Source organism: Podarcis filfolensis (assembly GCF_964270895.1).
Source record: "Podarcis filfolensis genome assembly, chromosome: 11".
Taxonomy (NCBI): Eukaryota; Metazoa; Chordata; class Lepidosauria; order Squamata; family Lacertidae; genus Podarcis; species Podarcis filfolensis.
Window position 1 is genome coordinate 28,208,290 of NC_139613.1, and position 288,358 is coordinate 28,496,647.

Genomic DNA, 288,358 nt, shown 5'->3' on the forward strand with positions numbered 1-288,358 from the left:
ACCGACTCTGGGGTTGCGGCGCTCATCTTGCTTTACTGGCCGAGGGAGCCGGTGTACAGCTTCTGGGTCATGTGGCCAGCATGACTAAGCCGCTTCTGGCGAACCAGAGCAGCACACGGAAACGCCATTTACCTTCCCGCCGGAGCAGTACCTATTTATCTACTTGCACTTTGACGTGCTTTCGAACTGCTAGGTTGGCAGGAGCTGGGACTGAGCAACGGGCACCCCGTCGCGGGGATTCCAACCACCAATCTTCAGATTGGCAAGCCCTAGGCTCTATGGTTTAGACCAAAGCGCCACCTCCATCCCTCAAATTACCATATATTCAACACAAAAAATAGTGACAATTTGTTGTTGACAAAGGACAGCTGGACATATAAAGGGCCCCATTACCTTCAGTAGCTTAAGGCCTCATCAAATCTAAATCTGGCCCTGTTCCCAGGAATCGCAGGCGCCAAAAGGCTTTACACGACACACATTTAAAGCACGCCCCCGCCCCTGCAGGAATCCTGGGAATTGTAGTTTACCCTCACCCGGACAAGGCCCAGCACCCTTAACAAACTACAGTTCCCAGGATGCTTGGGGTGTTCGTTAATGGGATTTAAATGTAGGCAGCCTAAGGCTACGCTTCTAATCCTACTTAGCTGCCAGCAAGTCCTAAGGAATTCAGTAAAGGATACTTCAGTAAAAGTAATGGATTCAGTAAACTAGTCCATCACAATCCATGTCTACACATGGAAGCCAACTCCGAGGGGCTGAGGTCCCTTCTGGTTCCCCAGAGTTGATGGGCCTTGCCAATGCCATTCAAATGGTGTGCATTCACCATGTTTTGTGATCCATTATGCGAGGGCTTACCTGCCTCCTTTGTTTTATTGAAGTTGGCACCCCTGACTCAGAAGGAAGTCCCACTGACGTTAGGGGGGCATACTCCCAGGTAAATGGGGTTAGGATTGCATCCTTAACCAGTTAGTGAACCCAAGAGCCGTCTTGGGAGATCATGATTTCAATGGTACAGCTCTGGCCTTCCTTTTCAAAACCTCCACCCATGCAACATCTGCAAGACTAGGTTTCCCATCCCTGTTTTTAAATATGGCAAGCTGTCTTATATAGCTACTAGTCTGTACTAAGTGCTCCTGATTAACTGCATGTCACTGACTGATGTGGTTCAAGCATGTTGCCACTGAACTATTAAAGAATTTGTAGAACCGGTTTAGAGCATTCACAGGTTAGTGGAACAATTATAAATGCATCACCTTTGCCATTGAATAAGTAAATCATTAGGCACAATTGCTTTGAAACAAACACAAACAAACAAACAAACACACAAACAAACACAAACAAACAAACAAACAAACATCTTAACTAGACAGGATGTGGAAATCTTTATCTGGTCTCAGTCAGAGGGTCTTCCTAAAACAGAACCACTGTGCTATTAGCATCAGATTTAGGGCGGTATGGGTGGTGTCCCCCCCCAGAGTGCTGAGCCCAGGGGGCAAATAATAATAATAATAATAATAATAATAATAATACCTATATTTATGTGGGTACCTACACAAAGCTGGGGGCGGGGAGCATAAAAATTTGTCCTCAGGATGCCATATTATCAAAGTCTGCCCCTGGTGCTATTTACTATTATTATGATTTCTTTTAATGGATTTCAAACACACTTTTTTAGGGTGGGGTAAAGATCCCCCCCCAATGTGGATTAAAATAAATCAAAATACAAAATTAACTACAATTCCAGGGAGGGGAAGGGACGTGCTTTAAATGTATGGTGTGTAAAATAACTCTCACCTACTCAAATGCTGCTTGGCATTTTAAATCCTGGAAGTTTTAACTACAATTCTCAGTATTGATGGAGCGTTAGAAGTTCCTTTATCTGAGTAGAGACTCATTCCCTTTATGCCATACGACTGCTAGTGTCAACACTGTGCATTAAACTGGTGTTCACATTATTGCATGCAATTTCTAACCTTCCTTTCAATCCATAAGGACCCCCAAGGTGCTCTAAGCATAATAATGTAATGCATAATAATAAATATAATAACACACTGCAACAAAATTGGGATTACTTCTACTCACTTCCAGCATATGGCATAGCTCTTGGGTAGCATAGGCTCCCTTCACCTCAAGACTGCAAATAATCAAGGACAGAAAGGAAGCAGCAGCAGCTACCCGGGCTTCAGGTGAACTGCTAAAAGCAATAATGGTTACATCTGCTGCTGCCTGGCTTGTATTTCTTTTTCTAAGGATTTCAGGTAATTTTCTTGTAAGCAGAAAAATGTCACCAAACTTCTTAGTGCAGAGGAGAAATCCTCCAGCAGTTTCTTGGGGGGGTAGGGCTCACCATTAGCACATTTATTTTTATGTTTTCCCCTGAGGTTTTGTTGTTGCCATCGCTATAAGTGTTGTTGTTGTTGTTTAGTCGTTTAGTCATGTCCGACTCTTCGTGACCCCATGGACCAGAGCACACCAGGCACTCCTTTCTTCCACTGCCTCCCGCAGTTTGGTCAGACTCATGCTGGTAGCTTCGAGAACACTGTCCAACCATCTCGTCCTCTGTCGTCCCCTTCTCCTTGTGCCCTCCATCTTTCCCAACATCAGGGTCTTTTCCAGGGAGTCTTCTCTTCTCATGAGGTGGCCAAAGTATTGGAGCCTCAGCTTCAGGATCTGTCCTTCCAGTGAGCACTCAAGGCTGATTTCCTTAAGAATGGATAGGTTTGATCTTCTTGCAGTCCATGGGACTCTCAAGAGTCTCCCCTCCAGACCATAATTCAAAAGCATCCATTCTTCGGCGGTCAGCCTTCTTTATGGTCCAGCCCTCACTTCCATACATCACTACTGGGAAAACCATAGCTTTAACTATACGGACCTTTGTCTATAACACTATAAGTGTTAGCAGCAGCAATTGTATTGTCAGACTGGCCACCATTTTACACCCTCTACAATGCCCTGACCTAATGGTGGAGAATGTTTGGAGACTATTATGCAAAGAGGCCTTCCTTTTTCGAGAGATGGGAAAAAGAACAATCCCAGAAATTCTCAGCTCTATTTCCAGGACGGAATGGGGGCGGAATCTGGTGCTGTCTCATAGTAACTGAACCATCCTTTCCCTTGAGCCTTTTCGTCTCTTGGCCAGTAGCTAGATTTGCTGGAGGTGAGAACAGGAAGCTGCATGCTCAACTCCCCTATACACTTTCAAGCTAGGAAAGCCCCTATTCATCATCACCAAAGCTTTGTGTGCTGCATGTCCTGCTCATTCATCCGCCCACCTTTCTCCCCCCCGCCCCGATACTTAAAATGTCCTAGTAATGGTTGAAGAAAGGAAGGGAACTTGTGGGGCGAAACTAGGTTTTATTTCACCTGGGTCAAAGACCCAGTTTGGCATACACTCCCCCACTCTTTTGCGCGCGCGCGCACACACACACACACAGGCTGGCAGCTTCAACAGCACCCCTCTGGAGGCTTCATCCAGGGCAAAAAACACAGCTAGTCCCCCCATAGCTACCTCTCTGCCAGCTGCATCTTGAGAGCCACCCATTTCAGGATCTTATCCTAGACTCAGTGCAAGTGTTGTCAAATGTTACCAGTGTTTTATAAGAGTGGAAGTTTTGTAACATTTCAACACTGGCCCAAATTAACACTTCAAAAGAGTAGACTCACACTAGCAATGTGATGATTAATTTAGCCCGAAGGAAAACACAGGCATTCAGAAAGAAGCTGATTCCAAAAGAGAGAAATGAAACAACAAACCAGGTACTCTTATTGCATGTTTTGGGTGTTGGCACATAAAACGATTCTGACCCAGAGTTAACTGATCCCCAAAGGGAATCAGTGGTATCATAGATATGCCATGAAAAATGTGGAGTTAAGGAGCTCCGAAGATCCAATAGATCTAATTCAGCTAGACAGCAAGCCTGCATTCATCACAACCACACCCATGTTTGCTTTTCTTCTTTGTTTTATGGAGCAGAACTCTAATGTATAATTCCCCCTATGTAAATACTGACCTCATTCTCTGACTGGAGACTTATGTAATCAAAATAACACAATCCATCTGCAAGAGAGAACTACCAGGCAGCTCAGAGTGACTCCAAAGTTTGCAGAAGTACCAAAGAAATCCCAACCCTTACATGAAGAAGAGCCCTTGCATTTCATTGATTACTGAGGATGCTTAGGGGTCATTGAATGCTGACTGACTGGTCAAAAGGTGGGAAATGGAAAACAACCACCAGGATTGGTGGGGAATGGATTGGAGTATGCTGAAAGAAGACATTACTGTCCAGAACTCATTCTTCAGGTGTGGATCCTCATGTGGCCAAAATGGCACAATGTATGCATGAAACGGATTTATCAGCAGGCTTGAGGAAACAGCAAGGATTGTGGAGGCATGCACACATAACTCTTCAGGGGAAAATGTCTTGTTCAGGGTCTGTTCCTAAAATCAATAAAGATTGAGGTTGCAAACACACCTTACATTAAAGCACAGCCTCTCTAATGCTGGGAACTGTAGCTTGTTAAGGGCACTGCAAATTGTAGTTCTGTAAGTAGTAAACTACATTTTCCAGGGTTCTTGAAGCGGAAAGTGCTTTAAATGTCTGCTGTATATGTATTCTGAGCATGTTCTGTGGGCATAGAATACTGACTCTTGAATGGAATAAGAAACTGGGGAATGGAATATCCTGGAATAAGGGCATTGTGGGAAACTTGAACAGGAGCATGTCATACGACAATACTTTTTTGCAACAAATGCTGGGGGAAAGAAGGGGAAACTGTTATCTCCCCTGACTTTGGAAGTAGCAGATTGTCCCCACTTCAATCACTCTTCCCCTTCTTAGGATTGCTCAACTACATGGGAGTCTCTCATCATGGAATTAACATATATCATTTCTAATTTAGGCAGTCTGAAGCTGGTGACCTCCTGCTAACTCAAATAACCAAACACAGATACAAGATCTGACTTTTTAACTGCTGTTTAGATACTTAGCAGAAAAGACAGGCTATAAATTCAGGGACATAATTTCCTCTGAAGTTCACATCTGTATTTAATTACAACTTATCTCCTTAATCAAGGTTCAGAATGACTAATATCAACATCCTATCTATTCAAATCCTTAATAGGCAAAAACTGTCTGGATGATTCATCTTGTCTGTTTACAATGAATTAACACAACATTCCTTGCTTTGCTTGAATGGTCATAATCTAAAAGTTACACAATAATACACTTTCCCATTTTCTATATTTTATTCCTTAAGCTACTTTATTGTGCTGAAAACATAAAACAGCTTTCTTAAACTTCTCAGGTTTGACTACTTTCCCGCCTGATCCTTTCTTTTTTTCTTTTTTGCACAATTAAAGCCTGTTGTTTACACTAAAGGGTAAATGATTACCCTTGGCAATAAAACTGCATTCCTGGCTTATTAACTCATCTAAGTATATTCACTTAGATGGGCTTTCCTAGGAGCAAGCTGTACTTTGTACTTCAGCCTCCTTTATACTTCAGGCTCCTTTTCAATTGCAAAGTGCCCTCAGGAAACATTAAGAAGGATGGGAGGGAAAGGAGAACTCAATACCTCCCCTGAAACTTCCTGCCATACCCCAACTGGGTTTTGTCTCTGGCAATACTCCATGCTTACTCACCAAGGTGGAGTAGTGCCACAGGGGATAAAAGGAACACATAGGTGTGATGATCCAGGGGGTAAACAAATGGCAGGAGAAGGGTTCCCCTTCTTCCCACTTGCCTCCTACCAAACTTCACCCTCCTGGGGAGACTTTACAAGGCAAAACATTCATTAGGGCCTGCATTCTTCCCTGAAATGAAGGACAGGTGAGGAACAGAATATAGTAGCTCTAGAACCTATGCAATATAATCTATTTAAATAGATTTTTTTTCTTCCCCTCATTCCTGCAGAAGGTCTGTAGCAGGTTTATTGTTTGTTTGAACTATTTCTACACCACCTTTCAGTGCTAAAGTCCTCCAGAGGTGGCTTACAGAAGATATTTAGCTTCTCATATATAGCAGCATAATTCAGCTTCATATTATTGTTAGGATCATAGAATTGTAGAGTTGGAAGGGCCTCCGAGGGTCATCTAGTCCAGCCCCCTGCAGTGCAGAAATCTCAAATAGATCATACATTGCTGTTGTTTATTAATTTGTATGCTGGTTGTTTGTCAAAACGGCTTCTAAGCAGTTTACAGCCATAAAATAAATAAGCAGTTATTATGCACAACAAATCCACTGGGGCATTAACACATCCTTAATAAAAATACACAATAAAACAAGAAATTAAAAAGCATAATAACCGAAACATTTAAAAACAGTTAAAACAGAGAGAGTGCTACTTCCTTTCCCTTATCCTCAGCAATAACAGTTGGTAGTTAGAATTGCATGTAAAAGCAGGGAAAGGACTCTCAGTGGGCATTTACAGTATATTATTTTCTCTCATTTTCCTCACAGCAATTCAGCGAGGTAGGTTAGGCTGAGAGATGGCGGCTTGCTCAGCCCAGTGGGCAGCATATCTGTGGAAGAAACTGAATACAGCAGGTAGAGGGGTGAGAGGACTGCAATTTGCCACAGGCCAAGGAGAAGGCCTCATTCTGAAGAAGGATTTGAAGCTGGCTGGGTTACATTTTATCCATTAGTCAGGCTTGTTTGACAACAACATGAAATGGAGTCTTTAGTGTCATTGGCCCAGTCCTGTGGAATACCTTGCCAATAGAGATTCAGCAGGTGCCTTCTGCAGTGACTTTTAAACACCTGCCGAAAATGTTTCTACTACTACTACTGCTACAGTGGTACCTCAGATTAAGTACTTAATTCGTTCCGGAGGTCCGTACTTAACCTGAAACTGTTCTTAACCTGAAGCACCACTTTAGCTAATGGGGCCTCCTGCTGCTGCCGCGCCGCCGGAGCACAATTTCTGTTCTCATCCTGAAGCAAAGTTCTTAACCTGAAGCACTATTTCTGGGTTAGCGGAGTCTGTAACCTGAAGCGTATGTAACCTGAAGCATATGTAACCCGAGGTACCACTGTACTTTTATTATTTGTACCCCACCCATCTGACTGGGTTGCCCCAGCCACTCTGAGCAGCTTCCAGCATATATAAAAACATTCCATGGTACATCCTCCACAGTGGTATACTGATTTATTTATTTTTTAAAACCCACTGGTTTAGTGCATTGGTCTTCAGCTGCTGAGTACGGACCGGCTGCTGGGCTTGACAAAGTGGGACACCAGAGCAGCCCAACAGCTCTACAAATATATGATAAAAATGTGTTGGCTCAAGGTGGAGCCTCTGACAAGTCTGAAGCTTACTGGTTTAGCATGAATGAGTGGGTTCGCAGACTGAAGATCACGGCTGCAGCAGGACCCCAGGAGCAACTCTGTGGCTGTGAACCTCAGTCTGCAAACCCACACATTTGCTAGTTCACGCTAAGCCATGGTTTGGCCTAGCATTACATGTGAACTGGGCCTAAATGGTTAAGAGTTTATCACAAACTATGAACCAGACATATGAGATGAAAAGACAACTGTTATGTACTGAAGTTCTCACCCTGGGCCAGCAGGGGGATACTGTAGATAGTTATGCAAATAAGGGATCAAAAGTGACGTTCAGTGATTGGATAGTTTTAGAAAATTGTTACAGTTACATTGTATTGGAGCTCTATATAAGCAGGCTGACTGAACTCTTCAGTTCAGTTCTGTCCTGGCTTGAGAATAAACAAGAGCTATTTGAAGAATCGCTGTGTCGTCTGATATGTTCACCCATAACTTAACAACAACAGTTCCAGTTAGCTGGTAACTAGGGTGAAATGGTAGGAGACTGCCAACGAAAACTAGATAGTAACAAGGCTGAAGGACCCATGGGAAAGTATGGAATAACTTCAGACAAAACTGAACTAATGATAATGGCTACAGTCTGGTTTCTCTTCAGATCGTATAAATCTTTCGCCTTTTACTAAATATGGCTGTGGAGAGGAACAGTTATGAATTTACAGCTAATTCTTTGAAGCCCCACGCTACTTCCTTGGTGTTAAAATCAGATTTGTATGCTTATTAACCCCTTCCCCACAAGAAATAATGATAATGGCTGTTGTATGATAAGGGAAAAAAGCCTCCAGACGCAACTGCAGTGTATATTTTGCAAATGGCTACATGGATATTTAAAGACCACACTTTCCCCATTTTGTCTCAGCTAAACTAACCAATCTATCTGGAATCCACCCACCAAGAGCATTCTTTTAAACTCAGCGAATGTCATATTATCTTAAAGATGTGAAAGAATGTTCTGTCTCGTAAATCTGGTATGTGTCCAAGCACTGAGTAAGAGAAAATATTGCCAGAAGGAAACTTTTCCCAGAATTCTTTGTTTATTTCTAGGATGGTGGCCTTGATGGATGCAAAGAGAACATACAATGGCTGTCAACAAGAACCAGATCTAAGGAGTGATATCAGCTTGGAGTGATTTCTCCTGCAAAAATTCCCTCTCCAGATACAGATGTTTTAGTCAGCAATTTCCTGGCATCACATAGAATTTGGGAGAATGATGTAAAATATTGTAGAGCTTATTTCAGAGGTGGACAGATTTGCATGATGCAGTTGTTGCTTTTTAACTACAACCCTGAGACCTACAAACTGGAGATTGGTGCAAAAGGCATATGTATAGAATTGAAGAATTCAGAGCCTAGGAATTTGTTGTGCATGTCAGAACTGAATGGAGCTCATAGGCCTTTCATGAAACAATCCGTTCCTGATTACCTCAATCTTTCTTCATATTAGCAGTATAAATTAGGGCTCAGAGGGGGCTGAAATTAGTTTTGTTGCTACTTTTGTTAAAACATTTGAAAGTAAAAAAAAATATTGCTGATTTACTACAAATCACCCAGAGCTACAAGCACAAACTGGAACTTCAGGCTTTCACAGCTGACGTGGCTTAAAGTGCTCTGTCACTTTAGCACAACAAAACAATTTTTTTAAAAAGACATTTCGCAGTTTGGAAAGTGATGGCGGAATGCATTAAAGGTGGAAGGTTGGCAAATACCCCACAAGCAAATCAGAATGAATGCATGGAAAATGCTTGTTGTCATAGAACTACTCCGCAAACATATCAGAATGAAACTGGATATAATCTGACTACAGTATAAGCTTTGTGCAAGAAAACCAGGATGTATGCTCAATAAGCAGGTCATCTGGAGGAGCTACCTCATAGGGTTGTTGCTGATTTTAACGAACCTGGAGGAAGGGCAAGATATAAATGTAACAAAATAAACTTTAGCCACGAAAAACAATCTTGAATATATCAACACTTTTATTACTTCTACAAATAATTGCTCTGATGTTTAGTAGTCATATAAAGAATGTTTGCAGGAGTTAACACCCATGGTATGTCAGCAGTTTAGCAATTAAATCAAGTAGAACCTTTATGGATCTAGGAGCTGAAATACACCCAGAAATAAATTGTCCCTTCAGGTGAATCACACCAGCAATTTTGTGTTCCAAATGAATTATTTTGGAGACAACACCTGGGTATTTAAAAGTAGTGCTTCTTTTACACTTAGTATTCTGTTTGATTTTTAAAGCATCCTTATTATACACAAAACATTTTCTTTCTTTTTTTATAATAAATTTTTATTGGTTTTACAACATATATTAACACACAAAAACTAACGATTCACAACATAACACATTAACAAACAAACATATAAACACGTATAATTTCATAACCTTTTTTTTCTTAAACCTTATTTCAACGACTTCCCCATACCTCCCTTTTCTGCATCCCTGTTTTAAACTTTTTCAGCAACCCCTAATTTCAATTACTTATGATTCAATTTCTTTGATCCTTTTTCTCTTACCCAATCGTTTATCGTTGCAATTCTGTTTTACGTTACCCATGACATTTTAGCACTCATTAATTTTACAACAGTTCTTAAGATAAACTTTAAATTTCTTCCAGTCTTCTTCCACCGTCTCTTTCCCTTGGTCACGGATTCTGCCAGTCATCTCGGCCAGTCCCATATAGTCAATCACCTTCGTCTGCCACTCTTCCAGCGTGGGTAGTTATACACAAAACATTTTCACTCCTTGGCTGCACTTTAAACTTGAATTGGTAGTGCAATGAATGAACTCCAGACTTAACTGCATATGGAAGACCATTTATTTGGTTCATGTGCTTTGGGCACAAGGCTTGGCCACAGACAGCACCATTCATTTTCCTGAGATTGGGAAACACACCTTTTGGTCTTTTGACAGGTATAAATTAATTCAGCTTAGTTAGACAGTATTGCATCCATATTCTAATTCATGATTTACAATCTGTACTCCTACAATAGCCACTCTTACTTTGCAACCCCATTCAGAGTGAATAATTATTTCTGTGATCGCCACCTTCTTTGCATCTCTCAAACTTGTTTTTAGGGGGGAAGTTCTTTTCATGCTTTGTCCGGAAGACAAAAGTTCTCACATTAAATGAAGGATAAGAGAAATTAGCTCATATTTAAGAGTTGTATGTGAAATGCTTCTACAGCTGAGTGAAGCAAGCTGAATTCTAAATGTGCAAGCAGGGTGGGCAACATGAGAACGAGCCTTTTCTGTGGTGGCTCCCCATTTGTGGAATGTTTTCCTCAGGGACTTCAGGCATCAGGTAAAAATGCTCTTCAGCCAGCTCTTTAGTTGATTAAACAATTTTGGACTTTTAAATGTGTTAGAGGTGTGTATTTATTTTTTATTTTGCTATTAAGTTATGTATTTCATGCTTTTATATTGTAAACTGCCCTGTGATCTTTGGATGAAGGGCAGTATAAAAATGTAATAAATAAATAATATATAGTAAGTATTTTCCCATGAAAAAGAGCTGCAGCATATCACATAGGAGCACTGGATCAAAAAACCCCAAGAAACACAGATTCTGTCTCATCCCCATTCATCTGCCTAAATCCCACATGGGACCTCTGCCAATGGCTACTAGCCACAATGGCTTTCCAGACCATTCATGTTCAGAGAAGATATGCAGCTGAATACCAGTTGGTGGGGACCAACAACAGGAGAAGGTCTTGATGCCAATTTCCTGGGTTTCCTGGAGGTATCTTGCTAGCCATTGTGGTGAACTAGCCTGACTTGATATAAGGCAGCTTCTTATGTCCTTCCAGTGATGAATGATTGCTGCCAGCTGATCTTCTTTAGGGAAGTTTGTTTGGCCTCAGTCTGAGAACTTCAGACCTATACACCTTCCTTTTGGGCTTGTGGCTGTAATTCCAGTTTTAGAGAAATTGAAAATCCTGATAAGACTGCAGTGACCAGCAGCAATGACTCTATTACCCTATCATAATAGATTAGTGGGGTGGAAAAGGAGCTTAGGCAAGTAGCAGGCTCATGAAAACAAAAGCATAAGGAAAACTCTGATGGATCAGACCAGTGATCCATCTAGATTAGTGATGTGTACGTTGACTAGCAGTGGCTGTCCAGGTTTCAGGACACAGCCTTTCCCAACAAAACCTGGAGATGCTGGAAACTGAACCCAGGGACTCCTGCAACAAAACACATGTGCTCTGCCACGGAACTGCAGCCCATCATGATGGTAATAATGTGTTCTTCAGATCCGTAGGAATGACATCATCCACGAATGAATGAACAGGAACTTTGTCTATCCATTATTGTTTATTATTTTATTTCTGTTCCCCCCTTTCTTCCAAGTTGTTCAAGGTGATGGCATACATGGTTTCCCCCACTCCCAGCCTTCTCCCACTGACATTCAGCTTCCACATAAAGCACCTGGAGATCTGACCATGTTGCTGAAAGGGGAGAGGAGGAACAAGTCAGTCCCTCAGCCTTTTCCTACTGTTTTTTCAAACTACTCCAGGAGGTTCCTGCAGTTGGAAGAAGCCCAGCCGCACGGAGCTATCAGAAAGGGTTTTTTGGAGAGAGGGCAGCAGGAAGAGGTCTGCGTGTGCATCAGGACGAGCACCCTTGCTGTTAAGTTGTGGGTGAACATATCAGACGACACAGCGATTCTTCAAACAGCTCTTGTTTATTCATAGGCCAGAACAGAACTGAACTGAAGGGTTCAGCCAGCCTGCTTATATAGAGCTCCACTAGAACGCAACAGTAACCATTTTCTGTAACTACCCAATCACTGAATGTCACTTTCGATCCCTTATTTGCATAACTATCTACAGTATCTCCCTGCTGGCCCAGGGTGAGAACTTCAGTACATAACACTTGCCACCTCTTGTTGTTTTCATCAAACCTCCAATACTGCATTTTGTACTTAGCACAGGCCCAGCCCTGACACAGTCTGCCCGACTCCCTTGTCTAGTATGATGTTCGCATGTCTAAGGCTGCATCCAGTGTTAGTCCTACTCAGAGTAGACACAGTGTTGTTAAAGTACATGTTTACCTTAGCTTCGTTAATTTCAATGGGTCTACTCTGAGTAGAATTTGGTTGGCTGTAACCAATGCTTTATAAAAAAAGTCTCATTTTCCTACTCATATTGAAATGCTGCCCTTCAATGAGGTCAAACTTTGATTCACAAAATGTTTAGGGGGTATGCATACCCCTGCGTCCTCCCAGAAAAAAGCAAAGGCTGTAACCCATAGTCTGCATGCACACACATACACAATCTGCAGCCAAGCGTAATTAAAAGTCTGAGCCAACTCCCCCACCCCCACAAAAATACCTATTGGACTCAATAGTCTGTTTACATTAGGCAACTCTGAACGTTTATCACTTCTAATTTGTTTGGTTACACTGAATCATGGAGTCTGACCGCTTATAAAGTACACCTAAGCTCTGCCTCCTGTGTCTTCTCTATTGGAAAAGCTACAATCTCATTTGGTTTGAGTGAATGTACCAATGTGTTCTTTTTGAAAAGGGTTAAATCACATTCTTGTTTCAGAAGGCTCTTGTCAGAAAAAAACCCCAAATTAATGACAACAAATAAGCTAATATCTGCCTCAAGAAATATTATTAACATTATTATATACTAATAAAATAATTGGGACAATAATATGTAATAACTACATATATATATATATATATATATATATATATATATATACACACACATCCTCACTGGAACAAACCAGATCTCTGGAAAAACATTAGTTTTAATGTTAACAGCAGCCAAAATAATAATAATAAAAAAATCCAGTTTGAAATATTTTGCATGATGCAGCAGCAAAGTGCTATTCTAGGCTGCATCAACAGAAGTATAGTGTCCTGATCAAGGGAACTCTAAAATTGTCTGATTCTTTGATTTTATATAGCCTTTAATATAAGAAACAGCATAAATATTTTAGAGAAAGAATGGCATGGACATTAAAGACGTGAACTGTAAACAAATATTCACATCTTTGTCATGCAACACCTATATTTACGAATACTGTACCACACACTGTAAAATTCTATGCTCGAGACAAATTTTTCAGGCCACTAAAAAGATTGGCGGCATTACTGCTTGTTGTCTGACTGCTTTGTTCAAGATCAGACTGCTTTTTATAGCACAGGAGATCCCACACCTGCTTTTGACACTCTGAAGAGGCATAATAATAAATTAAGGGATCAATGCAGCAGTTTATGGTACCAATGCAGACCACTAAGCTATAGGCAAAATACAGAATTTCAAGGGGTTGATCAGGTGAGATGCGCAAGCTGTGCATTAGTAATAGGACATTTGTAGGGCCAAAACAAATAATAAAAGAAGACAAGACTGCTACAGACAGGAGAATGGCACGTCTCTTTTTAGCAGTCTTTGTAGCAACACTGGATGAAGAAAGTTTCCTTATAATGCACACATAACAGGTGACAGAGATTAATAACGGTATAAAAAAGAACAAAATGGATAATACAGAAAAGTTATACCGAAATATATCCATAATAACAGAGATATCTAATGTATCGTGACAGGTCGTAATATTTAACTGGGATAATCTCTGTGTTTGCTCACTGACAAGCAGAGGTGTCACCCCAGCGATTGCCAGAAGCCAGATGAGAAAGCAGACCAGCGAGGCCCGTCTTGCTGTGCGCCAGGACAGGGACTGCATTGGGTACACCACGGCCAGGAAACGGTCCACGCTGATCACCATCATCAGCAGGATGGAGCAGTACATGTTGCAGTAGAAGGCGGCAGTGACAAATCGACACATCACAGGCCCAAAGATCCAGTTGTTTCCAGAAAAGTTGTAGGCGATTTTAAAAGGAAGCAGACTCACGAAGAGGACATCTGCAGAAGCCAGGTTGAGCATGTACACCACAGCTGGCTTCTTAAACCCTATTTTGACCACAAACATAAGGATTGCCGTAATGTTTAAAGGAAGGCTCAAAATAACCACAGCAGTGTGGAGTGAAGGGACAAAGCGAGTCAGCCATGGACCAGACAAGTATTTTTCAGCTTGTTTTGTGGTAGCCACTTGATTTTTGGATTGATTGTAGTTGTTCAATGTATCAATAGTAATTATTTCTTTATCATTAGCGTTTATTTTCATAACAGGGAAACTAGCAAAAGAAAGACCCTGGATGTCCAAGGATGAATCTGAAAGATGAAGCAATATGTAAATCAAATCTATGAATACATATATAGCTAATGTTACAAACATCAATGCAACCACACTAGTTTACTCATGTGAATATGAATTCAGATTAAATTATTGAATTACACAATTGGTGCTTTAAAAATTATTGGTGTAGACGAAATTTACATATTTCCTATTGCTAGTGAGAAACTTCAGCTATTCTGCCGATCCTGAAACTGTGCGAAGTAACCTTTAGACCATGGGGTCTACCAGCAATACTTGTTGGTATTTGAAACCAAATACACATGACATTAGCCACAATCCATCTGCATTTTGCAGCTTCTCAAGAAGTACCGTATTTTTCGTCCCATAGGACGCTCCGTCCCATAGGACGCACCTAGTTTTTTGGGAGGGAAATAAAGGAAATTATCCGCAGCCTAGACATCCCTGTGGGACCTCCCGCCTAGGCTGCGGATGTCTTCCTGAAGCCTGTAGAGAGAGAGGGGTCGGTGCGCACCGACCCCTCTCGCTCTTCAAGCTTCAGCGAAAGCCTGCATTCGCCCCATAGGACGCACCCAGATTTACCCTTCATTTTTGGAGGGGGGAAAGTGCGTCCTATAGGGCGAAAAATACGGTATTACTGTTTGATGTGCTTTCCCTCAAGCCAGCTTCCATCAGCTTGAAAATGGAAACTGGAGCTCAGTGCGGTGAAACAAATCTGGTAATAGACACCAGGTGAAGACATCCCTGCCCCTTCCCTGGTGTGTGCAGCCCTGTAAGAATGTGACTTGAAACTAAGGGAGACAGGGACAAGTTGCTGTGTTTCATGCTGCTAATGTATACATTTTCATATTCTGACATTGCCTGTGTACACACCATACATTTAAAGCAAAAGCTTTCATCAAAGAATCCTAGGAACTGTAGTATGGTAAGGGTGCTTGGATCTCTATCTCTGTGAGAGGAGAACTATGGCCAGCTTTTTTTGCCCAGTCTAATAGAGACAAGTTTATTTTTAGCGAAATAAAAGGTCTTATGCAGTAAAGAAATCCTTGATTTTCTGTGAAGTACGTCACCTCCTTGCTGAAATATCAGAGGCAGATTTTGCAAGAAGAGACACCCTAAATTCTTTACGGTAGGAATTTTAGAGCAAAACCCCCCACAAAATGCTTTATTCATTGTTCTTCCGATCTTATGTTATGCCTTATGCTCTTAAAATGTTGCAGTCACTTAGAGATTTTTTTATGTGCAAGTGACTGATAAACTGAATATTACCACTGAGAAGTACATTTTTCCTAGTACAAGGATATTCTCCCTCCTCCTTTACTCTTGCTGCTTCAGCATGGTTTTTCTTCCGTAGCACAATCATTTGGAAAGATCAGAGACAATGATATTTCCCTGAAACAATTGCACATTGTATATGCCTTGCTTTAACTATGAATATTGAACCGTGGAGAAATTGTGTTGGGTTGTACTTACTTTTTGCTCTTGCTGTGCTGAATAAGGTGAAGACCATACTAAACAGAGGAAACAGGCTCTTCAGAGAGGGGTCCATTTCTCCTCCAGTGGCGAACCTCATCTTTTGGTTCCACTAGGTCTCTAAGAAGAAACTGAAGGGATCTGCCTAAAAAGAAGCTTCCTTTATTTCCTCCCTGAGATCTAATTCCACTTGTCATCTCCTTGCCTATTTTGGGCTTTAATGTTAGTTTATCTGTAGAAGAAGCTGAGCCAACCCACTCTGTCATAACACCACTTCATCTTATATGGAGCAGAGGGTTCTTAATTTCTTCTTTCTGGCTATTCCCCAAAGCACCAAATGAAAACTCTCAGACAAGACTTCTGTTTTCTTTACTTTTCTAAAAGACTCTTCCTAAAAGCATTCCTGGAAAGCTCATTATGTTGCATTAATAGATAAAAAAGCATTTGTTGTGGTTTTCACCACAATACATTAAAAAGCAAAATTCATATTTTTTCACCATCCTAAATACGTTCTCAGTGGATAAAGTGCTTTACCATTAATCAACATTAGGTTTGAATGAATGTTAGATGAAATCTGGCTTGAGGGACCTTTTTCCACCCAAGGGCTTTCCTCCCTTTTTCGGAGGGCCACATGGCCAGAGGGGGAGAGGTTAAAAAGTGGGTGGATCAACAATGGTACATGTTACCTTTGTACCTTTGTGCTGTAGGCTATTTTCAACACACACTCATACATTCCTCTGTGGCAAATATTGCCCTGCTCAGGGGAAAATCTTAAGAGTGCCTTGTATGTAGCACACCTTTAGCATACCCTCCACCATTCCTCAGATGAATATAGGGACATTCTATTCCACATGTCAGGGAATCTGATCCCTCCCTCTCACGGCAGACTGCCAGCAATAGATAGACAATAAGTTCTTACCAATGTATTTTAGTCAATGTTCAACAGAGAGACTCAGAACCGTTGCCTCTTGGGTTAATAGCATTGCTCTGAGTAATCTCCCCCCCCCCGCCTTCTCAATCATCAACAGCACCCCCCCCCTTACAGTGGCTGCTTAGGGCCAATTGCCTCTTAGCTCTCTGCTCTCCTACTTCCATTGCTCGCTGGGTCTGGGGAGAAGGGGGGTCTGGAATGCTCTCTAGTGATAATGTGTCAGCCAGCAGTTCCTGCTCTGCTTCTCCCATTATTTTCCAGCTTTCCCCCTCTTCTAACTCTGATCTGTGACCCTCTGCAAACCACTGTTGTAAATCTATACTGTCCTCCTCTTCTTGGGAAGGTTCACCATTCCTCCTCCGATGCCCAGTCCCTGACACCACATCAGTATCACTGCTTGAGCATTTCCTACTGGTGAAGTACAAAATTTATGAAAAGAAACACGCAAATCTGCAGTATTTTAAGCACAGAAATCTTTGAATGTATGTATTGCGTTTAGGGAGGCCTGTGGGGAAAAGAAAACCCCAAATCAATAAATACAACTATACGTGTGTGTTGTGACTATGTGATGTCATCATGCATTCATGAGCATTTTGGAAGCATGATAACTTTGAACAACTGGTATTATTGCAATTGTGCAGGTGTATGATATTGCGTCTTCCAATGAACTGATGCAGGCAGACAAAAACACACATACTCTTGATGGCTGGGGGAAGAGACCGGGCCAAGATAGTGCAAAGCATCTCCTCCCTGCTTAGTCCTCTGTAGAACTGCTCCCCCAAGGTTCATCCTACTCAGAGTAGACCCATTGAAATTAATGGATAAGTCTAACTTGGGTCCATTAATTTCAATGGATCTGCGCTGAGTAGAATTTTGTTAGCTAAAACCTATAGTTTGCACGTGCGCACACACACACACACACACACACACACACACACACACAAACATGTAGCCAAGCGTAATTCAGATTCTTAGACAACAAAAACTGGATTCAGCGGTCTGCTTACATTAGGCAACTCTGAATGTTTATTACTGCTAAGTTGTTTAGCTACATTTAATCATAGAGACTGACAAAAAGCAATGCAATACACCAAAGCTCTGTCTTCTCTATTGGAAAAGCTACCATCACTGCCATCTCATCTAGTTTGGTCCTTCTGAATCAGGGGTAGGGAACCTATGGCCTGGGTGCCGGATGCGGCCCAATCACCTTCTAAATCCGGCCCACGGACAGCCCGGGAATCAGCGTGTTTTTACATGAGTAGAATGTGTCCTTTTATTTAAAATGCGTCTCTGGGTTATTTATGGGGCATAGGAATTTGTTCACCCCCACCTCAATATAGTCTGGCCCACCACATGGTCTGAGGGACGGTAGACCGACCCACAGCTGAAAAAGATTGCTGAGCCCCGCTCTGAATGTACCAAAACGTTCTTTGCAAACAGAATGAAATAATATTCCTGTTTCAAAAGGTTCTTGCCAGAATCCTCTCATTCCTGGCTTATTGGGGGCAGTTGTTGCAGCCTGGGGCAGTTGCAAGGAGGAAGTGGAAGCATCAGGAATATTCTGTGTCGGGTCAGACTCTTTGGAGCTGGGTGAGACTTGGAGCTGCGGTGAGAGGCTGGGAGCTGTGGGTGAGGGGAGGAACTTCCAGAGCAGACTAGATGGAAGGTTCTGGGAGTCTGGTCCTCTCTGGAAGTATTTAAAGGGACCCCCTTATTCCAGTCCAGAGCTGATCTCCCCCCCCAGGCACACTTTTAATAATTTCTGTTGATTTGTTTCCACTACACTTTTAAATTGTCACAACTGTTGTCGTGTAAGAGCAGTGCTGTTTTTATAGAAAAAGGTGCCAGAACTCACCATGAACACCTGTCTTGTTCTCTTATTATAGCAATGGTGCCTACCTGAGAGGTGCCAGAACTGAGTTCCAGTGAATTCCTGCTAAAAAATATATGCCCTGGGTAAGGGGCATTGAGCTAGTTCCTTAAAAGGGAGGGGTAGAGGAGGGGGCAGCTCATTGGGGATCCCCTTGAGGGATCTTGGAGGCAGCAATTTCTGTCCAGAAGTCCAGCTTGTGGGCTGACAGGCCATGGCACCTCCTGCCGGTGGCCAGGGGAAGTTCATTGGATAGCGGTTCATGCCAGGGTGAGTAACAGTGATGGTCAAAAGCAGGGGTCAGCTAACTTTTTCAGCAGGGGGCCGGTCCACTGTCCCTCAGACCTTGTGGGGGGCCGGACTATATTTTGAAAAAATAATAATGAACGAATTCCTATGCCCCACAAATAACCCAGAGATGCATTTTAAATAAAAGCACACATTCTACTCATGTAAAAACACCAGGCAGCCCCACAAATAACCCAGAGATGCATGTAAAAACACGCTGATTCCCAGACTGTCCGCAGGCCAGATTTAGAAGGCGATTGGGCCGGATCCCGCCCCTGGGCCTTAGTTTGCCTACCCATGGTCAAAAGATAAGCTTATCAAGCAGCAAATGGGCTATGTGATCACATGGATTCATGCCTGATGCCTTCATCAAATCTGTTGCTCTGTAATCAGTAAAACTGTAGCCTAATTCTATCCAACTCAGGCTGGTTTTTCCTTATCTATCTCGCTACTACATCCAAGCACGGGTCCAGAGACTCCCCAGCCTCCCCCAACACAGATGTTATGGAAAAAGAGACCTTAGTGTCATCAGTATATTGATTCCCCTTGCCCGCAAACTCATAGTTACTTCCTATAGATGTAAAATGGTAACAGTTCACTTATTATTTGTTAATGTTATGAAAATTATAATGAGAAAATAACTGGACAACAATATATAAAATTTATTTCTATACAGTCACCATTGGAGCAAATCACATATCTAGACAGACATTATTTTAACAGCAGCCGCAGAAAAGCTGTGGTCTGATACCTTTTTCTTGGAATATAAGAAAAAGCATAAATATTCTAGAGAAAGAATGCGTGGACGTTAAAGACAGAGGCTGTAATATAGGTAGCATGCAACAACTAGGTTTCCGAATGAGTATTACTGTACTGCAAACATATTTAATGTAAGATGCTATGCTTGAGACAAATTATTCGGGCCGCTTAAAAGGTTAGTGGCATTGCTGCTTGTTGTCTGACCGCTTTGTTCAAGATCAGACTGCTTTTTATAGCACAGGAGATCCCACACCTGCTTTTGACACTTTGAAGAAGCATAATAATAAATTAAGGGATCAATGCAGCAGTTTACGGTACCAGTGCAGAGCGCTAAGATGTAGGCAAAATACAGAATTTCAAGGGGTTGATCAGGTGAGATGCGCAAGCTGTGCATTAGTAATAGGACATTTGTAGGGCCAAAACAAATAATAAAAGAAGACAAGACTGCTACAGACAGGAGAATGGCACGTCTCTTTTTAGCAGTCTTTGTAGCAACACTGGATGAAGAAAGTTTCCTTATAATGCACACATAACAGGTGACAGAGATTAATAACGGTATAAAAAAGAACAAAATAGATAATGCAGAAAAGTAATGCCGAAATATATCCATAATAACAGAGATATCTAATGTATCGTGACAGGTCGTAATATTTAACTGGGATAATCTCTGTGTTTGCTCACTGACAAGCAGAGGTATCACTCCAGCTATAGCCAGAAGCCAGATGAGAAAGCAGACCAGCGAGGCCCGTCTTGCTGTGCGCCAGGACAGGGACTGCATTGGGTACACCACGGCCAGGAAACGGTCCACGCTGATCACCATCATCAGCAGGATGGAGCAGTACATGTTGCAGTAGAAGGCGGCAGTGACAAATCGACACATCACAGGCCCAAAGATCCAGTTGTTTCCAGAAAAGTTGTAGGCGATTTTAAAAGGAAGCATACTCACGAAGAGGACATCTGCAGAAGCCAGGTTGAGCATGTACACCACAGCTGGCTTCTTAAGCCTTAATTTGACCACAAACATGAGAACTGCCATAATGTTTAAAGGAAGGCTGAAAATAACCACAGCAGTGTGGAGTGAAGGAACAAAGCGAGTCATCCATGGACCAGTCAAGTATTTTTCAGCTTGTTTTGTGATAGATTGATTGGAGTTGTTTACATCATGATTATAATATACAGGGAAAGCAAAACGAAGAACGAGAGATGTGGAATCTGCAATATGTAAATCAGATATATAAATGGCCATATTAACAATGTTACAGAAGTCAATACAACAACTCTTGTTTACTTACAAGAATATTAATTCAAATGAAGTTATAGATTTGGCTATACTTAATAGGGTACAGTGGTATCTCAGGTTACAAACACTTTGGGTTACAGACTGCGCTAACCCAGAAGTAGTATCTTGGGTTAAAAACTTTGCCTCAGGATGAGAACAGAAATTGTGCGGCGGCAGCGGGAGGCCCCATTAGCTAAAGTGGTACCTCAGGTTAAGAATGGTTTCAGGTTAAGAACGGACCTCCAGAAAGAATTAAGTTTGTAACCAGATGTACCACTGTATTTTTAAAATTACTGGTGTGGACAAGATTTACATTGCTATCCCTTCTCCCTGGCTTTCCCTATTCCAAATGAGAAACTTCAGTGTATGGTTTTACATGAAAATGTGAGATAATAACCTTTAAACAAAGGCTGAGGAACCTTTTGCTGTAATCTGGAGGTTAGGGGATCACCCTTTAATGCTTTACAGCCCAACAGCATATGGAGGGCCATGCATTCCCTGTCTTAGACTTCTGACTAGGCTTTTCCTGCTTTTAGGCTGTGTACACATTACTGTTTATTCCTGCTCCAGTGTGCTTTCACCATCAGTGTTTGAAGCCAGGTACACAGGATGTTAGCTACAATCCATCTGTATCCCATTGCTTCATGAGAAATACTCTCATTCAATGTGCATTTCCTCAAACTACCGGTAGATTCCATTCAAATTGAAAACAGAAGCCCCGATTAAGCTGAGGTATGAACTGGAATTCAGCTCAGTGAAACCAATCATTATATTTTATTAGTTTTGTTTTGTTTTTTAAATGATGCAAGTCACTTGGAGACTTTTTATGTGTCTGATAAACTGAATATTAAAAATATTTGGATATAACCACTGCAAAGCAGATTTATCCCCATGTTACAAGGATATTCTCCCTCCTCTTTAAAAACCCTTCAACTTGGTCTCCATATCACAATCATTTGGAAAAGTTAGAGAAAGTGAATGTTCCCTGAAACAATTGCACAATATAAACACATTGCTTTAAATATTAAATTGTGGAGAAAGGATGTTGGGTTATACTTACTGTTTGCACTTGCCGTGCTAAATATGGTGGAGACTACACTGAGCAGAGAAAAGAGGATCTTGAGGGAAGCGCCTGTTTCTGCCTCAGATGTGCACCTCATCTTTGGTTTTGCCTAGAAGAAATTGCAAGGATTTCCCTGAAAATCAGCTTATTTTGCCTCAGAATACAGAACCCTCACTGAGATCTAAATCCAGCTGTCATCTCCTTGTCCAGTTTGGGTTTGAATGTTGCCATACATCAACAGAAGGGGCAGAGTCAACCCCAACTGTCATCACATTGCTTCATCCTAGAAGCAGCAGAGGGGTTTTTTAATCTCTCTCTTCTGCCCAATTCCCAAAGCGCTATGTGAAAACTCTCAGGCAACTCTTCTGTTCTCTTTACTTTTCTAAAAGATGCTTCCTAAAAGCAAATAATTTCTGGGAATCCCATTATGAGGCAAGTAATTGATATAGAAGCAATTGTTGTGGTTTTCAATTTATCCATTTTCAGCAAAGAAAGAAGATTTAGGGCTCCTAAATAACATTAACAGATAATTTTTCATTTTCTTATATATTTTCTCAGTGGATAAAGTGCTTGACTATTAATCCACTTTAGACCTGAATGAATGTTAGCCGTGGGCGTAGCCAGGATTTTTGCTGGTGGGGGGAAAGGACGTTTGTTAGAACCATGCTATCTGTGACATGATGGGTCAGTTAGTTAAGTATCTTTATTTATTTACTTGAGCTGTCCTCCCTCTGGCTATGCCCATGATGTTAGCTGAAATCAGGGATAGGGGAGGGGACCCTTTTCAAGCCACAGGTCACACTCTCTTTTTTTCTGGTGTAGTGGTGGATGGGGCCAGAGGCTACAAAGTGGGCTACAGTAGGTGATGTTCATTCAGAAAGAGGAGAGTAGACATAGTCCACGCCTTCACATTTGTGGGGAAGTGACATTTGGAGGTGACATTTGTGGGGAATTGCAGTCAAATATAACTAGCAAGCATGGAGTTCATTAATGCATGAAGGGGTTAAGACTACAGAAATGCATTCCTAGACTCAGGTTATGCCCCTCACCTGGGAGGAAGTTAAGCTTCCTCCTTATTTGTTCTCTTTCATCATGTGAACTCACTGCAATAGGATGTGCTTGAACTCGCTTGCTACAAGCTCAGACCATATGCTTAGATGTCATGAACACACCAGCCCAAAGCCAAGAAGTACAGCCTGAGATAGAAGGCAGGCAGGCAGGCAGAAGAAGAACAGAGAGACTTGCAGACTTCGTTCTGCCTGAACGCTGAGGTCCAGTGCTGAGGGCCTTCTGGCAGTTCCCCCGCTGCGAGAAGCCAAGTTACAGGGAACCGGGCAGAGGGCCTTCTCGGTAGTGGCCCCCGCCCTGTGGAACGCCCTCCCACCAGATGTCAAAGAGAAAAACAACTACCAGACTTTTAGAAGACATCTGAAGGCAGCCCTGTTTAGGGAAACTTTTAATATTTGATGAATTATTATATTTTAATATTTTGTTGGAAGCTGCCCAGAGTGTCTGGGGAGGCCCAGCCAGATGGACAGGGTATAAATAAATTATTATTATTATTATTATTATTATTATTATTATTATTATTCTCAGACAGCTGGAACCAGTGGGCTGACAACTCCCCCCTCTGAAGCTGGCAGGAATGCCGCTTATCAGCTCAGGAGAGGCGGGCTGGAGGGAAGCCAGCTTTCTCAGGAATCACAGTCACTCACGGTACGAGGGAGGGAGAGCAGTTCCTCACCGGAAGGGGAGGTAGCTGACCCCATCAGTCCCAGGGATAGACGAATGGGGAAAGTCCAAGACAGAAGACGACCCCTGAAATGTTAGGGTAAGAGGTTCAGGATATTCTGCAGGAGCCGGAAAGATTTTTCAGAAGGGTCAATTTGATTGTGATGTATGGTTGCTCGGAGAGAGCAGTCGGAGGCTAATTGCTTGTAAGCAATAAATCTTTTGTTAAATTACTTCTTGCGTGCTGTTTCTCAAGCTGGCAGATCCTGACATTAGAGCTATTTCACTATATTTTGTATCCCAAGATTTCTACCTGTGTTTTTCTTGCTGTTGCATGGAATAACACATGAATCTGACCTTTGGAGTTTTGTAAGTAAAGCATCTAAACTTACTAAATGGTGTAGTCTATTCATTGAGAGAAGAGTAGAAACAGGAAAGCGATGTATGTGGACTAAATGGGATATTTAAAATAAGGTTACCCGATTTTTTTCAATGAATCCGGGGACGCAATAAACAAACAAACAAACAAACAAATAAATCACATTCGGGACGTTGATGCTGCAGCGTGAGCCTGGGCAGCCTCTGAGTTGTTGGTTCTTCGGTAGCGGTGGTGGAGGAGAAGTGCTGCGTGGTGGGTCAGGCATGGAAGGTAGAGAAGGCGGGCCAAAAGCGGCAGTGGCAAGGCTCGGGCAATGCAATGCCTCCCTTCCCATCAGAGCAGCCTCGGTCCAGTATACCTGAAGGAGCTTTTCCACCCCCATAGTTCTACCCGGACACTGAGGTCCAGCGCCGAGGGCCTTCTGGCGGTTCCCTCACTGTGAGAAGCCAAGTTACAGGGAACTAGGCAGAGGGCCTTCTCAGTAGTGGCACCCGCCCTGTGGAATGCCTTCCCATCAGATGTCAAAGAAATAAAAAACTATCTGACTTTTAGAAGACATCTGAAGGCAGCCCTGTTTAGGGAAACTTTTAATATTTGATGAATTATTATATTTTAATATTTTGTTGGAAGCTGCCCAGGGTGGCTGGGGAAACCCAGCCAGATGAGCAGGGTATTAATAATAATAATAATAATAATAATAATAATAATAATAATAATAATTTCCTTATATGTTGCCCAGCCCTTTCTCATATTCAATTTCCCCCCACAAAAATAGCTTCTAATGGGGAGAACCACCTTGGTGCTTTCTGCTCTAATAATTTTTTGTATTTCTCCCATACTACATATAGTGACTTTCTCACTAGATGGTTCAGGAATCTTCTGTGTACTTTAACTTTTTCATACCATAGATACGCATGCCAGCCAAATCTGTCATCGTGACCCTCCAAATCTAAAATATCTGTATTTTGTAATGTTATCCATTCTCGAAGCCAGCAAAGACAGGACACCTCATAATATAACCTATAATCTGTCAGGGAAAAGTTGTCTCTATCTTTAGAATCTATTAATTATTTATGCTTTATTATTGGCTTCTTCCCCTGCCAGATAAATTTTGAAATATCTTTTTGCCATTCCTTGAAGTGTGCTGCCCTGCTGATCATGGCTACTGATTCAAATGAAAACAACATTATTGGCAATACATTCATTTTTACCATAGATATCCTCACCCAAAATGATAAATTCATCCTTCCCAAACCTCCAGATTTCTCTTTACTTCTTTCCAAGTAGATAAATAATTATCCTTATAAACATTAATATTCTTTGCTATCAACCAAACTCCTAAATACTTAACTTTTTATCTTTTGTCAACTCTGTAATATTTTGTAGACCTTTTTAGATGTTGCTCTGTCATATTTTTCACCAGCATTTTCGTTTTACTCTTATTCAGCTTAAATTCTGCTACTTGACCAAATTCATAAATCTTCTCCAATACCCTCGGTAAGCTTGCCATTGGGTCTTCTACTGTTCAAACCAGGTGCCTTACTAATAATACTCCCGTTTCTCTCAATATGTCATTTTCAGAGAGGCATAATGTCTTGCCCCCATTTCATAAGAGCAGTTATTCAATGCCATAGGCAGTGATTCAATGCGAAGTATTTTGTCAGGTACGCTGGCAAGCAAGGGAGCTTCCCCTTCTCTCCGGTAGCTTCCGATAAGAAATAACGAGCCTTTGGCAGGTTTATAGTCCATTTTATTTACAACAACATACTGAGAGCAGCATCAAGCCGTCCTCCTTCACCCTCCCCTTCTGCAGCAAGAAGCACTCCACGGGCCACCTGTCCCTCCCCTGTGCTTCCGTTGTTCCTGGACCCTTTCAGTCCTCTGAGTTCTAGGGGAGGGAGGGACTTCCCCACCACTCTCTATTGAAGAAAGTCCTAAAGGCTCCCTCCTCCTGGTTGCCTAGCTACTATCTCAAAACTGTGCAGCTCTTCCCCCGACTGAGCAGCTTCTGAATCTGCTGGTCTCTCTGATTCTGGGAAGTGTAAGGCGGGGTGCGAATCTTCCCCTTGCTCCTTTGTCAGAGGCTGCTCTGTCTGTGCCTGCATTCCTTCACCCTCAGAGTCAATCTAGTCTCTGGCATCCGATTCAGACATGTTTAAATGCTCTATATCCTATAGAAATAAATACATAGACATCAAAGGCTGTGAACCAGTATCCACCTCTGTGACATGCAAAACCCAATTTTATGACATTACACCAGATATAACTGTGTAGTTGCAAACCACCTTGAGATTTATACAAAAGGCAATTAATAAACTAATAAGATAAAATGCTATGCTCTGGATCAGGGGTCCTCAAACTTTTTAAACAGGGAGCCGGTTCACTGTCCCTCAAACACTGTCGGGGGCTGGACTACAGCTTTTTAAAAATGCATATTTACGTGGCAGTCTCTATTTTTTACCCAAGGGTAGACCCGTTGACATGAGTGGCCATGCCCAACCCGGGTCCATTCATTCCAGCGGGCCTGCCCTCTGTGCAAAAGTTAAGTTGACATCACATCCCACCAGAGCGTAACTACTCCTGGGTAAGTACGCACCATGCAACGGTCACAACAATATTGTGGCAAGGTCTCTGTGTGCTTGCACATATCTTCTTGCAATGATCATCCCCTCTGGTTTGCATGCTCTGCTTCGCTGCGGGGAGGTGGAGAATAGCCCAAGCCTGGTTACCTGCAACGGCAGCAGCGCCTCTTTCTTCCTCATACAGTGGCACCTCAGGTTACATACGCTTCAGGTTAAATACGCTTCAGGTTACAGACTCCACTAACCCAGAAATAGTACCTCGGGTTAAGAACTTTGCTTCAGGATGAGAACAGAAATCATGCTCCAGCGGCTTGGCGGCAGCAGGAGGCCCCATTAGCTAAAGTGGTGCTTCAGGTTAAGAACAGTTTCAGGTTAAGAACGGACCTCTGGAACAAATTAAGTACTTAACCTGGGGTACCACTGTATCCCTCATGCCCGGAAAGGGGCCATGCAGCAGTGTCGGGGAGGAGGAGAAGCAGCAGCAGCAGCAGCAGCAGGAGCGGCAATGGCAGAGGAGGAGGAAGAGGTGTCAGAGGAGGCCGACGGGAAGCCAGGGGCCCTTGCCAAGCACGCACTGTCACCATGGGAAAAGCCCCGCTCAGGTGATGGGGGCAGCAGCGCTGCCTCTGCTCTGCTCTATGCCGTCGCCTCCCCTGCATGCAAATCCAAACGTCACAGCTTCGGATCGGCTGCAGGAGCTTCCTGTGGCCAGTGGCGTAGCGTGGGGGGTGCAGGGGGGGCGGGCCGCACCGGGCGCAACATCTGGGGTTAGGGCAAATCCATGGGTTAGGGGGCGCAAATCCACGGGTTAGGGGGCGCAAATCCACGGGTTAGGGGGCGCAAATTACTTGCCTTGCCCCGGGTGCTGACAACCCACGCTACACCACTGCCTGTGGCCAATCCGAAGCCGCACCAGCATCGTCGCCCACCCAGAAGCCGTGCCAGCACCACGGAAGTCAGTCCCTGTGTGGCGAGGCGTCCGCAGTGCGCAGGGACTGACTGAGTGGCGGCAGGGTCCACGGGCTGGATTTGCGAGCCTGGGGGGCTGCATCCAGCACCTGGGCCGTAGTTTGCCGACCCGTACTCTGGGCAAATGATTAAAAGCTATATTCATGAGGTTTCCATATTACTGCTTGAAAACTGAATGCTCCTTTCCAGATCAGAATGCTTTCTATAGCAAAGGAGACGCCAGACCTGCCTTTGACACTCTGAAGAGGCATAATAATAAATCAAGGGGTCAATGCAACAGCTTATGGAAGTGATACAAGTGGCAAGCGTGCATGCAAACAAGAGATTCGCAACCTGCTGTTCAGGCAAAAGGCTGAAGATTTGCAGCATAAACGTGACATTTGTTGGACCAAAACAAATAATAAAAGAGGACAAGACAGCTACAGACAGGAGAATGGCACGCTTCTTTTTACCTGGCTTTGTAGCAACATCGGATGAAGAAAGTTTCTTTATAATGCACACATAACAGGTACCAGAAATTAGTAATGGTATATAAAAGAACAAAATAGACACTACAGAAAAGTAACGATAAAATGTCTTAACTGTAGAGACAGCTAGTGAGTCAAGACAGGTGGTAATGTTTAAGCGAGGGAATCTTTCTGTTTGCTCCTTGAGAAGCAGAGGAATCACTCCAGCTATGGCTATAATCCAGATGGCAAAACAGATCAAAGCGGCCCGTCTTGGTGTGCGCCATGACAGAGACTGCATTGGGTACACCACTGCCATGAAACGGTCAACGCTTATGGTCACCATCAGCAGGATGGAGCAGTACATGTTGCAGTGGAAGGCAGACGTGGTGAAACGACACATTTCCGGTCCAAATGTCCAATTGTTTCCAGAAAAGTGGTAGATGATCTTAAAAGGAAGCACAGACACAAAGAGTACGTCGGCAAAAGCCAGGTTGAGCATGTACACTGTAGCTGGCTTCTTAAGCCTTATTTTGACCACAAACACGAGGATTGCCATAATGTTTAAAGGAAGACTGAACATAACAACAATAATGTGGACCGAAGGAACAAACCAAGTTACCCATGGACTAGTTATGATTGTTTCAATGTCCTCTGAGAGGTGAATGGACTCTGTGTTTTGACTGTGGATGTCCAACTCATTCTCATGTGTAGAAGGACTGACTAAAATTGGCAAGAGGCTCCTAGTCGTCTCTAAGGATGAATCTGAAAGGAGAGGCAATATAAAATCAATTATGTCAACACCAGCATAACATTCAGTATTACTCTCTTCATCAGAATATAAATTCAGACTACTAAATTACAGATTTGTATTGTCCAATCTGGATTATTAGGATTGTTGTTGTTAATTTTGATTTGTGATCCCTTCCCTTTCACTGTGAGGTCATCGGAGGGGTTTGTGCTAATACAAATAATGTTGAAACCCCTTCCTTCCTTTTTTATTTTATACTGAAACACTTTATTACTTTGGAGGTCCCCCTACTACAAATCAGTTATTTCCTTCTCAATATGTCCCCTTTTCTGCTCCTATTCTATAGGAGTAGAGAGTAGAGAGTAGAGAGTAGAGAGTATGCTGCAAATACTGTGTCCCATATGTTAAAAGCTATCAAGAGTCCACAGAGCACAGGTCAGTCGAAAGCGCTCCCAAGGAGTTGCTAGAAAGCTTATGCCTCTAAGGAGGTACATTTTGCATTAGTGGCTTAAAGAATGTCAAATGAGCATAAAAACGATAAAACAATACAAATTTCACTGCACAACAGAAATCACACAAATTTCAGAGATGGGACATGCAAAACCTAAAAATGATTTAGATGCACTCTAACTGATTTGGGGTTGGAATTCCTTTTAAATCAAAACCTAAATACTGTATCTAATGTAATGCACATATATTTGAAAAAAAATATATATTCCCAAAGCTTGTCTTCCTAATAGAAGAATATGCTCTTCAATTGGTGCTATTCAGGGCTTTCCCCCCAGCTGGAACTCACCGGACATCAGTTCCGACACCTCTCAGGTGGATGCCATTGCCATTATAAGAGAACAAGGGGGTGTTCGTGGGGAGTCCCGACACCTCTTTTTCTAGAAAAATAGCACTACCATCCAATAAGAATATAAGAAGGGTCTGGCTAGATCAGGAATGGCCATCTAGCCTAGCACCCTGATCTCACAGTGGCCCCCCAGAAGCGTGTGGGAAACTCATAAGCAAGATTCAAGAACAAAGCACTCTCCCCTCCTATTGTTCCAGCAACTGTGTTTAGAAGCATTTCTGTCTCCAGCTGTGGAGGCAGCGCATAGCCATCATGGCTGGAAACAGCATTAACAGCAGCAAGAGAGGAGCAATAGAAGCTGGGACAATGGCAAAGCAGGTAAAACTTTTGCCATCATCTCCCTGCTTTGCTTTGCTGCTACTGTCCCCCACCCTGAAGAGAAGGGAGAAATGATGGACCCCCCCCCCCGGAGGATGTTGGACCCACCCGCTGCAGATTCGCAGCAGCTGGCCTGATGGCAGACTTCTAGGTGTGGTGGGGAGATTAAGGGGGGAACTGCTGGTTTGATGTGAATGGTTTTTGGACTAGGGAGGGGGGTTGAGGTTTGATTTATCTGCTCATTAGTGGATGGGAGTATTGCTTTGCTTATTGTTTGAGGACTGCTAATGTTGTTTGCTGCTGTTTATGGGGCTAGTGTGTTGTTATTCTATCACTTGTATATTGTATGAAAGATTACTGTATTATATGATTCCCCCCTCTTTCCTCACCCTGTGGTAGTGTGGATGTGCACATGTTTTGCTTTAATATAAGCTGCTGGAACACCTTCGAGTGATACGTGACTAATTAAAAAATAGTAAAGGTAAAGGACCCCTGGATGGTTAAGTCCAGTCAAAGGCGACTATGGGGTTGTGGTGCTCATCTTGCTTTCAGGCCGAGGGAGCCGGCGTTTGTCCACAGACATCTTTCCGGCTCATGTGGCCAGCATAACTAAACCACTTCTGGCGCAATGGAAAACCTTGATGGAAGCCAGAGCGCACGGAAACACTGTTTACCTTCCCGCCGCAGCGGTACCTATTTATCTACTTGCACTGGTATGCTTTAGGACTGCTAGGTTGGCAGGAGCAGGGACCGAGCAACGGGAGCTCACCCCGTTGCGGGGATTCGAACCGCCAACCTTCTGATTGGCAACCCCAAGAGGCTCAGTGGTTTAGACTACCGCTCTCCTCCATGAATTTGTCCAATCTTCTTTTAAAGCCACCTAGGTTGGTGGCCATTACTGCCTCCTGTGGAACTGAGTTCCCTAGTTTAACCATGCACCGTGGAAAGAAGTATTTTCTTTTGCCTGTCCTGAATCTTCCAGCGTGCAACTTCATTGGATGCCCATGAGTTCTAGAGTAAAGATGGTGAAAGACTTTTCTCTATTCACTTTCTCTGTGCCGGGCATAATTTTTAAATAAAATTCTATCATGTCACCTCTCATGTGCCTTTTCAAACTGAAAGGTCCGAAAATGCTCCAGTCTTTCTTCATAGGGGATTTGCTCCATTCCCTGGATCATTTTGATTGCCCTTTTCTGAACCCTTTTCAACAATAATGGTTTCTGCATGCCGGCAGAATGGACTTCCACTCATGGAACGGGCCTTACCCTTCCTGTCACACAAAATTGGGCATCACACAATGCTTAAGGCAAGATGGAATGCCAGCCAAGTAGAGAAGAGCGTCATAAATAAGTAGACCACCCCCCCACCCACCCTTCTGCTTGCATTGTGCAAATTAAAGCATGTTAAATCATTCACAAACCACGGTAAGGGTACTTACTGTTTGCTCTTACTGTGCTATGTAAGGTGCAGAGTATATTAAGCAGAGAAAATATCTTCAGAGTTCGGCCCATTATTCCTCCAGAGGCACACCTCAGCTTTTGCTGCCAGGTTTCTTAAAAAGGCTGCAAGGATTTATCTGAAAGGCATGTTCTCCTGACCCATTAAGTTCTCTAAGATCAAATTCCACTCTTCATCTTTTCATCCAGTTTGGGCTTGACTATTAGCTTAAAGCAATTGGAGACCCAGAGCTAACCCCCTACTGTCAGAAAAGCAACCTTTTCTGGAAAGAGACAGGACTAAGAAAGAGGGAGGAATGGGCTTTTTATTTCTCCCTCCTAGCTGCTTTTCAAAGCTTCATAAAAGACTGCTTTCATGAGAGTAACGAGAGTCATCATATTAATAGGAGGAATTATCTACATGGTTTGGCATCTTTCATGTTTGTTCTCAAAAGATGCTTTCTGAAAAACAAAATATTTCTGAAAATCACATTATGACCCATGTAATGGATACTGATGTGTTTGGATGGTTTTGAACGTTTCCATTTTCAGGGTGGGACAGACAATTAAACCTCATTAATGAACAGAATGTATCCCTTTTCCCTATCTTGAGTACCTGTAAGTGCATTAAGTGCTTTACTATTAGTCTCTTTTCTCATCACAATAACTCTTTTGATGGGATTGTGACTTCCAGAATAATTCATGGCTGAGCATCCGTTTGAAAATCCACTCCATTTCACTTTTGATGCTATTACACCATTCCGGAGTCCATTGTCACTGTGAAAACAAGCAAAAGGTAAGGCCAGATGTGTTTAGAAGTGTTAGGAGATAGTCCCATGATTTGAGCTGAGAACACATGCTACAAGTACCTTGCTGAAGTTGGGCATTACAACATTACCCAGCTGGATCTGGAGAAAAGCACATCTAGTCTAGACTCTTGTTCCTCATTTGGCCAGCTAGTGCCTGAGCTTAGAAACAGCACATCATTGAGGACAAGTCCTTCCGCACTGTTGTTCCACAACAGTTGCCATTCAGAGAGCAGAGCTCAGATCTACTGAAGCTAGGGGAGCCTCTGGTGGTCAAAGAGCACAATTGCAGTCAAAGCTAGGTGCCTGGCCAGGGTTGAGGTCTCCATGGATCTACAAATACAGCACTCTTGCTAATATTGGCGGTAGCAAGGTGCAGAAAGGGAGCAGGAGTGTGTCTGCTTGGAGCCACTGGTATCTTCACGTGTTGGCTCTGTCCAAATTGTTTGGGAAACCTCTGATTCATTTTAGTCTCTGTACACAAGTTTGTATCTGCAGAGTCCTTCAGTACTGATTCTGTAGTGATGGAGTTGTTATCCTGTCCATGTGCTCAGATAAATGTTTGAACAGTACTATTGCTTTTCCCTATTTAAGACAAGTAAAACAACTTCTGATCAGGTTTGGCCATTGTGAAAGTGGCACCTCCAGGGGAATATATAGAATAATTGAATTGATGCTTGCTTTTTCACTTGGCTGGTGGCACTTCTTGCTTGAAGGGCACTGGCACCCCTCCCCATGCTTTCAGGTGTTTATGAAAATGGTAAAAGGTGCAAGTCAAAATAATGTGAACATGTTAGGACATGATTTTGCCATATTAACGCCAACCCAGCTCCCTTGGTCATCTACCATCAACAGTCCACTTTGGGAAGGATTCTGTAGGGTAACCAGCCTCATAATACTGTCCTGTGGGATTAATCTGAAATAGGGTTGCCGTATTTCAAAAAGTAAAATTCCTGAGCTTTTTTCAAAGAAACCCACCAAAATTGTTAAGCTTTTTGGGGAAAACCGAACCACTGCTTTTCCCACCTGGTTGCCATACATCTGGGTTTCCTCTTGTCATTTTGCAGATTCAGCAAAATTCCCCCAACACCAATTTTCCTGATCTATGGCAAGCCTACTTTGAAATAGGTGGATTTTGTTGTTTTTAGGTAGTGCATTGCCTACTACTTTCCAATCACTTTCTGTTGTAACTTTATAGACAATACACCTTGCCACTTTTATTTATTGTATTTTTATGTTTTGAGTTTGTTTGTGCCACATTTTTGTGTTCAAGAGTTATCCCCCTTCTGCCTTCCCCCTTTAGTTGAACGGCTGGTGAGTGAGAGTTCCTTTTCATTCCTGTTAGTATCCTTTATTTCCATTTGATATTGTGTATTTTTGCAGTGTTATCCCCTTTTCCTCTTCTCAGATGTCTACAAATTTTCAGACCAACTGTATAAAAAACAATAGATGGGAAGGATTAACAAACATTTTATTCACCCAGAAATGTTCACTTTTGCCCTTGTGGAAGAATCACTATGACTATCAGTTTTAAATCTAGCAGGTTTCATCTCCTGGCAGTGAAAGAGATAAATAGATATAGATGATAGATAGATAGATGATAGATATGTCATACAGCTAAGTCAAAACGCAGTCAAAATTCACAGTAAAAAAGAAAAAAAATTACTGAGGCAAACAGACTTCTTTATAAACACTGCACAAACAATAATGGGAAAGAGAAGTATGACTTCCTGTAACTGAAACAATATTTGTACAACTTAAGGGTTCCTGCATTGGGAGATATCTGCCTGCAATTTGGCAGGCTTAATCCACTCTGGAGAAACTCCTCTTCCCGTAAATTTCATCCACATCAGTAAAAATGAGGGCGGGGTTTAGCCATTTTCACATCTCTATAACAATGAATCATGGGAAACAGAGCTTCCTTTTTAACAAAGCTGATACGGACACAGATTATAAGTCAAATGGGATATATCAACTTGGAAAAGTTAGGGCTGTTTCATAAAGCAGTTCTCTTGGTCCCCATTGATACTCATATAATGAGATGCTTATATGTCCCAACACTGCCACACATACACATTCTGGAACTTTTTGCAGTCCAGGTATAAAATAACTGCAAATACTTACAGGATTCAACAAAGGCTGCAATTAAGTAAAACCTCTGAAAGATTACAAGAACGTTTTATCTGGGATGGTTATAAAGAAGCTCAAAGGTCAGTTCATGATCCTGACCCACTATCTTGCCCAACTCATGGAGGCACAATGGAATAACAAAATAGGTACTAGACACAAACACATGCAGAGAAACATACAGTAGTGTTACAGAGGTTGGGTGCCATCTCTGATGAGCTGTAGAAAGATTCTGGAGAGACCCAGGCGCTCACTCACGGTCTGGGTTCCTTTGGAAATCAAGATGTGGCGGAGGCTGTCGTACCTTTAAGAAATATGACCTGTTCACATATTTACCCCTAAATTCAGATGGAAGGAGCCCAGATCTTACAGCATAGTCATATCAAGAGGGGCTTCTTCCCCACAGCAATGCAGCACCGTTCATCATGGTTAAAGGCTTGGCTTATCCCTCGCTAGCTATGTGAAACTGCCTTGGTTTGTGATCCTAAACTGAATGGCTCTTCTGGGTTTCAGTCAGGGAAGATTTCCAGCCCTACCTGGAGATCCCGGGGACTGGACCACCTGGGAGCTTCTGCATACAAAGTAGATGCTCTAGCCTATGAAGTAGGCGTGCAATGGAAGTGAGATTTTTAAAAAGGACACATATAGTAGCAGTATTGGATAACCTTTCTGTTGTCGGATTCAGCATTTTGGAGCAGAGCAGTCCTACCACAGGGGGAGATTCATGGTGGTGTTACCACTATTTCCTAAACAGTATCAGCTAGGGCAGGCCAAGGCAATTCACCTCCAATTTAAAGGAATGAACCATGTCATGCCTTAGTCCAGTGCAGCTTTTGCCTGGGGGCCTGAAGAACTTTGACTGGCCTGACATGCTGCCAAACTACTTTTTCAGTTCCTGTACCATAGACACCACAAAGACCATAGATTGCCCCTTCATTGTAGTTTAGCCTTATTGTCACTGAACAATAATGCAAGACCAAAATGGCTGATTCCTACAAACTGCCACAGTTACTTGTTTCTAACATTTTAAAATATTATCTTTGTTGCTGTGGGATACGGATAGAAGATTAGTTTTAGGCAACCTGATGGAAGCTTTTGGAATATTCAAGGTTTACATGTTTCAGAGCAGCAATTTTTAAGCGAAAATATATCAGACTGGATACCATGTATGACAAACTTGTATCATGGCATAGGTATGAACACACAACAAATGAAGCAGATAAAAAGTTTATTATTGCTGCAGGTTAACTCAATTTTCAAATATAATAATAAACATCTGTCTATCAACATTATAGTTTTAAAAAGCAAATACCATAATTTATTTGGTTAATATGAATATATAATAATATAACTTCCAAGAATTATGAAATATTTACACATTTTACTTATGTTTGTACATCAATAAAATTAAAAATGTATGGTTAAATTACTTTACATTAAATGTATTTTGATAGGGATTTGACCCAGGAAGAAAATAGAAGTCAATACTGGGTCATATCCAATGTCAGTCCAGCTCAGAGTAGACCCATTGAAAATAATGGACATGAAGAACTTAGGTCCACTATTTTCAATGTGTACACTCGGAGTATAACCTAATTGGTCACAACCGTTAATATTCTTCCTATAACAGGTATTTCTTCCTATATCAAACCCAGCTAAATACCCTTTTATATCTTTTCACACAAAAAAATTTAAAACAATATAGTAATGCACATCCCAAATAAAATTGTTAGAATGCTGAAAATACCTGCTGACTGATTAGCAGACACTTCTTCTCAGTTTTAAAATGCTGCTTCAGATTCTGAGTTTCAGGATACAAACCTGTATCTACTTGTTTAAGAGCAAAGGCAATTGAAATCAATAGGACTTACTTTTGAGTAGATAAGTAGTAGTTTTACTTCTCCCATTTGGTAATTATATTATCTACACTTAAACAAAATGTATGTTTAGAATGTTTAGATGTTGCTCCAGCAGAGGCAACTGTTGACGGAAGAGGAAGGGATGCAAATTTTGCTGATTTTCACAGCCTCTGGCACCACCCAAAAATCTGTTCTGAAGGTTTGGGAGAACATCCAGAGTAGGTTTTTCATAATTATGAAAACAGAAGGGAGGAAGAATGGGCAAAAAGTGTCCCCTTGCCTCTTGCATTAATGGATGCCTCTGTTGGATCAAATGCTTTTGCACTCACTAGATGCAACACTTTACTTTTTTGTTATATTAGAAACCCTATGGGATTCTAGAGTAGAAACTTACAGTTTCTGTGCTAAATAAATGCATCAGCTAAAAACCTAAATTCAACTGCTAATGAAAGTAAAAGTAATTTACATAAAGACAAGTAATATTTAATTTATTTTAATGTCCCAGGGCTCACTTGTAATTTTCCATTACTGAGTGGGAGTTAATTAGATTTTTATAATGTTGCAGTGCCTCAGTCTGTTCTTAACATGCATTTCACACACATGATCAAGGTATGACACATTTTAGGAAAAAACTAAGGTACAGAATAACTAAATCATCTGTGGAGAGGTGCCCACTAAAAGCAAATACCTGTAGAAAATACATTCTGAACAGGACGCATTGGAGTTTCACTCTATTTTAAAAGTAGAAACACATGTTCAGCATAAGACTTAAAGCAGAACCAGTTTGAAATTAATATGCCAGCATACCTTTTCTCTGATTCTTCAAATATTTGGGCAACTCCAAACTACTTGGTTGACAGTGTGATCTAGTCCGTGTTAAACCACATTAATAGAATGTAATTAGGCTATTCAGTGCATAGTTGTGATGGGTACACAGTAACACCAACTAGCAACCAGTTCTGGCTAGTTACAACTTTTTGCTTCTATTCATGGAAGGATAACTCTGCTCATGGAAACAGCCATTTTATAAAGTACTGTGTCTCTTTGTAAAGGAGCAAAAGGTCAGGATGCAAGCCAATCTGTTCTGTGAAATCAATATCCAGGTCTCAATCATGAGTCAAAAGTCCATTGTTTATATTCAACAGAACAATAAAAAGGCTTATCATGACTTGAACTTCGTGTGACAACACCAAATTGCAAATATTGACTCATTTGTCTTTTAAGGAAATCTTTCAGTTTTTAGCTTCTAAGGCAGCCAAAATATGTAGAGCAAAATCATGAAATATGCAGAATGCATTTCAGAAGGCTCAATCATATACTACAAATTAGAAAAGCAGTGTTAAAAAATGACAACTGATTCATTTAATTCTAGGAATCATCAAATGTTGTAATACAAATAATACTTGAAATTAGAGTACCAATAAGAAAAGGGATATATAAACTCAAATATCTCTTTAGTCATAAGGTCATTAGGCAGCTTTGAATGAAATAAGTGTCTCTTAGCATCCAAAGCCAATTTGTAAATGGAAACAGTGATTTCGTTCAGAGGGCTACTGTAATGTGGCAAACAATGCATAAAAATTTAACAGTTTGTAGATTTTAGTTTAGTCTGTTTAACAGTTTGTAGATTTTAGTTGTTGGAGGTTTTCAGCCATACGTGACCTATTTATAACATTGTCAGTAGAATCAGATTAATACTTCTCTCTCTCTCTCTCTCTCTCTCTCTCTCTCTCTCTCACACACACACACACACACACACACACACACACACAAATAGGGATGCAGTACATATCTGGGTAAAGTTTTCACAGGAAAACACTGTTTCAACACCTCCTTGAGTCTTTATCTTCCCTCCCCATACCCTATATCCTTTTTAACGACAGGTTATCTGTTAACAAACATGTTAATCATGTGAAAAATGTGATATGGCTATTCTTCAGTATAATAGCTTAAATATATAGCTATATAAATAATAAGTGCACAAAATGTACTTTTGTCCACAAAACAATATGAGTTGTAACAAATGTTTCTCATAGTAAGAACAGACTCACTGAAATTCATGGACGTAACCATTTGGGTCCATTAATTTCAGTAAGTCTACTTTGAACAAAACTTAGCTGATTGCAACCCTATGTTAATAGCTTCCTGTAGACGCTGTTACCAAGTGTACTGGTGCAAGTACCCCTTCTGCTGGTCCTAGTCATTAACTGGCCACTGGTACTGGTACTGCAAGATTCAGAGGTCTTTTTACAGCAAAAAAGATTGATAAGGTGTCGCTGGCATTCAGAAGAGGTGTAATAATAGATCAAAGGATCAATGCAGCAACTTATACTGCTAGTACAGACACAGATGAGATAGGCAAAGTAGATATTCCCCAAGTAGTTTTTGTAAGAAAAACTGATGTAGTGAATTAACAAAAGGACATTGGTTGGACCAAAGCACATAATAAAAATGGAGAAAACAGCTACAGACAATAATAAAGCTCGTGTTTTCTTGCTCTGCTTTGCGGCAACATTCGAAGAGCTAAGACTCCGGATGATACACACATAGCAAACGGCAGAAACAATTAATGGCACAAAAAAGAAAAGAGAAGAGAAAATGGTGAAAAAAATAAGGTAATAGCCTTTAAGATCATCTTTGTTCAACACATCATGACACGTTGTAATGTTTAACTGAGGAATTCTTTGGGTTTGCTCATTGATTAGCAGAGGTATCACTCCAGCTATTGCTACAAGCCAGATGGCAAGACAGACCACAAAGGCACGTCTTCGTGTGCGCCATGACAGGGACTGCATTGGGTACACCACTGCTAAGAAACGGTCCATGCTTATCACCATCATCAGCAGGATAGAGCAGTACATGTTGCAGTAGAAGGTAGCAGTGACAAAACGACACATTTCAGGTCCAAATGCCCAATTGTTCCCAGAAAAATGGTAGACAATCTTAAAAGGAAGAACACTCACAAAGAGAACATCAGCAGAAGCCAGGCTGAGCATGTACACTGCAGCTGGCTTTTTCACCTTCATTTTAATCAGGAACACAAGAATTGCCATGATGTTCAGAGGAAGGCTCAGCGCAACAACTAGGGTATAAACTGATGGAACAAAAATGGTCAGCCATCCACTAGTCAGGTACTCCTTGACATCTCCAGAGATCCGTTTAGGTGGCAGCATTCGTGTTTCTCGAGGGAAAATACTTTCATTGATAGAACCCGATCCAATTTCGGAATCGTTTTCAATGTCATCGTCTCCCAATGGGATTTTTTCATATTCTTCTTCTGTTGAATAGGGAAAGGTTTTTGGTCCAATCTGAGCGAAAGATTCTAGAAAATGAAGTTTATGGTTATTAAACATATTAGGTAACTCACACATTTAGCAGAAAATACTTTTCTGAAGTAAAATTCTTTTGTGGACTAGAAAAAGGCATATTCACTGCCTTTTCCATTTTTCAAATATCTTGTACAATTCGCATGTTACTTCCTTTATACTACCTTTTCACACACACACACACACACACCCCGTTTTTATGATAGCTGCTTTTAAGTAATTTACATTCCTTTATTTACAATAGATCTTGTCTGCACCTATTAAGATGACATTAACGTAGAAAACAGGGATTCCTATTCATCACCTCTGAAATTTTAACAACAGCAGTTACAAACCTTCTTATTCACTGAATATTCATCAGATACCTTTCCAGACTATTTAAATATATGTTTCAATGCAAGAAACATTCAAATTCCAAAAGTATTTATCTTGATTATCGAGTGAAACTTTGCCGAAAATCATGGACTTTCCCTTGCCTCAGTAAGCTAAAGATAGCCTATTGGATTTTCAAACCTCCTTTAGATAAGACACAATTCTTATTACAGTACATGAAATGTTCGTTCTGGGTTAACATCTACCTGATAGCCCATGTTGTATTGGGCTATATTCTGAAAGGCTTGCTCAGTATCACATCAAAGAATTGGAGTGCTATGATAAGAGAACCCAGAACAATTTTGTTTCTATATCCCCATTAAAACTGGCCATCGTTGTTCCGGTATACAACACTTTGAGCCTGTAGGTTTTCTTCAGACAGGTTGGAGAAAACCTGGTACTAATTGTGTCACCCACAATGACTTATCTTTTAATTCCAGCCTATAGCTTAGACAAGACAACTCTTTTAAAGTTTTTGGTGTCCAGCTTCATGCATAAAGAAATAATTAGTAATAACAAGAATAACAACAAAGTGTATATTATACAGGAAATTAGTCCTTTAAAAATCATTTCAGATATATTCTGACCCCAACCGCACAGCCTTTGCAGGACACAGCCCTCACCTGCACACTGTCCAAGGGGGCCCCCTAGAGCAGTTTTCAGGGGACCTGGAGCTACAGGGGGAAGGAGACATCACCTCACTCCTTTCCTCCACTGTGACCACAGCTCCATCACTAATATAGATCCAATCATTTATGACTTCGGAAAAGAACTACTGTGATAGATGATCCAAGATGTCATTTGTGAAAAACTATAAAATGTCCATAGCACATGGAAAGTAACTGATGATGAAGTTTGTTCCCCAGGGGTTGTATACTTTAGGCTGTCTACTAACCCAGTGCCTGTCAAGCTACTGAAAAGGCATGACAGGAAGGATCATTTAGACTACTGGAATGGCATTCACAGTACAAAAGAATGGATCAAAGATCATGTGACTTCTCATCAGCCTCAAAGTGTTTTTGCAGGGCTAAACAAACTCAGTATTCTGCAGACTGTACTTTGGTCATTCAACATTATTCACAAATAAGGAAGAACAGAAGAGCTGGAAACATCAACTTCAGTGGGGTTTTCCTCCATATAGGGCTTTCATATCCTAAAACATTAGTTGTTCCAAATGCTCCTAAACATACTGGTTTTATGAGGCTTACTAAAGTGAGTGTTGTTAGGATAAAGATACGTAATAGAGAGTGGCACATATCTATTGTTTGTGCAACAAGCAAGATGGCACACTGGCCTTTCATGATCTAGTTCTTAAAAAATAAAGTTGCTACTGAAGTTTAATCCTCAACACAGATATCTCTTAAATTGATTTTAAATAAAGCACTATTGTGACTTATTTTGACACACGCTTTCACTTTATGCCCAAATTCGACACACGATCCCAGTCCAGACTAGGTTACTCCAAAACCATGATTAATTATTTGTGCTCAACATAAACAACAGTTTCTCCTTAGTATGGAGAGCCAAATGAAGATTAGAAATTGACACATCCCTAAGCAGATTTTGTAACTTAAAATGCATTTGCTTTCAATTACTCCCAATATTAAACCTTCCAGATGTATCTCTCAAGAAAGATATCTTTAAAGAACACCAACAGTCACTGAATACTTCTCGTGAGTAAACAGTTCCAACAGCTTTAGCAAAAATACAGCTGTTAGAAGATAGACCCAAGGCCATGACTACTATTCATGACTGCATTTGGTGCAGAAGCATCTTTCATAAAATGTCAAAGTCTGCAGATGCTGGTCAGGTGAACGGAGTTGTGGTGCTTGTAGCACAAAGCTTTTGTGGTTGAGGCATAAGAGAAGAAAGATTGAGTCATCCACCACATCCAGCCACTGAGGGACATCTTCTATCAAGCAAATTAAGTACAGTGGTACCTTGGGTTACAGACGCTTCAGGTTACAGACTCCACTAACCCTCTTAACCTCGGGTTAAGAACTTTGCTTCAGGATGAGAACAGAAATTGCGCAGCAGCAGCGTGAGGCCCCATTAGCTAAAGTGGTGCTTCAGGTTAAGAATAGACCTCCAGAATGAATTAAGTTCTTAACCCAGGGTTAATTTTCATCTACTTGGTTGGAAGTGCCATCCAGTCTCTCTCTCTCTCTCTCTCTCTCTCTCTCTCTCTCTCTCTCACACACACACACACACACACACACAACACAACACAACACCTTGGTGACAAAGTGCCTCTCTCAGTTGCCACATCTGTAACATTTCCTACCCCTTTTGTACTGCTTTTAAAATTACCGTTGCATTTTTGTGGGAGTAATTTATTATTTAATGTTATTACTTACTAAAAAATAAAAAAGAGATATATGTTGTTTGTGAATATATATAACAGAAACACACACACACATGTACACAAATCAGTCCACATATTAAGTCCCACTGATTTCAATTGGTCTGCTCTAGACATGATTATGCCAAACATGATCCAGTCCAATGCATGAACACAGTATTCAAACTGGGCAATTGAAATTAAGTCAAATGTGAAATCAAAGCCAGAGTTAACTTGGAAAACACACTAGATCAGTAGTCTTCAAATTTTTCAGACCTGGGACCCACCTTTAACTCAAAGCTGCATTTAGGCACCAGTTTATTAATCCCCCCCTATACTGCATTTGTATGGTGGTAGTGTTGCTTCTTCAACACAACTTGATTTAGGCCCTTACCTGGTGGTGGGTCCCACTCACCAGCAGACGACCAAGGCACGAGGTAAGAGAGCCAGTATAAGTCAAATAGTGTTTTGTGTTGCCTAGTGGTTGGAATCGTAATCCTCAAGCTGCAAAGTCTATTTTCAGGTAGCTGATCTTTATTCAATTACAATTATATACCCATCAAGTCTTTCTGTTAATTTAACTCTGTGCCCTTCTGCACATACACCCAAACTTACTAATGTCTTGTTAACAAGAGGCACAGACTGGAGCTTATAGTTTTAAAGTATTCACCCAACATGTATTTTTTTGTCATGGGAAGCACAAGCAGATTGACAACCAAGTGGTGGGGAAACAATAGGAAGTTACAGTGATACCTCAGTTTACAAACTTAATCCATTCCGGAAGTCCGTTCTTAAACCAAAGCGTTCTTAAACCAAGGCGTGGTTTCCCATAGCAGCAGGGGACTCAATTTACAAATGGAACAGACTCAACAGGAAGCAAAACATGTTCTTATTCCAAGGCAAAGTTCACGAACCAAAACACATACTTCTAAAACAGGAGTGTGCTATGACAGCACAGAAGAGAGAAGAGGATACTGCTGAATCCTGGGTGTCAGAAATGGAGGGAGCTGCGGCCCTGCAGGATCATGAGCCTTTGGACTTGATAAATGAATTTGGAAAAAACCAGACTTGGAAAGATAAAGTTAGGTTTGGTTTGGAAATGGGGGGTTGGAATGACCCTCCCATGCCGGGATGTTTGGACTTTCTGAGTCTGGTAATGGGCCGTCAGATGTTTGGAGCTGTGGGGGCTTTTAAATTTGGAGGGAATCTGAAACAGGTGTTTAAATATCACATGGAGTTTAGTCTGGACTATGGAAATGGGGCTGATCTGTTGAAAAGGGTAAAAAATATTACTAAGCTGGAGTTCCTACGAGTGGAAGGAAAATATGAAGAAGAGCCGCGGAAGGGAAAGGGAAGAGACTTGAGGGCCTCGGATATAAGGACACCAGGTTAATGCGCTAGATAAATGGGTCAAAAAGGGCTGACAAAATCCGGAACCAGGAGGAAGGGACGCTGGATGAAGATTGGATTGTTTTATTTGTTTTTCTTTTATCATTAGGACTGCTTTAAAATAACTGATGAATGCTAGAAAAATGTTGAAATGGAACTACTTGGTTCTAGTAAAAATGTTTAAAGAATTAGGTTAATGGTATGGTTATGAGAAGTCGGTAAAAATAAGATTTAAGTTTTAAGTTTCAAGGTTTGCTATAAGACAAGATGAAAATAGATTAAGATAATGTAAGGACAAAATATTATGAATTATGGATAGGATTTGCTGTGATAATTATTAACCAGGATACAAGAAAGGGGAGGAGGAGGAGGGCAAAGAAAGAAGGTAATGAAAGTTAAAAACTTGAGAATGATGGATGTATTTTTTCTTTTTCTTTTTCTGTTTTGTCTTTTTTTCTGTTTTTTCTTTTTTATAATTTTAAAAAATCTTTAATAAATATTATTTAATTAAAAAAAACCACATACTTCCGGATTTGCAGCGTTCTTAATCCAAGTGGTTCATAAACCAAGCTCTTTTTATTCTTGTACTAACCACAGTTGATATCCAAAAGGGGCAACTTTAAATTTAACATATGAAGTTTGTCTTTCTCATAAGTTTAACAAAAAACTAACCTTGAAGTAAAAAATAACAACCATCTAGATAGATAATAAAACGTTGATGGTAATGTTCAATTTGATCCACATTTTCCCTGTTCTGTTCATGGTGATAAGCAAATGACTCACTCAGCGTTTTAGGTCAACATACTGTCTATCTGTCAGCAATGTAAAAAGTATAGCAACAATGGAGGAAAATAAACAACCAGCGAGATTCCCTCTTCCCTACACTGCTGTACTTTATGAGAACAAAGAAAGAGAATGGATCACAAAGTTCCTTTGCAATAATTCCAGGCAGTAAAAACTCCCCCATGAACTTACAACTTTTTCAAGTTGTCAAAACATAAGACAAATGGCAAACATTTGATCTGTTAAGGCAACCATTTGCTTATGTGCAGAAATATCAAAAACCACTTCCTAAGCCAAGAATTATCTCTTTTACTGATTAAAATACGGTACATCATGCATGGTTTATAAGCCATAACAATTCAGAAAGAAGTTACTCATAGAAAGAAAGCAAACAATGACTCTCAGGTTCTGTAACTTTCACATTCCATATCTTTTTATTTATTTTATTCATTAAATTTCCATACCACCCTTCATATATGACATCCCAGGATGGTTTACAATATAAAGACAAAAAATACGTAGCATACTAACAAACAAAAGTTTAAAAGGCCATAGACTGTTTAATTAGCCAGATGCTTGGGAGATGGCAAATGCTTTTTGCTTGGCGCCTAAAGATATGTATTGAAGGCGCAGGCCAACCTCTTTGGGGAGAGCATTCCACAAACAGGGGCCACTGCAGAAAAGGCCAGTTCTCCTGTTTCCGCCCACCAGACCTCTCATGGAGGAAGCATGCGGAGAAAGGACTCAGATGATGAGTACAGGGTCCGGGTTCTTTCATATTATTTTTTTACTGTACAGGTGCAATGGGCTGATGTACTAAAAACTGGTTGCTCATCTCCCACTGACCTTAATGATATTTAAGGAATCTAAGAGAAACCCTAAAAACTTAAAAGCCTTCCTTTGTAGCCACACAACTATGGAGGTGCTCCCCAACACCCAACAAAACTTTATGTTCTGTGAGAGTTGCATATGCCCAGTTATTACTCAGTCAAGTGTTCAAACGCTACGCATTCTTGCCTGTAAAAGAAATCCTATTGAACTCAACGGCATCCACAGGATTGCGCTGAATAAACACCATAAATAGGACGAGGAGAGAGAGAGAGAAAAGGCGACGGTAAAGATCCCACCCCCTGCTTTTGAGGAAGAGCCCCCTCCCCCCCCCCACATCAAAAGGGTCGCATCTCCGGCAACTTGGCGGCAGTGGCGTCAACAACCCAGGCATCCTGTAACATGAGCCAGGAAAGAGTAAGGCGAATCGAAGTATCAAAGGCATTCCTGCAGCCAGCTTTGTTCTGTCAGAAGGATTTACTTTTACATGTTGCACGCGCTTTCCTCTTTGGCTCCCCGGGAAAAGGACCCCTAAGAAGAGCCCCGCAGGATCAGGCCAATGGCCCACCTAGCCCAGCATCCCCTTCCCGAGTGTTTACCCCCACTTTTCATTGGCTGTGTGCCATTCACACCAATGGAACTCGAGTATGGATTACTTGTAATTCAATCGGACGCGACTTCCTGGAAGCGTCCCTCTCGCCCCCTCAGCAGCCCCGGGATGGTGTCCTCCGAAACATGGATGAGCTGCCTCCCCGCCTTCCGCCTCCTCCTCCTCCCAGCGAGCGACCACCCAAAACTTGGCTCCCCTCTGGCGGGAGACAGCCCCGTCGTCGCCACCTACCATTTCCCGCCGAGGGAAGGCAGAGCAGGGGACACACCAGCACGGCGCTGCAGCCCAGCAGCAACAGCGAGACCGGCGGCTGCCCCATGGCCGCCTCACGGGGCAAAAGCACCGAGCTCGCGGGCGCGAAGGGGCTGTTCCCGCCGCCGCCTCCGAAGTCTCCCCGGGCTGCTTTGAGGGACCGCAAGCACCGCAGGCGGACAGGCGAGGAAGCGCGCTGAGTGTGGCGGAGGCGGCCTGAGGGGAGAGTCGCCGCCCCAAAGGCGGAGGAGTGGGCGGGAAGCTCTGAAGGGAATACGCCCTCCAGTGTCGAGCGCCAGTTCACCGTCTTTACTTCTGATGGTTTTTGAGGGCTCTGGGAGATAATTAAAATGCAAAAGCCACAATAAGCTAAAAAAGCCACAAAAATAATAAAAGCCAGTACTAACCCAGAGCTAATATTTGTGTCTCACCAAGAGCTGTTTTGTGAATTATCATTAGAATACATAGTTGTGTCAAAAGCAGAGACATCACCTTGCCAACAAAGGTCCGTATAGTTTAAGCCATGGTTTTCCCAGTAGTGATGTATGGAAGTGAGAGCTGGACCATAAAGAAGGCTGATCGCCGAAGAATTGATGCTTTTGAATTGTGGTGCTGGAGGAGACTCTTGAGAGTCCCATGGACTGCAAGAAGATCAAACCTATCCATTCTTAAGGAAATCAGCCCTGAGTGCTCACTGGAAGGACAGATCCTGAAGCTGAGGCTCCAACACTTTGGCCACCTCATGAGAAGAGAAGACTCCCTGGAAAAGACCCTGATGTTGGGAAAGATGGAGGGCACAAGGAGAAGGGGACGAGATGGTTGGACAGTGTTCTTGAAGCTACCAGCATGAGTTTGACAAAACTGCGGGAGGCAGTGGAAGAAAGGAGTGTCTGGCGTGCTCTGGTCCATGGGGTCGCGAAGGGTCGGACACGACTAAATGACTAAACAACAACAGCAACAACTTTTCTACTGAGCCCATTTTTTACAATTCCTCCCCGCTACAGGTATAATATACACCTATAACTCAGAATTACACTTCATGCATCTAAGAAAGTGCACGGAAGTCCTCAAAAGCTTTTGCCATAATTCAGTAGTTCCTATTTGGTGGTCCAGGAACCCCAGGGGGTCTGTGTTCTGTGGCACCATTCACATGACAAAAATATCAACATTTTCAAAAGTAGGGAGACCATGGCTTGAAAAAACAGGGGGTCCACAGTCCTTAGCTAACTGGAAACCACTGTCATAATTTATGTACAGTATTGGTCCTTGAAGGTGTCACACAAGGCTTGTTTTTGCTGCAAAAGATAATTAGGGCTACTCCTCTGGAAAATGGTTCAACGCTTTATCAAAGCAGCTCTGCAAAATAAAAAAGTTATTTTGTCTTAAAAACAATAAGATATGTGCCAAAAGAGCATCTCTGGGTAGAATATTCCATAACTGGACTGCCACCACTGAAAATGTCCTCTGTGGCCATTACTAGCATCTCAAAAGACGGAGGTACTGTATTGGCCTGAATATAATTCTTCCTAATGTTTAAGAAGATTCCACCTAAACATTAGGAAGAACTTCCTGACAGTAAGAGCTGTTCGACAGTGGAATTAGCTGCCAAGGAGTGTGGTGGAGTCTCCTTCTTTGGAGGTCTTTAAGCAGAGGCTTGACAACCATATGTCAGGAGTGCTCTGATGGTGTTTCCTGCTTGGCAGGGGGTTGGACTCGATGGCCCTTGTGGTCTCTTCCAACTCTATGATTCTATGATTCTATAAGCCGCATCTGAATATAAGCCACACCTTTAAAATTCAAGGGAAAAAAAAAAAAACAAAAACCACAATCCCGAATATAAGCCACTCCATTAAAATTCCAGAGGCATATCCGTTCTGTTTTACTGTATGTCTGTTTCAGCAGCGATATAGTAAAAGCCAATTTTTGTAAGGTCATGAATTTAAGCTGCACTTTAACTTTTCACGGTCGAAATTTGGAAAAAAGTGAGGTTTATATTCAGGCCAATATGGTACTACAGGAGTCTCTCAACATCTTAATGTGCCTATTTAGAGACATGCTACCCTGGTCCTAAGTCATGAAGGCCAAAACCTTACTGCATCATTCTTTAAAGATCACATCAGATCCATTTGTACCCTTGTTCAGTACTGATCTGAAATAAATAAGATATATTCACCCCATTTTCACAGAAACACAGGAACAACATACAGGAAGCCTGCAACTTACGTGGGGATCATGCCTAAAGCAAAAATCATGTATGGTCAAAACCTGGCAGATGCTCACTTATTCCTAAATTTCACAGTGGAACTTGAATGGTCTCTCCTCCTGTTAGGAAGATCTATGGATTTGCTTATGATCAAATACTAAAAAGTAAAACACATACGTAGACAAAGTATCTAGCTGCCCTCTTCTCAAGCCTCATTTGTCATCCACAGCACAGAAAATAGTACCAGCCCTCTAGAGAACAGAAGAGCCTCAAAACCATGCATCTTTGTACAGCAAGAACAAACAGCTAAGTAATTAATTAAGGAATGCATAGAGTACAAGCATTTTTTTCACTGGAGACCTGACATGTCTTACAGGCCTCTGTCTAGTAGGGTAAATGATGCAATGATGGAAGTAACTCAACGAGTTTGTGTTTGATAATGATGCAGACTTCTTTTGCATTTCATTTGTTCAAGAGCATCAGTTGGACTGTTTCAGTTTTGTCTCAATACTAAAGCAACAAACAAAAGTTGCAAGGTTCTTTGAATTCCTGTCTATTTTTCTACTCTCATCTCAAAATCCAATCTGTACAAAGATTTATTTCTTACAAGGTATTTTACCTGAAAATGGAGCTGTGACTTTTCCATATCCACACCTAAGAATTTAGCTTTGATATCAAAGTCACCTACCTCTTTATCAGGTGTAATTTCAAACATCACATTCTTAAAACTTACAAGAGAAAAACACGTATATGAGAGTACGTATTTTGGTAAAGAATTATTGAATTAAAAACTACAAACACAAATGAAACTCCAAAAGCTGACAAATGTTTAATAAGAGACAAAATCTAAATAAGGTGTTATAAAATAGTTAGGTTAAATATTTAATAGGTAAAGAGCAGAGCCAATGCTCTGATAATACTGGGTGCAAAACCTATTGGTTTGGCTAAACTCCATCAATTCCTAGTATTACACCCTTTTCACTGCCATATACTTCAGTGAAATGCTCTTAAGTTTGTTTTCCTTCCCCTTTGTTTTCCATTTAACTTTATTAATCTCTGTGAATTTATGTAAAATGTAAAAGATGTAAGCGGACATTAACCCACACACATTTTCCCCTTTGCTGAATAAAGGCAGATGTTTTTAGAACAATTAACCAAGCTAATAGTCCTCCTACATTCTATCTGTTTTTAGAACAAAGGCAGCCATAACATGCCACATGATAAGGCTTTGTTGGATCACATTTTGGAACGTTATATTCATGAGCAAAAGCAGTAATAATTTTAGGATTGAGGATTCAACTGTTTCCCTTTCCTCCCCCCCTCCATGCAATAACTTTTCATCAGTCACCACTGCTGGCAGGAAGCTGAATCTCCAGCTGCCGGGGTGAGATATTCCACCCCTTAGGACAGAGGAGGGGAATCTTACAGCTCAAGCCTCCTCCTCTTCCCTCTCTGTCTGGCTCTCAGAACCCTCACCATGGTCACTCCCTTGCTTCACAACCCAGCGTTTTTCCCTGGATGGAATTTATCCTTGAACTCTGAGCGTGCCTCTGAGACTTCCCACCACATATTAATTTTCTGCTAGAAAGCCTTTCTCTTGTCTTCATTTTTATACCTGTAATTGTTGCTTTGTTTCTCTTTTTTTTGCAACCTGGCAGCTAATAGTTTGGATCCCTTATGCCCATATTAAGAATATTTTTGTTTTAAATATAGTAATTGTTCCGTTGTTTCCTCTATTTCTATTCGTCATTTTATCTATTTCTATTGCTTCTAGTTCTTTTTGCTTAATTTGCTGCTGTTTGCAAATTTGTTTTGAACTTGTTGTCGCGTGTGGTATTAATCTTTTTTTAAATACATATGCGTCTCTACTAAACATCTTCCAAGACAACAATGCCCATTTACACCACAAAGAACTCATAACCCGCTTACTTTCAGCAGCCAGAAACACCATAACCAGACACTGGAGAGACCTGTCAGGAGTAAGCATGGACCAATGGTACCAAATAGTATGGGAAACAGCCCTACTAGAAAAATTAACTAATAAACTGAAACTGACACGGGGACAAACAGAAGAAGGCACCTTCACCCCGGTATGGCTCCCCTTTATCACATACACAGCCCAACAGGACAATGACAATAATCCACCAACAGCATACAAATCAATATGGCTAACCTGATCCAGAACACCCACCCACCTCACTCACACACGAAAACAAAGATCACCACAGCCAATCACAAACGAACAATCACATCCTAGGCCAACCCCAACCTCTCTCACCACCAAAGGAACACAAGTGAACAACACAAGCACGCTGACACCAAACTCTACATACATTAAGCATAATAGAAACACCGCTACCCAACCCCACCCCCATCCATCTCCCCTCCCTCCACCCCCTTTCTTTCCCCCCTTTTTTTCTTCTCCCCCTACCCCCCCTTTTTTTTCTCCCCCTAATGCCTCAACAAATGAAACGGATTTGTAAAAATGTTACATGGAAAAAAAAATACGAGGCATTACACTTACACTGTAAAACAAGAAAACCCTTAATAAAATATTTTTTTTAAAAAATACATATGCGTCTAAACACTGCCTTCATTGTTTCCCACAGCAATCCTGAATTTATTCCTTCTACAGTGGTACCTCGGGTTACATACGCTTCAGGTTACAGATGCTTCAGGTTACAGACTCCGCTAACCCAGAAATAGTGCTTCAGGTTAAGAACTTTGCTTCAGGATGAGAACAGAAATCGTGCTCTGGTGGCGCGGCGGCAGCAGGCGGCCCCTTTAGCTAAAGTGGTACTTCAGGTTAAGAACAGTTTCAGGTTAAGAATGGACCTTCGGAACAAATTACCTAAGTATTTAACCCGAGGAACTACTGTATATTATTTTTCTTTATTTCCCCCCACCCATGATGTCTTAAATTTTTCATTTACCATTTGATTGGTTACAAGGACAGGACTGAAATACCAAATATGGTTCCAACTAATTTTTCTGGCATTGCATTCACTTTATTTATTAGAGTCATCATTCCCTTCCATGTTTCTGTTATCCTTTCTTTAATGAGAATACATTGAGCCCTGCATTTGTATCTATTTCCGCTGTACCTTCTGCAGTCTTAATTGGACTAGATGCCATCTTATCTCTGTGCTGGCTCATTGCCCTGGCTTCTCCCCAGTGTTGCGGCGGCTTGAGAAAGTTTGTTATACTACCTTGCTTTGATCTCAGCGTATCTGCTGACATTCCCCTTCCGAGTGGGGGTAAAAGCTTTCAAATATTCCCAGTTAATGAGTTGTTTTGAAGAGAAATTATGTACCTGAACGCAGGAGCTCTGAGTCGTACAGTCTTCTTGATTGTGAGGTGACCATATTCCCCTCCAGGCATCCTGTTCTAATAGATTAGCACTGTCAAAACAGATTCATTGTTTTATGTTTGAGGGTTGTTGTTTTTTTAAAAAATTGAAATACAGTATCAAAAGTCTTCCATGGAAGGATTTTTTGTTGGATTATTCAAACATCCAGTAATTTTCTGGTGTGTGATGTCCAGTACATATCCTGATCAGAATGGGTCAGTTTTTATTTTAGTTGGTTTGGATTCAACTATCCAGACCCACTACCAGAAGCCAGTGCAAGGAACACCCCCTTCTCTCTCCTCTGGGATCCTCAATCTGCTCTGGAGGTTAAGAAGAACCGCCAGAACAGTGCATGGGGGGGGGGGGGAGTTAAAATGTTCACCTCATTTTTAAAGTGCCTTTACTCAGCTTTATAGACAAAATTGGCTCCCCATTTTCTTCAAACCTCCCTGTGATGATTGGTCTTCTATATTTATATTTTCCTCCCACTGTAAACTGTTTTCATCTTGCACAACATTTCAAAAACATATCACAAGCAATCCACGTTGTATATTTAGTTTCTTACAGTGATCTCTGAAGATTTCGAAGACGAGCTCAACAAAAAGCATGTGAAAGATTTTAAACACAAATATTCCCATGCATTCCCCATTTTCACATGTTTATGTGACGTAACCAAATGAACTCAAGTTCAAACTATTTCACGTGCAAAGACCATCAAAATGTTTCCCTGAAACATTAGAAAAAACATCAACAGGGGATTTTAACCATGCTAAACCAAGCATTTACAGGTAAGTGTGCTGTAGATCCTTTATGTTTTGTCGCCAATTGATCTTATAGCTGTGATTTAAATGTGTATTTGGAAGAAATCCCTACAAAATTCGACAAAATACAAGAACTGCTATTTTATAATAGGAAAATGTTGTGGGCCAAAATGTATTTTGAAATGCTATTTGCAATAATTACTAACCTATTTAGAAAAATATATATATCAAAGCTTTTATCAAGAAACAGGCTGCAATGACTAGATAGGAAGATTTGGATCACAGAAACCCAGGTTCTCTTCACCTACCCATAAAAGTCTGCTGAGTGGCCTTGGGCCAGTAAACTTTGAGCCTAAGGTACCGTACAGGGTTAACGTGAGGATAAAATAGCAGGGGGGTGGCAGGAAAAACATACATATAGGCTACCTGAAGTCCCTTAGACGGCAGGGGAAGGAAAAATCTGCTTGTACAACATTGGACATTATCTAACAGTTTAATACAAAAGCCCAAGCATTTTTATTCATGGCAAAATCCACTCTGTATAAAATGGAATACAGTGGTACCTCTGGTTACAGATGCTTCAGGTTACAGACTCCGCTAACCCAGAAATAGTACCTCAGGTTAAGAACAGTTTCAGACTAAGAACGGACCTCCAGAACGAATTAAGTTCTTAACCTGAGGTACCACTGTACTTTAAAGATGGAAGTCTCAGAAATGTTAAAATTGTGTGTGTGTGTGTGTGTGTGTGTGTGTGTGTGTGTACTGCAGTGCAGTTGAATTGGGTGTAAAGGGAATTGGGGTTGCTTGTGCGTAAATTCCAAACTGCTCCCAGCTGTTCGGGTAGCTAAACCTTTCCCTGATTTGACAGCCCTTACAAGGAGACTGTCTCAGTCACTGGCAGAATCCGTCAGTGGGCGTTCCCTAAACTTCTTCCAACATAAAAGCTGTTTGACGCCAAGTCTCCTCCTCGCCTCTCTGCGCGGAAGTCTCCTGCGCAGAGTGGCCGTGGCCAGCGGAGGTCCTGGGCTCTCCCCGCTGGACCCTGTGGAAGGGTCTTGGAGCCCTCTCTCCGAAGACCTTTCCTCCTCCCCTTCTTTCCTGGTGTCACGCTTATTTCCTTCCCCAATGGAAGTATTCTCCCTCTCCCTGCTGGTCCCTTCTCCTGCATCATCGGAGAGCCCTACCTCCGCTCTGCGCTCCGATGTCAGTTCCCTGACATTGGGTTTGGGTGTTTTTTTTTGCATCAATGGGGAAACATAGTTGGAGAATTTAACAATATTCAAAGTACCTTTGCTATTTCATTATTTCTTGGTACTTATTTTTGGATGAAACCAGTCCAGCCTGTTCCAGTGTCTGGAGGTTCCTCAGTATTTTCCTTTTCTTTTGTTCTAGCGGTAGCTACTTGGAGGATCTTTGGGATTAGATATACTACCGCAAGATGAATGCTATAATACAAAGGGCTTAAAGTTATTCATGCATTCTTCATAATCCCTTGCACAATGACTGTTACTATGCTACTATCCCTGTAGCATAGTATTCTAGATGGGCATGTGAGATAGGAAGGTTCCTGCTGTATCAGTAATTCAGCATCCTGCTTCTCATAGTGGCCAAACAGATTCTTCTAGAAAGTCCCCAAGTAGAGCATAAAAGGAAAGGCACCAGGCAAGCATCCCGGGGGAGAGCACTTGGCAAATGTGGAGTCACCACAGAAAAGGCCTACCTCTGAATTGCTTGTGGAGGAGCCACCCTCTGAACTGCTTGTGGAGGAGCCACACAAAGAAGGGCCTCAGATGATGACTCCAGTGTCCAGGTCAGTTCATATGGAGAGAGGCGGACCTTGCGGTATTGCAGTCCTGAGCAATTTAAGGCTTTATAGGTCAAAACCAGCACTTTGAAATGAGCCGACACTTTACCAGACCATACATGACAGAAGTTACACTATCCCTGTCCAGATAGGGGCACAGCTGGGCCACAAGCCAAAGCTGATGGAAGGTACATACTCCAAAACTCTAGATAACCCCATTCAGTGGTTTCATGTAAATGTTAAAAAGCATGGAGGATAAAGTCAGACCCTGAAAAACCCTCCATTGAAGGCTCCATGGATCCCAAAGAGCACTCCTCAAGCATCACATCCTGGAAACAACCATCCAATAGGACCAGAACTATTGCAAGGAAGTGCCACACACCGCTAACTCAGACAGCTGCTCCAGAAGGATACCATGGTCAATAGTATCGAAAGCTGCTGAGAGGTTGAGGAGAATTAACAGGGACACACTTCTCCCAACAGGGCAACCAAAGCAATTTCTGTGCCAAAATTGGGCCTAAATCCCAACTGAAATGGATCTAGATAGAAAGTCAAGTTTCCAAGAGCACCTGGATCTGGTCCACAACCACCTGCTCAAGAACCTTGTCCAAGAAGGGGAGACTGGCAACTGACTGGTAATTACTTAGATTTTCTGAATCCAGGGAGGGTTTTTTAAAGGAGTGGTTTTACCACTGTCTCCTCTCATAAGGAGGCATTAATCACCTCCAGGGACAATGATTCACTGTAAGAAAAGTTATATTTGTATTTCTTACTGCTGAGGAATATTATCCTTCATATGGGAAGCTGGGGCTTGGGCATGTCTTAGAAAAACTCTGCGCAACTGTTCCCTAAAGAAGCAGGAAAAGCACTTTTGTGGGCATCCCTGATTATTTAAAGGGGAGCAGGTTGAAGAAGAGTTTGGATTTGATATTCCGTTTTATCACTACCCAAAGGAGTCTCAAAGCGGCTAACATTCTCCTTTCCCTTCCTCCCCTACAACAAACACTCTGTGAGGTGAGTGGGGCTGAGAGACTTCAGAGAAGTGTGACTAGCCCAAGGTCACCCAGCAGCTGCATGTGGAGGAGCGGGGACGCGAACCCGGTTCACCAGATTACGAGTCTACCGCTCTTAACCACTACACCACACTGGCTAACTTAAACCAAGCTCAGGCTGTACTGAGCTAGTGGAATGGAAGTAGAACACAAGAGAGGTAGAGGATAAGGACACTGCCTTGGTTTTGTAGTCAAACCCTTTCCCCTCCGAACCATTTCAAATTTAGAGAACGTCACTCATCTTTAGAAATGGAATCGTTTCTTTAGACAACTTCTGAGGTTTCCACACTTGCAAAGGCAGACACAGTAGTACTACAACAGTTACTAACCACACACAAACATACACACAAGTTATAAAAACAATACAACAATACTGAAAGAGAGCATTTATAAGACCAACTACGTGCTGATTTATTGCATTTTATTTGTGGATTTTTTTCCTTTTCTTACAAAAAAGACAGGCACAATTTATTTCTTTAAAATACCTCAAGTACATTGCAAAAAATTGATCACTATTTAAATTGCCCCTTTACACATAAATTAAAAGGATGTGTATATAAGATTTCAATGAGGCAGTAGTGCATTTTAGTAGGAATGAATTGCAAAATATATATTTTATACAGTAAATGTTAAATTTATAATTACCTATAAAAACTTTGAATTGCACAATAATTCACTTTACAATTGACAGATCTCTGGAAAAGAGCCATAGGCTTTAAAGAAACATTTGCCAAAAGTATTCTGTAGAGACACAAATTAGCATTTATTTCCCCTATGAATAATTGTCTAAAATAGAATTGTATTTGGTAATTGGGGTATATAATTTTTAGTGGGAAAGTAATTCTATATATGCTGTCCAAATATATGTCCTGCATATTTAAAGAGATCAGAGACACAGTGTTTCACTGCCACTAAATCATATCCATTTTAATTGAGTACCTACACCACAGAAATCTGGAAGTGTTTCAGTTGATTCATATTTTTGTATGCTACTACTGTTTTATCAAAGGATGAAAAAGGCACATAAGTACATTCTTCTGGACTTTCTTGAAGAAACACCTGCTGTATAATAGCAAATAGTTAAAACACAAAGACCCATAACTGCAGATTATTTGAACCAGAGTCCAATAAGATTAGGCTTCATTTTCCATAGAATTTCTTGTTCAGCAGGAATATGAGGAGGTTTACATTTACTTTAGCTTTATCGAACATTTTCATTACAGAGACACCTTCATACTGCATTTGAAGCAAATCCTGCAATAAATAAAAACTGATTTTAAAACCATAAATTTTATTTCAATGCTGCATTCAAATGCATATCACATACTAAAAATAAAAATGCACAGGCAAAATCTCTAGCAACCCTCTTCTCAAGCATAACTCATAATTTGCCATCTAGCGAACAAAAAAGCCTCAATACCATAAATCTTTGTACAGCAAGAACAGACAGACAAGTGCTTAATTAAGGAATGCATAGGACAAGCATTTTTTCAGGCCTCTTTCTGGTAAGGCCAGTGATATAACGATGGAGCTAACTCAACCAGTTTGTGTCTGATAACAATACAGACTTTTGCATATATATATATATTGGGAGGAGGACACTTTTTAGTAGTCCAAGAGTATCAGCTGGACTGTTTCAGGTTTGTCTCAAAAGTAAAACAAACAAACACTTTAAAACATAAAGATGACAACAGGCACAATCCACTAAAATGACTGAAAATTAAGCAATAAGTGATGCAGTATAGGAGTGAGAGTTTGAGCTGAAGTCCCCATTTAAAACCTCACATCAACCATAAACTCAAGGCCATTTGATCTTGTGCATGTACAGTGATCCTTACGTGGGGGTTATGTTCCAGGCCCCCATGCGCATAATTGCAATCGTGTAAAGTGGGGAGCATGCCACTTTAATAGGGAGAGCAGGAGAGAGAGAGAGAGAGACGCACGTGCATTCAGATAATTAAAAGCAAGATTTACCTGAAAATGGAGCTGTACCTTTTCCATCTCCACACCCAAGAATTTAGCTTTGATATCAAAGTCACCCACTTCTTCACCAGGTGTAATTTCAAACATCACATTCTTAAACCTTAGAAGAGAAAAAAAATAATTCAAAAATGTAAATAAAGTTATAAGATAGTCAATTAAATGTTTCATAGTCAAAGAGCAGAGCAAATGTTCTGAAAATACTGGGTGCAAAACCTACTGGTTAGGCTGAAGTTCATCAATGCCTAGTATAACCCCCTTTTCATGCAGGCGAGCTGCTGTATACTTCAGCGAAATGTTCTTGAGTTTGTTTCCTTTCTCCTCTTGTTTCCCATTTAATTTGATTGATCTCCGCGAATTTCTGTAAAGTGTGAAAGATGTAAGCAGGTGTTAGCCCCCATACAACATTACCCCCTTCCCTGATAAAGGCAGATGTTTTTAGAACAATTAATCAAGTTAATATTCTTCCTACATGCTATCTGTTTTTAGAACAAAGGCAACCATAACTTGCCACATGATAAGGGTTTGTTGGAACACGTTTTGGAACAGTATGTTCATGAGTAAAAGCAGTAATATTTTAGGACTGAGGAATCAATTGTTTCCACCCCATTACTTTTCATCACTCACCTCTGCTGCCGGGAAGAGGCAGGTGATACAGAATGTCCAGCTGCCACCGCTTAGGTAAGAGGTAGGGAATGTGGCCCTCCATACCTCTCTAATTGGCTCTCAGAACATGCGCACATTGTCCCACCCTCTTTTGCCTCTGTTCCCACTCACCACTGGCACCTCAGAACATTACTCAGGAGGGATTAAGTAACCATGGCTGTACCACTATGCAAATAAGTTAGCACTGCCAAAACTTAATTCTGTTTTGGTTGGTGAGATGGATGGAAGAGCCAACCTGATGGTGAGGGAATTTATCAATTATATTTTATCTGTCCACAGATACACACATGTGTGAGTTTAAAAAAAAAAAAAGAACAGTATGTCCAGGCACACTTTTTCATAACAAGAATACAAAGCTGAAAATGAATGAACTGCAGCTAAAATATTATGTTCAATTTTTCACATGGTCTAGTCCTTCCCCTGCCCACCCCCCTAATATTCTTAAGTCTTCTTGAGTCTTCAGAGAGTAGCTGGAAATGGAGATGCAAAAAAAGGGTCCTCCTTTCCTTCCACTCTGCAGTTTTAATCAGAACTCTTAGGCGCAATACTGCACCCAGAGCTCACAAACAGCTCACCCTAATGAAATTTCCTGTCACAAAATGCATCTAGAACAATGGCAGTTTCGAACACTGACCCCAAGTCTTACATTAAAGCATGAGTCAGTGTTTGTTTTAGTAAATTTCAAGGGATTTCTAGTGATTCAACTATCCAGGCCCGTCAGCAGAAGCCAGAGCAAGGACTCCTGCTAGCACAGGCATCCCCAACCTGCGGCCCTCCAGAAGTTTTGGCTACAACTCCCATGATCCCTAGCTAACAGGACCAGTGGTCAGGGATGATGGGAATTGTAGTCCAAAACATCTGGAGGGCCAAAGGTTGGGAATGCCTGTGCTAGCATAACAAGGCTTCCACCACCCTCTCCTCCCTCCCCTGATCTGTTCTGGAGGGCTGGGTGAACTCCCAAAACGGATGCAGGGAGAACAGAATAAAGATCATTATGTGGAGCAAGCAGAAATGCTTCTGTTGATGGAACAACATCTTTAGTGCTACATTTAATTCCATCCTGTAACTTGATAATATTGAAGCTTTCTACCTATGATGCTAACGTGCTGAATTTTCTTTTTTAAAAAAGTATTTCACTTACTTTCTTGTCAAGTTATCTAAACAGGTTTTGATATAAGTGTTGTAATAATTTATTTGATCTTCATAAAAAGCTTTCTTGGAATTGAGTGCATTTAGTGTCTGCTGGAGTTTCACTAGTTCTGCTTTTCGATGCTGTCTGTATCTTCGTTGATTTCTGATATCCTAAAGAAAGTTTTCACATATTTAAAGAAAGTTTTCACATAATTAGTTGATTTCTTTTACATGGCAAACATGCATTATTATTTTTTACTTCTACAGAGGTGTCAGGCTTCTCATTTAATTGATGGGGAATGCTTTTGTAAGCAAACTACCTGTTCTTGAGTACTTCCATTGAGCAATGAATGATTCCAGCTAAACTGCTATGGAGAATCTGACGGCTATAGGAGTCATACAAATTTGTATCCAATGTTGTGAAAGTGGAAAGCAGCTTGTGAAACCGTGTCTACTCTTCCCTTCCTCCCCCCTCCCCAATAACCCTTTACAGACAGTGAGAGTGGCTACTAAACATTACAGGTGCTGTGAAATGATGGAATTGCCCAAAATTTAGTGGAGGAGAACTAGCACCATGCTTACAAGGAAACTGATTTTGTGTGTGTGTGTGTGTTGCAGTACGGTTGAATTATTTTCTTTTTAGTATCAATGGGGAAACATAGTTGGAGAAATTTAACAATATTCAAAGTACCTTTGCTATTTCATTGATTATTTCCTGGTACTTATTTTCGGATGAAACCAGTCCAGCCTGTTCCAGTGTCCGGAGGTTCCTCTGAATTTTCCTTTTCTTTTGCTCTAGTGGTAGCTGCCCTTCTTCAAGAATAGATTGACTGTGTTTCATTTTTTCTGGAGTTTTAGAATCCAAGATTGCACGTTTTTCAATTATTTTTAAGTGCTCAGCTTCCTAAGAGAAAGAGCAGTTTACACCTTTATACAAACAATGAAGCCTATTAACTATGCATGCATTAACCTCATGGGTGTTATAACTTTCCCACGTGGATTAATTAGCTTTTGGATTAGTCCAGCTTTCCAGACAGAATTGGACACCCAGTTCCTTCAACCTTTCCTGTAATGGCTACTCTTCTAGATGTATTTTCCTACCCCTAATAATTCTTTCCAGCTTGTATGACATTTCAAAAATATATCACAATTAGACAAACTGTATATTTAGTTTCTTACAGTGATATCTGAAGATTCTGAAGAATAACATTACATAAAGTGTGTAGAGGTTTTAAACACAAGTGTTCCCATGAAATTTCCTGGCTTCCCCATAAAGTTTATGTTCATGTGGCAAGCCAAATAAACTCAAGTTCAAACTACTTCATTTCATATACAAAGCCCATATTTTCCTTCTTCCTGGAAAACTAGTGAAACATCAACAGAACATTTTAAGCAAGTTAAAACAAACACCTGCAGGTAACTGTGCTGTAGAGCTCATAAAGTCTGATGCTAAGTGTGAGCTGTAAACTCAAATGCGCATTTGGAAGGAATTCCTACAGAAATCACCATAATACAAGAGTATTGTACAATGAGAAAATGCTGGGATATCAATGTATTTTAAAATGCTATATGCAGTTATTACTGACGTATTTAGAAATAATGTATCAAAGCTTTAATCAAGAGCCAGCATGCAATGACTAGATAGTAAGATCTGGATCACAAAAACCCAGGTTCACTGTTCCACCCAGGCATAAGTTACCTTAGTGGGTTGTTGAGAGGATAAAGCAGCAGGGGAGCGGGGGATAAGGGACATATACACTGCCAAAAGTCTCTTAGAGATGGGACACGGGGGAAATATTACAGTGGTACCTCGGGTTACATACGCTTCAGGTTTCATACGCTTCAGGTTACAGACTCCACTAACCCAGAAATAGTACCTCAGGTTAAGAACTTTGCTTCAGGATGAGAACAGAAATCGTGCTCTGGCGGCCCGGCGGCAGCGGGAGGCCCCGTTAGCTAAAGTGGTGCTTCAGGTTAAGAACAGTTTCAGGTTAAGAACGGACCTCCGGAACGAATTAAGTACTTAACCCGAGGTACAACTGTATTTGTTTGTTTGTTTAATTTGTATACCACCCTCCATCCAACGATCCCAGGGTAGTTCACAGCAGAAAAATACAAAATGAGAATACAAAATAGATAAACAAAAACAAATGCATAACCCCCCTTCTACAAACACATTTGAAAAGCAATAGAATGTTGATCAACCAAATGCCTACTTGAGAAAACATTTTTGTCTGGTGCCTAAAGATATGTAATGAAGGCGCCAGGCAAACCTCCCTGGGGAGAGCATTCCACAAATGGGGAGCCACCACAGAAAAGGCCTGTTCTCATGTTGTCACCTTCTGGACCTCTCATGGAGGCGGCACACAAATGAGGGCCTTGAATGATAATTGCACGTTGAAGGCTGATTCATACCGGGAGAGGCGGTCCTTGAGATATTGAGGTCCTGAGCCTTTTAAGACTTTATAGGGCAAAACCAGCACTTTGAATTGGGCGTGGAGGCTAATCGGCAGCCAGTGCAGTCGGGCCAGGATGGGTGTAATATGCTCAAACCGTCTTTTTATGGTGAGAAACCTGGCTGCTGAATTCTGCACTGGCTGAAGTTTCTGAACTGTCTACAGTGGCAGCCCTCAATACAACACATTGCAGTAATATAACAGAGGTGACCTGAGCATAAACAACAGAAGTTAGGCGATCCCTGTCCAGATAGGGGCACTGGCCGAGGCTGATGGAAAGCACTGCACCACTGATGCCACATGAGCCTCAAGTGATCTAGAAGTACTCCAAAGCTCCCAAGTGTAATCCCATCCCAAGTGTAATCCCATCAAGAGCAGGCAACCTTCCATCCATCTGGTCTCGGGAACCACCCACTAACAGTGCCTCAGTCATATCTGATGAAATGATCTCTTCTCTTCTTTCCACCATATGCTGTTCTGGGGTTTCTCCAGACCTCCCACAGTCAATTGGGGAGAGGATGTTCAGGGGGAGAAGAGGGGTGGGGAGCCCTCTTTCACTAGTTGAATCTACCCTATATGTCTTCAGATTCCAAACATTTTGCAAAGATGCCAAAACAGAAGAGTACATTTTGTTTTAAGGCCTGGTTACCAACAGTACAACCAAAGTTATTCTACTCAGATAGAAGAAGGATCAGATTCAGGTAGGTAGCCATGTTGGTCTGATGCAGTCAAAAACAAGAAGGGGGAAAAAGAAGGATTAGTTACCTGAATTTCAGTTGCTGGTGTTTCCAGGATTTTTACAAGTGTCTCTCCTGGCTGAGTTCGTATCACATCAATAATAAGCCTTTTTGTCCTTAATGAGGGGAAAAGTTGGAAAATTGGATTTTTACAGAAAGGCATTTCAGTATCAAACAACATCATCCAACGATGTCCACCCAACTGCACAACAGATTTCCACTTGCAAGCAGAGTCTTTTTCTCACCCACTAACTTCCTGCATCACCACAAATCCCAAGGTTCCCTCAACCCCTCAGAGAAGACGGCAGTGGAAGGAAAACACTGGACATTATCTAACAGTTTAATACAAATACCAAAACTTAAACATTCTTCTTCTTGGCAATATTCACCGTAAATGGAATATTTTAAGGACGGAAGTGTCGGAAATATTAAAATTCTAAAACCAGGCAAGAATATTTTTATTCACTCAGACATTCAATCACACAGCATGAACTGGTTTTAGCTGTGGTTTTACCCACTTGGCTATATTTTTGGACTGGATGTATGTTTTTGATCAGTTTGGCATTTTGTTTAATTCTGATATTATATCAATATTTTTGCTGAATGTCACGGGAAACCGTGTGCATAAATAATTAAAAACATAAACCCGGTGGGGTGGGGTGGAGGGAAGGGCTCTAGATGTCTGAAAGTGGGGAAAAGCTGTGCCATTTTACTCTCTCTGCATCAACCTTATGACGTAAAATGGCAGCAGAGGGTAAAAGTACAAGTTAATTTTGACCACATTTGTACTCAGAATATATGTGCCTTTTTATTTAAAGAAGTTCTTCCAGTGTATCTTTCCTTCTAACAGTGAAAAATTCAAGACAGCTGTTTCCTATGGTTCTCTGTGAAGTCTTATCTGTATCCTGTTCTTCAAACATCCTCTTTTTAACAAAACCTTATTAGGGAACAGTTCCTGTGTGTTCTTTCTATAGGTTTTCCAAGAGTATCCCATTGTAAAGTTGCCTCTGAATACCAATATACAAACCCAACATTTACATTTTGAGGTGTCCATATACAGTGTGATTCTGTTTGATTAAAAGGTGCAGACTTTGCTTCGGAATATGTAATAGGGACTGGGACAACGCTCAATTATTTGCTTATTGGTTTGCCATCTGTCTATTGAATCCCTTTTGCTGAGCACACTTTCATGGGAGCTCTGCTGATTTCAATGTGTGCCACTGTGATTAGGGCTTGAACCAAGGATTTAAAAATAATTTAAAGAATGACACTTTATCATACAACTGTTTGCATGGCTTCAAATACTAAATCTTCCTTAGCATAAATTATATATGTTGTCCTTAAATGTCTGCTCACCTATTTAAGGCTCACATAGAATGGACGGTTTTCTTTGGCACAAGGCAATAAATTGTACAATTAGTAGCAAATTACAGTAGTAAAATTCAGCAAAAGCATTATTTAAAAAACATACTTCATCATCAGGCCCTTAATATCTTGTTCTTCACCTTCCCGTAAGTCATACTTCCTGGTCAGTGAAAGAGAGATTTCTGTCTTCACAAGCTGACCTAAAGTGTTTTCCTTGTTTGGGTCATTGGGATCTACAGCACCTTCCCCTGTAGAGGGGAGGGAAAAAGTGTAATTTAGGATTGTAAAGAGAGATTAAAGTTGGAACAAACTAAAAACAGAGGAAGATATTATATAGCCATGGGTTTGTGTACTCTACAAATAATAATAATAATAATAATAATAATAATAATAATAATAATAATAATAATTCTACACCAAAGCAAGCAATATTCAGAATCTTTTATGTACAGTTAAGAATATGTATTCAAAGTTGACAGATCCTTCCATCCCTTATTGGGAAGAGCAAGGCTGTCTGATACTTCCCACATAGATATGCTATTATAATAGCACTACATTATTTATCAGCATGTAAAAGCTATAAATAAAAAATTGATTACCCTTATAGTTATTTGATAGCTAATTTCTAGAAATAGAACAGGTACTTCTAGAAGATGTGCACAAACCAAACCATCATCTAGTTCAAGGCCTACTTTTATTTTACATCCATATACAAGTTAGGTCTATCTTTCAAGTACATATTTGTTTTGTTAGCTCACCAAGGAATGTCTCCACATCAGGAACTTCCCCCAGTCCTTCCAGGAGCTCATTTAAGACATCGTTTTTGTCAGGAGCAATGGCATCCTGATGCTCTAGCAAAAGCTGTAAAGAAAATTGCCCTTGTTGAAACTTTTGCAAAATCTTGCAAAACTCTGGCATGTTACTGTATGGTATTATTAACTTATATATCTATTTTGATAGAAGTCCATTTTTTGTGTTTTTTTTTGTTGGGCTATTCAGTACTCCTAAAAACAGCTAGTAGATTAGAAGCTACAAATTTAATAAGTAATAATATTAATAAAACTTCACCAACACTAACACATATTTATGCAAACCCCATAAGCTTTAGAAGGTGTTTACTTCCACTTACATGTGCCTGTTATCAATCTGTTTGCAAAACGATACTCAAATTATCTCATTTTGCAAATTTTATTCCCATATTCCAAAAACTCCACAACCCAAATTTAATAGGTACTATTTCAGTGCTTTCTAATTCTCCTTGGCACACACTTACTGAATGTGTGTTGATAATTTCTTCAATAGAAATGTATATAACTGGCTTGCTTAGTGTCACCATATCAGAGTATTCATCAATATTGAATTTTTCTTCAGGTTCAGGAACGCCACATGCTGCTTGAAAAAAATTCCTGAGGAGGAAAGGAAATTGTAATTTCACTGAACAAGATTGGAGTTAAGTCTTTCCACACACAAATCTACTCTTGCCCCTGGTCCCAAGATTTATGCATTTTAACAGGAGAATTTAGGGCAGGAAAAATGGTTGTTGTTGCCATTGTTAAACAATTGGCAGCCGGAAACCCTTGCTGATCTACTTCAAGTCACCCACAGATAAATCAGTACATTCTGCCTACCCCTGATCGATACTAAAGCCACCTTGAGGCCATACAGCCAAAAGACAGAATTTGTTTTAAATTTAAACAAAATCCCTCACTACTTAAGGCAGGCTTCCTCAAAGTCAGTTTTGAGACTACAGTTCCCATCATCCCTGACCACTGAGTCCTGCTAGCTAGGGATCATGGGAGTTGTAGGCCAAAAACATCTGGAGGGCCGAATTTGAGGAAGCCTGACTTAAGGTTTCAAGCAAGATTGCCACATGCACTGAAATAACAACCAAAGAAAAAGCCTATTGGATCAGGCCAATGTCCCATCTAGGACCAGCATCCTGTTCCCACAGTAGCCAACCGGATGCCTGTGGCAAGCCTGCAAGCTGGACATGAGAACAAAACCACTCTGCCCACTTGTGATTCCCAGCATCTGGTACTCATGAGGCACAATGCCTCTGACACTGGAGGTAGAACACAACTGTGGTTAGTAGTCATGGATAGCCTTGTCCTCCATGACTCTGTCTAATCTTCTTTTAAGCCATCTAAAAAGGAGGCCTTTGTAAATATAAAAGCGATAAACAGTGCGGCTGGCAACTATTTTAATATTCCAGCTAAAAAGTTATTTCTGTACAGTTTATTTAAGCTCAAAATAATTCCCATGCAATGATGGCATCACTTAGACACTAGCATTACTTGGACCAAAGAGCACAGCTTTCCCAACGTTTTAGCATGAAATCCAAGCACTATTTCCTACCATTGTCTTACAAAATAACAAACACACTTCTCTTCTTGGCTGGAAAATTATTTCCCTTAATAAAATATAGTGTGGTAATTATGTCCAAGGAAAGTATAACTTGTGCAATGTAATGACAATTACCAATTAGGCTGGAAAGTTTGCATTAAAATGTCAGTGCACATGAATTCGCATGACAAGCTGAAATAGTAAGAAGTCTATTTTCAAAACACCAAGAAAAGTATTTAGGTTATCTGCAGAATACCAAAGTGAATACCAAAGTCTATGAGAAGCCTAAAACTACTGACATCTAAAAGAGGTAAATCTCACAACAAAGTTTACTGTTCACACCCCTACTTTGCACAGACCTGAACTTCTCGTATGTCTGAGAGAGGTAACTGTTCATCGATGAGAGATGTGCATTTTCCCCTTCAAAGAGGTTGTTTGAGGCAGCATGTTGAAGGACTTTGGCCACACAACCCAAATTTCTCCTCTGATCAGAATGGATCTGGCCTCCAGCTGTCATGTCTATGATGTCAAAACCATCAGGTGCAACAATGGCTGGATTCATAAATCGATAGTACAGGAGATTTCCAATGATCTATGGGAGGAAAGCATTTTCAGATAGGGCTTCTCCTTAGCATGTTTATACAGTCCTTAATATGTTTATTTCTTAACACAAAATTTCTTTTAAAAACTTTTTATTTGTTATGAACACAAGTCAAACGTTTGGGTGGGTGGGCGGTTGGGGAAAATGTTTGACACAGTAAAAACCCTACTGGGTCTTTTTGCTTCATATCTTGTTTGAAAGCAGTATTTATACTTTAGGGTCTTATTCACCCATATGAACTTGCCCACATTTTCAGATCAGCTTTTGAGCTCCTACTCATGTGGCCACATTTAAGATCTGTTAGGCTGTTAGGATACTTCCCAGTGGTGGCTCCTTCCCTCTGGAATTCCATTCCAAAAGTTACACAGCTGGCTCCAGCAGTCCAGGTTTCGAAATCTGTTTTCCCTGGCTGCTGATGGGAGCTTTTAAACACCATCTCAAAACTTCTTTACTGGCATTGCTGGCACCATCATTTTTTTTAATAATAATATTTATTAAATTTTCAAAGAATTACAAAAGTAAAAGAAAATAAAACAAAAATGCAAAATACAGAAAAATAAAACAATTAAAAAGAAGTCATTTTTCCACATCTTTTCTTTCATTTGCTTATTTCCTTGACCTCCTCACACCTCCCTTTTTTGTGTTCTAGTTCAATTGGTTAATTCAGCAAATCCTTTCCATCTTTGTTTTTATCTTAATAATTTATCTTAGTATATTGTAACTTTACATTCTCACCTGTTGACAATCCATTTTTTCATACTCCTTTGTAACATTACTGCTAAAACCACATAACTTCATTCCAGCATCCTTCTAACATTCCTTAACTTTACAATGTTTCTGTAGATAGTCTTTCAATTTCTTCCAACCTTCTTCTACCGACTCTTCTCCCTGGTCTCGGATTCTGCCAGTCATTTCCCATCATTACCTATCCTTAGGCACCAGGCAAAAACATTTCTTTTTCATCAGGCTTTTGTGCTTTTAATTATCTACGACCTTGTTGTGTGGGGTGGAATGTTTTGAAAAATAGAATTTTCTTTTAGATTTTTAAAAAATGCTGGTTTTAGTGTATGTATGGGTTTGGTTTTTGCTTTAAGAACTGCAAGTCAGTTTGAGTTGCTGTGGCAAAAGCAGACTGTTGCTTAAATACCTTTTAGCTTCTCTCTTAGCCACTGCTAGAATGACAGTGGTTAGTAGTCGGAAAACTTCATCGTACTTTTCTCTTGCTTCCTGGTACAATTGGACCTGACAGATTGCCCTTCCTGAAAGGTTAACTCATAATACCAGGGTTTTGAAAGATCAAGCCAAGACAGGTTAAGAGGTTGGAGTAACTTGGTTTCCTTCATATCCTTCATCAGCAGGAGATATTGGTCCATCATACACTCAAAAGTCATTCTGGAGGGACTTCTTTAGTGATATGTATTGAGGAATGCTAAACTCTCCCCAGCTCCTTCCATTCATCCAGAAAATGTAATGGTATAGTGAACAATCTGTACAATTAACTTTGTTCTTCTTCTGGCTCATTGTTGCAAATGATGTTTGTTTTATCCTACACATTTTAACATTGTTTGAGGGAATCTCCAGACTGTTTCTTTTACTGTGGTTGTATTTTGCAACATGTATATGACACAATAATACTGCATGCATGAGAGGTGGGTTTTATTCTGCTTTAGTTCGGTCCGAGATGCTTCCCCAATGTTACATTAAAGGTAAAGGGACCCCTGACCATTAGGTCCAGTCATGACCAACTCTGGGGTTGCGGCGCTCATCTTGCTTTATTGGCTGAGAGAGCCGGCGTACAGCTTCCGGGTCATGTGGCCAGCATGACTAAACCGCTTCTTGCAAACCAGAGCAGTGCAACACTGTTTACCTTCCCGCCGGAGTGGTACCTATTCATCTACTTGCACTTTGTGCTTTCGAACTGCTAGGTTGGCAGGAGCAGGGACTGAGCAACGGGAGCTCACCCCGTCACGGGGATTCGAACCGCCAACCTTCTGATCGCAAGCCCTAGGCTCTGTGGTTTAACCCTCAGTGCCACCCGCGTCCCTGCTGTCCAAATGGGCAATAGCATAACAAAAGTGGGGCAAAAGTAAACTGGAACATTTGAGGTATAAAGAGTTATTGGAATTCAGCCTATAAAAAGTTACAGGAATTGTCTGCCCTACCAGGAGACACCAAGAATTGAGCCTGTCCCCTTCTGTATGCTAGGTAACTGCTCTACCACTGAGCTATAGTCTTCCCCCCACTGCAAGCTGGCCAAGTAAGGGCTGTCATCCTGAGAGGCAAAGTTCAATTTATGAGATGATTATGGGGAGAATTATGATACACTATGATGAAGTACTATAACATACTTTTTTTGTAAGTATACCCAAGATAATAGATGTTTTGCTTACTGCAATTTATGGAAACAGTTTCACCTACCTTCAACTAGTGCAATCTCTCCCCCAAATCCTGAAATGGGGATCTATTTAGACCTCCCCTTACCAGTCCAGATCTTCCTATCAGTCACAGAAATGGCTGCTGCACAATGTAGATTTCAGCACTCTGGGGGTACAAGCTTCAAGCCTTTCTGCACCAGCACACTAAACAAGATGGCTGGCTGTGAAGCAGCTCATCACCTACTTTGAGGAAGGGGAACGAGGTGTTCCTGCCTACTTCACTCCTCTCCAAACTGAATTATGAGTCAAGTCAATACTTCTAGCCATTTGTTGGATGTGACAAGGATATTCCTACTATAATTGTAGAGACGTTTCTGGATTGGATTGAGGCCACTGTTGTCTTGAAGTTTAGAAAATAGGTCTTAATTAATACTTAAAAAAATTATATTCACTGCATTAAAAAGATCAATACGGGCCATCTTTACCCTAATGCAATTATTTTTGAGTTAAGGCAGGTTTAACCATCCTTGGATCATTCAGTATTTGTGACTACACCTAAAGAAGAGCAGCTATGCCCAGTTTATGGAAGTATAGGTTCTGCCAGGTCTCCTAAGAGTATTGTATGTCAGTGAAAAGCTTCAGCTTGGATAAATGCCACATTCCAACATGTTCTACAAACTTCTTCAGAACAAGTACAGTGGAAAATTATTTCTATGTATTACCTTTACTCTAAGGTCGCAGGAAAATTTATTTGTCCTAATGTTATGACAACTGAAGTCACAAATAAAGTTTTGTTTTGTTTTTGTTTTGTAAGTATTCATTGTTTTAGGGGAAATAGGCTCACCCCAAAGCACTTATGAATAATCCTGATCTAAAAGCTGCTATGCTAAGGCAGCAGTTTATAGAATTAAGCATTAGTGTCCTAGAATAACAATAATTAGTTAATTATGAATTGCTTCCCAAGAGGCAGCCTGAAACTATTTAGCATAATGAAAACAGATACAAAAACAGATACATATATAAAAACAGTTAAAACAATTGCTTATCACACTACCACTAGTATGAAAACAGCTGTTAATGATCCCATACAACCTGCTACTCAGGAGCCATTTGATATTGAGCAGGGCAGAGATGTGCCTCTTTGGAGATATGGGAGATGGATGCACAAAAGCAAAAATGTGAAAAGCTAAGAAGTGACAATTAAAATAGAAAACCTTGCAGCCTTAGAGATTCAACAGCTTGTGTAGAACCATCTCTGAGAAAGAGTCTATATAAGCAGTAAAGTCCAACAGCACTGATGAGAATCTTTTAGACTCCTTCTCCCTATCCCTCTGAGTTATGTTGCTTCCCCAAGTGCAAAGAAATTTGCCTGTCGGCATAATCAGAAAGCACAAAGATGCTGACAAACCACCCTCACAAATCTACCTTCAATAGCTCATCTTCTGCGGCCTCTGGAAATTTCTCATGGAGCGAGTTCTTCAGAACTTTGGCTATATATCTCATTCCATAACTACATGCAAAAAAAAGATGAAAAAGGAAAATAATGGAAAGATACTTAGGATGAAAAATAACTAATTCAAGTTAACAAAAAAACAAAACAAAACAATACATTTTGCTTTAGAACCAACTAAACAAGGTGACACAAAAGAAAATTTACATCATGAGTGCTTATTAGATATAAAGTATGCCAGTTTGATGATGGAGAGAGAATACTCCCCTCTGCTGGTGAAGTGTCCTTATGAATCAAAGCATATATTTAAACTAGTATTTTGCAAAAATGAGAGATGGCTTTTAAAAACAACTTGCTTATGGCTTTTCACTTACGGCATTAAGTTCAGAGAGGAGAATATGGAAGCAAGGACGTTATCAGTTACTGCTCTGAGGCTCTGAATTGAGGACTCCAGTCGATTCACTACTTCCGGATGTGCCAGTGCTTGTTCTGTTGTTACATCATAAGGTAATTTGCTGGGGAAATAGAGAGGAGATGCCATACACAGCAAGAGAATCATGTTTTGAATAGTACACCCCCCAAAAAAGTTACAATAAAATAATTTTATATGTCTAATTATTGAATTTGTTCAGCTAGTTTTAATTACTTGCTCAGTTGAGAACTTTGGTCAAGCAGTGAATTATAAACCTGTAACAAATAATTCAAGGTGGGAAGGAAATCATATTATTAGGGCCTTCTCGGTAGTGGCGCCTGCCCTGTGGAATGCCCTCCCATCAAGGAAATAAACAACTACCTGACTTTTAGAAGATATCTGAAGGCAGCCCCGTTTAGGGAAGTTTTTAATGTTTGATGTTTTATTCTGTTTTTAATGTTCTGTTGAAAGCCACCCAGAGTGGCTGGGGAAGCCCAGCCAGATGGGCGTGGTAGAAATAATAAATTTATTATTATTATTATTAGCCCCACTCATGTTCTCCCCTCTCTCTTTGTCTCTCATACATAGGGAGAACAGGGAACTATCTTCCATGTGATCAAGGTAATTTCTGAATTAGGCTCCAAAGTGAAAAAAATCCCCTAGAGCAACATTAATACAGCACAAATAGCTAAGACTGGGAAACAGTAAATCAACATGTTACAGGATTGCTATTGAATAAGTATTTGAGTTACTTATACAACTTTACTTACATCTTTCATCTGAAGATCATACGATTTGTTTTAACACTTCATATTCATTTTAATGTCTACTGATTAATCATTTCATTGTCCTAAAGGAGTTCTATGGTTAAAAAGCATTGGACATTCTTCATAAATAAATACAGTTTATTCATGTTGCACACTTACCTGGCCTCTCCAGTTTGCATTTCTAATTGGTTCACCCATGCCTTGTAGACCTCCACGGGACTTGTGTTGATGACTAGAGATTTATCATCCATGATGTCTTTCACCACTGGTGCCAACAGCTGACGTAGAGTATTCTGCCCTCGAGCACCGCGATTAAAGCTAACAACCATTTTGATGACTGTAGGATTTCCCGTGACAATGTCTTGAATCTGGTCTACTTTGGAACTGCAGTAAAAATAACCAGCACTCACATTACAGTTTAAGATTTAAAACCTCTGTCTGCGATTTTTGAATGGGCACAGTGAAGCACAATGGCTCATTCCATTTTGTCCATTCACTAATAACTGTTCAAGAACAAACATGCTCACAGAATTTGGCAACAAACAATTCTGTTCAATGTAAAGATAACTAAAATGAAGGATGGTTTTGATACAGAAGTACAGAATATGGCTTGCATATAAACCATTACTGATATGATTTACGGTTTGATCCTTTAAATTCTGCTTCAGTTAATATGATGCAAACACCCTATGTTTGGCAATTCTGCCTTCGATGGAAAACCCGCTATATGCACAAGAGACAACAGAAGGGAATTTAACAGTTTACAATTTTGTTTAAACAGGCAAGACATAGATGTCTTATGATTAAAAAATGGAGATAAAATGTAGGGCCACTGTGTCCTTTAATATACGCACTTTATTTCTTCTTCTAGAGCAGTTTTAAACAGCTTCAGAAGCAAGTATTCTTCTCGCTGATTAGAAGCATAGTTGTACAAAGTAAAGATAACTGTATCCATAAACTTGGTGGATTTATTCTGGGGCATCTGGAAGATCAGCTTTGCCAGGTAAGTTGGATTAGTCTATGGAAGAAATATTAGAATGACTGAAAAACATATTAATCAAAATGGTGAAGTTTTCCACTGCCTGCTTTATTAGCACTGAGTCCTCAGTGCACTTTCATTTGTATCAACACTAATCCAAGCTTGCCAATGACTGAAAGCGCCATGGTAGAAAATGGTAAGTACTACACCACTTCCTAGTATCAAGTTTATTACTCTTGAAAACTATGGCACAGCTCAAACCCTCTGGTTATCTACACAGGCCAGCCATCTGACAGCTTTTTTAAAAGATAGCATGACTATAAATAAAGTTTCTCATTGTGGTTTCAACAATGGCTGCGAAGTGAATGAGTGAATAGCCTTCAGGGCAGCAGGAAGGAAGAGATAAGGTAAGGTTGTTGACGCAGGCCTCTATATAAAGTGAAACACTTTATTAAAGCTAAGCAATATAACTGTATGGATAAACTCATTTAGGAATCCTATTTGCCACCCTACTTTTGTCTTTCTACTGAAGAGCCAATAACCAACAGCTTCTGAATAATCTACATTGCAACAATATATGTTACAAGTGAACAGGAACGCAGGAAATTTGTTCAATCTCTCCTGCTTTCTAATTTGTCTGGTCTCGCCTCCGTTCTCCTCTCCTCTGCATGGTCTCTGCCCTAAAATGGCTGCTGCTGACCATCAAAGCACAAACAAGTAAGAAAGTAAGGAAGTGGGCAAACTCTGGATGTATGGATATCAGAATCTGTGGTGTGCATAGAAAGGTTTGGATAAATGAATTTTTGCATGAGTGGGTAGATAGTGGGACCTACGTGTATATGCTTGAAGTCAGAATGTGATATTTACCAAAGGTTCTCCCCGCCCCCATGATGAAAGTGGGAATTCATTATTCAAACAGACATGTATTATGAAACTACTTAACATGAATCCTCAACCACCACACAGCTCACCTGTAGAAGGTAAAACAAGTGTTGATAGGCCTCCAGCTTTTTCCGCCTCTCTTTGCTCAAGCCTTTGATTCCCTGCTTATCTCCAGACACCATCTCTTCTGCCTGATTTTTGCTTTTTTTGTTCAGCTTCTTGCTGTGCGATACAACATCCTGGAAAAACAAACAAATGCAGAACTCAATTGTTAAGGCAAAGTAAAGCTGCAGTTCTGTAAGTAACCTAGAAAGAATACCAACATTAGAAGTAGAACGTGGGCAACTGCAGTCTGTTACAACCAAATAAAACAGATGTAAAAAGGCTAAATATTAATTAAGTTAGCAAGAAAAAGGTGCATACCATAGTTTTGAATGTCAAAAAATGAAATCTAAGCAACAGGCAGAGGGTCAATGGATGAAGCCCAGCTAGACAGTTGTCACACAGTTGTCACACAGATTCAACCACTTATTAGTTCCATGTAGCAGGAGCAATAATCCCTTAAACTATTGTAATTGTAATTGTAATTGTGATACGGAAGGGGGGGCATGTCTTCTTCACCTTCTTCTTCGCTACAATATATCGATTTATTTCCAATTGTCAATGTCAAAAGGGACTAAAATCTATAAAATTCACAGAAAATCAACGTACCAATTTGCTCAATTTCTCTAGGACCCCATCACACCTCCCCTGTCCTCCATAATCCCTCAAGCAAGGTGTCAAGACCCTAATCCTGTCAAATCACTCTGCCAAGCCTTTCCTCCAGGAAATGCCAGTACATGGACCATTGTCTTCTCATCAGGATGTGCTTATCTGCGCATATCTCCAGCTCTGCATATTCCCCCCTCCCTCCTCCATATGTTAATCCTGTGTAACCCAACCTCTTCTTAATGTATTCATGATGTAATCTGTGTAACCCAACCTCTCTTTAATGTATTCATGATGTAACTGGGATGTATTTTGCACTGTATTCTGGGACATGGAGGGAAGTTTCAAAAGTTTATGTCACCCCTTTCTCGCTGTTCAATCTCGCCTTGAACCTGTTGCGCAATAAACGTGGATCTTCTGCAGCTTGCTCCTGTCTCCGGCTGAGCTCAATTTTCCTCCGCAGGGACCCGCGGACTTAGTCCGACGAGCTGGGTGGCAGAGCAGCCTCGCACCCAGATTTTTACCGTAACAAATTGTAATTGTAATTGTAATGGAAGGTACTTTAAGGAGCTAGATTAAAAAGTTTGGCTTGATTTAGAAGATAAAAACTTTAGGCTATGTAAACCTTACTGGCTTAAAATGCATCTAGGGTCATTCTTTTTCTCAGTTCAGATTGAAGCTGGTTCAAGGGGAAATGCAGTATTTCATCAGAAATGACAGGGTAGATAGGGATTGTGACTAATGTTGTGTGAACATTGCCTCCCAACAAGTGTGTGTGTATAGGAAAGCTGCAATTATTCATTTAAGAAAACACAAAGATCTTAGATAAATTTATTTTGGTACTCTTTCAGTTATCAAGCAGCTGAGCTACCAAAGTAAGGAAATGGGATAGGACTCTCCAAAAGACCCCTTGGCTGGGAACTCACAACCACTGTCACCCGTTTAACCAACCTGCAGAGTTATTCTGTTTTTAACCAGCAATCCTATCTTGATATCCATCAGGTTCAGATCTTTCTCCAGCTGTTGACTAGATCGGATATTTGTGACCACCTCCTCTCTTAACCTTGTTACTTCTAGCTCTTCTTGGAAGTCTAAATCACTCTGATCCATGAGATAAGCAAATTTGCGAAGGACATTCAAAGGAGGATTTTCAGAACCAGCTGCAAGTTAAGTAAACAAATCATAATTTAAGCTCAGGAACTTTAGACATTTCATTCTAATCAAAATTCCTCAAACCAGTTGCAACATGTGTGCTGGTGTTTGTTAGGCATTTATCTGCCCACTCAATTTATGGCCAAAAAATATTATCCAGCACTTACTCAGTGTCCTGTAGTCTTCCCTAGCTTTGTTTGCTTTAAGGAAGGCTTGGATTTTCACAATTTCTTCATTCTGAAAGAGACACAGATTATGCATTTATGGACATCATCACACAGGAAACAGTCAGGCTGTAATAATTGTATATAATGCAAACTCAAGCATGCTTTTTATCTCTTTTCCTCTGGCACCGAAGCCATGCCATGGTAGGGGGCAAATGTCTGATCTATTATAAATTTGTTTTTGTCCAGTCAAACTGAGGGCAGCAGGACCCAGAGGATCTACCCAGTACAGAATATGGGGGAAGGTGGGGAACCTTACATGATCTTTGAAATATTGCATCCGTTTCCTGTATGTTCTTCTTGCTAACCACATTTTGACCCACGATTGAATCTGAAAGTCAAAGAAGAATGAACCAATAGGTAAAATATTTATTTAGTTTTTATTTATTCAATTCATATTCCACCCTCCTCCTGAAGGAGCACAGGGCAGCAAACACAGCAATAATAACACTGCTTTTAATAAAAACATTAAAAAACAGTAACCATTAAAAACATTTTTTAAAAATCAATTGCAGTTGCAATAAAACAATGAACAACTTTTTAAAAATTCTGTTTTTGAAAACTTCTATGTTTAAAAACAATTTATTCACAAACTACACGATGGCATTCTGGTCTTTTGTATAATGCATATAGATTGGAGCTCATACAGTACATATCACACCTGAAGTTAAAAACTAAACATAACACTTATCCACTGAAAGTTCTCCATATTAAGATGGGGCAAATTCCTCTGTTTCAGTTCATCAGCCTACAATCCCAGAGTGACATGGACAGACACTGGCTCTTTCAAGTGATAATTTCAGGGTTCTTCTTGACTATACAATTATGCACATTCCTAAATATCTCTACAACAAGAAGCAATCAGATAACTGCTATTACTTAGCCTTCAAGAACTAGGTCTGCAGACACCATAAATCATGGTTTTTTCTGTTACACCTAACCTTTGCCATTTCACCAAGCTTCTCAAGGTTCACGTGCTTGATTAAGGTGCACATGCTGAGCACCAGCTTTCAGAAACAGACATAGTTTGCGTATAACACTAAGCTAAGCTATGGCTTAGCATGAAAGAGCAAATGTGTACGAACATTATACTGATAATGCAGCTCCCCTGGTTTTGCCTGGGGCTAAGATGTGGTTTGACTTTCTGTCAAAACCTGGGTTTGTGGTTTGTCTCCCCCAGACAAATCATAAGTGATCAATCAAGAGCAAACCTTGGCAACTCCTGATTGTTTATCTGGAGCAAGACAAACCACAAACCTTGATCTGGATGTAATGTAAAGTATTAACTATAGTTTTGTGCTGTGTAACAGGACTGAGGAAGGAGTGCTCCGATCTCAATTTTTGCTCTAGGAATCCACACATATATTTGTTCATGCTAAGCCATGGTTTAGCTTATCATTATGTGGGAATCAGGTCAATGACCAAATACCATAAAATAGCTACTGGTCCACAAAAGCAGCCCCTTTCAGAGAAAAATAATTGTGCCTAAACCAGGAAGATAATAAAAATCAAGACACATAGTATATGAAGTTAGCACTGGTGGTCTCCAAATAGAGGAATACAATTTTTTTTGAATAATTTTTAGTAGTTTTCCAATTTACCCAATAACAACCCAATTATAACAATATCAATTAATATAGGAATACTTACCTTGATAACAGAAGCAACATTTCTTTGCAACATTTGAAGTCTTTCAGAGTAGGTTTTCCTTTGCTTATAACCTTTCCAGGATGCCTATTTATTTGGATTAAAAACAACAACAAAGGAACAGATTATTAGGACTAAGAACAATTCTAGATATTATTTTATCTTGAAAATCCTTTGGAGCATTTTCTAGAAGAAAAGAACGATGACATTTTTAAAGAAACACCACCATTTTTTTTAGTTCATTCCTCTTTGATTAGTCAACAAACTTCTCAATAGACATCTCAGCCCTCGTTTAAGGCTTCCTATTCTGTGGCTCATGCTCAAATTCAGAATAGACAAAAACTATTCTACTGTAACTTCAAGGTTTTGAAATGAAAACATAGAGGAGATGAGTGGAAATTGCCTTTTTCAACAAACAGTGATCTGTTTATGCAAACTGTGGCTATGACGTAACTAATTTTACTTGTGGTTCCAAATCCCATCATTTGAAAGTGGTCTGTTGAAAATGTTTGCAAAAGACAGCACTATATATCACCTGTACAGTAATAACCATTATTAATCTGCTGCACAAGACGCAGGATTAAAAAATGTCAGGTTGGAACACAGAGGTCTATCTGGGTCCAGGCAGATGACTGTTAGGCTGACTGGGATAGGGGCACTACAACCAGCAGCTAGCCAGCCATAAACAGAGAACTATATTATCATCCTAGGCTATACTAGTGCAAGATTTGTCTAATCTCACTATTGGGTTGTTCAGTTAACAGCCAGAAGCAGCCATGGAGCTTCACTAGATGATCATACCTGTAACTTTATCACTGATGGCTCCTGGTTTTGGAGATACGCCTTTCTTTCCTTATATTTTTTCCTGACAAGGAATCCCCTTGCTTTAGCTTGTAGCTGAATGATCAAGTCCTCATTTGCAAACCACAGCTGTTCTCTGTTGTAATCAGATGTAATTTGGGCAACAATATTCTAAGGAAAGAAAAAGATGCCAGATATCAGGCATAACTTAAGAAGCCAAGCAAAAGCCAAACAGTTTGTGCAGCTAATTGAAATTCCAATTTCCATTTGAGCCCAATGACCACCCTTACACTGTTTTCCTCCCATTGAGTTTTAATATTTGTTCTATAATTCATGTTGCTACACTGTGAACTGGTACAAGGGCTTCATAAAAACTGCATCCATCAAGTGAATTCCACAAGGGTTATTATACTAGGATGTTCTTATCTTTAAAATGCTGCCAGATTGATTAGCAATTCACTGTGCAACTCCCTGCAAAATGTCTCTTTCATAATTTTCTTCTTTGTAGTTCAGAACATTTGGCCGGGATAACATTAAAAAAAATGCCTAGCTGAGACCAGACTTACAGTCTATGGTTCTCAGGGCAATCTTTGCTTAGTTCAGAAGATATTAATCCTTTCAGGGCATAATGAAACATACCATAATAATATATTTTGCAGAAAAAAGCCCATATGTGACATCAGGTGTGTGGTAGATAAAGTCATAGCTAGGGCAAAAAGGGGGTCAGTTGATTGATGGCGCCTTTAAAAAGCTTTTGCAAGGTGCTTTGAAGCCCTGTGTAACAGCTGGTTGTTGGGGCTTTAAAGTGCAGTGCAGAATTTTCTGCAAGCAGCAAGGATCAGCTTGTTTGTTTGTGCTGAAAGAGAGTCTTGCAAAGCTGAAGCCGAGACAATCCGCTGGCATCAGCATTCTACTGAAATCAATTATGCTTCCGGAACTTCCTAATGCTGCCATGGGCTGCTGCAAGAAGTGGCTCATATTTGAGCACTTTAAGAACAAACAGCTTTCTAAGGAAAGAGAAAAGTGCTCATTTTCAAACGCAGCGTCTTTTATATCTTTTCTTTCAAAAGGAAGCAATTTTCATTCGAAGCACCAGAGGAAGCACTGAGAATACAAACTGCTTCCTCTGCAGAAAAAAGAATGTTTCATTTTTAGATGCATCTTTCCCCCTGCAGAGACTTCAAAGAAGCTTTTTGTAACCAATCAGCTGTTATCAAATGACTCTGACAGGTGTCAACCACCTGACATCATTCTGACATCATGCAATTTGGTCAAATTTGGGCTGCTGGGGGCAGGGGGAGAAGAGATAAGCCCTAAACAATGAGCCTTGGAAATATTTGATGCATTGGTTTTGTGATCTGAACCAAGACAAAATGAATTTATAGTGCATCTTTGAACTCCCCATCTGTAATAGGTTTTAAAATAAATATTTAAGAAAATTAAATGTGGAATGCTAAATATGCAGAAGACATTACTACCTTGAAAATTATTTGCAACTCTTAACATGCATAATTAAGGCTAAATATAAAGAAACAGATATTCCAGAGTGGTTCAGGTCTGAGAAATAGCACTGCAACCTTTCCATTTAAAATGAAAGGTTATCTTCTTTGCCACTGAGTTTCATGCCTTGCTCCATTGCCATCTTAACTATATTCTTGATGCCCAGCAGTGTCTTCCTCATCATTCTTTATCATTTTATGTGCATGCTGCCTATTGATAGTTAAAGCCATGCTCAAAGCAACTTCATTTTACACTCTCCTCAAAAAAATCCAAAATTAACACAGAAACGAATCACAGCAATTATTTTGTTCTACCTGAATCTCTTCACCAGTCAGCCAAGATGTTTTGGGTACAATTCCTTCAGGTGGTACACAAGTTCCCTTTCCAGTTTCCACATTATAGTAATAATCATAGATGCCTTGCATTAAGAATTTGATCCATGGGCCTTCATCAGGATCTGAAAGAATTTAAAGACAACAATTTTATTGTTTAGACATTGCCAAAATAACATAAATGTGCTTCCACCCTCCCATTTCTAATCCTTCAGCACCAATACAAATGCAGACTTGTGGTTGCAAGGAGAAAAAGGACATGGTGCTGAGACAAGGATCCAACCTTCATGTAACCTTCACTCTACTCTTGGGGCTTTTAGAACACCACAACCTCACTTCAATTATAAATATTTGAATGATCTAGAGCAGTGGTTCCTAGTCCTCAGACCCTAGGGGGTCCACTGGACCATTCACATAACAAAAAACTACCAGAGAGATACCAAAATTTTCAAAATAGGGGGTCCATGGTTTTGCTTTTGAAAAACAGGGGGCCTGCAGTACTTGGCTAATTGGGAATCACTGGTCTAGGGAAACTGACTTCCTCAGAAGGTGGTGGACTCTCCTTCATTTGAGGTTTTTAAGCAGAGTTTGGGTGGTCATCTGTCATGGATGCTTTAGTTGAGATTGCTGCATTGCAGGGGGTTCGACTAGATGACTAGTTCCTTCCCTGGCACCTCCTCCCTAGACCTTAATTAGGTCAGCTTACTCTATAACAGTTTAGGGTTAAATTGCACATGAACAAACACAATGTGAAGGCTGCTTAAAACCATCCCTACTGCAGCCTCCACAATGAAAGCTCTGCAACCATATTGATTGGCCAAGTAGAAGAGACTGCTGCCTCTGCAGCTACCATAAACCTACATTGCATTCGCAAAGGCTCCAAAGCCACTTAGGGCATTGAACCCAAAACGACTCATGCCCCAAATACCTGAAAGAACACCTCCTTCTCTACAGACCCTCTCAGGTGCTAAGATCTGGCCTGGGTGCTGGTGGCCTAGGAGAGATCATTCTTTATGGCACCCACTCTAAGTTGTGAAACTCCCTCTACGCAGAGATACATCTGGCAACTTCATTACTTTATACAGTTTTTGGTGAATGCCAAAGATTCACCTCTTTAGCCTGGCCTTTGATAATGGAGATGTATTTCTTCAGGACCAACCCTACTTTTTGTTATTACATTTTTTAAATTTTAAGTTTTTGAACTGTTTTAAACTGTATTTTAAAGTGTTGTACCTGCCCTGGGACTTTAGAGTGAAAGGCAGGTGACAAATTAAGATTTCTACTACTACTACTACTACTAAAAATAATATATCATGTTGATTCAGAGGACTCTCAGTAGCTTCGCACCCAGATTACTCCACCCAGATTACTGAACAGACCAATACCAGCTCAGCTTCAGCAATGCTGCAGCGACAAGTGTTTGAGACTATACATTCACTAGGGAACTAGTAGACTTAACAGAGGCAACAGAGCCACTTCAAGAGTTCTGAAGCTTTGATTCACAACCTCCTAAGTCTGCTTTAAACAGAGAACTGTCCAGATGTGAGGTGCATCATTAGAAGAGGTAGCTAGCAGGACCATATTTACCCATAGTACCAACAGAGGCCTACAAAACATTTTCTTTGTGGTTGGGGGTGGGGAGAGGGATAATAACACTGCAATATGTAGGTTTCTTTTTTTATTAAGCTTTAATCATTCAGTACCAGAAGGGAATAGGCATGAAGTAGCCAACACTATGTGATTTGAATAATGAGGAAAGAAGAGGCAGGTCTCTCTACCCTGGTGCAAAACAAAATGAAACTTTTGTCTCACAGCTGCTGCTTACATCTTTATTGGATGTCACACCTCATGCACACTTTGAGAGAAACAGATTGGAAGTAAAGGCTGGTAGAAAACAGAAGTTAATTAGTGGCAGGAGCCTTGTACCAGATGTTCGTCATAGGAAGCAAACTAGTTAGTCATTGAGAGAAACAGGATGCTGCCATGAGTGAGTCATTGGTTTGACCCAATAATATAGTTCGTATGCTTTTAAACAATCAGATCTATGCCTCTGTTGTGGAGGGTCATCATGTTTTTATAGTTTTCATATGGTGCACATGCACAAAGCCACAGTCATAAGCAATGCTATTCGGTTGAATCTGGGCAGGAACACACAGTTATAGAACTACAAAATGCAGGTATTCTGGAATGCCAAGCCTTCTCCAGAGGCAGCTTGTCAGAAGAAACTCAGCAGCAACTTCTGAGGCAGCAGGAAGTTCTGTGGAGGACTGCTCTCGTTTGCAACAGAGATCAGAATTGTGAAAGCACAACTGCTTCAAGCTCAGCTCCTTCTGTGTTTAATTAGCAATTGACATTCCCCCAACTAAAACATCTAAGAAGACCTTTGTCAGAGTATTTCAAGTACTGCTAATCAAATCATTTCTTTCAAGGGCAAGCAAGAACAAGACATATCTAAAATGGTTCTTAACTGGCATATGTTAAGACTAGCAATGCTTTTAACAATAGGAGTAGACAAGCAGCTTGTGAAAAATGCAAAACATTTATAAAAACTTCATATTTAATTAGGTCCAATTTGTTGTGCTGGATGTGACGGGTTACGGTATTACCTTTGGTTTTTAGATTCTTGGCTTCCAACAGACTGTTGTAGTATGTTTCCGCACACTCTGGGACAGCTCTTAAATTGAAGTTAGGAGGCTGCAGGATGGTGACTATCTGTGCAGAATCACCATTTTCTATACAATGGTTTATCATTGTTGTCCCAATGGCCACTAAAGGACAGAATAAAGTGAAAGGTTATCAATTATGCATTTCCAGCAATCCACACATTATGGGCCCTTAAGCAGATTTGTGGCATAGGGTGAAACCACCGTTTTCTAGTCCAGTTCATGGTAACTGACAAAGGAAACTCATAGATTGGGGATTCATCTCATGCACAGGACATATGCTTTACATCAGATTGTCATGGGGAAAATAATCTGAACAATCCAACAATAATCTGAATGTGGGAGATATTGATGACTCTGACTTTATTAAACATTTGCACAGCCATTCAAGGGTCAATTAAAGATTGCTGAAATTTAATGAAAATAGGAATGCTTGGAGAGGAAGTTGCGTGCTACAATGAAATGTCCTTAAAAGAGATATCTGATTTTGACATATTTCAGAGTGGCTGGGAAATCCAAAGAATGCAATTGGTTATGCGAGTCATGTATTGCTTAATTTTTGAGAGAGTGATTTTTTTTTTTTGAGAGGAATGATTTTTTTGTTAAGTGGGAGATGGGCTTATGTGTTACACTGCCACCGGGGGAGGAAAGCCTTCAAGAAACTAAGCAGAGTTAAGCTACCATGTTCCGAGAAGTGGCTTATTTCAACTCCATCAGTGTATAGATATAGAAACAGATATAGATATCAGTGGTAAACTTGCTTTGGGTTCAGAGGCTTCACTGAGTTTGGAGACTTATCCCCCAGAAGCTGTGCTTGGTGTCAGGTCTAAGCCTCGGAATATGTTACAAATAACTAAGTATCTGAACACATCCAGAGTGCTTTTTCCCATAACCAGCCTGGAATGTGATCAGAGCAGGGACACAACATCATACAAGCCTTGAGATATACAGTGGTACCTCAGGTTAAGTACTTAATTTGTTCCGGAGGTCCGTACTTAACCTGAAACTGTTCTTAACCTGAAGCACCACTTTAGCTAATGGGGCCTCCTGCTGCTGCCGTGCCGCCGGACCCGATTTCTGTTCTCATCCTGAAGCAAAGTTCTTAACCTGAAGCACTATTTCTTGGTTAGCGGAGTCTGTAACCTGATGCGTATGTAACCTGAAGCGTATGTAACCTGAGGTACCACTGTATATTTAATGTTCTTATAAATGAATAATACTTCTGAAAGTATCATATGCATGCTTTTTATTATTTTAACCCCCCCAACTGCCCATCCTCTTCCATACTGCCTTTAATAGTTAATCTTGAACTTCAGAGTCTCTTAATTCACAGAAGAACTTGGTTCCAGTGCAGATGCAGAACTGCTCAAGGCTGGGCATGGCAAGTTTTAAGCAAGAGTGGCATAGCAGCTAGAGTTCCAGACTAGGACTGGGAAGACATGGGAACAAATCCTCACTCAGCTGGAGAAATAAAGACCCACATATGCCATCTTGAGCTCAGAGAAGGAAAGCCCTTTTAAGTAGTGATCTTTCCAAGTCTGCATCTGCATTATTTTCAGATGTTTTAAGTGTTCTATTTTTTGTGCATTTGCTGCCCTGGGTTCAGTTGGGAGGAAGGGTGGGATATACCGTATTTTTCGCCCCATAGGGCGCACTGGCCCATAGGGCGCACCTTGTTTTTTTTGGGGGGGGAATAAAGAAAAAAATTTTTTCCTTTATTTCCCCCCAAAACCAGGTCAGGGAATCCAAACCAGGTCGGGGAACAGTGGGATGGCGGTGCTGCGCCTCCCCGCTGTCCCCTGAGCTTGTGGGGCTGCCCGATATCTGCATGAAGCCCGGAGAGCTTCCTGAAGCCTGGAGAGCGAGAGAGGTCGGTGCGCACCAACCCCTCTCGCTCTCCAGGCTTCAGCAAAAGCCTGCATTCGCCCCATAGGACGCACACACATTCCCCCTTCATTTTTGGAGGGGAAAAAAGTGTGTCCTATACCGTAAATTTTAAAATAAAACAACAATAACGAAAGAAAGAAAGAAAGAAAGAAAGAAAGAAAGAAAGAAAGAGAGAGAGAATTGAACACTGCTTCCCACAATGTTCTCACTTTTCTTTTTTTCCATTCTTCCCCTTTGGTCAAATAGGTTTAGCAAATTTTAGTAAAGATATTAATCCTATAAAACTTGCTTATAAGGTTCAGAGCACATAAATGGCATGAAAACATTCATATTGTAAACAAGGAAATAAGGAGTAGTTTTTAATGAATCTTATGTGGATTTTAGATTGTATTAGCCACCTTGAGTGTGGGATGAAGCAATGTACCAATGTTTAAAAAAAAGAAAAACCCAAATAAGTTTGCAGCTCATTTTGGGTCACATCTTCTCTCCTATACTTGTCTGCTTTACAAAGAACTTTAGCACTCAGGTAGAAAATGGCATAATTACTCTTTCTCCTCTGGTATTAAAATGGGGGGAGGGTTCTAATATGTAAGTCTAGCTAGCCAGGGAGGAGGGTTCTACTTTAGGCTAACTTTCTCTGATATGTGCTGGTTTTCTAAGCAAAGGAATGCAGGTTTATTCCTAATTTGGGGAGGAAACATATACCGTAATAGGCTGAAATGGTACAGTCGCTAGAAGGATTATATCACACACTTCAAATCAGAGAAGGCAAACCAATGAATCTAGTAAATCAGCAACAATATCCAAAATTCCACAGCTTGTCATTTTTAGTGTTTACTAAATCTTTGGTCTTTTTTGAGGGAGGGGGAGTTTCATCCTTGGACAATTAGCAAACAATTCAAGCAAAAGCAAACTTAAGTTAAATGATGTCATTTTCTTTACATAAAATAGTTGAGAGTCAAAGTAAACAGACTTGGGTCCATATAGATTGTATATTTCAGAATGTGACTTGCTAGGTGTATATTTGACTTGTGGAGGGGGACAAAGTTCCAGGTAAACAGGTGTCAATACTTGGTTTCAAAGTTCATGTCTACCTTTTCAGGAAGGGAACAGCAAGTACTTTTGACAACAAAAGTAGTGTTCAACATAGTGAAATACTAAGCTTTAACAACCTCTACCATCCACAAGTCAACATGGCTTTATTCTAGTTGGCTATTCCATACCAACAGCAGCTTGGCTCTTTTAACTTGTCAAGTACTTTGTAAGGTTTATTGCATTCACCTTCACAACAATCATATGTGATTTAATGGATGGGAAATTGAGGGTCTAGGAGTAAAGTTATGACAGAGGTAGAAAACATAGGAAATTGCCTTATAATGAGTCAGCCCATTGGTCCATCTGTCCCATTGTTGTTTACAATGACTGACAGCAGCTCTTTAGGATTTCAGACAGGAGTCTCTCCTAGACTACTTGGCAATGCCAAGGTTTGAACCTGGGAACTTCTGCATGCAAAGCAGATACTCTACCACTGAACAAAGGCCTATCCATAGATGAGATAGTGAGATTTATAATGCTATATCACCAAGGTAGGAAATGACTCAATATCTTGGTCACTTAGTTGAAATTCACAAGATTATTCAAGGGAAGTTGTGAAATTTTTTGGTAAGCTTACATCTCCCGCTATCAGTTGCATCTCTATACTAACGAAGTTCTATCCTTGAAAGCCATTGCACGCAATCATGCAAGTATGAATTCCCAAGGTAAATTGGTCGTGTGAAATGGAATTTAAATGGCCTTGTTGAAATAGAAAGTGAGCCTTTTACTGCTACTGCAAAATAACGATTAACAGTTCATAGAATGGATTCAGGTGGGTGCTTACATTTTGATGCATCTTCTATGTTCGTGTTGGCATCATCAATTCCTTTCTGTATCTCATCCAGCCAAAGGACTGAAGAATCATCATGAGATTCCTGGAGAAGGGAGAAAAGGGCACTAAAATTAATACAGTTTCTTGGATCTTAATCTGTCCAATGAAAAACCATGTTTACTAAACCTTTCTGAAATAGCAAGGTATGAGTTTGCAAGTTCTGAAAGATATGATGCCAGATGGGATGAAATGCCATGAAAAATGAAATGTTCTGTTTTGTTTTCCTGGGCGTACACACACTTAATATATCTTATTTTGAACACCATTATCCAATTTACTCTGCAGAGACAGCAGCACAGTATGTGTGCTTGTGATGCATTGTAGTCAGGATAATATCAGGTGGTATAGGGGAGTTTGCAGTGTTAAATACTTGGTTCTTGAAACTGGGAATGGAAGATTAGCTTCACATTTTCTAATTCTATTGCTAGACTGGAAACTTCACAAACTCTGGGTTGTTTGGTATGTTAATAATGTTCACTAACAGATATGTGGGTTTAAAGTTTATTCCCAGAGAAAAACATTGAATGTATTAGACTTGCACAGGAAGATGACTCAGTGCCCATGAAAGAACACTGGCTTGCAATCTCAAGATCTTTGCAATATGAAGGATGTGTGCGTGCAAACAAGTAAAACGCCACATCATCCAACTATACCACTATGAACTTTATAACACACACACACACACACACCACACAAAAAAATTCAGCTTAGGGTTTAAAATACAATTAGATTCCTATTGCATTTGGAAAATGAGGTTAACACATTTTTTAAAGCTAGATAACTTTTTGCCTTTACATAAAACAAAGCTCATTTCACCAAAATTCAGCTTCAGGAATTTGGTAAAAACTCACAACTGACATACAGGTCTGTCACCATCAAGTCTAGTTGGGTCTTCAGAGGCTTATGCACAACAGAACTGGTAGTACTCATGGTGATTTTAATTATTATTATGATGGCTTAATCTGATATGTAAACCAGGCCATAGTTTATCAATAAACCAAATTATTTGTTTCAGCTAAAGTCTCGAGTCTGTGGTCTTTTATCACTGGTTATGCGTTATTCCCAGGCCTACTGGGTTGCTAAAATGCAAATTCAAGCCCAGATTAGGCCAGTAAGTTAACACCAAGTTTTCCTCCTCTTAAATAATTGTTTTGGAAGTCCTAGAGACCGAACACCCCATTCTTCTCTCTACTTAAGGTAGTTCAAGAGTTAACTTCACTCTTGTTAAATGAAGCTAATCTCTGTGTCAGCTCAAAGCTTAAGCAGCTTCGCCTGTTTCCACATTCTGGTGTGTCACACCCTTCTCCAAAGAACAAAACAGCAAGTTTCCTCAAAATCGCTAGTACATACAGGATGAGGTCAGTTCACAGATCTGACGCTCTAAGCATTTCTTTCCCTATAAGGAGGATTAAGCAGCAACGGAGAAGGTAAAATGCATATTTTTAAAAACTGAGTTTTGATTACTGCTACAATGACATCTATACTCTTATTAATAAGTGGACTGCTCTTCATATCCTCCTGCTTATCCCAGAAAGGTAAGAAGTCTGCATTTGTGTTGTGTCTGAGTTCTTTCGACAGAAATTGACCAAGTCAAAGTCATATATGTACCTATCTTTTAATGGAATATTAAAATCTCAAATGAGGCAGATTTCTATTTCAGTGATGGTATCTTCATGGGTAAAAAGAAGTATTTAATGCTCAAGTATCTTGATGGGAGAAAACAACATATTTAATGCTTAATTTTCATTAGTAGCACTTGGCTGTAATGTGTCACTGCCTTTGATAATGTTCCCTATTATACATAGGCAATGGCAATCCATTGTGAAAACTTAACTTTTCATTATATGTTCTTTGGTTATTTGAAAATATATTAATGCATTTTCAAATACACAAACAAACAAACAACCCCCTACCCATTTTGAGGACTTTACAGAATACTAATCTAATAGCATTCCTAAAACACATTGCTAATAAAAATAACATCATCCCAAAGTTGTCTGAGTATTAACATAACTTCTATAAACAATGAAGTTCTGTATATATACAGTGGGAAACAAGTTTAGCATAACATAACGGGGATTAAGAACAAACAAAATACTTGATTATTTTGTCTGTTTCAAGTCTCTTCTCAGTCCTGCCTTCATATCTGAATAATTTCTCTATTGACAGGATGATAAATGAAGGCTGCTTGCACAGTGAACGTTTTATTGGGAACTAGAATCATTTGTTTACTCAGTTATGAGAATCCAGAAAACAGCCCTGCAGTATTTCCTGTGTTGTCTAAGTCTTTAAAGACCTGCTTTATTGTAATTTCCCCAACTTTAAACATGCACTGCAGTGTTGGGCTTTTCCAGCCTTGACAGGCAAAGTTCTTCTCACCTAATACAAAGAAAGATGTGACGTGGTTTCACAGTTACTGCAGGAAAGAGTGAAACTTGCCGGCCTCACATTAATTGGCACTCAAGCAGTTTAAGGTTGCAATCCCAAGTTTTATTTACAAAGGGAATAACTTACCTCTGGGATAGTAATTTAACTGGGATACAGAGCTCACCCCCAGGCACAGAACAAGCAGACCATGAAAGCTAATTTTGCAGGCGAAGTTTGTGTGTGTGTGTGTGTGTGTGTGTGTGTGTGTGATACCAATTCTTAGATGGCAAAGAAAAAGTTTTTTGCTTCCCAAGCTGATTTCTGAGAGCCCTTTTCTTTCCCTAAAATTAGCAACATATTTGTATCATGTATTGAATTAAATACCATCTTTTTCTCTGGGGAGCTTAAGATGATGCAAATGGTTCCCCCCTTCATTTAATCCCAACAACCCTGTGAGGTAGGTTAGGGCTGAGAGACAATGACTGGCCCAAGTACATGCTTGTTGGCTAACTGGCAATTTGAGCCCTGGACTCCCAGGTCCTAGTCTGACACTCATTATATACCGTATTTTTTGCTCTATAAGACTCACTTTTTCCCTCCTAAAAAGTAAGGGGAAATGTGTGTGCATCTTATGGAGCAAATGCAGGCTGCGCAGCTATCACAGAAGCCAGAACAGCAAGAGGGATTGATGCTTTCACTGCGCAGCGATCCCTCTTGCTGTTCTGGCTTCTGAGATACAGAATTTTTTTTTCTTGTTTTCCTCCTTCAAAAACTAGGTGTGTCTTGTGGTCTTATAGAGCGAAAAATACGGGTATATCATATTCAGGGAAACACTGTTCATTACACACACACACACACACACACACACACACCGTCTTTGAGTATAAATTACTGCAACTACCCATTTTTCTTTTTAACTTTTTTTAGACAGAGAATGTAACAACAGTAGCCTGGAATGTCAAGGTAACAAACTGCACCCCATCAGGACTTTCCATGGCGCTCCACAAGGTGCTTATGAAAAGATACCTCATTCTGCCATGGAAGGCGCAACAAGGACCAATCACAACCAAGAAAACAACTGTTCTGTGAAGAGGTCCCACGTTTCAGTACTGAAAGTACGCAACACCACGTTGGAGTACCTTACCAGCCCTCTGAGTGTAAAGCTGATTCCAGCTCTATACATAGCTGTTGTTTTAATAGGAGTGCCCGCAAATGCCTTTGTACTATGGACACTGTTTTTCAGGCTCAGGTTGGCCCGGATTGCTATATTCTACACAAACTTAGCCATTTCGGATTTTCTCTTCTGTATCATGCTGCCGTTCAAAATTTCGTATCACCTCAGAGGCAACAACTGGATATTTGGAGAACCAATGTGTCGAATCATGACTGCCATCTTCTATGGCAATATGTATTGTTCCACGCTCCTCCTCACCTGCATCAGTATCAGCCGTTATGTGGCCATTGTTTATCCATTTACTTACAGGAGTCTGCCCAAGCAGCCCTTAGCAACAGTGGCATGTGGAGCAGTATGGACAGTCGTTTTCTTATACATGCTGCCTCTGATCATAGCGAAGCAAAGCTACAATCTGGATCAACTAAATATCTTTACCTGCCACGATGTCAGCAATACCTGCGAAACTCCATCATCCTTCCAATACTATTACTTCATCTCGCTGGCAGTATTTGGATTTGTGATTCCGTTCTGTATTGTTATTTTTTGTTATGTTTCAATTATCCGAACACTCAAATCTTATGATCAGAAGTGGCTGTGGTACATCAAAATCAGTCTTCTCATCCTCAGCATTTTCGCCGTCTGCTACACACCCAGCAATGTCATACTGATCGTTCATCATGTGAATTACTATCGTAATTCTGTGGACAATTTGTATTTCTTTTACCTTATTGCTCTATGTCTAAGCAGCCTGAACAGTTGCCTCGATCCATTCCTTTACTTCATGATGTCCAAAACCAAAGACAACACCAGTGTTTCTCTCACCATGGTTAAAATACCCCGGGATGAAAAGACGTGACACGCTTCTGCTGTGATACTTGTTGAAGTTGTACATACATCATTTGTTCATAAATTTACTATTTAAGATATCTATTTTTATAATGGCAAAACTGAACAAATTCAAACTATTTTAGGGTTGCAAGGTTTAACTGATATCGCGGAGGACAAAATTTAACCGTTGGGGATATACATTAAAGCAGTGGCGTAGCGTGGGTTGTCAGCACCCGGGGCAAGGCAAGTAATTTGCGCCCCCTAACCCGTGGATTTGCGCCCCCTAACCCGTGGATTTGCGCCCCCTAACCCATGGATTTGCCCTAACCCCAGATGTTGCGCCTGGTGCGGCCCGCCCCCCCTGCACCCCCCACGCTACGCCACTGCATTAAAGACACACATCTGTTTACTTTTTAAACCTATTTTGGTTCTATTACATTACCATAATTGGGAATGAAAAAGATATCTATGGGCTTTCCCTCTAGCAATGAGCGCTAATTTAAATGTAAATTACTTTATAGTTCATTCACCATCTCAAAGAGACACCTATATGGAGGTTCTGGTATTATGTCATCTTATTCCAATTTAGCTAATTAAACGTTAATCTGCTGGTGCGCAGATTAATAAAACAAAATTATTCAACTTGTTGATCATCCCAGTGTTTCTCTTTCTAAAACAGAAAAGGCTAGCACACAAATGCATTACTTTTCCTTAATCTCAAAATATGCCTTAATTTACATGCTACATTTTAGTTGTGTCGTTGCTACTCCCCTGTGGTCATTTCCTGCACTGCATTGCTAAACCTGAACATTAAATTTATTGCCTAGAATACTATGTTTATATAAAGCAAGTCCCACTGCACTCGGTACAACTTAAATTTTGAATAAATGTTTAGTTTTTATTCATTGGCATTTGATATTGGTTCCGTTAGTTTTTTAAGGCTAATAACTCACAAATGCATCCTTTTTTGTAATACCAATATTATTATTTTAAAAGCAACTTAAAAAAGCTTGTAAACATGACAACAGATAACAGATCTGCCCTCTTTTTCCTACATTGGAAAGTGGCTTCAGAACATTATGCAACTAGCAACACTGTTTCTTGCTCAACACTGCAGAGACGGTTTCTTTAGGAAATTCAACTTCTGGCTAAATAATAACCTTCGTAAACAGAACAAAACTCTGTTTAAATTAAGTCTACACATACTTAATATCATTTTAGGTATTCTGCTACATGGCAACCAAAGACATTGTGTGATTGTGTGTGTGTGTGTGTGTGTGTGTGTGTAAGAGAGTGTTATGCAATTCTGAAAAAACTATATGCAGTTATCCTGTACTTCAGTCTTGCAATGAAGGGTGAATTGTGTTAGATTAGTCTAGTTTGCTGTGAAATATGGAGATGACTTGTGCTTGAGACGCAATCACTTCCAAAGGCCCTCTCCCTATGACTGACTGGTGAGCTGTGGACAATGAAGCAAGAAGGGCGGTGGCCAGCATGCAAGTAGCAGGAAACTCACTGTCAGCCAGACAGAACATGAATAAGACCATGTTATTAAGCTAATCTCTGCAAGTGAGGACCATGAAGAATGAACTATTTTCCACCTTCCTTGCATCTCGCAGTAGTGCCTGGCAAGTTGTTTAGGGCCTGCCTGTTACAAGCTAGCCCGCCTGGGGATGTGAAGGGAGATCTGAAGGCACACAAAAGCGTCTAAAATTCACTGTTATGGTTGCAACAATTGGAGGGCACTTTATGAAGGTGGCCCACAGACACAACTGATTCAGCATTGATGGATGAGTTTCAGTTACTGAGGCCCAAAACTTAATTTCTCTTTTCAGCTTATTCAGGTAATGCAAAATAAGTGGATGAAGACCAACAAACTGAGGCTCAATCCATCCAAAATGGAGGTGTCATTAGTTGGTGCCTTATTTTGAACAGGGTTCCACACCCTCTGAATGAACACATTGACAGTTTGGGTACTCCTTGAGCTCTCTCTGCCAGAAATTACAGGAAGCTTTGACATTCGCAAAATATGAAAGACTTTGGAGTAAAAACTACCTGGCATTTGAGGGTTTTTGCATTCTTCAGAACGTCCTGGTAATGCTGTCCATTTGCTTCTTTCACACCATGAAGTTTTGCTGTAGGGAGTAGCAGTGCTTCTACTGTTTTCGTAGGATCTCCCTGATCAATGGCTTCATTGATGTGTCCAATTGCTACAATCCCTACACAAGAACAAATGAAAAGTGTACAGAGTGTGCATAAAAAATTGCAACAACTAAGATCATACAAAAGGATTTGGCTTTTAACATGATTTCCTGAAAACCCTTATGTTTCAGAACAACCTGTTGAATAAAGCAACTGGCAACTAGCTGAGCATGCTGAAGCAGCTTTTCCTATGCAACTTATTAGTAATATAGGAGTAGAGGTGGGTAGCCTACATTGAGGAAGGCCAGTTAGAGCCCCCTGCTTCTCCATACGTTCACAGAGCATTCTATTAACCATCTGACTTCTGCACCTTGGTAATGGCCTTGGTAACAGACAAGGCACACTGAGGCTGCACAGAAGCGGTGGATATCACTGTAGTTCATATAGCCACTGGTCAGCATAGATGTTCAAGGCCTTTGTAAAGGCATAGTATAGGCTGTTGTTGATTAAGAGAAAGAGACCCATTAAATCCCATTGGAAGTGCTCCTAGTCTGGTACGATTTCTTTTTGGGTATATGGAAGACATGCTTGCTCTCTAATCTCATGCAATCTGTCTGTTCCTTGAACTGCAGTTATCCAAAGAGGCTTGGGAGGAGGGCTGAAGATAGATGTTTCTGATTTCAGTGGTCAATGTGGGTTACTCCAAAAGCCTTAAACCGAAAAATCTCTAGTGGGCAACTCTTTGTTGATCAACCATGCTGAAAGTTAGGCATCTCTCAGCAACCCATAATTGTTTTGAAATGGTGGAATGAATGAATGAATAAATGAATGTCATTCAAGAAAGAGATGATTTATAGATAACCACTACTAAACTGCTGAAGACAGAAGTGCCTGGCGTGCTCTGGTCCATGGGGTCACAAAGAGTCGGACACGACTAAACGACTAAACAACAACAACTAAACTGCACTGGATTAAATTTGTAGGCCAAACCTAGAGGGAACAACAAAACACTTACTGTCATTTTCTTCTTGAATTTGTGAATTAACCATATCAATTGCATTCTGAATATCATTCCAGCTTAAATATTCTTGTCCTTGAGATGACGCTTCTAATTTAATAGACATCAAGGTATCAGCATAACTGTAGAAAGAGAATTAGAATCTTATCACAATATACAATTAAAATCTTATGCATTTAAGAGTTGTTCTGGCCTAATGCTATATACTGTATACACTTTACTATAGTTAAAAGAAGACTAGCTGAATGCATAGTTTTACACACCTATCAGTGGGTGGAAGCAAACAGAACATGCACCTCTCCTCACAAATACATGCAGCAGTTTGCAATCAGCTAGCATTCTTGTAATTTCCTACCCAGTAAGCATTCAGTAATATGAAAGCAGCCCTGTCTAGAATGGAAGCTTTTACCGCTGCAAGTTCTCTTCTTCCAGGTTATTAAAGCCAACACATGGGTTGCTGAGATGAGTCTTTGCCGCCGCTACATCCTTGCTTTCCAAAGCCTGGTTTAGCAGCACCACCGCTGATAGCATTTCAACAGCAATAGAAAGTTCATCATGAGCCAAGTATTTCTGAAAAGAATATATTCTGATCAGCAAAGAAATAAAGCAGCTAGCAACCAGTTAAAAAAGAACTATAGCTTAAATTCAGTTTTTTAAGATTTTTGAACGGTTAGAAAAGTCTACTCTTAAGTAACTGTTGAGGGAAGGATTATTAACTAGCACAAGACCTCATTGCAACTCAGTCACATTAAGTCATGGGAGAATTTTACTGATCTACATCAATAAGACACTAAGGAAAACCAATGCTTTGTCAGCCATATTCCATGCACTACTGCTCTCTTTTTCTTCTTTGCTTTTGTCATTCTCTCCTTCCATTCTTCCCCCTCTTCTACTTCCCTTTTCCTATTAAGATATTAAAGTATGCAATCAACTGATTCCGTCTTACCGCAGCATTCTGTTGCTGAAGATTGAAGAGTTCAGTCTGATAGACATTAGCAGCAGATGGGTAAACATCACACAACTGAGCCTCGGGTTTCATTAGAGCAGCAATTGTCTTACTGGGGTCACAGTTACGAATTGCAGCGTTGATACTGTCAACTGCTATAAGTTCTAGGGGCAAGAGGAAAAACGACATCAGAAGTCCCCACACATCTGCTTTGTTTAATACTGTGTACCTTATATTCCTAGTGATACCACTGTCCAAGAAAGCAACTCAGACCAGTTTTGCCACTCAAGGGGAACTTCACTCCAGACCACGAGTAGAAATGTCAACTTACTGAGGAGAAAAAACCTGCAAAGAAAGTGTGCTCAGAATAGTGCAAATGTTTAATTTATGCTTGATATTTAATTTACATGCCTTGTTTGAATTACTTTTTTTTTGGGGGGGTGTTAATTTAAAAAAGATTACAGTGACTGGTAAAAGCACAGCACTTTGAGTGAATGGGCAGATATGATTATAAAGCAAGGGGAGATGTGCCCACACTGAACCGAGACATATTTCTTTCCACCTTTCTTTCAAATGAAAGAAAAGAAAATCTTATTATGATTTTGCCAGGTATTAAGGCCAGACTAGAAATCCCTGATACTACAAAACTGTTCAGATGCACCTATGTACACAAGCCTGTTGTTGAAAGAAAATGGAAAGCAATTTAGAGGCTGAGGTTCTACCTGTTTACAGGCTTTCCCATGCACACAAGGATGGGCTAGAACAGGGCACCTGCCCTTAAGTCTAATGGACAGCAGTAAGTCTAATACTGTAATGAAGTATATGACATATGCATAACTTTTCAGGGCCTTTTCAGTGGTGCGTTCCAACTCTTGAATATCTTCCCAAGAAGGTACAATTGATGCCAACAGGACATGCTTTTCAGCACCAGGTTACAACATTTTTATTTTCTCAGGCATTTTTCAAGGGTTGTGTAAAAGGTTTTGAATTATTTGGGGCAAGAATATCTGGGTTCGCTGTTATCTGAGCTGTTGTGTATGTATGCCTTGCCAAACCTGCAGCTGCACTGGCACAAAATGACTGGACTGGAACTCTGTAATGCCTGTTGTAAATACCTGAAGTGAATATACCCAAGAATGTATCTAAACTGGAATAATTGATCTTTACTACCTTGATAAAAGATTTAACAACTAAGCTCAAGAATTGGTCAAAACTAACATTCTTAAAGTTGGGTAGAGTTTCTATAACAAGTATTACTGTGATATTACTGTGCCTTCTTTACTTATTCAGAGTTTTACTTATACAAAGCATACCCATCTCTTTCATGTTAATAATCTACTAAACTGTATTCATGCAAACAAGAGGCATTGGCTACCTCAAGAAAGAAGGGGGTATAGTGATAACTAACCTGAAGTGGTATAAAGACTCTGCTCACTTACACAATCGCTTTTTGATTTTACAAGGCTCAGACCAGGTCCAATAGTTAACATTGGTGGATGACAGAAGTCAAGACTTTATGAGTTTACTCCCTTATCAAAATGGACAACAAGACACTAGAAGACATCATCTGCCCAGCTAGATTATATGGAATTAACCCCTGTATTCAATTAACAGAATAATTTACTTTTGAATAAACACTTTATGAAGAATGCAAGTACTCCACATAGTGAAGCAATACACTTTTTAAAAATTGCCCAAGTTGGAAGAAACCCCAAACAGAGATCCCTATACATATCCCAACTGAAATAAAAAATGCACTGTCCCATTTTCTGTGAATGCATAGCAAGCAAAGGACGATTAGTCTGTTGAATTAAAATGAAATGATAAAGAGCGAAAAGAAGACTTAAGCCACAGAAAGCATGAGATGAAAATGAATTTCAAGCTTAATACTCCCAAAGATGAAGAAGAATGCTAAAACTTCAGGAATACAAGAAAAGCAACAGATAGAAATGCACCTGCAAATTTAGAACCCCCTTAACTTAAGAACCAATTGTGAATGTGTGAGGTTTTAAAATTCTTGTTCGTGCACACAAAATATGTGAGCCAGGCATAAGCAAACTCCATTCGAAAGACCAGACAGTGTACTTAATACATTGACTGAATAACTGTGACAAGAGTAAGAATGCCATCTTAGAAGAGAATATTAATGACTCTGTAATGCTGACACCTCCAAAAAAGTGACAAAATAAACCTTGAAGAAACCATGATTCTAGTAATTGCCATAGTTGTCCAGCCTTAAGGTTAACCATGTGATGAAGATACAAGAGAAAATTAAGAACAATTTACTCACTAAATTTACGAAAGTCTGCTTCCTCATTGGCAACACTAACTTCGTTCTGTATCTCACTTTTGTCGAACATAATTGGAACCCCCGCTATCTAACGTATTAGGGAGAAAAAGATTTTCATTATATATTTCTAAATCAAAAGAAAAATGAGTAATCTGTACAATGACTCATTTTGAACTGGTGTGTTAGTTTTCTATGGAATGGGAAGTTTTATCTCCTCCAAGTGCTTTCATTAAGCAACAGTTCACAAGTATTTATTAGAAAAGTCAGCTCTGTGGGCTTCCAAAGACTTGTTGTTTTTTCAAATTAAGATTGAATTTTTTTTTCTGTTATAGATGAAAAAGCACATGGTGCGTTGCCATTGTGTGTTTGTGTGAGTGTGTGTGTATTTGAAAGCTTCTCTCTGCTATTCATAAGAGAGCCACAGGTAATGTTGAAATCGTATAATAATAATAATTTATTATTTATACCCTGCCCATCTGGCTGGGTTTCCCCAGCCACTCTGGGCGGCTTCCAACAAAACACTAAAATACAATAACCTATTAAACATTAAAAGCTTCCCTAAACAGGGCTGCCTTTAGATGTCTTCTAAAAGTTTGGTAGTTATTTTTCTCTTTGACATCTGGTGGGAGGGCGTTCCAGAAGGGCAGGCGCCACTACCGAGAAGGCCCTCTGCCTGGTTCCCTGTAACTTAGCTTCTCACAATGAGGGAACTGCCAGAAGGCCCTCGGCGCTGGACCTCAGCGTCCGGGCAGAACGATGGGGGTGGAGACGCTCCTTCAGGTATACCGAGGCCGTATTTTAAAATTAAAGAGGTTAAGGCAAACTCAGGTGTCACACTTAGGTGTTACATTCAGTTACCTGCATCCTCTGCTCTTTAGAGTCAATTAACTGTGCTAGATACCATGAGGAATTTTGTGGCAGAACTTCAAGCAGGCTCAGTGCAGAGTTCGTCAAGCCTGCCATCAGTGCCCCTTCATCTTGCCTGTCAATAGCCTTGTTCACTTGGGTTAAAGCCACGTGAACTGAAAGGAAAACAATGCTTACAGACAGCAGAATATTTTGAACGAGTTTCATTCTCAAAGCCCTCTCTCACACCATTTCCCAATGAAACACACATCAAAGTGTGACGGACGCTTCAGAACTAAAACTTTCTTAATTCTAAGGACCCGGGGCTAAAATGCAGCTTGTAAGAGGGGGTCAAAATTTACAGTATTTTGCAGCTAGCAGAAGAGAGAGAAAAGCAGATAAAAGTAGTTATGCATCAATTATCAAGTCTGCTGTTATTAAGAATGCAAAGGCCAAGGAAGTGTATCCTCACTCAAGTTTGTAATACAATAGCAAGCCGCGTTCCAGAGAATTGCACATTACTGCAGATGCACTAATATATGTAAGATTTAAAAATGAAAGGAACTGTGAAATAAAATTAAATATTCTGATATTTCCCACTGGAATTAAAGCCAAATACACAACTCTTAAATTTTTGGGACTCTGGGAAGATTACTCACTGTTGACCTTATTGATGTTTCCCTGTATCTCAGCTTGTGTTAGCAACTCTTCATACACATCTCTTTCTTCCTCCAAAATTGAGCCATTCTGAAAGCAACAATACCGTTACTGAACAAAGGCCAACGTCCACTCCTGATTTCAAGGTGGGTGGTGTTTGTGTAAACACACAGAAATTTCACAGTGTGGGTTGGGGGACTTGTAAGGGCCATTATTGATGCAAAATGAAACTGTGCAAAAGCAGCTAAATTAGAAATCCCTCTTTAAAATATAGCAATATCACCAACATGAGAAAAATGAGTGCTGTATGCCTTTACTTTCTAACAATTTACAAGCTGTAGTATGCTTACCCACCAATTGTTTATAAACAGTAGTCACTCAGAATGCGAGTAGGAATTGTATGTGGGTTGAACAAAGACCTAAGGAGGAAGAATGCATCACCCCAAACTTGGCACAACTGTTTCTTTTTTTAATTCCAGGCTCTAGATGCTTAAATAAACTGAAGGAGAGGGAGAAACATGAGTCACAGTCCAGCTCCCTTGCCAGAACCAGGAATTCTATTCCAAAGTCATCCATGTCTAATTACTTCCTAATGACCTGGATATGACCTCAAAAGGTCACTCAACCATTCCCCCTCTTGCATTCTCAATGTTTATTAACCTTCATTTGTTAGGAATTTCAATGGCATTATTGTCACAAGATGACATGAATTGAAGAGGAGCACTGCATGAACAAATGCTTTGCTAGTAACAAGCCAATTTGTCACTGCAAGGTTTTACAAGCCTGGAGTTTTAGTACTGTCATATAAATGCATAAGGGTACTTTAACTGTTCTGTAGTAACTCACATTCCATTGAAACAAGTATAATAAAACGCTGCATTCTAAGTGGCTTATATATTGGTTTTTAGAACCAGAACATTTTGACAAATATTCTGAAATGATGTTCTGTCAATCACAGAGGGTCCAAATAAATATTGTATTTCCTAGATTGTCATGAGCAGATGGAACATACACAACTCATTATTACATGGCCATGAGTAACTTCAAGGTATCTGCCATTGTGTGCTATTTGGTTTGATTTATGGAGTATTGGTGCTTAATCATGCACCATGCTATTTTATGTAAATAAAACTAACTGAAATTGAATTCATATCCAGTTTGAAAAGAGTATTAGAATATTCCATTAGAGTACCTTCAGTCTTGCATTCTCTTCTTTTCTCTTTTTAGCTTCTGATAGTTCCTTCTGATACGCATGGGCAAGATTATCGTCCACGTTAACTAACATAGCATTGGGATTTTTCAGTGTTTTGATAGTTTGATCTGCTACTCCTTTCTCAATAGCTTCATTAATTGCAATTACTGCAGCATGCACTGAAAAGAATAAGAGTCCAGCATTTAAAAATAGGAAATGATTGCCAGAATTAAAATTAAATCTGAGTTTGCCTAATCTTCAGGAATCCCCAATGCTTTTAAGCCAAGGGCACATCTGGAAATCTAAGCAATTGACATGGCATCACAAAATATCCATTTCATCAGAGGAAAACTGGTGATACTAAGAAGACCCCTTGCAGGCAAAACACCTATAGGTACAACACCCACCCACCCTCCAAAAGAGCTAGCAAACCAGATAAAGGTAAAGGTAAAGGTACCCCTGCCCGTACGGGCCAGTCGTGTCCGACTCTAGGGTTGCGTGCTCATCTCGCTTAAGAGGCCGGGAGCCAGCGCTGTCCGGAGACACTTCTGGGTCACGTGGCCAGCGTGACAAAGCTGCATCTGGCGAGCCAGCACCAGCGCAGCACACGGAAACGCCGTTTACCTTCCCGCTATAAAGCGGTCCCTATTTATCTACTTGCACTTAAGAGTGCTTTCGAACTGCTAGGTGGGCAGGAGCTGGGACCGAATGACGGGAGCTCACCCCGCCGTGGGGATTCGAACCGCCGACCATACGATCAGCAAGACCTAGGCACTGAGGTTTTACCCACAGCGCCACCTGTGTCCCAGCGCCACCCGCGTCCTGCAAACCAGATAGCTTCTGCCAAATAACCTCACTTACAAACAAACAAACAAATATTATTAGGGGCATGGAGCCATAGAGCACTGTAGCTCTATGTAGCTCCAAGGGAGTCACATTGGTGACCCCAGGCAATTAGAATGAATCATTATTAAATGTTTTTTTAAAAGCATTGTCATTATCACTTTTTTACACACCTACATACAATTACAAATATACATGGTATAGCTTTCTAGAAGAGAGCCACTGAGCAGAAAGTAAAGCACTGTAAAAACCAGTGCTCTTTTATTGGCAACATCCTTAATTTCAATTTAGCATACCTTCAACTAAGGCTAGGTACACATTAGTGGCTTAAAACAGAGTGAAGTTGTGAACTTGCATCTGCATGTTGCTGCTCACACTAGAAAGAGTGCAGGGGGATCTTTTCACCCCTGCACACTACCTGCTTGGTTTCCCCAAACCTGAAACCGCCTCCCCAACTCCCATTCATGAAGCTGTCATCTGCAAATGCACACACAAAGGCTGTCGCAATGTACACACCCCACTTTAAATGTGAAGTTTTCAAAACAGCTGGAAGCTGGTTTGAGGGAAAACAAATAAAACAGCAGTATTTCTCAAGATACTCCAGGACAGATATGGGTTATGACTAACGTCATCTGCACACAGCTTCAAACACCACACTGAATGATAACATGTACACATAGCTTAAGTCTACTTTGGATTCTGGCCAAAATACAATCCTACACTTATCTACTCCGAAGTATATCTAATTATATATAGGACTGCTGTCTCAGTGTACAAGAATCTACTAAATAGTCAAAGCAAAGGCACAGTTCTCCAGATGTTGTTTTTCAGCTTCCATAAGGTTTAGGCAGCATAGGCAACTGGTCAGGGATGATGAGAGCTGTATCCCAGCAACATCTGTAGCCACAGTTAGCCACCTGACTGGAGCTGAAGATTATGTTAGTGGAAATACACACCAATCCAACACCAGAACAGATTCATACATGTCTGTCTAGTGCAGGGATGGGAACTTGTAGCCCTTCAGATGAAGTTGACCTACAACTGCCATGACCTTTGGTCACTGGGCCATGCTGGCTTGGGCTGATGGAAGGTACGTCCAACATCTAGTGGGCTACTGGTTCCCCACCCCACACTTAGAGACTATCATAGATTTTAAAAATAAAATACAAGGACAACAAACTTGTAAAATAAAAACGTAGTGCTAACTTATTTTAGAGGGCATAAAAGTTATTTTCAGCATTATGAAGTCAAGTTGGCCATTTGAAGCTGTAGCAGGCCAATCACCAATTCAGACGAGCTGTCCATAAATGCCTCGTGTTTACAAATATTGACTCCTAGAAGGGTTTTTAGCTGGCCCTTGGACCTGCAGAAGGGGACATATGTATTTGCTATGTATCTAAACTCTTACATGGATAGTTTGTTTGTTTTTGATCACAAACCGACAGTGTGGGGCCCAATGAACTGGATTATGCTCCTAACCTCTCTCTCTCTCTCTCTCTCTCTCTCTCTCTCTCTCTCTCTCTCTCTCCCTTTTAACCCCTTACCTCCTGCAATTCTCTTGATCCAAATCAGAGAGCCTTAATTTGTGTAGGGGGAGAACCATTCACCACCCCACCTTGATTTGGATCAGGACAGAGAAGGTCAAGGTTAAAAACCTTTCCATCCCCTGCTAACAACAGGAACAAACTAGACAACGCCTTCACTACATGAAAAGATGTCTGTGTACTCAATACTGTATTTTTTTTCTTTAAAGTTCAAGGCAGAGGAATTGATTTTAAAATACCTTACACCATAGATTTTTTTTAAAAAAGATTTCTTTACTAATTAGTTTCCAAATGATATCTGAAGTTAAAGCAACTTTAAAACATGTTACCATATCTGAGATTATATGTCAGCATGTTCTTACATAACGCTTTGATTAGGGCTCACTTACACGCAGCTTCATCCACCGAAAGCTCACTGGCCAGGATGCCTCCAATTTTACTAAATGACGGCATCTGTATACCATATTTCTCCAATTCCTTCCGCATGTTATTGATTTCTTCCTCTAATTACGAAGGGAGAAAAATGGGAGAAGGCATCAACAAACCTAATTAGGCTTTCTTAGATGATAAAACATACACAATAATAATGCTTGGGGTAGGGTGGGGGCTGTGGCTTTTAACATCATTATGCTTCCAATTCTGCATAGCCTTTTCCTCCCGCCTGAGAAAAATCACAGGCTGGGAGAAAATAAATACAAGGATTTTGTTAACCAGCATCTTTTAATAAAGTAGAAGCACATTTTTCACATAGCTACTCTACACCCACTTCAGCATAAAAACATGGAGAATGCTGGGGGAGTAGAGCATGGGGTTTGAATACAATAAAATATTTTCAAAGATTAAAGTACCTGTAAAGTCTACTTTCCCCAGTAAATCTTGGATCTGCGGAGCAACTCCTAGTTTAAACAGGTAAAGGCTGCAAAAGAAAAAGGAAAATTATGTGTTATATCACAAGACTTTTTTTTATTTATTTAGGGTTGACACATGTCTGGAATTTCCTGGACATGTCCGGGATTCAAACGCCTAAATTAGCATCCGGGACAGAATTTTGAAAAAAATCGGCAAAATGTCCAGGTTTTTGACAACAGAACCAGAAAGTGTGTGTTTGAGTATCACAACTTTGAGGTTGATTTCCCCCCAAAAAAACTCAACAACAAAGCTCTGGATTTTTACTTCTTGAAATATGGCGACCCTAATTTATTTCATAAAATTTATATACTGATTGGTTGTAAGAAAAGAACTCAAAGCGGTTCAATTTTATTATGAGCATTATTATTCCTATTAGGATCTGATGAAGTACATTCAGCCTACAAAAAGTTCATGCCACAGGACTCTCTGTTGCTTCTGTTACGACAGACATGACTACGGTATTCTCCATTGTAATAAATGTAACCTGTTTTCCTCTGAAAACAGTATTTTAAGTAACACTTTTGCCAACTTTGGGATTCCCATCATCAAGCAAATACTGAATAAAACTGAAATATACTCAGAGTCGCAAAGTGATTTCATGCTCTTTATTCAGCTCATAGTGGTGAGGAGGAATGAATCAAAGTCCCCTCAAAGTATCTGCTTTATATACGTTATTTACACAATGGGCTGCACATGATTGGCTAGAATCATAGAATCATAGAATCATAGAGTTGGAAGAGACCACAAGGGCCATCGAGTCCAACCCCCTGCCAAGCAGGAAACACCATCAGAGCACTCCTGACATATGGTTGTCAAGCCTCTGCTTAAAGACCTCCAAAGAAGGAGACTCCACCACACTCCTTGGCAGCAAATTCCACTGTCGAACAGCTCTTACTGTCAGGAAGTTCTTCCTAATGTTTAGGTGGAATCTTCTTTCTTGTAGTTTGGATCCATTGCTCCGTGTCCGCTTCTCTGGAGCAGCAGAAAACAACCTTTCTCCCTCCTCTATGTGACATCCTTTTATATATTTGAACATGGCTATCATATCACCCCTTAACCTCCTCTTCTCCAGGCTAAACATGCCCAGCTCCCTTAGCCGTTCCTCATAAGGCATCGTTTCCAGGCCTTTGACCATTTTGGTTGCCCTCCTCTGGACACGTTCCAGTTTGTCAGTGTCCTTCTTGAACTGTGGTGCCCAGAACTGGACACAGTACTCCAGGTGAGGTCTGACCAGAGCAGAATACAGTGGCACTATTACTTCCCTTGATCTAGATGCTATACTCCTATTGATGCAGCCCAGAATTGCATTGGCTTTTTTAGCTGCCGCGTCACACTGTTGGCTCATGTCAAGTTTGTGGTCAACCAAGACTCCTAGATCCTTTTCACATGTACTGCTCTCAAGCCAGGTGTCACCCATCTTGTATTTGTGCCTCTCATTTTTTTTGCCCAAGTGCAATACTTTACATTTCTCCCTGTTAAAATTCATCTTGTTTGTTTTGGCCCAGTTCTCTAATCTGTCAAGGTCGTTTTGAAGTGTGATCCTGTCCTCTGGGGTGTTAGCCACCCCTCCCAGTTTGGTGAATTCCAGAATTCCAGAATTCTACTGTAAGCCAATCAGGTTGTGGATTCACTTCTATCTGGAGCATGATTGGGTGGTTCCTGCCAACCAATCATACTGCTGCATTGTTCTAGGACCAATCAGACTGCTGCATTCTGAATCCTATTGTTCTAGGACCAATCAGACTGCTGCCTTTTGGATCCTATTGTTCTAGGACCAATCAGACTGCTGCAGTTTGGATCCTATTCAACTCAGTACATAACAAAAACACTAGGTTAGTAATCAAAGAAACACATTTTGGTTTCCCCCCAAAACTTAAATATATGTTTTGTTTTTTAAATAAGAAAGGGTCCTTAAATATTTCCACCTTTAAAATCAACTTACTTTTCATTAAATACTCAAATGTTCTTAAGTATCTGAAAGGAAGTAAAAAAAAAATACACAAAGACAATCCTAGAACCCCTAATTTTGTTTCAGAGTTGTTTGAAATGTCTGTATTAATACCATTCCAAAATGTGTATAGTGAAACCATCTGGACAACAGCTGAACAAATTCACATCTTTATTCATGTCTTCCTGCCATGTGAAATTAACAACTGTTAAGGATTTGGGGAATTTATTAAGATTACACAAGGGACTAATCAAAGTTGTTATTAGAAGTCATAGTCAAAGCAGCTCAAACCTATTTAGACAGCATAATCAGTGGTCTGGGCACTTTTTAGATCTAAAAAGAATGGTGAGATCCCACTTGGGGAAACTTAATGTTTCAAAACTTGGGCTAGCATGATTCAGCAAAGAAAAGGCAAGAATTAAAAGACTGTGAGCTAAAACAGTCTCACACACTGAACTTGATTTAGACTTTAGGTGCTAGACGTCAGAAAGGCAACAGGGGAAATGCTAGAAGTTTGTAAAAGTTGACATTTTAACAAATGGCTTGAAAATATGTTATAATAATAAAGTTTTTTTCCAAGGGTGAGAGTTCCCAGAACTGATATCAGACCTAAAGAATTAGCAGCTAGTGGTATAGGCAAGTTTCCTAAGTTTCACTGCCTTCTTCTGACGACAAATCCCCATCTTACCCTACTTGGTTTAGATTTTTTAAAAAGCAGCATTAAGCCTTCAGTAACTATTTCCCTTTATTAGATGCTGTTCCAAGATTTCTGTAACAACTCCATTTAAACTTCCTGGGATTAAGAAGAAGCCTACAAACTGTTTTCAAGTTGGCACTAATGCAATGTTTCATTGACACAACTAGTCACTAATACACCAATGATACCTTGATATGACAACTACAGTTTCCCTGGAGTGGCATATTCCCCACTGCCCAGAGATCATTTGTGAGAATACTATTTACCACTAGATGGCAATAGAATTTTGTTTTTAAGTTTACAAGGGACATGTTCATCTTAATATTACTACAAATGCTTTGAGGTTATAATGACTAAACCAAGAAACTTTATTTAACATGCTCCTTTCCTCAGTGTATAATATGAGGCGTTATTAACATGGATTGCTGTATTTGATGTTGTGCTAACAAACATTTTAAAACACCTGTACCTGAGCTGAGAATTTTAAGAACACACCCAAACTTGGTATGGGCAAAATCAAACTGCTTAAAAAACAAATATTAACTGTGAAGCCATAGAAATAAGAATTAAATTAAATCTAATTACAAGCCAAGAACATGGAACAAAGAACTATTAGAAGGCATTTGGATTTTAAGGGAAAATATATTTCAGTGTACAGTGCACAGGGTATACATGTGAAAGGAAGACTAAAATATCGTATTTACTTGAGTCTAATGTGCCATCGAATGTAATGCGCATCCATTTTTTTGCAGCATAATTTGGCAAAAAAGGTGCATATTAGATTCTAGTAAATACGGTATGCTTTCAGCAAACAACTCAATTCTGATTATGAAAGGTGTTCTACATTATATATGACGAAGAAGAAGAAGTACTTAAAATCCACAGACAAACAAGCTATCAACAGAAGCCAGAAAAGTTAAATATGACATCTTCTTCTAAAGATTTTCATTGACCAGCAAGAGGCAGATTTAGAGAAGTGCAACCAGTTCGCCTGGACTGGTTACTGAGCTGAGAGGGAGCCACAGGGGCCACTGCAACAACGCCAGACAACGGAAGGTGAGAGGTGGAGGGACAAATCTTGGCGTCGCACAAAATGCCGCTGAAATTTTAAAGCCCCAAATCAGACTCTGAGACCAGAGCATTATGGCAGTCAAGATAGGAGCTTCCTGTTAAGTTCCACATTATATGACATTATAATTAAATAGTAGCATCAGATGTTCAAATCTGAATGCAAGTCGCTCTCTTATTCACTGTGGGACAGTAGCATAATGCTACAGGAATTCACATATGAAGCGATGAGCTACTGTTCTAACCCTGCGGAAAGCCATCTAATTAGACTTTAATTTGATTTTGACCTGTCTTTAGGAGGTAATCTAATTATTGTTTGATTTTATACTAATGTTTACATATCTGATGTTAGCCGCCCTGAGCCCGACTTCAGCCGGGGAGGGCGGGATATAAACAAAAGTTTTTTATTATTATTATTATTATTATTATTATTATTATTAGCAATAATACAATGGGGAATATCCAGTGCTGCGTGTCTGTGAGTGGGATGGACTTCTCACAAGTGGAATGGGCCTGCAGTTCACCATATACCCTCCCCATCTGCTCCAGAGGTTGGGGGAGGGGAATGCAGACAACTGCAGTGAGAAGTCCTGTTGTACAAGTGGAAGTCTGCTTGAATAGCATTAAGATATTGCCCAGTATTTCTGCTGTTGGCAAGGAAACCAGATCTGGAAGAAACTGGGGCCTTGCGTATTCATCTCCTTGTAAGTGTAACAGCAAATGGCGCCTCACATGTGCAACAAGCAACAACAGACAACACTGAAGAGTTTTCACATGATTTCAAAATGCAATCATCTTCCTGAGGAGAAAGTCCATTCATTCAACTGACATTCAGCTACCTACACAACTGCATAAACTGCACGTTAAACAAACTGAACCTAAGCACATGTACCTGGGACTGGGTGCCTTTGAGATTTAAACTTCTTTCTTTCAAGTAGTATCATAAAGCTAAATCACATTTTCTGCTGCACTTGATGGCTCAGATTGCATCCTAAACAAGGCACAGCTAATTAGGCGAGGTAAAAACCCGAAAGGCCATAATACTGCACAACAGAGTTAATATATATATAATATATGGGATATGCACTGCTGAATGTGAAAGGCTCTGTGCAGATGTTTATTATGGCAGTCAAACCATTGATTAAGCCATCTTCAGTACTCCAGCAGATATAAACATCTGAAAGCTTTGCTCTGTTCAGTATTCAGCAGAACATCTGAACAATTGTGACATCATTGGAATGGAACTCAGCAAACCATTCCTTCGTAAGCTACTTAACATTAAGAGTCCCATGTGTGACCACTTCAGGAAACAGTTTCAAACTCGAATCTAAACACACTAACAACATCACTTTAGAATAGTATCACCCTCACAGCTTGTATATATATATAATACTTGTTTGGCACTGTAAAAAGGTCCTTCATTTAAGAAACATTTAAAAATGCTTCTTATTTGTTTATTGTGTGGAGCACCATGGCTTATATGAGTAAGCAAGACAATGAACAAAAACTAGAAAACATTTAGAGTTCATCTAAAATTGAATTTCCAGTGCTTTTCAGGAAAATAGGTTCACTATTTACTTTTCTCTTTTAAATCAGGCCATTAAAATAATGTACCCCCAAGCCACCTTTATAATTCTGAAATTGTAAAAAAAAAATGGGGAGGCTTCCATAATAGCGAGCCAAGAGTGAAAATATGAAGATTAACATTCTGCTTGCGAATGGGACGCTAGAGGCATTACTGGAGAAAATTAGAAAAAGTTACAATTAGGTTTTTGAGTTTCTAAAGGCTGGACACCACTTGCTTTCCAATATTTATGGCCTGTAAATAATTATCACACAGAGATACTTCCTAACACACGAACATAAGAGCACTGAAGGATCAGGCCAAGGGCCCATCCAGTCAAGCATTCTGTTCTCACAGTGCCCTCCCAGAAGTCTGTGGGAAAGCTGAAAGCAGGACAAGAGTACACTCGTCCCTCTTGCAGTTTCCAGCAACTGGTATTCAGAAGCATTACTGCCTCTGACCATGGAGACAGACCATAGCCGTCATGGCTCATAGCCATTAATAGCCTTAGAAAAGCAGCAAAGTGATTTTCTGTTGAGACACCCTGACTGAACAACCCTATTCTGCGGAATGTTAACCGCACAGATTAGGTATTATGCCTAAAGACAATACAGCCTCTCAGATCAGGGATGGAGAAGTGGATCCGGTTAGCAGGCCAGAATCTTAACTCCTCTGTCCCCCCATAGGCAGGTAGGTGAGTGGGGCTCCTCACCTGTCACCCGACATGACAGTGATGTCAGGTGACCAATTTGCCTTTGAAATCAAACCACATGGGCAAAGACATAGTGCTTTGGAAGCACAGATAATCAGATGAACTTGAAGAGGTATAAAGCTTTTTAGCTCTGCTGTGTCTTTACCTTTCCTACACTTGACATCCTATGAGATAGGTGGGAGTGACTTGGCCAAGACAGCCTTGCAGGCCAAATGGGGGCAGCTAGTTAGGCCTATGGGCAGGAGTTTCCCCACGGATGCATTACAGGATCCATTGCTCTGCCGTGCATACAAGGAAATCTGCACAGGATGCTGTTGTGCGCAGGTAAGAAAAGGAACGATGCATGCATTTGCAGAACAGACCTACCAATCTATTTCCACATTCAGAAAACACAATGTGATGTAGAACAGTTAAATAAGTTTGTCACCCAGAGCTTGTTACTCAAACATTAATGCTGCAGTGAACATGTCCCCCAACCTAAATAAAACTACTGCACGTGGTACTTGCAAAGCTCTCTTCTATAGAAACAGGAATGAGGCATTTTTCTGCTTCTGTATCCTGAATGTCTAAGGTAACTAGTTGTATGTGGACTTTAGAGCCATATTGAAATGACAGTAAACATTAAAACAGGACAATGAAGTATAAGTAGAAAAGACTGCAAACAGTGTCCAAGGTGAAGAGTCTCTCTTATTTGGTTTTTTTAATAGAAAAAGGTTAGACATAGCTCAGAGTGGTAATCCTTTTATCTTTTCAAATGCTATTTCTATTTTTTCTAATTCAAAACTGTTTTTCACACATTCTTTAATGAAAGTGTATTCACAGAAGGTTGTGTACATACATTTCAGAGATTCTTACAAGTTTTAATTCTCTTATGGAATATGCCATCACTTTTCCATGTCTATGTTGCCTTCAAAACCTGTAAAACTCTCAACATTGTAAACCCAGTAAGGTTTCACTGCAAACTTCTAAAAAGATAGCAAGCATTTTAAAAATGTAGAACTTAAGACAAATTGTTAGCATAAATCTGGCTTACCTTAGTGCATGGATGCAATATATCATTCGAGGTATGTTCTTCCTATCATAGACATCTGTGGTTTCTGGATAGAAGATCTAAAGAGAAAAAAAGACCCACCCACCCCAAAACATTAAGAGTTATTTCAATAACAACATATTTTACATCCAGCCAGTCCCTGACACAGATGAATGATGAGGAATAGTGGGAAGCACTAGCCGGGGAACGCCCATAGGAAATCCCAGAAGCTGAAGACTCGGAGTCCAGGGATTGGTGGTAGGACACTGAGGAGAGGTCAGAGGGGGAAGATTGGGAGGAGGTGCTGAATACTGAAGGGACAACAGGGTTTAGTGAGCAGGAGGAACCTGTGACAGGGAGCTGTTCAGACTCTGAGGCTGAAGCAGAGCAGGGAGGTCAAGAAGCTGCTGAAGAATCCAGTGAACCTCCTTCTCCTGCTGTGACAAGTTCCCCTTCCCCTGGTCTCTAAGAACGCACAGGGTAAACGAAGACAGCAGAACAGAGATGGGCAGACACAGTTTGAGACTGCTTGGGAAACATCCAGAAAAGGAGCCTTAGAAGGCGTGGATGGCAGGGATCTTCAGTCCTCGCAACTGCTCTATAGGGGCAAGACCTACTGGGAATTGTTTCTGACTTGTATTGCCTTGAATAAAGAGTTGACTTCATTGACTCTGGTTCTTCCATCTAACTCTAGCTCTGACAAGCCTGAATCTACTAAGGTCCAGGTCAGCATCAATAATAAAAATTCAAAAATAAGTAGTGCAGAAATGGGTCAGGCTCCTTAAGGATTATTTATTTGAAATTATGAAAAAGCAGCCTGAATGAAAAGCACCTGTTAGCTATTCATGCATCACACTGGGTGCTTTGCTATATGACCTACCAGTTCTGATATTCTAAGGCTTGTGTAAGACTTGTGTAACATTCATTTCATCACAGGCTCTCAATTTGCCCCCAGATGCAAGGCTAAATGAGCACTACTGCTGTTCCAAAACCTTGCAGAAACATCAGAAGAAAAAGCACACCTTATATCAGTATGTTTCTTAAGGCATCAAACAAAGTATCCTGCGTGGGCCACACAGGGGTGGGGCAGAGATATGAAGCAATAATGCGAGCTGTTGACAGTACTGTACATTCAGTTGCCTAAGTCAGGAGCCTCTGAGATCTGAAAAAATACTTTACAGAGTCCCAAAAAAGTGGGGGGGGGGGAGACAATGGATTTGAAAGGAAGTGGAGAATCTTTGTAGATGTGCTATAAACACAAATTATGAAATCACAAGTCCTCAGAGCTTGCTTGCTAAGCTTGTGTTGATAAACTTGAACTGTGAAGTGCTGTTAATTCCCTCTTTAGAGACTCTGGCTTTATCCATTGTTCCCATCCCTAATGCCAGGTCTCCTAAGCTCATATGAGCTGTTTGACCCAACAGCACCTACTGAAGCCAGCTGGAATGTAAGCGAGCCTGTTCATGTTCTGCATGATACCAGCTGCCTTGGCAAAAGAGGGGGAGCACAAGAATTCCACCTCCTTCACTTAGATGTCCCCCCCCCAGTTTTTCTACAAGTTAATAATTCCCAAAGTGCCAACTTTAGTTTCACTCTACTTTAATTGATATGCTCCTGGAATATGTCTTTATTTTAGCAAACACCTTAAAATTTGGGCATAACATACAGTCAAGGTTCAAATGCTTACTTTAGGCAGGCCGATGGACTCCATTGCCCTTAACCATTGCACAGTATTATCTGTGTGTCGGAAATGAAGACCTGATTTCTAATGAGAAGAGAAAGAGAAGAGAAAGGATTAATCTGTTATTTCTATTACATGACATCTAGTCCAAGTCTTCCCTGCACATGAAATTTGAAACACTGTCAAAATCTGTGAAAAGACAATCTATAGACAGTTGTTATAGGACAGCGTGAGCTACAAATATTTAATCTACTTACTCTAGAGTAATGCTGTTGAACACGAAGTCAAGAGCATTGTTCAAAATTGTTTGAGAAAACAGAATTTCTGACTCGGTATTATTTGTTGAAAGAGCAGTATAGAATGGAAAGCTTATTTCTGGCTGGCATGCCCCTATTTTTCTCTTTTTCAATATTTGTACACAAGGTAAAAGGCTAACATTCTACAAATATATTTAATAGTTCAGAATGCTGGGTTGTTTTTTCAACACATAGATTTGCCTAGATCAATTTAGGGTCAGTGGTGGTGCTCAGGTCAGTGTAGTGAAGAAAAGTTGCTGCAGCCTTGCCTGGTACTTCTGCCACTATTTCTGCAGAAAGCCTGGGGAAAATCAGGGCCCACAGGCATTCTGGGGAAATGAAGATGGCAGCTGCTCACCCCCTCCACGTGGTAAGCTCACCCCCTCTACATCGGGGGTGGGAGGAGGAACCAGAGTGTTGGTGGAGGGAACCTTCCTTAGGGTCCCCTCAGATCTGATGCTGTTCTGAGGGGTCATGCTGTTATACAGTGGTACCTCGGGTTACAAACGCTTCAGGTTATAGACTCCGCTAACCCAGAAGTAGTATCTCGGGTTAAGAACTTTACTTCAGGATGAGAACAGAAATCATGCCACGGCGGTGTGGCGGCAGCGGGAGGCCCCATTAGCTAAAGTGCTGCTTCAGGTTAAGAACAGTTTCAGGTTAAGAACAGACCTCCAGAATGAATTAAGTTCTTAACCAGAGGTACCACTGTACTATAATTCTGAGGAAACCGTGACAGACAAAGCAACTGCTGAACTAGTATAAGAAGTAAGCATATCGTAAGTATGCCCTTTACCTTATAACGTGCTTGTTCCACATCATAGATCTTCTTGTCAGAAACTAGCTTAGGTGCAAAAAACTTTGCCAATTTGGCAAGGTAAACACCATTCCTTAATCCTTCTTCCAGTTCAGTAGTTGGTGGCAGCTCTTCATTAAGACAGACTTCCATCCACCTGCAAATGTGCAATATAAAACATTCCAGTTTTAACCAGTAGCTTTAATATGGTAAATATGTTATATTCACGATGCAACTCAACACAACACTAAACCACAAGTATCGTAACCCCAATGTTTAGCCAAGATGCAACTAACTGAGGGTGAGTTTTATTTATTTTATTTTAATCCTTTGTAAGCAGCATCTTTTTAGTTACAGTTTGTTCCTTACAAGGGGGAAATAAATGTTTATCATATCAGCATCTCATGTATACCAAGTAAACTTATTCTATTAAAAAACACACCCACTAGCGTAGCCATGTAGGTCTATAAGAAAAAACTCCAAATTCCACAGCTGGGCAACATTTGGGCAAATTTTCAAGTTCTTCTGAACTCCTCCAGTAAAGTTTTATGCAAAGCAGGGTATGGTGGAGCAGGGAAACATTTGAACTTATTCCTGGACACTGCATAGTACATGAAAATTGTTTCATGGAGGCACATACTCTCCAGAAAACTCCTCAGGAAGCTACAAAACAATTAATCATCTTAGACAATTTCCGCCAGAAACAGCGCTGGATGAGATGTATCAACACCTACAAATATAAAAGTCTATTATGCTAGCACAAAAGCTATTGCAATGGTTACTCTTTGCCAGTTCAGCCCACAATGTTTATGCTTAATGAATGGATATATTCCAGAGTGTTTAAGTCATAACATTTCATTAATATGGAAAAATACACACACAATAGACATGACAATTTATCTTGCAGAAGAGGAACAGGGAGGGATTAAATATGTCCCGACACCTGTGAAAATGAAATTTTCTTTCTGCGGAACAGTTTTACTTTTTTTATACACAGCTGTAAAGAAGGCAGATGGAGCAGGACTTTGTCTGCTGCAAACTTAATCATAGCCATTCAAACATGACTGTCACCAGCTCTTAGAATTATATCTACTATAAATATCAGCAACACAGCTCTTCATTTATGACATCATACCCATAATTTGGCAGAATTTATAATGGAGGATGCTGGTTGACCCTTCCAATAAACACTCTAAACACTGTATCTTTTAATTATTCTGACACTTCAGCATCTCTTAATTCAACATTTAGCCTTGTGCCACAAACTAGAGTATTAGGAAGGACTGAGAAGGTTGGGGGAGTCAGACCATTTTGGAAGATAGAATTGTTTTCACTGCTTTGCTGCAAAAAAAGAGATGGGTTCCTCTATCAGAACAAATGGTTGCTTTAGAAACATCAGTTTTACCTATAAGGTTCACACTGCTGGAGGGTGGACTGCAGGTGATGCAAAACTGTCCAGCACTTCTGTTTCATATTTACTGCATGGTTCAAGTATATTAAATGCTTCTAGTCCCTATCAAAAGCCAAACACACATTTAGGCCAAATAAAATGGGATGCAATTCTTTATGCGCACACACGCAAACAAGGACAAAATGAAACTGAACACTACTTTTTCAATTTTAGTAGGGGAAACTAGTGCCTGTCACTCCACCACCACATTCTAGACTAGTACCTTAGCTGGCATCAAGCTACTTAGCCCTCTTCAGTAATAGTAAAGAAGTAATGATAAACAGATGCAAAATTTAAAAATGACAAGTCTAGCAAACCACTGTAAAATTGTGGTTCCCTGAAAGTCTGTCCCCAATGCTTGTACCCGTCCCATGTTAAAGATGGGAGCGTCTCACACAACCTTGTTAAGGGGTTGTGCAAAATTCTTCACTAGTTTTTATTAAGTTCATTTGGTTGCAGCATTCTTGAGCTAAATGTAGTTATTAAAGTGAAGATGTGCATCAGTTGTATTCAGAAAGCATCTACCATCATGTGAATAGATTGCTCTAGTAGTCAGCATTGTCAGAATTTTTTCAGCTGGCACTATGGCTCATTTGTTTAAAATGGATGCATTGCACATTTATTACCAAGCGATAGAAATACACTCTTGCCAGATGCCTGGTTCTATAATTTGCCTGTAAGTCAAGTCACAAACGCCAACATTTCTACAACTACTGCATCTGCAACATGAGCATATGCATAATATCTGCAGAATGCTAAACAGATCCCTTATCTCTATTTGTCTGTAATAGCTTTGCAGCTAATCCCATTACAAAAGTAGGTTCAGATGACAAGTGTTGTTTTCCTGTACTTCACATGACCTGTTTCCAAGTGGCTGCTTGATCAACTTTGGAGTCCTCAAATTCCTAATAAGCATTATCTTCATGTACACAGAGACCACAATCTACCTTAAATATGTATAATAAATAAATTCATTTAGATGAAGTTGGGAGCCCCAGATCCTACTTGAAAACAAGCAAGTAAGCCATTATTCCCAGCAAAATGTTTGCACAGACACCTTTACTTTAGAGAACGTGAGACATATTTGTAGCCATGATAACTGATATATGAGATTTTAATATTCTTGAGACATTTTTTTCAACATGTTAGAACATAAATTTATTTTTCCAGAATCACAGCCACATTTGTTGGTTTTGCTGCAACAGACTAAAAATCCTGTGGTAACCTAAAGATTAATAAATTGATTATGGCATAACCTTTCATGGAATACTGTACTACATGGGGCCTTAAAGGCAAAGGTAAAGGGACCCCTGACCATTAGGTCCAGTCGTGACCGACTCTGGGGTTGCGGCGCTCATCTCGGTTTATTGGCCGAGGGAGTCTGCGTACAGCTCCTGGGTCATGTGGCCAGCATGACTAAGCCGCTTCAAGCGAACCAGAGCAATGCACGAAAACGCCGTTTACCTTCCCGCCAGAGTGGTACCTATTTATCTACTTGCACTTTGACGTGCTTTCGAACTGCTAGGTTGGCAGGAGCAGGGACCGAGCAACGGGAGCTCACCCCATCGCAGGGATTCAAACCGCCAGCCTTCTGATTGGCAAGTCCTAGGCTCTGTGGTTTAACCCACAGCACCATCCATGTCCCACATGACTATTTGTTATAATTAACCATGTACCGCATGACTCTTTGTTATAATTAACTTGATCATTAAATGGGAGGTATAAGACCACATTTCACACCCTTGTCCCAAACTAAACTCTGCATCCATCAAGGCTGTACACACCTTTTCAGAAGGAAAGCTAATGTGATTAAGCATTTAACTGAAGCTTGCAAGTTACTCAGGGTCACTTCACCCACAATACTCTGTGCTTCAGATCCTAAAGGGGAAGTAAGAGAAAGCCTATTAAAAATGTCAGCCCCAAATTCTCTGGCTCATTCAAATTCTCCAGTGACCACACCAATGCAAAACAAGAAAGTTAGTCTGAGTGCCAAAGGAAATGCAACAGTCATGAAGCAGGAAATCTGAAACCACCGATATCTAACTAAACCCCAAAACAAGAAATCGGCTTTGGAAGAGATTTAGCAGTTAGCCACATGAGAATCCAAGATGAACCAATTATATCTAGAGCTGTCTAAAGCCTCAAAGTAGAAGGTGGCGCTCTGGAACCAGGAAGCCAAAATTAATCCCCAAGAGCAATTACGATTGGCATAAATTGCAGTATAAACTGTCAATTACAGCCTAATTTACTGCAGGGAGCAGACAGGAGGGGGAAAAATAGTGAGATAAAAATTATGAAATGTTTGCCCATTTCAATTTTCTGTTAGGAAGAAGTGGTTGCAGGGGAAACATTATTCCACACCTCCCCCCCCCCAAAAAAAAACCCTGTCTGCTGTCATTGTTTTGTAGAGTGATTTCAAGTCAGATATAGGATTTTCCAGAAAGCAATTTAGCTTGATTTGGCTATACCAGGCATAGGCAAACCCGGCCTTCCAGATGTTTTGGGACTAAAACTCCCATCATCCCTAGCTAACAGGACCAGTGGTGAGGGATGATGGGAGTTGTAGTCCCAAAACATCTGGAAGGCCGGGTTTGCCTATGCCTGGGCTATACTTAGGGCAAATGAAGCCTAATCAGAGTGAGGGCAATGTATTTTGAATTGGCACACACTTTAATGCTATTCCACATATGCAAATTGTATTCAAGATAACCAACCTACTCCCTTTCAGCTCAGTCTTAATAATCAGAGATCACTTTTACACTCTTTCTTCCAATATTGGTCCCCAGGAGCAGGGGCCAACTGCACAACTGCCAAGAAAATCCCACCCCCCCTCCAAGGCTGCAATTAGTCAGGCATGCCAAATAGTATCTGCGTGTTCTCCACTTCGAGCAAAAATGGGGAAACCTAGCCCTGAATACCACTGAAGCGCAACCACATCATTCTCATAATGTGAATATTATGATCCCCTGTCATATAGTTCACACAATCCAATTTACAATGCAATCAGAACCATGTCTGCTCACAAGTACATACTATTGAATTCAATGGGGCCAACTCTCAGGCTTTAGTTTAGTAACCCAACTAACTAAAATTGAAGCCAGATTATTTAAAAATTTGTCACCTCTGACATGATTGAACCTGGTCACTCAGGTCCTCAATGGAGGGCATGTTCTATGTTCCAGCACCATAAGTGGTGTGGTAGATGGGCATATAAGAGATAGGTTCTCATCTGTGGTGGTGCCACAGAGGTTGTTAAATCCCCTCTTAACTGGTATTCAAATGCAAACTGGAAAACATTGACATTTCTGATTGGAATACTCTTTTCTTGCTAGGCTCTGCCTCCTGCTGTTTCATCTGCTGTTCTGCATTTGTTCTTTAATTTATTGACATGTTCTTAATTAACTAAATATTAGCTGTTGTGGTGGAGGGCAGGTCTCTCATATGAAAGAAAGGCAGGGTATGGATATTTTAAACTTAAATACTGCTTTCTTCAATTGTACTTTGCAAATAGAGTTCTGCCTGGGACACAATTTCACCATTTCAGGCAAGTCCAATTGTCTGTTTTAGCAGATGCTTTGTTTATGAACATTCATTGTGGGGGGAAATATATCCAAGCAAAAATATCCACAGAATGTATTTAGTTTTAGAAAACAAAATAAAAATGATTAAATCATCACCCCTAGAATATGTTTATTTTTAAAAAACACACACCAGTGCCTTTATATACAATATTTGGAATTATTTATTAACGACTAGCAATTAAACATCTAGATACATTAAGAGAACTTTCACCAAGAGAGGAACTGGACTGCTGCCAAACTCCAAGGTAAAGTTCAGACCAGCTCTTCCAAAACAGGATGCTGAACTCTGTAAGGAAGCATATGAAGGCATGTTGGAGAAATTGCTGCCACCATTATTCTCCTAGACAGTTAGAAAGTTTACTGAAACTATATAAGCAGACAGTTGCAGCTTTAGAGAGGGAAGGTTCAGAACCTGCTGAAGGTACCCCAGCTACAAAGAATTGGGGGGGGGGGTTTGCAAAGAGGAGCAACAAGACTTCCATAAGGAGAGTAGAATGTAGCATAATTGATAACTGTTCACACAGATTGGACTGTTTGTGCTCTCCACACTAGTTCTCTAGGGAATTTTCATACAGAAAATAATTCATGCAGAAAGTGCCCCACCTGTACCCTAAAGTGTGATATTGAAAGGAGAGCCCTGCATCTCAATCCCCATTTACAACTATTCTAAATAGCCGATGGAGCAGCCAAAACCAGATATTCATGTGCATATCCAATACTCCACAGACACAGGATATTTGCCAAACCTAATCAAATGAGCCTTCACCTAGCATATTTAACCCCTCTGCCTGTTAAAAACGTGTTCTGTGAGCTATCAACACAATTATTTCAAGCCAGAAATGTTACTCAGAGTTTTAGCAAATCACTTGCGTTGTTCAAATATTTACCTTACTCCAAAAGGTTAAAAATGACTGTACACTTTTGAAGCAGCACAATTGCCTATTTCTTCTTTGTCATGCAGCCAAATCCACCATCTCTTACTAAGAGACTTTCATGAGCAGGATGTAACAGACAATCAAAATGGGTTGCTTCCTTATTCTGTAACAGCTCTGTTTAGATCATGCTTTTTAGATTCTCACTGAGAAGTAAGAAAGTACTTTATTCTCGGATTAAATACTAAGAACTCAAGAATCACCAAAGTATTTTACATTTACTTTAAATCAAGTTTAAATAGAGAAGCAATGAAGAAATATTAACATTTGCAATTGTAGGCTGTGCTTAGCAAGTTAACCATGGTCACTATTGCTCCAATCCCCAAGTCCAAAACTACTAGTCTGAAGAATCACTTTTTAAAAAATCAACATTATACACCCTTATTTTGACCTATAATGCTCTAGTAGGGGGCTCTTCTCCCAATTATTATTATTTTTAATCTTTTCGCAAAGCTTTCTTATACCATGTTGGCAGAGGAGAACAGAAGGATGATGAGATGCCTTTTCTAATGTTCTGCCAGGCATTTTCCGAACATCTTCCTGTTTTTTTTTTCATCCTTTCCAGGCTGCTTCCGCTGATCTATCCCTGAGAGCATGCTGCTCTTTACCTCTGACATCAGTAAGGCAAAGCTCCCCTTTGACATCAGTAAGGCAAGAGCTATGGAGAGTTTTGTGGCTGCAGGCAGGGGCTTTTAAGGGGTAAAATCTTCTTCTTGAAGGTAAAGGTAAAGGGACTCCTGACCATTAGGTCCAGTCGTGACTGACTCTGGGGTTGCGGCGCACATCTCGCTTTATTGGCCAAGGGAGCCCGCGTAAAGCTTCTGGGTCATGTGGCCAGCATGACTAAGCCGCTTCTGGCGAACCAGAGCAGCGCACGGAAATGCTGTTTACCTTCCCGCTGGAGCGGTACCTATTTATCTGCTAGGTTGGCAGGAGCAGGGACGGAGCAACAGGAGCCTACCTCGTCACGGGGATTCGAACTGCCAACCTTCTGATTGGCAAGTCCTAGGCTCTTAACCCACAGTGCCATCCGCGTCCTCTTCTTGAAGAGGTAGACCTGTTGCCGGAAATATCCGAGGGCTCCCTTGGACAAAAAGTAAAGACACCAACCAGGATAACTTGGAGCAAAACAGCAGCCTGTAGGCTTGGCCTTTATTGAACTGTTGCAACAGGGTGTTCCCCTCACTTGCAAGAGAGAGGAAAGACCCAGAAAAATAGTGTGCAAGGTCTTATAAAACTTTTTGAAATTCCCCTCCTCTAGGTCAAGCCCACCCCCAGAAACATCATGCATACATTACAGAAAGGAGGGGTTGAGGGAGGAGTTGGTGGTAACCTGAGTGTCTTGTCACCTGGCTAGTTCCTCCTTTCCCCCCTCCCCATGAGTCACTTCCAGGAGACAAAGGGGAGTTTGCAGTTTCCTGCCCCCAGAGGGAAGATCTGATCATTGTCCTTTGTTTCAGTCCATGCTGAATCCACTCCCATATGCAAGTTCTTTGTGATCTTGATTGTCTTCTGTCTGGGATCATCAGGGTTGGCATAGCAACTGGGCAGGGCTCCTGTGGATGTGCTGAGACGGTGAAGGGATTATGGCTGACCAGGACCAAGGCACCCCCCTTTGATAGTTCTTGTCATATGGAGTAAAATAAAATGGAACAGTGCAAATCCGATGTATGGTTGATTTTCCATGAATTTATAACAGAAATGTGGCGAATGTAGTGTGTGAGTGTGTGTGTGTGTGAAGTTTGTACAAACAGAATGATTGGGGTGGGGGGTTCCTGCTACAGTTCCCCCCTTCGGAGATAAGATTGCAAAGGTGGCTACTTTGCAATCCTTTTCTCCGCACAATTTAAGGTGGTAATTATTAACCTGCTATTCTCCGTCCCAGATGCGTGTCTCCATGTGTACCTGAAAGGGACTCGGATGTCATGCTTCTTAAGGACATTTGCATAGAAATATAATGGTGTAACAGTGCACATAATTAGACTTAGGATATCACGTAAAATTAATATTTTGTTGTTCAGTTACTTGTGGCACTCTAGTACCTTGGAAGAAATATTTTCTCAATAGTGGCGTATGCTTTACATTTAGCAGGAAGGTCCACTAATGACTGAAAAATGCAGTTTGCTTTGTCCCCCGCCATTTTTGTGTTCTCAGGTGTCAAGGTAGCTCTTCTGTGGTCTCACACCGGCCTGGTGTCACAGTAGTGGCAATCCCTGGTGAATCCACTTAGGGCTTTCATATTAACCATGTTGCCTGGCACTCACCCCAGCTGGCACAGGTTTGGGCACGTCATGAGGGAAATGTCCTTGCCTTGGCCATTCTATGGGATTTTATTATTATAGGCTCTGGTCTTGCAGTCATGGGAAGTTGCTCACTTGCACTTTAAGGACCAAAAAGCTAATTGCAGCCTGGATACACTTGCCCAATTCAAAATGAGTCCAATTTGAATTTATCTTGCCCCATGGTTCCCAACTTCTCAAACCAATCTGTTAAAGGGCATTTGTCCAAATAAGTCAATTTAACTCTATAAGGGATTATTCCTGCTAAACCAAAGCATATGCACTTTCATGTATCTTATCAGCTTCTCTTTGGTTAAGCGAGTTTTTGGCACATTTTAAAATGGGTAGGGAAGTTGGCAGAGTGCCAGGTGAAACAACTAAATGTGGTTATAAATTTATCTAGTTCTAAACATTGGACTACATAATAGCCTGGTCTGTTAAAAAGCATAAAATGTATGAGAATCCTCCACTGGGTTGTAAGGAATAAGACATTAAACATAAAAACAATTACACACAAAAATAGCCACAAAAATAGCCCCCCCCCCTTCCCATTTGTGGAAATAACACACTTGTCAGACACATTTCAACATTCCTACATAATAACACATAATACAAAACAAACTAATTAAGTATCAGTTGCATATCTTGAGACAATTGTGATATTTTATGTATGTATCTTTAGAATCCTGGAGCACAGTCTTGAGGTTCAAAAGTGAGAAGATGTCCTTAGAATTCTACTCCACCCCCCTTTGTCAGCCCCACTTCCCCTTTGAAAGGATTTGCTGTGGCCACTTTGAAAACTTTGGTGTCTGTTGTTGTTGCTGCAGGTAATAGTCTTGTGGTGGCGAAGCTTTTCATTGGATCTGTAGTAACACATCTGTAAAAGTGATATCCTGTAAGGGGCAGGACTTAAAGACAGAGTTAGAAGGGGCAAAAAGGCAAAAAAGGATGTCCTTCAATTTACGTGGGAAGCTGCAAATAATAAAAATCTTAGCGGATTAAGCATTTTATTCATTCCAATATTATTATCACATTTCCATATAATTACTGTTATTATCTGCCAAGTTTGTTTGCTTTCCTTCACTTAGTTTGGCTGTGGAAGAAACGAAGGGACAAAACCTTTGTTAATTTGAACACAATTGGCAAGTTATTAAACTTTTTGCTTATGTGGGTCCGAGTTCACGTATCCTGTTTTAAAGGGGGAAACAAAATTTTTTCTTTCTTTCTTTGAAAATCTCTGTCAGGAATGCTGTTCCTATAATGCACACAAAGCCTGTTGTAAAAGTTAAATCCTGTGGGGGGGGGGGGACTAGTCAAGAGTGGAACTCACAGTGGGAGCGTTTTGATGTTTACCTGTGAAAAGAATTTGGCATGTTAAGATTTGGAACCTGGAAAGCTCTTGACTTTTGATGGGCTAGGTTTTTGTTTTGTTGTTGTTGTTTTTTATTTTTTGTTTTTTTGTTTTTTTTTTTACCCTTTTGTCTTCCGTAGCCCCTGGGGCAAAAGACACATTAAGGGTAATTTCCCTCAATGGTTCCAAGTTTTACATAAGGAAATTTGGATAAGTTTCTCCCTGCAGCCCAAGCTCTCGAAACCTCCTCTTCCCCCTTACAGTTCCCCCCTTCTTCCTCTCTCTCTTTTGTGTGTGTGTGTGTGTTGTTTTTTTTTTTTTAAGCTGATCTAGCCTCTGTGCATGTACAGAGTTCATGTCTCAGTAAACCTTTTATACTATTGAAAATGTTGAATCTTTTGGCTAAATTACCATTTGAATAAGGGAAGGTGAGGGTAAGGAGTAGATTTTAAAATAGGGTTAGATTTTAAAACAAAAAAGAGAAACTCAGCAATTCAAGTATTCACCAAAGCTAGCAATTGTAGCCCAAGCAAAGGGACTGCTTCCTTTATGTACAGGAAAGGGCTAATATCCCTCTGGCCATTCGCGGAACAATGCCACGCCCTTATATATGGGGGAAAATGGCCAGAGAGTCAAAATTCATAGGATTTATTTTATTTATTTATTTTTTTAATATTCTCAGTCATTTCAGCCTTACCATTTGCAGACAAAATATATATATATATTTTTTTTCTGCCCTTTATTTACAGGATTGGTCAAGGCGCATATGTATTTTTTATGTGCTTAAACTTTGAATTGACTTTGAAGTCTGATTTTTAAATAGTAGACAAAATGATAAACACTTTAATCACTCAAATGCTTGATATTACCAGTTGTGCTTCAAAACCATCAAGGCTTCACCTCTCACCTTTTAAAACTAAAGAGCAAAGCTAGGCTGAATTTCAACTACATCACCACACCAGAATTTAAGAATTACCCTCCAATGCTTGCAGACACATGTCCCTTCCACACAGCCACAAATTGGGAGAGTTGAAAGAGACCCTGGGGTCATCTAGTCCAACCCTCCAAAATATAGGGTTCACAGCAAGATTTCACAGCAAGATTTGTACTATCAAAGAGACATACCCATTTAAGTACAGATTTACAACTGAGAAAGGAAACATCTATGCTCCTATCATGTACTAATGAAGAGGAAAATAAAAGTACCCAACTTTACACAGAACCCTTTTAGCAGATCTTGAGATAGCTTGAGGGAGTTTACTTCCTTAGACTAAAGAATGCAAGTTCCTAGTGAAATGATATTTAAAGGAAGATTGAAGTGAACAGTTTTTTTTTCTCTAAGATAGGGAGAGGATCTTTTATTAAGCATAGTTAAAACAGCCATAGATTGGATTTAAAGGGAATACAAAAGTGAACAATTTTTTTTTTCTGAACTTGCAGAGGAATAGTAAGCCTAATTTAGATTTTTTTTATTTTATTTTTTTAAATAACCACACATAGGAAAGTGAGATGCAGGGTACCTTAGGAAAGATTGCTCCCCCCCCTCTTTGCAGTTTCCTTTAAAGGAAGCTTACTCGGGAGTAAATTTACCTGGCACAGAAGTAAGAAGGGAGAAAAAAACTGAAAGAGACAGAATGGAACAAGGGGGGGCATTTTCTGAGAAAAGAGGCCAGGAAGTCTTATAGAGACTGATTTCAGGAGCCTTACAATAACTCTTCTGTCCAACCAAATCAAAGTTAAAACTGGACTCACATATTTTTCTTAGAAGGAACACCATACTTTCATAGGCATATGCTTGATGAAATACATACACTGCATTTTAGCTTGAGAGAGCAATTGTGCTCAACTAGGCTTTTGCAGCAGAAACATTAGGTTAACTTCACATTCCAAAATAGACTGGAACACAGGTGTACTCACAAACTCAAAAGTTACAACAAAACATCATTTACCATTAGACTTAAAATCACCCTCCTCACTTAAACTAGAGGAAGGAGGTGGGGTAATCCTCCTTCCAGAACACAAGTAGCACGTATACAGGATTTTACCACTTGGGAGGAAAACTCTCTTTTAGAGCTTCTCTCAAAGAACAAACATTTGCACACTTCATTCTCCATTTTGTCTTGTTTCAGGTTGACAAGGCCCAACATGGCTTCCTTAGATTTAAAATTTTGAAGCAAGCTTGCAATTTTAAAAACTATGTGCATTTAAGAACAGTCTGTGGATGCCGAAGCCAATGTAAACACAAACCCTTTAAATATTTCTAGATCTTTGAGTACATCTCTTATTCATTTTTTTTTTTTTTAAGAAACTAAGTTCTCTAATGTGTGGGCTCTCAGGCTGGGCTGTTATTATATCTACTGCCTTCTGAGCACCATTAAGTTTACGGTTTCATGTTTAGTTTTAGGTTATAGTTTAACAACACAAATTTGATATGTTCAGCTCTCCCTAAGGGTTCACACCCTGATTGTGTTGAAGGATCCCTGAGGTGGCCCAGGTGGTGGGCCTAAGCTACCCACTAAAAGTTACAACGGTCTCGTACTTTGTACTTGAAAGACCATTTTGCCCCTTTATTTTATTTTATTTTTCCAACTGGAGATGACAAGCTGGAGGGGCATATTAGAATCCTCTCTGGGGCAAAAAGGCTTCATGGAAGCTTTGTTGCCAGGAGGAGTCCAGCTAGGGTGTTTTAGTGAGCTCCCATTTCCCTCTAGTATAAAGGACAGAAAAGGACAGAAAGAATGGACACACAAGGGGGAAGACAAAGAGGGGGGAAAGGGTAGAAAGAAGAAAATAATATTCTTTCAGTATTTAAGGTACCTTTGATTATCTCTTTAACTCAATTCCTGCCTATCAACGAACCGCAAATAACTTATCATCTATAAAACCTCAAACATCAGCCTTAAAACCACGGGTCTCTCTCTCTACCTGCTACACAACCACGGATCCTGAAATTCTGCCTCAGTACTGCTTACACAACTAGTCCTAGTGTGGGGCCCCAATTCCCCCTCTACCACCCACGACAGCCTCCTGCCTAGCCTTTGAGACTAAGTTCGGACCCCTACTGAACGCCTGCGCAATGCCGTGCCAGATCGGGGTCCGAGAAAACACCCAAGGTTTGAAAGGAAGCAAATGACCTTGCGTTAAAATACTTTTGAAAAGACGCCTCTGGACGACTCCGAGAGAGGGACGTCAGAGAAAACAGTAAAGAGCCACGCTTTCCCGGACTCAATTCCAAGACGGAAAACGGGGGAGAAAAGGGGACAGAATAAGACGTCCCTGGACGACTCCGAGAGGTAACGCCGGAAAACAGTAAAAGTACCACAATTTCCCGGCCACGTTCCGAAAAAGAAATTGGGGGAGAAAAGGGAAAGTTTTAGACGTACCCGGACGACTCCGAGGGGTAATCGTCTGACAGTAAAGTTCCGCGATCTCCCTGGCCACACTCCGAGGGGGAAAATCGGGGGAGAAAAGGGGAGAGTTTAAGACGTACCCGGACGACTCCGAGGGGTAATCGTCAGAAATGAAAGAAGGAAAGTCTGGCTGTCGTGGGGACGCTGCTTCTTCCACCCCCCTCCCAATGTATTTACTTCAAACCATACTCACGTTCGAAGATGTCCCCCGCAGATCCCGGGATCCTTTCCCTTTAGCCGGCTTGACCTTGCCTTTGCTCCCCCTGGCTGGGCTTTTGGTGACGATTGATTACCGCCCACAAAGAGGAGGCAGGGAGAGGAAGAAGGATCCCTGGGCTAAGGTTGCCCAGTGGCGCCCGATCCCCTCTATCTCCCTCCTCACCTTCGCAGGAGAACCAAGTGTCCCTGAGCATGGTCGCCAAACTGTTGCCGGAAATATCCGAGGGCTCCCTTGGACAAAAAGTAAAGACACCAACCAGGATAACTTGGAGCAAAACAGCAGCCTGTAGGCTTGGCCTTTATTGAACTGTTGCAACAGGGTGTTCCCCTCACTTGCAAGAGAGAGGAAAGACCCAGAAAAATAGTGTGCAAGGTCTTATAAAACTTTTTGAAATTCCCCTCCTCTAGGTCAAGCCCACCCCCAGAAACATCATGCATACATTACAGAAAGGAGGGGTTGAGGGAGGAGTTGGTGGTAACCTGAGTGTCTTGTCACCTGGCTAGTTCCTCCTTTCCCCCCTCCCCATGAGTCACTTCCAGGAGACAAAGGGGAGTTTGCAGTTTCCTGCCCCCAGAGGGAAGATCTGATCATTGTCCTTTGTTTCAGTCCATGCTGAATCCACTCCCATATGCAAGTTCTTTGTGATCTTGATTGTCTTCTGTCTGGGATCATCAGGGTTGGCATAGCAACTGGGCAGGGCTCCTGTGGATGTGCTGAGACGGTGAAGGGATTATGGCTGACCAGGACCAAGGCACCCCCCTTTGATAGTTCTTGTCATATGGAGTAAAATAAAATGGAACAGTGCAAATCCGATGTATGGTTGATTTTCCATGAATTTATAACAGAAATGTGGCGAATGTAGTGTGTGAGTGTGTGTGTGTGTGAAGTTTGTACAAACAGAATGATTGGGGTGGGGGGCACACTATTTTTCTGGGTCTTTCCTCTCTCTTGCAAGTGAGGGGAACACCCTGTTGCAACAGTTCAATAAAGGCCAAGCCTACAGGCTGCTGTTTTGCTCCAAGTTATCCTGGTTGGTGTCTTTACTTTTTGTCCAAGGGAGCCCTCGGATATTTCCGGCAACAGTCCCAAATATGGCCACTGGCATGCTCTCCCTAGTCCCACAGCAACAAAGCCTCACAAGTTAAAATAATTTTAAAGAACAATCAAATTTTCACCACACTGCAGATTACAAACAACATTTAATACACAACTTCACAAATCTTTTCTCCTTTCCATGTAACAAAATAACGAACTTCACTGAAATCAGTGTTAGAAACTAGGATAGAAAAACTAGGAGCTGGATGGCTTCTGGGACCTGGGTTGTGGATGCCAAAACAGAATGCCTAGTCGCCATTTGGGGGGGAGGGGTCGCTAACACTTTCTATTTATTATTTTGATGAGGATGAACTAATACGCAATTCACATAAGTGATATATTGTTAATATCACATTTTTAGCTGAAATTGTTAATGCATGTTTAATTTGGTGTTTGCAATAAAAAACACTGGTACCATACTTCAGTTTTCAAAACACTCTACTCTTTATTGTTAAACTCCTTAACATATTGTGTATCCTTAACATATACTTTGAGGCTTCAAAGCACATACATTTCACTAATCCTTGAGTATCATCCAGGAGCAAAAAAATGGTACCCAGGTTTTTTTAGGTGCTTGCAAATAGAGAATCTTTAGGCACAAAATGCATCTGGCAGCCTGCTAATTTTGAACTCTGGCTGAAGTATCAAGTTTTTTGAAAGAATGAAGTTAAATTAATAATAATAATAATAATAATAATAATAATAATAATAATAATAATAAAATTATTTATGCCCCGCCTATCTGGCTGGGTTTCCCCAGCCACTCTGGGTGGCTTCCAACAAGGTATTAAAAATCAAATAAAATATCAAACATTAAAAACGTCCCTAAACAGATGTCTTCTAAAAGTTAGATAGTTGTTTATTTCCTTGACATCTGATGAGAGGGTGTTCCACAGGGCGGGCGCCACCACTGAGAAGGCCCTCTGCCTGGTTCCCTGTAACCTCACTTCCTGCAACGAGCCAGAAGGCCATATTCTGCAGAGAGGGCACGTTCTGAAATGCAGACTCTCCTTTAAGAGTCAAGGAGAGACCTATGATGACCAATTATTTCACACATAGAAAGTGATACCCATCTACTTATTTCAGGGGCTCTCAGACAATGGCCTGGTTTGCACATAACACTAAGCTAGATCATAGCCTGGTACGTGAGTTCTCAGAGTGAAGATCGTGGCTACAGTACTCCTCTCCTGGAATACTAAGCCAAGCCATGACTTGGTCTGCATAATGTGGAAACAGAAGAACTGGGAGAGCAGTGCTACAGTTGTAGTCTTCTCTCTGGGAACCAGTGTGTTTGGCTTAGTATTAGGTACGAACCAGGACCACGTACAAGCACATCTCACATTGGACAAGGTAGCATTTATTTTTTTGAAAGCCTATTGTTATATGCTCCTCACTTCCAGGGCAGCCTTCCCCAAGCTCGTGTCCAGATGTTTTGGGCTACAACTCCCATCAGCCCTGTCCATTCCATCAGCCCCGTCCAGTATGTTGGCAAAGGCTGTTCTAAAAAGGTAGTGCTGCAGGACTGAGTTTTCTTTGGATAGTAGTGCACACTGAAGACTCGTGTTTGCACTATGTCCGGTGGAAGCAAAAGACATTCTTATAGCAGTTAGCACAACCTCTGATTGCGAATCAAAATCCCTGACAGTCACAGTGGCAGCTGCTGCTTGTTTGCTCCAAGTTTCAGCTAACTCCTGTTTCAACTGTTTACTTTCTGCCTTAGTAAGTCCAAATTGAAAGTTGGAACATCAGGAGCTGCTTTAGACAAGTGGCCTGGTTTGTATGCCATGGTAAACCAACTAAGGACTGTACAAACTTTCTGGCTTCCCAAGAGAAGCTCATAGTTGCTTTGCCCCTCCTCAGTCCTTTTAGCAGGTCTCTCCTCCTGAATCATAGTCTCCAGATCATTTGGCTCCAGATCATAGTTAGGAAGGAGAGACCTTAACCGAGAACCTCAGTCCAGACAACATGATAATCCAATCATTGGCATAGGTGCTGGGGTGAAATAATCAGAGGAGCAAAGCCTGTGCAAGATCCTCTCCAGGGCCTAGCATGTTTGCTTAGTCTCAGCAAGCCATAGTTCTGTGAAACAGGCCAGTATATGCTGCTCATGTTGTTTATACTGATTGGCTGCAGCTGCCCAAGGTTCCAGACAGGATTCTTCCCCTTAAAAATAAGAAGGGCATTCTGGATCAAGCCTATCTAGTCCAGGACCCTGTTCTCATAGAGGCCCACCCAGATACCTGTGGGAAATCTATAAGCAGGACCCAAGCATAACAGCGCTCCCCACTCCCCTCCAGCAACTGCTATACTGTACTGCCTCTGACTGTGGTATACCTGCTGCCACGTTCCATCTCATGACCAGCCAGGCTACAAGGTACCCAACTTTGACTCCTATTTATTGGAGCTGGAGGAACTGACATATTTTTTAATCTTATTTTGTTTATTAAATTTGTACACCGCCCCTTATCTGAGGATCACAGTGTGGTTCACAACATAAAATACAAAATGAGAACACAAAATACATAATCAGAAATCAGAAACAAATCAATAACCTCTCACTCTGCAATCTTGACATCTGTCGGGACAAAAGAATAGTCTGCTTTGAGGTTTAGTTCTACAATCAAGAGGAATATAAATCTTATGAAATAAATAAATAAGAGTCTGCAACCTTTTATGAGCAAAACATGTGCTCTGTCACTGAGCAAAAAGACTTCCTTTCAGCTTCCCAAGTAAGTTAAAGAGTATTGCCTTCTGAAAGCTGGAGTCACACCCCAGGATATCACAAAACTATAACCCAACCCTGACCCCTAATCAGGAAAAACTTTAGGAAAAACTAATGATAGACCCATTCATGGTAATCAAAGGGATCCAAACTCATGACACAACAGCAAAATAAGCCTGTAGCTCCTTGGTATTTTAATTCTAAAGCCATTTACTTATTTTAGTTTAGTCTAAACTTAACTGGATGTTTGCCCTAAATTTGATGGGGAATGTGAATTGCCAGTTTATCCAAGCTACAATTAATCCAAGATGTAAGAGACAAATGCAGACCACACCTATTCTCCAATGTCTATTTCTCAAGGAAAAAATGCACACTCTCCAATGGGATAGTCAGAGCCAGCTTTCACTTTAGTTCCTCTGTGACCCAGTAAATGCATGTCTGAGGCTCCCATTTCATAGTCAGAAGTGCTTTTGTTTTGTTTTCATCCATGTTTCTAAGTTTTTGCTGTAGTTTGATATGCATGAACTTGTCTATCTCGAGCAAGGCAGATGTTGGTGTTTAATGGCATTTCAGTCTGCTAAGCTTTTATTCTCCATTCACATATCTTCAACAAGCTTCAGCCTATTTCTTTCAGCACTATCGAAAAGGAGAGAAACCATGGCTTATTTGCACAATTGACAACTTTACACAGGTATGCTCTCTCAAGGTAACAATAGGGCTGAAATTATCCATTTCTAGGTCTGTCCCCCCCAAATGCAACTGTGGCGCAGCAGTGCTTTCACACAGTTTAAGGTGGCAAGCCAGCAACAACAGTTGGTTCCTGGAGAAGATGGACCTGGCTGAGGTCACACATGCCTTGGTTACATCATGGTTGGCCTATTAGAGATTGATTTCCTGGGGCTGCCTTTGAAAAATGTTTGGAAATTTCAGTTAGAGCAACGCAAGTCATAAGTTTCAACCTTTTTTTATAGCAACATTTAAAAAACATCACCAGCTTCAGTGTTTCCAGGCTCAACTCAAAGTGCTGATTATTACCTTTAAAGTCCTAAATGGTTTAGCACAAGCTCTGTATGCAAAAGGTCCCAAATTCAATTCACAGCATCTGCCAAGTAGAGCTGAGAAAGACACAAGCCCCGAAATCCAGACTGCCACTGCCTGTCAGTGCAGGACAATGCTGAACTAGATAAACCAATGGTCTGACTCTGTATAATACAGCTTCCTATGGTTACAAAGGTTGTGCACCACCCCAATTGCTTGCTACTCCTTCCCAGAAAACCCCTTGCCAAGCAACTCCTCCCCTCAACCCTTTTAAAAGGTGAAAAATTCCTGTGTGACACCATGCCCATGTTGCCCTGGCAACCTCCTGTAGGGTATTTTGCCTTGTAGATGGCTTAATAGCAGGGCCATCATCTCCCTCTGTTTGGCAGAAAAACAAGTTCAGCCTGTCAGCTCTGATTAAATCGCAGCAGCCAAGAATCCAGAGAGGGAAACCTGGCACCCAGGGATCTGGGGGATCCCTGTTCCCCCCACAAACTCATAACACTATATTCCTCAGATATGGAGGTTGTGAGGGAGTTATGATACTTTCTTCCCATATGAATCTACCCATTCACTTAAATTGTCAGAAAAATATTGGCTGGTGGCAGTGGAGGCTGGTCTTTTGGAGCGAATGGGGGACTGCTCCACCAATCTCAGTCTGCCCTCAGCCAGCCCTCTACCTGCCTGCATTCTTACAAGCATTCTTCCTGTCATTCACTCTGGATCCACCTACTGTTGAGTTTCCCTCTCTTCTGCCCTAACCATGCCAATTGGCACCAGTCACCACTGGCTGGTGGGAACATGGAAGACATACTGTCATAGTGCCCAGGCTTTGGAACATCTCTGTTCTGGTCCCATCCTTTACATCTAAATGCATTAAGGATAACTGGAAAAAGTATTTGTTCCAGCAGGCTTGTGAGTTGTATTCATTTTTGTTAAAGTTTTTTTTAATGTTTTGTTTTGCTGCTTTAATATTAGACTTTTCCCCCTAAAAAAAGAATTGTGATATTAGCTGCCTTAGATGTGTCGCCCTCGCTCTCCACCGCCAAAAGAAGATATAGAAAAGCAGGACATTTAAAAATACATAAATAAATATCCTTAATTTTGCTGTGAGCTTTTAAATATCACAGTGGTGCAAGCTACATAGTTTTCTGGCAACCAGCAATGGCCGTCATTTTCCAAAACCAAGGAGAAAATCACACTGAGAAATGTGTGATTCAAAGATTTTTATTGTTCCAAGAGAATGTGTGCCATTTTAGCTCAAGTTTTATGCTCTCTGTACAGAAGACCACAAGTTACAAAGGTGCTAATGGTTCAGTCACAGAAAGACCATCCCTGTCCACAGCAAGCTAAAAGCCTAATGGCTCAGAATATTTGGGGTGGGGAAAGAGAGAACAGGTACAGAGGCTGTTTCAGCCAGATGCTGCTTGATTTACCACCCATCCTGTAAAAGCAGAGATGGGGAAGCTGTGGTCCTCCAGATGTTACTGGACTACAACTCCCATCATCCTTGGCCACTGGCCATACTGGCTGGAAATGAAGGTAGCTGGAGTCCAACATTATCTGGAGGGCCACAGGTTCCCTACTCCCTCCCATTCTCCCTATGCTGAACCAAGAGATAATGTGTAAGGGCTGGATGAGTGTAAGGAGACAATGAAGTTGTCTCCCAGTAAGACAGAGGTCCTATGGATGGGTGGTTCCCAGGTCCGAGAATTAGGTAGTGTCAGAGCTGCCCAAGGTCCCAGCTCACAAAGGACCAACGCTGCTTCGTTGTTAAGTACAAAAGTCTTTATTGAAGTTCAGTTTCACTTCCAGAGCCGCAGCGCGCAGCTCTACGTCTCAACTGTCAGACCGCTGATGCTCCGTCTGAGTCTCCTCCCCCCAGACACCAATTTAAGATTCTAGCCTTACTCCACCTCTTCCTCAGTTCCTTCCGCCTCTGGTTCCGCCTGGCCGTTGGGGTCTCGCCCTTTCTAGACTCTTCTGACGCTGAGTCCCCTGAGCCTTCCCCCTCCCTCCGGCGGGCTTTAGGAGCTGGTTCCCCATCCAGGTCTCCTGCTGTTCCCCGCGCCTGTACATTTGAACTTGGCGCGCGCGCCCAGCCGGTAACTTTCCTCCTGACCGTTTCACTGCTGCTGCTGTCACTGCTTCCCCCTCTGGGGGGGCTAGCTGCAACTGACCTCTCCTCCGTTGGAGACGTGGTCAGCCCTGACTCACTCTCTCTCCCCGCTGGAGGAGACGCTGGCCCTGACACATGTGACTCTTCCCCCCCACTACGCTCTGGTGGGGAAACTGGTCCCAATCCCCCACTGCTGCTTTGGGGTTCCCCTCTGGCTCCTTGTTTCTGGTGCGTCCCCCCTGGGACCCCCCTTGCCCTGACCATAGGCGCCCCCTTCTGGGAATCTTCTGATTCGCTGGAGAAGCTCATGGAATCTCTCGGGGCACTGTCATACTCCCCTACGCTGCCCTCGGATTCTTCCCCTTCACTCTCCATTTCCTCTCTCCCCAGTGCTCCTGCTCCTGAGTCCCTGACAGGTAGACAGCCTTTTTTGGATGGGGTGGCACTCTCCCTGAAAAGGTTATTGAGTCATGGAGTCCTCCTAGATTCGAAGCTGTCACTCAAGGTCTCAATGATAAGATCTCGGTGGCAAGTGGTCTCAGTTGCGAGGAGTGACTATAGCCAGCTACTGCTATTTCTGGACAGGGATAATAAGTAGCTACAGTGAGCCAGGCTCCCATAACCCCCTGGATCTGCCAACTGTGATGCACTCTACATGGGGCTTCACTTGAAGGTTGTCTGATGCAGCATGCTGCAACTCAGCTGTTATCTGGGGAAGCAAGGTTGGACCCTGAGAGCACTGAAGTGGCCTCTGGTGAGCTACTAGGCTTAACTCAAGGTGTTAGTATTAACAAGCAAAATTCTGAACTGCTCAGGATCCAAGTATTTAAAGGAGCTTCTTCATATACCAGCCTGAGTTCTGAGATCAGCCAGCCCATGTTTTGAGATCAATATGGGAGATTCTTAATGGGGCTGCTAAATATGGCACCGCTTCCTCAATGGTAGCAACTCAGTTGTGGAACGCCTTTCCTATGGCGATTCAGTTATCCCTCTACTATAGTTGTTCAGGTGACAACTGAAAACTTTGGCATACAGTCAAGGAAATCTGTTAATATTCTATCCAATGCTGTATTTTTACAATCACAGTCTTGCAAAGTTTTGTTGCATAAAAGTTGTATTTCAAATCCATTCTATTTCAACATTTAGCACCATCATTAATTTATCATAAACACCAGCATTATCATAATCTATTACAACTCTGCCACAATTTCTAGTTCTGCCATTATTTACTGCAACAAGTAAAAATCTCTAAGTTCTGTATAGACAACAACAGCAACAAACCTCACAATCAGGTTAAGCGATAAGTGTTAATGCAGCATAGCATGTTTTCATGCGGGAAGTTTGTCCCATGGCAGGAACAAAGTCTGCATAATAAGCTTCCTCCAACAGCTACTGAGAAGCTGGGTGGCATGAAAACACCCCCTTGCCTGAAAGACTCTGTGCTTCACAGAAAAGCAAATCACTGCAGAAAGAAGAGCACTACCCACTTCTTGATAAAACCAAGCCGGCTTCTGATCTGTTAGCATAAGTACTACCCAGCTTCGCACTGAAGGCATGTCATCACCACCAATGCTCCAATGTGTTATCAAAGCAGTAGAACCAGTTCTTCTTCAATATTCCCCATGCCTGCCCAAATACTGTGTAATTATTTCCAAATTACCGTAAGCTTTGGCAATTTCATCACAAATAAATCCAAGTTCTGAACACAACTAGTTTATTTAAGAGATGTTGCATATTAAGGATTTTCGATGATTTCATATGTTATGTTGCTTACATGCCACTATATCTTTCTGTCATTTGGCAGAAACAAGGCAAAAGTGCTCTCCTCTGGCCTTTCAATTTCAGGACACTGCACAGCATGTTAAAGTGCTTTGGCCTCCTGCCACACAACATCTGGACTCCTTCCAAAGAGAAAGTCTCCCAAGCACACATGGTATCAGGTTAGAATTAATCTGTCCTAAAATGCAGGGGCCAGATTCCCCAAACCAATTGAATTTCACTGAAAGCAGGACTGGAAAGGAACAAAGCAGGCTTTAAAGCTCCTTTCCAACTTGACAACTGTCCAGTCCACCTCAGACTTAATTCAGAACAGCCAAAAGGGCACTTGCAATCTGGAGGGCTAACCACTGCTGGGAAATAATCACACCAGAGCACAGCAACAACAACAGCAGCAGCAACTGCTCCTGGGTTTGGAGATTTACAGCTCTCAGGTATGCATTTTACAAGAAGGGAGATTCTTCTATGCCCAGATTCATTGCACTATTGGCAGCTCTCATGCAGGGGAATTAACTTACATTAACTACACTGCTCTTCTCCGATGTGCTTATAGACTATTCCTTCTGACAGGACAGTGGCAGCCTTTTGCTAAAGACAGCATTTTTTAAAAAAACTACTTAAGACTGAACACCTCTCAGGGTAAAGAAAACTATTTTCATACCAGTCTGCCTTGTGTAAAAACAAAACAAAACCAAGCACATCAAAGATGTGAGATTTGCATGTGCTATGAAGCATGAGGAAAAATCAAGCTTTTCTTTTTCGATATATTAGGGATGTGAATATTGAATTTACACTAGTAGCAGCAGCAGATTGTTATTTACACTCCTATTTCCTTTTAGCCTCAGTGAGACTTGCATGTGGTTCCCAGACAGTCTTTCATCAAAGCAGCGTTCAGTGCCAGATTTGCTTAGCTTCAGCAACAGAACAGTACCACATGTCTTCAGACCATTCCTTGACCTAAAGCATAGCTAACAATTGTCCTCTGATTTGTGCATGTGGGGCAATTGCTATATCCTACTCTGGGGACGCCACAAATTAATACAAGATTTACTAATCCGAAAGAGCATAGCCTCAGAACAAGAAAGGTTCACATATTAGGTTCAATTTTATAACACATTTCACAAGCCAAATAAAAGGCTTATTTTGGGTTGAGAGTAAGTTACGGTACAGTGATCAAAGCAGAATAGTTCAAAGTTGAGTGATCTGTTTTAGTACTTCACCTTCTTCAAGCAGTAAGCATATGTAAAAATTACAGAACTATTTGCCTACATGGAATTACTGCTAGGAGGAACGTTATTAACTGCTGCTACACATATGTCATATATTGTCTTCACTACTATAGCAGTCACTCCTGAAACTCTGCCTTTCAATGACCATTAAATGATCTACCATCCTTAAATCTAAAATTACTGCTGGGCAAGGGAACTGCAAGGAAGTGTTCAAGTAGTGTAATGGACAGGCAGTTGGACATGGACCAGAAAAACCTGAACTCAAATCCCTTCTCAGCAATGAAGTTAACCATTACTTTAGGCAAGTCACTTTTTCCACCCACCTTACCTCACAGGTATGCTGTCCTGAACTCCTTGGAGAAAGGGCAGATTACCAACAGTGGGGGGGGGGAGGGAGGGAGAGAAGAGATGTGTTGCACAGATGTGTGACACTTTCTAGGCTGGGAGATCAGATGTACAGATGAACCATGCTGAACCAACACTTGCTTTCAAAGCCATTAATGAACAACTCTGAAGTAATAAAGGTACAGGAGGAAAGCACAAAAGGAATGTAACCATGGCGTGTCTCCTCACCCCCCCCATGCATCTACCACAATACAGTGGTACCTCAGGTTAAGTACTTAATTCGTTCCGGAGGTCCGTTCTTAACCTGAAACACCACTTTAGCTAATGGGGCCTCCTGCTGCCACCGCCAGAGCACAATTTCTGTTCTTATCCTGAACAGAAACAAAGTTCTTAACCTGAAACACTATTTCTGGGTTAGCGGAGTCTGTAACCTGAAGCATATGTAACCTGAAGCGTATGTAACCCGAGGTACCACTGTAATTAAAACCTGAAAAGAAGTATACCTACTACACAGTGGCGGCCAAGTCGGCACTCTGGTGCATGAGTGCCTACATGCTTCACGGGGTCAGTCAAACTCAGAAACTGCATATCATTTCATCATAAAGGTAAAGGTAAAGGGACCCCTGACCATTAGGTCCAGTCGTGACTGACTCTGGGGTTGCGGCGCTCATCTCGCTTTATTGGCCGAGGGAGCCGGCGTACAGCTTCCGGGTCATGTGGCCAGCATGACTAAGCCGCTTCTGGCGAACCAGAGCAGCGCATGGAAACGCTGTTTACTTTCCCGCCGGAGCGGTACCTATTTATCTACTTGCACTTTGATGTGCTTTCGAACTGCTAGGTTGGCAGGAGCTGGGACCGAGCAACGGGAGCTCACACCATCGTGGGGATTCAAACTGCTGACCTTCTGATCAACAAGTCCTAGGCTCTGTGGTTTAACCCACAGCGCCACCCGCATCCCATCATTTCATCATACAGTATAATAATTTTTGTTGGTTTTTTATTTTTTCTCGACAGCAATGCATGAGGTCTGAAGCTTACCCACTGCTACCGGAGTGGCCTGTTGTGGGAATTTACCAAGACCCTACCTGCCTGTGCCCTGTCTTGCCTAAGTGGTGCATGCTCTGGTTATTTCCCACTTGGACCACAGTAATGTGCTTTACATGGGGTTACCTTTGAAGAAGACTCAGAAACTACAACTAATCCAGAATGTGGCTGCCAGACTGGTGACTGGGAGCAGCCGCCGGGACCATATAACACTGGTCCTAAAAGATCTGCTTTGGTTCCCAGTACATTTCCAAGCACAATTCAAAGTTTAATCATTAAAGCCCTAAACAGCCTTGGCCCTGTCTACCTGAAGGAGCATCTCCACCCCCATCATTCATCCCAGACACTGAGATCCAGCTCCGAGGGCCTTCTAGTGGTTCCCTCATTGAGAGTAGTGAGATTACAAGGAACCAGGCAGAAGGCCTTCTCTGTAGTTGTGACCACCCTGTAGAAAACCCTCCCGTTAGATGTCGAGGAAATAAACAAGGATCTGACTTTTTAGAAGGCATCTGAAGGCAGCACCATATAGGGAAGTTTTCAATGTTTAATATTCTACTGTGGTTTTATAATTTGTTGGAAGCTGCTCAGAGTGGCTGGGGCAACCCAGTCAGATGGGTGGCATATAAATAATAAATTAATATATTGTTGTTACTAGCTGAGCTATGCACTGACATAGTGATATCAGTGTGCACAACTTATGCCATCCAACTTTCTGCTAATATATTCTAATTTGTCATATTAACTATTTACATAAACTCTGAATATATGTACTTCATACTTAATGAAACTGCTTCTTGTAATATTTTTTCATCTCTAAAGGAATGTAATTAAAAGCTGATGTATAATAGAAACTAGCTGAGAGGGGCTCCCAAAATGTACTTCACACAAGAGCCCACAACAGCATATGGCCACCACTGACCTCCCAATTCCAGAAGGACACACAAACGCAGGACACTTGACAATGGACTAGACACTAAAGAGCAGAACGACAGCAGGTTCATTTCGACAAGACGTAGAGACTAGTAATTTGGGAAGATCAACCAGAGGGTGAAGATCCCCTTGTGGCCCAGAGAAATATTTATGACTAACATGTTGACAATTAGTCACAAAGTAAGTTCCTCCAGAAGATGGCTCTTATAATTGGGGTTTTATTTCCATGTTACTACTCCAAGGTACTTCTCTGTACTTTTCCAAGACTAAGGCTATGTGCTGAACAAATTCTGAGGCCTGAGCAAGGAAAACAGTTTGGCATAGCAGAAAGATCAAACCATTGTACAAGTCCTGGAAAGTTTTCTCCTTTGAGTTTGTGCATGAATCTCATGAACACATTATAAAGGCATTTCACATCTTCCACTGAAGGCGTTTACCACTATTTACTGTTCCAACACCAGCTGTCCTTACAACTTTTACTCTGGTTCTTTAGCTGAATGAATCTGTGCTCTTACTGCTTACATGTTGCTACACTTCCATTTCACCTGTTTAAAAGTGAGGTAGTGCTGGGAAGGAGTGCAATGCCTGTACTAAACATTAGTTTAGAAATTCTTCTTAATTCACACACACTTCCAAACTGAACTATTATCTGATTTACTGCCAGCACAAGATCTGTGGTAACTGTGTTAAACACTCTGTGGTAAAGATGGTTATAGGAATAAAGACATCAGTTTCTAAGAGTATCAAGGCAGTAACAGTGACAAAAACCTATAGATTTAACTACAGAGGTTGTCAGTGTGGCACCCATGGGTGCTCCTGAAGTTTTCCCTTGGTGCCCATGAAGACTCTGAGCCCCACCCCCTTACTGCCCTCTTGGTTATGAGGTGCTGAGGGTGGTCACTTTTCCCCTCCCTTGGAAAGCACCATCAAGCTGAAGGAGAAAGTTAGAAGAGGGACACCATTTCCTACTTTGTCTTTCAGCTCTATGTGTTTTTCAAGGCTCAGATCAATTCTACTCTCTCCAGCTTTTACCCAGAACCCTTAGAAAAGTGAAGTATGTGTGCATGTGCTTTTTCTGTGCCTTGGGTGGGTGGGTGATCCAAGGATTGGGTGAGATAAGTGGCCAGAAGGTCTGGTACCCACTTCACTCACTCTAAAATCCACATGTGGATTGGCAATCCTGACTTAATTTTAGTGCATTCCCCTAGGTCTTGTTGCTGAACTACAACTCCCATTTGCCCCAGAAAGCCTGGCTAGTGCCAGGGATTATAGAAGTTGTAGCTCAGAAACAGCTGCAGGGTCAAAGGTTCCCCACATCTGCAATAAATTACTAACAGAAGGGCTTTAAAAAAAAAAATCAACAAGTGTTTCACAGTGAGAGAATTATAAACATAGTTCCTGGACAGGGTGTAATCATGGACACATATTCATTAATACTGGAGATACTATATAGCCAGTGCTGCTATTTTCTTACCACCAATTAATATGTGAGGTGAAATGCAATTCCCTTATCTCCGGCAATATAATAGCAACTTTAGTCAAGGAAACACGATCACATGGTGGCATGACTAATGACATAATATTTTAAGGTTTCAGGATGCACTTTAAAATGTCTGAAACATTAAAACATAAAAACACACTTATTTTAATACAGAAAATTTGGCTGCATTAGTCACTGCTCTTGCTTCAACTGCAAAGCAGGAATGCCAAGCAGATTGCAACAGCATCCAAATTTGTGAATAAAAAAAGACACTCATTGTTTCAAGGCTTGGAAAATGTTGTTCATCATTAATGATCATCCCACATTTGGCTGCTACCAAGTTACCATGTAAGAAATCACAGCTAAGCATTAAAATAAGCACTGATCTCAGTATGCCTCATTTCTCCAGTAATCTGAAGTCCACTCTCAGCAATTCATATTTCATAAAGGTAACAATCACTGATGTTGATCTTGAAATACTAGCCCATTATGAATAATGTTGGCTTTAAACCTTTAACGATTGAGAAGAATCTGGTAAAAAGAAAGTGGGGGGAAATGCCTATGGCTCAGACATTCCAAGGTCATTTCTTGGAGAAGGACCAGCCATTTTAGGTCAGCTCTTTCACACATTCCAGAAAACCAAGATGTGAAATACACTGTATTGGGGGGAGGGAGGGAGTCAAGTTTTTCTGCAAGCAGCTCTGGTATAGGTGGGACTTTTAGACAAAAGGAGGGTGGCTAGTGACTATTCACTCCACTATCCCTAAAGTGCCAACCATGTGGGTCAGTGACTATTTTGTTCCAACACACTCAGGGGAACCCCTTATAAAGTCCTCTCATTTTGACACATTTTGGGATTAGGAACTGCCAGGTTGTTAAACTCTCATCCTATTAAGAGATTGAAAACATGAAAAGGGAGGGACACAAGGTTTTATATCCAGCACTGCCATTGCATTCCTTCAACCGATTTCTCATTGTGCAACAAAACCTCCCTTTTCATTCCCCTGCACACCCTCAAAATCTGCTCCAGAGGGTTGGAACAAATTTTTGGAGCCCATGGGGGCAGGAGGGGGAGGGAAAGTTCTGTGCTATAAGCAGAACTCTGTTTGCACAAGGTAGATTCAGATTTGCATCCTGTTGTGTGTCATGAACAAGTGAAAATATTCCCTTCCTATCAAAAGCGGCTGTTATATTACACACGCACGCACCAACAAAAATAAATGTAGCCAACGACCCCCCAACCATTTCAGAGATGTTGTGCTAGATTCAGCCACATCTCTACCTGGCTGTACATATGACATCAGGTGTGGGGCAGGTGGCTGGAGAAAACAACCTCATGGGCTAAACTGGGACCCACACAGTGCCAAATTTGGTGGGCAGGCTGAAGGTTCCCTGTCCCTGAGCTAAAGTATGATGTGCCAACAACACACATTTAGGGCTGGTGTGCCATATAGTAAGAACATATCTGTCTACTGCAAAGAAAATATGCAGGCATTGTAGCTGTTTATTTCAATATTTTCTTGCTTATAGCAACTCAGTACCATAGCAACATGCTCCTCACAATTCTGGCAACATCTGTAAAAAAGCAAAATTATCCCCTTCATTTCAAGAGCTAACATTCTCAATCTGATTTGACTGTAGTTGTGCTGTAGTGCTGACCATGCCAACCAATTAATTTTGCAAGATATGATAATTCAAAAGTTTTGGGTTGGGGTAAGATGGTTCTCCTTCTTGTGAGCATAACAGACCATACTTCTGAAAAAGGGGGAAATGTTTACAGTAATTTCCATACTTGTGAAACACCAAATTACAGCACACATTGAGATTTTGATTAAAAGCACCAACATTAATGTTCATTCACTATTTTAGTGGAACACATCCACAAATGATTGAGTTTAAGAGGTGGAGGTTAACTATTAGGGATCAGGCAAGTTAGAAATCAAGTGAGATACAAATGATGGATTTTAGGTCTTTCTGCCCAGTATTGGAAATATCACTGCTCTGGCAAAGTAGTCACAGTATATTCAATTGCATATGAAATTGCATATAGACCCCAAATTTGGCTGAACAAAACCAGTCCATTTTGACTTTCACCTCTGGAGTGCACAAGCAATCGTTCTCTGGTGTCATTATGGAAATAAAACTGCTATCAAGGATTATTGGTCTCATCACATGTAATCAAAATGTATGACTAAAACAATGCAGAGGTATTTGGTAAGAGACTGTTCTGCTCAGGAAGGAGCCACAGCTTTGCTAGCAAGTGCTGCTATTTAGTAGGAAAGACAGGTATAGAAGAAACCCACTGCTTTTGTACTCTCACACCGGTGACACAGGCCAGTAAAATACATGATGTGACCTGGATTTACTGTGCCATACAGATGTTTGCCTCTTTCTGGTGTGCTGCCTCCTCCTGATGTGCTTCTAAGAAGACAAAGACAGGTTAAAAGAAAGAAAAACCCAATCCAATCACCTCTCTCTCATATCTCCTTCCTCCTCCCCTCTGCAGCAGTCTTCAATTATTCACCTTGACCTTTATGTTGCTTTATGTAATCTGTAACTCGCTCTGCTACCTAGATCAAAGTTTCTTACATTGCCCATGGTGTGCTACTGAATATCATAGGATGTATTGGCTAACAGGCAAGTTCTACCACACTGCCAGAAGCTTGCTCTAACAACAGGAACAGAAACATGCTGCTGCCAAAGCCTCCCTGATCTGCGCTGGGGGGCAACAGCTGCAAAGCCACAGCAACAATACAGGTTTCCAGTAAGATCACTCCAGAAGCCAGCACCACTGTCAGCTTTTACGTCAGCAGCAGAGGCAGCAGGGCAGATGGGGTACTGCCACTTCAGTTTCCACTGCCCAAAGTGGCTGCTTCATCCCACCACATGGGTGGGACAGCTGGAAAGATTCTCCCGAAACTAGTCATAATGCCGCAAAGGGTTTTCTTCTTAGAACACCGAAAAGCGGGTTTCAAACATGATAACCCTACATTCTAAGTGTGGCAGCCAATCAGGACTGCAATACCTCAAGCACTACCTCTCTCCAAATGAACATACCCATAACCCTGAGATCATCATCTGAGGCCCTTCTTCATTGGTCTCCTCCATCAACACAATCATAATTGATTATTTATACCCCACCCATCTGGCTGGGCCTTTTCTCCAGTGGGAGCCCATCTGTGGAATACTCTCCCCAGGGAGGTTTGGCTAGCGCCTTCATTATACAACTTTAGGCACCAGACAAAAACGTTCCTCTTCAACCAGGCCTTTGACTGATGCCCTTTTAAATGTGTTGGAGGAGGGGGGATTATTGGTTATTTTTGTTTTTATTTTTTATGTACTTTGTGTTTTTTATATTGTAATTTTATGTTGCGAACCACCCTGAGATCTCTAGATGAAGAGCAGAATAGAAATTTAATAAATAATAATAATCATCCTAGTCTCTATTTAGTCCCAAACTGATGGTGTTAAGTTATAGGGTTCAACAGAGACTTGCAGGTATATGAGAGCACAAATGTGGGTCCCTAACTAAAGGAACTCACATCTGTAGCTTGCATTCCATATTTGCAAGTTGTTGCTTTTGCCAATTTCAGTCCCCAGGTGGGCTGATTAGCAGAAGGATTTGCGTCATTTGCAAAGGCTCCTCTTAAAGAACAAAACATGGAGTGATCTACACCCCCTATTGCTTTCCAATAAGGAAAAAAGAAGTGATATAAGCATCTGTGGAATGGTCTTTTGAAGTGATCAGAACAAGTAATCCTTTTATACTCTGAAGTAAGTATCCATTGCTTACTTTACTTAGCAAAAAAGATCACAAAGTACAATGCCCACTATCTAAGCTCAGAGATGCGTGGTGTTTCAAAGACACTGTGATGGAAGCTTGGGGAAATGGGATAAATGTTGGTTTAGAAAATAGTAAACATTTGCATTTACTGACAATAGCAATTGTATCCATCTAAATATTGTGCCTGCCTAATGGTGTGCTGTGTCTCATAACAAATCCAGAAACACAGGTTTCCTACAATTGTTTTTTCAAGGGTACACAATGAGGCAAAAGAGAATAACGCCGGTGGGTGGAGGGTTACTTTCCATAGGGTGCAGATGTTCTTGAGTCCCTTTCTACCGTTTAACCACTTTTTAAATTATAGCATTCTTGCGCCCAAGTGATGTCACTAAACACACTGAACTCAGACACTTTTCTCACCATACATTTTTCAAAACAAGAAAACACCTTTTCCTCAAGTGTTTCTGCACTGGACAACTAGAAAAACCAGATCGCAATATTGGGATAAATGTAGGCTGAGTCTCTTTCAAAAGTCACCCCTCCCTTCCATTCTAGACAGGAGAGAAAAATGGACAACACTCTGAAAAGACTGAGTGGTGGCTGCATCTGCAGGTAGATTGCTCAGACTTTTTCTTGTTCTCATGGTCTGTGTCAGGACGTGCCTGTGCTTCTAGGGGGAGCTCTGGGCCACAGAAACCACTTTTTCAATTTCCCTCTTTTAATCCATTTTCTTTCTGTGGAACAGGGGGAGGCACCCTAGGGATTTTTCCTATTGCTTAAGACAGGCACACATGTCATGGACCAAAGTTCAAAACCCAATGTGGACAATTCAAGATTCCTCCCTCACCTTTCCCACCACCCATTCCCACCACCCTTCTGAGTAATACCCCTCCCCACCTTCTCACTATATAGAAGGATCTGGCAACTTCTGTTTCAGTGTATCTGAAGAAGTGTGCATGCACACGAAAGCTCATACCAAGAACTAACTTAGTTGGTCTTTAAGGTGCTACTGGAAGGAAAAAAAATTTTTTGTTTTGACTATGGCAGACCAACACGGCTACCTATCTGTAACTATCCCTCACCTTTGTTACGGTAAAATCTGGGTGCGAGACTGCCCTGCCACCCAGCTCATCGGACTAAGTCCACGGGTCCCTGCGGAGGAAAATGAGCTCAGCCGGAGACAGGAGCAAGCTGCAGAAGATCCAAGTTTATTGCGCAACAGGTTCAAGGCGAGATTGAACAGCGAGAAAGGGGTGACATGAACTTTTAAAACTTCCCTCCATGTCCCAGAATACAGTGCAAAATACATCCCAGTTACATCATGAATACATTAAGAAGAGGTTGGGTTACACAGATTACATCATGAATACATTAAGAAGAGGTTGGGTTACACAGGATTAACATATGGAGGAGGGAGGGGGAATATGCAGAGCTGGAGATATGTGCAGATAAGCACATCCTGAGTACCGGTGATGAGAAGACAATGGTCCATGTATGCATAGTCTGCCACCTGGCATTGCCCGGAGGAAAGGCTTGGCAGAGTGATTTGACAGGATTAGTTGCTTGAGGGATTATGGAGGACAGGGGAGGTGTCATGGAGTCCTAGAGAAATTGAGCAAATTGGCACGTTGATTTTCTATGAATTTTATAGATTTTAGTCCCTTTTGACATTGACAATTGGACTCGGAAATAAATGGATATATTGTAGCGAAGAAGAAGGTGAAGAAGACATGCGCCCCCCCCTCCGTATCACCTTCTACCATTGCCCCAACACTTCTGACCGGATTTTCTGAAAGTGAAAAGCTGTAGTTGAACATCCACTGTAATTTCCCCTCTAACACGAACAAGGCTAATGAAAAGGGAAACCAGCATCTCAAGATGGTGGTAAACACCAATGCATTCTTAAGCTACTGCCCGTTAAAATAAGTTTGTACATTCAAATACAAAGGATAAAATGGCTGGGGGTGGGTGAAATCAAAAGATGTTCCCTTAGGAGAAAATCAAAGAAAGCTGTGTCCATTTCACAATCACAGTCTATATAGCATGCAAAATCAAATTAACTGAACCTTTAAAATGTCCTCAGTACTTTGCTGACACTCTGAAACCTCTTCTGATCAGCTTTATATACTAGCCACTTAATAAATCTCAGTTCTCAACTTCCAACTCCTACATTTTTCTGTAAGCGTAGGAGCAATTTACAGGCCTGAATGTTTACGTTAGTAGGTGTTAGGACACACATTCTTCAGGAACTGTAGCAAGTGATAAATGTTTCAATTGCTGTCTTACTATGAAATTAAAGCAAACAGAGTATTATGAACCCTATATTTGAACACTTGATTTCCCCATCAATTCTGCAAGCTTATAATTAGGTATTTCTCTTCCAGTTGCCAGGCAAACATTCAACCTGTGTTCAGGAAGCCAAAATAGATGTTTTCTTTTTCAATATTTCAAAGACTAATGGGAGGTTTTGTAGATTAAAATAGACTCTGGAGAGAGAATGACAGACTAGACAAACTTCTATGTGTGTTTTATAGGCACATATTACTATGATACATTTTGCAGGAAGAAAATAAATAACAAATTTCTAATGGTGGCTCCACTGTAAACATGTAAGTTGTACATGTAATTCTGATTCCAGAAGTGATAATGAGCTCCTCTGAAGTATCACTTGAACCACGCTAAATTGTCTTGGGTTCAGTTAACAAAACAAAACTATACCAAGTTAGATTATTCAATAATATTATTTCATGCAACTCCACAAGCAAGGTCTTTATATTTGCTTTTCTTACATAACTTCCAATTTCACTAGGAAAAGGAGTAGAGTATGGCACTTCTCAGTTAACTATACCTAATAAGCTTCTACTCCAAGCAAAGACAGTACCACTGAATGAAGGAGAGATGGAATTTACAATCAAAGTGGGAACAGGAAGAGACAGACAACACTGTCCTCCAGGAAATCCATTGACATCTTCTAGAAACTGTATTTAGGTATTCTGGCAAAATTTATACCTTGTCTGGTTCTTCTACATTAAATTTTCTCTTACCTAATCACCAAATACACTGCCAGAAGATTTATGACCATTTTGCTCACCACCACATTCACAAAGCCATTAAAGTCCTGCCTGGACATTTAGAAGAAGCAGCAAATGAGGAAGCAAAAGTGCCAGGTGAACTCTCAACTCTTTCTAGTCATACTTGAGGGTGCAATAGGAGGAAGGACATCCCCTGTGAAGATATAACATTCTTTTCTCAAAACTGAAGCACATCCACCTCGCATCTCCGTACACGACTCATAGAGTCAAGGAGAAGAGGACAGCATGAACCTTCCGTGCTTCCTCCAGTTCTACTTTTCTTCAGGAGACACTCTAGTCACCTATATAAATATAGTTAACCTACAAAGTAATCAACACATGATATTTGTATATACAGAACCAAATGCAGTCCTCCAGTCAAGAGGGCCTTTCTATTTGGCCCTTGGGACATTCCCTCCTGCCCAGCCACAACCCTCACCAGCTCCGCTTTGCACCCTCCTTGAGTGGGTTTGGCTTGGCTAGAATGTCTCCTTGACCCATCTTGTCCCTTATGTACCCAGTAGGTCACTGCCTAGAGCTTATCCTGCAAGTTCCAAAGATATAAAAAGCCAGCTCCACAGTCATTTGCAGCAGGGCTTTCAGTTGCCCCAGTTCTGTGGAACAACATTCCCCTTGAGATTCAGCAGGTGCCCACTATCTGAACTTTCCAGAACCAAATGAAGACATTTTTGTTCCTGTTGTATGAATAGGTCTCTGCCATTGGTGTCTATTTTGTTTGTTTTTTAAAAAAAACTTGTATTTTTTGTGTTGTGTTTTACCTGTTTTATTTGCTTTTACAGTGGAACCTCGGGTTGCGGATGTAATCCATGACGGAGGCACGCCCGTAACCCTCAGTGTTCGCATCCTGAAGCAACGCGTCTGCGCAGGCGCGATTTGGCACTTCTGCACATGCACGAGCGGCGAAACCCAGAAGTAACCCGTTCCGGTACTTCTGGATTTCCCACGGTCCGCAACCCGAAAACACGTAACCTGAAGCGTCCATAACATGAGGTATGAGGTATATTTTGTACATCGCCTTGAGATATAACTATAGAAGGAGATTAACAACAACTAATGATTCTTGCTTGCTTGAATGGCAATGGATGTGTGAGTGTGCATTGAAATAAACATACCTTCCAAGAGGTAAAATTAAATTTGTTTCTTTCTCTACTTTTCCTTCTGGCCTCACCCGCCACTGGCCTAGAAGAGAATGCAGCCCTGGGTCAAAAATGATTCCCCACCCTTGATCTACAGAAACATCATGAGTTTAGATTAATATGTAATACTTCTTAGCATATATGTAATGCATTCTGAGTGTTCAACAACAGGTCTTCACTAATATCCCTTATCCCAATTATTTCCATATTGCTTATGAAGAAGCATGACAACTTTGACTGGCATAAAGCAGCCAAGTAAGTTCATGGCCAATGTGAAATTTGCTCCAGGAACTTCCCTATCTCATAAAATGTCACTGCGCTAAACAAGCTTAATTAGGCCTATTTCTCACTGAGGTAGTAAAGCCATAGGTTGATTGCTCCTCCATGCATAAAAACATTTCCACAGAAAATAAACTTATCAGGAAGAAAACTAGACCCTCTTCTGACCAACACACTGGTTTCTAGATGAAGATTATTATTATTTGTACAGAGGAGCATTTAGTCATCTGATTCCTTACCAACAGTATCAATGCTACATGTAGCACGCAGCAAGCATGGCTAGTAGCGTTTTGTAATTTTATCTTCCAACCTTCCACAAATTTGTCTAACATCTTTTTAAAACCATCCAAGATGGTGGCCATTGCAACATCTTGTGGAAGCAAATTCCAGACGTGCCTCCTTTCATCTAACCTGCATAGTCCAGCATCCAAGTTCTAGTATAACGATAAAGTGAGAAAGGCTTCTGTGTCTGTCATCTGACTGGATATAGGTATTGACCAAGAACTATTGCAGATAAATACTTGTGCAAATAAGGAATTCTGCAAGATTAGCTTTCCCAACAGGGAGCGGCCCTTGATGCATAGAGTAAATGAGTGTTCTGCATTGGTGTTGACATATGATACCATACCACAATCATTTCAAGTATGCTGAGCTTTGAACCTTTGAAGACAACCTAAAAGCAAAAAATCACTGGGTTCAAACCCAAGCCATGTGCTGCTTCTGCTGCATGAGACCTATGAAGATGTATTCCACATTCACTGCCACTGAGAAACAAGGGGCTAAACCTTTGTCAACAGTCTGGCAAGACACACAAAATATGGCTTAGGCAGATAACTACATCAGGGCTGCATTAGATTACGCTTTTCTTGTTCTAGCAGTCAAGTAACACATCAGTGATACTACCAACAGGACTTCCCCTGCCAGTTACAAGGTCTGAAATAGTTTATTTGGTGTAGGAAATCCTCTAAGTACTTGGATTCAAGTTATTCCGGGCTTCGCACACCAGCACTATTTTCTTGCATTAGGCCAGGTAGCTCACTGAGAGCCCGTGCAGCACATTCAGTACTGGTGAAACATGGTCCCCATTTACCAACCGAGCAGCTGTGTTCTGCACTAACTGCAGCTTCCAGAAACCAGCTTCAAGTGTAGCCCCACAAAGAGTACACTGTAGTAGTCCAGATGGAAGGGAACTAGAGAATTACCGACTGAGGCCAATCTAGAAACAGCTGCAACTGGTGGACCAGCCTAATCTGCATATAGGCAACTATGACCACAGAGGCTACTTCTACCTCACCAGGATTCACCTCCGTTTTGGCCACCCATCCACCCCATCTCTGCTACTAGGCATCAGAGCAACCCCTTTACTGTGTATCCCAATTCAGATGGAATGGAGAGATAGGCCGCCTGTCATCAGAATGGTAATGAAACTATGCTCCAAATCCCCAGATGCCAGCTCCAAATGGTTTCATGTGGATACAGAATAGCATAGGAGACAGAATAGACATCTGCAGAATCCCACAGCCCCAAAACCTTGGGGTTGGAGCAATAGTCTCTTAATGCTAATTTTTGGTAGCAACCTTGCAAGATAGGAGCAAATCTACTGTAATACAGTGCCTCCAACTCCCATCCTTGATTCTCTCCATGACATCATGGTCAACGGTGTCGAAAAGTGCTGAGAGATCAAGAGGAACCAACAGGGTTGCACAACAGCCTCTCTATGGATAAAGCTCATCAGTCAGGGCAACCAAAGCTGTTTTAGTGCTTAGAGCAGGCTTGAAGCCAGACTGAAATGGGTAAAGGTAATCTATATCCTCCAGGAACACATGCAGTTGGCTGCTCACCACCCACTTGAACATCTTGCCCAGGAAAGAAATATTGAGAGTGGGTGGCAGTTTTCTAAAAAGTTCTAGATTCAGGGAGGTCCACCTCCTGAGGGGGCTCTCCACCACCCCTTTCAAGGCAGTGAACACAATCCTCTCAAAAATGTTTGAACCATGTCAGGGACCCACCCAGTCAATCCTCTCCTACTAGATTTCCTAAACATTGATGGACAGATTGAGCAGACATGTGGTTGGCCTCACTGCTCCAGGTGTCCACAACAATTGAAAAACGTGTTAGGAGAAATTCAATACATGGAACTGGAAGTGCACCATAGTCAATCCAGGACTGGACCATTTATGATTCCAGGCTAAATCGAGCAATCATAGCTTTATAACTGGGGAAAGCTTGCCAAGTTCTTCAATTGTCATGATATTCACAGGAATATGCTTCATTAGAGGCATGTACTTTGAACTCTGCCTACTCTTTATCATAGTTTCTTCATGACCTCTAGTAGAGATCAAGAAAGAAAAAGCGTTCCTCTGGTAACCAACTCACAGAGAAACTGTCCAAAAACTGTGCAAGTTTTATTATATTAGCAATGAGTTTAATTTTCTTGCACGGTCTGAAAGTGGCAGAACAAGGGCAGGCAGCTTGGCGAGTACCGATGCCCACACTGGTAATTTCATGACCTAGTTTGCTTCTTTTAGCCGCCGGCAATTAACATACTTTGGACAATTATAAACTGCATAAATCAACAGGCTTCCCATATCATTTCAAGAACACTACGGATGCCAGGCTCAAGTTGGTGGACATGCTGTAATTACTTCACAATATACTTATTCTTAAATTGTTAACCTTAGATGAAAAAAACAAGACATAACCTTGAATCAGCCCTTGTTAAGTCTTGTGTCGACTTGGAGACAACAGTTCAAGAACAATGAATTTCTGGATCATTTGCACTAGCCTCCCATTTCCAGTCTTTTAGCATTTTTGCCATTAAATTTCAGCTCTCCCAGAGAGCCAGGCTCCTATATTAACAATGCTGGGATTCTCTGAATTCTTAAGACTACACATCTGTGCATTGCTCATGTGGTGTGGGGGGTGGCACTGAAGAGGTAGAGAGAAAATAAAGGTGTTTGGGTTGAGAGAAAGAAGGAAATGCCTCTTTGAAAGAAGAAAGAACAGGGCACTGTAGTAGTAGGCGAGAACTTCAAAACTGATGCCACTCTGATTAGGACAGTGTGTTTCTAACTAAGTCAGGGATGGGGAACTTGTGGGCTTCCAATCTTGTTCAAGAACATCTCTGGAGTACCACCAACTCCCCACACCTAGTGCTTCAAGTTCTGCCTGGATGTGAATTCTGGGTCATATCAATCAACTCACAAGGCAGAAGCAATTTTCTCCCCCAGACGCTTACAAATTTTGCAAGAATTTCAGCAAATGCACAGACCCAGGATTCTTGTTTAAAATACAGATATTTGTTGATTCACAGCACATCCAACAACAAGCCAAGAACTGTGGAAAACATGGCAGGACAATTTGCAAGGAGATGAAAATATTCAAAAGGCTCACAAGTGAGCTACTCAATGAATTGAAAGATGTTCATACAGTTGAGTAAATTGCTCCCTGCTGACCGCTAGAAGTTAATCCACATTCTGAATCCAAATCCAAAAAGCTACATGGCAATATTTCCAACGTACAATTTTGAAAGCATTTTGAAATTAAGTCATGCTCATCTGTTTACTTGTATTCAAAGTAAAACGAGTACAGTATTCAACTTTACACAGTAAGCTTCCTGTGGTTTCCTCCCTCCATTTGTACCTCTTACCCACTGAATTCCTTTGGTAACTAATAAATCATGTGATGGCACTTTGACCTTGAGGAACCAGGAGTAAATGTTGAAATTAGGACTCTGTCACCGAAAGATCACACACAGAAATGTATTTATTTAGCGGCAGCAGATCAAAGTCTGCTGCCTAAGGACACAGAGCAGAATGGGGGGGGGGGGAGTATAGGGAAGAAGTGCTAAAAATGAAGCAGCTTATTCTATACAGCCAAGACTCTTTACAGACACATAAAATAAAAAGTGTTTCCCCTCCCCCACAGCTCAACATATACCATAGTTCAATGTGGAGCCAGCAGCAACATAGCATGTTTCTCGCACAGTGGAAGGAAGAGCAGCCGTGCTCAGGTTCACCTTTTTGTTCCAGTAATAGCTCTAGGTTGGTCTTGACCATAAGAACCACCAAAGAGCACAACACACCTTAGAATTTTATAAATTCTCCCTTTACAAAGCTACAAGGGCTATCTGCAGCACCATGTGAAGGCTCAAAGTCACTTCTCCAAGGTTGTTTTATCCGCTTGTAGAAATCTATATACTTTAGAACTCTTGCAAACATGAATCTAGAACCCTGTTCCAGGGAGAGACTGGGAGTAGTGATTTCAAGTGGAAAATACAACTGGTGGAAAAACACCTGCTCTTACCATTCTCATATCCCCAAGTACCCTATTGCTCCTCGGCACAGCCTCCGAATGTTACTTTTCATTTCAAAAACTATTCATAGAATCATAGAATTGGAAGGGATCCCAAGAGTCATCTAGTCCAATCCCTAGTCAATCTAGTCAAAGCTGTGATTTCCCCCTCATGTAGCTTCAACTATAAAAAGGTAAAGGTAAGTCCAGTCAAAGGCGACTATGGGGTTGCGGCTTTCATCTTGCTTTTCAGGGCGAGGGAGCCGGCATTTGTCCACAAACAGCATTCCAGGTTGTTCTGGCACAACGGAACACCGTGATGGAAACCAGAGTGCATGGAAACGCCCTTTACCTTCCTGCCGCAGTGGTACCTATTTATCTACTTGCACTGGCGTGCTTTCAAACTGCTAGGTTGGCAGGAGCTGGGACAGAGCAACGGGAGCTCACTCCATCATGGGGATTCAAACCGCCGACTCCCTAGGCGAAGCCCGGGAATGCAGGCAGCTCTGCACAATCCTTGGGAGCCCGGCGCAAAGTCGCGCCGGTCTCCCAAGGGTTGCGCAGAGCTTCCTGAAGCCTGGAGAGCAAGAGGGGTCGGTGCGCACCAACCCCTCTCGCTCTCCAGGCTTCAGCGAAAGCCTGCATTCGCCCCATAGGACGCACACACATTTCCCCTTCATTTTTGGAGGGGGGGAAGTGCGTCCTATAGGGCGAAAAATATGGTACTTTATATGCCACACTTCACTCTGTATGATGAATTGATCAATCCGTGGTTATTTTTCGTGGTGGTTCTGGGGACACTCCCATGTTCAGAAATCAGAAATACTACAGCAACCCAACAGCTAGGGGGCAGCAGCAGTGGAAGAGCGCCCAATACAGTGGTACCTCGGGTTAAGTACTTAATTTGTTCCGGAGGTCCGATCTTAACCTGAAACTGTTCTTAACCTGATGCACCACTTTAGCTAATGGGGCTTCCTGCTGCTGCTGCGCTGCCAGAGCACAATTTCTGTTCTCATCCTGAAGCAAAGTTCTTAACCCGAGGTAATATTTCTGGGTTAGCGGAGTTTGTAACCTGAAGCGTATGTAACCCAAGGTACCACTGTACTGTAGTTGCTTTCAAGCCCTGCTTATGGGCTCCCTGGAAGCATCTGGTTGGGCACTGTGAGAAACAGGATGCTAGAGTAGATGAACCTTTGGTCCGATTCAAGAGAGTTCCTCTTATGTTTTCAATTGTTTGCATTTGCAATGCTAGGACTGCAATAAAACTTCAGATGTTGAACTGCACGGCTACATTACAATTACCTTATCAGCATTCCTAGTTTCAACTAGTTTTAAGTGGGCACAGTCAAATCTTACTCCTGATAAGATTGTACTTAAGAATGTTTCACATGTTTTAATGATTAGTGAGGAGAGAGAAAAATCAGATGTAACACTTGCTGTTGCAAGTTGTTCAATAATAACCACTCAACAATGAGTTTTGAAGAGGTTTTTTTACACACAAACACGCACACACGCGCACACACACACACACACACACACACAGTGAAGAGCATTGTAGAAAGACAAACATCACACATTTATTTACATTGCAAATGCTCTCATCATCCAAACAGTGGCGTTGCAATGGGGGGGGGCGCTCCCAGTTCCATGTCTACGGGGGTGACAGGAAGGTGCCCCGCCACAGTGGCACGAGCAGCCATTGCGCCACAGGAGCCACATGTGGAGGACCCTCCATTCACGGCTGCAGCTGCGAGCAGAGGATCCCAGCGCCGGCGGCAAACTACTATGTACAGTGCATGTGCGGCGTCACACTCATGCACTGTACGTAATGATGCTGCACATGCGCTGTACATAGCAGTTTGCCGCCGGCGCCGCTTGAGCGCCGTACAGACGGCAGTGGGATCCCTCCATCGCCGCTGCAGCTGCATGTAGAGGATCCTCCGTTCGCAGCTGCAGCCACGAGCAGAGGATTCCAGCACCGTCCGTATGGCGCTGGAGCGGCGCCGGTGGCAAACCGCTATGTACAGCACATGCGCGGTGGCGCTACGTACAGCACATGCATCATACGTAGCGACACCGCACATGCGCGCTATGTAACGACGCCCCACCCTGGGTGTCACAATGCCTTCGTTTGCCCCTGCATCCAAATACAGCTAACAGCATGCATTCTATTTAGAAGAACTGTCTTTCAAATCCTTAGTAGGAACACAGGAAGCTGCCTTGGTCAGACCCTTAGTCCATCTAGTTCAGTATTGTCTACACTGCCTGGTAGCAGCACTACAGAATTTCAGGCAAGGAGTCTCTCCCAGTTCTTGCTAGAGATGTAGGGGATTGAATCTGAGACGTTCAGCATGCAAGGCAGAAGCTGTACCACTGAGCTACAGCCCCAGGAGGAACAAAATCTAATGTTTCATGCAGATGGAACTCAACTCTGTCTGCACAAACACCCAAACACACGAAAAGACAAAGGCCACACTTATTCCAAAAAATATTATTTCTGCTAAGATCTGCATAGGATGTTGCTTAATATCTGTACCCTATTCTTCTGCTCACGGAGCAGGCATAGCAACTTACAGAAAGCACACACAATATAATTAAAAGCTATGAAACAAACCATTAATAAATGTAAAGCAGTTCATTAAAAGCAACAAACAGAAAAACTAAAGTATTAAAAGCCGTTGAAATAATAAAAAAAAAATTTCAGGTCTGACAACAAAGGGGGCACCAAGTCCATGAGATTTCACTGGCACTACAACCAAGACCACTCAACTCTTTGGTTATCAGGCAAGTGAGCACAAGACATTGGCTTTGCTAGTTCGCACATCACTTTAAACCATAGTTAAAGCCAGTGATTTTTTTTCTAAAAAAAAATGTTTAGGGGTACTCTCATTTTCCTGCTCATATTGAAATACTGCCCCTCAATGAGGCCAAATTGAGATTCACAAAATGTTTAGGGGTATGTGTGTCCCCCCCCCCAGAAAAAAGCACTGCTTAAGCTAAACTAAACCATGGTTTTGTTTAGCATTATGTCCAAATCCGGCCTCACATTTTATTTCTCTCCATCAAACCTTGAACTGCAACCAAGGTTTGTTCGTGGCCTATTGCTCAAACTTCGTTTGGAGGAAATAAGACATAACACTAAACTAGGCCCTGACTTAGCTCCCAGCAGCATGGCAGGAACAGAAGTGGAGGCGGAGCAAAGTGCCCTCAATTTCAGCAGCATACATCAGCCTGCTGTGTGTTCAACTTTCCTATGGTTTAAACCTGTGACGTGCAAACAAGGCCAATGGTACAGATAGGAAGACCTTCAGGCAGAAAGATTTTAATACGGGAGCAGATGGTTGTTGATTTAAATACAGTGAGGTTATGCCAACCCATAATAAACAGCATTCGGGGAAGGAGTTGGGGAGGGGGGAATATGCTGTAGCATTGATCCTTAGAATATGCACATTTAAAACTTAAAACACTTTATCTCGAAGCTATACTCTTCTATTCCATACTTCTATTAATAAAAAGAGAGAGAGGAAAGAAGCAAAACTACCCTGACAACATTAAAAGCTGCTTGCTAAAAAGCCACTTGATAAACAAGAAAAGACAAGGAAACTCTAGGTGCTTGAAATAAGATAAGACTACTGCCCTGTGTCTCAACAGTGGCACATGCACATGGATAGGACGGTTGCTAAAAATATGCCCCTGAGGATGGATCTGTTCTGAAACACTTTGGGCATAAGAATAAATCACATTTCAAGCACCTGGACTTTTACTTTATTTCATTATTATTTTTTGCCTGCCAATAGTGCTTTTGCAGTTTTGTGGTTGGTTTTTCTGACATTTTATAAAACACCTGAGAATATTACTTTCTGCCCTGCAATTTTAAAGGTTTCTTTACATTATTCAAGTGACCTTTTTGAGAACTGACTTTAAAACCAGTAAATTATGAGGAAACAGTATAGCACCGAGCCATTTCTGATTTGAATTACACCTTCAGCAGATGTTTCGCTCCAACCTCTATGAAATGGAATAAATTGTGTTTTAAGATCAAATTTTATCCCCACAAGGTTACAGTCAGCTTGCTATGTTTAAAGACTGCTTTCCTATTCTTTAGTAAATGTAAAAATGTAACAGACAGCACTGTTTACAGGAGCACCATCATTAACACCACAGTTCCCCTTTCAAATTCAGCCCAGAAAAATTCTCTCATTAAACCCACGATACAAGAAGAATGTTAACAGGAATTTACAAAGCAGCTGAAAGTACAAACACACACCCACGTTGGCTTATTAATTAACTGAGGCACTTTGAAATGCACAGTCAAATTTCTGGATGCAAGCATGGCGATCAATAGCAGTACTTCCCTGCTGAAAAGGTAGAATACTGCATTCAGTTTAGCAGCCACAATTCAAGGAGGATGTCAAAACACTGGAAAGAACTGATAGGAGACCTAGAAGAATTGTCTGTCACAGAAGGTGAAAACAGGAAGAATTTCCCCCAATTTAAAAACAGCTCAGTGCTAGAATGAACCATCTAGTGATGTTTTGGAATATTCTTACTAGTTTAAGAAGAAAGTTGGAGATGCTTTTATGAAGCAGTCTTTTAGGTACAGAATATCTTGTCTTAGGACAAAGGTATGGACAACCACTACCAACTAAGATTCTATTACGGGGTGAGCTCCTGTTGCTCTGTCCCAGCTTCTGCCAACCTAGCAGTTCAAAAGCATACCACTGCAGCAGGAAAGCAAATGGCATTTCCGTGCGCACTGGCACTTGTCACAGTCTTCCATGCTCCAGTAGCAGTTTAGTCTTGCTGGTCACATGACCCAGAAAGCTGTCTGTGGACAATCGCTGACTGAAACGCAGCCTGAAAAGCGAGATGAGCTCTGCACCCCATAGTCACCTTTGACTGGACTTAACCATCCAGGGGTCCTTTACCTTTTACCTTGTTTATAAGAGAACAGTCCTGGATTCAAAGTCCCCCTCAACTCCCATTATCCCTGTTGAGAATTCCATTCCTCCCAAGCTGCAGATGTGTGGGATTGTTACATGCCACATGTCTGTTTACATTCCAGCACTGGAGTCTTGTGAGAGGAAACTGAGATACGCTGTTTCCGCTCTGTATAGCTTTTGCTTTTGCAGTTCTCTCTCCGAGGAAGAAAGACAGAGAAGCCATGTTTTCTTTGTTCTGTTACGTTTGATTTATTTTGCAATAAATTAGGCTTGGATGTTACTCCTCAAGGCTGAGCTTCTGTTTTGAACTCTGCTAATCGTGTGGTCATGTCCCTGGATATGGGCCACATCAGCATGACAGGAGACCAGAGTGATGCTGTGTTGGCGGGGGAGGCACCAGGCCTTGGCGTTATCACCCAGCAATCCCTAGCTAACAGGACCAGTGGTCAGGGATGATAAGAACTGTAGTCCAAAAACAGCTGGAGACCCAAATTTGGGAAGCTCTGCTTTAGCCTATTGAGATGCTGCTGCAAGAGTTTCATGGACATTCACTGGATAGTGTCCACAATAACACTCTCCTAATTACTCCATGCTGTGGTCCTAATACTAGAACTGAGTTTTTGAAGAACTGCAGCTTATTGAGTACGTACTAGGAATAGGAAGCAGACCAAAAAAGTAAGAGGAGCTTCAAATATAATGTAAGTCTTTATGACATCTTAAGGCAATGTAATTGGCGGCTATAGGGTTACTGCGGAGAGTAACTGTCAATCTGGTTTAACAATTCTTCCCAAGCATGCAAATAGCAGTTTATGACATTTCAGAAGCAAAGGAATCTCAATGTTTACACTTTTAGAAGGAATTTTTTCTGAACAATGAACTTAACATGTTCATAAGTTTTATTGAACAGAAGTGGCTAGAGAAACTTATACAAATGTATACAAAGTTCCTTTATTCATATTCAAAAGAAAGCACTGCAGTCATCAGCTGTATCCAGGCAGAAATGAGTAAAATGTTCGGGAAAATCCATACATTTGGCAGCCCATGTCGGCAGTAGCTCAATAACTTTGCCCCCCCCCCCAAAAAAGCTCAACAACTCTGCCTAAAAACAACAACTCTGACCAGAATTTTACTCTTTCAAATATGGCAACCCTACTTAAAGTGGGTAGAGAAAGAGGTTCTCTTCAACTTAAAAACAGAATGGAAAGTAAATAAATTAAATTTTGAGTAGGGAACTATGCACACTGAAGCAAACATAATACAGTACTAACTTTACACACATGTTGATGTCTAAGTGGGCCATTACCACAAACATCTTGCAATTGTAGTGGAAAGAAACGTCGGTTTCTGCATACGGCTACCATGAAAACCCCAATAAAATACTAGCATGGGAAAATGTACTGTAAGTATGGCAGAGGTATAATGCCAATCATAAAAAAATGATACAGCCATATTAAGTTCCAACCATCCCAACTAGTGTTATCATGCAGAAGTTTCAGCTACTAATAATGCAATGGAAATGGATCAGCCCCATACAAGAAGGAAATATGAAATGAGGACTACCTTAGAGACTCATTTGGAGACCCTGGGTGGAATTCAACATGGCACTACATTGAACATTCCATCTGTGCAAGCAGATACGCTTGCCAGATGGAATGATCCCCCACCCGCCCACCGTACGCTGTTCTGTGGGTTCTCTCAACCCCCATAGAGCCAATTTCAGGGGCACAGAGAGAGGAGAAGCAGGAAACCTTTGCACAGGACTTCCACTGACAGGGTGGATTCCTTAGATGAATCACACCCATTATATAGAGATTTATAAAACTCAGGTTGTATCATGTGGGCAGAGGAGCAGGAAGGCAGAGCACATGAGCCTAATGCTATGAATGGCAGTGCTGGCAGGGACTGAAGGGGCTTGCTGCCCAAAACCAAATCTGGGGCTTGGGACCAGGACAGTAAAATGCTGGTTTAGTGCTATAAGTAAACCACACCAACATGTCATTCATGCTATATTTTTAAGACAGAAGCCTCAACAGGTTGATTTTAATATACTTAAGGAATGTCATTGTTACCTTTTTGCTTCCTCTAGGTGGCATAAGTACTCATAAGCGATATTCTGACGTCGCCTTTCATCCATTTCCTCCGCTGAAAGCCGTGCATCATCCACAATAGCTGTAGATAAAAAATCATGTCTAATTACACATAATGAAGAGTAACAATTACAGCTTGGGGGAGGGAATGATTTGTTAAATATGTGCAATTGCTTTTTATAAATTGGACATTATTCATTTTTGCTTAATGCATACATTTAATTACCGTTTGTTAAACAAATGTATATTTTAACATATATATTTTTTAAAAAGAAATATAGTATGAAAAGAAGGAAGAGAGGATCCTGAAAATGTGAATACTTTGCACCCAAAATTAACAGTTGCTTCAAAACAAGCTTACAAACTTGCAAAGTGTACTTTCAGCATTCTACAGATAGTTGATACATACTTAATCATTTCAAGAATGCTCATCCCATTAAAAGATATTGTTTATTCACTTTTTAAAGGCAGTAATCTTGAGTAAGAACAACTGTGAGATATTATTTCCCCACAAGCATTTCCAAAGTAGAATGGTAAACAAAGGCTAACAATTAAGAGGACATTATGAACTTCAATTACAAAACAGTAGAATATAAAATATTTAAGGGCAATGGTATTTAATGGCAGCATGAAATGATAGATTTGGAGATTCAAAGCAAGTGTAGTAAAATAATGCAGCTTTCAGTCATATTCCAATTTGCTTCTTTTAGGATAAAAATAGAAGGATCTCATCAAAACCTAATGATCATCCACATAACAGGAGTATAAAGCACTGCCATTCCCTGTGGCCTTCTGACTTTCCTCTGCATAATGCGGTTCTGCTAATTTTCTGGACCCATCTGAAGCTACTAACTTTGGAAGCATTTTTACCAGTGAATTTAGTTTTGGGCCACATTGCTAAATGGAACCTCCACATCCAGAAGCAATCACTTCTGCCCTAAGAATTTTTTTTTTTTTAAAGCCCTGCTGGATCAGACCAAAGGCCACCTAACCCGGAATCCTTTTCCCACAGTGGCTAACCAGATGCTTCTGGAAATCCCAAAGCAGAGCATGAGTGCAACTTAACTCTCTTGCTTGCGTTCCCCAGGAAATGGTATTCAGAGGCATACTGGAAATCATAGATAGCCCAATCACCTATCTATCATCCAACTATCTTTAGTCGTGATGGCTATCAATATACCTATACAATATACCTATACCTATACACACTGAATGTCTCTAAAACAGGTTTCAAACTATTTTAATCCCTTTTTTCTATTCAGCAATTGGGAAGTAAAATTATATACTCACTTTTGTGGGACTTGATAAAATCTTTCACAAATACACACAACAATATGGCTTTCTAATTTATGATTGCAGAGGAGAGGAAGCTACATGAATGTTTTGAGCAGTTATCCATTCGTCTCTGCCTGAAATAACATCTTTGTGACTCCACACTGTCAGATTATAGATTATACATAGACAAAGAGGCTTCACGAGCTTTGCCTCTATAATTTAAAAGCACTTTTAATACTACTGTAGGGTTGCCTCAATATGAAAATTAGATTGAATTGGAGGAGTGTAAACAATGGTTCTTCTATTTATATCATACAAACAAAATGTCCATTAAGTTTGATGGGCAGGGTAGGGAATGAAAGTTTCAGCCCCAACCCTACTTTCCTGCTATTCTTTCCTCCCATCCACAATCAAGGCCAAGGTTAAGGCAGCATGTCATAGCAGCCTGGGTCCCACTTTCTGTATTAGCAGTTCCCAACCCCAAATTCCACAGGTATATTCTAGGGTACAACACCTTTGAAATGTTATAAAATGAAATCACAATCAGATCAGCTTACAACTAAAACAAAAGCATCATCATAATAAATAACTGGCAAGACCATATTCCCAAACCATCTCCTCCTCCTCCTGAAAACACAATAAACCCTCAGACATTACAATATGACCTCCAGGCAAAGAACACTGCCCCCCAACCCAGGAGCAGTGTTTGGTATACGGTGATCAAAACAGCAACACTGTGCAATGTCTACATCCTTTCTCACAGGGCTCAAGTGGGCTCCTGGTTTTGAAGAGGAGAATGAGAGGAAGAAGGAACCACCCACTTGTTGACTTCTGCAGCCATCAGTAGCCACCAACAAGTTGTGCACCACCTCAACCTTGCCCCAGTTTCTCTGAAATTGATCAGCAAATTTCATTCTGGTGGCCCATGGCCTGTCGGTGAAGGATAGGCACAGAGCAACCGTGAACGGCAGCAGCAGCTGCTCAGGGATGGACCAGAAGTGATGGGAGGGAGGAAGTGACTAGAAAGGGGTAGAGAGGGGATTAGGAGTCAGTAAGACACAGAATTCTATTGTATAACAATCTGAATTCTTGAAATTCACATTTTAATGCAAAAATAATGCAACAATACGATTGCTACAACAGGCAGAAAAATTATTAAGGGATCCACCAAGATCCTAAGCAATTTTGACATATAACATGTTGCAGTAATCTAACCTAGAGCTTACCAGAGCAAAGATAACAGAAGTTCCGGTAGGTTATCCCTGTCCAGATAGGGGTGCAGTTGGGCCATCTGCCAAAATGGCTAGAAGGCACTCTGCACCACCAAGGCCACCTGTTATGCCATGAAGCTCACAGTTTAGATATGATGAAACCCTCTATTCAACCCTAAATATGTCAGCATTGTTGCTGAGATAACCATAAGCCACTGAGAAGCGCTATGGAAGGTAGGAATGTGTTCAGACTGGCAGTTTCACAGGAACTGCTGCAGAAGAGAAGACCTCAGTAACACTGTTCCAGATGTTGATATATACATACAGCTTGTAGGCTTTGCAGATACAGATACTGATATATACAAGTAGAAAACATTTCTGTTGCTCTAGCAATTCTAAGATGTAACACAGACTCTGACTCATGGACAGACTCACTGATTGACATGCCGTAATCATTTATATAGCTGGCACTGGTTTGGCTGACGTTGCACCTGTTGGCTTATCTCATACATGGGATGATTTGCGCTCAGGAAAGAAATTAATCCGTTCCTCCATGTCCAGTTCCTCCAACGAAAGCTTTTCCTTCCACTGGTTTCTTGTGACTATAAACACCAAGCTGCTTCTTAACCCCATGGCTGGGGTGCTTCCATGATCTTATAGTTTTCGTACTACTTTGCCCCTCCTTTAAGGACAATGAAATGTTGGCTTAAGAATCTAAGATATCAATGAGTATTTTGTCCATGCATTCAAACCCTTATCTTATCTCTTCATAGCATAACCAGGAAGTATTCAATTAACCAGTTTCCTGTTTTGTCTCAACCAGGAAACTTGGTTACCAGGTTCACAACAAGCCAGGATATTAAACCAAGTTCAAATTGTGGTTTCAATATCCTGGCTTTTTCTGAAGCTGGAAACCATACTTATTTACATATTTATTTTAAAATCATATAACCAGTCTACTTTTTGAGGACTCAAGCTGGCTAACAAGTCAAAATACAAAATCAATATTTCAAAGTATAAAATAATCCCCAAATTTGAATGGAAAGGGAAGATTATGGCTAATTAGAGACTTCCAGGTTAAAATTGCAGTTTACTCAAAACTGTGTGAAATACTTAATTTAATAAGCCAAGACAAGAACAATATATAATTGGCTGAACCAGCTCACTGTATCAAGTTTGTGTGTATAGGTAGAACTACACAAACCCTCAAATTTAAGAAAGTCAATTAAAAAAACAAAGCTGGCAATTCTGGCATCAAGTGCAAATAGAAATGTGCACACACAAAAAGTCATCAGATAATAATGGCAAAATGGACAGAACTGCTGTTGATCTATTTGCCAATTTATTTATTGGAATACTGCCCTTAAGTACCCATGGCACTTAGCAAAAATTATAAACAAAAACAATGCAAAATCAGAACAAAAAATAAAAATAAGCAATTTAAAGCTTATTAGTTCCACATGGAGAATTTGGGTTCACTGTTCACACAGTTTGTGATATTTTGGCATCTGAAGTAACAACTTCTGGTAAAAACAAAACACTTTGGCTGCAATCAGCTTATAATTTAAGTCAACAGGGAATAACTCAAGTTAATAAAAGTAGAGTTTATTCCACTGTAGTAAATTATTAGTTGCTAGAGCATTTGCTTCTTTTATCTGGGCTTCATTCCTTATCTCTTTGTTAGTGGTGCACAACCAAAACAGCTTTCAAAATAGATTAGTTTGTGCTAATTTATACTGTATGCAAGATTATTTCTCTGTACTGATTAGTAGTGGGTTAGGCAAGGTAACTTTCATTTCTTAACTAGCTTTTCAATTATATAATTATGAAAGCTGTATGCAGCATAAGGAGTCAAGAAGGAGGGAAGGACAAATCCTGTTGTCAGGCAAGATAAGATAAACGAGACTAGAGATGACAGTCATATAATACTCTCCATTGTGATGTTTAGACAAAGGGCTCTGCATCTAGAAATCTACAAGTAACAGGAATGAGGGCAAGCAGCAGGCACTGGAAAGAGAGAGAAACAACAATGCTTAAATATAATCCACAAAAACAATTTACCCAAATAGTACAGTTCCTCCCAGGATCCAAATATATGATGATCTGGATCCAAAGAACAGTGCAACTAGCTCTGCATATTCAGGGAGGTCTGAGGATTCAATATTCCTAGCAAAAGCCACTCTTGCATTATGCCAAATTACTTTTGAAACTGCAATCTTGGTGCTCCTCCAAGTCACTCTATCCTGTACACTACTTTGTCTCTGCAAAATAGCATTTGGGTTTGCCATTCGGAAGAACCCCACTGGGCATATATCCAAACCATCTGAGCACACCTAAAGTGGCCCTTTGGGCTCTGGTCCATGTTAATAAATCTCAAAGTCACTGTTAACCCAGCTGGAATGTAGAAAGCTGCCTTATACCAAAGTCAGGCCATTGGCCCACCTAGTTCAGTACTGCCTCTACACTAACTAGCCGCAGCTCTCTGGAGTTTCAGACAGCCCCCAAGCCTTATCTGGAGATGCTGGGGACTGAACCTGGGACCTTCTGCATGCTCTGCCCTGAGCTACCGCCCTTCCCTGCCCATATAAAACTGCTTTATAGCCCGGCTACTAGTCCATCCAGTCCAATCTTGTCTACTGTTAAATGGTAACAGTTTTCCAAAGTTGTAGGCAAAAGTCTTTCCTGCCTCAAGAGCTTTTAAATGGAGATGCCAAGGACTGAACTGCCACTTTCTCCTGCATACAAATCAATGTGTTTGATTTGTTGAAAGCCTCCCAGACTGGCTAGAGCAACCCAGTCAGATGAGTGGCATCAGGCCCAGCCCTGGTACAGCTTCCCTCTCCACGGTTCCGGTCTCAACAAGGGAGCCTGTCATGGGGGCACCTGGTTATGCCCTCTCAAAAAAAAAAAAAAGCACCTGGGGAGAGGAGCCCCCAGCCCAGCACATGCCAGGCCTCTGTGAGATATACTGTACTACTTCAAGATTACAACTTTGCCACCATGCCATAAGGTTGCCATTGACATTCAGTCTTCAGTAACTACTCTATATATAACTCATGTGCCAGATATTTTGAAAATATAGCATTAGTCTACTGTCCAGTTGAAGAAATTTCCTTTTTAAGTGCAATAATAGAACTATTAAGCAGCAATCCTAAATCGTTGACTGAAACAGGCAATTGCAGGATTTACACACACACACACACACACACACACACACACACACACACACAACATTCCAGTATGTTTCACTGGAGGAGAAATGTTTTGTATTACTATTTTACCAACTCTTATCAATGCCATTTTTGAAAAGCTACTTTAGAATTTGAGAAAAGCTCGGCCTCTTTGAGGAAACAGATTACACGGAAAACTAGAGCTTTTCCATTTTGCTATGGCAACCAGGGTGCACGGCAGGCGTGCAGACTGAACATGAAAGTTGAGCTTTGTGAGCAATGGATGTTTTTTTAATAAATAAATAAATAAATAAATAAATAAATATCAATGTGGCAAGGTCATAATTTGCCCACCCCCAGTATCTAGGCATCTTATGAGGGAGGGATAAGGGAAGAATGGAAGAGAGGAAGTAAGAAAGCAAAAGATCAGTTTCATGAAACAGGCAGTTTGCCAAAAATGTGATACATTCTACTCTGCTAAATTTAACCTATGCAAAATAGATATATCTTTATATTACATAAGACTGAAGGCATTAATGAATTATTGATGGATGTTGGACTGATAAATGTTGATATGCAATCAGATTCTGGGGGTGGGGGAGCGAGGAAGACGCATACAGTGCTGATAGCTTTGTTTAGAAGAATCTCTACATAACCATCTGCAGCAAAAGATAAGCCTACAAACACATCTCTGCATTGAACTAGATGCATGTTAGTCTAGGCACCTTTCAGCACATCATCTGAAGACGTGGTACAGACTAGCATATATCCTATTAAGCCACACTGTGTGCCACCCTCCAGTTTCTTATCCAAGCAAACAAGCACAGAGGCTGCCTTCACATGGCACAGTAAACCTTAGTTAGCAGCTCACCTTGCCTGCATAGATCACATTTGCTTTGCTCCTCCCCTCGCACTAGCAACTTATGATGCCTAACTAGTTTTGCCAAACCAAGGTATGTGATTAGCTTTGCTTAAACAAATCATGGTCAAGAAGCCGGGGAGTAAAACAAACCATGACTCCTCATTCTGGATGCAGCACTAAGTCAGTGGTTTGTTGCTTCCACTCACACCAGGCAGAATGAATTAAAAGTCACCCGCACATTCATGGTAAGCCACAAGTGCAATACCAAAACCATATTGTTGCAATACTGCTGGCAAATTGTCATACTGTACCAGTGTTAAACTGCATTTAATGTTGCCTTTTAAATTGTTATAACCCACCCTGGGAGCTTATGGTGAAGGGTGGGCAATAAAGCAAACAAACAAATAAACAACTGCCTTACACACCATTCCCAATTTTCAGCACAGAGATCTTAGTGCAACTGGTAAATCTAAGCCATAAATCTGTATCTGTGCTGTACCACTTCTGACAGCAAAGAAATTCAGTGAACATAAAAAACTGGCATGTTGTTGAAAGGAGTAGTGGTAACTTGGCTGGGCAGAGCTATAACCCATGACACTGCCATATTAATTTTCTACATCTAGGGAATCTCTTCGTACAAAGAAGCATTTTCACCTGGACCCCCACCTGCTATCTGAAATAGAATAAGACACAGGTTGCTTTACTTTGATGATCAAGGATCTGGAAACCAAGCCTTATGAGGAACGGTTGAGGGAGTTGGCATATTTAGCCCGGTAAAGAGGAGACTGAGAAGAGATACGACAGCCATCTTCAAATATCTAAAGGGCTGTCGTATGGGAGGGAACAAGCTGCATAAATAGGAGTATAGCATCTAGATCAAGGGAAGTAATAGTGCCACTGTATTCTGCTCTGGTCAGACCTCACCTGGAGTACTGTGTCCAGTTCTGGGCACCACAGTTCAAGAAGGACACTGACAAACTGGAACGTGTCCAGAGGAGGGCAACCAAAATGGTCAAAGGCCTGGAAACGATGCCTTATGAGGAACGGCTAAGGGAGCTGGGCATGTTTAGCCTGGAGAAGAGGAGGTTAAGGGTTGATATGATAGCCATGTTCAAATATATAAAAGGATGTCACATAGAGGAGGGAGAAAGGTTGTTTTCTGCTGCTCCAGAGAAGCGGACACAGAGCAATGGATCCAAACTACAAGAAAGAAGATTCCACCTAAACATTAGGAAGAACTTCCTGACAGTAAGAGCTGTTCAACAGTGGAATTTGCTGCCAAGGAGTGTGGTGGAGTCTCCTTCTTTGGAGGTCTTTAAGCAGAGGCTTGACAACCATATGTCAGGAGTGCTCTGATGGTGTTTCCTGCTTGGCAGGGGGTTGGACTCGATGGCCCTTGTGGTCTCTTCCAACTCTATGATTCTATGATTCTAAGCTTGTTTTCTCCTGCTCTGGAGGGTGGGACCCATACCGATGGGTTCAAGTTACAAGAAAGGAGATTCTGACGTAACATCAGGAAGAACTTTCTGACACTAAGAGCTGTTAGACAGTGGAACAGACTCTCTTGGGAGGTGGTAGGCTCTCCTTCCCTGAAGGTTTTTAAGCGGTGGTTGGATGACCATCTGTCATGGATGCTTTAGTTGAGATTCCTGCATTGCAGGAGGCTGGACTAGACGACCCTAGAGGTCTCTTCCAACTCTACAATTCTGTGATTCAATACTACCTCAGTGAGAACTAGGCCTTAAAATTTAAAACTTTCAGAGTACTTAAGCAAACACCCAGAGATTTAACGCTGATGCTTTTGAAGTGCAATAAGCAATACCACAGGCTCTCTCTTAGCACTGGGAAAATGTAAATTCACCAGGTATTGCAAATGTGTTTGGTAGATTTAAGAGGAAGTAGGAAGTGTGAGTGTAGGTGGCTTCCCACGTTTATTTGAACAAAACTACTTTCTAGTTTGTAGCTGGGGAACATATATACACTCTGAAACCAATTTGCTGTGTTCTGTTGCTTTCTTCTGTGTTAGAATCACAGAATTGTAGAGTTGGAAGGGATCGTGACGGTCATCTAGACCAACCCCCTACAATGCAGGAATCTTTTGTCCAATGTGGGGCTCAAACCCACAATCCTGAGATTAAGAGTCGAATGCTCTACTGATTGAGCTATCCTAGCAGAGTCAAAGTAGCTGTTGTTCAATGTGGTTCTGCACACAAAAGCCATACCAGCATGTTACTGGTAAAATAAGCCAATGAACTTTCACCTCTTGTCTTGAGCCAATTTGTATTTAGCTGGTGATCACATGAATTAAGAGCCTATGCAGTTCCAAGGTAATTCGCTACGGGACGGAGGCCAGTCAGCTATTAAAAACCAAATAGTAGTTTTATAAAACAGTTGGCTGATGCTGAAATGTCGAGAGACAAGGCTAAGTAGACAGGTTAAAATGCATCTCAATTTTATAGGGATTGTTTACAAAACTTTGCAGCTCAAGATTGTTGTCATCACTAGCAGAAAAGCAACATGATAAAAATTATCCTAAACCTGATTCACAGAACAGAATGGCATTGTTAGAACAATTTTAAAGAAAGTTATTTCCCCCTGCTTATGAATCAAGAAGTTTTGAAAGGCAATCTGGTCACGTGAAACAAGAGGCAAGCAGAGGAACACAGGTCTGGTGCAACAACAGCGAAGCTATGGTAGGCCTTAGTATTACGCCCTCATACCCAAAATATCCCCCATTGTTAAATATCTATTACAGAATTAGAAGTATTGACCCAGATTAAAGTTTAGAACAATGGACTGGAGAATGTCAGTTAATGCAAAAATGAATCAATGAATATTCTATTATCTATTCCCATTAGCCACTATAATTATACATTTCAGTGGTGCAAAAGTGCAATTCCATGCCATCAAATACTCATGCACATGTCTTGCATACATTTATTAAAACAGGGGGAAACAGACTATAGTTTGGAAACCAGAAGATATTTGTACCACCACACAGTTTGGACAAATATCATCATTTTGCAGAATAACCACAGAACACAACATTCTTGGCATGTTAGAGGAGGAAACGTTGCTTGCTTATGGTGTTGAAGGGAAGCCACAGACAACTGACATGTTTTCTATACAACTAAGCCTTGTACTTGGAAAGAGAAAAAATACCGCAACAGGAAAGAAAGAAAGAAAGAAAGAAAGAAAGAAAGAAAGAAAGAAAGAAAGGAAGGAAGGAAGGAAGGAAGGAAGGAAGGAAGGTAGATAGATAGATAGATAGATAGATAGATAGATAGATAGATAGATAGATTATGGCCACAGTTAGAGTTGCAAGACTGTAACTTTGATCCAGAGAAATCTAGATCTAAATAGGTATAACTGAACTTTGTGAAATATCTGAAAACGCTTCAGTTTTTGACAAGCAATGGCCAGTGATTTCAGCTCAAGTGATTTCACTCAGGTGGCAAAAGGCAGCAGCGATTGCAGTGTGGCGACAGCTGTGGCAAATGAAGAGACAAAGTGCCAAATCCAAGAAGAAAACCAGCTCCAATGATGATCCCGACAATCCGGTGAGGGAAAACAGGTAAGGGCTCCAGGGTGCAGGGTGTTTAAATGGCCAGGGCACAGACCAGAGGGAAGCCTTCCTGCACCGTCAACTCTGCCCCCTGGCCCAGCCTGTATCCAAGCCTGCAGCCCCATTTGCCAATCTTGGGTGCAGGCTAGGATCCAGCTCCAGACAGGATGCCAATCCTAAATTCTCTCGTCGGAGTCTTAGAGGAGCCTCCACTGTCCTGCAATGCCGCCACACTGATAAGCGGAGTGAACTTTTCGACAAGTTGCATGTGAAACTCAAAAATTTCATAAGTGATTAACAATACAGTGCAGGGAGCTACAATATACTAAGAAAAATAAAGGCTGTATAAATAACCACTTATTCTCCAAGTAGTCTGGGTGTTTATTATTTACATTTTGCTCTTGTCATTAAAAGTTTAACACCCCAAAACTTTGTTCACTTCTTTCTACCATGGCTTTGAGAACTCTGACTTCTTCGTATTGTTTCATCTTGACTGTGGTACTGCTTTACTTTTTAGTACACCAATCCCTCATCATTCCCCACTTTTTATTTTGTTTTCTGCCACTCTTTTTTCCTGATCCTTTCTTCACTCATCTCTCCACTACTATCAACTAGGTTTTCTTTTCCATGCCATATCCATTTAAAGTTCCCTCTCTTTGTTGATGAATGCTTGTATTTCTTCACTGTGGATATTCTCAGCTTCAAAAGTCAAAGGTTATAAAATCTTAATGCAACAACTGAAGGCTGATCTCAGGCATCTGTCCCTCAGATTTGCCTTTTCAACTTCTCTATTACTTCCTTATTCTTTGTACCAGAGGTAGCCTCCAGATGTTTTCAAATACAACATTCAACATCCCTGACAATGGTGGCCAGGGCTGATGGGAGTTGTAGTTTACAATCTAGAGCAGGGGTCGACAAGGTTTACCTCACCTGGGCTGGTTCACTCCTGTGGAGATCCTCTGTGGGCTGGATTGTGAGTGTGCATGAGCATGTGCACCTGCGATTTCTGGCATCTGCGTAGACATGATTTCCAGTGCCGTGGGAGCAAGTCCCGTGCCGCGCTGTGCCGGTTTAGCGCAGCGTGGAGGGGACTCGCCAAGTAGGCAGCTCGTGGGCCGGTTAAACGACCCCCATGGGCTGCTTGTGGTCCATGGGCCTTAGGTTGCCGACCCCTTATCTAGAGGGCACAATATTGGTTATCCATTTTTTTATACACTCATCTCTAAATTATGCCTTGCTTAACTTCTGTCTAAAAGTGCCAATGGAGTATAAAAGCAGCAATAGTCATATTCACCCTTTCAAATGTCCCTAAAGGTATTCCAGGGATCAGTCAATATCCTTGGAGGGATGTTGTGGTGTTGTTGTTTCATTTATACCCCATCCATCTGGCTGGGTTTCCCCAGCCACTCTGGGCACACAAGGCCAATTCTCCCTATAATACCCTGTACTAACATTCAGCTGCTTTTTCCTACAGATATAGAATATTTACAGGTCACTCATATTAGGGTAGCTATGCAAAACAATGACTTCCATTGACTAAATTTGCAGTGCACTGAAATGTTGGAAGCCGCCCAAAGTGACTCGGGCTACCCAGTCAAATGGGTGGGGTATAAATAATAAAGTGATTATTAAAATGATTTCCATCTTTGCCAATAAGTACTCTCACATTTTCTTTACTTTGCCTCAGACAGTATCACACCAGATTAGTGATAAAGACTGAGCTGAAAAACTGGTGATAATTATATTTTGAATGGGGAAACAATCATGCTTCTCTGTTCCTAGTCTTTACTGCAAACTCAGATTTTTAAAATTATTTCCTCCCGCCTCCTACCAAGTTGTGCCTAATCAAGTTGTGCAAACTCCCCCATTCCATTTTAAGAATATTACAAAATGCAGATTCAGGCTTTTTCCCATCTTGCCCAACAACATTTCCTTCTCCAATTCCCTCCAACCTGCTTTTTGTTTTCTTTTGTTTTTTGCTTAGCATCCAGCCTAATGAAGTGTTTTGATAGAACATGAAAACCCCTCTTGTTTGGGACTTCAGTTTATCTTAATAAGGGGTGGTGGTGGAAAGAAGATCAACAAGGAAAAAAATAAAACCACTCTATTACTTTGGGTTCCCACCCCAGTTAAATTATCAACACAGCTACATGCAATGTGTGTCCAGAATAACTTGAAGTTGTTGTTTTTAACAAGTATTTCCCCAAAACTTTAAACATTATTCTAGTCTTGTGACATGGGTAAAACTGATCTCATCTGAATAGAACTCAGTATTTGTTTGGCTATTATATTTCTGTGCAATCATTAAATGAACATCATTACTGTATCCAGGAACTATACTATTGTAAACCTTATATAATAATATGCAAAACAAAATCAGCTCCAAATTCACTCTGCAAGCACAGCTGCCTATGTTCTTATATATGGGTTTGAAACAAATATACTTTTCCTTCCTTTGTCATGACAGCTATTCCAGGTTTCTTCTGCTTGGATTACTGCACATAGACCTTTTGAAGTGACATGTTTGGATTGTTTCTTATACTTTATCCTGGGAATATTGATATATAAATAGGAACCTAAGCAGCTGCATTAAACAGAGTCAGGGTCCATCTTGCTTGTTGTTGTTTAGTCGTTTAGTCGTGTCCGACTCTTCGTGACCCCATGGACCAGAGCACGCCAGGCACTTCTGTCTTCCACTGCCTCCCGCAGTTTGGTCAGACTCATGTTTGTAGCTTCGAAGATGCTACCCAACCATCTCATCCTCTGTCATCCCCTTCTCCTTGTGCCCTCCATCTTTCCCAACATCAGGGTCTTTTCCAGGGAGTCTTCTCTTCTCATGAGGTGGCCAAAGTATTGGAGCCTCAGCTTCACGATCTGTCCTTCCAGTGAGCACTCAGGGCTGATTTCCTTAAGAATGGATACGTTTGATCTTCTTGCAGTCCATGGGACTCTCAAGAGTCTCCTCCAGCACCATAATTCAAAAGCATCAATTCTTCGGCGATCAGCCTTCTTTATGGTCCAGCTCTCACTTCCATACATCACTACCATCTTGCTTAGCATTGTCTAAACTGACTGACAGTGGCTCTTCAGGGTTTCAGACAGAGGTCTTTCCTGGTTCTACCTGGGAAAACTGGGAACTGTACCTGGGATCTCTTGCACTGCGAAGCATGTGCTCTACCACAGAGTCACAACCCTTCATCATTGAGAAGACCCTCATTCCTAAAACATGCCAGGGAAAGTTCAGTAGTGTGGTTCTCTGCACCATTCTACAGACGCAATACATCTGAATTACTTCAAATTGCTGAGTTTCAGAGTTAGGTTAATTGGTGGGAAAGCTTTAGATTTTCCAGCTCACACAGCTGGAACAAATCCTTTTAAAGCACAAGAGGTCACTTGCTGCCCATCTAGAATATTGGTTTTTAGTCTTCCCAATTCAATATAAGCATTTAATTCACCTTGGAAATTCCTAACAGCTTTCTCCATGATTACTTTTGATCTGATTTTAAGTTTAGAGGGAATACTTTGGCTTCCAAAGCCTGCACTTTTGAACTACTTATATTAAAAGTAAAACCAGTTTAAATTGCATTTCATTTTCTATACAAATAAATTGTTACAATAATGTCCAACAAAGTATCCATTGATATAAAAACTCATTTCCCCCACAAACAGGAATATCAGAATTAGAAACTTAAATCATTTTGAGATTCTAAGGCTCCCAATGAATTCGTACAGTTGACTGAAGGCCAATTTAGGTATTACCCAAGCGCTGCAGCTGCCACCTATGAATGGTTCTGTCTCACATCTCTCACCATTAACACTTGAAGTGGGGAACCACATAGAATAAACTTCTCCAGAATAGTCCACACCAATCCTGAAGCTGTTTAGAGGCTAACAGCACTGATCCAGAAATTTTCTGAATGATTCACCTGAATGGCTGTCATTCCCCAAACCCGATTATATGCATTTTTCTATAAGGCATGGGGCCGGACCACATGGAACAACGAACCACACTGAACAAAAACATATCACTCAGTTTTTTTAATTGGTCCAACAAATAATCAGATGCAACATTCTGGCTTTACTTAGAACACCTAATTCCAAGACTCTTAATATTCTGGCTCAAAGTTCTCAAATAGTAACTGGGAAAATTATCCCAATACAAGGTAACAAGGCGGCCAATAAAAGGGCATCAAAATAGGTTAGGAAGGACCAACTTCCAAAGTTTTCCGCCAAGAAATTGACAGCAATTTCTTGCCATCTATCCCCAGCACACAAGTCTCTCACAACAGCCCAATACCAGTTATTCCATACTCTGTCCTGTGTCTTGGCAGCAGATACAGGCAATTTCGACATTCCGCACTGGTTTGCTCCAATTTATTTATTTATCTATCATTTAATTACATTTGTATACTGTCTTTCATCCAAAGATCAAAGGGTGGTTCACAACATAAACTGCTACTCATCCAAAGATCAAACTGCTACTCTCTTACAGTTCCATGCTTCCCTGACACTTATTGTTTCTAATTTAAAGTCTATTAACATGAACCCAGGTATAAAGACACTAATGTCTTTAACACTCTGTTAATCCTTTGCAAGCTACCAATTCCTGCAAAAAAAGCTTTCAGGCCTAATGAAGGTTAAAGAAACCAGTGGCGTAGCGTGGGTTGTCAGCACCCAGGGCAAGGCAAGTAATTTGCGCCCCCTAACCCGTGGATTTGCGCCCCCTAATCCGCGGATTTGCGCCCCCTAACCCATGGATTTGCCCTAACCCCCAGATGTTGCGCCCGGTGCGGCCGGCCCCCCCTGCACCCCCCACGCTACGCCACTGAAAGAAACAGCCCTCCCGTTCATGCCCACTTCCTGAATGCTGCTGCTAGAAAGCTAAGCTTTGGAGAATGTGGATAGGAGCAGCTTGGAATGGGTACCCCAAATTTATTTGCAAGGCAAGCCTAAAACCAAAGTTCAAATGGATTTTAAGCTAAGATAGCAAGAACACCCCTTATTTCCAACCTGAATCCCATCCCAAAATTCAGCAACATCACTACATGTGGATCACTAACCATCTCAGATTAAAGCAGTCATGAGAAAGGGATGGCTCGATGCCAGCTGTCAATTTGTAGCGAGGTTGTCATCTAAATTGGTTTTGCAAAGGACTCCCCACTCCAAAATCTGGGAAATCCCCAAAAAAATCCACATAAGTCTCCTGTTGCCAAGCTTTCCCTTTCACACAACAGCTTTGACTGCAGATTTTTTCACTCGTTTTTTTTACCCAGGCAGCTCTATTTACAGTGCCAGCAGCAGTTTTTGATCCAGGCACATAAAATCCAAGAATGGCTGTGCATTGGTTAAGACAATATTTTCCCCTACCCACAAAAACCTGCCCTTGTGTCATTGGACTCACTTCTGTTGAGCCTCATAGTCATAACATTAGATTTTGCTCAAAAAGCCAGGGGAGAATTGATTATGGAAGTGCTTTCCTCTCTTTCCACCTACACACACACACGTGCTTTCCTCTCTTTCCACCTACACACACACACACACACACACACACACACACACACAGAGTGAGAGCCTCATACAGTCAATGTCTTGCTGTAAGCCCAAATATCCCTTTGCATCACCATCTTGAAATGAAGCCAGTGGTGCAAAGGATCTTCCTCAGAAGGCAGGGATCAAGCCACACCTACAAAGAAACCATTTTCCTGACACCAGGCCAGGTGACTGACATGTGGGACAACCTTGCCCACTTGTCAAAATGGCACATTGGTCAGCTTCTGTTCCCCACTCTCTGCTCCCCATGTCTCTGGTCAGGAAGTGAAAGAGCAATCAGCACAGGATAAGTATTCAGAATGAATAAAACTAAACTGTAATGCCTTGATCGCACAGTACCAGCCACTCCTAAGTGGCAATTTTCCACAATGGCCAATATTTGAACAAATGCATGTTGATGTAGTAAAGACACCAGTTCAAATTAACCAGTTCGACATGTTTCTTGCTTCAATTTCAATTCAATTACTATATAAACCACAAAATTAAAGACACGTGGCAGCTTAACAAACCAAAATGTAAATTCATTATGTTTTGCAGAATACCATGTGAGGTGGTTGTGCAAACTGGCTACTAATTCTGTAATTAAAAATGATGAGTGGATTAAATAAATGGAAACCCGATCTAAGTTTTCCCTTCCCCATCTAGAAGGAAAGACACAATGACCACACATGAAAGGCCAGGAAGTTAGAAGAGAGGGAATAGCTAAAGGCAGATCACACAACCCACAGCTATAATAAATTATAATAATAATTTATTTATACCCTGACCATCTGGCTGGGTTTCCCCAGCTACTCTGGGCGGCTTCCAACAAAAGATTAAAATACAATAATTCATCAAATACTAAAAACTTCCCTAAACAGGGCTGCCTTCAGATGTCTTCTAAAAGTCAGATAGTTGTTTATTTCCTTGACATCTGATGGGAGGGCGTTCCACAGTGTGGGTGCCACTACCGAGAAGGCCCTGTACCTGGTTTCCTGTAACCTCACTTCTCGCAGTGAGGGAACTGCCAGAAGGCCCTCGATGCTGGACCTCAGTGTCCAGACCTGAAGGACGGGAGTGGAGACGCTCCTTCAAGTATACTGGGCCAAGGCCATTTAGGGCTTTAAAGGTCAGCACCACATTTGTGGCTCACATTTAAGCAACTCCTCTCTGTGAGGAAGAAGGTGGCAGACCTGGATCATAGCCATATGGTACCTTGGAACCAAAAAGGTGGCAGCCCTATGGTGACTCCTTCACAAGCACATCTCACCTCATGAAAATGACGTGGTAAAAGTTATCACCCAGGGAAGAACGTCACAAAATAATGCAAGTGCCTAGTCAATATAGGACAGAAGCATTAAAAGCAGAGTTGACATATTATCACATATGGATATCAGAACTATGCAATGTTATCAGGTCTTTGTTCTTATCTTCTGGTTCCCACATGTGCAAGTGCTAATTATGAAGCAATCACAGTTCATATCAGGAAGCGACAACAATACTCCCTTCATAGCCCGTTCTACTCCAGTGGTTTAGAACTACCACCAGCCAACCTCTTGAAAACTGCTGAGGGCCTTGAAAGACCACTTCATGCCCTTTCTGCCTATTGTAGCAATTGTAATGTGCTGTGCTGGATGAGGTATGATTTTTAATTGTATTTTTATGCCTTTTTATTTCTTATATTTGATTTTATTGTATTCCAAGTGCTTCCTTCCGCCCTCCCCTCCAAAAAAGAAAGAACATCACTTCAAGTCTGTCTGGTTTACCTTATGGGCAGACTGGACAACTGGGTTCACAAACACTGCCCCCACTGTTCTTCAAAGATGTGCCACAGACCACCATCAGAATAAAGCTTGCAGTTCTTATATTAGCAGAGATGGAAATTAATTTTAGGTGGTGCACTATGCAAAAGAGACAACAGAAGCCATTGCCTAGTTGCTGAAGGGCATGTAGCTCTCAAAAAGTAAACTTCCATCATCACCGGGTAGATAGTCCATTTCTTCTAGTTTTAGGATTCTATTGCTTGGCAGATATATTTAATATCCACCACAACACAAAAATAGTAAAGGTCATTTTGGCCTGCAAGAAAAATCCCAAAATCTTAAGTAAGCTTTTGAATACTCCAGAACTTGCATTAGGATGATGAAATGTACCATCCAGGCCAGGCATAGGCAAACTTGGCCCTCCAGATGTTTTGGGACTACAACTCCCATCATCCCTGACCACTGGTCCAGCTAGGGATGATGGGAGTCGTAGTCCCAAAACATCTGGAGGGCTGAGTTTGCCTGTGCCTGATCCAAGCCACTGAAGAGCTCTGGCGCTTCCTTGTGATTTTGTAATGTTAGGGTTGGCCTAACAAAGGCATTGATTACTAACTGTGGATTTTTCTGATGAACCAGCACAGCTTCCTTTACTTTTTGTGTGATTTTGAGACCATGAAATTTAGCCATTCGGGACAGGGATCCTAAAACTGGAGCATGATACTAGTTGTGAATGCTTTTAAGGTATTTTCCTTCAGTAAAATTCAGACATTATGTGGCCATCCTCGTTTAGCAGTTACTCATTAACTATGAATAAAAAAAGGTGAAGATAAACATGTCTGGCTGCCAAATTACAGTCATCAATACTTGTACCTAGCCGAGAACTGTTTGAAGAAACCCACAATAACTGGAAAACACTGGGTACACCTAGAAAGTACACATACAGCTCACTCTTTTATTTTAAAGAAGAAAAGCTGTTCCATTCAGGTTTCTCCTGACCTGATAAATCCATTACTATATGAAAGTTACCCGCTTATCCACTTTGGGAACCATGTATTTAAATAGTGATACATTTTCAAGCAGTGGACACAACTAAAACACAAGTTAAAGACAAGTTCCGTGGCTCTCAAAGGGAAAGCCAAGCATGTGCTTAAATTATCCCAATGTGAAATCAAAGGAACTTTCATTAAGTGCTTCACTTGGCTGAACAATGCTTCAAATAAGTGTTATGGTTAATGGCTGTAGCTCCTTAAGAGCAAGCGATACATCTTTGCATTGCTAAGAATTCAAATCTACTCCAAAATGTGCAGCCGCTGATTTTTTTAAAGAGTTGTGGATCAAGAACTTTAGCCTATCCAGTTCTTAGCATGCAGTCAAGCATGAGTACTATTTTAAAAGAAAGGTGGTCACAGATGATGCAGTTGCATTGCTACTGAAATTATGGCCATCATCTTGCATTTCACTTCATTCACCTCCTAACACTGATCTCAGGTGATCAAGCACCTATGAGTTTGGAGGTGAAACAAAACAAGGTTGTGCTTTCTACATATTATGGTGGTTCCCTAATATACTTCTACACATAAAAGTGTGTGAAGTTCTTTAGAAGAACAAAACAAGAATGTTGCTATCCGTTCGGCAGACCTATGGATGCGGAGGGAAAAGAAATGATAAAATGCTAGAGTATTTTAGACTATGGCATTAGATACTGCATCTGAAACTGCAGCAACTGCAGGGTCAAGGTCACTCTGAATTACTGCAGTAAGTATATAAGAAGAGCCCTGCTGGATCAGGCCCATCTAGTCCAACATCTTGTTCTCACAGTGGCCAAGATGCCCATGGAAAGCCTGCAAGCAGGACATGAGCGCAGCAGCATTCTGCCTACCTGCGATTCTCAGCACCTGGTCTTCAGAGGCGTACTGCCTATGACAGTGTAACATAGTCATTGTGGCCAATTGCAATTGACAACATTGTCCTCCATGAAGTCAAGCAACTTGCGTAGCCTGCTGGTCACACTGAATCCTCAAATCCTCCAGCAATTCCTCCCCCACAGTGGGAGTCAGTAACCACTGGACTGTACAAATTAACTCTCCTGGCTGGCTATCAAAGGATGCAATGCAAGCTGTGAAGTGTGTTTTCTTTGCAGTCCGCGCTGCCACATGGTAGGCCCAATTATGTGCGTTAGCCAGAGTTCAGTCAGCTTTGGAGTGAGATTTGAACCACATGTGCAAGCCTTCATCTGGCTTGCTTCACACCTCAGAGTGTGAACTCAAGGAACTGCTCAGTCTCTACAACACTGAGGAGGCTGCCCAGGAGCTGCCCATTTCATCTTGCTATTGCATAAGGATTGTTGTCTTTCTCCTCTGAAAGATCCCCCAGAGCATTCAAGAACCTTTCAGGTTCCATCAGTCTCCAAAGGTGGGCCATCTGAACAGGAGTGCAACCATTACAAGGAATGCATTTCACCACCATCTTTGGTCCATCCCTCATATCACTCACAGTAAAGACCAAGTCAAGGGTGTGTCCTGCCCAATGTGTTGCATCAATGATTATTCTGATGCAGCCACATAGCTGTCATGAAGTCTTGAGCCTCCATGTGGATATGAAGTCACCTAGGCCTAAGTCCCACAACACTACACCTGTACCTCAGCTCACTTAGTCAGGATGTCATTGGGTTTTCAATAGGCCAGCAGCATCCCTTGGCCATTTTTCTGGCCCAACACTAGGAGCAGACCCTCTAAGGTCATCCCATGATCAATAGGTTTTCTGGTAAAGGAGATGGTGCTTCTATTAACAGCAACAACACACACACAGAGAGAGAGTCTGGTCTGGAGCTGTATCAAGTACCCAGATGCACAAAGCTGAGTTAGGTAGTACTGGTAGTACACACCAGGTCAGTCCTTTCATCCAAAATCAAGTCATAAATGAGCATGATTTCATGAATTGACCTGGCATTCACTAGCAACACCAACAAACCTGAAGGCTCAATAGATAAGCTACCAGAGGTTCTATAGGAGTGGGAGGACTTGGGCAGCAGACAGGGACAAAACATCTAGGGCTTCCTGCCCCTGATGGTGATCAGCTATTACATTCCAACTGTATCTTCCCCAGCCCACTACCACTGACACTGGGACAGCTTCTTGCAAGATAGGAAGAAGGATGAGTCTGGGCCTCACCAACCACTGGAGGCAAGAGGTGAGGGGATGAGGGCACTTACCATAGCATTAGCAAATGAATTTGCTAGCACTGTTGCACACTAGCGTCAATGCAGTGTTGTCAAGCTTCCCATGCTTACAATATTTGCACATTCACTTGCAATAGCAAGTGTCCTCCCCTTGCCATAATCAGTGACTTTGCAAACATGTTAAGCATGGAAAACCAGACAACACTGCAACAACATTAGCCTGAAAAAGCAACCTTTTCCCATTCATTTTTCTAGCTAGTCACAACAGACAAACAAAACATCTTCCTCCCTGACTTAACTCGCTAGCTACAGTTCATCTGCGGAACTGTTCTCTCTGACACACACACTTCCTCTTCAGAGCACTAATCTCAGTCCAACCCCAGCAAGCAGTGATAGGAGTCTTGACAGGCCCTTGAAAAGAATCTTCCAGAAATTATTGGTCACCGAGAAATCATCAGTTGCTTCCATACTAGCTGTTGTGCCTTGAATCATCAGTCACTCAACTGATCTCAAGCAATCAAATACATTACACATTACATTAACATATTGTAACGCTTGAGAAACTAATTTATGTCATACGTTCACATAGAAAAAATGCACTTCAAAAGTAAAGAGCATGTGATAAAACAGGCTCTTATGAAAGATCGGACAATATAGCAGACAATTATTAACTAAAGTGCAGTAACACAAAAAGGACACATTCTACCCCAGCCAACTTAAAGATGAATACCAAATTAAGCAAAAAAATCAGAGGGAAATAAAACATGCCTGTAAACCTGCAACTGAGGAAGACGCTTCATGTATCTGATGAAGTTTTTCCCAGTCCACAAAAGTTTATAATAAAATGTTTTAACCTTCAAGGTACTTACAAGATTCCTTGTTGTTTTTGATACAACAAGCTAACATGGCTACCCCTCTGGAGTTACAAAAGCTCTCAGTTGCCACAACAACTCTTAAAATATCAGTATGCTCATATTAAAAACGTAGTAAACTACAACACACAAGTCCATGTGGAATTTTAATTTATCTACATTATAATCACAGCAGTGTTTTTTAAAATAAAATATCACATGAATTAAAGAAGACTTGGGAGTGGGTGGGGGAGAACCTAAAAGCCCTACAGCCTTTCTTATTTTCTTTGCAAAACACTGATCTCCAAATATAGAACAAGTTAGCTAGACTGACTCAAGTTTGATTGGCAGCTGACAGCAAAAACTTATTAGCAAATAATGTAAAGCATGTGTCAGAAACAGAACTGAATGTCAGAAATAACTGTATTGGTATTATTCCCGTGACAAAGTGTAGGGTTTAAGAGCTCAGCAGACTTGGGCTTAAATCTCAGATCATTTCAGTGAGCAACTATGGGCAGGTCAGAAGGCTACTTCCTGCATTGTTTTTAACATGTACACGTAAGAAGATGTGCATGCAACATAAGGCAGATACACTTGTTAGTGAGTTGGCATTGGCCACAGCTGCTCACTGTGCTTGCCTCCATGTTAAAACCAGAAGTTGCCTCCCGCCTCAGTTCCCTATCTGATGAGTATCCTCTACTTTTTGTGAGAATGAATATATTATTTCTTATTTATTTCTTACATTTGTATCTCATCTATTCCTCCAAGGTCACCTAGTGAGCTTCACAGCTGAGTGGGAATTCGAACCTATATGTCCCAGGTCCTAGTCCAACACTCTAACCATTGCACCACACTGACTCTTAATAATAATAATAATAATAATAATAATAATAATAATAATAATAATATATTTATATTCCGCCCTCCCAAGCCGAAGCCGGGCTCAGGGCGGCTAACAACAATAAAATAGTATAACATTCTAAAATCATTTCATTATAAAATTAATTCAAATCAAATTGATGGCAACCATTAGGCTAAAGGCCTGGTGGAACAGCTCTGTCTTGCAGGCCCTGCGGAAAGATGTCAAGTCCCACAAGGCCCTAGTCTCTTGTGACAGAGCGTTCCACCAGATTGGAGCCACAGCCAAAAAAGCCCTGGCTCTAGTTGCCTACAAAGTTGCCTGGCTCTTAACATCAAGGTACCTTGTCAATGAAAAGCAAAACTGCTTACGTTCATAAAGTACAACTAGCTTGCTTCAGAAGAGTTGTGGTATAACTTTTCAGGTATATCCCTCTTGACCGTGAATAAAAACCCCATAAGGTTATTTATCACAATAAGATGTGATTTTGGTAACTGGAAGAGTTAACAGCCATGCAACACAACATAACATTTGAGTAAGTATGAATAACTTTTTTTAAAAATACCCATTATGGGAACACCCAAGCATTACAAACTGTCAGGACCAGTTTATTTGCTCTGCCCTGTATGTCAGCACATATTTCCCACCACCATTAGAGAAGGGGAAATCAGGTTACAGGAAAATGAGGTGCAAGTCCAGAAGACTTGGCCATGGCAAGATGGCACTTTGAGCTTAGCTTCTTTCAAGATCACCTTTTTTGTAAGCTACTTACTGGTTACTCTGACTGGGAGATTCTGGTTTTGCATGTCACTTTGCTACCATGAGTAATACAATGCATAGTATTCAGTACACCTGAAACTAGCAGAGGCTTAAAAACTGTTCTTGGAAACTGTTCCCTTAGCTCAGTTCTGCCAAAGAAGAACAACTGTTTCCTCTGTTTGCAGCTTTATGTTGCTATCACTCTCAGAAAGGTACATCTTTTCTCAAACCACTTCCTGGCTCAGTCTGAAGGAGAACTCTGAACTTCTGCCATGGAGCCTCGTGGTGTGCTTTGTAGGCAATTATTGCCAGAGAAAAGAGCATGTACTTCAGCCAAAATCATGGCCTCTTGAGGATCTCAGCAGCAGTAGGTGGTATTAATGCAGGTTGGGACAGGGCAGCAGGAGGAAGAAGAACAATATATCATTATGTGCTTTTCCTATATGTTACCCAAGCGAGTTAGCGTCAGCAGTCATCAAGGTCATAGAAGCCTTGTGAATTAGGATAGCTAGCTTGCCACAACCAGGGAACAAAATATATAGCCAACTAGTTCAAAAGCTTTAATGAAAGCTGACTTTTCAGGACTGTGAGCTCATCAACACAACACCAGTAAGCAAAGGTCCTCTAAAGTAAGGTGTCTTTATTATGAAACTGCACTGTGCTGTTCTGAAACCTTGGAGGTTTCATCAGAGTGGGGCACCTGGAGGCAAGGTTGGGGCATTCTATATGCTTTATCATTTGAGGCTGACACCCAGGGGTCGTGCAGGGCTTGTAGCTAAAATTTTGATACAGACTTCTTAGAATTTTAAGAGCCCAAACTCTGCCAGGCAAATGTGGGACATATCAAGGAATGGGAACAGTCAAAGAACACGGCAGTTGCCTGTTGCAATATTGCAAGTTTAATAGCACCTTCAGCTGGGGGTGGGGGTGGTAAACAGTTGCAACAACAGGCGCACCTTTGCTGCCCAGCTAGAGCAGCAGTTAACTGTCATGACTCCTCCCTGCCAAGGTGCAGTGGAAATTATAGCTGGGAGACAATGTCAAGGCACTCTGTGTTCTCAGCACCCTCCCAACATAAACTCTTCAGGCATAAAACACGATACAAGCACATTCTACTCTAATTTAACTTTGCATCCCCTTCAGATGTAATACCAAAGATCTTTTGATTAATGGTGCAGACTTCCAGCTCCTAAAGATAAAACAAATCCAGAAATTCCTTCACTTCTAGGAGGAATTAGGGAAGCGGGCACACGCAAATTAGAACTGCTTTGTACATAATTTTTAACCACATATCTATTTTTTCAATGCTAAAGAAGGGGGGATGCATATTTTGCAAATGTGTGTGCAAAATGAGATGTTGAACAGAATCCTTTGTTGGGGGAATCAATTGGTCATTACTCCCTGCATGGCATTTCTATAGGGATATATTCACATCCCTATGTCCCATTTATCTAAATGGAGCTTATTAGCTCTGAGTGGACATGTATAGGATTACAGTGTTAAGCGCCTCTGTGCACGCTTGCTTGAGAGTAAGTCCTAGAGATCTCAAGGAGCTTATTTCCAAGCAAATACAGTATGTGATTCACTTGTGTTTGGAATCCTTGCCTTAACACATTGCATGTACAGTGGTACCTCGGGTTAAGTACTTAATTCGTTTTGGAGGTCCGTTCTTAACCTGAAACTGTTCTTAACCTGAAGCACCACTTTAGCTAATGGGGCCTCCCGCTGCCGCCACGCCGCCGGAGCACGATTTCTGTTCTCATCTTGAAGCAAAGTTCTTAACCCGAGGTAATATTTCTGGGTTAGCGGAGTCTGTAACCTGAAGCGTCTGCAACCCGAGGTACCACTGTACACTCTATAGCAGAACTATTTCTCCCCAGTAAAACCCCGACAACTTAAAAGAGCATTTAACATCAGATTTCTTTCTATCCAAGTACTCCGCCAGCAGAAGAGTCTTCAAGAAGCAAGCAAGCAAGTTCTCTCTCAGCCTGCTTGCTTGTCGAGAGATTACAGGAGCCGCACGGACACCGCGCCATCAGCTTGTGACACCTTGACCTATGAAATCCTTCCTGCTGGAGCAGCGCAGGGAGAGAGAGGAACCATCCTGCAAAGCGCTCAGGTAACAAGCCAGCGACAGGTGTTTCCCGTCGCCTCCACCACAAACAGCGCCCCCAAGGACACCTCTCCTTCCCGCACACGTGTCCCTCTGTGGAGCAAGGGCGGCCTCGACACCTGAGCGCTTCGGGAGTCCCTCCCCAGAACCCCACGAAACAGAAAAGAGCGAGGGAGAGAGAGAGAGAGAGAAACACGTCTGTACGCGCGTGCGTGTGCAACGCCGCCATCCCGGCTCGGTGCTCCATTTTGGCGCAAACCCAAATGTAATCAATAAAGTGAGTTGGCAGCGAGCAAGGCAAGCAGCGCCGGGGTACTTACAGCCATAGCGCGGTCTCTGCAAGGCCGGCGAAGAGGGCTCCTCATAATGCATTCTCCCGGCTCACAAACTTCTGGAAGCCAGGAATAATCCGCTCTTTCACCGTCCTGCCGCCGCCGCTGCTCCACAAACACACACGCACAGCAGGGGGAGCCGCCTGTTCCTGCCGCGCACTCCTCGCCTCTTCCGCAACAGCCCTCCAGGCAGTCTCGGTCGTCCTCGCAGCCGCTGCCTGAAGCTTCAGAAGCAGACGACGGGGACCCAGTCTCTGGCAGTCGGCGGACACCAAACCTGAGGCGAGCGAGCGGGCGGGAAGGCGCGCCTTTCGTCTCCTCCTTCTCCTGCAGCCGCCGCCGCCGCGCGCGAATGAAGTTGGGCGCAGGCTGAAGGGCGGCTCTCGCCTCCTGCTTTCCCTCCCCCTCTCTGATTCGCTCCTTCGCGACCAGGACTCGTCCCTTTTACCTGACTCGCCTCTTTGAGCGCTCGGCGCCCTCTCGGGCCAGGCAGCGGCGGCGACAGATTAGCTCGTTGTTCCTTGGCGCGCTCAGCTCTTCCCTGAGGGAAGCCGCCAAAGTGAACTCCTTTCTCCACCCCCAGCGCGCTTCCTCTCTTCCTCGCTTCTCCCCGGCCCCGTTATTTAGGGGGGGGGAGGAACAGAGCCTGCTCCACAGCGACCCCTCCCGCCTCCTGCCAGCGGCCGTCGACGCAGCCGGGTGGGCCGAGCCCCCTCCTCTCCTCAGCTCGCAGCCTGCGCCAGGGGAGCGCCGAGGGGAGGCCAGGCGAGATGCCTCCGGCCGGGGGGCTCTCCGCTTTCCACTTCACCGGTCTCACCCGTCTTGCCCCGGTGTGTGGCTTGTGCGCTTTGCACCACAGAAGTTTAAAATAAAAACTGAAAACGCACGCACGTCAGGAAACAAAAGAACTCGCCTGTTTTCATCCTATTTCTGTCCCAGGCAGTTGCTGGGTTACAGAGAAACGCTCTTGCCCCCCCAAAGATACTTGACCAATAAGCACCTCCTTCCAGAAATAGAAAGTCTTGTCTGCGTTGTGAGGAGCACCTTGTTCGCGGCGCTTAGGCTTCACCGTTACAGGCTGGAGTTTCGCTCCTTTCAGTGCTCAGGTTTGGAACATGTTTTATTATTCTTTACTGATGACATTTGTATGCCACTTTTGCCCTCCAGGTTGACCCAGGTTCAACAGTACATGGTTCTCCCTTCCCCATTTTATCCTCACAACAACCCTGTGAGGTAGGTTAGGTTGAGGGACACCAGGTGAGCTTCATGGAGAGGAGATCAAAACCTGATCTCCCAGGTCACAGTCCCAACTCTCTAAGCATTACACTACTCTGGCTCCCCTAGGTAGTGAAATGAAAGTGTTCTTGAACAAGCATGGAAAGGGTTTCTTTCCTTACTCAAGGACTAGGGTAAATCCTCCCGCATCAGAGACTGACAGTGCAATCTTAACAGTGAGAGGTTGTGGTTTCTCAACCCACTCCAGCTGGTGTTAAACCAGAGTAACTAAACGATGGTGGCTGAGGGGAAGTCCTGCTGGTTTAAGATAAGCTGAAAGAAGTTATGCATGGGGAATCGGGTGTGTTGGCAGCAGAGAGAAGGATAAACAAAGATATACTGCATCCTAATGCCCACCCATGGAAGTCAATGTATTACATCTCTCCAAACGTAGATGTAACTAAATTCACCCCATAAGACACAATGTAAGGGCAGAAAATGAACCTGCCCAAGCCCCGTTACAAAGAATAGTTGGACTGCAGTTTTGCTAAATCTGTGATCTTAAACCCACTTTCCTGGGAGTAAGCCCCACTGAACTCTGAGTAGACATGCCTAGGTTTGCAACCTTACACAGGGTGTTTACCTGCCAGATTAGAGTTGCTCTGCTCAGCTGCAAATAGGCCACACACATTTAAAGGGAGATTTCTTCACGAATAGGCATGACATAGGATTCTATTGTAACTAAGACTGGCTCCAGTAGGAAACTGAGTAACTTTCCAAAAAAAAATCTTAACATATTAACTGATATGCCATGGCCTGGGTACAATACCACCTGCTTCAACCTTTTAGAAAATATGAATTCACACAGTCGTGTATCTGAAGCAGCTGCTCAGTGCATGTAGCCATTCGCTGTTTAGAATGGTCATATTAACAGCTTCTAAAAGATCCACCTTTTCAACATAACCTGTGAGCATGAAGCTGGAGAGCTACAAAGAATACAAAAGTGTCTCCCTATTATCTATGTCTTGCTTGTGGTTGGGTTCCATGACTCACTGAGTCAATGTTTCAAAAAGTAATAGGAAAAAGAAAGGCTTTCGTATTTATCTCCAGGCTTTGACCCTTCTAAACAAACAACCACAAAAAAGCTTCACTCTGTTAGAGTTGAAAATGAAAATAAACAAGCTACTGTTCACTTCAGAGAACTACAGCTTAAGTAACTACTGAATTAGAGCCTAGTTAAAGAAAACATAAAAGCAAGCAAAAAAAAAGATGGTCTTAAAGTAATCAACACACCTTCTAATTACTGGGGGGAGTTCAAGCTAGGGCCCCCCGCCCATAGGAGCACAAATGATAGATTCATCAGTATATAAATAAACTTTGTTGATGGGTCTCTGGGCTCCTGGCAATGTATCTTGGATGCAGAACAGGAAATACTCCTTCCACACTAGCATTTTCATCTAGAATTGTCATCTTCACTATGTATAGACTAGAGCGTCCACACGATCTCATTGCTAGCTTGCTGCATTTCAATGTGTGATAAAATACAGTTGCAGCACCATCCTGCCTAGCAGGGACAGGCAAATTAAAACTACTTCCAGCATGGTAAGTGTACACCTAAAGTTGATCCCAGGCAGGAAACAAAACTGTTAGGTATGTCCCAAGCAAAGACTACACTACAGCTGTGTACGCACCATAAATTTAAAGCACCCTTCCCCCCAAAATCCTGAGAAATGTAATTTACCCCTCACAGAGCTACAATTCCCAGTATCCTTAACAAACCACACATAGGTTGTTATGTTTCCATCACAGCAGCAGCCCCAGTACACATTGCCCTGTGTTCAGTGATGCAGTTAAGGGGTGAATGTGGAGAAATGCAGCTTTGAGACTCTGTTCGTAGCAGAAGTGATGTCCTCTGTTCCAAGCACCAGGTGAATTAATGAACTCTCCTTGCTCTGGCAAGGGAATGAGAAGACAATGTGATGACAATCAAGCAGAGGCTGTGCAATTATTTCCTTTTTATTTAATGAGGTTCCTTCTTCACACTGGCCGTGTAACGAGTGACAGTTTTCCACAAGTTTCTTTGCAATTCCAGTTATAAGCTAAAGGTTGCATTTCAGCTGGCTGCAGATCTTTTGTGAAACCTCAATGCATTTTATGCTGAAACTACGCAATCAGAAGTTAAGCGAAACTGTGTTAAGTGGGACCTATTCTCAGGTGACTATGCATAGCATTGCAGTCATGCTGATCTTAGCAAAGGTGTGTATGTGTCATTATGAGCTCCTGCACACATAATTTTACCATTACACCACTGCCTTCCTTTCCACTTTATCAAGCTACAGGCTTAATCTGAGGAGCTTCAATCACATATGTAAAAGGATCCTGTGCTGACTCAGAAATTGGACTGAGCAAAACTGAAAAGTGAAAAAAGAAGAACCAACATATGGAATATTTTGTCAGAATTTATTAAAAAAAAATATGGACAAAGGCCATTCCCTAAATGCGAATCGTTTAATGATTTCTGCAAAATAATGCTTAAGAAGAGCTCAGTTGGGAAGAGCTGAATCATCAGTCCAGGAATAGAAGGACAGCAAAGATAAATCTGAAAAACAAGACAAATCTTGTGGTTTACAAAACAAAACAGATTGCACAATGTTGTGCAGGAGATGTCCCTCCTGTCCTGCCAGCACTCCACCCTAAGTTTATCCTTCCCAAATCTTTCAACACAGAAACACTTTCCTATGAATGAAGCACATGCTATTCATTTGTTGCCACCTTGCAGCTGACAGATTTCAGCAAAAGATCAAATTAAACCATTTGCTACAAGAGCATAGAACACAATATGATTCCTGCTGAGACCATCTTTGATGAGCTCAGCAATAGACCATTTCAGCCCATGGTGGAAATCAGCAAAGGACGAGGACTGTTGAATGTGTCTGCTATGATCTGACAATAAAGGTAAAGGTAAAGGGACCCCTGACCATTAGGTCCAGTCGTGACCAACTCTGGGGTTGCGGCGCTCATCTCGCTTTATTGGCCAAGGGAGCCGGTGTATAGCTTCCCGGTCATGTGGCCAGCATGACTAAGTTGCTTCTGGCGAACCAGAGCAGTGCACGGAAACGCCGTTTACCTTCCCGCCAGAGCGGTACCTATTTATCTACTTGCACTTTGACGTGCTTTCGAACTGCTAGGTTGGCAGGAGCAGGGACCAAGCAACGGGAGCTCACCCCGTTGCGGGGATTCGAACTGCCAACCTTTTGATCAGCAAGTCCTAGGCTCTGTGGTTTAACCCACAGCGCCACCCGCGTCCCCATGATCTGACATTACTGGGGGTTTTTTCTATTCCCCTTTGACTGAATTTTCACAAATACCTCTAAGTAGAAGTTCACATCAGTCCATGGAACATTCATGCCATACACTTAAAGCAGTATGATACCACTTTAAAGAGTCATGGCTGCCCAAGGTTTGTTAGGAGGCCCCTCACAGAGCTACGATTATCAGAATGGCTTCCTCTTCTAGGAATTGTAGTTCTTAGGGGAATTGTTGTTGTTGTTTAGTCGTGTCCGACTCTTCGTGACCCCACGGACCAGAGCACGCCAGGCACTCCTGTCTTCCACTGCCTCCCGCAGTTTGGTCAAACTCATGCTGGTAGCTTCAAGAACACTATCCAACCATCTCGTAGGGGTCACCAAATCACTATCAGCACCTTTAACAAACTACAGCTCCCACAATTCTTTGGGGAAATACATAACTGTTTAAAGTGACATGATGGTGCCTTAAATGTGGACCAAGTCTCTTTGTCATTCTGATCTTGAGTCAATATCAATTTGGCAAACCTGAAACAATAGCCTGTGGATTTTATAGAATTGAGAGAGTTTCACTACAGACAGATATTACAATTAGCTTGTGCTTTGGGTACTGTTTTAATTGCAGAAGGCTGTCTTCCTACTGCAAAGCTCAGGCACGTACAAGGGATTCCAAACTCAAATGCATTTTAATTTATGTAAAAGTCTAGATGTGAGCAGTGGCTGCCCCTCCTGCCACCTGTAAGAAGTGAAAACCCTACAAACCGTTTGTGGGTGCTATTACTGAAGGGATGTTTCAAAATTAGAACTATCACGCTTCCTTTCATTTTCAGAAACATTATGAAATACAGAAAGAGGAACTTAATATACATATAAACAAGCCAAACCACACCACACTTAGACATAACTCTAAAATCCAAGCACTCTCCACCTTATGTTTCTTCCCTGAAACACAAAGAGATTTTGCATGTAGATGGCTATTGCTGTTTAAAATTCTTGAGTAGCTTAAGCAGCGATGACGCAAATGCATGTAGCTGATTAGAAAGGCTGGTCTTGTTGAAAACAACCGTGTTAATGTTACTTTTGCTCTTACAATACACTTACTTCATTGGTAAATCATATGCTAAAATTAGATGCTTTTTGACCCAAGGAAAAGAAAATCCCACTTGTCATTTTAAAATTGTTGTGCTCAAATTGATGCAAATTGGAATGCTTTGCTTTAATTTCTGCAGGAAGGAGACAGAAACTGATTCAATAACTGAAAGGACAGTGCGTAGCAAAAGGGCCAGCCAGTTACTTTTTGGGTGTGGCTCTTTTCTTACTGTGTTGCTGTGAAAAAGGGATTAGCTTAATGAAGGCCTTCGGAAATCAGAAGAGAACTTTCAGCTTGTTTTCAGCAAACAGATAATTAAATCTGAGAGTCAGAAGGGTGGGACTGGCTTGTTTTTGCTACGCAAATATTTGTGTAGGCTAATTATTGTGTGTTTTCTAACAGAAAAACTTTGCCATTACTAAGAGTACAGTCCTATGCACACACACTAGATAGGAAACACCACTGCAGTGACTAGAATGTACTCCTGAGCACATGTGCTTATGATCACATTGCATTCCTATAATAAAACAACAATAAAAAGCAAGGCAATGTAAAATTTTCAGTGGTAGTAGCTTTGACCCAGCAATCCTTCAAAAAGTGACTTACTAGCCTTATTAGAGCTAAGTATTACTCACAGGAAGCAAAAGCAATTATGTTATGGCTTCTCTGGTCAGCATCATAGTTACTTCATCCAGTGGAGGAGTACTCTGCACCAGTTAATATTTAATTTAATTATACTTTCCCTAATATTAGCTTTTTAATGGGCCTTAGTCATCTCCATTCTTTTCAGTGGGTTTTCTCCAAGTATAACTTAGTTGACTACTACCTATTTTAATGAGACTCCCTGGAAAAGACCCTGATGTTGGGAAAGATGGAGGGCACAAGGAGAAGGGGGCGACAGAGGACGAGATGGTTGGACAGTGTTCTCGAAGCTACCAGCATGAGTTTGACCAAACTGCGGGAGGCAGTGGAAGACAGGAGTGCCTGGCGTGCTCTGGTCCATGGGGTCACGAAGAGTCAGAAACGACTAAACAACAACCTATTTTAAAATTTGCACTCTAAGATCACCAGCTGCCCTCAGGAATGGTGGAAGACACAGTTCCATCACCAGAGGTGAAGATTCAGTCGCCAGCCTGGTCAGCTTCTGCATATGGAATGAGTGGTGGGCACTATCTTCTTATTCACACCAGGCAGCAAAATGTCTAGGACTGGCCCTGGGCACAAAAGTTAACATCTGAATCTTGGCAGCCTAGCCCATCCTTACTCTGCCTTGGTGCTGTGCTTACGTTCCTGATTATAGTTCTACCATCTTGGTGCCTGGTTTGGGTCTGGTTTTGATTTTGTCTGATTGCATATCATCTGCTCTAAGGTTCTTGTCCCAATCATGATTCTGTTTGGTTGTTGTTTGCCTCTTATGAGCTCTGAATCACTAACCTGATGGCTGTGATCAAAATCCTGCAGAGATCATTAGTCAGATTTTTATTTCTTTATTTCCTTCCTCCCTTCTACCATCTGTTCTGAGGATCGTAATTCTGTTTAGCTGCCCCTCCTGAGCGCTGATCCTTAACATCAGAATCAAAATCCTGCAGAGATTATTGGTCAGAGTCTTTCTTCCTTTCTTCCCTGCCTAAGGTTGGCTTTGGAGGTGATTCCTGACAGTCAGAATTATAATTTCATTTTATTCCCTGAGCCCTCAAGAATAAGCCGAAACCCTCATTTAAAATCACAGCCAGCAGTGTTATAAATGATTTTTTTAGTAGCTTCTCTCAGTTGGGGAGATCAAGGTGCAGATTTTTGATGGTTCGCTCTTCAGTGTTGCCATTTATTTTCTTTATGCACCTTCAATAGAACAGCTGAAAAAAGTACAATGAAGTGGACAAGAGCATTAAAAAGGGGCACATTTTCCCTCCTATGACTCACCTTAACATTTTGCTCAGAAATAATTCACAATACTCTGTAGCTATTGCAGAGGTATAGAAATCTGCTTGTATCACACGCAGATATCTGATACAAAGATCTACTTGATTTACACTGCAGTAGCCAACACCATATATTGATTATAGGATTCCCTTATGTCTGAACCCTAAACTGTGCTGATTCTAAGCTATGGTTTATCAAAATAAGCTTTGATTTCTGATTTTTGTTAGCTGTGGTTTAGTGTTACATCCAAACCTGGACAAATCATAGATAGCTTTTGATCTTTTCACAGCCACTACAAGCCCAAACAAAAAAAATTTTTTTCTTTCCAGTAGCACCTTAAAGACCAACTAAGTTAGTTCTTGGTATGAGCTTTCGTGTGCATGCACACTTCGTCAGATACCTTGATGGACTTCCATTTCATGCGGCTCAATGTGGTGCCTTCCATAGTTCCAGTTACAGAAAGGTAGCCGTGTTGGTCTGCCATAGTCAAAACAAAAAAATTTTTTTTCTTTCCAGTAGCACCTTAAAGACCAACTAAGTTAGTTCTTGGTATGAGCTTTCGTGTGCATGCACACTTCGTCAGATACCTTTGATGGACTTCCATTTCATGCGGCTCAATGTGGTGCCTTCCATAGTTCCAGTTACAGAAAGGTAGCCGTGTTGGTCTGCCATAGTCAAAACAAGAAAAAATTTTTTCTTTCCAGTAGCACCTTAAAGACCAACTAAGTTAGTTCTTGGTATGAGCTTTCGTGTGCATGCACACTTCGTCAGATACCTTTGATGGACTTCCATTTCATGCGGCTCAATGTGGTGCCTTCCATAGTTCCAGTTACAGAAAGGTAGCCGTGTTGGTCTGCCATAGTCAAAACAAAAAAAAATTTTTTCTTTCCAGTAGCACCTTAAAGACCAACTAAGTTAGTTCTTGGTATGAGCTTTCGTGTGCATGCACACTTCGTCAGATACCAGATGGTATCTGACGAAGTGTGCATGCACACGAAAGCTCATACCAAGAACTAACTTAGTTGGTCTTTAAGGTGCTACTGGAAAGAAAAAAAATTTTTTGTTTTGACTATGGCAGACCAACACGGCTACCTTTCTGTAACTGGAACTACAAGCCCACTTAGACTTGTTCACAAAATTACAAACCAATATATTATTGACAGGTTTCCAGGCATTGAATGATTCAAAAGCTGTTGTATATTGTGCCTTGTCTTCCATGCTACCTATGAACAAAGGAATACTAGTGTGACCCAACATCGCATAACTTTAGGGAAATAAATTTACAAAAAAGAGAGTAGGGATAAAATTACATATATTTCATATAACTTTTTTTCTAGGTTTGTATTCCCATAATAGCCTTCACTCAGTTGCTTGCTCATATTACATTAGGCCTATCTCTAGCCAATACATCCATTTGTATAATTCCTCTTTGATTAAACTGTCCCATCTTCTCCAAAACCAACAAAAGATTCCCTGACACCTTCTGTGCCCATCAGCGTATCAATAAAGGTTGCAGTCCTATGCATGCTGCAGGATTGCACCACATGATTCCTTCTGGGCAGCAGAAGTCCATATCGTTGCATCCAACTCTCCTGAGAAACAGATCAAAGAAACAATATTACAGAGTCACAAGAGTAGCTCTATAGTTAAGGTGTCTGGCTTTTCCAACCTTATAACATTATGCAGTCTGAAAATTCTGCTCATTATAAAGATGCTTATATCGTCACTCATACACACACACACACATGAATTATTTCAATGTAAGTACCGTATTTTTCGCTCTATAAGACGCACCAGACCACAAGATGCACCTAATTTTTGGAGTAAAACATTCTGAATCTCAGAAGCCAGAACAGCAAGCAGGATTGCTGTGCAGTGAAAGCAGCTATCCCTTTTGCTGTTCTGGCTTCTGTGATAGCTGCACAGCCTGCATTCGCTCCATAAGACGCACACACATTTCCCCTTACTTTTTAGGAGGGAAAAAGTGAGTCTTATACAGCAAAAAATATGGTAACTTTTCCTTGATCTTTCAACCCCAATCCTTCACCTCTGCATCTTGGGGCAAATACTGAAGAAGAAGAGTTTGGATTTGATATCCCGCTTTATCACTACCCTAAGGAGTCTCAAAGCAGCTAACAATCTCTTTTCCCTTCCTCCCCCACAACAAACACTCTGTGAGGTGAGTGGGGCTGAGAGACTTCAAAGAAGTGTGACTAGCCCAAGGTCACCCAGCAGCTGCATGTGGAGGTGCAGAGATGCGAACCCGGTTCACCAGATTACGAGACTACTGCTCTTAACCACTACACCACACTGGCTCACTGGTTTGTCAATCTTTTGAAATATATACATTTGAATTCTATGGGTGGAATTCAAAGTAGCACCTAGTAGGGAAATGAGGGTCATTTAGCGGGTTTGAAGGTGCAGGGGAGGATGGGGAGGAGCAGAATTCATTCCATACATGTCACAACTAAGCTGAATCCCACCCTTAGCTTTTTTATTCTGACAACCATGTTGTAGAACAGGGGTGTGTGTTTGTCATTTTCAGGCCGGGGGACACCTTCTGGACAGCTTTCCAGGGCCTGTATGCCAGTAGTGACTGGCCACTTCCTCCACATAGTACCCTGAGCTTCAGTCTTGCTCCCAAAGTATGTTTACCAGAATAGGACAGGGCTGAAAGATCAAGGGGAAGTGTGGGTGCAAGTAGCCTAAGCTGCAAGCAAATGAGCATAGGATGCAAGGCTGTTTAGTCATTACAAGACACAGACAGTGAAGCACCTTAAAGAGTCTCTGTGCTTTTGGATACATAAGTGAATTTTGATTATCTTAATACTTCTCTATGCCCCCCCTTTTTAAGTACTAAAATTTAGACAGATTGGAGGAAGAATTTGCTAGCTAACAGCAACATGTCAGTAATATTTTACTTTTTAATAACTGTAATATATACTGCATTAGTTTCTCCTAAATAGCAATTGTCCCTTTAAGAAAGAAGTTAAAATCTAGCTTTGGAAGCTAAGATCACTTAAGGAAGTTCACAGAAGGAAAGTTCTTGCTCCCCACCCCTGGCAGACATCTGCACCACCTAAAAAGCTGTTTTGGAAGGTTATCATTTTGTTTGCTTATGTTGTAAACTGCCCGTGATTTCCAGATGAAGGGCAGTATACAAATTTAATAAGAAACAAACAAAATATCCTTAGTGGTAGAAATTTGTTTGGGAAATTTAATCTACAGAAATTCTTTCCTGTTGCCATGCATGATAGCTTGTTGAAATAATAGTTTGACATCACACAGACTGCCTTCATGCAACAATTGGCAGACAATGCGTGGCAATGCGTACTAGTGGTCATCACAAACATTACTCTTTTAAGTGATTGTCTTCCCTTCATCCTTGGTGGTTATTTCCTACAAAACCATCAGGTATGCCTTCTTTCCAGCTCCACCTGGTGATCAGACTGCAGACTGCACTCTGGAGCAGCTTCTTTCAAAATCAGGAATTATACGAAAGAAACTGCAGTTATAAAATGACCAGTGGCTTGCGCTTCCACAAAGTGGGAGCATTCCCACTCATCTCCCAAATAACTTTGCACAGCCACGCCCCCTCCCAGGCCCCACATTCTCAAGCTCTGTCTGGTGGAGGCATACACCCAAGGGGGTTACTGCTGTCATTAAAAGGAAGAACCACAAGGCAGTTTGTTGCTTTTGCTGCAGAAGACCACCCCAACTACCTTTCTGGAAGTTACTGCTAGCATGCATGGGGGAATGACCTACTTTCACAAGTGCCAAACTAGATTGCTTCCAAATCATTAAAGAAAACAAGAGGGATGTAGAATGGACTTTGCCAGAGGCAACTAGTTATTTCCTGTACATGCAGATTAGAAAGATATGGGGAAATAGTGACTAAACATTTCCAGGGGTTAAGCAACATTATCAGGATCTACTGCTGCTGAGAGTCAGGAATAAAGAACTCCTCAGCACCTGTGCTCTTAAAGCAATTTAAGCCAGAGAGCTGTCCAATCAGTAAACCTGGTTTAAAGATCTCGCAAGATCTCAGGAAGCAGCCTCAGAACCTCCATCCGTGTGCAACTATCTTTTTAAGCAGGTACACTAAATTAGTTTCTATAAGACAACACTGGAGGCTAATCTGCCATGTACTAAATCCTGCACTGCAGGTGTACAGAAAATGGAAGTGGCTAGAAGAATTTATTTTTGTTTTAATTTAGACCATTTGTCTATGAAAAAAAGATACAGAAAGAAGTATACAACCACACATACATCTTTCTCTCCCTGGTTTCCAAAATAAAGAGTGAGGGGAAACATTTTTGCACGTGCAGTAAGTACGTCAAAGTACCGGTGCAGATATATGTCACTATATTCCCATTTGAATGATGGTACTTCAGTGATCCATGCACCTGGGGAAACAACATCAGATGCACAGTTAAGTTTCCTGATTTTGAAACGAAGGGATTGCCGTGGTAGTGTGGTTGCTGCTGAAAACAACCTCTGAGGCTGAAGTTCCTTGTGGCTGCAGTGATAATGATGATGATGATGAATTGGATTTCTTATCTGCCCTTCACTATAAAAGTCCTGCAGGGGCAGCGCGTTCCATTTCCTAGCTTGAGGTGAAACAGGAAGTGCCACCCCATACTGCCACTGCTGCTCCATCACACCTGCTGAAGCATCCCTGACTTGGGTCGCGCAGCATCAGAGATAGCAGGAAATCTCATGCACTGGGTGAGAGTTGTTGTCAGTTTGGGTGAGATTTGGTGTCAGTGCTGGTGCTGTTTCTCTGCCTGTGGCAAAGGCAGGGGGCAGGGGGGAAAGCTGAGGAAGCTGCTTCACCATGTCTAATGGGAGGGTCGGCTCTCAGGTCCCAGTATGGATTCCAACAGTATAAAAATTCAATATTGAAGTCAGTTAAACCACTTGCAATCAGAACAGTAGGGTGGGTTTCAGGATAGGAACAGCTTTTGGTGTCATTGGCCCAGTCCTGTGGAACACCCTGCCAATAGAGATTCTGCAGGCGCCTTCTATGCCAACTTTTAAATGCCCGCTGAAAACTTTTCTTTTCCACCAGGCCTAACCAGGCAGTTGTCTACATCCTTCCACAATGGTTAACTTATGTCTGTTTTAAACCTTTAAAGTGTTTTTTTTATTGTAAGGTTTTACGTTCTGCTGCTGTAAACAGCTTTTATATAGTTTTTTTTAAAAAAATGACACAGCAGAATACAACTTTATAAATATAAATAAATAAATAACTTTGACATTTGTTCAGTAGCTTTTCAACAGTAGAATGCATACCCTTCCTAGATTGCTGGCTATCCTATTAACAGGAAAAATGAAAAGTGATTATGCAGCCCTGCATAATAGATAGCTATTAGAGCCTGGCACTTCACAAGCCTGGAGTTTCTTGAGCAATTGTTTGCCCACACAGTTAATTAAAATTGAAAACTGCATTTGAATTGGTAACTTTTGGATCCTTTTGTAGATGAATGTGGCCGCTGCAAGTAAAATAAACAATGTTTGCTAAGAGGCTTTTCACAGGGGTCGTTTAGCATGCTAAAAATTATAGAAAGTGATTGCACTGATAAATAAATACATATGTAAAGCAGTGACATCTGAAGTGTGCTCTGTTTATTCCAAGGGCAGCTTGAAGCAATTTACATTTTAGTATGTAATCCCTATGGTATAAATAAAAGGCACACCATAAACTTCCCACATTGTCTAGTTATGTCTCTTGTGGGGCATTTTGCAAATGGATATATGAAAGAGATATGGGTTAAATGAATTTCAAAATAGTAGGGAGATATGCAGCCGAGGGAATAATTTCAAGATGGAAAGAACATCATTTCGACACCCTTCTATGGCTGAGCAGCCTGGGCCAGAACCCAGGTATATTTTGGACCACAGGATTCACAGCTCACATTGTCAGACCCTCCCGGAGATCAGAACCAGAAATATTAGTAGGGAAGATGGTCCAAGCTTGATGCCTAAAAAGGGCCACCCACAGAACTCACTTGGTTGATCTTCTTCCACCTCATCTCCATCTTCATCCAAGTTTGATTTTTATTCACCGGGAGTGAGATTTAGGAATGCCAGCATCCGCTATGCTTCTTGCAAAAAACCTCAGAGTGATCTACTATCAACTGCTCCATGGGAAGGATTCCAGAAGAGAGAGAGAGAGGCAGGGAAGATCACCTCAGAGCAGTAAAGTGATTTGTGTATGGGAGGTTAATTACTTTCAAAATGGCCGCAGTCCTGTAAAGTGTTCCAATGAAGCTTTGTGTCGTCAATCAGGCATTTAAAATGTACTTTTGTAAACATGTAAATGTCCAAACAAAATGATATTTATTATCTTCTTTTTTTTGCAACAATGAAAAAGCAAACATTTAATTAGTAACACACCCAGTAGAATCTCATTTCAGAGAAAGCTTCTTTATTTGAATATAATGGAGCTCCTTTTTTCGATCTGATGTACGTTAAATATCTTTGCTTTTATTACATGACTAATAGATATCTGGCAGATAATAAATGTATACACACTTCCACATTTTATAGATTTACACTGTACATCATCATCCTACACAAAACATGCCCTTTCACAAGTATACAAACAGCTTTCCCCAGGGGACTTTATAAAAACACACTTGGCTTAACATTTTTTTGGCAGTAGGCAATCTGACACAGAGGAGCATACCAGAAAGATGAGTTCACAATTGTACCAGCTGCATTTGGAATGAAAAATCCAGAAATCTGAAAGTGAGGTTTGATTAATGTACAGACATGTAAGCACACACACACACACATATATATATACACAAGGCATAAAACCAGAAATACAGGGAGGCGATCTTGCAAAGCAGAATTCTAAGGTGGAAGGAACTATTGCCAAGCTCCAATTCCACAGTACTTTGACCAGTGCTTATTCCTGTTTTTAGACGTACACACACAAATTAGTGGAGTGCTGCAGTGTGCTGTAGCAGTTGGACTAGGACCTGGGAGACAAGGGTTCAGATCCTCACTCATCCATGACGTTCCCTGGGTGACCTTGGGTCAGTCAGCCTCCTCAGAGTAGCCTACTTCAGAGAGTTCTTGTGAGGATAAAACAGGGAGAGGGAGAACCATGTATACAACCTTTGCTATGTGCGTGGTGCTGTTCTGACAGAGACTTGCCTCCACCTATCCCTGTAGACAATTTAGAGTTATCAGTACCATACAGGAAAGTAGCCTTGTAATTAACCCTAGAAAAGTATTTCAAAGCATCCATTTAACACTCCAGTGTTTATCTATAATCATGGCTTTGAAATAGCTTGATGTAGAGTGTACAAATTTAATAATCAACCTACTGCCTCCCCTAATTTCAAGCATTTGCTGATGTTGTAAGACTTGAGCTGCTAGTAAAGTTATATATAGGAATATGTACATATTAGCATGGTTTTTCCTTTTGGGGAGTGCAAATCTTTATGCACACAACAGCCAGTGGCAATGTTTTGCTTTCATGCCTAGTTAGTTCCTGCACTTGCAGTGAAATCACTGGCCTTTTGTCCAAGGAAATAATACAGGCTCCATGGAAAATGTGAGAGGCATATCTGTTCACCACAGAGCAACTGACATCTTCCAACATGGAAAGAGGTAATGAAGACACGGGGTAAATACCATCATGGCTAGAACTGGTACTTGCAAGTCATGTAAACACAGTGCCGACATGAGCATTGACACTTACAGCCATGGAATCTTGGCAGAGTATGAATCAGTGAGGATCTGATCCTGTTATGGCACTACTAAAACTTGAGGCATCCAGGAACCCATTCCTCTAGTGGGATAACACTAGTTGCAGGCACAGCTCAATTCTAGCTTGTGGTCCAATGCTAAAGCCATACACGAACAAGACCCAGAAGTGTCAGACATCACCTTAAAGCTACACTTTTAACATTTATTGGTTCCTTGGGTAGACCTTTGGCTAGACCTGATAAATGACCTAGATGCCTACAAGTCCATGGGAAGTAAATTTGCCAGGGCTGTGTGTCACTAGCTGCTTCTTTATTTGGCACTACTTCTGGGTGAGACAAAGCCTGCTAGTGCTGTTTCTTTAATGTGTTAATATGGGATAAATTTTGGAAGGGGGGGGGAGTATGCATCCAAGCCAATGTAGGTTTTACATGGGCATGGGTATCAAATTTAAAACAAAGCACCCCTCAGATTGGTTCTTCATTGCAGGTGTATTCTGCAACTTGTCCTTGACACAGTAATAGTGGCTTTGTTCTGCAGTTCAATGCTTTCCCAACACCACCACATGACTGCTGTCCAGAGGGACAATAGGGCAACAAAAGTGGGACAAAAATAAACCAGAACATTTGTGCCATATTGTTGACTGCAGTGGGCTTGGGGGAAAAACTGGGTTGCAAACTTTAAAAGCAGTTTTAAAACATTTCGTAGCACTGAAATTGGAGGTTTGAACCTGTTGTGAAATATCCGTTGCTGCGGTTAAAACCTTCCTCTTGTGTGAAAGCAGCATGTTTGCATTTGATAATCATATTCTATACCCACTGCATGAATGAGCCAGGGAGCTTCCTCTAAACTTCTTGTGCCACGTTAGCAGCTTTCCAGTTAGCAGGTGACTTTTCTGTCTCTGAGCCAATTCACATAACCGTCAGCTGCTTGAACAGCAGCCCTCTGAACTACGATTTCTGCTAATGACCATGTTGCAAAAGCATAAACAGGAGGCCTGCCAGGCAACTGAGGAACATGGGTATCAGAACTTACTGGTCTGGACGGAAGGGTTCCAGTCCATAATTTGGGAAGGCCTGCTCTGGGTGCAGGTATCACAGAAAACACCTATCAATCAAAGTCTCTGCTTTCAAAGAACCAGTTTTTTGAACTATTTGCTATGGCATCAGCCCTGAAGTTGTTCAGGACACAGCAAGATGCAACAAAACTCAGCTCTGGAGTGTAACCAATCACACAGCCTTGGTTCAAAGTGCTAAGTCCTTGGAAAATCATGTTGTACCCTTCATATTGCATAGAGAATGCAGAAACTCCCCTCACCCACCAATCAGAATCACCCCCTACATGCATTATGCAAAAGGGTAGATTCTTCATTTGAACTTTAGTCCATAGGGCCTTGTTTATTCATGTGGGAGGAAGAAGAAAAAACTGCTGCTGACTCCCTTACTTCAGCAGTTAAGCACACCCACTCGGTCCTCGGTACACAGACAGCCTAAAGTCACTTGCATAAGGGAAAGGACGTGTGCAATGAATGTCAGAGTTTGAAATAATAAACTCGCTTTAACCCCTGTTCTGTCTGGGTGTGTTTCCATTAAGCAACAGTAGGACTGCCAACATGCAACACTGATATACTGGACGGGGTTTTAGGAAAGGTAACAGTTAACTGAAAGGCAACTTGGCAATGGCTCTGTTCCTGTCTGGTCAAAGACCACTGAGAAAAGCACTAATAAGCAATTTCTAGCTGTAAGAACATTACCAGAACAGCGTCAGCTACCTGGGAAGAAACAACTTAAATAAAGGACATAAGAGACAGATATTTTCCCATATACTACACAGAAGCTACTTTCTGAGCTATACAAAACATTAATTAGAATGTACATGTTGCATCAAATAAGGGGGAGGGGTATAACATTCTAAAGTCATATGTTTTTCTTACTTGGCTGGAACACAACTGATACCTTTTAATGGCCTGTTTCTTCATTGTTTACCAAAATGTATGACATGTGTTCATGTCGAAAGATACTTCTTATCTATGAGGAGCTTTCTTTTTTGCAGCTAAAACAATAATGGCAAAATGCCACTAACGTCTTTGCACCACCAGTGTTTCAAGGGCAAATTTGCATTCCAAGACTGCAAAAATTAAATGGTAATATGGATCAAACAATACCAAGAACCAGCCAGCCAAAGTAAAAACACTTGTAAGTTTCATTGATTCAAACATGTGGCTAACTGAAATCAATGGGACTTACAAGAGCTTATCTTTGGCCAGTTCATGCCCCTGATATATACACTGCCAAAGCAGGTGTTAGTCTATAAAATTATTTTGCTTGTCAAAGTCAAACATATGCACACAAACTTGAATGCATGTATGTACACATATAAAAAATATATAAAATCAACATACGTACCTATACATCACATGTTCTTTACAATATACAATGTTTTATTATATGGGGGCTGTGACTAAATAATAGGAGGCTGGACAGGAGAGAAAAATAAGTTCATGACAAAGAAGACTATTTCTCTCTTTTAAAAAGGTACCGTAGGAACACAGGAAGCTCCTTCCTATCAGATCAATCCATTCGCCCACCTATCTTAGCACTGCCTGCTGTGACTGACATAGCCCTCCAAGGTGTCAGGCAGAGGAGTATCTCCAATCACCTACTCCTGGAGATGCCACGGATTGAACAGAGTTGTAGGTACCACAACGGGTAAAGGCTAGAAAAACTATGTTGATTTTGGCAGAACATAGAAGCAGGAGCTCAGGCTGGGACACCTCAGGTGCAGGGCCAAATGTGGCCCTCCAAATGTCTATTTGGCCCTCAAGACTCTCCCCTGGCTTTTGCTTGGCTGGAGGATTAAGAGATGTGGATGGGTGGAGGTGTGTTGAAACACCAAACCTTTGCATGGCTTGAACGTACCCTATTGCACATACAAAGGCAAGAGGCACAGGTATTCTCCTGCCCACTTCCACCTGCCCCTGCCCACCACTGGCATGCAACCCTCCCCAGAAGTGATTCACGAGGGAGCTGTGGTTCTCAGTCTGGTGTAGCCTCTGAATTGGTCTAATATAGAGGGAGCTATACCAGAGTGAGTCTCGCGATGGATCTTGTTGGGATGGGGTGAAGGTGAAGGGGGAAGCACCAAATCTTGATTAAAATGCAATTAATGGGCAACCATGCTAATGCAAAGAGTTAGCTCAGCAAAAAACCACAAATGCTGTGCCAGGGATTATTAGGAAAGGGACAGGAAAATGCAAGATCAGATTATTGTAAGCAATTCTGGACACCCCAGTTCAGAAAAATTTCAGAGAGGGCTGAAAAACCATACAAAGAAAAACTAAAACAAGGAGTGGATGAGATCTACTTCCTTAAGAAGGAAGTATTTCATTGCACAATTTACAACCAACCTAATGAATTTAGCATCAAAGGGAGCTGTGATGGCTACTAATGTGTTTAAAAATGAATTAGATTGATAAATGTTGTAGGATCCAAGAGCAATTTACGACACATCAAAAATCCACACGTCAGCTTGTATGAATTTTGACTTTCCTCCCATTTGAATGACAGATCCCCCTCCATAGCACAACACAGAATGCTTTTGAAACTCAGTATGCCTTATACTTCATGCAAAGCTCTCACGACTGGTTCCTTGGATCCCAGTCCTGGTGAATATATTTGTGGCTCCTACATGTTGCAGAACCTAGTCTCAAAAGTTGAGACATCTGACTAATAGAAGTACAGAGATTGGTATCACTGAAGACCAAATTGGTGTACTAGGTTTAGTAATGTGTCACCCATTAACTAAATTAGTTGTGTTCATACTGTGTGCAAGAAAACAGAAATCACAGAACAGGGAGAAATGTTCAAGGAGAGCTGCTAGTAAATATATAGCTGCGTTTCCTGCTGTGTTTCCTGCCTGATAGGAGCAGATGTTATTAATATGAAGCAAGGGCCTGTGCTTTGATAGTGGGGAAAGACAGGAAATTCAGGAGAAAAAGAATATGAGTGATTTGTTTGCTTCTAGACTGAAATGATTCTCTTTCACTCTACCTACACACACACATTTCACTTACAGCAGCTTCTTTGAAAAGCTGCATTCTTTGTATTCTTATTCCGGTGACTCCTTTCTTCATGCCAAGACCTCTTTCAAAAAAAACATTACAAAGCAAAAGGACATGTGTGCACGTGCAGGGTTTATGTATGCACTAATTTGGGAGAGAGCACATGGGTTTGTTTGGACGTGGGTGGCGCTGTGGGTAAAACCTCAGCGCCTAGGACTTGCCGATCGCATGGTCGGCGGTTCGAATCCCCGCAGCAGGGTGCGCTCCCGTCGTTCGGTCCCAGCGCCTGCCAACCTAGCAGTTCGAAAGCACCCCCGGGTGCAAGTAGATAAATAGGGACTGCTTACCAGCGGGAAGGTAAATGGCGTTCCGTGTGCTGTGCTGGCTCGCCAGATGCAGCTTGTCACGCTGGCCATGTGACCCAGAAGTGTCTGCGGACAGCGCTGGCTCCCAGCCTAAAGAGTGAGATGAGCGCACAACCCTAGAGTCTGGCAAGACTGGCCCATACGGGCAGGGGTACCTTTACCTTTACCTTTACCTAATTTGGGAGAGAGCACATGGGTTTGTTTGCACACAAGTGACACAGTGCAAGATGTGAATAATGACTGGTGGGAATTGGGAGTCTAACAACCTGTAAAGGGCCACTGGTTCCTCCCTGCATTATTTAAAATATATAAATAACAAAGAATTTATGATAAGGCATTGGCAGAAAGGATCTCCAGCTTCCTCCTTCTCACTGGAGAAGGAAATGGTTGTGGGCTGGACTAATTATGAGAAAGATTGCTGAGCCCAGTTGTACGGCATCCAGGCAGGAGCCCCATGTAGCTGTTGCTTGCCTGGACATGACTTGGGTCCAAGTGATAATTAAAACAAAAATGCCTTATAATGTTGTAACACAGATTTCATACCAATTGGTTTCAGAATAAGCAGGCCATTAGAAAAGTGGTTCCTATGTTCTTATGTGGTTCTGCACCAAATAAGAGGACAATATTGAGATTCTTTGAAATCTGCCTTCCATTTGAGTGTGGAGAGGAAGCCAGGTGAATATAACAGACTAAGATTTGCTGGTACTTCTTCCTGGGATTAAGCATGGCAATATATTCCCAACAGAAAATATACCTATAATTACACATGGTGAAAATGGGGTGTTTTACCTATATCTAGCACAAGACAGAGGGATGACCGATTAGGCAGCAGCACTTCAAAGGAGGACTGACAAGCTGTTCATGAAAAATTGAACATGTGTCTGAAATAGAGTGTTGCGATATAAAGAAAGGCAAACCTTTTTAGGTTCTATTTACAGAATTGCTTTTTCCGAAAAGAATTCTTGCATGCTGCAATTTAGAGCAGCTGAAGCACAGCTGACATGTGGTCCTTATTTTCTGACTTCTGGTTTAACGTGAAAAATAGCACATCACACATCTTCCTTGCAGTCGGGTGCACCATCTATATAATCTGTAACTCACCCATCTCCCTACAGGAAAGATTCAAGACTCATAGGCTTTTTGTATATTACACAGGAAAAGTGGAAAGACACGGCAGCCATTTGTGCATCCTTGCTTCACACTTGTTTACACTTACACAACATAGTGCATGCGAGTTATGAACTGGCACGTGGCACTGAGATATAAACCATTCTGATTGCTCAGGGTTTTTATGAACTGAATGATAAGGACTATGTGAAAGTGGGAAGCACAGCTCAAGCAAATTTGATTTTACTTATTCCATGTATAGCATCTGTACTGTTGAAGAGCTAATATTAGCAACTAAACATCTGCATGTAAGCCACAGCCTTGCATCCGGTTGGATTGTTTTCTCTTCTCCATTTTGTGTTTCAAATGTAGTGGTGCACTATCCCCCTCCCAGCGTTTTCTAACTCTTCCTCCGCCGACTCAGATTATGTCCCTGACACTCACTCTGCATTCTCTTTTACACTTTAGACATTTCCCCCTCAGGGTTGGCCAAAGACATGTTGGTGCCTGAGGGAAAGGATGAGATGGCACACATATGTACCAAAACTGACCAGACTGGTTGCTGAATCTTCCTTCAACCCGGGGAACAGGACACCACTACACTGTAGGGTAGAAAAACAGGTTGGAAGGTGCAGTGGCGCACACAGCTGCAACATGTCATTACATCTGCCTGACCTCTCCTCTCCCAATCATCTGCTGCCTGAGGTGGTTGTCTCACTTTGCCTAATGGTAGGGCCAAGTCCTGTATTACCCATTCATGTAGGGAAGTGGGTAAATACGGATACAGACATGAAACCGATCTGCCAGTATCATGCATCACACAATTCATACAAAATGAATACATATGCCTTTGGTCATTTCTGTTAACTTCCCTCTTCATATCTTAAAACTGTCTTTACTCTTACTGTCTACATTCTGTCAAAGCTACATCCTGAATAAGAATGTCATCAGTTTTCAAAATATTATTAGATTCTGAGAAAGTAACACAATGATAACAGCTTTGGAGCTGGTGCTTACTTCCCCCGCCCCCAAAGCTTTAGCTATGGCTCTAGATTTTTTTCAGTGATTACATTCATGAAGGCAGCAGACAAAATACCACATCAATTTAAGTGGACAGTGCATGTCAAAAGCATGATTTACAGCTGGCAGTTGATCATCACTCCCAATCTGTACAGAGGCTTCAGATTTCAATCTTAGAAGTCTTAATGAGGGTCCCTAATGACTAAGAGAGCATTGTTAAAAGGTTCCTCCCCTCCAAATGAAAAGAAAACTGTAAAAGATAAAATGCTTTTTTAAAAAAACAAAACCTAAACTAACATGAAGAGCTGTGATAAGGTGGAAATAATCACAGAACTCAACATGAACTTTGAAGCACTTGAAAAGCCTGATATACAGCTAAAGCAATAATTCTGTGCTTAAATTAATATTACAACATTAATACCTACTTAGAAGAAAATCATGGAAATGTAAACATGATGGGCCCAATCCAGAGTAAAACTATTGTAAATCCCACCAAACTCATTTGGAATGAAGCACATAGTTAAGGCAAGCATACATTTTTTTCTGGATTATGCCTTATGTGTTTCTTTGGAAATATGTGATTATGAGTTTAGAGATGGGTTGGCATTTGGGCAAAGGGCATTCTGCAGTGGATGGGGAAAGTAGAGTATTTTTTCAGTGTGGGACCTGCTCACTTTTGTCTCTTTTTCGTTGGTTTAATCCGTATCTTACAGGAAGACTATGGCTTTGGCTGTGTTTGCACATTACACTAAGCCAAACCATGGCTTACTGTGAACATGCTGGCTCCAAGGAGGAGATTGCAGTTGCTTTGTTCCTTCTTGCACTTTTTAGTTCAATGTGGTGCAGCAGCTTAACCAAGGTTTAAAGTTTCTCTTTAAGCACTATCTGTAGCTAAGGTTTATCCTATGTTTACTGTGGTTAACTGTGGTTAACCGTAACCATGGTTAAGGAAGAAGGACCATAACTATAATCCCAGGCTTCACCACCAGGCTGAGCTAACAAGCCCAGGGAAGAGCAGAGAGGATCTAAGGTCCTCTTAAGAGGCCAATACAGTCACAGTATGATGCACTCTGGCTTATAGTGACATATGAACAAGGTCACCATCAGGACACTGGTGCGACAGAGTCTTTTATTTTGTAGCTTCTGCCTAGCTCAGGTTGCAATCACTCCTGTGTTATCCAAGCAGGGTGGAAGTATTACTGCAGCGAATCAACTTTCCAGGTGATGGGACAGCTGAGAATGATGGCCTTTCCTTTCCCAAAAAATTTGTAAAGTCACCTGACCAAGAAAAAAAATGTAGTCACCCAATTCATATCCCACAAAATTGCAATCATTTGTTTGATTGCTTCCAAAATGGGAAAGGGGGTAATGTTTCCATGTAGTGCAATTTTACAGAAACTCTTAACATCATTTGAGGAGCATGGCACATCCAGAAAACATTTCTGTTATTACACTTTTGCCTTACTTCCCTGTGAGGAGCTCAGCTGTGATAATGTAGTAAGTTATTAGATAGTTAACAGAATGAACAGCAACAGGCAGTTTGTGCCCAGCCTGAATTTGCATAAAAATGGTTTCTTATGAAAGTGGCAATGCCATTTCCCCCACAACCCCTTATTCTAAGAAAGCAGGAAATATGTGTGGAAGTACAGTCATGCAGCCTGTTCCATTTTATGTTGTATCTCCTGGTTAGATTAACGTTTACTACTAAGAAAGGCCTTGAAGTTTCTACTTATTATCAGCTTAATTAAAAATAGTAATATCCACTTGTGTGGCTTTTTGGCACAGAAAGCATTAGTGTTAAACTACGGGGATAGTTTCATGTTGCAGTTTTAAAAGCTATTTTAGATGTGACATTTTCCCTACACCGCTGTACTCATGAGGAAACAAAACATTCATTCCAAAACACTTCCTTTTTTTCCTATTCAGAGATGACCTTGTTGTAGGAAAACTGTCACATATGAACTATTGATTTGTTTCAGCAAACTGTCCTCTTAAATCACTTAAAATAGATCGACTGGAAACAAGCAACTCTTAATAGGGCAATTCACATAATTCTTACCCTAGTGTTGTTCAGCTGAGGTCAAGGCGACTAATTCTTCACTGAACTGCCCTTTTAGCCTGAAATACAAGGGGCCATGTAGAATTTATAAAGGTTGAACAATAGCCCTCTTCAAAAGCAGAGGAGAAAGTGGGGGCGTGCCTGCTTGACCTGCCCCCAATGTCAATATGTGCATGCCACCTCCACCCTTCATACATTTAGCAAATGTATGAAGGGTGAGCCACTATGCACACAGTTAAAAGTACCGTATTTTTTGCTCTATAAGACTCACTTTTTCCCTCCTAAAAAGTAAGGGGAAATGTGTGTGCGTCTCATGGAGTGAATGCAGGCTGCGCAACTATCCCAGAAGCCAGAACAGCAAGAGGGATCACTGCTTTCGCTGTGCAGCGATCCCTCTTGTTGTTCTGGCTTCTGAGATTCAGAATATTTTTTTTCTTGTTTTTCCTCCTCCAAAAACTAGGTGCGTCTTATGGACTGGTGCTTCTTATAGAGCGAAAAATATGGTACTTGGGAATCCTGTACAACTAGAGGGTGGTATTCAATCACACAGAGCAGACTACCGATGGAGGCTTCCTCCTCCAGACTTTTGCTGAATGTGTGAGTCAGAGGGTGAAGTGGGTGGGGTAAGCAGGCAGGGTACTCTCCCCCCTTTTTGTGTGTTGAATGAATGAAGAAGCACCTTGGGAAAGGGCTTAAATCTGTTACAGTGATTTCATTATGTTAGTGGGAGTTCTGCTATACAATCACCTTCCATGCACTGAGAATCTGAAGCCTTTGCCCATCCAGCCAGGAGATCTGATACTTGGAAAGGGAGGAAAACAAACTGGAAATGGCTTTTGATCCACAATCCTTCCCAAGTTACATCAGCACTTGGGTTCTGGTGTCTGGGAGCCGAAGTCCTACCAAGCCTCCGCATACTAGAACCGAGGAAGCCAAGAGGATAGGAATCGATTTGGTGATGATAACGAAGGAACCAAATATAAGGTTTCCAAGGACAGCTGCTGCTTTGCATAGTGCATTTAAAAAGCCAAAGCCTGTTGCCCTAAAAGGGAGAGAGAGAGAGAGAGAGAGAGAGAGAGAGAGAAAGAAAGAAAGAAAGAAAGAAAGAAAGAAAGAAAGAAAAGAAGTTAAAACCACAGGAAAGAATAAAAGTTTTATCAGGGCGGAAAGCACATGAGAGAAAAATAGTGCATTGGTTTACATACTATTCCTGAAAATGGCCAGAACTCAGAGGTCCAAGACTTTTTGCACTAAAATGACAGGTGAAATATCCTTTGAACCTGAATATTTGCTTTGAGTTTTATAAAATAATAGAAGCTGGAGGGCGGTTTTCCTCAAAAAGGTCAGCTGAAGACGCAGCAACGACTAGAAAATTACTGAGCAGCCCCTAATGACTACAGATCTTATGATAAACAGGCCCATGCCCTCCCACTGCAATTCAGTGACATATCGGGATTGCAAAAGGACTATGGTATTCACTCACCTTCACGTCCCCTTAACACACGCAGTGTCAGCCGTGAGACTGATCTAAATAAAGAGAACAGGACCAATCCAGAAGCTCCTAGACCTCAAACTTGGAGGCTTCTTACTCCATGCCTTATAAATAAGTTGGGGCAGATGCTGAAAATTCACTTCCTCTGCAATTTATCTTAAAATAAGTTTATACTGCCCTCCAACTGAGCTCCCAGGATTGTTTACAAAAACAAAATAATACATAAATAAAAGATGACAAACATATTAAAATAAAAAATAATTCATTAAAAAGCCTGGAAGAATCAAGATATATTATGTCCATAGCATCCCCCTGATCCTGCAGGCTTGTAACTATCAAAAAAGATAAATGAGTTTAGAGCATGTGCAGTTGCCACATACAATAATCTATATGCAGCTTTCATGCATTTTCTATATAAAAACACATGACATAAGGATGGGGAACCTGTGGCTCTCCAGATGTTGGACTCCAACTCCCATCAGCCCCTGCCATAAAGCAGCACTCAGAAGGTTGGAGAGAACACAGAAAAGTCTTTTTTTTTAATGTTCAAAGTATTTAAGCTGCCTTTTCTCCCTTAGCCTTTATTTCACTGACTTGTTAGCACATTTTATTCTACCTTGGAAGCAACTTAGTGCCTTCCAATACATAATAATCTCTCTCTCACTCACTCTCTCTCTCTATATATATTACAGCTTGTTCCTTTATTTCCAACTCAAATTATAGTTTTAAAAACCAGTCTTAAATCAGAACACACTGATGCCCTTCCATGCTGAAGTCTCTTTCACATCTGATTTTTTATTTTTATTTTGCAAGACTGCTAGATAAAAGTAGCCTCTAGCAATTAGGTCAAAATCAGAGGGCCAGAGAGCCAGTTTACAGAACAAGGAGATGGTAATCTTTCAAGAAACAGAAAATATTTATGTCTTCAGGGACCCACCTACTTAAGGGACCTGTGGAAATCCTGATGAAATGACAGCCAGATAGGACATGAGCTTTATCTGTTCAAATGTACTTATATTAGGGGCTTGAAAAACCAGTACCAAGATGATGGAATATCCTGTACCCTTGGGAAATAGCAAGGAATACGTGCTCTTTGGCAGTAAAAGCAGAATATTCTCTTCTAGTCTCTTTCCTTTCATTTTTTTTAAAAAAGCATAGCTTTTTAAAGGACCTCCATGTGCTCACCTGCTCAACAGATGGCTGGAGACCCAAGAAGGTAGTATAAACTTAAAAGGAAGAGGTCCTAGTTGCGAAACACTGCTTTAAAGGGGGGAGGGAGAGAATGAGGCTGACCTTATATCCTTAAATACATGCAGATAAGAAGAGGAAAGGGAAATATACTTCAGTAGAACTTGTTTACTTGAATCATTCGCATGCCTCTGAAAAAAACCTTCTCCCTGCTTGAATATGCAACACTTAAGCTGCATACTTTTATTCTCTAAGGAAGCACTGCCCCTGACTGCTACTCAGTTTGGTCTCTATTGGCCAGTAGTGGATGACAGCATGGCAAGGTGCAAATGTGTCCACAGGAATCTGCCCTGTACCAGGTGAAGGTACGTTTCCAGTACATTTCCGAACACAATTCAAAGTGTTGGTGCTGACCTTTAAAGCCCTAAACGGCCTTGGCCCAGTATCCCTGAAGAAGCGTCTCCACCCCCATTGTTCAGCCTGGACACTGAGGTCCAGCTCCGAGGACCTTCTGGTGGTTCCCTCACTGTGAGAAGCCAAGTTACAGGGAACCAGGCAGAGGGCCTTCTCGGTAGTGGCACCCGCCTTGTGGGACGCCCTCCCATCAGATGTCAAGGAAATAAACAACTACCTGACATTTAGAAGACATTTCTAAGGCAGCCCTGTTTAGGGAAGCTTTTAATGACTGATGTTTTAATGTATTTTTAATCTTTTGTTGGAAGCTGCCTAGAGTGGCTGGGGAAACCCAGCCAGAAGGGCGGGATATGAATGAATGAATGAATCTACCCCAGTTTTATCTACTCCGACTGGCAGGGGCTCTCCAGGAGCTCAAGGAGAGGCTCTTTTTTAATCTCAGAATTTCTCAGATGCAGAAATTTGATAGTGTGCAGCACTTGATATTTTTGGGATTGGCCAAGTTACTTAATAGGAACTGTCGTGAGGATTTATTAAGATTTCCACCATCCAAATATGCAGTTAATTTAGCACTAAGGAAGGCAAACTGCCTTGTAAGGCACCTAGTGAGTATTTATTTAGATCCCAAGGTTGGGGTTTGAGAGAAGTTTCTGGTTCCACATTCAGAAAACTGAACAAGTTAATAAAATGGGTTTTCCCCTGTATTTTAAAGCCTTTAAAAGCTCTACCTGCTGAGATTATCTGACACCAGCTACTGCAGAGTGCAAGTTCAAGGCAGCAGATTGGGGGAGAAAAATCAGGATTATATTACATATAAGTCTTCCCTGAGATCATATCTGAAGCAAAATACACTGCAGTAGCCTACAAATAAAGACAGCCAAGAAAGATTAGAAGAGCTGTGGACAGATAAGCAGGGTAAAATTCCACACTCTGTCTGACCAGAAAGAGAATATAATAAAATATGAAAGAAAAAGGAAAAAACCCACAGTGAGGGTGTGATATGATTCTTTAGTACTTCTAGTCTGAAACCACAGATGTGGAACAGAAGAAAATATGGCAATGTGTCAGCCTAGAATTTCAAAAGACTTCCCAAGACAAGAGGAGGTGAGATGTAGAGTAAGTGGAGGAAATAAATATTTTTTTATTAGATAACTAGCAAGACTGACGAAGTTTTATATGTGTTTGGTGAAAAACTACAGCCAGGCAGAGCTTCTGGAATGCATTATTACAGCTTGCTTCACAGAGAAACAGAAAATCTGAGCGTTGCCTAAGCCATAAAAAGAGGCTAAAGTTACCAGATGTCCCCGTTTCCTGGGGACAGTCCCCAAATTTACAAATCAGTCCCCATAGAAAATCCATTGAAGTTGAAAATTGTCCCCAGATTCATTGAAAAAAAATCTGGTAACCTTAGGCTAAAGAATACAGGAGTGTCATCAGTTTTGCTTTTGGATAACATATGCCATGAGTGGATGATGTGATTGGAAACTGAATTGGACACTCTTGTATTCCATTTCCACAAGGTGGCAGTAAAAACTCACACTTCAAAATTATGACATTATAGGTTAGTTTAAAGACAGGGTTTATCATAGCCCATAAATAAATTTACAACCAAGAAAGGAGAATTTTTGTGGTTTTTTTTTTTTTTTAAAAAAGAAGGTATTAAGGTGGGAGTGGGGAAACTAGATGTTGATCTACCGACTCTCATCAGCCCCAAACCAGCAAAGCCAATGGTCTGAAAAGGGGAATTCTAGTCCAGCAACATCTGGTGGGCCACAGTACTAAGAGAAGGCTCTACTGAACAGCTAATAAATTTGTTCCCTCCCTAAACCAAACAGAAAAAGGGTGGTGGTTGGGCCTACACCAACAATGAAGGTGTATCCCAGGGTTTCCAGCTGGTTTTCCCCACCATCCCTAGGGACCCTAGTTACCAGGACCAATGGTTATGGATGATGGAAATTATAGTCTAAAAACAAGTGGAGACCCAAGTTTGGGAAACCCTGGTGTATCCTAACACAAAATGAAGTGCAAAAACCCAATGCAAGTAGACAAATATATTCAATTATTTAGCTTATTAAATGGTTGTAATAAAACACAAGCAAAATGCAGTATTTTTTTAAGTGCCAAGAGTCCATCAATTCGTTCTCAAGACAGAATAAATGCCATGTGCCCACCAAATGGAGCTTGAACCAGCCAGAAGAAACATGAAATAAATGCATCTGCTTGCTTCAATTCCCATTCTTGGACGGTTTGTGTTTATCATGTGAAAAACCATTTATGTACCATGGTTTATATCTGAAGGGTTTATGACTTGCATCTGCAAGGCAGCTCAAAGTAGTTCACTTAAGGGCTGATCCAAACTTCCGCTTGTTCCGCTGCTTTCCTCCATGAAAATCTGACCATTACCGCTTAATCAGAGCAAACATCAATTGGGTTTGCCGCAGATTGACATTTGTTCTGATGAAATGCTAAAGAGTGGGTTTTCCTGGGGAAAGTGGCAGGACCAGCAGAAAACCGCTTGGACCCATGCCTAGGAAGCATGAGACAAGTAGAAAACATCTCAGGCCAGTCCTTTCTAGGCATAGGACACGCATGACCATGTTTCATGAGCATGGCAAGTGAGCCTTACATGTGAATGGATTGCAAACAACTCACACTTGAAAATATAAGACAGTGGGCCAAGAAATAGACTGACTATGGGTTTTTCAAAAGCTTTAAGAGTTGAATGAAATACCAGTTAAGAGTCACATGGCATGCCTCTACAGTAGCCTACCAGACCTGCCTATTAATAGTTTCCTTCCCCATGCCTTGCCAATGGTGAGTTGGGGGTCAGTGGATACTGGTCTGCAGGCAAACAGGTCACTGCCTCACCAACCTCAGTCTGCCTACCTTCTTACAACCAGTGCAGAACGTAACCATGGCTGCCAGCCTCCTCCTCCTTAGCTACAACTCTGCCCTTGTAGAGCTCAGATGGGGAGAAACCTAGAATGATGACTCTGACTGTCTTTGGTTCTGGCTCCACATGCTGGTGGCCTGTCTTCCACCCTGCTAGTCCCAATGGGCACCAGCCAGTACCAATTGTGGCAAAACAACGAACGAGTGCTGAGAATAAAATGACTTCTCATGTTGAAAATTGGCATATATCAATAGAAGAATGGCAGATGAAGATGTTGGACTTTTTGGAGCTGGCTGACCTGACTGGAAGAATCCACGACCAGAAGGAAGAGGAGACACAAGAGGATTGGAAGAAATTTAAAGAATATCTAGCTAAATATTGTGATATAAGATAAATAGAAAATTCTTGGAAGTAATAAATAGGCTTAGGGGTAGAATAAGAATATGTGGTAGTAAATATTAAGGATTAGAATATTAATAAAGGACAAGAGGTTAGTAAATGAAAGGAATTAATATTATTAGAAATATGAATTTGGAGAACTGTTATACAGGTGACATAATGAAATACAGTTAGAGGGGATTTGAGGAAGTCAGTTATCAATGTAATGAGAATTAGGTATTTGAAGAAAAAAAATTTATTTGTGTTTAGTTTTGTAGTGTAATGTGTTTTTCTTTGTTGTGTGTTTTGTTATGTTGTTTTGTGATAAATGTGGAAAATCAATAAAAAAAATTGGGGGGGGGGAAGAAAATTGGCATATATCATTGTCACCGATGAAGAGTTACTGCTTAAAACATATTAGATGCCACATTTACCGAAGGGTTTGTTTGTTTTTCAAATGAATCAACCTTCAGCACCCTGAGGTTTTCTTCTCCTATTTTGATGTTGAACTGTGTGAACATTTTTCTTAAATGAGAACTGCAAGGGCAATAGGGAGAGGAGAGGGGCTTAAGTGCTCCTAACTCTTTGATTGTGGCCATTATGTTCATAAATTCTAAAAAGGGAAAAGGCTCCCTTCTAAAGAGGGTTTATTTTAATACTACATTAAAGCTTGATAGTGGGACACTTTGAGGAAGTTTTATAAAAACAAAGTGCTATAAAAGCAAAGTGCTTTTGATTTATAAATAACCACAGCACTACTAATCTGAAAGCAAAAGGTTGAAGTTTATCTGCTGCTGACTGTAACAATAGCTGCACTGGGGTTAATCCAAATTGTCTGTGCAGCTTAGTACATTGCCTGAGAGTGGTCAATGTCAGAGGAAAGGCTTAGGAAATATACTGTTCACTCTAAGTCCAGATAATTTATGAATACGTCAAATAGACCTGGTCCCAAATGCACACCATCAGAGGACCCAAGTACTTACTTGCTTCCGTTATGAAAACTACCTGTTTATTCCTACCTATTTGTCTCCTTTAAAGACACACAAACCATTAATAAGAGGTTCTGATCTTTTAATCTGTGGCTAACATGTTTCTGAATTATATTCAGAATGCTTTAGAAAGCCAAGTATTTAGGAGTATACCTCCTGTCTGAAGGATAAAGCTCCACAGTGATGACATCAAGGGAGTTCCACGCCGAGATGGTGAGGCCGTTGTACAGACACAGCATGCCTATCATCATGGATTCACTTGTACCAAACCACAGGAAGAAGCAGCTAATTCCAGAAAGAATCATAGAACCACCTGCATTCAAGGGGAAAGGAAAGAATCACTATTGATTTTGTCATGCGCCTTTCAAAGAAATGCCATATGGCTGTCATGACTCCAAATCACAAACAGTATCCTGGATATCAACGCAAAGTGTTGAGGCAGGCTGTGAGAGCCAGAAGCACCTCTAGAATTACTGGACCTAGGCGAATAGCCTATGACATCAAGTCCGAACCCCACAGGTAGGAGCCTCTGAAAGGCAAAGACCCCTAGAGTCTGTGTGCCCCAGTGAGAGTGCCAGATTGGTGGCAGTGCTTCTGTCAGTGCAAGGGCACAGCCCCAACCTTACCAACCACCGCAGTTCCCACCACACATGAAACTTCCAGGAGATTATGTTCAAATATTTTTGAAGGGTATTTCGAAAATACCAATTAAATATTTTTGAGGAAACAGTTATCCCTCCCCTCACAGGAAACTCTTAAAAGTAGGGTTGTGCAGGATAATATTTTTTAAAACCCATTTTCATGCAAAGTTCATACCTAACATTGTTAAACGCCCAATTCTGTCCATCAGAAGAGCTGAGACGATATTCCCTGGTAGTACAGCTAAAGTCCCCAGGAAATTAACGAAGTAAATCCAATAGGCACTGTAATCATCATCAAAGGATATTTGACATCCTGTCTTGTTGTGAATGAATGTGCAGTTTACAAATTGACTGCCAGGATATTTATATGGTTCAAGATCTATGGAAATGAAGAAAATGAACAATATCAGGAATTCACGATCTGTTCATATTAGGAATTCATCTGTTTTAAAACATTTCAAAAACTGATAGAAAACAACAACAAACTTTTGTAAGTGGTATAATGGACTTTTTTCAGATAACAAATTAGATGTAATTGTCAATACTATATGCTTCCAGGACAGTCATATGCAGAACCTAGTGGCAGATTGGTGTGATCTGCATCTCAGGGAGTAAGTCCCATTAAACTCAATGGAACTTACTTTTGAGTAGATCTATATAGGCCTGCACTGTAACATTATTCACACCCATTATTCACAAGTCACACTCAATGCCTTTTTGGGGGAGGATTACGATCTCCTTATCCAATGTAGGACTGCACATTCCCCAAAATAAAAATAAATAAATCTGCTGTTTCTGCTTCCCCGCCATGCCCCGCCCATCCTGCTTTTGGCCAACTAGAAGCCAGATATGCAATGTCACAAATTCTTTACTGCCTCACTGACCAGTACTGAATGATGTTAACTCTTTAGTTCTCTGCAAAAGTTCTGGTAAACCAAGGTTTTAATATTTTCATGGTCCCAATGCTTTCTCAACCACCCACAGCTGCTATTTACATTAGAAGAAAGGTATGTGCTAATTGCATTGATGTCCCGTTTGGGTCTCAAAGTGCCCTGCCTTCAAGAGGTCAAATGGATGGGGATCCCAGAGAGGGCTTTTTCAGGTACAGGCCCCTGCTTACGTAATCCTCAGGCAGGCTGGAAAAGGCACCAATCCTGTTATGATTTAGATGACAGCTTAATACCTTTTTATCATCTAAGGCTTTGGATGAGTAACTGGTGGCTTGTCTTTCTGATTGTAGATACCTTTCTTGCTGCTGTTAATCTGTTTTTTAACTGTATTTTTGTTTTTGTTTTTAAAAGAATTATTACTGTAAATTGCTTTGGAACTGTGATATATAGACATTTTAAATCAAATCAAATCTTCTTGTGTATCAAAAGAAAACTGGGCTGGGGATTCTAGAAGTGTGTGTGTGGGGGGGGGTGTTCTACCTCATAGAAGTCCCAAGTTCCTATTACTTGCAATGCACCTTCTGAAAGGAAGGAGCTCCGCAATAACCCAAAGGCACAGATGTCAGAATGTGCAGAGTGGTTTACACATTACACAAATAAATGACCACATACATAGAAGATAGATAGCTACACATTGCCCATTTGAAATCATGAATGTTCCCTCCCACTGTTGACTCAAATACCTCAGTGATTTGTAGCCTAATATATCTCTGAGCCTGTCTGAATTTTTGCAAAGGGCTTTGACCATAAGCATAGAAGTTTGACCTGACCTGACCCAACCTGACCTCAGCTGCAAAGGTTTTACCCTTTCCCCATGATTCAATAAGCAGAGAGCCTCAGAAACTACTTCATGACAGAGGGGCTCAGGGTTGGTTGGCTGGGTTCTTTCCTTCATTTTATACACCAGGTGCAGCTAAACCTCCCCATGCTTCCTCATTAAAATGGACATGGAAGCTTGGCCATAACATAGATGGCATGGTAGAGTTTACAAGCCCAGATATCAATTCAACATAAAACAGTTAGTAGGAACACAGAGAAAGTGTTTTTTAAAAAACTTGTCTTGTATTTCATTGCAATCATCTATAACCGCTTTAGAAATGCCTGAGAAAATGGAACCCCCATGAATTTGGACAGCAAACAATGAGCTTCCTTCCTGCAAAGCATACCTGTGTTGAAGAAAATGCTCCTCACAAAAGTGCAGTTCCTGAAATACGTATTCAGCGTAGTAACATCTTCAAAATAACAGGTGTTAAAGACAGTATCTTGAAATGTAACCGCTTTGAATTTCATCATTGTGAACCTGAGCAACAGAAGAGATTTTTACAGTCAGATTTTTACGGTCATCGTGAACAACAAGAGGCTACCCCTCACCTGGTTTAGCTGGCCAGTCGAAGCCATTTCCTGGAATGTGGCCACTGTTGGATGCTGACAGCTTCTAGGAGCCACAGGTGGGAGCTTAGTGTAGGGTAGGGACCAAAGGAGGACAAACTACCCCAGAAGGAGCACAATGTGTCCCTCACCAGAGGTATTACCTTTCCCCTAACACCTCATACACCCCTAAGGAATAAATCCTACTCAAATATGGAGTGGAGTCCCTAAGACAGTTGGATGGCACCTTGTATGCCTCCTTCTAGCAACTCCTGCAGCCAAGCTGGTGCCAAATGTATTGCTTTGCTTTCCTTTGGACCACATCAGTGAGGTTGAGATGGAGGTCTTGTGGTCTAGGCAGCCCAGGACCTCCATACACACTGCCCAGGCTCACACCCCATGGTTCACTTCAGTGTTACTGATGCAGCAGTTTGGCTTCACCCCAGAGGCGTACTCCATTGTCTCTCAAGACAGATGGATGCCAATAATTCATCACTCAATTCAAATGTTGCATGCTAGTAATTCAAACTATGGAAGTAGTATCTTCAAAGACAGCATGGTCAAAGGAACCATAACAACTATTAAGGATGAAGACTGATTGTAGGAGGATGGGGAGGAGTCTGGAAATTGATGCACACTACTATTTCTTTATTTCATAAAGTTAATTCTGATTTAATTTATTTCTCTCAACCTGTCATTGACGAATGTTCCATTGTAGTGAATCTGATTTTCCAAAGTAAAGTTGAAGTCAAAGTCTTTTATTATCTCATTTTCAAAACTCTTCCTTCTAGAAGCATACTCATCTGCTTGTAGATGCTTAATCACATCTGGAAACCAGACTGACAATCCATAGTATCTGTGAAAAGCAATAGATATAATTTCAACGAATCTAGTGTCAAAGCGGTACAGAAGAATTAGATTTCTTAAAACTTTGCTGAAACAACAATACACTAGTGTTTTGTTGAATATACACTGATAAACAAGCTGAGAAGCCAAACTATTCCTTGAGCTTGCACGTTGCCCCCAACATGGTCACGAGGAAATCTGAAGCTCAATTTCTATTAGAATAAGATCCATTATTTGACTATTGATCCAAGCTCCCAAAATGTATTTTATATAGTTAACTTTTTACCTTTATCCTCTGTATACTGCATTTTGTTTTATTGCTATGGCTGGTGGCTCCCACCATCCTTAGCTAACAGGACCAGTGGTCAGGGATGATGGGAATTGTAGCCCCAAAACATCTGGAGGGCCAGGTTTGGCCATGCCTGGTTTAACCGATATTTTCACCAATACACAGTGACTAGTGCAAAGTACTTCCACTCTTTGGGAACAACAATTATAACTGTAGCGTTTGAGGTCTCCTGTATGACCCTCATTTCCATAATTTGATTACAGTGATACGTCGGGTTAAGAACTTAATTCGTTCTGGAGGTCCGTTCTTAACCTGAAACGGTTCTTAACCTGAAGCACCACTTTAGCTATTGGGGCCTCCTTCTGCTGCCGCGCCACCGGAGCACGATTTCTGTTCTCATCCTGAAGCAAAGTTCTTAACCCGAGGTACTATTTCTGGGTTAGCGTCTGTAACCTGAGGTAGCACTGTAATTACTTTACTCAGAGATTTCACTAGTACTGAAAAAAACCTTTTTATATTATGCAGCTGTGAAGCCATCTATTATTTCTCTTTCCATTACTTATCATTCTAATAAGACATGATCTTCTATTGACAGCTGTGAAAATTTAATACTTGACAAAAATTGCTCTATTTCTTTCTTTTCTGTTTTGCTTAATCAGTATTACAACCACTTCATGTGTGTCTTGTTGCTCTTACCCAAAAGAAAGAGTAAACCACACTACTGCAAGTTTGGTTGTACTGTCCTTGACGGGATAAGTGAAACACCTCATAAAAGTTGACCAAATCTGTGAAAGATGAAGAAAATAAACATTTATTTTTAAATTTCAATTTAGAGTACTGTGAAAAGGATAATAATAATCATATATGCTAAATTGAAATTATTGGGATGAAACACTGGATAAAAGCAATGTATTAAATCAAAGTAGACAACATCATCTCAAACATCCCTGGTGAGCATGGCAGCAGAGAACATTTATTCATTCTTTTAAAAAAACTAAAGCACATCGCCTTCAAATATTTTTTTGTAAGGTTAACAACAATCTTCAATGGTTACATTTCTATAGTTCTGCTTTCATATCCAGTGCAAATAATATTTTTCAAATTAATTACTTACGCCATCCAGCTCTGTACGCACTCTGACATAGCACCGCTTGTACCAGGTTCCCGTATCGCTTTCTATTTCTATAAACTCATCTATTTGCTTGGGAGTTTTTATCCTGTTAACCTATGTAAGGCACAAAAAAGATTTTTATGTTCTTTCCCCTTAGCAAACATTATTTGATATTATCCAAATAAGGATAGGCAAACAACTTCATGATGGGAAGGAACCCTGCCTAAAGCTTCTAGAAAGAAAGGGAAGCTGGATTTTTGTGTCATGAAGGGCAACTGCACAGAATGATATGCAATATCAAGGCTGGAGCAACTTAGCATGCAATCCAAATTAAGCCCCATTGAACTCAATGGAACTTCTGAGTACAGTTGTACCTCCGTCTAATAACAGTTCTGTTAATGAACGATTCAGGCAACGCACTCCGCAAAAATGGAAGTAGGTGTTCCAGCTAGCAAACTTTGCCACGGAAAACGAATGGAAGCCGACCGGTGGATGGGCACCGGCGGCGAGAAGCCTCATTGGGGAAAGTGCGCCTCGGTTTAAGAATGTTTTCAGTGTAAGAATGGACTTCCGGAACAAATTAAGTTTATAAACGGAGGTACCACTGTAGGCATGTATAGGAGTAGACAGGGAACGGGTTGTTTTGCTGAGCATTATTGAGACAGCTGATTCGCATCCAACTCACCTATGCATTTCTTAATATGTTTTTACAAAATAAAGGTATCCCCATCCCAGCAAAAATATAATGAAAAAGGCAATATCACAGCTTATAAATCAATATAAGACAAAATAAATACAAAGATAATATTTTTTACAAAAATACTTTCTTACAAAAATTCATTCTTTCTTATATAATCAGCCTGTTCAGTATTGAAATATCCCTGTGCTCCTTTACTTGTTAATTCACAAACACTTACTATTCTTTAAAAAAAAAAGTTTGGCTATTATGAACCTAGTTGCCACATTTAATTTTAGATAGATAGATAGATGATAGATAGATACATGATAGATACATAGTAAGTCTCTGTTTGAACAATACCCTTTTGTTATTCTAAGCGAAAATTTGTTATTCTAAGTGAAAACGCTTTTGGACAGTACCAAACACCTGCTTCTGTAATTACTGAGATGACATTTTTTACATTACACAAAAATGTATGGATAGCATTAAACATAAGAAAAGTCCTGTTGGATCAAACCAAATGCCCACCCAGTTTCCAAAATGGCCTACCTGATGCCAGTGAAAACGTATAAACACAAAAGCATTCTTCCTGTTTGTCCATCCCAGCAACTGGTACTCAGAGACACAGTGAAGGTGCTACTACACAGCCATTAATAGGGAGCAGGTGGCACTGTGGTCTAAACCACAGAGCCTCTTGGGCTTGCCAATTGGGAGGTCAGGGGTTCGAATCAACATGATGGGGTGAGCTCCCGTTGCTCCGTCCCAGCTTCTGACAACCTAGCAGTTCGAAAGCACACCAGTGCAAGTAGATAAATAAGTACCGCTGCGGCTGGAAAGTAAACAGTGTTTCTGTACGCTCTGGCCTTCGTCACGGTGTTCCATTGCACCAGAAGTGGTTTAGTCATGCTGTCTGTGAACAAACACCAGCTCCCTCAGTCTGAAGCAAGATGAGCGCTACACCCCATAGTCACCTTTGACTGAATTTAACCATCCAGGGGTCCTTTGCCTTTACCCTCACATTTACATAGCATTAGTAACCTTAACTTTCAAAACATACCCTTAATCCAGTAAATGTTTTCAATATCTATCCACCTGTGAGATATTCTTAATTGTCTTGTTTACCTTAAGAAAAAAGGGATACTTCCCATGCTTTCCAGTAACTATATCCATCTAAATTTTGATGTTGGGCTAATGAGGCACAATGGTGCAAATAACAACTTACTGTGAAAACTTTTTCAGGCTGACCACGAGCTCTCATGTTTGTATCATGAATTTGTTTGAGAATCATCCAAGCTTCATCATGTTTCCCAACCTACAGATAAGAACACATTTGGTAAAGGAACACATATATATTAAAATAGAAATTGAAGAGTAACATGTGGGAACTGAGATTGCTGAGAAGTTATAATAATGTATTAATAGCTAAGCAATTGACCTTTCCTGCCTCACTCACGATCATTATTCCCTTGGAAAAACTGATAACTATACCTCCTATAGTCCCAGAATTCACCAGCTGCTCCCCTTTTTAGCTGATTTTCAACTGTGTGGTGTGGTATATTGAGTGCTTGTCACATGTGTGAAATGGCAGATCAGCTGCCACTTCCAAAGTCCTACTGGTTTGACTTTGGGGGACTTTGAGGGATCTTAAAAAAACTCCTCCCATTGGTTCAAATGTGGGGCGGGGGGTGTTAGTTTCGACTTGCACAGGTGGTGGTCCCAATGCTGGGGTCTCTCTACCTTCTTCTGGCCTAACACAGGCTACTGCAAGTGAGAGCACTGCTAGCAAAATATCTATGTCTTCAGAGCTTTCTGTGGGCATAGGTGGGGCTTTCACAGTATACAGGACTTCCTAAAAGGCAAAGAAGCACCTAACTCCCTCCAGCCAGCAGATCCAGGGGTTAGAACTTTTCTGTTATACATAAAGTTATTTTACCTTTTCAGTTATTTTTATCCCATCTTTGAGCCACACCTTCAGAAGGCAGTTTACAAAACAAGATTTAGAACCAAGAAAATTACAGTTTTAAAAAATCCACAAAGTTTTGTGGAATCAGGCCTTTAAAGTTCTTTTGAAGACCACCAAGGAGGGACCAAATGTTCTCCAGGGAGGGGGTTTCAAAGATGTGGGGCCACCACTGATGAAAAGACCCTGCCCCAGTCCCCATGAGTCTGATTTATCTTAGTGGTCGTCTAGACAGCAGAGTCTCCATGGCTGACCTGAAGCCCCAGGTAAACTCAAGTTATTTAATAATATAGGCATTTTACCTCAAGCAAGAACCTTGGACTTTCTGGCATGAAAGTAAGTGCCACCACAGCAGAAACACAGGGCAGAGCACACATAATAACAAACACTCGCCAGCTGTGAAACTGGTAAGCAGATCCCATGCTGAAACTCCATCCTGGATAAGGGAGAAAGCACACGCACACATAAAAGGGCAATGCCTTAGAAACATGGCATATTTTGTATGGTTGACTTTGTTGCTCATGAGAAATTTACTGATACTCTGATATGACTTATGAGATGTCACTTTTGAGAGAAAAGAAAAGCACCTGCTTTTTCCAGTGAGCCCACATTTTTGAAACTTTTTGAATCAAATATTACACTATATCAGGAAATAAAACAAGACTGAAAATTAAAGGCTACAGTGGTTTATCCCAAAATATCAGCATGCTGCCCTAGAAGCATCAAACAATCATGAAAGTCGCTGCTTAGTTGTGGTTCATAATTGCCATTAAGCATTATATTGAGTTATGTTTGTTTCTCCTGTCTAGTGTTATCTTTATGCCATCACTTGCCCTTTTTCTTCCATGTACTAAGAAGACAAGCACAATAAGCTGAAAGCACAGAATGATTGGGATATATGTTTATAATAGCCATACCATGAATAAAACAGATGCCCTTTTTTGGCTATTTTGTTTCACTTTTCTTGAATTGATTGCAGTATTTTCTCAAGAGATTTCTCATTTAATATCCTGAACCAGAAATGAACAGTAAGCAGTGTTTCTCAACTGCGAAAGTTCCATGTTTTCCCTACAACTTTCCACCAGAATAGCTATTGAATCTTCAAGGAGAGTGAGCAACAGATAAATAAGACAATAATAGTCTATCAAATACTTTCCCTGTAGGTGTTATACTAGTAATGCACTGAATACCAATGCTAGAAATAATCAGAAATTAAAACACACCCAGACAATTATTTGTTAGATGTTGGTTTTCTTTAAAAGACGGGGGGTGTTTGTGTGTGACTGAGACAAACTGTGTGTAAAGAAAAGGAAGGGAAGCTAAGAACTAGTTGAAAATAGGAGAATGAAAAATCTGAAGTGTGTGAACGTGAAAAAGGAAAGAATTAAAACAAATGAAATGCTATTCTAGTGGGCTTTTAAATATCCTTATTGCAAATATAGCAAAAGGCATGCAGTATTTGTTTACAAAATACATTGTTTAGCATCAGCCAATGCTTCTAAGAATGCCCTTTTAAAATGCAAATGCTATAATCTACATTGTCACGCTATTATGATTGTTCTGTCAGTGCAAGCATTTCTGCTTGCCAGACAGATAATCTCTTATCTCCTCTCCCCCCACCCTGCCACATGCACTGCTCTGGGGGTCCTCCTGATCTACCCCAGGCAGATTTGGGGGGTGCAGGGGGAGGAGAGGGGAGGGAACATTCTGTTGCACTAGTGGGACTCATTGCACTGGCTCGCACTAGCAGAACTGTTTCATTGATTCCAGTCCTCTGTATTCATAACTACTTTGTTAGGATGTTAAACATCCACAGGGTCAATAGTTATTATTCAACATATTGTTACAGGCCACCCCAATCTCAGCCGAGTGGTAGTAAGATTACAGGGGTCTTTATCAGGGCTTGTGTTCCTTTGGAAGGAGGTACAGCAGAGACTGTAGTGTCTTTAAGAAATATGGTTTATTGACACATATTTACACCTGAATTTAGGTGGAGGGAGTGCAAAACATTACACCACAACAGCATCTCTCGTTGTTCCCTTCATAGCTTCAGCAGGAAAAAGGAAGGAAGAGTACTCTTCCAAGCACTAGCATATGTAATGTAACGCCTGCCTGCCTGCCTGCCTTCCATCATGGAACCCAAGGTTGCACATATGGGTCTCTCATCCAAGCACTGACCAAACCTGGACCTGCTTAGCTTCAGCAAATTGGATGTATCACGTGTTCTTAGACCACATTCCAGGCTTGTAGTCTTCTACAAGATCGTATTTGGTAATATATATGCTGTTTAGCTCATTCACAACTTCACATTCATTTTTTTCTTGGCATCAGCATGTCATCACTCAACTAAAAGCAGCAGGTTTCATGCTGCATATGGTTTTTCTCATAGAAAAGATTGATTTCACTTTTCCCCCCCTTTTGTCTTCTAAAAAATTACTTCCTGCAAATGGAGATTGAAAGCTGTCTGGGAGCTCTGCATGTTCTGGTTTTTTACCATCATCCTTTAAGAAATTCAAAGTCAGACTAAAGATTAAATTGACATACAGTTGCTGGTTAGTTGTCTTTGAAAAGTGAATCCATTATTTCTCTGCACATTTGCCATGCACACATTCTCACAGAAAGTCTGATCTAACAAGCTATCTTCAAAAGTGATAATTAGCACAGATATTGATTGCTCAATCAGATGTGCACAAGAAGATGAAGCTGTCTTTCTCGTGCCAAACATCATATTAAAAATAAAGGGAATCACACTGGTTTACACACTAGCCCTAATTATCAATAAAATTAATCTTCATAGAAATGAACATAAAGGTTAAGTAAATTCTGAATCTGCAATATCTCTTTCCTGTGCTCAACTCTTTGTAATTATTTAATAAAGGATAAGATCTAAATCCAGTCAATACTTTAGCTTTAACAAATCACGTTGCATGTACTTCTGTATCACACAGCCAATATGTACAAGCTAGCAAGGCTGTTTGTCCTGCAAACAAAATCCTATGGGAAAACTCTAAAACTAAAACTGCTACATTTACAGCACTTATCTTGGTTGCACAGGGAAGATACAGTCAGTAAAACAGAAGACCTGAATAAAATGTCTATTTTAGGCCCATGGTTTTCAGACCCACAGAATCCACAAATTCACTGGCACTATCACAGGAATTAGCCACACTGAAGTAGGTAAATTAGGATTATATTTGAGTGATTTCCAGACCAATCTTCATTATCAGGAATTTGCTACCTTTGTTCATGGTATCTGCTTCCAGTGGGATGCATTATACCTGTCATAGACTTGCTGTGAGACATTGCATCCCCGTGGCAAGTTTTTGTTCTCTGTAGCATTTAAATATGTTCACTAAAAGTTGTAGTACCATCATTGTTTATGCCTCTACTGCCACTGATAGGAAAACTCAGAAAAGCATGAAGCCACATTACTGGGTTACATAATAGTCTGGCTTCTCTGATGTGGTAAGCCAAACTATGACTTACTGGAATCATGCAAACTTGCTTGCTCCCAAAGAGCAGCTTGAACCCTGCTTTGCTCCTCCTTGGTCCTTTTAGCTAAGTGCAATGTGGCAGCTAAACCATGGTTTGCCTTAGCATGTTGAGAGAACCTGGTCTCATGGTTAAGCTCCCTCTCAACCACAAGCTGTAGGAGTTCAAGCATTCACTCATCATCACCTGTGAACACAGCCTGGGATTGTAAATAAACACTATGGGAGAATTTCCATGGGGCTGCTACACTGGTAACATTCCTCTATCAAGTCTTACTGCTATTTCTACTTTTAAGAGTGACTGAAGGAAAGAATCCCCTGCTGCTTCAGTATAGCTGGTCATACATTCTGATGCAAACATCGTAATTCATTCTAAAGCTAACACAAAGTCACAAAATGCACCTAACATTCCACCTGAGGGCAGATACAGAGAACATGAAGCAGTTGCAGATTTTTACCACTTCCTCAAGAATACCTGCTATTCCAGAAAGGCTTCGCTGTTACTAGACAGTATGATTTAAGAGAAAGTAGCATGGTTGTGAATATGTGGAAGGGTGGGGCAGGATGCAGGACTACAAGGTAGAGTGTGGTTAATCTGTAAACATGAGGTGTCATTTTTGTACTACAGAAGTTGGCAGCAACCTGGGATAAACCTGATTCCCAAAAGCAATTCCACTTTGCAAGCTGATTCTTTTATGTCAAGCAAGTTATACTGATATAAAAAGTGACTACACATGAAAGTAAACAATATCCTCTGTCCTCCTCTATAGCTCCACGATCCAAACAAATATAAAAACCAACCATTCAATACCTACAGACCTAGACACCTGTAATTCCAAGGGCTTGATTCAGAGGATTCCTAAATATTGTGTCAGATGTTTCCTTCTCTCTGTTGTAATTAAGCTTTTGCTACGCTCCCAAGTCTGAAATGTTTCACTTGCAGTTTTGAAATAGTATAATTACAAACAAACAAAATCCCAACAGGAAATAACATTTGCCACTTATTCAATCCTGACAAGTCCGCTCTCCTTCATGTTTCCATATTACCATAGGGTAGCGAGCCAGTGTCCTTTTTCAAAAGTGTTCTTTAAAAAGTATTTTTAATACAAAGAAGAACCAAACATACATTTCTACAGGGTTGTGACTCTAGTCCATGAAGAGTAATAACAATAAATGTGTCACAATAAATGTGTATGTCATTAAGGTGCCATAAGACTCTTTGTTAATTTTTGCTGCAACAGACTAACACGGCTGCCCTTCTTGAGACAGACATTTTAGAACTGATTCTAAAAATGTATGCCAAATGTATTTATCTGAAGATAAACTCTGGTGCCAAATGTAGATATGTTATTGGCTTCTGACCAGTTTGCATCCACCACCCTTTCGCTATGACACAACAGGAAGATATATGTGTTCTTTGTCTGATTCATTTAGAAGGCAGTGCAGCTCTGCAGACTTAAACTTCACCCTTGCTCTCTGCAAATGCCGAATTCCAAAGTCATTAATCTTGAAAACAGCAGCAAGTTCCAAGGGGCGACGGGTTGTTAAAACAATAGCCCAAGTGCATCCTGGGAACAGTTTTCTCAGGCTGTGCTGTAAAATAAAACCTACAGTAACTGCATTTTTCAGCCTCTGCAGCAGCTTCACATTGAATATCACCTTCTCACTCTACTGATTACAAGAAATGACCAAATGAATCACCTAACCTGCAGTGACAGATTACAGAATGGTATTAGCGTAGGACAGATCAATGGCAATGGAAAAATGTACGAAGATTCTAATTTACATAGAATCACTTACTTAAAACATTAAGCCAAAGGCTGTGCAAGTGGCTTTCTCTTTAATATGGTTTCCCCCCCATTTTCAACATATTTGTTAAAACAGAGTAAGGGAAATTTCTGCAGAATGTACTAGTGTTTTGCAACAAAGGAATGGCTGTTACATCATTTCTGCAGATGAATATATGTGAAATTGTCATGTCATAACTGATCCAATTTAAATGTTTGTGCAAACAAACCAAGATTTGGAAACCAATAACAAAATGTGGCAGCAAATTGTGGTTTGTTTGGAGTGATACCCAGTTCAGATATACAGTGGTACCTCGGGTTAAGTACTTAATTCGTTCCGGAGGTCCGTTATTAACCTGAAACTGTTCTTAACCTGAAGCACCACTTTAGCTAATGGGGCCTCCTGCTGCTGCCGTGCCGCCGGGGAACGATTTCTGTTCTCGTCCTGAAGCAAAGTTCTTAACCTGAAGCACTATTTCTGGGTTAGCAGAGTATGTAACCTGAAGCGTATGTAACCTGAAGCATATGTAACCTGAAGCGTATGTAACCTGAGGTACCACCGTAATGCTAAACCAGGGATTGTGACATGTTCCTCCAGTATGCTAGCAAGAAGGAGCTACCTTCACAGTAAAAACAAAACAAAACATTAATTATGGTTTAACATGACCTGCAAACAAAGCTATTGAATGATCTGTTAGGACTGTGCCAGAGGTTCTCCTGTGAACATTTTCAGGGTTGAGAAAGGACCTTTGTGGGCTCTCAAAACATTTTGTGAAAGAACACCAAAGGGATAGGAAAACCAATAACAGCAATACATCTCTTGATTTGGGCATGTTAGGCTTTTCTGAACCTTTTTGCACTAGCTTCATAGATTTTACTATACTTCAGATACAAGGCTAAATCCACCCTGTGTGCCCAGGCTTGGAAAACTGGTCAACATCAACTGGTCGAAGCTGTTAGTACTGCTATTTTTACTGCTATGTACTTGCGCGGTTTAATTTGTTTATGAGTAGTTTCTTATTTATGATTTACAGTATGATTTATGAAGTAGAATTTGTAAGTTGCGTTGAAAGCTAAGGAGAGGAGCTAAGAGGAGATAAAAAATATTTAATCAATAAATCTTAACAGAGCTGCATGTTTTAATTATTCCTTCATCCACCCACCCTTCATTTAGGAAATCTGACCTGAAATATTTTTATTCATATTGTTATCACTATGAGAGACACAGATTGAAGAGAGTTATTAGAAAGAGCAGAATTACAGGATTAATGTGTGTTTTAAAAATATATATATATAGTCAGGGAAGTTTGCTGAACAGCCACTGGGTGGCACCCTTAAAGCATTCAGATCAGTACTGATTCTGACTCTTTAGTAAGGGCTGTGTACACACTCCAGTTCACTTTGCATCCAGTGTGCTTCCACCACTGGTTTGGGAAGCTGTGTAAACACAACCCAGTCACAATCCGTATCCATCCTGTCATTTCTTATGAAATACGTTTTAAGGCATTTGCTGCCAAACAACCTCAACCTGAATTGAGAAAAAGAATGACCTAAGCTGCATTTTAAGCCATTAATATGTACACAGCTTAAGATACGTTGTTGGGAAAACAACTAGTTTATTATAGTAAGTCAGCCTACATCCTGAGTATACTAAATAACTAAACTTTTTTTGGTTAAAATACTCTGGTTTGGTTTGAAATACTCTGGCACAGACAGAAGCTGAGAGACACTGCTGATGGAATTAGAGGTTTCGTTCAGTATCTTAAATAATACTGAATTACAACAAGAGTGTTGACAACTGAATAAACAACTGGAGCAATACTAATATTCTGACAGATCAGTTATAGTATAATTGAGGTTTGTTCCTTGGCTACAGAAACCTAGCATAGCAGGAAGAAGGCAAGGCTGGAATCTATTTCTCTGACATAACTTTCTATATACGTACAGGTTTTATTGTATCGTGGATCATTCGCTCATTTGAGCACACACCTGCTGTCTGCAATGGCACAGTCAAGAAACAGGTTTACCTTCTCCTCAGATGTTTGTGAAAACTAGGGCTGTGTCTGGCTCTCTTGTTACTATTAGTTTCTAACGTTAACAAGCAATGGCAATGCAATAAAAGAAGGCAGTAATGATTTAAACGTTTGCCCTCATCTGGGATTATTTATAAAAACATATTGAATTTCTACTTCAGGATCAGTTTGCTGACATTTAAAAGCAATTACGACTTTTGGAAACATTTCCCCAGAAATCTAAATTGGATGCCTCAGCTATTATTAAAAATTGAGTGCCAGAGCTATTGCTGATATACAGGAGAGAAGCTGGAGCCACTTAGATTTAAATCAGGTACTCATTTAGTACTTTGCATTCAGGACTATGAGAAACCCAGGAGGACTCCCATAGAGGCCATGCTGCTCTCAACGCAAAGGTAATGAGGGTAACTATGTGAATAACCCTTAAAAGTGTGTTTGATGTTATTTATCCCCACTGCGATAGTGTCCAATGCCTCAGTGTTCCACAATCTACACATGGAGAACTGGGGCCTAGAACAACAGGACTACAGTCGCCAGGAATACTTGAGCAAAACATGAACCCATGTCTCTCAATCCAACTCTAGTGCCCTATCTACAACACTGCTGCTGATCTGATGTATCTTTGCTTGAGTCAGGTGTGGATATAATGAGCCATGACTGAGTTCCTGGTTTGCTGAGCAGACATGCATATAAAGCACAACTGCGTGATTTCCATGCCAGGAAATCACTGCAGGCAAGCACTCCCACAGTAGAAAATGATTATATGGGAACAGAGGCAAAAGAACAGCAATTTACTAACCAGCTTGTGAAACTACTTGGCTTTGTCATTACAATTCTTCTTTTTCATCACCTTCAACATGCAAAGTTCTGCACCATCTATTCCCTGCTGTGCTCACCTTTTCTTTAAATTGTATCTTTTGCTCTCTTAATTCTAAAAAGGCATATCCCAGTTCAACTACCCAGGGCTGTAGTTTTGGGGTTTATTTGTTATTGTTGTTAAATTCCACTCCAATTCAACTCATTGTAGTACATTAGTCTTCAGCTGGTGGGTCACAGCCTGACCTAAGGCGGGTCATCACAGGACTATACTGTACAAATTTATTGAACTTAATAAACATCTCACATTCATTAAGATGCCTACAAGAGGATGCGTTATATTTGAGATTTGCACTCCATAACAAAAGGGGTTATGACCATGCAGTCTAACTGCTGTCACTGAGAAAGTGCATTGAACCCAAACTGCTTTATCTGCAGACGGGAAGATGCTCCACTTCTAGAACCATTTCCTCCTCTGCAGATATTCTCATAAGGATAAATCAGCTGACTGGCAGATATAGAAAGCATCTTTTGAAGGCATGCTGCCAGCTCCAATGAGCACAGAAAGCACATCTTTAAAGAAGGTGGCTGTAACCATTGACCAGCAGTTGCTTCAACCTCCTTTGAATGTTGACAGGTGTTAGTCACCTGTCATCATTATCACATCAGGTGATTGACAGATAGATGTTCCTGCCCATCCATCAATGTTGACAGGGGGTGGATATAAGGATCCACTGCCTGGATCCAATTCCCCATCCCTGCCTTACCTCTAAGCTATAGCCCTTCCCGTAAATAACCTAGACAACTAATAATGTGCAAGTTAACACACCTAAGCACACGTAACTTGTTCGGAATTATCCCTCACCTCTTTTCTACTGGTCTTTGCATTTGTGCTCAAAAATGTGAAAGGAGCACGGAAGAAACAAATTAGTGCAAGTGGAGTCAATTGCACTACTAGGGCTCAATGCAGATATACCGTACTTTCAGTCCATTTCAGTAGCTTCACTTGATGATGGCATCTGTTCCTCCTCACAGAATTTAATTTAAAAGAAATTGCTCACTCAGTAGCTGCACATATGTAAAATGTATTTTATCCTACAACTTCAGCCAAGAAAGCAATGTCACAATGCGTCCCCCCGCCCCAAGTTGCTTTAGAGCAGGGATAGGGTACCTGTGGCCTCCACAGATGTTGTCAAACACAACTTCCATCAGCCCCAACAAGCATAACAAATAGTCATGGGAATTGTGTTTGAACAACACCTGGAGAGCTAAAGGTTCCCCAAGCCTGCTTATAGACTCATTCTCATTAAATGGATCATCACCAGTAACCAAAATGGTATTGCAAACCACCCCAATCTCCAAGCGGTGCAAGTTTCCAAGGTGTCTAGGTGCTTACCCAGGGTTCATTTTTCCTTTGGAGATATGAGATACTGCAGAGACTGTGGTGTCTTTGGGTATCTATGGTTCATTTACGCATATATATGCAACCTGGGGTTCACAGCATCAGCACCCTAAGAGGGTATTGTTTCTTTCACAGCCACAGCCTTGGATTCAAGCAGAATTCAATCATCATGTTCTGCCTCCTCTGGCTTTCTAGCCTGCAGCTTTACTCCTCAGTCACATCACAGGCAACTCCTAAATTCTCAACTCTGGCTTTGTCCTTCTAACTATCTGAGAGCTGAAGAGATGCCCCATATATTTGCCATCTGGCACAGAGCCCTGACTCTTCTGCTCTCTTAATAGCAGATCACTTTTTCTTTGCTTTCTTAATGGCCTTTCACCCAGGCAATTACCTGAACGCAGGAAGCCAGCCTAGCTTACATTTTAACACTGGCTGGGTCCATGGGTTAGAATGGGTCTGGTACCGACAAACTCATAACAATATATTTGTGGGGGGGGGGGTTTTAAAAAATAATAATTGCCCAAACAACCTCCTTTGGGTTGCCAACCTACTTTGAAAAGTCATTTCCTGTGAAGTGTGCTTGCCCCCTTCCCATGACCACTACTTTGCTGGCCTTTAGGAGGATTTTAAAGGCTTATTTATTTTACTCTACATTTGGTTAAATTTAGAGCATCATGCTTTTGACTGAAGTTTTCATTGCTACTTTCTTGTTTGTTATTTTAATTATCCATATGTTGGATGTACAACATACAACAAGTAAGTTGTAATCTGCTTTGTGAAGGCTTTTACCTTTAAAAGTTGGCTAGAAATCTAATGGATGGATTGAGTCATTTTCCTTTTTTATATTTTAGCACTGGAGTTGGTTTTGGTGTAAACATGTTCATTTACTAGAGGGAAACTGATCCCTTAGAGAAAGTCAAGTGTACTACAAGACCCTCTGGAGGAAAAGGCTGCCATCTGTGCCACTCTGGCAGGTGTAAAAGGTGAAATGGTTGGTTCATCAGGAGGCTATTAATGACTAGAAAACACAAGGTCCTGCTTCCCTTACTGGAGGAAAATTAACACAGGGGCACATGTAATTGGAGAGTTGAGCTACAACTCAGACTTCACTCTAATTTTCCACCTCTATAGCAAGTCTTTAACCAAAGCAATTCTTTCATATGCAGATTTTTCCAAAGACAAGCAAATAAGAGTTGCTCATGAAAACTAGTATGGAAGAATTAAGAGATAATTTCATATCACCCCCCCTGTGGGGCTGCCTGTTTTCATTTAGCCTCAACAGTACAGAGAATGTGGTAAAAGCGTAATCAACACAAAAAAATCCTAATGTAACAAAATCCATAATTGGCCAATACTTTTTAGGAGGCTAACCAAAATGTTACACAATAGTGAGCAAGGTTTGGAACTGTTACCTAAGTTTGATGTTAACCAAAATAATGGGACAGGAAGGGGAAGGGCAGGGGAAATGGCAGTGTTAAAGTCACAAAGTCTGTGGTGTCCCACTCTTGAGATGGGGTTTAGAAAGATGTAGCAGACTTAATAATTTAGGCTCTTCTACATGCTATAGATCACTGTCAAACAAATGCATACACAAAATACAACCAAAATAAACAAACCAGAAGTATGTGAATGCATAGAAGGTAGCACCTGAAACTATTTATAGCATAGACATAATGGTTATACAAGACAAGGCTGCAAAACATTAACCCTATTATACCAAGGGAAAGTAATTATAGTATTCAAATGCCCTGAGTCACTATATCAGCCATATTTGTTCATAGGCCAAAGGGGGGTCCTTGGCCATGTTCTTCCTAGCTTACAAATTAAATAAAGCCAGACCACAAACCTACATACATGCATATTTATATCTGTATGCCACCTTTCCACAGTTCAAACCCTGCTCAAGGTGGCTTACAACATGGGAGCATGTGGCGCTGTAGTCTAAACCACTGAGCCTCTTGGGTTTGCCGATCGGAAGGTCAGTGGTTCGAATCTGTGTGATGGGGTGAGCGCCCATTGCTCTGTCCCAGCTTCTGCCAACCTAGCAGTTTGAAAGCATACCAGTGCAAATAGATAAATAGGTACCGCTGTGGCGGGAAGGTAAACGGTGTTTCCGTGTGCTCTAGTTTCCATCACGGTGTTCCATTGCACCAGAATGCTGGCCACATGACCCAGAAAGCTGGCTCTGGACTAAAGCTGGCTCTCTCGGCCTGAAAGCGAGATGAGAACCACAACCCCATAGTCGCCTTTGACTGGACTTAACCATCTAGAGATCCTTTACCTTTACCCTTTATAACATGAAAAATATCTGCAACATAACAAAAACAGTCAAAATCTAAAATAAAGTTTAAAAAGCAGCAACAGCAACAACTCCCTACCCAACCTCCCCCAAACAACAACGCAACCCAAGTCTGTTCAGCAGCCTCAGCTTTTTCTAGCTTCAGTCAGTCAGGGCCCTGCCCTCCCACACCAGGTGGAATAATGGCCTGCAAGACAGGCAGTGGGGTCTTCCAGGACAAAGCCAAGATGGTCTCAAGAGCAAACATGTTAGGTACCAAATCATTCTTTTTTCTCTGGCCACTGATGAGTCTCAGCTTATTTGTTAGTTTTTCCAGCAAGGCAATATCCCACACTTTACTTTACTTTAAGATGTTCTTTTTATGATGCTATGACTCTGAGGCTGCATATACACCATACTTTTAAACTATGTGACTTTCCCCAGAGAATCCTGGGAACTGTAGTTTACTCCCACAGAGCTACCATTCCCAGCACCCTTATCAAAGAAAAGTTGCCAGCATTCTTTTGAGTAAGTCATATAATGTATGGTTATATATGCAGCCTGAATCTCCAGTTCAGTATACCTTGCAGCATCCTAAATTGATGTTCTCTGGGTAGAGCAATTCTGTTCCCTTGCAAGTCATCATATTATTATTTTCTTTCAGATAAATAACTGAGAAAGGGTAGCCTGCTATATTCCAGGAAAGAAAGCTAAGAATATAAAGAACATGCAAAGACTAACTTCAAGCATGTTGTATTTTATTATTCTTACTCTCTTTCCTACATTATAGCAAGAACATTGGCTTTTAGAAATTTTATGCAGAATTAGAGAGATTGAGAGAGAGAGAGAGAGAGAGAGATTAAATTACACTTACACCCATTCCAGGGTCCCATCGTGCTATTGGCCACAGTCCAACAGAGAGTTTAGCAACTCAAGTCAACTGAAATATGGCCATGACGTATGTTAATAGGCACTAACTATTCTGTTATTTATTTGCTGGTCTTAGTCAGACAAGAAGTTGCAAAGAAGGCATGATGGTTACTTTTACAGGGATTCATACATGTAAGCTTTTAAATTGCACCAGAAGTTTAAGCAAAAATATGTACAGCATACCTGCTCATTAAAAATCAATCAAACAAACAAACAAACTTTATTGGCATACAAAGACAGGAACATATGAATTAAAACATATGCTTTGAGATCAAACTATACAGCTTTAACAAGGTTAAAAAGTACCACTCAGGTCTTATGACGACGTAGTTTCATGGCATTGCTCAGATATTTTGCTACTTTCTCCATGCTATCATGCCTTCAGCTATTCAATAAGAAGGAAACCCTGTAGGAGTCATAACACCTTAACCACTCCTTCAACATGGGGCTCAAACATTTGTCATGAATTACTGCATAAAATGGACAGTAAACAAGGCATGTGCAATGGTCTTGAATGGTCCTAGACCACAAGGACAATACGTCTCTGAACATGGAACCTTCAAGAACCTTCCCTGCAGAATGGCAGATGGCATAACGCTAAATCTTGCAAGGGAAAAAGCTCCACATTGGTGAGGATTATATAGGTAGATATGGAGCGACCTTGTCAAACAAAGGTAGGATCCCTAACCCCAGTGGTGAACAAGATTTGTCTGGGTGTATCAGTGAAAATTCAATCACACTGCGTTAGGTATCAGTCTAGACACTGCACCACACAGGCTAGTTCTAAAAAAGCAACTGGGATGTCATTATTAAATATTTACACTGAACTTTCGATAACAACAGTTCAAGGCAGATCAGAGACAACATGAACTTGGAAAGGTAATGCTCTAATTATACAACAAAAAGGCTGAACAGGCCACTGTGGGTTAATGCTAAGCTGATACCATTGAAAATCTCATTACAAGGATTGCAGCACGTAATTGAGCTGACTCTATGGCTGAGTGAGTTAGCAGCCCCCGAGATTTATATACCCACAACATCTATGGAGAGTACGTGATTGGGTCTGGCTCAGTGCTGTTCTTCAGTCACAGCATTTTAAAATGCATAAAAATAGAGATGTAGGAATCAGCAGCAAATCGAAACTCTCTGACAGTGTCCCTCTCCTGCTCCTCTCACCCCACTACAAAACACAGGCTTTTGGGGAATCATGGTATACAACCAACAACAATCTGTAACAAGGAAACAGCAACTGCAATTGGAAAGCTGCACTTTGTTTTCAAAAGGTTACTTTCTAATTCCTTTGTTTGGCTATCCTTTTAGAGCGGTGGGGGGGGGGTTAATGTAATTTATTTTTATAGACATGCTCATTAAACATACCTTTCTCGTCTGCACAATTACACGACATGATTGGTTTGTTGTCTTGCTTTGCTTTTACTCTTAAGCAAATACTTTGATCATTTCAAACGTAACAATTTTTCCCAATAGTAACTTTGCCTTGATTTCACATGCTCCAACAAAGAGATTCATATGGTTAGGACAAAGCAAGTACAATCAAAAGGAAACCAATGCAATTTTCTAGTTGTCTGGCCCCATAATGGCATCTAGGCATTCCGTCTTGGTGACTGTAACCCTGGTTTAAGGAGCCATTTGGCGTCCAGCTTATATATCTGAGTTTCTAACACTGCCTGAAACTAAGGGTGAGAAAAGAATCACATGAACTGTCTTCCTTGAAACTAGGTGAGCATGTGGAAGGCACAATTCACATCAGAGAACATCAGTATGGTGGGGAGGACATCCGCTACTCATTCACCCACACAGTTTCAGCAGTGTCCTCCAGCAGAATATACAAATTGTAGTGATGTTTAATAGCTTTGGAGAAGTGAAGAACTTTAAGAAGCTAGACAGCAGAACTGACACAAAAGGGAGGATTTTGTTTTGCACCTAGTTTCAAACATATCTGCAAAACAAAAGAGGCTGTGGAAAGACCTTAAATATCACTGATTTTGCAAAACAACAACAACCCAATAATAAGAAATGTATCTCAGCCATACCTCAGATTCCTTCCTTATCACAGATACCTTTAACACATTGTTAACATCTTTGATTAATCACTTCTCTTTTCTTGATCTCAACATTTATGCCCTTCAAGGCATCCTGTGTTTGGATGCCCATAAATCACTTACTTCCAAATCAAGAACAAAACACCTGTTTGGTTGACATATACATTTAAAACTCGATGAATAGTATTTGGAAGGGATACATATGTAGAATTTGTGGCATGACAAGCTAAGAACACTCCTGTCATACAAGCCTAGGCATCGTCAGGCAGCTGCCAAAGACCAGCTTTCCAAAAGGGGCCAAAACTTCCTGGTGCAACCTGGAGTTGAGAGGAAGAATCAGCTCAGAGCTGCAGCAACAACAGACTTCCACTGTTGTCAAAACACAAACATGTAAGCAAAAACACATACAAGTTGTTGTTTGGCCTACAGGCAAAGCATGTAAATACCATAAGGATAGCCTCCTCCAAAGGGAAAGCAGCAGGGGTTTTTTAGGGTGGGGAGATGTTTATATCAACAGCTCTTGTGGCTGATTTCTCCTTTCAAATGAGTGTGTGGGGGGTGAGAGAGAGGGGGGTAATCAATGATATTCCACTGTCCCATCTAGTTTGACTTTGGCACTGCCATATATACTTTGGCTTTTATTTTTAGAGGATTTCCACTCCTCGTTTACCATCTCTGGGTAAGCAATCCCCCTGTTTTATTTCCTATCCAGCCTATAGAATCACAGGAAAGGGTAATTAGTGCACTTACAAATGAAATGTTTTCAGCCTTCATTAAGCAGATGTGCTAAAATGCTACTTAAGCTACTAACCACAGAGAAGGCAAACATTTAAATGAATGGGGTGGGGGGGACACAAAAAGAAACCCTTTGCATCATGGCGGAGAAAACACCACAAACAGATAACCAGGGGATTTAATTTGGTTTGCTTATCCTAATTTGCATAAGCATCTGTTCAAAATTCTATAGAACTTTGTCATTCTTGTTGCTTTTAGTATTTTAAGTATACACTCTAATAGTGTAATCCTGCACTGAAAATCCAATGGATGTGGTGCTCTAAGGTTTGGCAGATGCAGCACTACCATGGGTGTAGCCTGGGGGTGGGGGCAGGAAGAGCATTCCAGAGTATGGGCACCATCATAGGAAAGGCTCTCTTCCTGGTTGTTACCAGATGGGTCTCTGCAGGCTCTGGCACAACCATGAAAGTCTCTGATGATTATCTAAGTGATTGGACAGGTCCGTCTGGGAAAAGATGTTCTCTCAGGTAACCTGGTCTGGTAGCAAACAGGCATCCAGTGCAGCTCCTTCAGAAATGGTGCTCCATATATTAAGGGGAGCCCTTCATAGAACACATTGCAGTAATTGAGTCTTAAGGTTTTCAAAGCATTGGCAATAGTGGCCAGATGATTCTTTCTCCTGAAATGCATATAACTGGTGTACCAGCCAAAGCTGGTAAAAGGCACTCCTCACCACCGTGGTCACTTGGGCCTCTAGCAACAATGACAAACCCAGGAACACTCCAAGACTGTGCATATGTTCATTCAAAGATAGTGCAACCACATTCTGAACAGGTAAAGTGCCGAATTCCCACACTTGGGAGCCACCCACCCACAGGATTTCCATCTGACAAGGATTCAATTTCAGTTTACTAGCACCCATCCAGCCCAACATTGCACCCAGTGTGACTTAGTACTGGAATCTCTTTAGCTCAAAGAGCTACAAGGAATGATAACATATCTCCATTAAAAAATTCAAACTCCAGTATAAATAGGCTTCATCTCAATATGTACCTGAATTCATGCTAAGTGAGAGATAAGCATTTGTGTTATTATGTATTGCGTAATTATTTTCATTGGAATTTAGCTAGAACAAGGACCTTATAATTTGATGATGGTTAATGCTGAAAACAATGGAGTGCCTTATTTTTCCCAAGGGAACTTCCAGGTGGAATATTCCTCAAGAGGCAAGCACATGGATTCACTACACCTGATGCCATAAAGCCACATGAGAATTGTGCAGATTCAAGTGGTGATTCTTGCTAGGCTGTGCAGCAGACCAGGCATTAGCATGAATGCCATAGTCCAAGGGACAGAGGCATATGATCTTGTGCAACTGTGTTGCTCCCCCAACTCTTTTTGTGTGTGGAACATGATTTCCAATCAGGACCAGCCCCAGACATTTTGGCACCTGGGGCGAACCCTAAAGTGGGGCCCCCTCCCATCAGGGAAGACGTGATGAGTGAAAATCTACATCAGGAAGAAGTGGGGAATAAAGATCTACATCGGGAACAAGGAGGGAACAAAGTCTACATCTGGAACAAGGGGGGCGGGTGAAGATCTACATTGGGAAATGGAAAAATCAAATCAACGTTCTCAACTTCAGTTCCTTGAAGTGGGAATCAAAGGCCATCATGGATGGTAAAGGGGTCTGCTCTGAATCACACCAGGCAGGTGAAGAGTCCAGGAGACCCCAGAGGGCAACTCCTGCCATTTCATCGCTAGGGATGGGAGGAGACAGCATGGAGGTAGCTAATGAAGAGGCGACAGATCCAGCCTCCAAGGAACACACAGCAGCGGCAGCGGCAGGCAATGCATTCCTTGCCTCATGGGTGGGTTGTCCTTTCCAATATACCGTATATGATTCTCCCCTAAACTGCAAAATCAGTATTGCCTGTATCTCCTATCCGAACACAGCCCATCATTTACTGCATCACCAAGGTCTTTAAAGCTATGTCTGTTAGTCCAACAGCCTATGTCTATGTTATACCAGTTATGTTCACTCCTGAAGAGGGAATCATTGAATGAATCATTATTGTGGCAAGTTTTCTGTATCCCAGCCTGCATTTTTTATGATAAGGAAGCTACATCCTTTGTTATCCATGATCTGGGGTGGCCAGTTTGACCAATGAATCTGCCACAACATTTGGAACTACCAAACAAAAAAACACAGATGGGCTCCTAGATATGATACTGAAAATGAGTGATAAAAAGTTAAATTAGGCTGACTTAGAGCTGTAGGATACTCCTCAGATTCGTCCAACGAGAAAATTAGTTCAATGCATTGCAGAAAGATATTTTAAATACTTCTAGGCTACAAAGTACTGACATTTAAAAGTTAGAGGACAACATTGCAATAAAAATGCTAAGTTATCTACACTAAAATAAAGCAAAGTAACCTTTGAAAGCAATTTATTGTAATCATGTATATAAATACCTTGCCTTAAGGTAAGTTTTAAAAATGCATATTTTGTAAAAGTTAACAACCGTTGTTCACTCTTGATAATTAAAAATGGCTTTTAATTTTACTTTTATGCTCAGCTTTGCTAAAGAAAAGTATTATTGCAATTATAAAATATATAAAACTTGCTATCACACCTTAAAGGTAAAGGTAAAGGGACCCGTGGCCGACTCTGGGGTTGCGGCACTCATCTCGCTTTATTGCCGAGGGAGCCGGTGTACAGCTTCCGGGTCATGTGGCCAGCATGACAAAGCTGCTTCTGGTGAACCAGAGCAGCGCACGGAAACGCCGTTTACCTTCCCACCGGAGAGGTACCTATTTATCTACTTGCACTTTGACGTGCTTTCGAACTGCTAGGTTGGCAGGAGCAGGGACGGAGCAACGAGAGCTCACCCCGTCGCGGGGATTCGAACCGCCAACCTTCTGATCGGCAAGTCCTAGGCTCTGTGGTTTAACCCACAGCGCTACCCGCGTCCCTTAGACTATTATAAAATATCCTACACTTAAAAAAAGTATAATAAATTAAACTGTTATGAGTATGCATATTTATATGACCTCATGCATTTATAAACCCCTTTCTCTGTCAAATGACACTAGTAGAAACCAGGTTTGAAAATATATATTTGCATGGTCCTCTACAGCAAGTGAGATATACCTCTAAGCAATTGGGTATGACCAGGCCTTTTTTCCAGCTGGAACTCACTGAGCAATTATCAACATATAAGAGGCCAAAACAAAGGAACTCTTCAAAATATCTCTCATAAACACACCCCAATGTCTGTTTAGAGATTAAGTTAATCATATAAAACAATCAAGGGCATCCTGATCAAATTTGCAGATGACACCAAACTGGGAGGGGTGGCTAACACCCCAGAGGACAGGATCACACTTCAAAACGACCTTGACAGATTAGAGAACTGGGCCAAAACAAACAAGATGAATTTTAACAGGGAGAAATGTAAAGTATTGCACTTGGGCAAAAAAATGAGAGACACAAATACAAGATGGGTGACACCTGGCTTGAGAGCAGTACATGTGAAAAGGATCTAGGAGTCTTGGTTGACCACAAACTTGACATGAGCCAACAGTGTGACGCGGCAGCTAAAAAAGCCAATGCAATTCTGGGCTGCATCAATAGGAGTATAGCATCTAGATCAAGGGAAGTAATAGTGCCACTGTATTCTGCTCTGGTCAGACCTCACCTGGAGTACTGTGTCCAGTTCTGGGCACCACAGTTCAAGAAGGACACTGACAAACTGGAACGTGTCCAGAGGAGGGCAACCAAAATGGTCAAAGGCCTGGAAACAATGCCTTATGAGGAACGGCTAAGGGAGCTGGGCATGTTTAGCCTGGAGAAGAGGAGGTTAAGGGGTGATATGATAGCCATGTTCAAATATATAAAAGGATGTCACATAGAGGAGGGAGAAAGGTTGTTTTCTGCTGCTCCAGAGAAGCGGACACGGAGCAATGGATCCAAACTACAAGAAAGAAGATTCCACCTAAACATTAGGAAGAACTTCCTGACAGTAAGAGCTGTTCGACAGTGGAATTTGCTGCCAAGGAGTGTGGTGGAGTCTCCTTCTTTGGAGGTCTTTAAGCAGAGGCTTGACAACCATATGTCAGGAGTGCTCTGATGGTGTTTCCTGCTTGGCAGGGGGTTGGACTCGATGGCCCTTGTGGTCTCTTCCAACTCTATGATTCTATGATTCTATGATTCTATGATTCTATATGTTAGGAACATAAAACGTGTGGACAAGCCGAATCACAATAGTGCTACTAATTGCTGTAAAGTGTTTGCCCCACATTCTGCTTCTTTAAAACAATCAATTCTAACACTGAAATGCCTTGTAATTGATTATGGCTTAGCATTTATGTACATTGATAGCAGTAGCTTTATGCAACAAAAAATATGCTTCTTACCATAGTGAGGGATGATTGCCCAGGCCATGGCGGATGCATAGATGCCCCCAATCATCCAAAACATGCAAAGCCAACTTAAGTGTTCTCCACGTTTTTCTCGAGCAAGAACTTCAGCAAAATAGGAGAATACAACTGGAACAGCTCCTCCAATCCTAATTGAAGACACAGAGTATAAATTGAATACAACCATAATAGAAACTATGAACCAAGCACTGTCTTTATTTGTGTCTTTAATGGGTAGCATGCAAAACAACTATTTCACTACACCAGTGTGTATGTAACACAAAGTTATGGTTTGTCTAGTCAGTGTGGTTTGCTTCAATGTTCCAACTCAGCCCAGCACATTAACCTTTGCTTGTTTTCTAGCAACCAACAATAAGGTGAAGTGTTTGTTTTGGCTTACAAACCATGGTTTGTTTTGTCTAGTTTGGTGTTTTGACTGAATGCAATAACCTTGCTTGACCATGGTTTATTTGACAATCCCACCCCAGATGTTCACCAAGCTACAGTGACATAAGGTAAGAGCGTTGTGGGGGGACCCAGCTTGCTGGAGAAATGAGACATGGTTTGTTTTCCCCTCTGTTTGAAGATTTGAGGCTTGTTGAAATTAACTCAGCAAAGAAGAGAAGCAAGAGAAACAGGCTTAAAACAAATCATGCCTTTGCAGCTTGGGAGAACACAGCCACTAAATCTTTTGGTGCAGTTACGACTCAGGATATAGGCAAACAAAATTCAAATAATGTCTAAGAATTATTGGACTAAATTCTGGTTAAGAAAGAAACTATACAGTTTAGTTGTTATTGCATGGTCCTCTGTTGCATCAGGGTGTTCTTAGACCTCATATGTTGAATTTAAATGCAGAAGGCAACACAATCTCAACTGTTAAATCATTATCTCTTAATGAACTCTATCATTCAAAACTGTAGAAATGTTGAAAGGTTATAATATATTGTACTGTTTCTCACATCGTTTGGGTGAAATTTCCTCCAGTTTATTTTTTAAATCCAATGGGCAAGTGCAGTGCAATTGGCACCTGAGCACTTTTATTCATTACTACTGTGTTACTTCTGAGTTTCTGTCATCACTAAAGAAGAACTGATAAGCAGCTCCCACTCTACATAAGCTGTTCTTCACATCTAAAATTAAGCCTTTGATTACCATAAGCTTCTGATTTCTGATGTCAGCAGTGACCATAATGCTTAAAAAGACATGTGGGACAACAGAATCAGGACTGGGGCTGCATTAAACATTTACCGCTGTATATCTGAGGAGCTTTTGCTATTTTCTGTTTTAATATTTAGTATATTTCATGTACCATTCAGCTGATCAAATTATTACTCCAGAGCCACTTTAAAAACGATAATGCAGGGGTATCTGATGTAATGTGTTGGGTTACTATTTCTGGACATCACTGACATTGTTGTTTTTAGCGGTTTTCAATTGATCACATCCATACTATACATTCAGAGCACATGTCTTCCCCCGAAGAAGCATGGGAACTGTATTTTACCCTTTACTGAGCCACAAATCTCAGCACACTTAACAAACTACAGTTCCCAGGATTCTTTGGGGGAAAGCTACATGCTTTAAATGTATGGTGTGGATGTGGCTGACATTTGTAAATTGCTTTGACACACACGTAGAAGGCAATTCATAAATAAATAATAAAAATGGCAATGTTTGCTTGGGTTTAGGGGAGTTGGAGTCCAGTAACATCTGTAGAGTAGCATAATATTAGGTAATGGAGTTTTCCCATGGTTTTCCTATTGAAAATCAACTCTCCAAGCAGGCATTTGCAGCACCTTTTGGGGGCAATTAGCAAGTTAAAGCAAGCAGCTTTTAGTAGACAGGGGTGGACTTTGATAATATGGCTCCCTGAGAATGGACAAATTTTTACACAAATTTTTACACCCCCACCTAAGTATTTCTATTTTTCACAATGATTCCTTTTGGTACAGTTGGTACTGATTACTGAATACTTCAAAGTGTGTCTTGGCTCTCTGGGACTAATGTATTGTGCAAAAGGGACAAGTTCCTTTGCACTGTTATCAAGACCCTGGCTGACCCAACGTTTGAGAAAGTACTCCTGCATTATTTTATACAAGATTGGTTCATGCACTTGGAAAAGTATGCATGGATGTCCCTTTTTGCAAGATTTTGTACTCTGCTGCAGTTCATAAACACAAAACACACACATATACTATATCACTCTGTGGTTTTAAGCAAAAACATTGCATAATCAAAGACCAAAAGGATGTGTGTTCCTCCCAGAAGAAATCACCCCATTCCTTCCAAACTCTGCAAATTGACATTAGAGAAACAGAATGATTCCTGAAAAGAAAATGGTCAGAAAAAGAAAGGGTCCTGGTGTGTGTATGCTTGTAAAGATAGATCAGAATTTGCCACAAGGGACAAAAAGGGACATTTCTCAATGCTTTTTGTGGGGTAGGCATCTTAAACAATCACTACTACAAAATAGGCATATACCCTTCTTTAAGTTGTAACCCATATCCCTGCTACTCACTCTCTGTAGTGAAGGTTAGTATAATGAAAAGACTTTGGAAGCAACTTATATCAGCTATGTCAGGGAACTACTATCAGCTGAGAGACGAGAGGTGCAAGGGCAGTTGTGTTATAGGGAACCTCCGAAAATCTTGCGAAACAGTTCCTCCTCCGGCGAGGAGGAAACCCCCACCTCCAGTGGAGAGGAGGTGCAGGACCAGGGGATGCTAGGGAGAGCCTCAACACCGAGCCTGAGCAAATAGGAGAGGAGGGAAGTACCCCTTTGCCAGCGCCCATTTTGCGCAGTAGGTTTCAGTGAAGGGAGGGGTGGAGAAGGTTGGGGGTCACGCGATTGTTATGCTGGGGAAGGTACAAGAACCGACCACTCCCAGATTCTGCTAGCGATTCAGCCAGACATGAACTTACGACGCTCTTCACTGTAAATAGTTAGCACTAAGAATAAAGCCTGGAAAAGACAGGTCGGAGTCTTGCCTGTTTGCTCTCAAGCAACCACATCAGCATCTGACAAGCTATGATAATTAGATAGAACCCTGATGTTCATAAACAATGTATCTTTGCATACAAGATATTGGGGAGAATCAAATGGGAGAGAAAAGCTGCTCTCGTGCCTTACTTGTAAGCTTGTCAGATGGCATTTGACTGACAAGTGTGGTAACAGATTGTTGGACTGGATAAGGGAACTAGGGTCCCAAGAGGCTGTTGGACTCTACCTCCCATGAGCCCCAGCTAGTATGGCCATGATCAGGACTGAAGTCCAATAACATCTTCCCAGATAGGGTTACAAGTTCCCCATCCCTGCACTAATGCTTTGATCTGATCTGATCTGATCCAAGAAGGTTCTTCTCATTCATAACATTTCATGAAAATTTGACCATCAGTGTGTTTGACAATCCCTGCTAGAACCCGTATGATTTTGTGTGCCACAGAAGTTCTACCAAGAATTAGTGAGCACATTGATGGTCACATTTTGCAAAATCTGATAATCTCCAAACTACCTCTCAGCAGTTCCCTCCAACCTAGTGCCAAAATTATCTTTTCTATTTCCTTCCTTCCTTCCTTCCTGGCTCAGCTTTGGTTTGTTATTCAGAAAACCCAATGCATATGTACACGATTTATCATATCATTTATCCCCTTTCCATTTTCTGCAGGCATCAGCAATATGCAGCCAAAACAGCAGTTACAGATAACATTATTCAGTCATATCCACACCAGACACTGAAAGCACCTTTATACAACTTTAACAGACACTGAGAATTTGGGAATTGTAGGTCTGAGAGGTCAGCACCCTTAGCAAACTACAATTCCCAGGATCTTTTGGGGGAAGCCATTAAAGTTAAAGTGGTATAAGGGTGCCTTAAATGTATGGTGTTTCTGTTACCTTATTTAAGAAGACATTCTCCAATACTTTTTCATATTCCAGTCACCCCCTGTTTATCTAACACAAAAGTATATCTTATTAATAGTTGAAACTGATTTGCTAAGCAGTCTAAACTTATAATAGTGGAATATTTTCTTCACATAAATTATATTTTTCCCAATTCAAAATCCTGCTCCAAGGCACAGCTGTCTATTCTATTTGTACATTACTAGAGGCAAACTATAATGTTTGAAATCAAATGTCCTCCCCTGCTGCAATTTTAACAACTACTTAAATCTCGCTGTTACCACCCTTGAGAAATTACTTTACAATGTTATAATATTTTCAGATATGTCAGTATTCCACACAAATCTTTAAGCAGTTGAACAAATCAAGGTATCACACTGGAGGGAAAGAAAGCAGCAACTTCTAAATATTTTGGGACTCAAGTACTTAAAAGAGCACCTCCCCCAACATCAACCATCTTGGATCTTACACTCAGCAAGTGAGATTTCATTGGTGGTGCTGCCACTGGGGACACACAGTTTATGATGATCTGTGACAGGGCCTTTTCAGTGGCAGTTCCCCACAGTTCCTCAACTAGAGCCAGGACCTTTTCATCTGTGGCTCCAATCTGGTGGAATGCTCTGTCACAAGGGACTAGGGCCCTGCGGGACTTGACATCTTTCCGCAGGGCCTGCAAGACAGAGCTGTTCCACCAGGCCTTTGGTCAGGGCACAGTCTGACTCCCTCCTTTGGCAATCTTCACAGAACTTTAGCCTAATGGTTGCCATCAATTTGAGTTGAATTAATTTTATAATGAAATGATTTTAGAATGTTGTACTATTTTATTCTTGTTAGCCGCCCTGAGCCCGGCTTCGGCTGGGGAGGGCGGGATATAAATTATTATTATTATTATTATTATTATTATTATTATTATTATTATTTGTGGAATGCCCTTTCTGGTGAAGTGCGCCTGTCTCCCTTATTATATATATTATTTGGGGACTATAACTCACTACTTTTCTTTTTTATTTATTTATATTGTGTCATAAAATATGTTAAATTTAGTGTAAAATATTAAAAGTATACTCAGCTCTCTGCATCTATCACCACTGATAATAATGCAAGGTGGTTAAATCCTAAACTGTGCAGTGTGTGAATTTCTAAATGGATTGTATTGACATTTTTCTTTCAGGCATACAGTGACAGATGTGCAAGTGTAATTTTCAGCCAAGCCATGCCACTTTAAGTACCCCAATGTGGATCAAAGGAAAACAATAATCACTTTTTTTTAACCACAGACCTCTTCTTTGCATGGACTTTATCCATACAGGGCACTCTCACAGCGCAACAGGCTAGAGTCTGGACAGCGAGGCTCAAGAGCAAATGTAGAAGTCAGATTGAGAAGGTCTGAGTGAACACAAAGCCCAACCACAATACAGTGGTACCTTGGTTCTCAAACTTAATCTGTTCTGGGAGCTTCCTGCAGTTGAGCAGAAGCCGTGTCAAATGTTTGGTTCTGAAAAACGTTCACAAACCAGAACACTTACTTCCGGGCTTGCAGCGTTTGGGAGCCAAAACATGTGAGTACCAAGGTGTTTGAGAACCAAGGTACGACTGTACCCTCAGTCGTTCTTTGGGCTCTTGACAGCAGGATGGGAACAACAATGAACAAGCTTTTCCCCAGAACAGGGAAAGCTAAAGTTAAGTTAGAAAATGAAAGGAATAAAGGAAGAGCTTACCCAAATCCAGAAAGTAAACGACAGAAGAGAAAGAAGCCATAGCCCTGGACAAATGATGAAAGGAAGGCAAAGAATCCATTGACAGACATACATATGAGAAGAGACTGTCTCCTTCCCACCTTGTCTGCCAAGCCTCCCCAGAAGAATGCCCCCACCATCATCCCAAGGTATACTATGCTACCTGCAACACACAAAAGAGAATATGTTACATTAGGAAGGATTGCATAGTTCTCAACATCAACTCCTAAGTCACTGTTCCTCCTCAGCTCCCACACATGGCACAATTTACTTGCAAAACAACTATGTACATTTATTGTAGGCGAGTAATTTGAATACAGATTTGCAAAGGAAAAAAACACTCCTCTCATATGCAACCTTTGTTTCTGACTTACTGACAATTTGGTACTTTTTTAGTTATAGGCACACAGCTGCAAGAAAGTAAAAGAAAAGGCAAGCAAATCTGGGGGTTGAGAGGTTTATATCCTACCTTTTCTTGCAAGGAGCTCAATATGGTGTAAATGGTCCTCCCCCTACCCATTTTGGCCTCAAAACAGCCCTGTGAAGTTGGCTGAGGGACTGTGCCTGGCTCACTGTCACTCAATGAGCTTCATAGCTGAGCAGAGATGTGAACCCTGGTCTCCCGGATCCTAGTTCAACAATGGCCACCACACTGGCCCTCTCCATCTTTCCTTCAACATCCATGCAAGGTAGAGACATTATTACAGTTCAGGGGCACATTAAGCTGGGGGGGGGGTTAAGCTGGAGCAGAGCCAGTGAGGGATGTGAGCTGAAGAAAGTCCCAAGAGCCAGACAGAGTGGCCAGGGGGGCCATATTTGGTCCCAGAGCCTGAAGTTCCCTACCCCTGCTACATAACATCTCATACCCAGAATTTTTCCATAAACGGCGGGCTAAATTTAGTTATGTGGATAAATCAATACCATGCAATTAACTAATGCAACTATGTTGCAGGAAAACTTTGTTATCAACAGGATTATTTTCCAAATCATGTGTGTGCTCTCAGAATGTGACCCTTTATAAATGGTTTCAGAAACTAGGATTATTTAAATTGCTTTAATAACAAAAGGGAGGAAATGAACAAGAGAGGATCAGGTTTCTATATGCTGGGAAACTTGATAGGTCAGTGTACAAAACTCACTACAGATCATGCTTGCTTACAGCTGTTTTCTCTGATAACAGTACACATTATAGTAATGACTCTGCAGCTTTATCGCCTGTGCTTCAAGAATATTTTAATTTCAATAAACATGCCTTTAAAGAGGGGGGTTCCAAAAGTCCAAGGATGCAGCCAAACCAACCATATAAAAGTATGTTTGTGTATATATAAATTTATTTTGTTTATTTATAAAAATATTTATAGACTGCTCCTTCATATAAATTATCAGGGTAGTATACAAGAAAATTGATGAGTACCAAAATACATTGAACAGGCTGCTGGCATAAAAAGATCTTCAAGAGGCATCTGAAACATATAGTAGCAAAACTATTGCACGGCATGGAACTGGTAAAAGTACATGGCTGGCTTCTAGCTGAAGCTAGCTGGGCTTCTGAAACACAGGAAAATGGGAACTAACAGTGCTTGTCCACATAATCTCAGAGACTGAATTGGGATATAAAGGCTCAGGAGGTCACTAGGTATACACACAACTATCTATATCTATCATCTATCTATCTATCTATCTATCTATCTATCATCTATCATCTATCTATATAAACAGACACATATGCATATGTGTTTATGTGATAAATATGCATGTTCATACATGTGTGTGCACGTAATCTTTATGGCATTTTAAAATAATTTTTACCTGCCTTGCAAGTTATCCACCAGCTCCAGATTGCCTGATATCTGGAAACTGAAATGGTGGCACACAGAATACAATGCATACAAGACCAATATATCTAATTATTAATAGGGGGTTTCCCCTGATCCATTCTATGCATTGTGTTCCACTCCAAAGTGACTTACAAATCAGAATCCAAAGCGGCCTTAAAATGAGGTGGGTGAGAGCTATTCTAATCCCACACTGTGAATAAGTTTGGCACAGATAAAGCTATATCTGAATGAACAGTTTATTGATTTAAACACACACAATGCCACACTTCAGTCTCTTCCCTACTGCTCAAGTAGCCAAATTAACAGGTAGTTAAGAGACCATAACATTTAATTGGATGGACACAAATATTGATTTATGTCCAACTTTTTACAATTAAGACAACTGCAGAACAGTAAAAATAGTATTTCTGTCTCTATTCTCACCCTGAGCGTAAAAGAAAAACCACCCCCTACTACTATAAAAATGAGATACTATGATGCAGCAACTACAGAACAGGGTTATCGAAAACCTAGTTAATCCCAGGTAATGATATGAAGTCACTGATGGATTGCTTTAGTACTAGCGCTGAACGTATTATTTTGAAGGTATCTTCTCTTATCCGATAGTTCCCTCTGGCATTACAGAGAAAATCCTAACTGACAAGCCTGAGATAAAGCCTACTTTGTTAAGTCTTTGTAATGCCTCTAATGCCTGGTTTCACTTTTCTCTGAAACTGAGGTGCCTCTGATACGTTTTCTCCCTCTCAGACTTTTGATGCGAAATGCAGCAACAGCATTCACGTAGTTCTCAATCGACCCTGTCATGGTAACAAATTGGTGTGACTCTGCAATTTGAAATGCACTTTTTATGGCAATACTCCAAGCTCAGAGTGATTATGAATGGGTGCATGTGACTGAACAACACAATGTGTTTCCCATGCAATGTTCTGGGATTAATTCTTCTCACAAACAAAAACCCTACAGCCGGTAATTGGCCATAGGATCACTCTACAGTCATGTCTCTACATCATTTCAGAAGCCCCTGTTTGGCAAAGAGGGAAGATTCTGGATGAAGGACCAGCATGTTCAGGGGTTGGCATGAAGACAACTTTCTGCTGACAATTGTCTCTTCCTACAGTGCTTTCCCACCTGTGAGTTGCTGAAAAGTAATAGCGGCTTGAATCCCAACAAAGGCAGCATACACACCATTAATTAAAAGCTCCCCCCACTGCAAAAAAATCCTGTGAAATGTAGTTTGTTAATGGTGCTGGGAGTTGTAGCTCTGTGAGGCATAAACTACAGTCCCCAAGATTTGGGGGGGGCGGTAGGTGTGTGCACTGCCAAAGTTGGCAATAGCATGATATTCAGTGCATTAAATTTGTCAAAAGTAATAGAAAACTTTTATTAGGTGACTAGCTGTGTGAGATAAAGAAGCATCTTTGCACAGGCAGCAAACTTGGCTGTCTCTGATGCAAAAAAATGAGCTTTTAAAAATGTTGCCTGATTTTGCAGGGGTGGGGGAAGAGATCTTTGTGTTCTCTTATGCCAACAGAAGTTGGGTCTAGTAAACGCTGACACATTCAATTTCATCAAAGAAAAGAAATCATGCCAGCACAAGCAAACATGGGACTTCCTTAGCTATCAAAATGCGCTCCTCTAGGGAAAATAAAAAAATATTCACTGGAACTGAGGTCGTAATCCTTGGCCTCAGTAAGACAAGCAAGCAGTATAATCCAAAGACGCACAATGCACTGGGGATCATTCACATTTCAGGGCAGAGCACATAAAGCAGGAGAAATTAAATGTAGCACTGTGGCAATCATCCTGCCAGTGCAAGCTTTTCAGCTTGCCAGATGGAATTATTCACCTCTCTGCCCCTGCTGCTCTGGGATTTCCTCTGACCCCCACCCCAATTTTGGGAAGGTGTAGGCAGGGGGGGGGAGTCCCGTTGTGCTACTGGGATACGTTAGTTGAATCCCAGTATGTTTCTTAGCATGTATATATTGAGGTAGCTCATCTAGATGAATATAATGCCACATTGTTGTCTTACATCTCATCCTTTTCTGAAAAAGAACACCTCATCCCTTGACAGAACTTTCTTTTTTTTTTTAATCAATTCCTTTCACTTAAAATATCTGTTCTAGACCAAAAAGTGCCTATCTGAAGATTTCAAGCATGGCATTTTGAAGCACTGCCTATATATTTTGGAGCAGTGAGAAATGGAAGATCCATAGCTCAGTGGTAAGAACAGATGCTAGAGGTCCTGTATTCAAGTTACTGCCACTCTCATTAAAAATGATCAGGGAGCAGGCATGGGAAAGACCCTGACCTGGGATCCTAGAATACCACAGCCAGTCAGAGCAGATGGGCTAGATGGATAAACAGACTGACCTAGTGTAAGGCAACTTCCAATGCTAAAAACATCATCCAGTCCTCAGTGAGCCTTTCAATTCCCCATGAAAAAAAGGGTTGAAGCCTCAAACATTTCAGCCTCTCCATTTTGAAATGGGAGTATATACACATTAATGGCTTAAAATGTGGCAATGTTGTTTCCCTCAGCTGTGTTTGAAGTCACATTTGAAAGCCGCTGTAGACATCAGAGAGAGAGCTGGGGTCTCTTCACCAGATGCACATTAGGGCTGTGCAATAAATCGCCAAACCCTTGAGTACCGGTATTGAAATAACATTGTGATAAGTAGTTCAACAAGGCAATATACTTGTGAACAAAAGGTGGGCACATAACAGCTTCAGGTGAACAGGTACTTTACAGATAATTTGCAGGCACGGTGTCTCCAGCTCTGTTTGCTCTCTCCCTCCTAACCCGTAAGCCCTCACACAAACCAGCATCTTCACTGGGTATCTTTCCACTTAGAGCTCAGCTAAGTATGCTAACAATCCAGGAGGGACCCCCCCACAGTTAGACAATCAAAGAGGCAAAGTAAACAAAGAACTGGAAAGTGGAATGAGGGCTTTTGGGGGGGAGGAATGGAGGGCAGAAGATTTAGCTGGCTGCCTAATGCTGAAATGAGAGGTTGTGAGAATGATGGGGAGGGTGTTTTTCGGCAAGCAGTGCAAACAAATGAGCATGCCCTACTGAATTCAATGAGGCTTATTCCCAGGAAAGTAGAAGTTTAGTTGAACTCAGTGGGACTTATGCATGCACAGGTTGTACTCAGACCTCTGAGTGGGGAAGCAGATGCAACTTGACTAGTAAATCGCTTAAACTACTCTTAAATTGGTTGGAAATATATTAAATATAATATATGGAAGTTTATTTAATATTTTTATTAAATCTACTACTTCTTTACCATTTAAGGCCCTCCTCCGCCGCAGGAAGCCTCGTTAAGGCCCTCAGCTGCTGCGAGGAAGTGTGGCACGCCCTCCACCATTGTGGAGAGGTATGGCAGGACCCTCTGCCGCTGCAGAGGCGTGGCAAGGTTCTCTGCTGCTGTGGGGAAGCCCAGTGCACCCTCCATCGCTGTGGGGTGGTATGGTGGGACCTCTGCTGCCGACATAGATATATGCATATATCAAGATATATCAAGATATCGTGATATTTCGCTGGTGATATATCGTGATGTTGAAAAATCAGATATCTTCCAGCCCTAATGCACATTACCTGATTTGTTTTCCTGCACCTGCAACTCCTGAACTGAAAGTTGTTATCTGCACATGCACAAAGGCTGTCTGAAATGTTACACCTCAGTTTATTCACAGCTTGCATTTTCAAATTAGATGGAAGCTCATTTGAGGAAAAACACATCAAAGGAGTATTTCTTGAAAAAAAACAAGACACGGGTAGATTGTGGGCAACTCAGCTTCAAAAAGAAAGCTGTGGGAGTGCACTGGAGTAAACGGTAATGTGCATATAGCATGAGAGTGAATTAATATGACAAAAGGAATGGAATACACGTTAACAATTGCTATAGATGTTGTTGGACTCCAATTCCCATCAGCCACAGCTAGCATGGCCCACGCTTAGGGGTGATGGGAATTGGATTCCAACAATTTCTGGAGGGAACCATATTGGCTACCCCTAGTCTAGAAGCAACTAGAAGCTGAAGCAAAGTGGGCGGGGACCTGAAATATCTCTTTGATGGGAGGCAACTAGGTGTCCCATAAGAGTATAGATAGTATGAATATTTGCCCTCTAGAATATTTTATTAATAAATGTTTTTATATGTGTGACACATTTTCTTCCAAAAGAGGCTTTAAGTCTCAGAATTTGGAATTCCCAGGAGCTGCGAAAATCAAATAAACAAGTTCAGCATCTTGATAGATGAGGTCTTGTAAACCATGATTTATCTATCGTGCAATATTATCGAAACATGATGCCTGTGGAGAGCTCAATGATGTGTTAAAGATCTTCAGCTTTGTTTCAAAAGTAGATGTGACACCTAATGATTTAAACTGTGATGTAGTTTCAGCCAAAGAAACCCAGACTGCTGAGGTGCCCACACACACAAAAATGAAGACAGAGACCTAATTAAGTGTGCAAAGTCAACAAGGCTTTTTTCTATTTTCAACATATTTGCATTTCTATGAAACATGACCATTGGTTATTTGGTATTATAATTAAAGTGGTACTCGAAGATGGAAGTTTATAGAGCAAATGAAATTTTGAGCAAGTTACATATCACTGGAGTGGGAAAGCAAGTAGTTCGCTCTTACTTGATTGCAGAGTTGGGGTGTTTCCCCTGGTACTACACAGATTTGTATTTACTTATAATCCACTTGTCCAGTGCTTTTTTCTGGGGGGGGATGCAGGGGTACACATATCCCTAAACATTTTGTGAATCTAAGTTTGACCTCATTGAGGGGCAGTATTTCAATATGATTAGGAAAATGAGAGTACCCCTATATGTTTTTTTAAGAAAAAAAGCACTGCACTTGTCTCCCCAAGGGAAATGTCCAAGCTGCTTATGAAAAAGGCATAACATTGTCTAAAAACTGCAATATAAAATCAGTATAATCAAATACCAGAGAAAAGGAGAATAATTCCATAAAAACAGCTAAATGGGAATATAACCACATCCAATGAAAATGTTATACTCTGGTGAGAAAGAGACAGACTATCCTTTTTTCAGAAAAGCAAAGGCAGGGGTTTTTTGGGGGGGGACTGCTCATGATGTGTATATGCACCTCTCTGTTATTTCACAGAGTTTGGTATTGATTTAAAACACTGACAGGAAACCTTGTCTTCCCATATGTTGTTGGACTACTTCTCCCATTATCCCTGAGCACTGGCCATGCTGACTAAGGCTGATGGAAACTGGAGTCCAACAATACTTTGAGGGCCACAGGATTCCCACCCTTGATTTAAAGACATGTTTTACAAATGTTAGCAGTGGGGCCAAACTCACTATGAGAAACAAAGCATCTCTCAAGAAAAACCATCTCCAGCCTTAGTAGCTATGGTTTTGCTTTATTCACTGAGAAGGACAAACATGTGTTCCGTTTCTCCAGCCCAACTTCTGAACAGAATGGCTCAATGCAACACTGAACCTGCCCTAAAGATATTTGGTAGCAAAGCGCTTACTCAAATGCTCTCTGATTCAAACTCCATTAAAGTTTTGAAAACTGTGCAGAATAATTGTTTGGGGAAAATATACTGTCTACCATCCGGAATATCAGCAGCTTTTCATACAGAATCCAGGTGGCCAACAATTAAGTCAAGAGCAAACTGTATATAAAGTATATTTTTAAAAATTGCTACTATGCCTATTGAGTGTTTTCCTGCTATATGAAATTGGGTGATAACCAGCTATGGACAGCAGCTTGCCAATTATGTTTTGGACTATTATTATTTTACAGAACCATGCTCCGTTTGACATTGAATAAGAGTCAGCTAAGGGATAGCTCAGTTGGTGGAGTATAATTTCAGGGTCGTGGGTTTGAGTCCCACATTGGGCAAAAAGATTCCTGCATTGCAGGGAGTTGGACTAGAAAAGCCTTGTGGTCCCTTCCAACTCTACAATTCTAGGGATTGGCTCTTCCAGATAGAATTAGAAACACTCACTCACTAGTGAATTCCCCCCACCATGAACAGTCATTTTGTAATTGCACACCATTTCAAGTACTTTTGTAACACATCTCTGAACTATTCCTACACAAGTCCCATTGAAACAAACCAAGCTGAGATTTCTCAGAACAGATTTTTCTGAGAAGATTCATGGGATTTTCTTTTTCTTTTTCACACACCCCACCCCTTGAAAAAAGGCAAATGGTATTCTCCAATAACATTTTTTGTTATTGCCACCATTATTCTTCCAGAATGACACTAGGGCCAGGAGGATGCAAAATGGCAGCCAGGCTGCCAACACACTTGGCTGTAGCTGCCACTTGGAGTATCAGAGGGGGAGAGGGACAAAGCCGAGCTACTGCCACTACTAATGGAAAGCCCCACTCCCAGAGAAAGTGTTCAATAATTTCTCCTCCTCCAGGTCCACCACCACCACCAATTCCTTTGCCTACAACTACAACAGATAATTTTGAGAGGCCACTTGCACCCAGTTCTATTCAAACACTCCTAATGATGAGGCACTTTCTTCCATCTCTTTGTTACACAGTATTGACATATATTCTTGATACTAAGCTATGCAGCACGTTATCAACATATAATATTTATTCTGGATTCATAAGCCTGCGGGTTTTTTGTCCTATGATTTAGGAACAGCTACTTAGTTTTATTGGTCATGACGAAGGGCAGAGGAAAATCTTTTCTTTTTACGCATACAACAAAACAAAAGAGAGCCACGGTGGTATCTTAAAATACCTCACACACAGAGCTAACAAAGCAAAGATAGCTATTTGTTTTCATCAGAGGGAGCACTGTCAAATACATACTAGACAATATCTGTCTAATTTATGACACAAGCCAGGCAAGGATGTAAATAATACTCACCAAGCCATCCTGATCCAGAATTAGGGATACACATGTCTGTCTCAGCACTGGGCAATACAAATCCAACCACAAAAACTTCCACCCCGTCAGCCATCAGCGCCATCCCAAGAACAAAGAAGAGGGCCCACTGAAAACGTCCATGCCCACATTCCTGAATGATGAGCTCATACTGTTGTGCCAATTCTTCTTCATCAGCTTTTCTCTCCGTTTCCAGTTCAAGACGATCTTTGTAGTCGTCTCGTACGGGCTGACCTAAGGCTCCGATCCCATCCTTGTTCTGGGTCGCATTTGGGATTCCCTGATATTCCCCCTCATAAATCTCATCATCTTCATCATGCCCTTCAGTCGCGTCACTTGATCCTTCATCTTCATTCGCCTCCCCACCGTAATTTCCTTCTTGGGTATAGTATTCATCATCTTCTCTGCCTTGGAATCTATTGTAAGATCTTTCCGTATATTCGTCTTGAGCCTTCTCTACAACTGCATTCCCTTTCCTCCCTGTCTGTTTCTTGACTACCTTGGCAATGTCCTGAGCCCCTCTCACTAATGAAGTATTATCTTCCATCTTGTAAGCTCCATCCATCTTGTGTTAATCAATGTGTGACTGAACTGATTCCGTGTGCAAGGGAACTATTGTGTGCTGGAGAGCAGCAGCAAGAGACTCCCAAGACACATTCGGTTCCAAAACAAGATCTAGGAGAAGAAAAATAAACACAAGAAAATATTTTAAGTTTTGTTTGTTCTGCATAGAATCACAAAACTAAAAAAGAACACAGGATCTATAGTCACCGTTGCTCAAGAGGCAAGACTATCTGCCCACCAGTTCCCCATGGATTAACCCACACTATTGCTAACCAAGAGTGCACCAAAAGCAGAGAACTGGTGCACTGCAGAAGGCTCCTGCAGAGTAAATAGCTCCTGATGACACAAGGAAGGAACCCGAAAGGGGAAAGCAAAAAACGTTCAGGTATTTTTGCTGGCTTCTCTCATTTGCATGCAGTAGCGTCACTTTCCAACATACAGCTTAAAACACATGGGTTTGTGTGTCACGAACATATTACAGATACAAATATGTATTATGAAAGGTAACTGAAGCATTTCCAAAAAGAAAATAGTAGCTTGATATATAGTACTATTTGCTGTTCCTCAGTCCTGCTGTTTATAATGAGGAGCGCTGCTGAATTTTGAAATTCGTCGTTTGGAAGACCTAATAAGAGCAACTGGTAATGTTTACCTCAAAATACAAGGTGAGGATTATAGCCACATCTCATTTTTAGGCTTGGATTTCAGTCCAAATGGGAGAAGTCAGCTTCTTCTTCCTTCCCTTCCTGTCTTATTTCAAATACCCTCCCACTCTCTTGAGAGGGAAAAAGCTCTACCTCCCCCTCCCCCACAGCTCCCTGATCTCTCTTTCCTTCCACCTACCCAGCATGTAGCTATGACTGCAAGGTAGCCACCAGGGGTGCTGGAAAATGTAGTTTCCCCTTTACTGTTTCCCAGGGCTTCTATTTCCCAAGTATTGGGGGAGTAGTCCATTTTCCAAAGTGTATTTAGGAATGTAAACATAATCACATGTTCAATGAATACATCAGAAGGATAGCAAAAGCATACATGCTGACTCTATTTCTCTTGACCAAGTGTTCATCCAAACATGTAGAGCACTTGTAGATATAAAATTGTGCACCTCTTGTGTCTTTTCAAGCTTTCAGATCCTTGATTTTAGGGTACAAGAAGATTGCAATCACCGAATGCCCTTCTGTGCATTCATTTAAGGCAATATTGTTGCATAAAACTGTTCATCCACCTCAAATAACATGGCACACTGTGGGGATTTGGTTTTTGCTCTGTGAAGGAAAAGTGGGGAACTGCAAGCTTGCATGTCGGATTCATTCCCTGGGGCTCTCCTGCTTACGCCTCCCCTGCTACAATCAGGCTTGCAAAAAAGCATTTATTCGCTCCTATCAAAGTCCTGTTTCAAACAGCAGAAGGGAATTAACAGAAGGGGGTATGCAGCTGGGAAGGGGAGGGTTTAAAGCATAACTGTTGCAGAGAGATGGGCCAATCTTCCCAAAGAGTCCATTTGGGGATGGCCAGGTGAACCCTTCCCTCCACCCCTCAGGAACAATCTGCCAGAAGATCACTCCTATTCTGGCTGCTAGAAAAAAGTTGAAATGCTTTTTTCAAGCCGAATTTTATGCATGTTTGTATGCAGTATTTGTGAGTGTGGCAGGATTCTTTCTCTCTCTCTCTCTCTCTCTCTCTCTCTCTCTGTGTGTGTGTGTGTGAGAGAGAGAGAGAGAGAGAGAGAGAGAGAGAGAGAGAGAGATATGCAGGAAAGTGTTCACACTCCATTTTGTCTTGGCTATGCACACTGTTGGCCTATGGCTCCCAAGCAGTTATCCACAAGGGAATGCAGCACTCAGGTTGAAAAAACTACCCCACACCTGCTGTGAAGTCTTCACACTGTCTAAGGATTCCAACTTGTGTTCTTAAGTGTTTCATCTACAGTCGTACCTTGGATCCCAAATGCATTGTGAGTCAAATGTTTTGACTCCTGAATGCCGCAAACCCAGAAGTGAGTGTTCCGGTTTGCAAACGTTCTTTGGAACCCAAACATCTGACACAGCTTCTGATTGGCTGCAGGAGCTTCCTGCAGCCAATCGTAAGCCTCGCCTTGGTTTCCGAACATTTTGGAAGTCAAATAGACTTCCAGAATGGATTCCGTTCGACTTCTGAGGTACGACTGTATAAGAAATTAATGACACTTGAAGGCCAACACATAGTGAAGGCAATCCAATTAGAAAGAAAGCCACACATCTTTACAGGCACTGAGATCTTCCTCCCAAACACTCTTATCACAATGATTTAGAATTCTGCTAAGTCGGGAAAAGGGAGGAATTGCAGCCACACAATAACATTTTCCAATGATTAAGTGGTAGTGTATTATGTTCTGTGAGCAGCTCATGAGTGGAACATCTTTGATTTAAAATCTGCCTGACATTTCCCAAAACATCTCATGAAAACGACACTGTAAAGAAGGTGACCTCAGCATGCAGAGTTTGCGTTGTGCAATATATCATGTAAAGGTAATGTGATTTTGTGTAATTCGTAACTGAAAGCTTAGCCTGACAAGAAAATGCTGTCAGGTTCGGAACAAGAGAACTGATTCTATCCAAAGCCTACATACAATACTGATTATTAATTTTGCCTCATATTCCCTCACAAAGCTAAATCACTTTGTGATCCTTCAGCGTTTCATTACAAGCAGTTCTTTCTTCCTGTTCTTCTCTGTTGTTGGGGGGGCGAGGGCTGAAATTTTTCAGGAACCGGCAGGGACAGTGCACCTCATTTCCCCACCTGAGGCAAAATGGGAAAGTGCCTTCCACCCTACCGAAGCTTCCTTTAGTTGGGTTGCATGGCAGCGCCTGCAAAGCAGCAGCAACGGATTCCAGCTAGTTCTCACAAAATCTCATGCACTGTGTGAAATTTCTCAAGTTCTCGGCAACATCTCACAAGAAGCCACCACTGCTGCTGTTGCTGCTTCTCTGCACCCATGGGGGTGCTGCCTCTTGGATTTCTGTTGCCAAAGGCAGCTGCCTCAGCCAACCTTATGGGCAGCCAGGTCCTGGGAACAGGAGATGTTTGGGGAGGGGGAAATAGTGCTTAACAGAGAAGCAACAGAGGCAGCTTCCTGTCCCCCACCCCACACCCTTTTTTGGACCTGTTTTTCCGGGTCTGTGAGTGGCAACAGCCTGTAATCTACTCTACAGTGCCTCAAAAATGAGCTGTCATGTGCAGGCTGCCTTAATTTCTAGGACTCTTTGAGGAAGGAGCAATGCAGTATAGATGGACAGACCTCAACTCAGGGCCCTTCCAGACATCCTTTTTATTGCATATTCATAATTATCTGTGCTCATGGTATTATCAGGGCATTGCACATGATCCCTCTTTCAATCTTGCTTGTGCCTGCAAAACTTGTCACACTGCTTCATTTTCAATCAGTGCTTAACCCATAACTCCCAGACTTCACACTGCAGCTTTGGTTTACCAAGAACTTGAACTTATTTCTTAATACATTTTGTTTGGATAATCTTTGCAAAATTCAGGTGGTGAATACTTAATGGCTCCCTGAGGGGAAGGGTCATCTTTAGGCCCAAAGTGCCTCAGCACTCATGGATGCAAAGTTATAGGTTAGTCTTGCCTGCTTCTACCACACCTGATAATTTAGTATGACTTGGCCAGATATGGGAACTGCCTCCACTAAAAGTATAATATTGAATATTGATATTGAAAACTGTATATTGCACTGCCCTAGTATACAGTTCTTAGGATGAAAAGGTGTTTTTCATAAATTGTGTATGACTAAAGGTGTTATGTTAGTATTAAGGGTGTGCTTTCAATATAGTTGGTTTTGAGTTTCCCAAGGTATCAAGCAACAGTATGCACACTCTATGTTAATTCTGTGTTCCTTCAGTTACAAAACAGACCCTTTGACGCTTTATCTTATATTCTGATAAGAAGGATGGATAGGAAGGAATCCTCATAAGGATGGCACTTATATGTGACAAATGATACAATATTAATACAATATTAATGTTCAGGTATATGCTGAATCTCTTACAGAATATATGTGATTTACTAAGATATTTTTAAGTCGCAGGAACAATCTGAGAACCAGATGTAAAGATGATCTCATTTTATAATTGATGTTATATTTAGTATGTCTGCTGGTATGAATGGATATGAATGTCTGAAATATGAATGAGAACCGGATGGTTAGTGGCTCTGAAGAATCAATGAATAAATAAATAAAGTTATTGAATCAAAGATAAAGAACTGCTTAAATTAATTTACGAAGAACTATTGCATTGAAAGGGACGCAGGTGGCGCTGTGAGTTAAACCACAGAGCCTAGGACTTGCCGATCAGAAGGTTGGTGGTTCGAATCCCCACGGTGGGGTGAGCTCCTGTTGCTCAGTCCCTGCTCCTGCCAACCTAGCAGTTCAAAAGCACATCAAAGTGCAAGTAGATAAATAGGTACCGCTCTGGCGGGAAGGTAAATGGCGTTTCCGTGCGCTGCTCTGGTTCTCCAGAAGCAGCTTAGTCATGCTGGCCACATGACCCAGAAGCTGTACACCGACTCCCTCGGCCAATAAAGCGAGATGAGCGCCGCAACCCCAGAGTCGGCCACGACTGGACCTAATGGTCAGGGGTCCCTTTACCTTATTGCATTGAAGGTGGAAGAGTTTGGATTTGATATCCCGCTTTATCACTACCCGAAGCGGCTAACATTCTCCTTTCCCTTTCTCCCCCACAACAAACTCTCTGTGAGGTGAGTGGGGCTGAGAGACTTCAAAGAAGTGCGACTAGCCCAAGGTCACCCAGCAGCTGCATGTGGAGGAGTGGAGATGCGAACCTGATTCACCAGATTATGAGTCTATCACTCTTAACCACTACACAACACTGGCTGGACTAAGATAAAGAACCATTATCAAACTAATGAATATTGAGCCAGCTAAACAGGATGGATGAACAGTGAACCAGTTACTGGACTGTGCAAGACAGGATGAGCAGTATGACAACATGTCTGGGTGAATCAGGGGACAAAGTGAGAAGATGATTGAGATAAATGACTGTTCTTAAAAAAGACATGTTGAAAGAAACATGCTATTCATAAAGACAGTATGACAACATAACGGAAACCAGACTGTTTTCAACTACAACTATTCTTATCTATTTGAGGAACCAGCTAGATGACAGCTATCAACCCCCTTCAATACAAGACAATGTAACCATACGGGGACCTGAGCCTTAGGAAGGCCTTGGGAACTTTGCGTGCTGTCCTACCTGCAGGAGGATGCTGTCCATAGACTCTTAAAAGAGACTGGCCATTTCTTTTAGTGAGTCCAACCATCTGGTAGGTATGAAAGGAATGAATGAATGAGTGAGTGAGTGAGTGCGTTTTTATTGCTTATTGCTTGTTAAATAATAAAGGGTTGTAATCTTATGAGATTTGTGTCATTTTGTCTTTCTTGAAAACACTCTGATAAAAAGGAACTTAACTCTGTTTTCATGACACAGTGGTAAGCCAAACAGTGGCTTACTGAGAGGAGAAACATGTTTGCTTACAGAGAAGAGCTTGCAGCTGCTTTGTTCCTCCCTGGTCCTTTTCACTGCCATAGCAGACTACACTGAGCCAAGGTTTGGCTTAGCAGGCTATCCAATCTAGGACTCATGGCTAAGCTCTCTCCGCACAAGCTATGAGCTGCTGTCGTGAGTGCTGGAAGAAAGAGCACTCCCTGCTGCAAGGCCCATTTCCACCTGGCCTAGGAGGCTGAGCCCACACTCACCCTAAACAGCTAAAAGGCTCCTGGGAGACCAGAGGGACATTGTTGGAATAACTCTTGGGTTGGGGCAACTGGCTAAAATGGTTTAAAAGGTTCTAATTTTGGTTCCTCTGCTTCATTTTTGTCAGGTTGGGGTTGGTTAAATTCTTTAGTTGGGGCTGGTGGTTACTTTAATTTGGGTATAATGGTAAACTGTTTATTATTATTATCGTTGTTATTATTATTGTTATTGGTTTCTATTGATTTATTGGTTGGTTGGTTGGTTGGTTGGTTGGTTTGTTGCTTGTATAGGGTATTTTGTTTTCTAATGTTTGTTGTGTTTTTATATATGTTGTAAGCAGCACAGAGTGGGGAAACCCAGCCAGATGGGCAGGATATATATATATATATATATATATATATATATATATATGTGCGCCAAAGTTTGCTCTTGGCTTGTTCTTGGCTTTCAAATTTGGCTCACTGTGTCCTGTGAACCAGCCTAATTCCCCCTAATAACATTTAAAACATCATTTAAATCAAGAATGGGCAGTCTTTGGATTTGTGGGATTCACTTTGTTTTTTACTAGAATTCTGAGATCCACTAATTAGAGCCAGGTGCAAAACAAGTCAATCAGCATCTGCATAGATTAGAGATTCTAACACAAAACTCTTGAAGTGGTTAGCATAGATGCACAAACACCTCATATTTTACAAGTGAGGAATACTGTCACTAAGAGGTAAGGACAAGGCCAGCCATCATGGGGACCTGGATCTTTTAACAAGTTATTTTTGCCTCAGACTCCAAATTTCCCCATCAAGCGGGTGCAGTAATAGGGGTGAAAAGGGGGGACAGTGTGTCTTAGCATGGCAAAACAAACACAACAGCAAATCTTCTGCTTTTATGGAAATGTAACATCTGGCTTTGAACAGTGCAATAATTCAATTTAGATTATGCTTAATTATTACTTTTTGAGACATTAATATATTTTATTAATATACCCAGTTTTCTACAAAGAACTAATAAGAACTTCCTGACAGTCTAGTCTCTTGCTCTTAGAAATTACTGTTAGTATACTGTCTAAAATAGGGTTGTCACACACAAAAAACCCCTGTAGACAAATAACTGTATGAGTCATAATGTAATGTATTTGCATATTAATAAAACATCAATCATCCTGAAGGGAAACCACACTCAATTTTAAGATTATGCACATTACTTTTACTTTTAGTATTACTTGTTTACTATATTTCTAAACTACCCTTCATGTGCCAGGATCACCGGGCATGTTACAAGATTCATATTAGAACAGCAATATAACAAAAAAATAAGAACAATAATAAAATAACTAAATCAATCACTAAAACTATTCAAACAATTACAATAACTATATTTCTGCAACAAAGCATTATTTTTTAATGCGAGTACTTACAAAAATCTAAGATCAGCTTCATCACCTTTTGTATACCTGTTCTATGATAGTGCCCACCAGTAGTGTTTGTATGTACCTGTATTACAAAGTAATTACCGTATTTTTCGCTCTATAAGACGCACTTTTTCCCTCCTGAAAAGTAAGGGGAAATGTGTGTGCGTCTTATGGAGCGAATGCAGGCTGCGCAGCTATCCCAGAAGCCAGAACAGTGAGAGGGATCGCTGTGAGCGCTCCCTTTCGCTGTTCTAGCTTCTGGCTTAGCTACACGAAGCCTCTTCAGGGCACGGGGAGCCTTCATCCCGCTGCCCTGAAGAGGCTGTGCAGCTATCCCAGAAGCCAGAACAACGATCCTTCTCACTGTTCTGGCTTCTGGGATTCAGATTTTTTTTCCTCTTGTTTTCCTCCTCCAAAAACTAGGTGCGTCTTATGGTCTGGTGCGTCTTATAGAGCGAAAAATACGGTAACTTTTTAAAAAAACACACACCTGCCTGATTGACTGAGGGCACATTGAATTGACTAAACATTGCAGTACCATTATTTTATACCTGCTACTAAATCAGAACCATAGCCTATCCACCATGCTACTTCTCCTTAGATTCATTTCATCTATATTTGTGTGCTGTTAACATCTGTTGTCAGATGTTGTCAGTGAAATAATTCTGCAGCATTTCTAAGCTGAACAGAGCGAGCCTGGAAAACAGCAATGGGGCAAGTTCAATGCCTCAATGGCATGAAGAAGAAAAAATCTCAATTTTTTTGGTGCTATATTATTGTCTCTGCATCTCTGCTATGTTACCTGCCATGAATCTGTTTATCTGGGATAAGTTTTCTATCTTTTCAGAAGTTACACTAAGCATTTCTGACATGGATGCAGTATTTCCAAATATATATGTATTTTCTTTCTGAACATTTCATCTTCCCACTTTTAAACACATTTCATAATTTATGTTGAAGAGGTAGTGAAGCAAAAGAGCAGCTGGTTTACACATCTGCCTATTCACACCAAGAAATGTGAGTTGTTAGAATACAGAAGTGCTCCTCAGCGAATGTTCCTTCATTTGGATGAAAAACCCCTCATTTCAACTTCTTTAAAGCAATGAAATGAACTTCTAGCTCACACCTCAACTCAAACTCCAAACTTTTTGTCATTGTAACTGACAGACAGTTGAGGGAGAGAGGCCTGCCCATTTTGTTGTCTGGCACAGAGCCACTTCCTTTGCTACCTTAATGACCCATACTTAGAGGGCCATTACCTCACCAGGAAGCTCACCTGGCTATTCCAGGAATTGAATCCATGATGGATCCAAGAATTAGGAGGCATACAGCCTACCCACAGACACACAGCCCACAAACTCATAGCAGTATGTTTTCTCATCATAATTCTTTCCCCTACACCAGGGGTCAGCAAACTTTTTAAGCAGGGGGCCGGTCCCCTGTTCCTCAGAACTTGTGGGGGGCTGGACTATATTTTGAAAAAAGAAAGAACGAATTTCAGTGCCCCACAAATAACCCATAGATACACTTTAAATAAAAGGACATCTTCTACTCATGTAAAAACACGCTGATTCCCGGACTGTCCCCGGGCCGGATTTAGAAGGCGATTGGGCCGGATCCGGCCCCTGGGCCTTAGTTTGCCTACCCATGCCCTACACTTTTAAAACAAGCTTTAAAAAATTATTTCATCATTTTTAAAAAAACACAATTGCCAGATTTGTCTGGGGTCTGTCTGTAAAGTGACTTAGAAGTTCGAAGGAAGGAACTGACTGGCAAACACGTAATGCTCACTGGAAGGATCAAATGATGGTGAACTAGGAAAGAAACAGCAAAGCAAGCACATCAGAGAATGGATCAGTGGGTCTGAGCATGAAAAGGAAGGCTACATTTGAAAAGAACAGAAGAGCTTCCTTTTGCTTGGAGGAAAGAATGGCATCAGTACTCACAATGAAGTTACATAACAAACGGGTAAACATAGAGCCAAGTAATGGGTAGCTTAAAAAAATAACAACCAATGCGACAAAGCTGCGCATATAATGTGATTTATTCTGATTGTGTCAAAATTAATTTCTAATTGATTGTTGAGTAAGGAACAAACTAGAGAGCATTCTCCCTGAACAGCTTTGTAATTAATAGGTCTTCACTTTGAGGTCTATTCATGTTATCCATATCACCCGTGAAATATATACGCTCTGCATGCTGCTATAGCTGAAATTGGATTTCTTTCTTTCATTTTGCTATGACTATTAGGAATTGCAGATCAATCTTTGAGTTTTTGTGCCTCCCCATTCCGATCTGCATTATGCAGCATGTTATCACAAGGCAGCAAGAATCATGTCCAGCTATGTCTGCTGCTGTTAGATAACTGAGCTCATTTGTACAACTACCCTTCCTACATTCCTACTGTAACAGGGGTTTCCTTACAGTAACTGCATGCCTTCACTGTGCAAAGAATGAGCATCATCTTTCTTTCTTTTTTGCTTAGTCATGGAGATGAATTGTAACTGCAATTTTAAAACAGTTGCTAAAGTAAATATGAGAAAAGAGGAAATGCTGCGAGTGAGGACTTTCTCACAGATACCAATTGTTATTTTTAATTCTTAACCTATCTTTCCTGGTGTCTATGCACATATAAGTTGTGCTGTGTATTAGGAAAAGAGCAAGAAATAAGTTAATAAATCACATCCAAAAGTATGCATAGGCTGAAACTGGAGTACTAAAATGGGAAATATTACATTACTAGTCACGCCGTACATACCTTTATAAAATAGAAGCTGAAATACATTCAGATCTAAATGTTTTAGAAAAGTGACCCCACTGTTTTTGCTGAAATCAACTAGTTTTAAATATATCTATACCTGGCCATCTATATAATTACGTTTAAGCAGAGGTTGCACCATAAGGGGAGAGGCTTTGAAGTGCTGGGGACCTGAACACCACCTGATACATTAATCCTTTACATCTAGAAATGCAAATTAAAACAGGTACACACAATTCTGAGAAGATGACAGCTGAGTAGGAAAGAGCTATATGATTGATACAACAGTCTCTCCATAGGAGAATACAACACAGGGAAGTGGATTTCATGCCTCTAGGTGTACTACTACTACTACTACTACTAATAATAATAATAATAATAATAATAATTTATTTATACTCCGCTCATCTGGCTGGGTTTCCCCAGCCACTCTGGGCGGCTTCCAATGAAATATTAAAATACAATAATTAATCAAATATTAAAAGCTTCCCTAAACATGTCAGGGTTAACCTAGGGTTGCCATATTTCAAGAAGTAAAGATCCGGGCACCCCCAAAGTTGTTGAGTTTGTTTTCTTGATTTACATGCCAAAGATCCAGGACAAACCGCTGCCTTCCGAACCACCCCACCCCACGTCGTCACTTCGGCCTTTGAAATCCCAGACGTATTTGAAAACAAGTGAGAGGCTAATAAATTTACATGGCCCCAAAGAGCCTTGCAACCTGATCCTATAAACATCAGAAGCTGATCCCATTGGGTTCAGTGGGGCTTATTTCCATGTAATTTGCATAGGGTTGCAGCTGTACTTATGCCCTGACTGGGATAAGGAGAAGTTATGTCTACCTTCACAATCATGTTTGCGTTGATTTTCAATAGTAGCCACACTAGGAGCAACTGCTGCTGAAGCCAGAAAAAGTCTTCTTCACCAAGATCTCGGCAGGACACATACAGTAGAAGACAACAGAATCTTAATGTGGTACTGTAGACTGCACCACTTCAAACTCCAAGTGGGAGATACACTGGTACCTCGGGTTACATACGCTTCAGGTTACAGACTCCGCTAACCCAGAAATAGTACCTCGGGTTAAGAACTGTGCTTCAGGATGAGAACAGAAATCATGCTCTGGCGGCACGGCAGCAGCAGGAGGCCCCATTAGCTAAAGCGGTGCTTCAGGTTAAGAACAGTTTCAGGTTAAGAACGGACCTCCGGAACGAATTAAGTACTTAACCCGAGGCACCACTGTATAAATAAACATGTCCTGAATGTTTGGGAGTGTTGGATGACCAGGACAACTCACTTGTCAATCATGTGATATCATAATGACATCAGGTGATTGACAGCACTTCCCAAATGCCTGACAGGCAGTGTATTGCTTTCCAAGAGCCAAATGTAAGGCTGGCAAAGTTCTCTGCACAGTGTTTTCCCAAAACCAACCAACTGGAAATTGCTGCACCTGCAAAACCCCTTTCAGTCAAGCCCCACCTGCTGCACACCTGACATAATATACATAGGACAAGTGGCCATGGCTCACCCACAACAAGCTTGCAGGTCAACTGGGGAAGCCTGGTGAGCCACCTTATAAATACATCACATCTCATCATAGCTGGAAACAGCTGGCTTCTTTGCCTGCACATTCTCCGATTCTGAGCTTTTGATGGGCAGCTGAAAAATCACTCTTCTCTCTCCTTGTGGTGCTTTATCTCTAAATGAGACTTGGACCAGATTGCAGAGGGCCTTCTCGACAGTGACGCACTCCCTGTGGAACACCCTCCCATAATATGTCAAGGAGATAAAGAAATACACAATTTTTAGAAGATACCTGAAGGCAGCCTTGTATCGGGAAGTTTTAAAAGTTTGACGTTTTATTATGTTTTTATATTTTTCTGGAAACTGCCCAGAGTGGCTAGGGAAACTGAACCAGATGGGCAGGGAATAATAATAATAATAATAATAATAATAATAATAATAATAATAATGTCCTTCTAATAATATTGTCCTTCTAATAGAGGGCACCTTCTGACATCCTTTCAAAATAGAGGGATGTCCTCAATAAACAAGATCACAAGGCCACTTTAATGAAAGCTGACTTAATAACTCATGGTTTGAAATGTGCTTGTTTCAAACAAGCCATAGTTAAGTTTAGCCCAAGTTTGCCAGGTTCAGACAACATGACAGCATGTGATTAATCAAATGAACACTTCCAAACTTCTCAAGGCTGCGTTGGAGAAAAGCACTCGTCTGAATATGCCTGGGTTTGTTCCTGTCATGGTTCATCATGACATCCAAAGATAGCAACTGTGTAATCACAGTCTACCTGTGGACATATCATCATGGTAAGTTACCTACAGAACTGAAACCTTTCAAATGATATATCCATAATTCATTAGAAATGCTGTGGCAATAAAAACCTTGTTAATAACAGCAGATTCTTCCCTGTGGAACATGATTATGGCAGAATGGGGAGATTTCACAGATAAGAACATGCTATGCCAAATATATAGCAAAAGGAGCAATCTTTCCAATGGAATAGAAAATGAAAATAGCTTGATAAGGGAATAGATCAGAAACCTGGCAAACAAATATCTTACATATTTATTTAAGATTTTTTCTGAAGGTTTAGACAGCATAAGGTCCAAAAGGCAGCTGCAATTCTAACTGAAATGGTACACCATTCAGCATTTCTCTTCTGTACTTCTAGATATCTATCCTGTAACACTAGCTACAGATGTCAATGATGGTAAAAACAAACCACAGCTTAGTGTTATGTGTAAATGAACATAGCCTAGGCCCTAGATCTTTCTCATATACTTTTATTGATAGATCTTTGCCCTTTTTTCAGATGCGTAGCATTTGGTTCAAAGAAGAGTACCTGATTTTATTAATACTAATGTTGCATACTAAGAATTCAATAGTGGAGACCACATACTCAAGCAGGCTGCAACACATATCCCATGTTTTACACCATAAGCTCATCCAATGAGATTATTTAGCTTGCTCGTTAAATGGCATATGATAGTTGCAGGGCTTATGGGAAAGTACTCAAGTGAGTTCATTTTATTTTAGTATCTAACAATATACGATATTCTCCTTCAGCATCTGTGTAACAAGTACAAACAAGATAGCCTTTTCCCTGTTGTGAACAAGCTAATTTGGCTTCTTAATCTTCTTGGCTTTCTTCTGCTATTCTTAATTGCTGAGCCCAGGGAGTTCAGCTTTCTAAATTATTCAGTGTGTGTAAATTTGGTTCAACTATAATTAAATGACCCATCTCTATACTAATACTTTCCAATTCAACTCTTACAGTGTAGGAGCTTGAAATCATATTTTCAGTCAGCAGCTCTGTAAAAGGGGCTCTCACTTCTATAACTTCCTATACATTTTTGGTCAAATGCTAACTATGGCACAAAACACCTCATCATCTTGGGGCAACACAAACCAGTCTGGTTCGCACTTAATGCTAAGCCAAACTATGGCTTAGTGTGAATGAGCATGTATGCTGGTGCAGACTTAGAAAATTCTGGCAGCTTCACTCCTCCCCACTCCTGACATACTACCCAGAGCTAAACCATGGTTTGGTTTAGCACTGTGTCCAAAGCTGGGCTCATTGATTGTCTCCCTCAAAACAAACAACAAATTGCTGTTGCTGTCGTTAGTTTTTTTATTATTTTAATAAATATAGTTCAATTGATTTCCAATATATTAACAATTATTTTTTAAAAAATATAAAAAGATACAAAAATAAAATCCCACCCCCTCCCCCATCCAGGGCATATCAATCTACATAGTTAAGTTTGCCAAATTCCAATACAGTGGTACCTCAGGTTACATACGCTTCAGGTTACAGATGCTTCAGGTTACAGACTCTGCTAACCCAGAAATAGTACCCCAGAAACAGTAACCCAGAAATAGTTAAGAACTTTGCTTCAGGATGAGAACAGAAATTGTGCTCCGGCGGCGCTTCAGCAGTGGGAGGCCCCATTAGCTAAAGTGGTACCTCAGGGTAAGAACAGTTTCAGGTTAAGAACAGACCTCCAGAACGAATTAAGTTCTTAACCCGAGGTACCACTGTATGTGATTTTGATGGTTGCCAGGGTTGTTCAGGGTTATCAGTAAAATATTTTATAATTTTATATTTTACCATATTTCAACAAAATCGTCTACATCATCTATATTATTCAATGGATGCAATCTCTTTGCTAATTTTTTTGATACAGCAATAGACCCTACATTCTGTTTCCAATGAGAGATACACATATGTTCCAATGCTTTCCAATTCTGTGCCAGTAATAGGTGTACTGCTACTAAAATAAAAGTAATTTGTTCTTAATACCAGAGGTCAAATTGGCCTTCTTTAAAAATAGTTAACAATCCAAAACTTGAGGTACATTCCACATGTTGAGTGATAATATACCTTCTTTCTGTAAATACCCTCTGCCAGAAGGGCTTTATATGTTTACACACACTTCCACCACATGTGAAATGTTGTAGCTATACTATTACAGCCTCTCCAGCACAGGGGTGGGATGGACAAAACACAAGTTGTATTGTTCTTGGCGTATCACTCGTGTTTTTTTCTTGGGAAGACAAATCAGAAGCCCAGGTTCTCATGCAATGCTTAGTCAAACCTAGGTTTAGCTACCAATAGCATGACAGCAGCACAAACAGGGGAGAAGCGAAGAAGCTGCAATTTTCTAATTGTACCAGCACACTTGATCATGCATGTGTAACCTTGGTTTGGCTTAGTAGTCTTGTTCACATGTGGAAGCAAACGCCACCAATTCCTTCACCGAGAGTTATTTTAATGTGTTATGTTCTTAGTGGCTTACATATCAACCCCCTAATACTTGGGGGGGGGGTTAGCCTACAGTACAGTGGTACCTCAGGTTAAGTACTTAATTCGTTCCAGAGGTCTGTTTTTAACCTGAAACTGTTCTTAAACTGAAGCACCACTTTAGCTAATGGGGCCTCCAGCTGCTGCCGCGCCGCCAGCGCACAATTTCTGTTCTCATCCTGAAGCAAGTTCTTTACCTGAAGCACTATTTCTCCGTTAGCGGGGTCTGTAACCTGAAGCGTATGTAACCTGAAGCGTCTGTAACCTGAGGTACCACTGTACTTTGCATCCTGTTAGCTCATTTAGATGTTATGAAAGCAAACATTTTTTGTGATCAACTGTTCTTCTAAAGGCAAGTAAGTTAAACAACTTATCTAAGTTATCAAGAAACAAAAAATAACATGTATTTTATTCATTTGGGCAGACATGAAGAAGTACTTTTCCATTAACTGGACCACTTCAGCCAGAAAGTGAGGGATCACATGTCCTCCCTTTAAAAACAAAATAAAAACAAAATCCACAACCTCCTACAATTAAAAAATCCTACTACTCACGTTTCTTTTGCATATTTTAACCTCTTATCTTCTTCTAGTACCTGCCCTATATTTGCTATAACCCTGATTCTCCCATACTGAAGAAACCTTCTCTTGACCCATTTACTCTGTACAGTGCCTTTTTGTTTATTTCTTATTGTGTATTTGGGTTTGTTTTAATGAATCTTATTATATTACGTTAATTATGTTGTATGACCATTTGCATATTATATGAAAAGTGATTATATGAATCCTTTAATAAATCAATAATAAAATAATTTTTGTCCTATTTCTCTTGAATGCTGGGTTATTACTCAGTATTTCCTCTTTTGCTAATTCGTTGTTAGATACCCATCGACACAAATTCTGTTCCTCTCACTGCACTGAATCTGCTTTTCTTAGTGACCTCTGCCTTGCTAAATCACACGGGTCAGTTTTCTGTTTTGCTTTTTTTTACTTCACAAGTAGCACCAATGGTAACCGATCCCCTTGAGCCATGCAGTATCTACCACTCAAGCTTTCTGGGAACATGATGGGTAGTTGGGTGTCAGCAGGAATTAACATCCAGGAATTCAGAAGGTATAGTCAATACCCAAGGTGTTTGTGACGGCTCCAGATATTTAGGTTGAAGCAAACAACAATCCAAAGGTGTGCAGCTGGAGTTCAGCTCTGACATTTAAATTAAGTGAGTCATCCTTGATGGTAAACTTGAGGTGTGGTAAATTACTAGGATTAATCAAATTAAGTTCTGCCATGCTTAATCTGAATCTGTATTCACTAGATATCAGCCACAGAACTCTTATTTCTTTTACTTTGAAAATTAAGGAGTTACCTGACAGCATATGCTGTTTGACTGATAAAATTGGGAATTAAAATAGATAGCTTCGATCAAACATCAGATAAACTTATTCTCTCAGGGTGGTGGGGGGAAGTGTATTATATAAACAAGCATATACATACATGCAAAAACAAAACAAAACAAAATGACAGAAAAAAAGAAACATGTCAAAAGGACATGAGGCTACTGGGCAACTATTCTATAACCGTACAGTAATTAATTACCTGTACAAAGCTCTCTACTATTAAACTCAAAAGGGCTGACACGTCTGCCAACAGCTGTCTCCAAGCTTTCATTTCAGCAATCAAAGCTGAAACCAACAGATAAGTACCAAGACAGATTTAATTACTTTCCCCTCTTACTTTCATTAATTTTATTAGATGGAACATTCAACGTCCCCTCAGAATGGGGTACACTGCTATGCTGCATATGAAAACAAAAGAGAAATGTTGTGGTGCTCAGAGACATCTAAAGTGAAATCTTTCTGAATGTCTGTACCAGATATAATTTCATGGGTGAATTACGGTATTCTAATTCTGAATGCATAAGTTGTTATTGCAATTTCCAGGGAAACGTAAATTGCAATCCTAAACATACTTGCTAGGAAACAATTTCATGATTGTGCTACAATGAGGCTGTCTGGCTGTTTGAGACTTCTTTCTATCTCAGGAACAACCAATAGTCTGTAGGCAGGATACAACTCCCAAAGCAATTTTATCTGTCCCTGGAATCCCTACCAAATTTTAAACAATGCAAAAAATATATTTAAGAATTGACCATTTATAATTGTAAATAAATGTTTTCAAGTTAGAAGAAATAAGGATGTTCTAAGGATGACTGAAGTTATACACCTGTCCTTTGAATTTTATATTTAAGGGTGCATATTTGTATATAACATTGTACATGAACACACATGGCCAATAACTGTGTAGCACCTAGAGATGAAACTATTAGGTGGTCACTTTGTGCTTCAAAAACCTCTTCTAGCCTTTGACCAGTGTTTAGTGGAGAACACCCACTCCAAAACAATAGAAAAGTCCACAAAGCTCTGCCTTTGAGTTTTCATTTCTTTGCTTTGGCAAATTGATATTTGAACAATGGCAAGTTATAGATATTGCTGTGGAATCAAACCAGTTCTGCTCCTTAGCAATCCCTTGGACACACACACACACAAATGGTGTGCAGTCATAATTCATGCTCACCTCAAATGCAGCTTTAAAAAAAATCCAACTGCAGACAACATGATTATCTGTAAATCAAAGAAACACTTCCTCATCAATAATGTCCCCTGCATGCCACAGATAAGGTGCATTGTACTCTTATCAACACCTTAATTATACAAGCTCAGAAAACACACAAATGTCTACTATTCACTAAGCTCTTGATACAATTTCTCATTTGATGTCATTGCTGCCATATTACTTTGCCTATTAACTATCCCACACATGAATTTTTTGTTTATAGAAACAAACTTCTTTGTGCATCCTTATATCAGACAAACTTCAGTACCAACTGCACTGGGGGATGAGTCAGAAGGAAGATATACAGTACTTCAATCTCAAGGCAACAGTGAAAATAAGCTATCTTTTACAGACCCGTACTGCTGACAAATGGAAGGAGAAGCTTGAAAGAAGGCTTTTTGTCTGTCACCTTACATTTCTTGAAAGCCTGGCAAATACCTTTGACAAACCAGAGCATTAAACGGACAATACTGATCTCCCCTTTTGGGAGATTCAGTTTTTAACACTTCCCATTTGGAATCGCAAGTGCTCCCCCGAAATAAAAAGAACTCCTCAAACATGAAAGGAGTAATTGTATTAGTTGATGGTGTCCTAATACATGACACATGAATGGAAGCCCATGACAAAACACTGGTCATTGCCTTGAATTGGATCTTTTAATCCGGACTCAAACTAAACAAAGTGTATGTTATCAAAGTGAAATGGAATTCATGGGGCAAAGCCATGCTTTGAAAAGGTAAGTGCCATTAGAGAGAACCCCAGTAACATTATATAGCTAAGATGCTCTTGGAGAATACTGAACTATTTATGTAAGTATTCCCAAGACATCTCATAACCACTAAACCTTTTACTAAGGTCCAGGGAGGAATCAGGAAGCTTCCTTTACAAAGATAAAGAACATGATCTCCAATGTCCCGATTTTGCATATTTGTGATGTCAACAAACCTACAATGGTTCATGAAGATGCAAGCAGCTAGTTGCACTAGTTGAAGTGCTACTACAGCTACTACAAATGCTCCCACAACATGTTTCAGAATGGATGCCAGCCACATTCTGTCCAATAACTCTTAATGAAGCAATGAAACAAAAGCACACTGGTTTTTTAAAAAAAGATATTTTCGAAACTTTTAACAGATAGTTATGTGGTCAACCTTTTTTATGACTTCTCATAGACCCATAAATGCTTGGTAAAAGGGGGGAAATGAATGAAGTACATTACTATACCAATGTCTTCTAATAAGACTGAGGAGATTTTTGTTTCATGGGATGGAAACTATTAATAGCAGACACCTTGTCAAGAAACTGCACAAATGCGTACAAGTTAGAGGAGTTCCAAAATTATGTTATCAGATCCAGAATTTAAGAAGTAATTAAAAATATGCATTGAATGTAGCCCAGCAGATTTGCTAATGGGAAATCAGAACACTCATTCCAGCTACAGAGGAGAATCTCATTCCAAAGTAGCCTGATCTGGAAAAAGTTCAGAATATAAAGCTAAGTGAAGCTATTAACATATCTATAACTGGCACAATTCGGTGTGGGAGCTACTACATTTAGAGCCAGGAGAGTGAGCTTATAGTCAATAACGGAGAAAAGACATGTCACATTCCAACATCATTTTCATATTCTGCTGACGGGCCACCAACTACTTAACAGAAACAGATTTTTTTTTTTCTATTCCTAAGAATGAACAAATGCACAAGTTCTTCTGGAACCTGAATCTACTAAGACTCTGCCTGTGCCATCTTCTGATAGTATTACCTAATCTTGTTGAGTTGTTTTGACTAGGACCAGCAAAGCTAAAATCTGAAAATATTACACAGTTCACTTAGTTATTAAATCTAGTTTGTGCTTTTGTCTCATGTTCTGCAATTACACAGGAAAATATTGTTTCAATAACCATGCTTTTAAGAAATACTACCTCTATTAAAAGAAGCCTGCACTTACCAACATGCCCACTGCAAAGTAATATTTGCATTTGATTTGCATCTTTGTTATTCCTTAAATCCCATTAGATTTCTTTTAGAGTAGGCACTTACATAAAAGTAAATGTAGAGATGAAAGGCATCTATCTTTTTGAAATTTTAACAATTTAGAATAGGGGTCCAAGAAATAAAATAATTGCAGAATGAGTTAGAAATTGAGGTTTCTCATATTTCTACTTAAAACAAATGCAGGGACTATGAAGCAAAATAATATGTCACAGGTTATTTTAATAAAATAGGATATGGCTTTCAAATTACTGGAAAATGTATTATGGTAAAGCTACAACACCGTAATACTCAATAATGTATCCAAACTCTGAGCATGAAGACATTTCTTCAGGCTCTTCAAAGTATTATAATTCTGGTCATATTTATATTATGGGCACAGCTGTGAGCTGATGCCTGTGGCACTAGTGACTTCAAGGGAATGCTGTGATAACCATCCTTTCCACTATGTAACAATGCATTGTATATGAATATATACTTCATTTTATTAGCTAGTGAATGAGCCAGACTGGACAAACTGAATTTACTGCAGAAAGAGAAAATAAGTAACATTAATCATTTTAGACAAAACTCTAATTCTGAACTATCTTCTTTGGAAATCCTATCCATTAATACCAATGAGTTCAAGGAGACTTACTCTTGTGTAAACATGGTAAGATTGCAGCCTGAGGCACAACTAATATTCTCTAGGTAGGGCTAATGTAATTAAATTGGGTTAAAAACATAGGCCTGATCCCTTGATGTTCCCAGAAACCTAATGATGTATGAATATATTTTTATAAAGGTAAAGGACCCCTGACAGATAAGTCCAGTCGCAGACGACTCTGGGGTTGCAGCGCTCATCTCGCTTTACTCTGCAGACAGTTTTTCCGGGACATGTGGCCAGCATGACTAAGCCGCTTCTGGCGAAACCAGAGCAGCACACGGAAACGCCGTTTACCTTCCCACCGGAGCCGTACTTATTGATCAACTTGCACTTTGACGTACTTTTGAACTGCTAGGTTGGCAGGAGCTGGGACCAAGCAATGGGGAGCTCACCCCGTCACGGGGATTCGAACCGCCAACCTTCCGATTGGCAAGCCCTAGGCTCAGTGGTTTAGACCACAGTGCCACCCACGTCCCTTATGAATATATTAATCATATATTATTACAGGCTGGATCTAGACACATCAAAGAAGTGTTTCAGTTTAAAGTGTTGTAAATTTTAACGGAAAACAGGTAGAGAAAAATGGGACTCCACGTCACCATCTGGTGGCACAATGTTATATCGCATATACAACACATATGAATCACTTCTCTCTTTTTACCAGTTTAGCTGAGTCCACACTTTGATCTTACTGACTTGGAAATAAATCCCATTGATTTTTCTGTAGAGTTTGTTTTTGCAATATATGTTTATGGTTGCAGCTTTAAACTACTCATCAGCAAAGCTGATTGCTTGGGCTTGAAAAACATTTTAAAACTGTCTATGGCAGCAGGCTCAAAGTTCCAACGAAAAAGGAAGTAACATGTAAAAATCAGCTAACTAGAAAAGAAGCAGATGGTGTTTTTAAAAACAAAAACAAAACAGAAACCCGAAACGAATGTTGGTCAGGTTCACACTTCATATTAAACCATAGTTAATGTTCAACTATGGTTTCACGAGAAAGTCCCCAATTCACTCCTTTCCGGCCTCACTATACTGGAAGCAACAAACTACAAGTCTTGGCTAGTCATGTCATCTGAACTCAGGGTTATGGTCTCTTTCTCTCTGGTTGTAGCCTTTCAGGACAATGAGACCAGGAGCCAGGGAGCAGTGAAGCAGAGCCGCAAAGCATGGATTTTAATGGTATTAAACAATTAACATGATTTAATGCTAATTGAGAACACAGTGAATTGTTATTTAGGAGCACTTTCCAGAGGGGTTGCCACGTTAATCTGTTGCAGCAAAAACAACAAAAGAGTCCTGTGTCACTTTTTAATACATTTAGACCAATGTATTTATTAAGCCATAATATTTATTATTAAGCCATAGAGGAAAAAATACTATTTTGGTTGTGAACACACAATACACTTTCCAAAATGGGAGCACCTAGTAGCTTCCAGCTGCACAGCTGCCCTCCTGACATTGGGGGCACTGCAGCTTATCTGGACAGTGTGGGGGGAGTCAGGGAGGAGAGAAGTTGAGACTGCATTGAACTACTGGCAGAGCCACTTGGGTGTTTGCATACAGACCCCAATCTCACTGTTGGCCCCCTGCCACACCCCTCGTCCATCCAGTAAAAGTGGCAGCAACACCAGTGTTGGAGCGGAAGTTCTGCAGCATTGCTGCTAACCTATATTAGTAATTTATAGTGTAAGTTCAAACAAGTGAGATGATAAGTTCTGCAAGGTAGTAACTTTCATGGACCTATTTGCAAGGTTTCCATGAACCATAACAAAGTGGCGTTTACAGCCACCAGGTCAATCATATTTCTCGAATTATAGCTGATTTCCTGACCTTACTTTGTAAGCAGTTTGAGTATCTAGATTAATCAATAGTTATTATTGTTTCTACTGAATAAATTAAAGCGTTACATTTTCTTCCTGAAATAATTTCCTACACCAGTACATTGAATTATGACCACAGGACCACCACAGCTTTTTCATATGGTTTGCAGGAAATGTTGCCAAACCAATCGCAAGCTTTTTTAAAAAAAATGTTAAGATCAAAATATTTTATTGGTTCTCTTTTGTTGTACCTATTACATAAATGAACAGTATCTCAGTAAAAAGATGATGAAAGGGGGAGTTTTGTTGATAGAATAGACTCCTCCCTGCAAAAAAAAAAACCCTCAGATTCAAGATTAGCAGTTCTCAAGTCCTTTAATTAACTGTTTTCCTATATTACAATAGGCCTTAAAAAGCAACACAATAGATTCAAGAAGTCCTTACACTTCATCTGTTATTTTTGTTGTTGTTGTTGTTGTTGTTTTCCACTAGCAAGAAATAATGCAATAATCTTATGGCTGCTTTCTCACATCTACCCACTTGCTGCAGGTTCCCTACCTTCCCGGGTTAGGTGAATGGCAACTGATGATCAGTGACATGACTTTGTCAGTGGTGGCACCCAGGCTTTGAAACTGCTTCCCCAGAGCAAAGTATTGACTTACTGCCAATGCAACATTAAATCAATGTGTCTGTCACCTTTGGGGATGGAAAATCAAAATGCCCTTTGATTACCATTTCCTTGCTGCTACTTAATTTTATTTGATATTTTAGTCTGGTTTATTGCATTTTATACTTTCACCCAGCCATCTTGGATACCCAATGTAAAATGGTAGGAAAGAAAAAAATTAAACAAAATTTTAAAAATTGTATCAGAGTAAAACAGTTTTAATACCATTTTTTTTTTTATTTCTGTGGTCTCCACTTCAGAAATCAGAAAGGACCTTGCAAATCCATATGGCATTGCTTTTCGATAATTTCATTCCCCCTTCCCAAAAAGCCATTTATAAGTCATAAAAATCCAATATCCTATCGCTTTCTGTTTCTAAAGAATGTGTTTCTAGGCCCTATGAATGCAAACCTAAGGCTGGAATTGTATGATCACAATCTTAGACCTGCTGGAGATGCTTATTAGGATCTCAAGATGATGACGTTTTATCACAGAGTACACAATATACCTCCTTAATATTGAGTGTTCTAGCTTATGCTGTGTATGAAATCATAGACTGACAAAAAAAATACTTTAAAACCTCTGATGACCCCCCACCTTTTCATATAATGTTGTTCTCTTACATATAGCATCACCTATACATTTGCAGCTATTCTTTGGTGAAGAACAAACTGAACGTTTTCTTTAAGAGTTTACATTAATTTCAAATAGGCTGTCAAAACATTAACTACCACAAGATTCTATGCATTTGATAGTTTGACATTTGATAAAACTAGATTGTACATAAAATTTAAAGTTATATGCAGAAATGGGCAAAACTTCATTTTAATGAATTATTTGTCATGCAGTTTTTATGAAATACCATTTAAAATCCTGCCTCCATATTTCAACTTTAGTCCTGAAGTAGGATTTTGTTTTCAGAAAAATGCATCTTTCATCTTAAAAGGAAAGCCTAGCACACAATTTTCCATTGTTCTTGGTGCCCTCCAGCACATAAGCTCAAAATATCCAATGCACTTTGACAATAAAAATGTATTTTGACCTAGCACGTTACAGATAAACACTCAATAAAATTAAAATACAAACACAACTGCTGTGACATTTTAAACTTATTCTTGATCTGTTCTAGTACATTAAACACTTTGTGCTACATAACACCAAGAGAGCAGCTGGTACGAGCTCCCTTTCATGTTTGCAAATTAATTGAACCTAATGGATGTGTTTTCGATTAAGCATGCATTGATATTCAGTTTTTTATAGGCATGATCGTGGAGTTCTCCTGCAAGATTTCGTCAGTGTAAGCGGCTTGCTGGGCGGGAAAGGAGCAATCCTAAGCATATTCAGTGAGGTTCTCCGTCAAAGTAAACAATGGTTAGGATCAGGCTGTTTTGCAAGGTTCTCACACTTCCTTGGAACTAAATTCTATTGAATCAGTCAGGCTTTCTTCCAGTTAAGATTTGTTAAGGACTGAATTTAAAAAATTAACGCATCTTTTTATTTCGTTTTAAAGTGGTACAATTCTATTGATATTTATATTGGACAGAAGCTCCACCCTGCTTCTAGTAAGGTCAATTTTTCACGACTAGTAGACATTTCATGAGCAGGTTCCCTTATTATATTTTGAACGATAAGCTGATTTTCAGCTCATATATTTTTTAAAAAAACAATTTAATATATCCTACATGCCTACGTTTTAAATATGACGCATTTATCAACCTTCCGATCGCTCTTATCACATGCCATTTATTACATCTGCAATCAATGTCCGGTCCATAATGCAGCCAAAGGCTTCCCAAGATGCTTTTGTCCTTTCATTCTCTTTCCTAATCTATTTGTTCAAAATCAAAGGGAATGCATCACATCTTCGTTCTAGAATGCTGTCTTTTAAAATGGGTTTTGAAATATATAAAAAGAAAGCGCTTGGTGTAAACCTAATTTGGAGCTACTCACCATGCTAGAGAATAGAATGGCTTTCTACGTGCTTACTGATGCTATAGATTAGCTTTATTAAATTAATATACATGGAAAGTAACTGTAGGAGCATCCAACCTTATGCTTCTTTTCCCACAAAATGTTATTTCAGACACACCAGCACTCATGAGAACTACTTGCAAAGTTATTTGACAAAATGTAACTTTATTATATCATCATACATAATAAAAATCACTTTAAATATTTAGAAAGGCTTCAGAATTTCGTGGGCCAAAATTCTGAGACAAGCAAGATTTTATGACATATTTAAATGAGAAGGAAAGCCTTTTTAAAAATGTCATAAATCTTATTTTACAAGTTTACTTGCATTCTTATTTTCGGCGTTGCGTTTGCTATAGTAGAATCTGAGTGGTTCTTTTATGGAAGCAGTCATTCATATCACCCAACACAAAATCAATTAAAATCAAAACACACAAATAGTGGACCTGTTATATGTATTATCTTTTTTTCTGGTAGATAGGGCTTCCCAACAAATACTCAAATAATTTTCAATAATTCTTGGAGGGTGGAAAAATACAGGCTTTCTTCAGCAGCTTCTTTAAAAAAATAATAATGAAGCATGTTGATTCTTTTCTAAATTCCATTTACAGCCCTGTAGTGCTTCTAAATCACATCTGGGTACCATCTCTCTCTCTCTCAAAACACACACACACACACAGAGGATCATATGCACACATCTAGTTGTTGTCAGCTCCCTGCACTGCAGTACAATGCAGCCCAATACAGGTAGGGCACTAGGAGCTAGATGGAGACTTCTCTCCGCATTCTGCCCCTTCTAGGACCATCACTCATAGCTTATTTGGAGGGGGGAGCGAGGGCTTGCAGGCTGAGAAGGGGAACGCACCCCACAGCTCCATACAACTCTACAGAACATTGGATTCCACAGGAATATGAAGCCACAGAAAGCCATCATTATCAGCATCATACCCTGATGCGGGAAAGAGTCCCGGGTGCTATTGCTCACCAAAGGCCAAAGTATCTCAACGTGGCTTGGCAGAAACAAGGCGGCGAGCTCTTTATTCTGCATGCCTTCCCCCCCCCCACCCGGTCCACCCCACACACCCCGTTTTCTGCTCACATGTCCAAGAGGCAACCCCCAGTAAGCCCACCCACCCCGACCACCGTCAGCATCCAGCCATTCATTTCGCGCTCCCCAGGCGCGCGCGAGGGGGGGGGATTCCCAGCAGCGACTCCGGGGAGACGCACGCGCCGAGCTGGAACACACACGCGCTTCCAGCCCCCTCGAAGTCCCCGGGTATGCTGAGTCAGCTTCGCCGGCCCCCACCTGACGACGGTCCCTCTTTGCCCGGGGGCTGCAGACCCGCACGCCGGAGAGGAAAGGGAGGGTGGATGGGGGGGGCGGGTAAGCAAAGAGATGGGAAAGAGAGAGAGCAAGGCTCCGGGACGGGATTCCCTCAACGGCCAGCTGCTCGTTCCATTTCGCCCAAGTATGCGGCGATCTAAACAACAACAATGCCCTTTTCCTTAAAGTCTTTTCGGATCCTGGCGCCTAACCAACCCCCCAAGAACTTTGCAAGCTTCGGAAGGAGGGGGAAAGAATCTTGCAGATTTATCCTACGGGAAGCAAGTGCCCAGGTTGTTATTTCCCCCCTAATGCACTTTGCAACGCCTCGTGGCTTTTCCCGACGCATCGCACTGCAAGAAGTCTTTTTTGCAGCCGGCATGGATGCACGCGGCACCTTTTGCATTTCCCCGCGTTCGAGGCTTCCCCGCCACTACCTCCCGCACCTGCCTTCTGCAAACACTTTCTCCCACCTCGGAGCAGCCTTTGCGCGCCTCCCCTCCCCTCCCCACGAAGTTCTCGTGGGGTTTTTATTTGAGGGCAGAAGGGGAAAGGGAGCCTGACTAGGGAGACTGGAGAGACAAGGACTGCAGGGTGGCAGGGAGAGTCCTGCAGGATGATCAGGGCAGGGTCGCGCGCCAAGCTGAGGGAGGGGCTTTCCCCCTCGGGGCCCCCGTGACGTGGTCCCCCAAAGGGCTGCGATCCTATGGCGCCCGCTTCCTTCCGAGTAAGCGCGCCTAAGCTGAGGCTGCGAAGCCGACGCCCGCTCCTCCGAGGCGTAAAGGTCCCGCGGAACTCGGCAGAACTTCTGCTTCCCGGAGGGGTCGCCGCTTCCCGCCATCTTGTCCCGCCGCCAAAGCGGCCCCGTTCCCGCCCCAAGCGGAAAGTTCGACGCCTCAGAGGCGGCTGCAGCCCCAACCGTGAGGTGAAAAAAGTTCCTCGGGACTGCGAGCAGTTCCCGAAGAGGGGAAGCCTCGCTCACTTACCGGCTGGAATTGCAGCCCGCAGCCGCCTCCCTCGCTTCACGTCGCCGCTCCGAGCGCGGCGTGGTAAGCGCTGCTGCGGCTCCACGGAGGTGGCGGCGTATGGTGGTGTTTCCCGCCCGCACTCAGTCCCGACGCACCGCGCCCGCCCTCTGCTCCTCTCTCCTGAGGCAGGAGCGCGAGGCGTGACAGGAGCCCGAGGAGGAGGAGGGAGGCGGGAAAGTGGCTGTGCGCGCGGGCTCCCCGGCGCAGCGCGCGCTGCCTCTTGCTGCAGTGCCGAAGAGCGCCTGGCGAGAGGGGAGAGTCACGGCGAGGGCGGGAGGCAGGCAGGCGACGCACCGTCAAGAATCGGAGGCGTGGGCGGGGTGCGACGGCTGGGCAAGCCCATTCTCCCTTGCCTGGAGAAAGCAGCGGGGAAGGAGGAGAGGGAGGGAGGGAGGGCGCCGGCGGAGAAGCCGGGCGAAACCAGCCTAGCGCGCGGCGGGCGAGAAGACCATTTCCCGAGAAAGGCGAGGGAATGCAGCCAGGCAAATGCAGTGTCCATTCTTGCCGCGCGCAAGCCGCAAAATAACTCGGACTGGCATAGTCCAAAGCTTTTGAATGGGGCTCTATTGACAGATTTGAGTACAGTACTCCTTGCGGTCGAGCCAAGCGTTATACTATGTATGGCATCCACAGGGTGTGACTGTGACTTTAATGACAACACATGTGCTGCTTTGATGGTCAAGGCATGGAGTTGGGGAGCTAGCTGCCGGGGTGGGGCGCTAAACGGGGCTCTGCCCCCTCTCCGCCCTGTATTTCTTCCGAGCCTCGATCTGAAGCACCGTGACACAGTTAAGGATGCAACAGGTGAAGCTTGACGTATGATTTTCTGACGGAATAGCTGTCCTAGTCTGCTGCAGATAGAACAGCAGAGTCTTGTGGCACCTTGAAGACGAAATCTTATGCCACCGTACATTTTAGAGGGTGATCAGGTGTTTATGCAAAAAAAAAAACTAGACTTGCAACTGATTTTAAAGGTGTTACAAGACACTTTTAATTTGCCTGTTGAAATTCATGCAGTTTCTAAAGACACATAATAACTCAGAGAGCAGGAATACTGTATACAAACTTGTCACAACCTTGTATCTTAAATGGGATATGTTTGGTGGAAACATGTAGCAGGAGCGCAAACTGGCTCAAGCCAGCTACAAAGTCAGCCAAATGTTACATCTCACACCAAGAATTGTAAATCTAATAAGATGCAAGATGCTCTTAAAGCAGATCAGAGAATACATCTGAACAGTCTTTTTTTTTCCCTTCCCCACAGGAAAATACAGGTGTCCAGGGGTCACAGAAAGTTGCCTTCTGCTGAGTCAGACCAATGGTCTGTCTACACTCACTTGTGGAGGATCTCCATGGTTTCAGACAAGGAGCCTTTCCAAGCCCTACTTGGGAATGCCCAGGAATTGAACCTGGAGCTTTCTGCATGCAAAGCAAGAGCTCTGTCATGGAGCTGTGGAGCATCCTAGTGCCAGCAGACATCTCCACCAAACACATGACAGAGCCTAGATCAAATAAGGGGCCCAACCAGCTCCAGCACATAGCCATGTTTTTGCCAGGCCAGCTAGGAAGTCCAAGCCTCCAATGGCTCTCTGGCTATGCATGCAGATGTCAAAAGCAGGGTTGGAGCCTATTATGTTTTAGCTGAATCATACAGGCACAGCAGATTCTGACTACATTTATGTAATTTACTTTCTCTAGTGAAGAAACTGTCACGGCACTATTTACACCAAGGGTCAAACTAGAATTGACATCAGAAACATGATCAGCCCTTCCTTATTTCTTCTTCTTCTTCACTAAATAGCAGTTGTGGGCGTTGGAGGAGGGCTTTAATTATTTGCCCCCACAGTGTCTATCCCCTGCAATTCCTACTTGTCCAAATGGGTGAATCCATCGATTTCAGGTTCTTTCCATTTCTCATTTTTCCAGTTTTCAGTTCTCCATATTTCCACATCAGTTTGCAATTTTAAAAAAGAACCATTTTGCCTAAAGTACTCATTTTTAGGCACAATTTTGCCCAATATACACATTTTCGCAATGAAATTTTTCCTAATATAATGCATTTTTGTATGTTAGTTCCAGTAATATATGCATTTTATGGATAATTAGCTTAGCTTAGCATGTGCCCTTTTTGTACACATTACTAGGCTGTAGAACTGCATTGCAAAACTTGGAGAAGTGTGAATTTTGGAAGATGGCTGTGTTTCAGCCCACATGCTGTTCAGAAAATGCCAGTTAGGTAGGTTCATCTTTAAATGCAAATGAATCAACCCCCCCCATCCCTATAATGCAGTCTCAGTCCAGACCCCCTGCCTCCAACACACAAACACACAGCTGCTATTTAGTAAATTAAAAGAAAGCAAACGGCAATCATGTTATTAATGTCACATCTGGCCCCGCCCTTGGAAGGCAGTAAGAAAGATAGTGCAGACAGGGTATCTGAATTTGAAATAGATTCTC

At 41.1% G+C, this 288,358-nt stretch overlaps 7 protein-coding genes and 1 long non-coding RNA gene across 15 annotated transcripts; 1 reads left to right on the plus strand and 7 right to left on the minus strand.

The window, feature by feature from the left end:
- Positions 1-13,260: 13,260 nt before the first annotated feature.
- On the minus strand, positions 13,261-16,306 carry LOC310744792 (proteinase-activated receptor 1-like). Its single transcript, XM_083576415.1, has 2 exons — positions 15,987-16,306; positions 13,261-14,530 (listed from the first exon to the last, which is right to left on the minus strand). Exons 1-2 carry the CDS (start codon positions 16,084-16,086, stop codon positions 13,404-13,406), a joined length of 1,227 nt encoding a protein of 408 aa, XP_083432541.1. The 5' UTR covers positions 16,087-16,306; the 3' UTR covers positions 13,261-13,403.
- A 3,572-nt stretch (positions 16,307-19,878) lies between these two features.
- On the minus strand, positions 19,879-22,611 carry LOC310744628 (proteinase-activated receptor 1-like). Its single transcript, XM_083576248.1, has 2 exons — positions 22,174-22,611; positions 19,879-21,046 (listed from the first exon to the last, which is right to left on the minus strand). The coding sequence occupies exons 1-2, from the start codon at positions 22,271-22,273 to the stop codon at positions 19,974-19,976; spliced, it is 1,173 nt and encodes a 390-aa protein (XP_083432374.1). The 5' UTR covers positions 22,274-22,611; the 3' UTR covers positions 19,879-19,973.
- A 5,227-nt stretch (positions 22,612-27,838) lies between these two features.
- LOC310744678 (proteinase-activated receptor 1-like) lies at positions 27,839-30,340 on the minus strand. The gene is made up of 2 exons (XM_083576335.1): positions 30,317-30,340; positions 27,839-29,048 (listed from the first exon to the last, which is right to left on the minus strand). Exon 2 carries the CDS (start codon positions 28,864-28,866, stop codon positions 27,979-27,981), a length of 888 nt encoding a protein of 295 aa, XP_083432461.1. The 5' UTR covers positions 28,867-29,048; positions 30,317-30,340; the 3' UTR covers positions 27,839-27,978.
- Positions 30,341-35,788: 5,448 nt separating this feature from the next.
- Positions 35,789-46,576, minus strand: LOC310744619 (proteinase-activated receptor 1-like). 2 transcript variants are annotated; one of them, XM_083576227.1, is made up of 2 exons: positions 46,317-46,576; positions 35,789-39,758 (listed from the first exon to the last, which is right to left on the minus strand). In XM_083576227.1, the coding sequence occupies exons 1-2, from the start codon at positions 46,402-46,404 to the stop codon at positions 38,566-38,568; spliced, it is 1,281 nt and encodes a 426-aa protein (XP_083432353.1). In that variant the 5' UTR covers positions 46,405-46,576; the 3' UTR covers positions 35,789-38,565. The 2 variants fall into 2 exon arrangements, with proteins under 2 accessions (XP_083432353.1, XP_083432354.1); XM_083576228.1 differs by lacking the exon at positions 46,317-46,576 and adding an exon at positions 40,758-40,854.
- A 9,334-nt stretch (positions 46,577-55,910) lies between these two features.
- Positions 55,911-186,099, minus strand: IQGAP2 (IQ motif containing GTPase activating protein 2). 4 transcript variants are annotated; one of them, XM_083577343.1, is made up of 38 exons: positions 185,110-185,739; positions 159,637-159,736; positions 113,040-113,196; positions 111,954-112,031; positions 110,270-110,346; positions 103,187-103,254; positions 102,728-102,841; positions 99,952-100,130; positions 98,762-98,849; positions 98,115-98,278; positions 97,257-97,344; positions 94,967-95,130; positions 94,430-94,590; positions 94,018-94,142; positions 92,916-93,079; positions 86,444-86,534; positions 82,621-82,782; positions 79,997-80,139; positions 78,183-78,353; positions 77,385-77,468; positions 75,994-76,065; positions 75,678-75,747; positions 75,310-75,518; positions 73,740-73,889; positions 72,644-72,807; positions 71,949-72,173; positions 70,985-71,125; positions 70,586-70,670; positions 66,544-66,776; positions 65,115-65,247; positions 64,600-64,702; positions 63,948-64,089; positions 62,505-62,592; positions 59,975-60,187; positions 59,294-59,454; positions 57,707-57,847; positions 57,481-57,589; positions 55,911-56,760 (listed from the first exon to the last, which is right to left on the minus strand). In XM_083577343.1, exons 1-38 carry the CDS (start codon positions 185,159-185,161, stop codon positions 56,647-56,649), a joined length of 4,983 nt encoding a protein of 1,660 aa, XP_083433469.1. In that variant the 5' UTR covers positions 185,162-185,739; the 3' UTR covers positions 55,911-56,646. The 4 variants fall into 4 exon arrangements, with proteins under 4 accessions (XP_083433469.1, XP_083433470.1, XP_083433471.1 ...); XM_083577344.1 differs by lacking the exons at positions 97,257-97,344; positions 98,115-98,278 and having other exon boundaries at positions 185,110-186,099; XM_083577345.1 differs by lacking the exons at positions 110,270-110,346; positions 111,954-112,031; positions 113,040-113,196; positions 159,637-159,736; positions 185,110-185,739 and adding an exon at positions 107,853-108,157.
- Positions 86,532-91,776, plus strand: F2RL2 (coagulation factor II thrombin receptor like 2). Its single transcript, XM_083577440.1, has 3 exons — positions 86,532-88,026; positions 89,786-91,068; positions 91,255-91,776. The coding sequence occupies exons 1-2, from the start codon at positions 87,963-87,965 to the stop codon at positions 90,886-90,888; spliced, it is 1,167 nt and encodes a 388-aa protein (XP_083433566.1). The 5' UTR covers positions 86,532-87,962; the 3' UTR covers positions 90,889-91,068; positions 91,255-91,776.
- Positions 186,100-199,061: 12,962 nt separating the features above from the next.
- On the minus strand, positions 199,062-205,278 carry LOC310745262. The gene is made up of 2 exons (XR_014540046.1): positions 204,972-205,278; positions 199,062-204,577 (listed from the first exon to the last, which is right to left on the minus strand). It is a non-coding gene; the product is annotated as an uncharacterized lncRNA (long non-coding RNA).
- Positions 205,279-205,288: 10 nt separating this feature from the next.
- On the minus strand, positions 205,289-286,554 carry SV2C (synaptic vesicle glycoprotein 2C). Of its 4 annotated transcripts, none has more exons than XR_014540028.1 (14): positions 285,860-286,553; positions 258,499-259,191; positions 249,760-249,940; positions 244,135-244,286; positions 224,485-224,618; positions 223,445-223,534; positions 221,547-221,657; positions 221,129-221,217; positions 219,989-220,153; positions 219,096-219,229; positions 217,155-217,358; positions 216,492-216,651; positions 209,216-210,026; positions 205,289-206,009 (listed from the first exon to the last, which is right to left on the minus strand). XR_014540028.1 is itself a non-coding variant. In XM_083577375.1 (13 exons), the coding sequence occupies exons 2-13, from the start codon at positions 259,079-259,081 to the stop codon at positions 208,986-208,988; spliced, it is 2,061 nt and encodes a 686-aa protein (XP_083433501.1). In that variant the 5' UTR covers positions 259,082-259,191; positions 285,860-286,554; the 3' UTR covers positions 205,289-208,985. The 4 variants fall into 4 exon arrangements, 2 of the variants coding, with proteins under 2 accessions (XP_083433501.1, XP_083433500.1); XR_014540029.1 differs by having other exon boundaries at positions 205,289-205,879; positions 205,950-210,026; XM_083577375.1 differs by lacking the exon at positions 209,216-210,026 and having other exon boundaries at positions 205,289-209,043; positions 285,860-286,554.
- Between the last annotated feature and the right edge of the window lie 1,804 nt (positions 286,555-288,358).

Excerpts from the sequence above, each read along its gene's own strand:
- IQGAP2 (XM_083577343.1), bottom strand. The coding sequence starts at position 185,161 with ATGCATTATGAGGAGCCCTCTTCGCCGGCCTTGCAGAGACCGCGCTAT. Across the intron at positions 98,850-99,951 it reads AAGAGAATGCAAGACTGAAG|AATGGCTCAATTTTGGAGGA; the intron begins GTACTCTAATGG and ends TGTTGCTTTCAG. Across the intron at positions 75,519-75,677 it reads GGAAGACTACAGGACACTGA|CTGGTTCTGAAAATCCTCCT; the intron begins GTAAGTGCTGGA and ends CTTAACTTGCAG.
- F2RL2 (XM_083577440.1), top strand. The coding sequence starts at position 87,963 with ATGACATCTATACTCTTATTAATAAGTGGACTGCTCTTCATATCCTCC. Across the intron at positions 88,027-89,785 it reads CTCCTGCTTATCCCAGAAAG|ACAGAGAATGTAACAACAGT; the intron begins GTAAGAAGTCTG and ends AACTTTTTTTAG.
- LOC310744628 (XM_083576248.1), bottom strand. The coding sequence starts at position 22,273 with ATGAGGTGCACATCTGAGGCAGAAACAGGCGCTTCCCTCAAGATCCTC. Across the intron at positions 21,047-22,173 it reads TAGCACGGCAAGTGCAAACA|ATTCCACATCTCTCGTTCTT; the intron begins GTAAGTATAACC and ends TACATATTGCAG.
- LOC310744792 (XM_083576415.1), bottom strand. The coding sequence starts at position 16,086 with ATGAGGTTCGCCACTGGAGGAGAAATGGACCCCTCTCTGAAGAGCCTG. Across the intron at positions 14,531-15,986 it reads CAGCACAGCAAGAGCAAAAA|ATTCATCCTTGGACATCCAG; the intron begins GTAAGTACAACC and ends TTCATCTTTCAG.
- LOC310744678 (XM_083576335.1), bottom strand. The coding sequence starts at position 28,866 with ATGTTCAGTCTTCCTTTAAACATTATGGCAATCCTCGTGTTTGTGGTC.
- LOC310744619 (XM_083576227.1), bottom strand. The coding sequence starts at position 46,404 with ATGGGGCAGCCGCCGGTCTCGCTGTTGCTGCTGGGCTGCAGCGCCGTG. Across the intron at positions 39,759-46,316 it reads CCTTCCCTCGGCGGGAAATG|AATCTTTCGCTCAGATTGGA; the intron begins GTAGGTGGCGAC and ends TTCATTTTCTAG.
- SV2C (XM_083577374.1), bottom strand. The coding sequence starts at position 259,081 with ATGGATGGAGCTTACAAGATGGAAGATAATACTTCATTAGTGAGAGGG. Across the intron at positions 221,658-223,444 it reads AGCCTGAAAAAGTTTTCACA|GTTAACAGGATAAAAACTCC; the intron begins GTAAGTTGTTAT and ends TGCCTTACATAG. Across the intron at positions 216,652-217,154 it reads TGGGCGTTTAACAATGTTAG|GTGGTTCTATGATTCTTTCT; the intron begins GTATGAACTTTG and ends CCTTGAATGCAG.